Source organism: Aythya fuligula, chromosome 2, assembly GCF_009819795.1.
Source record: "Aythya fuligula isolate bAytFul2 chromosome 2, bAytFul2.pri, whole genome shotgun sequence".
NCBI lineage: Eukaryota > Metazoa > Chordata > Aves > Anseriformes > Anatidae > Aythya > Aythya fuligula.
This window is the reverse complement of record NC_045560.1, coordinates 124,868,107-125,156,464: the sequence shown is the minus strand read 5'-3', so window position 1 is coordinate 125,156,464 and position 288,358 is coordinate 124,868,107. Positions and strand designations below refer to the sequence as shown.

The 288,358-nt window shown below is 39.3% G+C and overlaps 2 protein-coding genes across 9 annotated transcripts; one reads left to right on the top strand and one right to left on the bottom strand.

Annotated features, from left to right (window-relative positions):
* Nucleotides 1-30,175: 30,175 nt before the first annotated feature.
* SLCO5A1 (solute carrier organic anion transporter family member 5A1) lies at nucleotides 30,176-110,707 on the top strand. The gene is made up of 10 exons (XM_032181139.1): nucleotides 30,176-30,256; nucleotides 34,744-35,446; nucleotides 65,604-65,736; nucleotides 71,313-71,539; nucleotides 79,242-79,406; nucleotides 84,260-84,458; nucleotides 96,078-96,237; nucleotides 99,437-99,678; nucleotides 100,626-100,690; nucleotides 102,736-110,707. The coding sequence occupies exons 1-10, from the start codon at nucleotides 30,176-30,178 to the stop codon at nucleotides 103,179-103,181; spliced, it is 2,421 nt and encodes an 806-aa protein (XP_032037030.1). The 3' UTR covers nucleotides 103,182-110,707.
* Nucleotides 110,708-114,586: 3,879 nt separating this feature from the next.
* On the bottom strand, nucleotides 114,587-246,901 carry SULF1 (sulfatase 1). 8 transcript variants are annotated; one of them, XM_032180836.1, is made up of 24 exons: nucleotides 246,578-246,900; nucleotides 245,281-245,373; nucleotides 223,994-224,065; nucleotides 221,297-221,395; nucleotides 207,120-207,244; nucleotides 185,924-186,085; nucleotides 185,368-185,602; nucleotides 179,465-179,704; nucleotides 167,650-167,801; nucleotides 165,430-165,599; nucleotides 153,718-153,868; nucleotides 152,526-152,701; nucleotides 151,850-151,978; nucleotides 151,527-151,583; nucleotides 150,445-150,574; nucleotides 134,341-134,557; nucleotides 131,299-131,545; nucleotides 129,445-129,541; nucleotides 129,261-129,355; nucleotides 128,525-128,590; nucleotides 127,868-128,040; nucleotides 124,752-124,894; nucleotides 124,508-124,631; nucleotides 114,587-116,152 (listed from the first exon to the last, which is right to left on the bottom strand). In XM_032180836.1, exons 7-24 carry the CDS (start codon nucleotides 185,537-185,539, stop codon nucleotides 115,332-115,334), a joined length of 3,360 nt encoding a protein of 1,119 aa, XP_032036727.1. In that variant the 5' UTR covers nucleotides 185,540-185,602; nucleotides 185,924-186,085; nucleotides 207,120-207,244; nucleotides 221,297-221,395; nucleotides 223,994-224,065; nucleotides 245,281-245,373; nucleotides 246,578-246,900; the 3' UTR covers nucleotides 114,587-115,331. The 8 variants fall into 8 exon arrangements, with proteins under 8 accessions (XP_032036727.1, XP_032036726.1, XP_032036728.1 ...); XM_032180841.1 differs by lacking the exon at nucleotides 207,120-207,244 and adding an exon at nucleotides 123,562-123,595 and having other exon boundaries at nucleotides 116,048-116,152; nucleotides 246,578-246,901; XM_032180842.1 differs by lacking the exons at nucleotides 114,587-116,152; nucleotides 207,120-207,244 and adding exons at nucleotides 116,862-117,929; nucleotides 123,562-123,595 and having other exon boundaries at nucleotides 246,578-246,901.
* Nucleotides 246,902-288,358: the final 41,457 nt, after the last annotated feature.

Genomic DNA, 288,358 nt, shown 5'->3' with positions numbered 1-288,358 from the left:
AACAAACAAAAAATGATTTATTTACACCTGAGGTCAGTTTGTCCTCATTGCCTTCTTTGTCCTTTAGCACTATTTTTTAAAGTTTATGGGAAAATATTCTGTGTAAAACAATGGTCATTGCCTATTTTTTGAACATGCCAGTCTGGTTGAAGGAATTGCTGGTTTGTGTCTTACTTTCATGGTATATAGCATTATTTAAATGTTTGGTAATGATAATTAAAAAAAGGCGCTTTTTTTTTTTTTTTTTTTTTTTTTAATCACTGAAGAAACAGAGAAAAGTTTGGAAAATACCCAGGTGCAATAGAGATATTTGCTTTTGACTGGAGCCATTCTGCAAGTAGCTGAAGAAGGAAGTCCTCTCCTAGCAAGAGACACTAGGTTTTCTTCCCCTATTGGAGTTGGCCAGCTAGCACTACCAAGGTACGTCCAGCAGACACTGAGGCTTCTGCCTTTCAGAGGGTTTGTGCCCTGTTGTCACCAAGACTTTTCACAAGCTCCTTGCCTGGGGAGATGGAGTGGGTGAGACTTTTACCACCCAGGCTGCAGGTCCTACACAAATGACTTCCACTACTTTTTGCATCTCTACAGTGGTCATGCTGCAGCTGGACCTGCCCAGTCAATCAGAAACACTGGATGGTGGCATCTGGCAGGGGGATTGTTTTATTCATGTTAATACATGTACCATGAGTCTTAAAAACTCATGGCTGTTATAAGTCTTGTAGCTAGCCGGGCTCCTCTGGTCCTGGCATACAGAAAGGCCTTCTTGCATCGTTCATCCTGGTTTTAGCTCTTGAGAAGCTGAGCTGTCATTTCTTTTTAAGCAACCTCCTAGATAAAAATGTGTTCAAGAAGTCATATTTTGCAGTGCTTAGAGTGCTGAGGGAGCACAACATGTACAGACGTGCGATGAAACCAGCCCGCTGGTGATTTACCTGCCCTCCTACCACTGCTGTGTTAACCAAACCTCATATGCTTTTATCTTCTGCTTATATCCTTCAATGCTTAGAAAGTCATTTTTCCTGGAACTGCTGGGATGACTGTTCAAACAAATAATATTGTTGCGTATACACAGATTTCGGTGCACACTAAGTACACACTAAGTGCACACTTAGTACACACTAAATTCAAGTAGCTTTATCAATGAGTTTTGTTTCCCTGAAAGGACTTTTTGACACAAAATGAATATGAAACCATTTCTCAAAGCAGCCTGCTAATGACGTTGCATTTGATTTTTCAGAAGCAAAGTCAGCAGTCCAAATACTGCTTAGAAAAAGATAATAAATACCAGGAAAAACATAGAGCTAGTAATAATTTCAAATGAGAACTTGCAGTTGACTCAAAACCAGTAATAATTTCAAAAGAGAACATGCAGTTGACTCAAAAACAGGAGTCTTATACATAGAGATTTATACCCAGCCAGTGGAAGGAGGCCTCTGGGTCACTCCATGGTGTAGCAGCATGGCCGTTCTCCTCCGTGGGTGCTGGCCACTGCTCTGCTGCACCTCCATACAAACGCACCCAGAGGAAGAAGCCTGGCAGGCTGCCCAGAGGACAGAGCTGTGAGGATGTATCTTAAAAAGAGCCTTATCATAGAATCACAGAATGGCTTGGGTTGGAGGGGACTTTGAAGATCATCTACTTCCAAAGGGAGCTGCTGTGCGCCAGGCATGTGTAGGGTCTCCATGTCAGTAGACTGGAGATTTGTCTCTGGAGTCAGAAAAATAAGGGAGAAAAAGAGGAGATCTGGAGGTATTTTTGTTGTTGTTTCATCCCTTGTAAATTTTGTCATCCTTTTTTTTTTTTTTTCTCCCAAACAGCTCCAGATTTTTTCAGCTTTTTAAATGCGGTCAGGATCTGGAGCCAAATACATATTGCATTTGTTCAGGAGCTGGAGCCAAACTTGCATTGTATCTATTCAGGATCTGGGCTCTGTCACACAGGCAGGACATTCTTCCAAATGGCTTTCAAATCCTTTGGGACTCTGAACTACTTGTTCAAAGCCACTCAACTTGTTAAATATAGTTTGACCTTTATTTATAGCACTGGCAGAAAATGTAACACTCTCATCATTAGAACTGAGTATATCATTCAAATGCAAAACTGCAAAGGTATTTGGTGACTTAAATCATGGTGTGGGCATGGAAATCTCTACAGGTACTCAACTGTCTGTAGGTCATTGGTTTTGCTTATATTTATTCATATGAATCCAGACCGTCAAGCTGTCTGCATGCAGAATTCCTCCTGGTGTTCATAGGCTTTCTGAGCCAGTGAAGTCCTGTAGAACCAAATCTCAAAGGCCTCTGCCTGGAAAGACTTTTGCACTTAGTCTGGCAGTAGCTGTGAGACTCCATGTGAATGCAGATGTCCCACCATGCTTGTGTGTGCAGGTTAAAGAGATGTCTGATAGTTGCAGTGACGTGATGACAAAGATGAAGTTTTTCCTCTTTACTATGCACCTAGGGAGGAAAAACCCTGGCACCAGCACATGCTGGGGGCCACCCAGCTGGAAAGCAGCTCTGTAGAAAAGGATCTGGCAGTCCTGAGAGACACTAAGTTAAGCAAGAGCCAACAGTGTCCTTGCCGCAAAGCAAGCTAATGGTATCCTGGGCTGCACTAGACAAAGTGTTAGCTCAAGGGAGGTGATCTTTCCCCTCTACTCAGCAGTGGTGAGGCCACACCTGGAGAGCTGGGACCAGTTCTAGGCTTCCAGCATGAGAGAAACATGGAGCAACTAGAGAGAGTCTAACAATAGACCATGATAATGAAGGGATTGGAGTACCTCTCCTATGAGGAAAGGCTGAGAAAGGTGGCACTGTTCAGCCTGGAGAAGAGGAGACGCAGGGGGATCTCATCAAGATCTATAAATACAAGAAGGGAAGGTGCAAATAGGACAGGACAAGTGGAAATGGCCACAAGGTGGAACACAAGAGGTTCCCCCTGAACATCAGGAAGCACTTTACTGTTTACTCAGCACTGGAATAGGTTGTCCAAATAATGTGAAATGTTTTATTATTTGCAGGACCTGTTCCACTAAACTCTCAGAAATTGAGAGTTTCAGAGTAACTATTGCTGACTGCAGCATTCATTAATCACAGATGGTCTACTTTTCACACAGGTGAAATAGGGTCACTGCACATTTATATATATATATATATATATATATATATATATTTTTTTTTTTCCCCTGAGGATTAAGAGTCTAATTCTCTCTCCCCAGAACCAGTTGAAGATTTTTTTCACTTCCAGCTGATCAGTGTGATGTGGCTCCAGAGACAACTTTGGTATATGCCTTAAACAGAAACCTGGGTTAACTCACTAGAATGTATAGCAGATTTAGGTAAGATAGTGAATCTACAGGAAAATGTTCATATTCTTCAAACACCAGATCAACTTGTAGCTATTACAGTTTTAATTAACTACTCCAAAATCTTCCTTGGTGAAATATTTCCAGCATGTCTTCAGATAAACAAACAAACAAACAAACAAACAAACAAAAAAACAACTTCTAAGCATTTTTTCCAGTAATAGTTTTTATTTGATATTGCTGCTTTTACAACATCCTCCCTGTAAATTCAGTCTTCTGAGATCATGAGTTGTACATGGCAAACATGTCTATTCCAGGTAACAGAGAGGCAATGTGATATCCAAATGTTTAGCTGAGAGCACTGTTACCACTGTGTCATTAGGTTGTTTAGCAGCTCTCACCCACATATTTCAGAATAGCAAAGACTTCTGGACTGGATGCCCAACACTCTAGATCTAATAAATGGCAAAATACAGTAACAGATAGAAATGTGTCTGGTATTCATTCTTGAATGGTGTTTGTTTTAGTGAAAATGCCAGGGTTTGTACACCTTTCAAGAACAACCAAGGGACTGTAAACAACTGCCCCACTAAGAGCAGCTGCTGATTTTGTCAACGTGTCTTTTCATGTCTTTATTTTCTTAGTCAGTGATTCAAGTATTTAGCTTCAGGTACAGCTGCAGCTGGAGTGGGAAGGGTATATTTAATGCAATGCCATCACTTTCCAATCTATTTAAAGAGGGTTATCATTGTTTCTTACCAGTCAGCAGGAAGAGGGGAAGAAAGGACACCAGCACTTTTTGAAATAGAGCAGAAAATTGGGGTCGTTCTCTTCTTACTATCCTGTCCTGCTCAACAGTGCACACTCAAACAAGCAGAAGTGTTCATATTTCTGGAACCTACTCAGGTAAGAGTTAGGGAAAATGAAATAATAGCACAGTAATGTAATACGTTGATGGAAAAGAGCTGTCAAATTAAGACTTGGTTATAGATCACAATAATGAAAGTCACCTGCAGCCTAACCATAGAAAGGGGAAAGTTTTTTAAGGGGAAAAATATTTTTCCCATCTTGCTATAAATTTTAGTTCTAAATAGCAATGCCATTGAGTAATTTGCCCATTCATATGTACGGTAGGCATAATGAAAACATTGATGTGGGCACTGGACATATGCATAAGCAGGCAGTGGATGACAATTGTGAGACATATATTCTTTTAGTGTGGAGATCACATAGAGTATATATGCTGTAAACCTGGACATCAGGTCCTAGGTGAAATGCGTTTCTATGTTCCTGCCGTGTGTGGGCATTTCACTGAGGCCAGCTGTAGAATAATTTCAGGGATGGGTCTACGGCACATGGTCTTTCTGTTTGGAGTTGGTTTGAAGACTTGTGTAGGAACACAGCATTTATTCCAAAAAAAGAAATTAAGATTAAAACAAAACAAAACAAAAAACAGGATAGAAGGCAGAACTGCAAGAAGGCATCTCAGATCTTTCCCTTTTCTTTCCTTCTGAAAAATATTTGAACTCAAAAAATGATGTCAGATTATCTCCAATATAAACTATTATATATAAATATAAATAATGTATAATTATTTCCAAAATAAAATTCAGTTGTTTAATTTGCCTATTTACAGCATTTCAGATTTTTGGATGGTGACAGAGGAGAAAAAGCTTCAGTTGGCACTTACATTTTTGACATCAAAGCTACTCCCATGTAAGATCCAAATTAAAAGAAAATCAGCTTGTTAAGAAAAATATATGGCATTTTTTTTAACACTGAAGCAATTGTTTAAATTTTGGCTTTGGCAAGGGAACCCATAAAGCATCTGGCTGCTCAGTTCTGCAATGCAGTATGTTTCAGTAAGGGACTTTTAGAACAAAAGGCCAGAGACTAGCCAAGAAGAGAGAAACCACAGAAGAGAAAGCTCTGTAGGCATCATGGAACAGCACTGCTGGCAGCTCAGCATTCGGTCTTACCCTAGGGCTGGCAGGAGCCACCAGAGCAAAACAGAAGGTACTAAAGTACAACTTGTCCAGCTGGGCACAACTGCTGTCAGTATGGGCCTGTGATCCCCTCAATCTTGCAAGGTTATCAAGGGAAGGGTCTTGCCTCATCTAGTTCTTCACTCCCCTTAGAAGTCAGGTGGGGCATCTAGGTCCTACAATCAGAAGGAATTATTTCCTCAGGAGGTATCCTCTTATCTTAATTTGAGTTACTTATAGTAAGCTGAATTGCTTTCCTAAAGCGGAGGTCTTTCCACTGGTTGACAAAGAATTTCACACACACCAGCTCAGTCTGCATCCCTAACTTACAGATGGATTAAATTAGGTGAGTTAGATCCTATCCAGGTTGTCCAGAAAACCCAGGGTACAACGGTGGTGCTTAGAGACATTTTACAGAGATTGCAAAGCCTGCAGAAGGTGTGGGCAGAAGTTTGATTAATGTCTGTGCCAGGAGTACCAGGTCCATGATTACAATCCAGCAGACAGCTAACTGCACTTTAAGTTCCTTCCTCATTAATATTTACAGAAGTAGGAAGTGTTGCTATAATGCTATTTTTTTAATGTTGATTTAAATGATTCATAGCATTTACTAAGACTCTGTTTTGTCATTGCAGTTATTGACCAGCGTTATTTCTGCCACACTACCACTGCTCCTAAGCAGATCACAAAGGTTTTTATTTTTAATGAAAACAAGCTTTAAAAATATTATTGGAGAACATTTCATTTTCCTTAATGCAGTCAGCTGAAAATACCCAGACTCTCCAGATGCGCTCATTTCTGATTTCTCCCTTATCCCTTCCTCCCTTTGCTGGGTCAGGTTAAGACTTCAGGCTAGTGCTTGTGCTGTGCGGGGTGGCTGGGGCTGTCAGCCACACTGTGTGATGTGATGAGAGGCCTCGCAGCGATGAGATGTCAAATGACAGTTGACAGAGATGTTTCACTTGAAACCCTTTCCAAGAGGCTTTTGTGCATCCAATACACAATGGAAAGCAGGCTACAGAGAGTGAAATGTACAGTGTCCCCATGTTCACTAGTTTTTCCTTTTACTTGTTTTTTTCTCTCCAGTCAGAATCACTGTAAGAAGGATTGGTGAATTCATGTATATATGTTCCTGCTCTCTGCTTCCCTGCTAATGATCCAGTCTGGAGGCTATAATTAAGAGCATGCACTACCTCCTTACCTCCTCAGAGACCATAAGAGAGGCTCATTATCAGTTTTTCTATTTGACAGGTGAACAAATCACCTTTTTACCTGTCAGTCATGAGGTAGACCAGGCCCTGCTTCACTGCAACCAGCCTCTGATCAGGCTGAGATGCACTTGTTGAGCCATATCAAAAATATGCTTCCTTGAATCACTTCATACATGGGACAAGACCCCAGGTGCTCCAAATTGATGTAACTCCAAGGGTTGCAGTAGACATTTAGGACATTTGAAGTCCTTGCAGCAGACAGAGGGATTTTCTTTGCCTGTGCAGATTCTTCACATGGCAGCTTGGAGAGCATTTCTTCAGCCCTCACTGTCGTGACTTGATACTCCTGCGAGGCAGATGGCTTCCAGATGGCTGAGGTATCTGTCTCATCATCCAGCCCGAGCAGCCAGAGAACTTATGTGAGGACAGCAACTGCTAGCAAGGGAGGCCAGTAAAGGACTGCTGTCTGGAAGATGAGCTCTGGCAACCAGAACTTACGCACAGGAATTGTAGTGACTGACCTTGAAAATACAGTTTAAATGGACACAAGATGTACGTGTATCCACAGGTATAGTTGCTGAGATGCAATATCACACAGTAAGGGGCATTCCACTTCTGACCCTGGGCTTTCCAGTATGAAACCAGTCCTTGTGTCCCTGCACCATTCTTATATCAGGAGCTAATAGGCTCCTGACTTAGACTTGTCTGTTGACATGGGACAGGCCCTTTTCCTGGTGGGAGTTGTGTGATGCAGGGAGGCTCTTGGCTTACCCCTTCTCCTGGTTCTCCAGGGGAAGGCCAGGAGCCAGACCTGGGTGGTCCCTAGACATGTTGGTCAGGATGCACAGGGGTGTCTGTTGTCTGGAAAAGGCACTAAGTCCGTGGCTAATGTGGCACTGCCTTGTTCAGGATATGTACAGGAAGCATGTTTCAGTCTTTCTACCTATGCACTGGCTTACAGAGAGAGCTGACCAGGACTACCACTGGTTCTGTTCACGTACATCTAGTTTTTGCTTTATTACATGGAGGTGGACACAGCATCCAGCTGAACTGGCACAGCAGGGTTTGTGTGAACACTTTATTTTCTAGTAAAAAGCACTTATTCCTTATAGAACTGGATGTTGATAAATGTAAAGAACACAAACTAGTTCCAAACAGGACACTAGAGAGCAGAATCTGACCCCATTTGCTTTCTCTGCCTTTTGCCTTCCAGTTACTTAGTACAATGCAGTTTCAAAGATGACTGCAACATTGTGATGATGCATTTGATTCAAATATAATACATAACATTGCACCATTTGATTTATAATAAAGATGCTGTGGTAGGTCCCTTTCTTTTACAGCATTACTTGAAGAAAACCATGTCTACTTCTGTTGGTATACTGCTGCTCAGTTTGATTCATTCCTTCCAGCCATAATTTCCGGAGCATCAGTGCTTGCTGTAACCATCCCTGAGCAGAACAGGAAATCAAGACAGGCAAACATTACCGAATAATGTCTTTTTAACACTGCCACTGTCACTCTTGATTTAGTGGACCATTGCAGACCATTGTATCACAGGCTAAATCACCTCCCCTGGAATGTGTTTTTTTCCTGCAGACCATCTCAAGGTGGAGTTTATAGTCATTCTTGTGATATTTATTCCAGAGATGTCTATTTTCACTGAGTCAGCTTTGGAAAGAAATCAGAGGCACTCTATTTTTCGATGATAAGAACACATATTTGTTTACTATTTTTTTTTTATTATTTTGGATAAATAATGTCTGTGACTACATCCATCTACATGTGAAATCTTTAATTGTCTCATGAAACATTTATACAAGAGTTACAAAGACTAAAGTAGTAAAAATTCAACAGCTCTTGTAATTAAAGGCTGTGTAACTTCTTTTGGGTAAATACAGACTTCATTTCCCACATCTTCTTTGCTATTCATCTTGGATCAGCTCAGTTAGGACTATGATCAATCAAGTAGTCATTGTTATTCTCATCCAGAGCCTGAGAAATAATAAACTGGTTGGCATTTCTGAATAGAAAGGCATAACATATCATAGCAGGCTTTAACAATCCTTGAATAATTAACAATGATTTGGCTTGTTTGCCTATTGTTTTGAAGAAGTGCTATGAAACTGTGCTATTGTTGCTGCTAATTTTGATGTAGATTGTTATCCAGCAGCTCTTTAATGGCAATACCTCCAAGGCTGTGTTGGAAATAGCTTGATTCAGTTTGGACAAACACTGCTAAAATCACAGCTGTCTGTTAAAGCCTTCCCTCACTGAGTCTAGCTCCCTGCAATCAGTTTCTTTCCCAAAAACTTTTTCCCTCTGCTTCACATCCAGGCTCATAGCCTGGGGACATGCACAGGGCAGTTTTGCCCTTGAATAACCTGTGCTGGCTATTTATTGCAGCAGAGAGAGAGGCAGCCCCGTGTCTAACTGGCAGCAACAAGAGTCTCCATCAGAGTCCCTTGCCACGCTGAAGTATTGGCTTTTTGGAGACAGACTCCTGCAGTCCTGAAATATCTTTTTTGCTAATATCCTCCCTCAGCTCCCCAGGAGCAGCCAGGTTTATGGATACCCAAACCGATAGATGTTTGATGCACATGTTTTTTAATAACTGAATCATAAAATATTCACTAACCCCCGGGACTGCAGCACCCGGTCTGTAGCTATTACCTAGCATAATTCTCAGAGCAGCTGTCTCTCACAGCCCGAGGGCTTAATTTAGAGTCCATTGAGGTGAGCAGGAACTTTCTGTTGACCCTGGTGGGGCTGGATCTGGCTTGAAGGCACAGATCCTTCATTGTTTTATTCCTATATGTGATAATTAAGGATTCTGCTCTGTTACCACTGCAACCTGCTGGCTTCCTTGTGAAAAAAAAGATCTTGAGAATTTTTTGAGACATTCTTTCTCTTATATATTACTTCAGAGGGAATTTGGCCATTATTTTTCCTCTGAGGACTAGGCTAGATAGGCATCCCTGTTTTGGATCTTGATAACATTATATTTCAGATTTTGTCTGAGCATCCCAATGCAGCATCACATCACGCAGTGTGGACCTATGAACAATAGGGGTGTAACAGACCTATTGGCAAGTTGCATTTCAGCTTGCTTTGTCCATTACTGTTAGACAACCCAGTGTTACGTGGCTGATGAAGCATGCCAGAACACCTCAAAGGGCTGCCATATAAATGGGAACAGACTTCAGGACTAACTCTGCTCAGAGGGCTGAGGAACAACACACTGGTACACGAGCAGTAGATTCCTGTATTAGCAATGAATTAAGAATATAGAACAATCACTTTCTTGTAATGGAGGCTTATATTATCTGACAACAGAGAGAAAGAGATAAAGTTTATGATTCTCAGAAAACAAGTGGTAGGACGTGAGGAAACAGTCTCAAGTTAAACCAGGGATGTTTATATTGGATACTAGGAAGAATTTATCCATGGAGAGGGTGATCAAGCATTGGATGAGGATGCTCAGGGAAGTGTCAGGGTGGTGTCACCATCCATGGGAGTATTCAAGAGACATGTGGACATGGCAGAAAGGGACGTGGTTTAGTGATGGGACTCAGTAGGTGAGGTTGATGGTTGTACCTGACGATCTTGAAGGTCTTTTCTAACCTTGATGATTCTATGATTCTAAGTTGGGTTAATTACAGAAAAAAATCCCCACATCCCCAGCAAATGCATCTCAGAGCCCCTGGGCACAGGTTTTGCTAGAGAGAGCTGCTCTGACTGAGTGTCTGCAGGTGTGGCACAAGTCTTCATGAAAAACAAGCAAACAAATTAAACCAAAACAAAAAAGCTAAAGGAACAACTGGCAGAACAGGGACTGGAAACAGTAAGTTATGAGGTCCCATGAATGCATCATGTAAAGTCCATTTCTTAGATGTTATTCACATATAGATAAATAGGCACAACTAATCATTCAAACCTGTTCAGGCAGACCTGTCTTAGACATACAGGTGGTTCAACTCTACCTATGAAGATTCTGGCTTTGGATTTAGTATCAGGACATGCAGTTACAGAGAAAATTCCCAATCTGAAACTTGCCAGTTATACCTGTCTTTGTTATTTTCAGCTGTGATTTTTTTTTCTGCTTGGTTGCTCCTTGTCTTTAGAGCAGATTCAAGGTAACGCAGTCACTGGCTTCTGTGTGTCCTTGATTTGTGCAGCTCAAGTGAATGCCTTCTGGAAGGCATCCTTCCCGAGGATAGCACTCAGTGAATCGGTCTTGTGAGCTCTTATAGTGTACCTGCAGCCAAGCACAAAGAGGATTTGCAGCCACTAAACATTCCCCAGCCACTGAAGGAATAGCTCAAATGCTGTTCCTGGAAATGAGAGCAGCTCATAGCACCAGCTCCATTGCTCTTCTAGCAACATCTCTGTGGCAGTGGCAAAACGCATTGTCCATTAAACACAGTATGACTAATACCCTTAATGGCTACATTACAGTGGTCCTATTTAACTTTTTTTTTTGTTTGGCTCTTGAGGGGGAGGTTGTAGGATTAGACATCACAGGAAGCACCAAGGACATGGGGTTAACTTTCAAAATGGTGTGTGTCAGAACTGCAAAACAGAGCATGTTAAAGTCGCTACAGAGAACAGGTCCTGTTCTGCATTCCTGAATATTACCCTGTATATTACTATAGTTTCTGTGTTTACTCAGTATTTGGGTTATTGATAGTCAAAGGGCCAGGTTTACACCTTAATTGCTACAGCTTAATTGCTACAGCTTCTACAAACTCAGCCAGCTTTGTACCACCTGACAGCCAAACAGTAAGGAATATTTTTGAAGCATAATTTTGATCATCACATGTAATCAATACAAATGCTGTTTTTAATCACCAGACTGTAAGTGTGCTGTGGTCACAGAGAAAACACTGTTGTGTCTCTCAGTTGTGTTGTCTTCCCTGGCCTCCCTACCTTGGACATGGGTACCCAAGGGGCAGCACAGTCAGACTCAGCCCAATTTCTGCTGTTCCTGCCCAGTCCCTGTACAGTATGTGTGCAGGGAAGGAGCAGTCTTAGGCTTTCCTGCACTGTGATTGTAGCAGTGAGAAGTGCTCAGGATCAAAGCCTTATATTCTCTTGAATTCCTGCCTGCAATATTCATCAAGCCATCTCCATTGGGAGGTTAAACAGGTAGGTGTATTTTGCTGTGTGTTTTCCAAAGCAGCAGTACCGTTCTTTGAATTTAGTGAACTGATGTTGTCTACCTTGACTTCAGCAAGATTTTTGACACTGTCTCACACAACATCCTCATAGGATGCTCAGGAAGTGTGGGTTAGACAAGTGGACAGTGGGGTGAATTGAAAACTGTCAGGATGGCAGAGCTCAGAGGGTTGTGATCAGTGGTGTAAGTCTATCTGGAAACCTGCAGCTAGCGGTGGCCCCAGTAGTCAGTACTGGGACCAGTCTTGCTCAACTTATTCATTGGTGACCTGGATGATGGCACAGAGTGCACCTCAACAAGTTTGCTGATGACACAAAACTGGAAGGAGTGGCCTATACCCCAGAAGGCTGTGAATGGCATTCAGAGGGTCCTGGACAGGCTGGAGAGTTAGGCAGAGAGGAATCTCATGAAGTTCAAAAAAAAAGCAAGTTCAGGGTCCTGCACCTAGGGAGGAATAACCCCTTGTACAGGGGCTGACCTGCTGGAAAGCAGCTCTGTGGAGAAGGACCTGGGGTTCTGGTAGACAGCAGGTTAACTGTGAGCCAGCAATGTGCCCTTGTGGCCAAGAAGGCCAACAGTACCCTGGGCTGCATTAGGAAGAACACCGCCAGCAGGCTGAGGTAGGTTACCTCCCGCTCTACTTGTCTGTGGTGTAGCTGCATCTGGAGTGCTGAGTCCAGTTCTGGGCACCCCAGTACCAGAGAAGCAACTGGAGCGAGTTCAGTGAAGGGCTACTAAAATGATTAGGGGGCTGGAGCATCTGTCATACAAGGGGAGTCTGAGAGAGCTGGGCCTGCTTGTCCTGGAGAAGAGAAGAATGAGAGGAGAGGGGACCTTATCAAAGTGTATAAATATCTTAAGGGAGGGTGTCAAGAGGATGGGGACAGACACTTTTCAGTCATGGCCAGTGACAGGACAAGAGGCAACAGGCACAAACTGAAGCACAGGAGGTTCCGTCTGAATATGAAAAAACAGTTCTTTACTGTGAGGGTGACAAAGCACTGGGACAGGTTGCCCAGAGAGGCTGTGGAGTCTTCTTCTCCAGAGATGTTTAAATCTGCCTGGACATGATACTGTGCAACATGCTCTGGGTGACCCTACTTGGCAGGGGGGTTGGACTGGGTGATCCACAGAGGTCCCTTCCAGCCTCAGCCATTCTGAGATTCTGGGAATGTTTGAACCCAACAGTCCAAATTCATTCTTCACGTAACTTATACCTAGTCTTAGTTCCATATTCTCAGTTTTTATTTAAACAATTTCCTATGTCAGAATGTTTTATTACCAGTGACATTGACTTTTTTGCCTCCTTCATTTTTTTTTTTTTTTTGTTTTGAATGGAAAGGAAATCCCATACAGATATGTTTATACATGCACTTTAAGTAGATTTCTAAGAGCTTGCATGTGGGATTTATAACAGAAGGAGCTGGTCAGCCTCAGCTGTAAAGGTTTGTTACTAATGCTGTCAACGTGCATGTGTAACACACACATCAATAGGAGAGGATTCAGCCACAGCACTGACTGTAGAGATGCTCAGATGTAGTAGTCTGCCCAGCAATTTACATATACCATGGCACATAATGATGACAGGAGAGGCTACCCCTCCACCTTCTCTGCAGCCTAATTCTGCATATGATTTTAACTTCATTGGAACTGAAAATTCATCTCTATAATATAATTACTTAATAAGCTAAACTGAATATTCTTTTTGAGGAAATGATTTGCATATATAGTTCCATATCTGGCTTCAGATCTACCATTTTTCCTTTTTGTTCCAGAGGTTTTACAGTGAACATAATAAATACTATCCTGATCATCATAACTCTCAGACTCAAAGTGGAGTGCCTTTGTAATGGGAAAGCCCAGCTGGTGAAGCTCAGGCAAGCTTCATAAAATTGCTGATGTTCTCTAACAAGATAAAGATCTCTGATTAATGAACTAATTTAAGACGCACACTGAAATATCAAGAATCTTTCCCCTGCATCTCTATTACAGGCTAAGCATTACTCAGCTTACCTGATCTAAGGGAAAACAATGCTACTTCTGCTTTCCTATTAACACACAAAACAAAATTCCCAAGTAGAATAGAGGGGAAGAAGTAAAACACAAATGAAGCTAGACTGCAGTGCTATCCCCAAAGGACCAGGAGGAGTTTGAAATTTTATTATTATTTTGCTTTGCTTATACTCATTGGTTTCCTGATCTGTAATGAATACAAAATCTAGTAACTTGCTGACCATGGATCTGTCTGCCATGACTGTGGCTTGCCAAGGGACAGAAATGAAGCCAAGATAACAGCTAGAAATTTGTAATCCATTAGCTTGCTTGTTCTCTTTGCTACTCAGCATTCAGTTTTGCAGACCAGTGCTTAACCAATTGCTTTGATAGATTCACTTGATTTGATTTAGTCTGTTTCTAGAAGAACATCTAGCAATAAGGTCATTCTCAAAGTAATCTAATAAACATGATAAGAACAGCAAATCTGCAGCCAAGCTGTCCTGTGTTAAACTTCCAACCATCTAGTCTGGGCAGAGAGAGGGACACTGTGACAACGATTTTTATCAGGCTGCTAGGGTGGCCTGGGGACTGGTGAAGCCAGGTACCTGAAGTAGAGAGGGAAGCTTTCCGTGGCAGGCACCAGGCACCAACTCTGATGTGAGCTCATATGAGGAGCAGCTGAGGGAACTGGGGTTGTTTAGTCTGGAGAAAAGGAGGCTGAGAGGAGACTTGAAAAGAGGCTGCAGTGAGGAGGGTGTTGGTTGCTTTTCTCAGGTGGCAAGTGGTAGGACATAAGGAAATGGTCTCAAGTTGCACAAGAGGAGGTTTAGATTGGGCATTCAGAAGAATTTCTTCATGGAAAAAGTGGTTAGGCATTGGGATGGGCTGCCCAGGGAAATGGAGAAGTTGCTGTCCCTGGAGGTGTTTAAGAAATGTGTGGATGTGGTGCTTAGGTTTAATGGCAGACGTGGTAGTGCTAGTGTGATGGTTGGACTTGATGATATTAAAGGTCTTTTTAAACCTAAATAATTCTATGATTCTTCAGTGAAGAGCAAGCATTTTGAAAATAGATAGCACTGAAAGTGTCCAGTATGGTGACAACCTGTTTCACAGCAATCTTTATAACTTTCTGGGTGAAGATAGCAGGGAGGGAAAGCATCCAGAATATATATATTTTAAAACCATATGATAACCATATGGCCACAGTCTAACTGGGGTGGATGGGTTTCAGTGTTTGTGCCCACAGTTTTTGTTTTGCTGTCAGCTATTTGCTTTGCATAAAGCACACAGCTGTCATGACACTTTGCAGGGGCAACCTCTATCAGTGTTGGTTGAATGAGGCTGCAAATCAGGTTGAGATTTTCTTTCTTTGGTCTGATCTACATTGTCTAGGAAGAAAAATAGGAATTGTAAGACTTATTCAGCTTTGATTTGGGGATGTACAGTTAGTGGTGCTGATGGACAGACCAGAAAGCTGTCAATTACTTATACATTTTTTTCATCTATTCAGATTTGTCTGAAAGTATGGAGACCATCCGCCTTATTCCGGCCATCAGCAGCACTACTAAGAAAACAAATCAGAAGTGGAATCATAATTCTTTTCTCATGCCAAGTTTGCCAGAGGCATCCCGTGTCATTTTGAACAGTCTGGACACATGCAAAATGGATGACTAATGCTCACAGTACAGGTTTTATTCCATTAGATTATGTCATCTGTAGTTTCAGTAGTTTCCCTGGAGGACTTGTTCACTTCTTTATATTTAAAGGGTATTTCTGCATAAATGAACATTTGTTACTTTACAGGTAAGAAAAGGAAAGCATTAACAAAAATGACAAATGGGAACAGTTATTTCCTTTAAATAATTAATCCCTTTTGCTGGTATCTCTGACAGAGACCTACTAAAGAGCCATTGCATGGAGTTAGGGTATACCAATATGTTAGGCAAGACTCTCGAGAAACCTTTTAGACTTTTTCTGTGATTTTATGCACAGATCAGTTTCTTCTGGGCTGTTTTCAAACACACAAGATGTACTGTTCTGAGCTGTGTGCAGGAAGGGAGACACAGCTGTCAGGGGCCAGGGGTTGCCTTTTAATTTAATCTTTCTTGCTCTAATTCACTGAAGTATGCTGTTTATGTTTGCATGGATGGGGGAATAACCTCATTTGTGTTCTGACAGTCGCTGCGCTGCCTTTCTGGAGGGGGTGATTGCCTCTTGGTAGAGAGGCACCAGGGTTAGCAAATAACTACATTTTAAAAGTTGCTTTTTTATATTTAAAATAATCAGCATACATGAAGACAAAGCAGGCACCAGGGAGGCAGTCAGACATCCTTAACTCTACTCTGTGATAACAATAATCACAAAATTGTGATGAGTGCATGGCTGGATTTCTTAGATCAGTGCCTTGATTGTCAGTTTCCCAGTTTATACTGCCTAAGCTTTGGATAATTACAGTAGTCCCTTAATGTATTTTACCTGTGAATTATTGACAAGTGCTTTCAACCTTAAATCCACGTAAGAATAGAATGGATTTCTGAAGTGACCATTATTCTGTCTTGTGTGTCTCTTCCATTACTCTCTAGACACTATATTATATTTGTGTATTTACATTTATATGTGAAGGAAGTGTTTGAAAAACCCCTTGGCTGTGGACATGTGGCTAAGTATCTGATTAAATATCTTCATATGATTGTTATCTTCTCTCTTCTTCCATTTCTTTTTGCTTATTCATTGTATCAAAACTAAATTTGACTTGCTCTCTTTTTTACATATTTAATGTGATACACCAGACATGCAATAGTAGGAAGTACAAAAATAAACTTGACACTTTTTATTTAGAGACAGATTTGATAAAAACACTATTGTCACATTTTTCTGGCTCACAAAGGCAGGATGATTCCTCCTGCAGTCTTAGGCTTGATGATTTAGTTGAGTTTTATAAGAGTTCTGGTTACTCCCAATTTTTACAAGCCCTATATTGGCTTTAATACATTTCTAATCTGATTCAGAGGTACTGGAAAAAGTTTTAAGTACCTAAGTTTGGGTCTCTCTGAACCATTTCTTGGACAAGTCCTCCTGCTTTGGGGTATCAGGAGTTTAAGAAGAATTTACTGCTAGATATTCACAGTTAAATATGAGAACAACCCCAATATTTTTGGTGTGTTGACCTGTGCTGTCCTGTGACTTTTAGAAATCACTGCATCAGCACAGTGTACTCCACTGAGTCCCAGGTAAGAGCATTTCCCTCCTTTTCTCCACAGGTTTGCAAGATACACCTTGCCTGACCAAGCAGAGCCTTGAAGGCCTGGTTGCTGGTCCCTACAGCCGGGAGTGCACTGGGAGCCAACAACACTTCAGCAGAAGCCCTTTTTAGGAGTCCTGATAGAATTAAACCATGTTCTATATTTTCAACCTGAGAGGAATCTGGATTTAGACCTGAGATCACCAAATGGGTAAAACTTCATGCTCAGAAGCATGTGAATATATTTACAAAGGGGTTAATCTCCATGCCAGCTGAGCTGTTTGCTGGGAATCCTCTGACAGAGGCCTGAGGGACATCATGCCTCATGTTTATGCTCCTTCATGAATTGCTTTCCTCACTGTAAATGTGAGATTATGTAAACCTCTGCCATTAATGACTGATTGTGCCTCCATTGGGAATGCTTTTAAGGGTACACAATGTACCCTTTTCCAAAGTTACCTATAATGAGTGATACTTGGAAAGGGAAAGAATATTTTCTTACATCAGTTTCAGCCACTGCAAATGATTGCTCAGGGTTGTTGCCTGCTAACTCACTCTTTTCCTTCCCTCCTTCCTTCCCTCCCTTTCTCCTTCCCCCCCAGACCCAAATCATTTAAATTGCTGTGCTGGTGACTGAGCCATTTGGATGACTACTCGATCTGTTTCTATCTTCCCCCGCCCCAGGCAGCGTTAGGATCTGGATTTAGGCCTATGTTCCTTAAATGGATAAAAATCTGCACACTCAGCAACAGGCAAAAATGCATTTATAAATGGGTTAATCTCTTTGCCAGCTGAGTTTATTTTCAGGGAATCTCAGCCCTTTCCACTCTCCTGGATTTCAATATACACAAGCTCATGTAAATCTAGCAATATAAATCAGGTCAGCTCTGAGATTAGAGGTGTGGAAGCGAGACAAAGAGAACATAATCAGTTCCTGCATGCTGCTGTGATGCTAATGACACAGTTACAAGAAGTAACTTTAATCCTGAATGTCCTATGTGTTCTGCAAAAATGTGTTGAGTCGACCTGCCAGGATTTAAGATAAATCCACTGAAATGAAGTGAACCATGGCCTTTGCCTTTTTTTTTTTTTTTTTTTTTTTTTTTTTTTTTTTTTAAGTGGCAGATATGAGTTGTTGCTATGTTTTTTTTTTTTTTCTTAAGCCCAAACTCATTCAAATGCTGATTTAAAGAAGCTAAAACTGTTTCAACTTTCTGGCTACATAGCAGATTGTCTGGATGTACAAAACAGTACAAAACTATATCCAGAATATATTTTAGAAAATAGAAAAAAAACACATTATAGCAGTAAAGAGTGGAAGCTAAAGTAAACCCACAATACTTCTGCAGTATGATCAGCACCACACAGGGTCTGACCTCATTTGCCTGCAGCAATTGTAATTCAGTACGTGCAAAATTTTAAGCAAGCTAGCTGAGCAGTTCCATACTGTAATTATTACAAACATTAATAATTAATATTCCAAAGACAGTAAGTATTCTTGGTAAAAAGGTTTACTTTTAAGTATTTCTCAAGATGCTTTATTACGTAAGTGCAGGAATCCCAGATTGATACTTCTAATTAAATTAGAGGTTTCTTCTGAGGTGAGCATGTTAGATAACAGGGACAGAAAGCAGTGTGGCCAAGCACAAATCTTTGAACTTATTTTTAACCTCTTCATCATACTTCGTCCATCTTTCCTCAAATAGATCTGCTACTAATAGTAACAGTGATGAATTCCAAGTCGCAACTCCTACTGCTTTGGGGACTCATTAATGTTCTTGTAGGTTCACTTTGGGTCAGACTGTCATCTAGTTTACATGGAAAGCCCATCTTCTTAACACTGATGGAGGATTTGGCTTGAAAATCATGAAGGCATAGCTACCAGGACCAGGATTTAAACAAATACAATAGACAGCACAACACAAGTAACAAGCTCCCACTAGTACTTGAACCTTAATTGTTACACAAGTAACAAGCTCCCACTAGTACTTGAACCTTAATTGTTTCTACCAAAAGTTTCATCTGGTGCTTCTGCACTTTTGCACTTCAATTAAGAATTATTTTGTGGGTTTTATTAACAATGTTTTACTCACTTAATGTAACAATGTAGTGTAAAATTGCGCTGATGGTGGTTCTGGTGTTTATGGAGTTTATGGCTTTGGATAATAATAAGAACAACAGAGAATCAACCTGATATTTGGCTGAAACAGGTAAATTAAAGAAATTATTTCTTAATGAAAATAAAATAAAAAAAAGTGGGGGGAAGGGAGTGAGGAATGGCCCCAGAATGGAAGAATCATTGGCAGGAGAACATTTAAAGAATTAATTCCTTTTATTTAACAGGAGATTTCAGAAGGGGATCAAGAGTACACACAGCTCCCAGGGGCCTGCCTGCCTCAGGCTCTGACCTTCTACAGAAAGGGGAAAAAATGGCTGGGGAGAGCCATTTTTTGAAGAAAAAATGACAGGGGCCATTTCTTGAAGAAAAAATGGCTGGGGAGAGCTATGGGGGCTGCTCATGGATGTACAAAATAATACAAAAACTATGGCCAGAATGTATTTTAGAAAATAGAAAAAAAATCATTATAGCAGTGAACAATGAAAGCTAAAATTCATTTACCATCTTGCACAATGTGCTGTAAGTGATCCTGATTGACTGGGGAGTTGGCCTAGGTGATCTTCAGAGGTCCCTTCCAACCTCAGCCATTCTGTGATTCTGTGATTTAATTCATTGCTATGAGGTGAGAACTGTGCTTTTGGGTCGAGTCCGCGTTGCTGGAGGGGTAGCAGTCACTGTGGCCCCAACCAGGCAGGAGGGCAGGAGGGTGTAGGGCCAGGATGCACCTGTGGGGCTGGGGGGGTCAGGAGCCATAGAGAAAAGGTGAACTGTGGGCCAGGCCCCTGCAGTGTAAAGGCAGAGAGCTGGGATACAAAAGTAATACTGGGGGGGTGGGGGGTTAGCTTTAAGAAGGGGTTGAGAAAGCCAAGGGAGGTTTGCAGATATTAAGAGAGGACACCATAATCAGGAGGTCAGCAGAGGAGAAGGGAACTGTTGAAAGATGTAGGTTGGGGGAGCAAAGTAATGAAAATGTTTTTAGATTGATGTGTGCTTTTAGTACTAGCATAAAAGTCAAGTTGTTTAAAGAGGAAGGCCAGCATCCTATATCCATTATACAGGAGGAAAGGCATTGTCAAAAGAGCTGGAGTAGAGTTGCCTTCTTCAGTCTGTAAATTAGTCAGATGTGCAATACAGGTGTCTTGATGCAAATGCAAATGCACTGGAAAGTGCTGACTTGCAGCTCTTCTCTCTTCACACTTGGTGAGGATGAAGCACTCTTCCTGGAGAGAATCTGCACTGGTTCTGCAGGGTGAAAGCAATGGAGAGGATTGTGGAATCTCTCATGGAGATACACAGCCCATTTACTTGATAGAACTCTGTGTCCCTTAAAATGTCTGAGCAGGAAGGTTTGGGCAAAAACAGGATGAGGAGCACAGTGACAAGGCACACAGATCAACATCCTCTAGCCTTTTCAGTAGAAATACCAGAAAAAACTTCTGGACAAATAATTTGCAAACTGAGAATGCATTTGGGCATAATGAACATCACGCATTTTTTCAGAATGTAGAAAAACGATCATGGGTAGAGAAAGGAGGACAAATTAAGCCAAGCTTAGCTTTAATTTAAAAAGCAACTGAAATAAACACACTTCTGATTTAGGAAGGTTGACACTTTAAGTTGGTTTGCTTAAGAACAGAAATCTTTTTTGTTTGTTTGTTCTATATGAAATAGAAAGTCTGTACTTGAAGTTTGGCAAGCATTATTTCTTCTGAGTTCTAAACCAATTACACAGATTTTGAAGGAGAAAAGCAGACCTAGGATCTCAGACAGGTCTACAGAACCTGTTCAAAAAAGGATTCTTCCAGGTCCAGAAAGGATTTATGCATAGAACCATCACAGAATGGTTTGTGACATGTTGGATCATCTGGTTCACCCCACCATGGGCAGGGACACCTTCCACCAGACCAGATTGTCCAAAGCCCCATCCAGCCTGTCCTTGAACACATCCAGGCATGGGGAATCCACATTTCCCCTCTTTTAATTTAAACCCATTGCCCCTTGTCCTATCATGGCCTGTCTGTTTAAAAAGTCACTCTCCAGAAGTTAGATAACAAAACCAGTTTATTTTTATGAGGTTAAAATACAAATATTTTATTCCTTGCCATATATTTTATACCAGAAATTGGTTCTTCCATAAAAATATGACCATTTATTTTATGTAGGCTTTCAGTCCAGTCTCAAGAGTGAAGATATCTCAGTTTTATCTTACTTTCAACAGTTTTATTACAATGACCCCATTGGCTATAGAAGCATCCAATAGTCAAATGTTTCTTTATGCTCATAAATATGTTTGTAAAAACCTATTTCATAGCTTGCAAAACAAAAAACAGTCATCAAAATAAAATAAAAAAAAGCATACACAAGAAACAAACAAGCAAACAAAACACAAAAATCTCTTGGGAAGATGTTTCCTTTCTCTTTAGCCTGTAAGTTATTGTCTGCAAGTTTCTTAAAATTAAATTCAACTTCAAAAACAATGATAATTATATGATTTCATATTTATCTTACAGTTGTTCTCAAAAATCCACTTAGCTAAGTTTATGTTTTTTTTCTTTCTTTTTTTTTTTTCTTCATATTTTCACTGAGGTTGTGCATGGTAGCCAGGAGCTGCAAAGCCTTGCACACAAACACTAGGTTTAATGTGTGTCATCTTGTATAAATGGATTCAGCTTGGGTCCTGAATCAGCAGAGCTGTTAAGCACACACTGGATTCCCAAAATATGTTATAATGCTTCATTGAGTAGAGGCAAAACTTTTTAGTAGAAACAAAAAGTGACAAGTGGGACCTTATCTGTCAACCTGTTCTAGGCAGTGTCTGATTCTGGACACTTCTGACCATTCCCTGAAACACCAATGTTATCTGCTGCATAACATGTTTAATTTGTGTCTGAAATTCTCAATAACTTTGTGTTCTTATGTGCACACTCATGATGACACTCAGTGTCAGGTCACAGTGATTTAAATTTAGGTACCTATAAGTACGTAGTGACATGTGAACTAGGTGTCTACACTTTGTTATATTCAATAGAAACCTAATCAATGCAGCTGAAGGACAGTGCTCACTCCTGTGAGCTCTTCAAATCACCCTTAATTGGCAAGCAACATGAGGAGCTCCAAACTCTATCACATTTGCCTAATGGAGAAATCTAATATCCTTTGGGTGTCCTGCCTCATCTCCTACTACAGTTTGGACAGGCCTGGATCTCCTTGTGTCATGTCTGCCATGCAACCCTCCCAGGTGTCCTGTGACATGCCTGATGACATCTGTGTTTGGCAAGTGAGTCAAGTATTTTATCTTTGGTAGACTACAAAAGGAACTTCTACACTTAGAATATATGTAGACACCTGTTTAGACACTAAAATGTCTGTAGGATAGAGTATCAACTTTTTAAATTTTGTTGTTGTTGTTGTTGTACTCTCATGCTGTCCATGCAAAATCTATCAAAAAATGTATATATCATTTGATGTTGAAAAAAAAAAAAAAAAAGTAAGTAAAAACTGAATGTTTTCATGTTTATAAGTCTGTCTGCATTTAAACAAAAGTGACTTAGAGCTTACTAATGCATTGCTATGTCAGACACAGTACTATGTTACACCATGCTGCCTCCTTGATTATGTGAACAGCCATGCTAAAGTCTTATTCTTTGCCTGTCCAGATATTTGTCTTTTAGTCTGGGGCAACACCTTGCAAGCATGACCACCCTTTTTTCTAGAGTTCAGAGTTAACTCAGGTATTTTTCTGCATAAGAAAGATTATGAGAAGAAGAGAGTATGAAGCTGTGCCGCTGTGCCAAAGCCAGGCTGAAAGAATCAGTTCATTGCTCTGTGGTCCATGATGCAGAGACTGCGCACTGCAGGAGATGGATGTCCTCCTGCATACCTGCTAGGTAACTTCTGGCATGGCTGGCAGAGCAATGGGATGGACCTTGTTGGAAGGATGGATGAGGAAGGGGATAGGGTTGAACAGTAGAAATGGAGAATGTAAATGATGAAGGAAGGAAGGAAGGAAGGAAGGAAGGAAGGAAGGAAGGAAGGAAGGAAGGAAGGAAGGAAGGAAGGAAGGAAGGAAGGAAGGAAGGAAGGGAAAAAAGAAAGAAAGAAAGAAAGAAAGAAAGAAAGAAAGAAAGAAAGAAAGAAAGAAAGAAAGAAAGAAAGAAAGAAAGAAAGAAAGAAAGAAAGAAAGAAAAAGAAAGAGAGAGAAAGAAAGAGAGAGAAAGAAAGAAAGAGAAAGAAAGAAAGAAAGAAAGAAAGAAAGAAAGAAAGAAAGAAAGAAAGAGAGAGAAAGAAAGAGAGAGAAAGAAAGAAAGAAAAGAAAGAGAAAAAAGAAAGAAAGAAAGAAAGAAAGAAAGAAAGAAAGAAAGAAAGAAAGAAAGAAAGAAAGAAAGAAAGAAAGAAAGAAAGAAAGAAAGAAAGAAAGAAAGAAAGAAAGAAAGAAAGAAAGAAAGAAAGAAAATGGACAAATGTAAATAATGTCCTGGCTCAACACCTGATTATATTGAACTTTCTGCCTATAACTGGGCAATAAAGGTGTCCAATAAATGAGATAGCAGACTTCGTTGCTATGTAGTATCTGCTCCAGTCTTATCCAGCCAGTGGAGCTACATCTCTGTAACCTCATTTCTGGGGACAAAACACTGTGTTTATGCCAGCAATATCACAAAGGATTTTAGTGCTGAAACTGGCAACTCAATGAAGTGCTGAAGGCCTTAATATGGAAATCTTCTGTCTTTCTGTATCTACAGTTCTTATTTTGAATTTTGAGGTTTCAAAATTCATTAAACTGTTCCTTTCCTTATTTATTTGAGTCATTCTTCAATCTCATTCCTGCCCTCTGGTTTTGATTAGTAGTTATTAAGTAGTAACACCAATAACGGGAAAATGACTATTTTGTCCTGGAAAATTTTAGAAGTTCTAATAACTGTTGTTTTTTCTACAGCTGAATGTGAACATACAAAATGAAATCTGAAACAATGTTACCCCCTTAAAACCTACTTCTCCTGAATATTTTTTAATTATTATTTTTTTAATTTTCATTTTGACTGCAAGCTACTATGTTTCCTCAATAGTTTACTTTAATAAAGCTGATATTACTTTATGTTTAGTAAAAGATAAAGCTGATCTTTTCATTGCATGAGCAATCTATGTTGGAGAAATAACTGAAGCTATAATGGTGAAATATGCCAGAAAGAAGAGTAAATTGGATAACCCAAACGTCTGCTTTTGTTCACAAACGCAATGTAGAAATCCATAAACCCATCCAGGGAAAACACAGACTGCTATCTATTTAAATTCAAATTAACTACCTGTAGAAGAAGATGTCTACTTTTTCTTTTTTTCTTTCTTTTTTTTTTTTTTTTTTAATTGGAATGGTTGGGTTTCAAGGTTCTTAACAATGAGGTTCAGTACATATATTTCAGGTGAAACCATGGAAACAGCAGGAGCCATTTTACTCAAAATAGAAATACCATGAATGACCTTGACATTTAAAAGCTGATGCTGCACACTGTCATTTAGATTGTGAATGATGAGTGTATTATCAAGTCCTCTGTTTCAAAACTGTTCTTGGTCTTCCAGTAAGGAATATTTGAAACCTTGGGGACTCTTCTCATCCTTCTTTCTAGTGGACACAAGGTAGGAAAATTGGAAATATCCAGGAGGACCTGAAAAATTGTAAATGACTGCACTGGAGGTTGAGAGAGTGGCACTCAGTGAGATTCATTTGCACTTGAAGACTGAAGCTTGAATTCTATGTGAAGACCCATCATGCAAAACTTCTCCACTCAAGTAGGCACGTGTGAATGGCTTTTTGCTTTCCATGTGAAGACAGATTTTCTGTCTATCTTGCTGTTTCATTTTAAAGGTGATTTTTCTCTTTTTTCTTTCTCTCTCTCTTTTTCCTTCCTTCCTTCCTTCCTTCCTTCCTTCCTTCCTTCCTTCCTTCCTTCCTTCCTTCCTTCCTTCCTTCCTTCCTCCTTCCTTCCTTCCTTCCTTCCTTCCTTCCTTCCTTCCTTCCTTCCTTCCTTCCTTCCTTCCTTCCTTCCTTCCTTCCCTTTCTTCATTTTTTAATTCCCCCCCCCCCCCTTTTTTTTTTTTTATTTAAGCAAATTCACTCTTTACTTTGCATAAGAATGCAGAAAAAAAGCTCTGGGAACCCTACCATCTGTTGTGCATGCTTTTAAACTTATTCACGGAATGACTTGCCTTCAGTAAAGAAAGACAAGCCAGCAGAGACATGAACCCTGCTGCTTCCCTCCCTTGCACCTGGGGAGGGGTCTTAAAGAAGACTGAACCTTATGTCTTCTCCAAGTATTCAGGATCCCATAGAGAGAGAGTCAAAAGCACTTTCAAGGAGGTTTCAGGTGCAAGTAGGTTCTTTGTTTCTCAGAAGACAAAAAATGGTTTGCAGGAGTCAACAGCCTGGAGAATAAGTGACTGACAATGGAAATGCTACCATTGACTTTTATGGGACTGGGGTTTTACTCTTTGGCTTTGGCTGGCATTTTATCTCTTGGGTGTAGCTAACACTTAAAAGCCCCTCTTTGAAACCACCACCGCCCATATCTACTAATTCGCAGAACACAAACCAGTCCATGTCAGCAGGCATTTCTGCTTAACCACCAGGCAGTAACTTAGCTAGCACTGGGCACCATAAAAGGCCAGAGCTGAAATGCCTCCTGCAGCTTGGTTTGCCTTCTCCAGTGGTTTTATACAAGCTCTCACCCTTTCCTTCAGTCTTCTGTTCAATTCCTCCCCTTTATTTATAAAACGTTTGACTGTAGTCCATGTGTATGTATGTGTGTGTGCCTGTGGGCATGTGTGGGTGCACATCTGTAATAATAGTTTTCCCCTCTTGTCTCTTTTGCTATGTTGAGTTACACTTGTACTTCAAAATAGGATTTTTAATACTTAAAAAAGACTGCTACCACTGCCCTTGAAGCTTTGCCTACTTTGTCTTGCCCTTGTGCTGAGAGCAGCTCTTCCTTTAGGTGATGGATGGGAAGCGCGTTTTATGACATTTCAGATCCAGCACTCTCATGGCACGAAAGGGAAGATACTAGCTGCAGGGACAACAGTGACAGACTAAAAACATCTGAGTGAAAGTATGCCTTGTGAATATCATTCTAGGCAGGGTTTTCTTTTAAAATTATTTAGGATTAATTCCATATAGCTATTTTCTATGTAAAATAATTTAATTCCATTCATCATGGGTTAATAATGCATGTTAAAAGTGAATGTGCAGCAGTGTTTCTTGTATAAATGCAACCTCTGTCCCTGTGGACCAGAAGGGTTTCAGAGTAGTAATTAAGACAATCAGAAATTCAAGGTTTGCTCCTGCTCGCAAGGGGAATAGCAGTCCTAGCAATGCCGTATATGACTTCTAGCTTACTGTGAGTGCCTTAAGGTCGCTCTCAGCAGTGAGTCCTTGAGCATCACATAACACTCTTACCTTGATGATCCCTACTGACATTTAGTAATAAGACAAGAATTAATATAAAGTGTTTTGTTTTGTTTTGTTTTGTTTTCCATACCACCCTCCCAAAAGGAAAAAAAAAATATATCTGGGTAAATAGTGAGCTATAGTGCATGACTTTGGCAGAGCTGAATTGTGCTCTGTGGCACCCTTGGATTGAAAGCCTTCAGATACAGCTGAGAACCTAATGTTCTTGCAGGTTAGATTACTGGTCACAGAAATAGTAGACCAAATAAGATTTACCTAATATCTCAACCAGGACCCAGATGCCAGCTGGGGTGAGTGGAGAAAGGGAGCAGACGGAGCCTCCCAATGCAGTAGATGCCTCCCAAAATGCAGTAGAAACTGCATTTGCAGAACAGGGACCTGTGGTCCCTCAGCCCCTCTGCAACTCCTCTTCTGACAACGTCTAACCCTGTTCTAGCCAGTATTTCTAATGAACATGTCCCATCTTCTTGCTACAATTTAACCTGCTACCTATGACTAACATGGGAATAGGCCTTCGCCAAAATGTCATGACAATATGTATCTTACACTTATCTGTGACCTTAGGTTGAACAGCGGTACAGAGATGATTTGCTTCTGTGATACAGAATATTATTATTTGAAGAAACACTGGGACAGTTACATTCCTCTTCTTGAAAGCAACAAGGTTGCTGGATCCCATCTGGAGGCAGCAGGAGAGCCTGCAGTAGGAGACTGAGGGCAGGAAAATATCTGGAGCAGAAATGGATCTGGCTTGCCTTTTCCCACTTTTCCCCCTCTCACTTCAGCTTCAGTGCAAAAAGTTTCCCCAGTCCCTAACTAACCTTTAGTATCAGATTAAAGTTAGTGCTCATTACACATGAAACCATGTGGAACAGAAAAAGAACTCTAAATTGTGTTACTTTCATCCTTACCAGTGCAGTGTAACATAAATCCTGGATTTCCTAAACCCAGAGGAACTGCTTTGGCCTATAACTCAGTTGAGATTTTGGGCCACAGAGATTAGAGCTCAGTGAAATAGTGGGGTGGTCTTTAACACAAGTTGGGAGGCAGCAGTAGTCTGAATTTCCCATTGGATTTCATATATAAGCCTCCATGGCTGCTTTGTCTGAAAGCTTTCTGGGGTCAGCAGCTGCAGGAGGCTACTGCTTTCTGAAATAAGCTTCCAGAGTGGCCACATTAAAAACATATTTTCAAGGATAAAAGGTGAATAATGTTTCAGCATATGGTTCCTCTTAGAGCATTTCCTTTGGCTCTTTTTTCAGCCTTATAATAATAAATATAAAACTTCAGGATAATTTTGCATGCATTCTTCTATGAGATCTGCAAGTTTTATTTGCACAGAGACCCTAAGGCTGTAAAATATGCCCTGTTGGGCAAAATATTCTTCCTATAAAAACAACAAAATCCTGCTTACATATCTGGCCTAAATCTGTTTTAAACATTGTTGCATATTTACCAGATGCTTTCCTGGATACTTTTTGTATCTCTGCTTCTTATGCTGTATCGCTTCAGACCAATAACTGTCAATAGCCCACTACATACTTTTCTGGTTTTCATATTCTAAGCAGAGAATTTGTTTTAAGTGCAGGAGATGTACAGTTGCCCCAGGGCTTTGAACTGGCTTTGTCATTCCAGATGTAGGGAGTAAAAGTCTTACGGATTTATCTCAAGCTATAAGTTTCCTTGTTTCAGCAGTTTTCTCCCTTTTTGGGTCTACTAAAAGGGGAGGAAGCTAACTTCTGTACTGGCTGCTGAAGAACATTTCTAATATTCTCAAATTTACTGGGCTGAAGATACTAAATCCCATTCTAGATGGTAATGCATTTCATATGATCCTATTCTCATCACTCCTTCCAACAAGTCTTGTGTTATTCTTATTTTTGCTACCTTTGTCTGTATTCATCAGCATTCAGTTCCTTTATTGCTACTCAGAAATTCAACTTGTTCATGTTTTTTTAAAGGCATTGGTTCTGAATGTTGTGTGCCTTCCCTGGATGAATGCTATTTCCCTTGGTGTCAAGGCACAGGTGCTGATTCCAGGTGGCATATTCCTGACTCGCCGCTGAGGCGACTGGTTGGGATCACACCTTGGAGAACCAGCTCAGAGACCAGTACAGTCCACAAAGATATATTAGATGTACTTGTAAACACCCTGTGGATTAACTTAGATGTTGGCAGTGGAATCGATTTCTTTCTTGCTCTCTGTTTAATGGCATATTATAGATTTTGTGGCTTTTTGGTCATTTGCTCTAAAACCCCTAAGTTTTTAACAAGATGAGTTCTGCAGTTGGTGATGTTTGTGGTCAAGGAGTGCCATGGCCCACACCAGACTAAAAGGCTGGCATGTCATGTCGTGGTAACAAGGAGCAGGGGATGTTGACACAGGAGTTCCCAGACATTTTTATGTTCTTGACTTTTATGTACTGACTTTTCGAGAGGATATTTTTACTTAGTGGCGTTCTTCCATGTTTCTTCTGTTGTGGTGCTGTTATTTTGTGGTTTTGCCAGTACAATTCCCCTGAGAGAAGCTAGTGATCAGGTGGGAGACAAAAGCAATGAGAAAATGTTCTATTTTAATACAGAATTTTGAATGTGGATATGGGCAAAGAATTCAAATGGATTCAAACTTTTGTTTTGAAGTATTTTGACTTTGTCACTTAACATTTAAAACCAGTACACTTAAAGGCATGTAAGTGTAGAAAGGGGAATAATGTTTAAGGATGGTTAAGGTCATAATGTATATATTAACTGAGTATAAATACATTAGCTTATACATGAATACAGAATTTGTGCCAAAAGGCTGCTGAAAGGTGACATTGAAATAAAGCAGCAGATGCTGAGAGGCAAGATCTCTGTGAATGAGAGTGAGAGGAAAATGTGCTTCAGTCTTTGTTCCTGGCTTTGATCTTGGGTTCAAACAATGTTTCCACAGTTTCAGACCAATGTTTGTACCCTTTTAAAAGCAGAGTGTAGTAGAGAGACTGTGACTTTTGGGAAAAATGTGAACATAAAGAGTGAAATAGCATAGAAAGGCACAACATTACTCCCATCTTCCTCTCCCATTTATATCGTGTATCTCATGCCTCTTTGATGTCTGATACTGCTGTGGCAGTAGGGAAACAAAAAAACAAACAAAAAAAAAAAAAAAAAGAAGGAAAAAAAAGAAAAGAAAAAGGAAAAAAAAAAAAAAAAGGCTTAAAACCAGAGGTTTAGATCTTTTTTAGGAAATAATTCTAAGCACTAAATATGCCTTTACTTTCAAGGGAGACACCATAGCTCATTTTATTAGTGCTCGGCTACCACAGCCCTGTGTATATTTCTATCAAAGTATACTGGTGTTTAATAATGTGGTTTATCTTACTTGAAAATGAGTGGGGAAAATAAAATCTTTGGTGGTCAGCTGGTGGATTGTATGCCTTTAGATATTTCTCACTCAGGGCTAGAGCAGCACTGCACTGCAGGATGAGCTATGACTTGGAGCTGCCCACAGCCTCAGCATGCTGTCTGCTCTAGTGTGGGCTCCTTCCCGGCCCCAAGCAGAGGGAAGACGTCTGAGGAAAGTCCTCTCCTCTCAGGCCTGAGAGACTGCTGTTACAAAGGCCCTTTCCTTATTCTGAAATCTTCCAGCATCCCCCTGCCCCTTCCCTCTGTCCCACCATACAAATTCCTAGCACAGTCAGACATGTTGCAGCACTGGGAATTAGAGCCCTTCTCTCCTTGTTTGTCACTTATCATTTATCAATATGATCTCCAGAGGTTAATGGTATGTAAAAAAAAAAAAAAAAAAAAAAAAAGGTGTTTAGTTTCTCTTTGTTTCTTCTACACAGTCCCTTCTATTTTTATTTTTTTTTTTAATTTAATATAATTATTTTAATATGCTTATAGTCAGTCCCACTTTCAGGATGCTTGAGTAGCTTTTTCAAACATACTTAAACACTGGGCTTTTGCTTTGAGAAGGAAGGTCTAATTCTGAATGCAGCTGATGAAATTATCTTAAGTAGATTCACTATTGCTTACCTCCTCAGACTTTGCATCTGCATAAAACAGTCATTACTACAGAGCCATTACTATGGCTACCATAGGTGGCATGGTCTCTATCCTGCAATTAGGCACTCAAAGGGAAGCCCATACTTACAGCAGTGGTGCCAACCCCAGCCCTGCACCAGGCAAAGCATGTGAGAGCCTTCCCCGAGCTACCTCTGCAGGCAGCCTCATCACCTGCGGCTTCTGGCACGGCCACTGGGACTCACACAAGCCCAGCTCATTACCTGACCTGATATGTGCAGTGTTAGCACTGATAGCCATCACCCCTAAGCTTAACCATTAGTCTTTAGACAGCCCTTTCACTTTTCTTCCATTCCCCTATTACTTTGCATCTCCCTTGCATTCACAGTTTCTTAATTTCCTTCATGAACCTGTAGCTGGCTACTCTGGAGACTGATAAAAGTTAAAGTGGATTTATCTGAGCAGTGATCTTAGTGTGGTTAAGCTCATTTCTTGTACTAAATGAGCTCTTTAGTTTAGAGTCTGCTGCTACAAATGCTCTCTCTGATGTCCCAAATAAAAATAACGAGCTGCTCTCTCGGAGCTGTGAGCTGCCCTCAGGAGCTCATTAGGACACTGGCTCGGTTAGGATCCCCGAGGAACGAAGTTACTTGTCCTTTCGCTTTATGCTTCCCAGTGCTCACACTCCAGGAGGACCCAAAGCCCATTAGCCTCCTAATGCACATCCTGTTTTGCTTATTGCTTTATTAATAGTGGGTTGGGAACGAAGAGCAGATGTTGCCCCAAAATGGCAGTGGTGTTAGGGAAAAGGGGAAGGAAGATAAGCCAATTTATTGCGTTTGTGGCATAGTGTTGAGTGGAAAACCTGGTTGAAAATGTGAAATTCTGAAGGAAGGGCAGAGCCATCAACTCACACCACCCTACAGCTGAGGTCTTCCCCCCCTTCATGGGCTGGAACTGATCAGGCTGAAGCACCTCATTGGGCATCAGCAGTTCCCCGTACTAACAAAAACACGTGAACCCCCAAATCCATCACAACCATAAAGTGTGATCTTCTGTTGTGTAAGCCCATGCCTTAACCTAACAAAATGGAAACTGTATTATTTTCCAGTTGTAGCCATAAACAACTGGTTTGTAACACCAGTTGATTACTGGACGCTTGAGGGAGATTGTGCATTTTAAATTTACTGAGGTGAAACGTTAAAAGCAGAAAATCTGCACAATATCTTATGCATTTATATCTTATTGTGAACTTGGGGACCATTACTGCACCTTCTGTAATCACCCTGTCAAAGCCTCTCCTAGTGAAGACAGTAATATTGATTTCCCTTTCATCACTTGGTGCTGGATGTTCATATCCACTGCAGACTGCAAATGCTCTCTTTGCTCAGCTAACCTATTATTTAAGTATTCAGAGCCAAAAGAAAGCAGGTAAGTCTGGCCTTTTGGCAGCTGTAGTTAGCTGGAGTAGCTTCCTAAAACAAACACCTTCATCTTATTCGAAGGATCATTTTCTCTCTTTATATGTTTGCTGCTGCAGAAAGAATTGAAGCTGTACTCACTTGCAGGCTGTTTGCAGCAGCTGTGAAGTCTGGAAATGCTTCCTAACCCTTATATTTTTCCATGGGGTTGGATAACACTTTTCCAATATCTACAGCTGTTCTGTGATCTCGTGAAAAGTATTGTTTGTATACAGTAATGGCTGGGAATCCTGGCTGTAGAACAAGATCCCAAAGCTGAGGTGTAAATACATATCCAGAAGGCTTACAAGCTAGTTACTGGTTCATATACTAGTTAAATATGACTGAGATACTGAAGTCTAAGAGATTACTGACAGCTGAATAGGTTACTACCAGCTGCCTACCAGCTGGATTACTTGTCTCTTCTCAGGGATGGCTCAGTGAGATGGCTGAGACAAAGCAAGAGCTCATTCCTATTGAACTGGGCTACCCTTTCTTCCTCTTTTCCCATCCTTCCCTCTCTCCCCACTGAACTGAACAACCCCACTAAACAACTACCAAACTTGAAGCACCTCACCAACAGGAGAAACCTGGCGAAAGCTTGGAAAGAAAAGGTTGTGCCTTGGCCGTGTTGAGTTTGACCTGGCTGACTCAAAGAGATGTCAAGCATAAATTTAAAATAGAGGATGGTATCTTATGATCTTATTGATCAGGATTATACATAAGCAACCAAATGTAGTGACTTAAAGTCAGTGACTGAATCTCAGACATTCCCTTTTTTGATGAAGGGGACCCAAATCCAAACTAAATCCTCCAGCCTGCCAGCAAAGCACTGGATATGATCTATTCAGAAATGCATAGGATAGTATATTATTTTGGCGCATTCTTTAGTTATTAGTTTATGGTAAAGCTTAGGTCAAAAAGAGGAATGCCTTGTCAGGTCACTCTCTGTCAGTCCACAACAAATGTTAACGATTTGCAGGACTGTCTAGAAGGGCTTCAAAAACAGAGAGCTGGGGGAAAATAAAGCAGTGTGATTCAAGATATCATGCCAACTGAGAGAAGGGGGTGCAAACGAACACTCCAAACTCCCATTTTTCCAGGTTGTGTGTGTGTTTCTCACTTTAGGACGTGGCTTTGGTTGGAGACAAGCCCCTGCACAGAACAGACCTCCAGGCCACCTGGTTTTCTATTTTCCCTAAAGCATGCCTTTGTCGTTTCTTCTCACTTTCCAACAGATGCTGCACTTGAGGTATCACCTCCCGAGCCTTTCATCGCCTTGCCCACAGCACGGTGCAGCGGGGCACCCCCGGGGGCTGCCAGAGGCACCCGCGCCCCGCCAGCTTCGCGGGGACAAGCACCAAGTTGCGGCCCCCGGCGGCTCCAGAGGAGAGGCACCCGGGGGGGGTGGCTCTGCAAACTCCTGCAACTCCTCCAGCCCCAGCCCCAGCCCCAGCCCCTTCTCGGGCAAGCCCCGGGCCGCTGATCCGCTCTCCCCAGCCGGGCCGCGGCCGCGCCTGCGCTGCCCGGGGAAGGCGGGGGGGGACCGGGGGAGCCCGGCGGGAGGTGACAGCCGCCGAGGGGGCGCAGGGCCCGGCTGGCTGCCGGCTCGGCCCCGGGCTGCGCCGCAGGCACGGTGAGTAAAGCCCCGTCTTCCCCCTCCGCGACTGCCGGGGAAGGGACCCCCACGGGGGAGGGACCCACCCCGGACAGGGAACCCCCCCGCGGTGAGGAAACCCCCGGGGTCCATGTCCCCGTCCTTGTCCCCATCCCTGCCCGGTGCCCCGATGCGGCTGGGGGGGGGGGCGTCTCGTCGCCGGGGCTGCCGCTGCCTCCGCCGCCCGCCCTCCCCTCGGCTGCACTGAGCTGCTGCGGGGAGACAAAAGCGGACAAAGGAGGCAGGCAGAAGGCGCGTTGCACGGCACGGCACAGCACGGCACGGCACGGCACGGCACAGCACGGCGCCGGGCGCTGCCGTGTGTCGGGGAACCCCTGCGAGCCGTGCCGGCGGGGCACGTTGGGGCTGCCTGCCCCGGCCCCGCTGCCGCCCGGGCTTTGTTCCCCTGCCGTCCTCCCGATTTATGCCGGCGCCGTTATTTTTAGCCCCGAGGAGGAGAAGCTTGGCGCGGCCACCTCTGCCCCGAGGGGCGGCGGGGGAAGGAGGGAGGGAGGGACGGAGGGAGCGGGGCGGGCGCGCTGGGACGGGCGCCGCTGACCTCCCGCTCTCCGTCCCGCAGGTCGGCGGCCGCCCCCCCCTCCCCCGGAGCTGTGTCACCGGCGGCGAGGAGCGAGGATGAGGGCTGCGGAGCGGCGCTGGGGGGCGGCAGCCGCCGGCAGCGGGGGCTCCCCGGCGGGCCCGCGGCCCCTCGAGCGACGCGGCGGCAGGACGAAGCCGCAGGAGCCTCCGGCATCGGACACGTGCGGCGGGGCGGCCGGCGGCCGCGGCTAGGGCCACCCCCGTCCCCTCCCTCCTCCTCCTCCTCCTCCTTCTTCTCCTCCTCCTCCTCCCTCCGCGCTATGCTGCACGCCCGCCGGGCCCCTCAGCGCGCCGGGCGCACGGCGCCGATGGAGCCGAGCGGGCCGCTCTGAGGCCGCCGCCGGTCTCAGCATGGCCTCGGCGGGCAGCCCGGCGCCGCGGAGCCCCGGGGCGGAGCGGCCGGAGGCGGGTGCGCGGTGCCGCAGCCTGCCCGTGCTCGGCTCCCCCCTGGCGGCCGGGGGCGGCGGCGGCGGCGGCGGCGGCGGCGGAGCCCCCCCGGGCCACGCCGTCTCGGCGGCTCCTGCTCAGGACGAGGGAGCCGGGGCTGCCCGGCCCCCGGCAGCCGCCGCCGTCGGGAGCCTGCCCCGCAGGACGGAGGTGCCGAGCCGGGGGGTGCCCCCCGGAGCGCCCCCTCCGCCGGCGCTGCTGCTGGCGGGGCCGCCGGGCAGAGCGTGCCTGCGGGCAGTGCTGGCGGACTCGCGGTTCTTCTTGGTGTGCATGTGCTTCCTGACCTTCATCCAGTCCCTCATGGTGTCCGGCTACCTGAGCAGCGTCATCACCACCATCGAGCGGAGATACAGCCTGAAGAGCTCGGAGTCGGGGCTGCTGGTCAGCTGCTTCGACATCGGGAGCCTGGTGGTGGTGGTGTTCATCAGCTACTTCGGGGGGCGCGGGCGGAGGCCGCTCTGGCTGGCCGTAGGGGGGTTCTTCATCGCGCTGGGGGCCGCGCTCTTCTCCCTACCTCACTTCATCTCCCCACCGTACCAGATCCAGGAACTGAACTCCTCCGTCAGTAACGAGGGCTTGTGCGTGACCGGCAATGGCACCGCCAAAGAGCAGTGGGACTCGCCGGCCTGCGTCAAGGACTCCGGTGGCAATGATCACTCCCTCTATGTAGCTTTATTCATTTGTGCCCAAATCCTCATTGGCATGGGCTCGACACCCATCTATACCTTGGGACCAACCTACTTGGATGACAATGTCAAGAAAGAAAACGCCTCGCTTTACCTAGGTAAGGCATCCATGCTGAAAGGCTGAACCCCAGGTCTCTGAGGCGCCGTACCTTCTGAACAGCACCCGTGCTAAGTTTTCCTTCTAAAGTAAACTTTTGAGTTAAAATCACCCTGCTTTTCTACTTTAAAATGTTCCTTCCCCCCCTTTCTCATGGGATGGTGAACAGCAGTAACAGGTGAAGCCAAGGCAGTGTGTGTAAAAGTGGCTGCACTCACACCCGGCTGCATGCGTAGCAGGACATCAGAGAAGGTCGTCCTCTCTAAGGCTTTTCAGCACTTGACTTGAGCAGGTGACTTCTTCGGCAAGCAGCGTTAAAGTTAGCCGTTCCCCTTCAAGGGTTTCTTTTTGCTAATACAGAAGCAATATATTTCCAAATTTTGGTCAGCCTTCCTTTAGCCTAGACTATCTATAATGGTAATGTTTTATTAGTACTTTGACAGATTTTTACATGTTTTGTTTTACTTTATCAGAATTTAACTAGCACTGAATTTTGGCAGCGAATCATCTGGGAACTCAGAATGAGTTAAAAAAAAAACACACAACTTTGATAAAACAGCAAATGAAAGCCTTCAGGGTTAAGAGCTCAGTTAGGGGAGCTCAAAGAACACCACAAAACCACAGTTTTATGTACCGTTAATATCTAGCACCTGGCTTTTGGCACGTACAGATAGTCTTCTTGACAGTCATCCTATGATGAGAGAAAAGAGTTTCTTGAGTAACTGGGTACTAAACTTTTTTGGAGTTTGGAGATCATAATTTTTTGATAGCATGTGTAATGTGAGGGAAGATTGTTCTCTGAATTCTCTTAGTATCTTAGATGATTCTGTGAGAAATGAATCTCACTCCTTCAAATAAGTTTCAAATAAAGGGAGGCACTTACGGTGCTGGGAGAGCTGTGAAATGGTTGTGGATGCTCAGCACTCCCATTTTCGGTTTAATTTGCTACGTCGTTACGATAACCTTGGAGATAATCATTCCGTGTAAAATAGACTGTCACAAAAGGAATACACACAGTGTGTCTGTAATTACTTTGTTAAGCAGAAGTAATGATCTGGATCTGTGTTTTTTATTCCTTTTGACCTGTTCTTCAGCAATTTGGCTGCTCCCTGAACCATTTTAAAGCCAGTTCTAAGTGCAGTGTCGTGAGAAAGCCTTGGGCATTGTTAGGCTTTAGAAGGAAAGATGGGGATTCTCTGTGGTTTTTCTCCTGTTTTCACAACATTGCTGATGTGAATTATTTGATAAAACATTTTCCCTCTCTCCACACCCGCTGAGAAAGGTTAACTGGTATGGAAATTTCTATTAACCTGGAATCAGCTCTGTTGGCGGTACAGAAAAGCAAAGAATCTTCTTGTTGAGGTTCCTAACTATATTTTGGAGCAGTAGAGAGGGGTCTGAAACTTTCTCCAGTAGATGATTTCATACAGTCCTCAGAAACAAGGAAGAAAAAGGAGGAATAGTTGCAGGCAAGACATGAAGGGCAAAAGAGAGGAATGGTGTGAGAGATGGAAGAAAGCCCTTGCCCAAGGGGGAAGCAAGGTCAGCGTTTGTTTGGAAGTCCTCACTGCAGGAGAAGCTATGCTTGCCATGAAAGTACTCCTACCGCAGGAAATCGTAACAAAGTGACTCAGATAACTTAATTACTGCAAATATCAGCCTTAAAGTTAACAAAGGTAAAGGACACCAGCAGCTGTTGGAAGACTGTGTGTGACCCTGGAGCTCACACTGAATTCACTTTGATCTATAGTGGGAATACCCTCATAGATTTGATGTTCGTATGTAGTGATTCAGAGCAGTGAAGATGAGATACCATCTGAGGAGTAAATGCAAATTTTATGCCAGTCATCTGATAGTATCCACAGGGAAAAGAATTACAATGAACACAAAGCACATTTTGAAAACAGAGTAAGATATATCATCGCTTTCTGTCAATTTTTGAGCTACAGGCAGTGTTGCTTGCCACTGGAAATCGAGGTATTATGTTTTTAAACAATGTGAAATTTTGAAGAAACCTTCACTACTTCAGGTTTGAATATTTACCTCTACCTTAGGCTCAAGTCAAAGACTTTTTGAGGGGCAGGAGTAAAATCTGAGTTCTGTGGAAAGAAATAAAAAGAGCATTGTGTGACATGTTGATGTGAGCAAACTTGGATTTTGGAGCTCCTCCGAGGTCTGGAATGTCTCATGTCCAGCCGGGCACAGGGATGGGACACAGGTGGTAAGGGCATGGCTTGTCGGGCCAGCCAGCACACATCCTGCATTGTGCAATGCTCATTTCTCAAGGCACTGTGGTTTTATTACAGGGGCAAGTTATGCAAATGGTGTCAAAATGTAAAATGCATGTGTGCATGTAGCGGTGAGCTAACAAAAAAATCTTGGACTGTGCTGTTCAGAGGTTTTTGAAAAGAAAAGAAATCCTGGTGAAACAGATCCCATCGACACAAGAACACATCTCAGTGAAGATGAGTTAATTTCAAAATAGAAGTATCCTCTAACACAGAGTGGAAAGTCCCTACTGTGTTTGTAATCAAGTTGGTGTTGCATGCTGTGTTTTCATTGTAGGAGAAGTAACATCAATATGTGTTCAAATGGGAAAAGTTTGTTTAGAAGTGTGTATGTTGTAAAAGCTCCATGGAGCTGCACAACTCAGCTCTTCAGCTCAAGTTTGCCCACTAATTGTAGGGTGCTAAAGCCCCCTCAGTATCACTAATCCTGATTCTGCAAAAACTCACCTTATGCGGCTGTGGAAGCTATTTTATTTATTTTCTGAGTTAATCCAGCTCAGGGCTCGAGTGGCAATAGCATATCCTCTTAAGTGTAGGCATGCAAGCTCAATGTGGACAGCTGTTTTAACATTCCTGGCTGGAAGTCCTGCTCTCAGAAAAAACATATTTGATGCTTATACATAGTCTCTTGGCTGCCTACACATAAGTCCATCTGTCGGGGTGGCACTGCGCCAGTTTACAAGGTGGTATGTCATTTTTAGTAGGACAAAGGTGCCAAGCAGGGATGTGTGTTTGGGCCGCCTGCATAGCAATGTGCAAGCTCACCCTTCTGTGGGATGTTTCTTCCTTGTGAAGGCAGAGCTTAGGGTCCTCCTGCCCCCCAGCCCCGGCGGTGCTTTGATGCCACAACGCTGACTTTGAGAAAATGCATGACATCAGACTTGGGAACAAGTCAGGATTGTAACAGGTGCCTAGGAAATACAAGAACTGGCTCCGTTAATCGCAGATAATCCAAAATGGAAGTTACATGCTTTCTATAAAAACTGGGCAATTGCTAAGTTGTCTTTGTCTGCTTCTGAAGTCTGTCCCTTCTGTGCTTGGCCATAAGGTGTGCAGGTAATTACATCAGGGTGAAAACCCTTCCATTTCATTTGGAATAGGGTTGGACTTCCCAAGTCTGTTTTTGTACTCCTGATGGTGTTTCTGCTACCAATCAAATTCTAAAACTTAACTTAGACATAGTGTGTTTTTGTAGAGATCCAGAAGTCTGTCTCGACTATGAGTTTACCTTGTGTTTGTGTCATGAATTATAGGAGCTGTTTCTGAAATTAGCTGTAGGACTTGGAAAAGGAAGGTTTATTAGCAGTGTTATAGTGCCTGAATAATTTCTAAATATTTTTGTGTATTTTGCAAGTGGATGTTTTAATAACAAAGGAATTTCCTTTGAAAATTCATGCATAAGACAGCATTAGTTTTACAGAAATACTGTGTTAATGAGAACATTTCGGCATTCAGGAATATTTGACTTTCACCAGTACCCCGGAAAAGACTTGTGGATGAATTAATTGTTGTGCTAGGGATGATTTATTCTCACATTCCAGCGTGCTATAGGCTGGTGATGATGGGATATTAGAAAATGGCCTAAGGAAGTTTAATTTAAGGCAGGCTTTCTGTAGCTTTGGGAACAAACAGTAATTATGAAATGCAAAGATAAAGCTTTTATGGGAGAATAGCAGAAAAATTGGATAAATGTGTGTAAATAGGGTTGGTACAGATAATGGCATAGGAGCCAGGGGAGTAAAATCCTTTCCTAACGTGGAAGAAGAATAAATATTTAGACTGGTTTCCAAAATATTTGGACTCTGGCTTTGTTTTCAGGAGGATCATTTGCGGGCTGCTATTTCTAACATTAGCAAAAGGGCATTAAAGCTGTAACTGGCAAAAATGCTCACAAGCATTTTTCACTGCTTGCTCTATTTCCTATTTAAATGAGCAGTGTGCTCAGGTTATTCCTCAAATACGGGATTAGTTTGTCTGAGTGAAAGCTACTATTTGGTTTATCCATGGGCTAACACAAAGAGCTGGCCCACCAGCAGCCCTTTGTATGGATGTGGGCTTGCTTGCTTCATGCAGCAGCTGGGCAGAGCTGGCTGCAGCCTGAGAGCACTGTGCTCTGGGCTGGCCTTAGCATCTTGTGATGCAGGTGAAGCAGCTGCAGGTCTCTTTGTGCACATGGATTATGTCGTACTGTGCTTCTTGGGCATTCCTGTAACCTCTTTTATGTCAAAATGCTGATCAGGCAGCAGGCATTGTTCCTAATGATTATTTAAAGTGCCATTGTGCAGTTTTATTGCCCTATTCTACAGCTAAGGGAATGGCAATGGAAAGGCAAATTCTACTTTTCTGCTTTAGTCTCCTGCTCCCAGGTGGACTGCTACATTTTTTTCATAGTGTAATCCTCAATATCATTTTTTTACAGGCATTGAAAGGAAGGATGGGTTGTGAGCACTGTGTGCATATAATAAGTTCAGTGAAGGGTGGGTGCAGCCTATCCTCTGAAGTTTTCTGCCTGCAGGCTTTGATGGTGAGCGTGGTACACCTTCACTTGCATGGTCAGGATTGTGTCCCTAAGGGGTGCTTCCTGCATCTCTCCCCTCATGTCCCTGCCATTAGCCATGTCATCATTCACAAGCAGCTCTATTGACAAGGTGTCACTGGCAGTAACTGGCAAAATGAGGTTTGCCCTTTTTAGGAGCAAGAAGAGGCTTTTATATGCATATATACTTGCCTGATAGCCTGTTTCCCTTTATATTAGATAACAAAATTAGGTGGGACCCCGGAGTCTGAAGTTCAGTGGGGTCTCAGTCCCAATTGTTGTCCTTGCTTAGCGCTTGTCACATGTCAGCCTTCTGGGTCTGAAAGTGCCCTTTTCACCCGCTCACGCTCGGGAATGCTGTTTTCTTGGAGAGCAGCTCTTTCCTCCCAGGAGAGCCTCTGCCGCCATCCAGATTTCAGCAGACAAATGTCTGAACTTGCAGAGTTCCCCAGAGGATCTCGGAAACTTAGACATGAAAGCAGCCTTTGAGTAACAGCTTGTCTGTACCTTCTCCCAGGGACTGGAGGCTTGGGATCCAGTGTCTAGTTACCCTGGAGCTGGAAACTTTAGCTCAATACCCTGCCTATTTTGTAAGGAGTTCACATAACCACTGCTGCTGCAGGTGGGTTGGAGTGTAAATGGCTGAGGATGCTTTGTGGTTTCTGTAGCTTCCCTTAACACTCATGAAGCGGCCACCTCACCTGTCCAGGCTTAATTTATGCTGGTATAAGTCATGAAAGTGCTTCTGCAGTCAGAGGAGTGTGTCATCTAGGTGTGCAGATGGGCTTTCTCCCTACCCTCACACAAAGATAAATAGCTTTCTGTGCAGAGAACACAGATAGGTGTGTAAACTGGGCTTGACCTGCCATCATCTAAAAGTATTAATCAGGGGATTTTTAAAACTGGTGAGTGGATTTTGTCCATGGGTTTTAAAAGGGCAGAAAAGTAACTCAATCGCATGAGAATCTTTCTATAGTCTCACCCTTTGTTTTTAACCTGTTTTTGGTCTTCTTCATCCTGATAATATTCTTAGAGCCTCTATTAAATGTGGGAGGCATGAGCTCAGTTCTGGTCTTTGTTATTTTTACATACATTTTATATTTCTTTTGAAAACAATTGAGAAGTGGAAGGGGAAGAGGAAAGACCCAGGTGGACTGCAGTGTGAGCTCTGATGGCAGAGCAAGCCAGTGGCCTTCCTCAAACATGAATCATCCGCAGAGTTATCAAAGTTTCAGCTCCCGGTCCAAGGGTGCCTCTGCAAACCCATCAGCAGCCACAAGCGATGCTCGGAGTCATCAGGGCTGGGGTCTGAAGCATCACAGAGATTGTCACTTAAGTCAGCCAGATCTGTACCCCAGCTCCTTCCAAGTGCCCAGGAAAAAAGAAAAAAAAGGGACATTTCCCATGGTGGGAAAGAATATGTTAGTGTACTGCAGCACAGAGAGAGATGGGCTATGTCCTGCTTTGTCTCTGAGCAGGACAGAGCAGTTGGGAGTTTGTGCATCTGTTGTGTTGTCATGGGGCCAGAAATTCATGCATGCCGCGCAGTGCTACTGGGAGAGCTCACGGACCTGGTCTTTCCTCTTCTCTTTCCTACAGCCTTCTCTTCTGCACAGCCAGTTTGTTCTTGCTTGAGAATCTGCAAGGTGTGAGCACAGAAACTCAAGTGCTGCATTGTGCTGCACTCACAGCTGGTAGTGTAATTGGGAGGCACTGATTCTCACATAGGTAAACAGCTTATTTGGCATGAGGAGAAAAAAAGCATGTATTTTTACTCGTTATTTGAAAAAGCTGATACGAAAATTATTGAAAGACAATAAACACAGCTGTATGATGTGAAGTGCCTGTAGAACAGCACTGGTTGTGCACTCCTGTAATGTTCCTCTGAGTCTCCTCTCCATTTTCCATGCAGGTGCTTTTGTAGCAGCTTGCTTTCTTTTCAGTGTCTTGCTGGGATTTTTTTTTGGTTGCTTCCATTTTCTCCCACACCTGTATTGATTTTAACACTTCCTTTACATTGCAGCACGCACTGCAGGACCTCAGTCTGACAGTTACCTCCACTCCTGTGATCGTTGGTGCTTACAGGAGGAGAGTGAAAGCTTCAAGAGCCTCAGCATGCATTTTCTTAAAATCCAGTGCTGCTCTGACATGAACTACCACTTCTCCACTCATTTGAATTTAGTCAGCTTTTGTGAGTTAGCAACAAAATATATATCATATATCTATGTGTATATGTATATCTATATATCCTATATGGATACATTTATAATATATCCTATATTTATGTGTCTGTTTTTAATGAATTTCTTCTGATTGATAAAAAGTAGATCCTGTATGGATTCTTCTGTGGTCTTATCCTTGCCTTTTTGCATTCATTAAACTCTTCTCCGGAGTCAAAATATTTCAGACAATCCAAATATTAGCTAAGCATGTCTTCTGATAGATACTTTGCTAGCCCAGTGCTTGCTGTTGTAGTTTGCCACAGTGTTTTTCACAGTTCTGCTCCCCGTGTTTTCCTTCAGGTCTTGTGCAGGCACTTGGAGGTGCCAGGGTGCTCCTGAGGTCATGTGCTCTGAATCACACCTAGGTTCCCACTTCTTTTTTTTTTTTTTTTTTTTCAGTTCCTGTTTATATTAAAATCTGAACTCTGGACCTCCCCAAGAGTCATTTTAAGAAGTGCATTTGTGTAGATAAAGAGTAGATAGTGAAATAGTTGTGAGCATGCTGCTGTGGCTGCTGGCCTGTAATTACTCAAACAGAATGTGTTAAGCAAGCCTCGTTTGTGTCCAAAATATATCGATAAAGGAAATACTCTGTAAGGTATTTGCTGCTGCTGCTGTGTGTTAAGCCCTCCCTGTGCTTGAGGAGAAATTGCTGTATTCAGCTGAGTTGATGACTGGGTAGATTTTGCTATGTGTCAGACACCTCAGAACATTGCCTTTTCCACCAAAGGTCCAAAAGGAGTGAGCTCAGAGCCTTGCAGATGAAATACAAGGGAAATTCATGAGCACAGTCCCCTGACGCTGCTGGTTAGGTGGGGTTTTCGGCTGAATAGAAACCAGGAGTTTTTGAAGGAGAAGGAAAGGTTCAGTAGTGCAGGGCTGGCTGTGCCTCTTCTCTGCTGCAATGGGGAAAGCCAGAGATGCTGCTTCTGTGGAGTCCCAGAAAGCCCCTGGCAAGGCCGAGAACTTTTGAGGATTACGAGAAGAGGGAAGCTTTGCTTCCACCCATGCTTTCCTTTCCCCGAGCCCAGCATGTCCCACTATTGCCTATAGTGCCTCTCTGCACCACTGTGCAGAACGTGGCTCACCCACCCCTGGTGTTTCAGGAGCTGGGATCTAACAAGTGGTGAGGAAATAGTTTGCCACTGTCTGATTTGTAATCTGTTTTTACGTTTCTGCTTATTACTTCATTCCAGTGAGTGAAAAAGAGGCTTAATAGATAGTGCACTCTTGTGGAGTGCCGATAACTTCAGCAATGGCCCTCCCATTTCAAACAGTTAAAAAAATCACCTATTATAGAAAACCACTACATAACATTGCAGATTCTCATTTTCGCGAACCTGATGAGCAATTTATGTCAACTTGATTTAATACAGCTGTTTAGTGGCAGAAATAGTGAGGGTATCTCTAGGGAGAATTTTGGTCGTGGGGAATACAGCTAACACATGAGGTTTTGATTCTGCAGTGTGGTAGTGCTGATGCACACAAATTCAGACATTCATCTGGAACGTTACGTCATTGACCTAAAATGGGAATTTCAGAAAATTAAGTTTCTTCTGTTAATAGCATGACTGAGGGCTGGAAGTGGGCTTTTGGGGTCTGAAACAAGTGATTGTTATTTTGTTACCCCCGCTTACTTTGTAATTAGAGGAACATAAGTCCTGTTACTGTTACACACCAAGAATAAAAAGTGCTCTGAACCCAGCACTTCATCTCTGTAATGTAATGCCACAATGTAAATCATTTCTCAAAGGTAGGGCTGAGGAGTGAATTGAGGCTTAAAGAAAGAGCTTTACTCCAAAGTAGAGGTCCCAGGTAGCAATTGCCGTCTCTGGATCATCTGTTGGCCTCAGTGAGTGAATATTTTCATGGGGCCGTGATTATAGTGACACAGCTACAGGTGACCAGCGTGAATTCCTTTGCTGCAGATGCAGAGGGGATTAGTTGCAAGTAGGCAGTAATAGCTCTATATTTGCTTCTGTGGCTTTTCCAGGATCTCCAGGAGAAGGAAGATGAATACTTCTGGAAGAGTACCCTCTACATGTAGGGATACCTCTGTACCTGAGCCTAAGTAGAAATTGAAAACAAAATCTTTCACGATAAGCATTTTTTTTAATGGCTGATATGTGTTAGCAATTGATTTTTGCTTAGATGTGGATATTTGTTGTTCTTACTGAGTTTTGTGGGTAATTGCTCCATCTTTGAACACTCAGAAGCAAGCAGGACACAGCAAGTAGGGAGGCATTTCACCTTGAGTACCAAAACAAAACAAAACAAAACAAAACAGGATAAGGAAATGGCATCCATGCGTTTCAGACAGTTAAAAGATCAGCCTTATATGAGAAATGAGATGTAAGCTATTGACTAGTATTTGCCTAGCCAGTTAATAGGAAAGGAGTTCAAAAAAGCTTTTACACCTATTGAGTCAGAAGATTTAGATGCTTTTTCAGCCTAATGTAAGGGTTGGAGATTCAGTTTACCAGAGGGAAAAAAAGAGGAATATGTGAACTAATGTAATTTGAAGAGTTCCTACACCAATGTAGTCAGAGCAGTACTTATCCTTTGGATAAGTAGCAATATTTTAAGAGGAAAACAGAGTATTTGGATAAGGTAAAAATGAACTGTTTATGACCAGATAGATCTCTAATTAACTTCCCTTCATCCTTACTTCTCTCTTCATCCTTCTCTGCACTCCCACCTCCAAACGTAAATCCTACAAAAAGAAGAGCACACTGTGGTCCATAGTAGTGCAATGCTTTCAGGAAAACCCCAATTTTTAGTTCTCAGAGTTTTATTTTCTGTTTTCATACATATCTTGAGTGTTACAGAGACTGAAGAAAGGGTGATGGAAGAAATGCCACAGTTCCAAGTGACATTCTCTCGGTATGTGAGAAATAACAGTTCGCTGTTTGCCCAAGTCAGCACACTGAAATCTTTTGCCAACAGTTGGGTCAGAGCTGACCAGCTTCCCGTAGGAGGAGGAGATGTAACTGGCACAGACAGTGGGAGGACTGCTGAATGGTCATGGTAGAAGGGTTTGATAGCCGTGAGGTTTATATTAACACACAGACACCCTATACTACGAGCCAGCTGCTTTTTGTTTGAATTGTGCCTGACAGGAAAAAAATGGTGTAGTGTATTAGGAATGTGGCGAAATTCCCATGTCTGCTTTTGTAAGATGCTCAGATAAGTTGCTTTGTGGTCTGAACATAAAAATTTCTCCAAAGTACAACTGCTGGGCTAAGCAACTCTTTTAGAACTGGATTAATCCCAGTTTACGTGGCCTGTCCAGAGATATTAGAAGAATTAGTAGCATGGCATTAGAAGAGATGGTAGCATGACCCTTGTGACTGTGCCACAGCCCCTGGCTGCTCTTAGGATTGCTTTCTGCTGCTTTGGTATTGAGGCAGGATATGGAGCATGAGGTGCAGGATGGTTATTTTTGTTTGCAGAGGACTGCAAAATACAGCAATTCTGCCCTTAATTTAGGCTGTATTGCACTCCTGTTAAATTAAAGACAGGAGACTCATTGACTATTTTGCTCCCTCCTCCTCCCATTTTCTTGAGCAGCAAAGCAGTGCGGGTCTCAGGGAACTGACAGCTGGCTGTTCTGTGGTGTGGGAGATCTGCCTTGAAGAATACATGTGTGGGAGTAATGATACGAGGCAGTCTTTTAGCACAACCCCTTGGTTATGTGCTGTATACTCTTGTTATACATAGTGCCAAAATAGACAGTAATCTTCTTACGTGGGATTGTGAAGCAAGTAATAATAGAGCACAAGTCAGTGTCATCAGTTCAGAGCTCATTTTTTTTATAAACATATTTGTCATTTGTATCTCCTAGATTCTTTTGAACTTCTTAATCTTTATATTAACAAAGTCCTTCTCTCCATCTGGAAATATTAATGTTTCATAGTAGCAATGTCAGCTGCTGTCAAGACCTCTATTCATATTTCTAATTGAGGCACTTACTGTAAAAAGGCCACTGAGATTTTGAGTTTTCTAATTCAGCTCATTTCCTAATATAAAAAATTCAGATTAAGAAAAACTAGGAAATCACTTAGTCTGCATGAAATATTTCGGCTGCCTTTCGAGGCAGCCAGAAAAGACCTGAACACTTGGAGTTGCAATCCACAAGCTGCTCATCCGATTTAGAGCACATGAAGCAGGCTGCTGTGCAGCAGGGCACGCAGGATAAGCATGTACAGGAGGAGAGAAGCAATTAGCTGTACACCAAGCGGAGTCAGAGCAGAGAGGAAGATCTGGAGGCGTTTAATTAATATTAATGCTTTTGTGCTTCTGAATGCCAACGTCTTGCTAGGTTACTGCTGTCTTGGCCTTGTGGTTCTGTAGTCTGGCATCTAATGAATGTTAGATTCAGAAAAGCTTTTGAGAAAAGTTAATAAATCACAACTAACTGTAGACACGTTCATCTTCCCTCTGAAGGTAATGAGGTGCACCTGATGCTGAATGGGAGCAGGATCAGATCTATAAAGCTTTTTCATTCTTAAACAGGTAGCAACAGAAACTCTTGGGATTTTTTTACCCAATTTAAGTAATCTGAAATAATGAAAGTGCATGTGGTCTATTAAAACTTTCTCAAGTCACCAAATCAGTTAGGAAAGATTAAAACAGGGTTTCTTTTCTGTTGTGAAAACAGTTTAGAACTGGTATAATTTTTCTTAATCAGTTTTTGATGGCAAAAGTATTTCCGATGAGAAAATGTTTAGCCATCAGTGTATATTTATTTGTATAGCTTGGTATTATTAGATGCATTTTTGCTTTTCAGTTCTTGTTATTCATTTCAGCTTCTGTTCATTCTTGGGTGTAAAACAGGCATGTCCCTGTTTGAAGATCACTGCCTGTGCAACTCGTCTTGCTCCTGTTTTTATCCAGTGTGTTGTTCATGACATATTTAGACTCTAGTAGGTTAGAGGGAAAGAAGCTTTCCATTTGCTCCCGTTGGGAATACTCTGTGATTCAGGTTTACCTATTTTGACGTTTTGTAAATATTTCCCTGGTGGGTTTTAGCAGTGTGTGTTAGTACAAGGACGATCTCTGTGCTGACTTACGATTTGTGCAGTAGCACTGACATAATCCATTTTGAGTTGTACCTGGTTATCACAGACCATAAGGGGCCATCCACATATGGTTATGGTATAACCATAAGGGGCCATCCACAGACTATACAGTTTTTCTTAGACATTACCTGTGTTTAGGTAACCCTCCGTCACCTGATAAGCACTTATCTATACCAACAGTTTCTTGTTCAGTTGTGAGAGCAAAATTTAATATATTGCTGCATTGTGCTGATCGACTGCTACTAGATATATTCAGATTTTGTGTGTAATGTGTGATTAAAGTGCTCCTATTGCACTTTATGGTAATTCATCTTTACTTTCTCCAAGGAATAAATCAAAGTTCTGGATTAGAGTCACAGTGTTTAATGATAATCTCACAAGAAGAAAGCTGAACAAAAACATGTGGATTTTCCTGTTCTGATGGATATTTAAGTGTATAGCACTTCATTTCCTTATTCATCTGGGACTTTCCATCTGAATGTTGTTAATACCGCGGTAATAGCTTGCAGGTTTGGTAAATGGTCATGAATGCTTGAATTCTGAAATACAGCCTTCTGAATACCCTTACTAGTAGCAATATGCTGTAAATATAATGTAAAAAAAGGGCTAGTGTTAGCCTGAATTGGATCTGGAGCCTGTTTTCCCCTACGTCCATCCCTTAATTTTTGCTAGCCTAGGGATCAGTTGCCGTGTTGGCACGGTGTGGGTGATGGCTGCTGCCAGAAGGGAGGGCTTTCACTTGGCTGCCTTTTCCCCCGCACCATGGGTGCATGCTGTTGGCACTTCCCTGGCATTGGATTTAATGATTTTGTGACTGTAGCATGAACCAGACCTCCTGGCTGCTCTGAAGGGAGCTCTCTCCACCAGTGGCAGCAGGACGAGCTTTGTCCCTCCCAGGGCAGCTCCCTCCTGCAGCTTGTCGGCCCTGGGGCAATGGAAGGGGGAATATTTCTGTGGCAATCTGAAGAGAAGCAGCTGTAGCAAACACCCAGTGCTACATACATGAGTTTTTAACAGTTCCCTAAAACTTTCACTCCTATAGTCATAGGACTTTTTGAAACAACACATAGTTAGCTGAATAGCTCATGTGTTTGTAGTATTTTGTAAGAAAAGATTTTTCTTTAATATCATTTTTGGAATCATGATTTCCTCACTGCACATCCTTTGGTAGAGTACTTTCTTTGTATGTTTTTTTCATCTCCTACACTGTAGATAACATCACATTACCCATTAATATGCTTCATGAATGTGAAAACTTGATAGTGCAAGTGAGGGAGACGGGGGTGGGTTTCCTATCTCCTTTCCCTGTTCTCACACTGATGCCATGATCAGATGGAGGCGCTCAACGCTATGGACCTGACTGGACATGCCTCTCTATTTCCCACCCTTTGGGTGGGTTTCTGCTACCAAAAAGCTGAAACTGGCTTGACCACAAGACCAGGATCTGGCCCATACATAGGATAACTAAAATACTCTCTCAGAAACATACGTCTTTGTAGCAGAAGCTAGCTTCGCAGTTTTGTGGGGGATGGTAATGCAGAAAAGCATCTTTATATTAAAATGTCCTTTATGACTTTCTTTCTATTGGTGTTTACTCAGCTGAGAAAGTTTATAAGCCTAACAATACTCATGGGACTCTGTAGCTGCCTGTAAACTAATTTTTATTCTGGTTTAACACCAGCCTCTAAAACTAGCTGTTCCTTATATAGCATGTAGAGTCCAGGCTAAATTAAAAACCTTGTTCTGACTTCAGTTTTGTATATATAGCCTATTTTAAAGATATTCTTTTTGCACTTTCTGCTTTTGTAAAAATTACTGATAGAAAACTTCTGTAACCCCACCCAACCCATTTCTCTGTTGTTTGGGTTAGTGAATAAAGGAGACACTGGCACACACGTATGGCCTCTGTTCAGATCCAAGCACTCACACATCGCCAGGCCATGTCTAGTGACAGTACTGTGTATGGTTTTCAGGATATTAATATCTGGTTGCTGTTGGATGGGACCAGTTTTGTCATTTCTTATTAGTGCCTGTGTATTAACAGGTAGAGATTGTAATCTGTTTTTAAGTAACGTGTAGTCTTTATTTTGTTGAATGGTATTACATTTTCTACTATCTCAACAGAATTAAAAAGAGTTTGGAGATGTGAGAAGACTCCTAATATACTAATTAGTGTAAAAAAAAAAAAAAAAGATGTGGACTTGATCATCCTCTGTGATAGGCACACTCCCTTTCTTCCCTCTTCAGTCTTTCTCCCAGTAGACACCTCCTTGTGACACTGCCAGACTTACATTGTTCTGCCTTGCCTCAAACATTTCATTTTCATTTCTGAGAACCAGGAGAAATTACATTCATGATGAGGTGTCCACATTGTTCTCTGCTTTTGGATATTGCAGTGATGAATCTGATATAAAAATATTAAAATAGTGTAGGACAACCTTTTGAGATTATGTGCTCTCCTTTCACTAAGTAGAACATACAGTGATGGGTATTACAGCCTAATAAGGCATTTCTTTTGAATATATTATTCTTACAATGATAGGACAAAGAATTTTCATTTCAAAAAATGGGAAGAGACACAAAATATAGTAATGCCTTATATTTTTTAGAAATGGCAATCAGTAGAAGTAAGCAGTCCTGCAGAAATGTTGGCACACTTATGCCAAAAACATTTGCAGAACCTCACGTAACCAGCAGCAGGGAGGATCTCTTTTTCAAACCTGGCTTTTCTGTTTCCACTTATAAACAAAGTTGATGCATCTTTGCAGAGATTAGCATCTCCAGGGTCACAGAGATAGCTGTGATATTTATGTGTTTATTTTTTAACTGAAGTGCAGCAGGGGAAACAGCTTCCGTTTAAAACTTGATGGTTTGTTTTTTCACTTACATCTTTCCCAAGCACATATATTGGATGTTGTATTACCTGAGAAAGGACAGGGGAGATGCGTGGCTGAAGTGGGTGGCAGGAGGACCATGGGGAAGTTGGTCCTCCTGCCAATGGCTCCAAAGTAGCAAAGGACTTTGGAGAGAAATTTGGACAAACCAATCAATAGTAAAAACTGCAATATTTTAGAGTTATAGTAAATGTGTGTATCCTAGAACAAAATCTCTGTAGAAATGTAAGCCCTCTGTTTTTCATTTGTTTAGAATGGAACAAAGTAAGAAAAGTAAAGACAACATATAAAATGCACGACTGATAGGTTATAGATAGATAGATAGATAATAAGTAGATAATAAGTAGATGATAGGTAGATAATTCCCCAAATAATCTCTCTGATTTTCCATCCCGGAGTTTTCAGGGCATTCCCAAAACTGGGCAGTAAGAACAGCAAGCCATGTTGTAGTTTTGTTTCATCCTGAGAAAATTTGAAGACATTTGATTGACTTCTGTGCTTTTTTTTTTTCTTCCAAACTTTTCAATTTTGTTTTCCTGTTACGGTTATGCAAGTAATTTTTTTTGAGTTCATCTCCTCAGCCAGTTTTTTTTATAACCAAAGCATTACTTCCCTCCCCTCCTCACCCCAAAATATCTGAAAACTAAAAACTGGAAAAAAAAAAATGTATTAAAATACTCCTGAGCAATTAATCATCTTTCTGGACACTTACAAATGTACAGCTGAAATGAAGGGATGGATTCACAAAAAATCCTGGGGAAAGCAGTGCCCATCAGCCTTGTGCTAAATATGCCAAAGATTAGGACCTGACGGGATGTCTCTGAATTGTTTCTCCTGTTGAAAATGAGAGACATGCTGTTGAAGTTTCCTACACAGTTTCATGTATGAAACTAAGAACATTTTTGTTTGATTATTCAGCTATATTGGCTAAGAACAAATGTCTTATTCTGCTGTCATCTCTGCTAGGTTTTCACTGCAGTGTTTTGATCTTTCAGTTGCTAAGCTTTCCCCAGCCGTTTTAGAGTTTAAAAACCATAATACTGTTTTACTCTCAGTTTTCTGTTTTGAAAGAAACATTTGCCTGAGTGGTTTATTATACGAGCTAGCAGATGGCGATTCAACTGCACTTGATCCAAAAAGAGTTGTGGTTCTGTGCGTCTGTCTCAGGCTCAGAAAATCTCAGCAAAGCACTTACAAAGTGAGCAAAGCAGTAGTAGTGGTAATTGTGCTGTTTGGGAGCACAAAAGGAGCAACGGTGATGTGTTTGACAATTTATGGAAATTAAGAGGCTAGAAGTGGACCCTAAACAGTGATGTGTCCCTCCAGTATGCCATACCTAATGCTGTCACATGAAGCTGAGGATCTTCACCTGTGTAAGATGTTGCAGTAGGCTGAAGGTCAGCATTTCTTACAAGTTGTGCAAAGACCCTTTTTAAACTGGTTCTGTTATGGTTTGGGGTCTCTGAGGGCACTGGCAGCAGTGATGGCAGAAGACTATGATCTTGGGGTGGTTTTAAAAATTGATAGTAAATTTGCAACTTAGACTGTAGACAAAAATGTGTCAAATATAATTATCTGTGTAATGGTATAAAATATGGATCTAAGTATGCTATATTAACATACTAATAATTCACAATAGCTTTAGTTCAAGGTAAAGTGATAACCAGAGAGATTTTTGTTCTAAGGCAGCTATTTCATTGTAGATCATATTTTTATTTTTGGACATTATTAGAAGTAACTATGATCTAAACAGTGAGTGAAAATCTAAAAATGTTGCCAGTGTTGCTTTATTTGATTATTTTGCTTTTACATTATACTTTATTTGTTTTACAAGAAGCAAAAGTAAGGCTTTTACTGCATCTTGGTAACTATTCGTGAGTGTTGTATTAATTTTATGCTGAGTCTATACTGTCATAAAATAATCTCATAACAATACAGTTTGTTAAAATTACCTATAAGCCATGTGCTTTCATTTGTTTTGGAGGCAAATTTGTCAGTCTGAATCTGAACATTTGGTTAGGGGTCCACCAGTGTGTGAAGACATCTCTCTTCTGTCACTTGTAGAAATCTCCCATGGAGTGGAAGGATGCCAAGTGGATTGTCATTAGACTGGGTTGTGCTCTGTCAGCTGCTGAGACCACTAGTAACACTTGCAATCTTGGCTATTCTGAGTAATTTCACTGTCATCCTTTGAGGACCTCCCTGTCAATCTCACTCTTTGTCAGAGTTACTTTATAACAGGTTATTAAGACTTCCTGAGGAGCCTATGGAAGTCAGGGACCCTAAGGAAGTCAGGGACCCAACTTTCAATGAATTTCAGCGGGATTAAGGGCTCACATTTAATCTTCCTTGCAAACTTAAGCCCAAAGTTTCAACAATTAACTTGCTTAAAGCTGATTAAAGGCTGTGATAGTTTGCAGATTGCAGATGCAAGTGTAATCGTCTTCCAGTTGGATCTTCCCGATGTAAATAACCCAGTGGGTTGCCAGCCCACCTGTCCTGGGGCTCCCACTGATACACTGGAGAAACGGGCAAGGGCCATGCAGCCTGCTCTGGTCTTTTTCTTACCTGGGTAAGGGCTATGAATAATAGCCACTATGATTTTCATGTCTGTCTGCTAAATGTGAAAGCACCTTATACTATTGCAGAATTACAATAGGCTTAATAACCTGCTAATTTAAGTAGCTGAGGAACAAAGCTGTCATGTCTTATTCTACTGACAAAAAGGAGAAACAAATGAGCAGTCTTTATTTAAAATAAATTGCAGACTAAAATAATTAAAAAAAATTACAGACTAAATAAAAGCCTTTTTTCTCCCACAACATATCAGCTGAAGATATTAAAGATATTAAATTACCTAATTAGTGAATTATAGCTGATTATAAATTCTTCAATTTTACAAAATCAACTATGGATTTTGTAATAATCCATGGACTTTTGAAATATCTTGGGAGGATTCCCATTCTCATATATATATATATTTATAGGAAATACTAACACTGCAAGTTAGTAGCACTTCTATTTTTTATAACATACTAACATATCTTATTGTGATGGGGAATGAGCTCCAAATGAGGTCCTAAATCACAGTTACAGATCGTATCTTAGAAAGAAAGACAAATGTAATTATAATATTCCCATTAAAAAGAACCTTTTATAACAGTAATTACTTTTTTGATGATGCACTCAGTATTTAAACTATGACATTTAATTGAACTGATTAAAATATTCAGATGGTTTTGCTCTGACAAATTATTACTCAATTAAACTTGATTTTTAGAATATATTGATTTAGTCATTTTTTTCATGTAGATAAAAATGATTTATTTTTTACAAGGTTGAAATATTTAACTTACATTGTGTTATTTTGATTTTTATGTAGGAACATAGATTAGCATTAAAAAAAAAGACTATTTTTACTTGACATATAAATTCAAACCAAACCAAAGTAAATAAAATGCATGTAATAATGTCAAAACAAAATATTTTCATAATTCTTATTTGATTACTGACTTTGCATATCAATATCTACTTTTTCCTGTGAGATGGATATTCATTTCTTTCAGGACCCCAACTAAAACAGACTGGGCAATTGTATTTATACATTGAATCAGTTTGTTACTAACAAGTGGTGTTTGTGGTAGTTTTCTGTCCAGAGTAAATATATAAAAGAATTTCCTTCCTTTCAGTTTCTTACAAAACCATATTCCTCCCTTTCCTCCATGGTTGTGTTAGGTTCCCATCTCTCTCTCTCTCTCTCTCTCTGTCTCTCTCTCTCTCTTTTTTAAACTTCTAGATCTTTGGCTATTCACAGTCTTTGATTTATCACAGTTTAGCAGAGCCTTTTCAAGCATGAACAGCAGCAGCTCTGGTTCTGTATCGTATTTTATGGGACCGTCTCAAGAGTGCTAGGGCACTGTGGGAACATTCCATGGTCAGGCTTGGCGTAGCCTGGGTTCCCTGAAAGACCTCTCACTTAGATCATATCTATCTAAGATCTAGGAGGTGGTTATCTAGATCTGGCTATTCGGCTGTCAAAGTCTGACTAAGCACTATAACCACTTCTAGGTGGTTTTATTTCTCCTGCCCTAATTCTATTAGAAGTTGTGGCTAGAGCCACTAAGAACAGTTTGCTGTTGCATCAATACCAAAAGCTTTTTGTTGTAGGTAGTGGTAGACAAGATAGCCTGACATTTTTATCATCCATTTGTTGTTAACGAAACTGCTCGGACAGTGAAGAAGTTCATTTTGGTTCATCTTCGTGGTGCTGCCATGAAGAACTTGGCTTTGTCCTAGCAGGACATGGAAGTGAATGAAATATCATGTCTACCATGCAATCCCCCTGTAGAGGCACAGAGAAGGAGAGGAGACCCCTACCCGGAACCCAAATCTTAAGTTTTGTTCCAGAAACAAGCATTTCAGCATAATTGCAGTTTTGTGAAATTGCCCAAATAATGCTTGTTCTTATGAGAGTAAAGGACAAATTTTGAAATTGTAGAGGTTTACATAAAAAGGTAGTGTTGTCCAATAGCCAAGATAAATAGCTTTCACTATTTATAACTATTACAGATGGATGGATTTTTTTTTTCAGACTCTTTGACCTGTAATAATATTTTCAATATGGTTTCAGATGTGAGTATAGGGCTGTGCATTTCACTTCATCAATTGTTATTTAATATTATTTTATTTGGGCTATTGCAACTTTCAACCTTTTTGAATGTAGAAAAATAACTTATTTTGCCACACAATAAATGTTAATAAAACTAACGGGGTCATCTGCAAATTACTGGAATAATGTGCTTTTGCTTACAGGCAGATTTTCAGTCAGATATGAATAATGAACTGTAATTCCTGTTGTTTCATTTGAAAGATGAAAATGTAAGTGCAATTTACAAGGAAATCATGAAAAAATGCTATTTGGCTTGTCCTTCTTTGCAGTCTATTAGCAAGAAATAGTCGAGGGAAAAACAATCACCAACATTTTCAATAATTAACCAGTGCCTCCTAGGCATAAACTAATTTTTGAGAGGAAATTAATTCTGAGAGAATATTGAAGTAATTTCCTTCTTTACGTCTTTGTTCCGTTGTCTTGCAGGTGGGACAAAGGAAAAATAAATATACATAGAAAGTCTTTGACTATCAGCAGATAGTCAAATGTTCCATTTGAGGAATATTTGGTCTTTCTTACTTTTGTTCTCACGGTTACTTTCTTAGACACAAGGGGTCTGGTTTTGCACAATAATGAAGTATATAAAATTTGTGTCAAACCTGCCAATGCAAATCTAATATTTGTGTGTGCCGTTACCCAGTCTGCACACAATAACCATTAAAGCCCAGATCCATAGCACATTATTCCAGTAATTTGCAGATGACCCCGTTAGTTTTATTAACATTTATTGTGTGGCAAAATAAGATATGTAGATTTTGCTAAGGAATTGGTGCTTATTCCTGGTTCTTCCTGTGATGTGGGATGGTGTACTTTCAAATCTTGTCCTGAGACTGAAAAATCTGACCAGGCTCTTCCCCTTCTTTTTTCCAAAAGTATGTGTGCTCTCCCTGCAGAACAGAACAAAAGGACCTGAATGACATGTTCATGCCTGATCACACTGCTTGAACGTGATATAAAACTATGACAGATACAGTATACTGTTCTCAGCTGGGTTTTGCTGGTCTTGTGGCTGTGGCCCTGAGCTTTCTCACTGCAATTTTAAAATCACATAATTTTGAAATATTTCAGTCTCTTGCATTTGATTATTAGTGATCTACCTGGTGAGGTTTGCTTGCAAGCCGAATTTCAACTTTCACAGTATATTCACAGATATTTTACAGTTATGATCATTTAAAGAAAAAGTGATGAGATGCAAATCACCAAGCCAGCCTCATTCCAGTTTACTTAAAGGCAATATTAAAGAAGTGAAACTTTGTTTGAAGAGGTTAAGATCAACAGAGTCCATAAGTACGTGCTTAAATTTACACCTGGGGATAGTCCCCAATGCAAAGTAACTGTGTGTTCATGCTCCTTCAACTGCCAAACAAGTTAAAAAAAAAAAACAAAGGCAAGCAATTAAAAGGCAGAGATGAGATATTCCCATTTGACATGACTTAACGGAAAGAATGACTATTACTCAAGGGGCTGCTCCAGTATCTCTTAAAGACAGCTGACAGCTTCAGTGTCCTGTTATTAGGACCATAACTGACTAATATGACAGAAGTGCCTGCCTGCCTCACGAGAATAGCCCCACTAACTTACAGGGTCGTGCCTGCGTGAATAATTCACTAGCTTTCAGTGTTGGAATGAATGGGAAATAAGACAAATTACCTAGCAAGTTATTTCTTGGATTTTGGAGATCAAAGTTTTTAAAATGATTTACAGAAGAAGTTGGCTTAGGATTTAGGTTAGTGGTTATATACAGTAGATCATTTTCTGTATGGAAATGAATGTCACGTTTATGACATTTCTTTGAAAGTAACTTTGCGATGCTGACAGGTCAAGAATTCAGAAGGGGCCAAGGAGGCATTCAGTACATATTTACTGAATAGTTTATGTCTTTGCCTAGTTCTACTGGTTAAATGTAGCCACATGAGAAAATATGTTCAGAAAACATTTTTTTTTTTTTAAATCAGAGCCTGGGCACAGAGAGCTAGTAACCATCTTGGGAGTCGTTATTTTATATTTATAATGCAACATACTGACAGGGACTTGAAAAACTTGGAGGTAAGATGCGGAGCTTTTTTGATAACCGATTTCCAGAGAAAAACAGCTAAGAGCAAAGTTTTGCCTTTCAATTCATCTTTTGACATCCTCATTGCACTCAGTACAAGTAGTGTGTGTATTTGTCTGAGAGCTAAATTTCAATAAAAGTGCATTTCCACATCAAAATTGTGGAAAAATACCTTGGGGGCTTAAGAAAGATGGTTTTGATTGTTCTCTTATTCATGCATTTAAGTAGTTGTTGACACTTGTTTTGTAAAAAATATTTCTTTCCGAGACCTAAAGTGCTTAATACCTCTTTGTCTGTAGAAAGAATGTCAGAGCACCTTAGTTTTCAGTTTAGGTTCTGATCAAGCAAGTATAGACAAGCTCATCTGTGGTCACACAAACCATTTACATTGGTAAGGACTTTGGGTATTCTTAGAATCAGAGATAGCTGTATGTGCTTTTGTAATACTGTCACCAGAAGGTTTTTCGCTTATAATTTGTTTAATATCTGATAATGCTTGATATGCTTAAATATCTGATCCAAGAATTTTCTCATGGTGTCTTAATTCAGTTAACCACATTGTTTTGGAAACTGCACATGAAAATTGCAGCTGTTTTCATTGAACTCTTGCAGCAGATCTTCCTTTCCTGTATTTACTTAACAACCACAAGTCATGCTTGGTAATGTTATCAGTAAATGATTATTTATAGATGAATGTAAAGACAGAAAAGCCAGATTTTTCAGAAAACAAAAACAAAAACAGTAGTAAGAAGTTAATTTTAAATGAAACGGAATTGTCTCTAAAGAGCAGAATGGTTTCCAGTTGACTATTGGGTTTCTACTTAACAGAATTTCTCTCTTTTTAGGAATAAAGAAATAAAGATCTCATTTTAAGCACTGGAGTAGTTTTCCGTGGGGCAATCTTTCTCTGGGTCTCTCTACGGCTAAAATAGCTTGGTACAAATGCAAACTTTTATTCTTCAATATTTTGAGTGTTTTAAAACTTTGCACTGAATGCAGATAGCTATTGATAGTGTATCCCAATGACAGGTGCTGAATTCGGTGAAATTTTGCCTTGTAGTCATTGTGACTCCATAGCATAGTGAGTGATACGGAGCAGCATTGCAGTGACATTGCACGCAAGAGGCACACATTGGGATAGGCAGCTTATTTTAGCATGTTTTGTTTGGGCTTATTTCCGTGTTTTTTGTGACATTAGTATTGGGTCCTGTGAAAATGATTGTCGTATTTTAGAATATGGCCACAAATGGAGAAAAAAAAGCATATAGCAGTTTAGAAATGACAGCTCTTTAAGCTAGGAAATGAATTTGTTTTGATACAAATGATATCTTAGTAATAAATCTGTAAGAGAAAAGTAAAAATATAGTGCTTTTGATCTGATATCAGCAAGTCACTGCATATATTAATATTTAATTTAAATTTTATAATTTTTAGTAGAGCTGTGAGCTGGACCATTCATTTTAGTTTAGTAGTAGACATGTAAAATTATGCTTTGTCTATGTTTCTCTAAAAATTTGTCTTCCAGACCTGTTGAATCTGCTCATGAAAGTATTATCAAACGCATTCTATACAAAGATCAAGGCAGGCTACCGGAGTAGGTTTGTTTCTCTATTTATTATTTTGCATACAACATTGGATCTGATAGACTTCTAAAGTCGTGGTAACTCTAATACGTTTTGAAAGGAAATTATTGAAAGTTTTGAACTTTACATTGTTATCTGAAGTGCAACAATGCTCAAAGCATTGTTTTTTTTTTTTTTCCTAAGCAAATACCCACATAAAAGAAAAATCTCCTAAAGCATGTATAGATAGGGTTGGCTGGGTGTTCATGAAGAAAAGAAGGAAGCGAACTGCATGATTTCCTGACTTCAAGGCTTTTGTGAAATATGCTTGGGTCCTGCTCACAAGTCCTCTCAGTTTTGTGTCCTCAGGCTCAAGTGTGGTTAAAACTTACGTTTTTTTTTTTTTTTTGGATAGCTTTCTCTGTGGGTGAATTTAGACAAATGAGGTAAATGTGCCTTTTGGCAGAGTAGTGTTTCTTTGGAAGCTGCCTTATGTTTACTCCTTGCCACTCCATCACAGGTGCTGGGACACGAGAGGGGTTGGGGAGGGCTTGGAAATTTGTGTTCTGCATTGTGTTCTGCCTGCCAGCTTTGTTCTGTGAGTGAATCAAAACCTGCTCTCTACCCTGAAGAAATATCCTGCTGTTTACTCTCCAGTGACAGCACAGCTCAGCATTTATAGGAAACACGCTGCCAGTAGGAGTAGAGAGGATGCCATGGTACCATCGCATGGCACTGCTTCTTTGGCTTACAAAATCCCAGTCTGTAATCCCCTGTGACTTTCTTTCTTTCTTCCTGTAGTCCCCTAAATCTCACAACATATAGAATGATCTCAGTCAGAATTATATAAAGTCCATTTTGCCATTTCTGCTAAAGCTCATTCCTCAGCTTGTAGACAGGTAACCTATAAACATGGGCCATTTCTTATGAATTCGCATGAGCATTTTGTTTTCTTTTTGAGTTATTTTTATTCTTCCTTGTGCTGTTCTTTCAGGATGAATGTTGTTCAGCAGGCAGGACACAGTTATTGCTTTGGTGAAATAAATTATACTCCTGGCCTTTCCACTCTACTACATAACTGTAGGTGATTCATTTTATTTTTTGTACCTCTGCTTCCTAATCTATAACTTCATTTTATAACGGCAATGAAGTTTTTGAAGTAAAAATTTGAAATCTACAGATAAAAAAGGATTATGTCTGCATCTTACTAAAAAGTGTCCTACAAATCTACCAAAATATCAGCTCTATTGCAGGAGAAAGCTTGCATATGAAAAAGAAATAAAAATACTCCAGAATGAACACTCTAGTTTTTGCAGGAATTTGCAAATTCTAAACTTTAATTGAAAACAGAATAAAAGTGAAATTCTGCTTGCCTTACACATGTGTGAAATGAACAGTTGTACTATGGTGATGTGCTGCCAAGACCGTAACAATGGGACCTTTGAGAAATGTTCCTCTCCATTCAGTGATATACTCTGTGTGGTGACATGTGTGTGTACACAGAGATGAGAGGTATCGAGCGATGTATTCCTTTGTTTTTACTCTTAAACCAAAACGGCTTTTTTTTGAACCCAGAAGCTACATGACCTGGTGTAGGCCACTGATGTGGACCTTCTGTTCCTCTAGGCACAACATGATGCCTGTTACTTTAGCTGATGTTAGCATTACTAATGCAAAAAATCAAAAGACGGAGGAGTAACACAGTATGCATTTCAAGATGCCACAGGGATATGTTGTATATTCGCATACACAAAACATATTGAAGTTGTCATTTTGTGCAATTAGAGGAGGAAAGGGAAAGTATTTTTGTGACCTCTGTTTAAGTGTATTTTTGTGGTGTGGGTAGACTGAAAAAGTATCTTTGGCAACCAAGTTATTTTATATATGTGTTGTGAACATAGGGATTTTTGGACCCATAGAGGATTCAGTCCATCTTACTGCTATCACAGGGACTTTGCTGCAACTATTTAGAGGCTATGCAGAGTCTTCTCTGGAAGCAAAAAAGTCTACTTATTTTCATTTTTGTCAAAATGGCAGCATTCGTTGGAACATGTCCCAAGATAAACTTTTCAATGGAGAAGGAAGACATTGCTTAATCCTGTGTCACTTTGGTAGGTATGTTACATGTGTAATTCAGTTACTGTTGTTTTGACTCCCATTCTCTCCCATCCAGCATCTTACCTGTGACAGACATTTGTGTCTAAGCGTAGCTAGCCATAGTCAGTAAGCCATATAGCCTTGCTATCATGTTGCACCTGAGATACTATGCCATGCCAAGGGCATCCTCAGTGAGGCAGAGAAGCTCCTCAGATAAAACAAGAGAACTAAAATATCTCTAGATTGATAAATATCAATGGGACAATGGTATATAATGAACAGTTAACTGAGTGTGTCTGAGCTAGGATCTTTTTACTCTTTTACAGTCTATGTCAGGCTCAGACAGAACTATTTTTCAGAACTACAATCTGAAAGACCAGGTTTGGGAGGGCTGGGAAAGGCTGTCCTGGGTCAATCTGAAGAGAAGCAGTACCCAGAGAATGAGGTGTGCTTGCTAGTGCAAACTTCTCTCCACAACACTTGGCTCTTGAAGGAAAAGGGAACCTTAAAAGACTATGCAAGGTCTTTTCAGTCTTTGAAATTATCTTTCTAAATGACACATAATTTCAGTAGACTATCCTGTGCTTTGGTTTGAAGACAGAAGGTCCTACATCACAGCAGCAGCAAGCTATGACAAGCTCTGGGAAAAAAATTAAAAATAAAAATACATTTGTAAGGTCTGACCTGAGCTGGTTGTGTTGGGTACCACAAGTAGTCCTCAAATACATGTATAATTCAGATAAGAGTGGTTGACCTGCAGTTGTTTTTTCCTGGAGACAACCACATTCCCTGAGAATTGTACAGTGACTTGTCAGCATTGAGTATGGATATGGCTAATACAGTAATTCTGAAAGGTATGATTTTTTCATTTCAGTGGAAACCAATCAGAAGAGAATTAGATATCTGTTGTAGCCCATATGTCTGTATTAACAATAGTTTCCCTATTTATTTCTGGAAGATGACTTATGCTTTGGTACAGAACTATAACATATAGCATACATCATCTCTATTTTATCATGAAAAAGGAGATACTACTGCTATTTTATAGTATATTTTTATGATTTAAGAAATTTGAAGATAGCTTGCACATATAAGCACCTGTGAAGATTATGGTTCAGAGTTTGAGGCACATCCAAAGTTTGTTCAAGTGCAACTTAATCATAGCATATCCTGAGTTGGAAGGGACCCACCAGGATCATTAAGTCCATCTCCTACAATTAAAAGATCATCTGGATGCCATTCAGCCTGCCTCGGCAACAGAGAACTCCTGTGTGCTTCTTGATCAGAAATGTGTGTTACTTCTGTAGTCACAGCTTCTCTGCTGTTGAATCCGAGCATCTTCCTAGATCAAGACCTTAGACTGTGGCCCAAAAAGGGCAGCTCAAAGAAGGCTAGCTGAAAAGGCCAGGCAGGGGGCTGAAAGGAAGGTGTTCCTACATCACCTCCATGTTTCAGAACCTTCTTCATCAAGAAGCTGCAGACCTTCTGGTGGCCTCTGAGTGCAATAAATTATGGAGCAGTTGTCCTCAGAACTTTATGTTTGTGAAGAGGTTTCAGAATTGATGATGCCCTGACTGAACCTGTTTCCTCTTTAGTTTCCTCTCTATATCATCCACCAGTCTCAGTGTCCTGTTTGGGAATCAGTTTTCCCAGGCATTGGGGTGCAATATCGTGGAGTCTGTGATCAGACTTTCACAGATCCAGGATCCTAGAGCAACCTGCCATGCTGACTCTTGGAGATGGCTCTACCTTCACTTTCACAGCAAGGTTTGGGGCAGACTTTTCCAAGTACCCCATTTTGATATACCAGTATATTTTACTTGCCATGCTGTACCGTTAGTCCTGTTTAGAAATCCAGATCAATCTACTGTAGTTGGTATCTGGTCTGTGATAGTGGTCATTACTGGGTGCTGGAGAAGATGCTGCAAAGTGTCCTAAAATGGCAGCTGTGGAGCTCGTGTGCTCAAGTGTTTCCTTAAGCCCTGGTCCAGACATGTGGGGCACCCCCATTTTCTGAAAGATCAAGAATGTTACATGTTATCTGTAAGCTACATTAAAAAAAAAAATCTTGAAATTTGAACAGCATATAGTAATTTAAAAATACTTTTGAAATGATTGGCAGCATCCCCTATTCTAAGGGAGCACAGTGTACACTGATATTATTATTTTTACTCTACAGTATTTCTGCTTACTAAGAATATCCTGTGAGGTTACCAGGTATATATAATGCAAATGCTGAGCAGTACTTCTAAGCCTAAACAGTTGCTGCATTTTGCCTCTTTCAGTAGTGGACTTGAGGCTGAATAAATACAGCATAAGTATTTTTTCTGAATGCTGAAATGAATGGATTAGGTCACTCTTTTACTCCCTTTGTGTTTCCTTTCTGTAAACTTTTTAGAGACCTGAGGTTGCTGTAGTTGTTTGGATCTATTTTCCAATGAAACATTATTGAACATAATTTATTATATTGGAATGAGTTTATTATTAGTTTTTCCCTTCCTTATGATGTGGATTTTACAAATAACAGTTAGTGTGTTTTTTTCTTAACCACTTACCATTAAGTAGCAGTGTTACAATGTCTCGTGGAGCATTTTACACATGCAAAGGATTGTTTGCAATCAATCCAGAGGGGAACATGTCTGGAATAAATTTAAATAGTGAACACAGTTCTGGAAACCATTATGCAAAAACGACTTTAGAGAAATCTAATCATGTGAAATTGCAGTTTCATAAAAATTGAAAATGTGTTTAAGAAAGAGTAACTTAAAAGTAATAAATCAATTTGCAGTCTGAAGACATTTTTTTCTATACGCAGTTTCCTTTTTGTGGTAGCTTCTGTGATTTTTTCCCCACACTATAGCTCTTTGATAAATGTCACCTTCTTACTCATGAGATTGTTTTTCTCCTTCTCTTCTTTCAAAACATTAGATGAAAATGTACAAGTTATTTCAGTTTAATCAGGCAGATTTATTGATTTCCTTTTAGTTGTTTGTCTGTGAGATATACATGTAGTTTGCTATACCTTGTAGCACAGTATCCCAAGCTCTTACAACCCCATTATGCAACCCCAGGCTGCAGCTCATCTGACTGAGGATGGGACCAAACAGTATGGAGCCTGCACACTGCCAGGGAGAGCAACTGGCACACAGAAACGATGTGGAGATGGAGATTTTGGAGTGAAGATGTTGTTTTGAGATAATTCGGTAATCAGGTTTCTTCTGATGTGCTGTGTAGTGAGACTGCAGCACCTGAGCAAATGTTGCTGTGCTGCTGGAGTTTGATTTTTTTGTGGTCTCAGACGTGGAAGTGTGCGGCAAAGACCATCCCTTACAACCCATCTGGTCTTTCATGCTTCCAGCCAGACACTACGGGAAGCAGAACAGGAGCATCTTGAAAGGGATGAGTGCTGCAAAATGCATTAGGGAAGAAAATAGATGGAGAATATGAGAACAATCTTTGGAAAATAGCTGTAGTTGTATGGTCAAGAATAAATGGATCTTGCTAAAGGTATCTAATTTTAAGGCTGAGGTAACTGACCTTGGCTTAGTTCAGAAGTTGATTTGGGATTTGCAGAAGTAGAAGAGGAAAGGAGTGGAACTGACAGGATTTAAGGGCAAGACAAATGATAGCCTTTAAATTATATACCTTTAAAAGCTGGAAATGAGAGCAAGATTTCTAAATCTCAGCATTCAGTTCTTGTCAGCAAGCAACAGATATTTCTGTCTGCTCCTGCTGATGTCTCACAATTATATCTGTACTGGGAGCTGCAGAAAGTTTTCCTGGGTCTGAGGTCCAGTGGCATCTTGGCCCCACTCTAAGATGAAATATCTGCCGTCTTTTATTGCCTCTGTCTCTCCCTTGCTCCTGGCAGCACTGGCACACAAGCCAAATGGGAGCTGCGATGCTTTCTCAATGGATGATTGAACTGCAAGAACTGGAGGCTTCACTGTGTGGAGTATTTTGTACAAGACACAGCAGACAGGAGCCTACTCTGTTATTTTGAGTGATAAGGATTTTGCTGTCATCCAATGTTCAGACCAATGATATTGTAAAATATATGCTTGTAGGTTTGCATGTGAGATTTTTTTTTTTTCATTTAACTTGCTTTTTAAATTAGGAAATTTCCTTAATAATAACATTAACATTTTAAATGTCCTGAACAAGGCAAGAGTCTTCTGGAAATATAGTATATGTGAGCTCTTGGTACCGGTGTGTACAACAAGGCTAAGTCTGTGGCTGCACAGTTAAAAAAATAATTCTGTCAACCTCCAAAATAGGAGTACTTGATTTCTAAACTCTGATGGTTCTTTTAAATCCAGCATTAATCTGATGGTAACTAAGTTGGAGTGTTGGAGTCTGTTCTTTGGTGCCATGCATTATTTTTATTCTTTGCTTACCATTACTTATATTTTTTCTGTTAATATTTTAAAATTTGTTAAGTTTTTATTCAAAGGAAATGTTACCAAATATGAAAAATCTTGTCAAAATGATATCTGCTTTCCATCCAAAATGCCAAAATACTGTATACTTCCATCTGTAATTTGACTGAAAATGTGCAGAAAGCAGTAATTTTCTTACTGATATTTTACTTACACAGAAATTGCTGCCTTTGAAGATTGCAAAAAAGGGCTCTGAAATTTCTGGGGTGCAAAATTCCCTGCTTTAAGAGGCATCTTTCACTTTTAGATCCCCAATTTACATACAAATAACTAATGAAGTGTTATTGATTAACAACTCTGATCTTTTATTTCCTCAGCTATCATGTATGTAATGGGAGCACTTGGTCCTGCAGCTGGCTACTTACTGGGAGGACTTCTTATTGGTTTCTATGTTGATCCTAGGACAACTGTTTATATTGACCAGAGTGATCCCCGATTCATTGGAAACTGGTAAGGGTCAAGCATTTTTCAGAATGACTCTCTAAATTGCCAGTAGGAAACTGGGACAGGGTCGGAAATCATATCCCTTGAGGGCTTGTTTGGGTCTGTAGGAGGAGGCTGAGGAAGAAGAATATGCTGTATTGATTATGATACTAGCTCCTGACAGAGAGGAAATGCTGCAGAAACACGTGTGTACACTTAATGGAAAACCTCCTGCTTTTGGCTCCAGGACTTCCTCTGACTGACACAGTTGGTGCCGATTGACAGCACTCGGCACAGGAATGGCAGGACAGCATACTGGAGATTTTAGGAGGTTGTCAAGAACACTGCTGCCCAGAGCCTATCCCTTCCTGATGGAAGCTGGGTAAATCCCAGCTTTGGTTTTCCAAAACAGGCAGCTAGAAATGCTGAACTCTGCAACCCAAATGAGAAATAGTAAACTCATTTACGGTTGTCTAGGAGAAAGAGATAGGATGGTGTCATAACATAGCCTTTCTGGTCTTGTTACTCTGGGTGATGGCTTGTGTTTGAGTAGCAGATGATGTAAACCATCACATTATTCTCTAGTAAACAGTACGTTGCCAGCAGTGCTGAGATGTAACAACCGTAATCCTTAGATGATGTCTTTGTGCAGCCTTTGATATGTGGCCTGCTTGGAAATGTCTTCTTGAGGAAGCGTGTCTTGAGGGGGCTTTGACTGGCTTTTTTTTCCCCAGATAATTCATAAATATGTCTTGAAATCTTCATGCAAGTCCAATGAAGACTGAAGTTTGTCATCTCAGGAGGAAGCCCCTGCTGTGCATCTCAGCTGTTAGTTGTGTTGGTGGTTTATTTCAAGGAGCTTATCAGCATCCTTGAATCATCTTGTTGGCTCTTTAGAGAAGCTGGGGGGCTTGCTTTTGTTTCAGCACATCTTTGATGTGTTTTTTCTCTGATTCTTGACTCCAGTATTTTATAGAGTACAGTTTTAGGTCTTGTGCACTGGATTATTATTTGTCACTATGCCACTTCAGTTAGACCATATCTGTTTCTTTTTATCCTACAGTGATCAATCCTGACAGTTTGATATGAAAAATCATTCTTTAGAGTGTTCTTAATACTTTGAAGGTTTATCACTGCTTTATATGTCTTATTTAGCCCAAGAGCATTGCTGCACAGGTCTAGCTGAATTTTGAATCAGAGAAGATGAAACCTGAGAACTCGGTTCACCTGTGACCTTGGGATTAATGACTCTGTGCTCTCATCCATATACTGACATATCTCACAGGAAAGATCTGTGATGTGAATGTGCTACAGTGTTAAAAAGAGCTTTGACTAATTTTGAATAAGAGATTTGAAACCAGAACAAACTATTATACATTTCTAGTAAAATTCTTATGTTTATTGTGCTTTTAGGGAAATGTTTCAGTTATTCGACTGAAATCTCAAACAGGCCCATAAATATATCCATTAATTGAAATCAGCGGGGCTATGTGAAAGTGAGGCAGACTTTAATTTTGAGTTTGTCTATAATGTAACCACTGAGGTAGCTGCCTTGTAGTGTGGGCACATCTCTGTGACTGTAGCTTAAACACATAAGTTAAGGATAAAATAACCAAAGCAGCATGGACATAACCAAAGCTGCTTCTCAGGCCATGTGCACCGAGTTCTGTGAAGCAGCTGATGGACTGCCACTACTGCTAGTACACAGCTAGCTTGGATATCTGTAATGTTATCATAGCCAAGTGTGCAAGAGAGATCTGGCAAAAAAATGCCTGTCCTTTCTCATGAATTACAAGTTCAACTTCCCTCCCTCGGAAGACTGAGTGCCAGGGTTGGATCCTCAGCATCTTTCAGGAGTGCTGTAGCCAATGAATCTGTGGCAGTAGTGGTGAGAGGTCACTTTGTACAAACATTTCTGTGCTCAGGCTTTGAGAGTACCTACTGTGCCAGGCCTTGCAAGCAAAAGGGACTAAAGAGTGTAGTTTGTGCATTTGGAAGATTTTATGTTAAACAGGGTTTTATGTATCTTCAATATCACCTAAACAGGTATCTTGGTGATTTCAGTTTTAGACAGGGGTGCTGGTAGAAGTGATGCAAATAAGACTGAAGGAAGGGCAGGAAATCAGCTGTCACAGCATCTCAGCAAGCGAGTCATGTTCTAGCCAGCACAGAAAAGTTATTAATTTTTTCCATCACGTTGATTAAATTGGTAGATTGGCTACTGCCAAATGGTGTTCCAGGTTGCTGTATTACTCTGTTGGTTTTTGGGTCTCTACTTTTTTTTTTTTTTTTTTTCTGTTAACTTTCTCAAGAGTATTGCCTGTTATCAAATATCTGGTAATTAGTTTCACTGTCTGTGGTGGCTTCTAATAAAAGTTCAGTGGCGCTTAGAGCATTTGTGCCTTATTCTCTTTTCTTTTCTGAAGCTTTATCTACCCTTTAAAATTACAGTCCTAATGGTGTTACCACTGGTCCTTTGTCCCTTGTTACTTAATGACTGCCTGGTTACAGAGGGCTCTGAAAGTGTAGACTTTCCTTCCATTGAAGTCTATTTTCTGGGACTGTGACATTTACTCCTTGCAGGGAAGTGCCACATATCCAAATTTATTTTTATGTATGTAATCTAACAATTTGAAATATAAGAGTAGTCTAGCACTTCAGAGAGCTGACATGCTTTTCAAAAGTAGGGTGCAGTTGAGATAAGTTAATGGGCAATCATATTTGAGATTTCTCAGCCTCATCTCCTTTGAAGTGAATTAGTGTCTTTGATTTTCATCTTTCCTTTATTATAGCTGTAAGGTTCCTAACTCTACTTATCACAGGAACCAGTGGAAAAATTCCACTATTAAAGGAGGCAATGATTACAAGATAGTAAATATAGCAACAGTGATATACAACAACAAAAATTGCTCAGAGGTCTGTTTTTTTTACTTAAGCTGCTCCTTTCTAAGAGGTATTTTGCATATATGCAGGACAGGCAACCTGGCTTATCTCATGTCAGACCTGATAAAGTAAGTGCTTCTCTCAGGGTTATTTCTTATTTGATTTTCCTCGTTTCACAGAACTTGGGTTGCACACCTGGGTTTTGCACACCTGTTTTTTGTAGGTGCTCTGGGCTAAATTACAGGCCAGCTGTCTTTGCCATCCCATCAAATGTTTAAAACTGCTTTTTATTCAAGTGTGGTAACTGTGGGGACATCTGTTAGAAATCATCTGTCATGTTGTTGTCTTTAAGAACTGCTAATATGCGGTATAGGGATCTCGTTAGTTGTGGAGTAGCCCTTGGCAGTCTGTCAAGTGCTTTGAATCAACTTTTCTTTTGCTGACACTTTTTGAAGTGTTTACCTAGTTCTGAATCTGTTTAATACTTGGATCTTCTTATATCATCTTTCATCATCATTCCACACAAGTGGAAGAAGTTTAAAGGAATTCCTCCAGCACTGTCTGGTCCTTCCTTAGCTTTAATTGCTTTTATTTGAGGTCTTAAGGCTTGTGCAGATGCCTTTGAGGTATTCCCCTGCATATTTTCTTTGACTTCAAGAACACAGGAAATCAAGGGCTTTTTAATTAATACAGATCCCATTCTGACCTCTCATTTCCCATTGTAGGTGTCTTTATTATTTTTGATATCCTCTTTTGTCTGTTTCCGAGTTCTTTGATACTGCTCCAGGAAGATGTGAAATGTAGACAGTGCACATAATTACATACACTGCTGCATTTGTGACATCTCCAGCACTTGGTATGCTGCCATAATGGTCCCTTTGGATTTGAATTTCATCTCGTGCTACATCACAAGGCCCTGTCTCCTTTGCTGTTTCCTGCTGAGTGGGTGGTTTCATATTTCTATCTGTTATTGCCACAGATTGTTTCTTTGATCAGTGCTTTGCAGCTTCTGCCTTTGAGGTCCTGAAAGGGATGTTACTACGTTTTTATTCAGCCTGCCGATATATTCCCTATTCGATAGTGCTGACTGATCCTTCTGAAAGACTGGTTGCTAATCCATGTATTTTATCAGCTAAAATGAGTGAATAGAGGATTTTCTGTTTATGTAATATCAAAGCAAGTGAAAACTTTCAGTAACTTAGAGTTGCCTCACAAAAGCTCCCTGCACAATCTTCCTAACAAAATCAGTGTTACACATGGAAGTTTGTTTGGTGTTTGCCTTTGCATAACCTGTTATCACACAAAACATTACACACGTGTATGGATCAGCCTTTGTTTAAAAATATAGTTTGCAATATGTTTGCATGGCAAAAGTGATGCCAAACATTTTTGTTTGTTGTGCAGATAATCCTCTCTTCTCTATACTTTTAAATGTTAAAAATGTGCACAAATATTTAATTAGTAGCTTCCTGAGGTAGCTTACTTTATTAAGGGTAAAGGACGTACAAAAATATAAAATTTGTCCCGCAAACTGTGATTTGAAAGCAAAGAGCTTCAAACTTTCATTCTTGTGCTTCGATGTTGGAGTAAGGTGATTAACTTCAATGAAGCTTCCAAGCACTGGTGTAAATTAGGTTAGTACCTAATGACACCCACACTTTCAGTACACTGCAAGAACTCGGTGGGTGACTTCTGAGGTCATCCTTCTTTATGGAAGCACTGGTGTGAGTTAGACATATTTCCCTGCAGTCTTTTAGTAGAGGAAAATGCAGAGGAAAAAATATATTACCTTATACTCGACTACCTGCCTTCTGACTGCTGAAGGTTAACTCTAGTGTACTTTCCAGTAGGCCCCATTGCACATCTGGTAAGGCCCTGTTGCCCATCTGTGTGGCCATGTTAAAGTTACTGAAGGTTTGTGGCCTCAGGGAAGATAATTGTGTGTATACTGTTGGCCCATTTCTGGCACTGCATCCTGCATTATCCTTCTCTGTGAGTAGGCCCCAAGTTGTTCAGTGTGAGCCAAGATGTCTTCATAGGGCAGATTGTGTCCCATTCTTATAAAACAGAGGGAGAGAAGAGGGATTTATTTGTGAAGGGGTATTTCTGGTCATGGTAGCAGAGCAGAGCTGCAAGGTCCTAGGCTTAAGCCCTGGCATGAACTGCAGGACATTGCCTGTGTACAGCCAGGCTTCAGGAGCTCTTCACTAGGAAGGGAGAGGGTTGGACAGTCAGTGCACTGAGAAGTTGGCACTGGAAAGCAGAACAGATTTAGCCCTGATATATCCATCTGGACATCATGCCATGGATAATGCTGTGGATAACCTTTTTCATGTTCTCCGGAGGAATACTATATTCCTTTACTGTGAATTATCTGAGAAAGGCAAAGTAAAAGTGAATGCCTACTTCTAAGAGCTTGGTACTGAGTAGTTATCAGAAGCGAAAACTTACAGGAATTCAAACCTGGCGCTATTTCAGAAACCATTTGCTGGTTTCTGTATAAATACCTTTATCAGTAGGAAAGCCAACAGAAACATCTTCTAATTAAAGGTTTTAATGCAGTAAAAGCTCCCCTCCACTCAATTAATTTACTCTAATTTCAGTGTTCCATATTTTGCAAATTTGTCCTTCCAGCTAGTACAGCCTGTAATAATCACTTTGGTGTTTTTATTTCATGTAATGCATTGGCTTTCATTTCTGTTCCTATCTCCTGGCATTAGGTGGAGTGGATTTCTTCTTTGTGCCATTGCAATGCTCCTTGTGATATTTCCAATGTTTACCTTTCCAAAAAAGCTTCCTCCTCGACATAAAAAAAAGAAAAAGAAAAAGAAGATGAACTCTGATGATGTATCAAGTGATGATGAAGTCATGAAAGAGAAAACAAATAGCAAAATGCAAGCAGACAGTGCAGTTCCTGCCTCTATGGGATTTGGAAAAAATGTTAAAGGTGAGGTTTGTTTTTAAGTTTTAAATGCTTTAAATTTTGTTTACAGGTTCATCTTCTAGGGTTGTATGAAGTGCAATTGAAGGCAGATTTATTGAATGTTGTATGTAATACTATACTTTGCTATTGATGGTCTTTTAAAATTACAAAGTACACCTGCAAGAGTAAGACATCACTTTACATAAATTACTGAAGCATTTATAGTGTACCAGTGACAAATAGGTAATAGGGGGTCTGTTTGCTATAGTTGTATGGCAAACTGTAAGGTCATATAACTATATCAAACTATATGACCTTTATTACCAGGCACATTTGTGCACCTTGCAGTTTGCAATTGTCGTACTTGCTTAATCTTTTCTTCACAAAATAAAGTGCTCTTCTGAAAAATAAGCAAAACAAGAAAAAAGGAATTCTAGTTAAGTGATTTAAATTACTTTCCTCTATTTTAGCAAGTTAACTGGTGAAGATTGTTTTATTTCATATGCATTACCTGGCTATTATGTATTGCAAGCTTTTTTTGTTTTCCAAAGGCAAGGATGAATGAAACCTGTGCTAATTTTGAAACAAGAAGAATTCAAAAGATGGACAAGTAATGTGATTTTTATTTTATTCAATGAGTAAAATATTAATGTGAAATTTAACAGTCACTACTAGTGATGGATAAAATGCCGTGGGAAGAAATGCAGTGTTGTTAAAAATGAATCAATGTGAAGCAAGTAACTTAGAAGTTTAAAATGTAGGCTTAAAAGTGTCTTAATATTGAATAATACAGGATAAAAATGAACAAAACTTAATGCCTCTGTGTTATCGATGCTGTTTTGTCCACCCTGATTTCTGTGATATGAAAGCTGTGTTCCAGGTTTATGATACTCTGATGAAATTAGGACTAAGAGAAATCATGAAATGTCATTTGTATCATTAGACATAATTTGTACTCTAAACTTTTTTTTTCTTTTTTTTTTTTTTCCTTCAAACCTATAGGCCTCTGACTAGCAAAAGTAGTTGTGGGGTTCTCCTATCAAGGTATTCTTACTAGGTCAGGGAGGTAGGAAACAGGAGATCAGGCTGGACTTCTTTCTAACCACTGCCGGCAATGTCACAGTAGAGCAACTGCTTCATCCTGTAGGTGTGCCTGGAAAAGATACAGGTGTTTAGCCAAACTCTGCAACTGGAGGATTTTCATGATGCTGGTTCTCCGTTTCTGAACATAATTTCACCTTCCAGGTCATGTCGTAAGAGTCTAAGGCATATATCAGCCTAAATGTGTATCATACCTTCTACTAACAAAATCCTACATTAACATAATAATTGTGCCTCCAAATTAGAGCTTCTCATATACAAAACATTTGAGTTTCTTTAGAAGAGAAACTTCACCATGTGGAACTGTGAAAAACAGCATTATATTCCACATGTCAGAGAGACACTGAGTGAGTCAAGATAACACAGGGAAAAGTATTTTGCTATAAGCTGATAATAGCTTTCCTATTAGGTGTCATTTGCCCTAGCAAAGAGGGCCTGCAGCAGGAATGCACTGTCATTTAATTATTTTTCAAGTTTAAGTGGGCTTTATGGAGTGAGATCATGCCTCAAGCTTCTCAGTTGATGTAATGTCATTTATAATGGGAAGGAAAAAGGACCACATGTGTCTAAGTCATTTAGCATTGCTTCTGAGATGCAGTGTACAATTTATACTTCCCATTGAGTTTCAGGGCTTCATCTTTTAATAGAATGTTATGGCAGAAACTCCGCTTAGGCAATAGCTGGGGGACAGATGATTTAGTAGGTCACATCTTCTGTTCCGTACTAATAAATACCAGTGATGTCGCAATCTGTCATGACAGAGGTCAGTGCCATTAACCTGTAAAGTCTGTGCATCTTTGATAGGGAAAGTCTCATGGAAGAGACTGTTTACTTTGATCTTCTGATCTGACATTGTCTTTCTTGGGAAACCTTGTCCTGCTGTAACTTGCCCTAATTTCATTGAAGTTAGTTTTCTAGGTGAATGAAAAGGTATTGAAAAGTTGTGATAGGAGAGGGCTAGGGTCATTTTTCCTGCAATAGCTGCCAGCACAGTCTGATGATACAAAACAAAACTGGCTCCCACTGCAAGTATCTTCCAACTTCAGTGACCTAGGGTTTTTGTTGGCCTGTGATAGAGCTAGAATCAGATAACAATATAGATCCATCTTTGCTTTTTCTCATTTTTCAAGACACAAGGGTTTGGAATTCAGTCTTTTCTATTTATGTTGCAAGTAAACAAAGTGAGAGGGAGAATGCTTCTGAGGCAGGTATCAAAAGCATTATATAGGTCATAGGAGGAAGAAAATTGGATGTTGTTTATTGGAAGAAATGGAGGTAACATAAATAACATGAGATAAAGAAGATTTATAATGAAGTCATAGTGTAATCCCACACACAGAGATAAATCAAGAACTTGAGCAAACAAAACCTCTGTTTTCATTTATTATATGGATACCCTTAGGGTTCTGTACCATAGAAACTGTTTCTGCAGACCATTTTTCTTACCGCTATAATGCAACTGACTGTGCAATTGGATAAAGGGGCAGAGTAAAGAAAGCAAATGCATATATCACTCACCTAAAATGGACTGATCTAATCTAAGAGGTGTTAATTGCATGTACTTTATAATAGTCTTTTTTTTTTTTTTTCCCTATATATATGTACTTAAAGCAGAGCTATATCTGAGCGCAGCCTCTTAAAAGTGCAATTTTCCTGTCAGCCTTTTCACGTCTGCCAGCTGTCGTATGCCATTCCCAGTCAATCCTGAAATGAGATGGGATAATTATGCATGGCAATAATGCAGGCCAAGGTAAAAGAAGTTCCTGGGGGATGTGAAGTGCTGAAGTGCTCCCTCGAGGAACCCAACTGAAGTTGCTGCAGTAGATGACGAGCAGTTGGTAAGAATCAGCACAAGAGCAGGAGATGCTGGGCTGTGCACAGAGGTGCTCAGTGAGCCCTGTAAATGTCAGAGAGTTCAGGAGACTGTGGGCTGGAGGTTCTGCTGTGCCACTGACCTCAAGCTGGTCACTCCCCCTGCTCCTGGCTTCTGTCATCCTGGAGGACCCAAAATAGAAAGGGTTGGCGTGGCCCTGTACAGTGATGAGCAACATTATCTGGAGCCTTGAGAAGCTGCTTGAAAGCAAGCAAATAGTCATGTGTGACTGAAAATGGTAATTTCCATTCCAACAAACAAAACCAAAATTCTGTCTCAAATATTGGCTCTGCTTTGTACTGTGTGAATACAGAAGCTGTCCCTGGGATTTCAGTATGGCATAAACTACTCTCAGAGCTGTCTGGGACAGAGCTGTCAGGACTTTGAGCACAATTGGAAAGGAGATCCTCTTGCTGATGCATGTGTCACCCTTACAAGGGTCACGAGAGGACGGTGCTGTAGAGCCAGATAGTTTATTCCCCTGGTTGTATTCACCTTTGGCTAGATGTAAAAGAACAGGGCTAAAAGAAAATGAATTACAGTAAAGGAAGTAAAGTTGGGATTATTTCTTTTTTATTATTATTTATTTTTAATTGAAATACTGTTTACAGTGCTTTAAGAGTTTCGCTTAGAGCAGTATTTACAAATATTTGTATTGCTTGCAGATTTTTCTTAGGCTATTCCCTTACCATGAGTCAAGCAGTGGTCCAGCACATCAGTGAAAGAAAATGAATAGAGGCTAGAGGTAAAATATGGTGAAAGAGCAGCAGGGGAAGAAAACTGCCAGTAAGGTAGCAAACCAGTCCAGCAAGGCAGGTTCCAATTTATGTTTAGTTACATATTTATGTTATTTAAAAAATAAAAACAAAATGAAGAATTTGCTATTTTAATTATTTTACAGTAGAGTGAACGTATTTGCAGCCATACTAAATTATTGCTTCCGTTTTAGGAATGTAATTGATAGAGACTTATTTGTTCAAATGACAGAATGAAGTTTGTTTCTGCTACACACTTGGTAAAAGGAGGGATGATTCTTGAAGACCTGCTAAAAATCTGAACCTGACAGGTTTAATAATGACCTTGAAATGAAAGACTAGGCCTATGGCTAGTCGCACAAAAATAATGTGACATTGAATTGTTTTAAATGCATGATTGATTATGTAGTACAAAGGATCCTTAAGGTTTTTATCATTCTTGCTTCTTACTAGAATTCTTAGATTCTGGAGAGTAATGCAGGTTCTGTTGCACAGGGTTTTATTGTAATCATAGGAGGAAACCAGAGAAAACCCAATTCTGGATATGTATTTTTATTTGCAAAACTCTTAATAAAAAGCTTTTCTTTGTATGTCAGGCAGTTGCTCTTCAGGAATCACAAAGAGCTTCAAGCCTCAACTGCTACATGTTGCATGCGTTGGTGCAGCGTACAGGAATTATTTATTTCGTGCCAGAAATTACAGCAATCAGAACAGAGCTGTTCCCTGGAGAATCCTTCACATGGGTTTAAGAGAACTTGTGCTTATTCCAAGATACTCTGAATTTTATTTATTTAGCAGTACAAATCCAGTTTTGAATGTGCTAATTAGTTTTCAAATTAATAATGACCTTTAGGCTGAGTGCTCAGTACCCTGAAAGATATAAGTAGGAGTTAACAGAAAGCACAGCTTTACATCAGAATGCCAGAGCAAAATGTTCAATAGCTCCGCAGTTGTTTATCTAATTAATTGTTTGGTATCTTTAGATAAAAAATTCTAAACCATACATTTTCCCAAAGATCAGTTTTACCAGGAAGGGCTAAACTTTACTAGGTATTATATTTGGACAAAGTCCTTTAAAATAATAATTTTAGCAAAGACCTTGGATTTAGTTCTGGGCCAGAGACTTCCAGTTTATTTCTACAGAGAACACCAAATTCATCATCCTAGTGAAATGACATTTCTCTTTGTGATGTCCAGTCTTTGAAAGTTACCACCTTATTATTTTCTTCCACATTTATAGAGCTTTTTAGGAGGCCTACTCAAAGTCACTCTTCCACCAACACTTACTTTAAGTCAGCACAATGAGGTTGAAATGTGAAAGATGCTGTTGTTGTTTTTTTTTTTTTTCCTCATGTATTTTTGGTCTGTTCATACCAATTGCATGTCTGTGTATGTATCATACATGATCCTAATATACATAAACAAAGTTTAGATGCTAGAGTAGACCGCCAGAGTGGCTGATGGTAATGCCACTTGCTGTTACTGAACAGGCATCTTTACTTCCATAAGAAGTTTTCAATTGTATACCTTTTTGTCTTCTTTTAACTAAAACTTTGGCAGGGAGGACAGAGTTGGAGCAACAGTGAAGATGTCCTATCTATTTGCTGCATTTGAAAACAGGGAGATTTGTGTTCTTGCTGAGTCAGCATTGATACAAAAAAAAAAAAAAAAAAAAAAAAAAAAAGGTAGGGGCCAACCAGGTGTCCTAGGGGATGTTGGCTTTTTTGTTTTGTTCCCCTTCTGTCACTTTTGTCTTCCCGTAAGGGAAAATATCTTTTAAGATGAACATGTCTTTTTTTTTTTTTTTTTTTTTTTTTTGGCTGGTATCATGCATTTGCCAGCTCTGGCTCTTGGTGCTGTGATGAGCTGCCTCAGCCAGTGTGTAGTCTCTCTGCCAGTGTTTCTGTCATCTCCTCCTCACCCAGAAAACTGAATGCTGCTGCCCATGATTAAAAACACCCAAATGCTCATTTTCTAGCAGATCCGATCCTGGCACACTTGCTTTTTTCTGACCCCTTTCTCACAGCAGCAGCATGGTCATAACTGTTTGCCGTCATTTTGAGGGAGAGGCATTCAATCCTGCACCATGTCCCCAGGGAAATCCGGCTACAGCTGCACCACTGCAGCCCTGTGGCAGCAGTTTTCTTAAACTGCATCATCTTAGCCTCATGAGAAGCTTTGCAAAAGCATCTTGGTTCTTGCTCTTTGGATTCTTTTTGCATCTATGCCTCCATCAGATAACCCAACCCAACCCAACCCAAAACCAGACATAAAGCAAAAGTTGATGAGGTTTGAGGACTAAATGTATTGTAGATGTTTTATCTCTTTCATTTCCTCTTGGACAATGAAATCAGTTTTGATCAATTTGAACATGCATCATATTTGACAATAAATACCAGTAAACTTTTTTTGTTACTCACTACTGTAGTGTAATTTTTGCACAGGGACAGCTACATTACATATATTGCAGATATGTTGATATTATATTGCCTCAGACTTGCGTTTTCATTTGTTTTTCTGTTCTGCGATTGTAAACAGTGCCACAAGTAGAAAAAAAAACAAAACAAACAAACACAAAAACAGTAAGTGGTTAAAAACATTAAGTTTCAGTGCTTCTCAATACAGGTTATACATCACTTATTTCCAGCAAATTTAGTATTTAACATTTAATATTTTTCTTTATAGACGCAGCAAGAGAGCATTTGTCTACATTAAAATTATAAACCCCATACTCATAATGAATTGATTATTTTTGACAACTGGCATAAGCTAAGTCTGGATGCAGTCAGACAACTGAGGTACTAATTTGCAGTCTGACAAGCTTCGACTTGACAGGATTCTAAACTCTGTTTGCTTTTATACAGATAACCTGCTGGAGTCAATGGAGTAAATGAGACAGAGTTTTGACTTGACAACTTTTAGGTTCAGTAATGTTCCAGCTCAGGAGTTCTACTGTTCTGTGCTTACTCAATACATTATATTTCTAATGGGTGTTCTTGACATTGAATTCAGTAGGCTTTGGTTCAGTTCACATGAAAAGTAGGAAGCTACTGTTGGGCTGAAAATAATACTTGTCATGCTTGGACAGAACATCTGATCTTGGTAGAAGCCCCAAGGGAAAAAAATGTTTAAAAATCGTGCCATCAAATCTGAAAAAAAAAAGAGTCTTGAATAGAGCTGTTATCATCTTGACATCACTAAAGGACTGAATTAAAAGTATTTAAGTGTTTTTTTTTTTTTTTTTTTTTTTTAACTACAGTTCTGAATTTCATGGTGTTTTGGTATTTGCTTTAAGGATAATTGCAACATCTATGAACACTTTTTCAATTTAAGCTAATGATATGCTCTCATTTTTAATTGATTGTTTTATCCCTTCTGGGAATATTAGTTGTATGTAATGTATGTTGAGATTCATTGATATTGACATCATTTTTTCAGTACACTTTGTCTGCATGCTTTTGTAAAATTTTTTAATCATATACAAAAATGTTTAATGTAAAATTGTTTGGTTTCTTTTTCAAATTACAGTATTGTTATCCCAGCTTTCCAACTGTGGTCTTTTAAGCAGAAGGCATGGGGTCTTTTTTCCTCATGTGGAGTGCAAAATTCAGTATTGTCAGTTCAGCAGGGTGCTATTTCAAAATAAGACGTCAGAATAATTCCAAATTTGCTACAATTTCTTGCTGTTTCTCCTTGCTTTTTACTGTTACTGCGTGGGCTGTGTTTCTTTAGACATTTTTTGTTAAAGCAGTCTTCAGTTCTGTTTGTGAAAAATGGGACTGCAGCCCTGGGGCGATGCAGTGAGATAGTGTAAGAGCAAGCAGCAAAGAGTGCAATTCAAAATATGCACTCTCCCTTCCGCTCAGCAAATAGCCAGATGCTAGCAAGCCATTATTTACAGTCCATCTCAAAGAAAATCAATTTGTTTTGTTCCAGTTTGCTTTTGTTTTTCACTCATTATTTATAACATTCATTTCTCATTTTTGTCACTTTATAGAGCTTCCAAGAGCAGCTGTCAGGATCTTAAGCAACATGACATTCCTTTTTGTGAGTTTGTCATACACAGCTGAGAGTGCCATTGTTACTGCTTTTATTACCTTCATTCCCAAGTTCATCGAGTCACAGTTTGGCATCCCAGCTTCCAATGCCAGCATCTACACTGGTAAGGCATTGCCAATGAGTGTAATGTGCAAGGGTTGTTGTTCTTTGGCTGATGAAATAAATCAATATAGGAATGAACTGAAAACACGGTTTTTAGAACAGGATATTCAATTCAGCTTTGTGCCTTTGTGATTGTTTAGATAGCCAGGCTGTTCTTTCATGTTTGCTATATTTGTTTAGTAAAATGTGAACCTATTTATATTGTTAAAGAGTGCTTTTTTTTTTTTTTTTTTTTTTCCCATGAGCCTAGATAGTGACATTTTCTAATATGTTAATAGCCTTCAGGGGGAAAGAAAGCAACAAAAGCTAGAAAATGCCCAGGAGTGTTGCTGTGATTTGTGTGGCTTAAAATATATTTTAAAACTGTTCTTATTTTATGTGAATTTTACATCCACTTTGATCTTTAAAATATTATAACCTTTCCTTCTCTCCAGTGACCAATTGTTTATTTGTACCATCCTTCCTTTACTCATCTCTCCCCTCCAGGCTGATGGTCTTCTCCCTAATTGTTTATTAACACAGAGCACACAGCAATCCAGTCTAGCCAGGAGAGCTCCTCAAATGCTCCCTCTCCCGGCATTTCAGGTCTGAGGCCCCTCTTTTGCAGCTGTGACACTTTCCCTGCTGCTGTAGTAAAGTGCAGCCAAGTCAGCTATTAACATAGCTTCAAAGTTTCTGTTCTGCAGCTTCATAACTGCTCTGGGATGAGAGAGGGATGAGCTCCACCTGCAACTCCCCTAGGGGAAGGGGACAAATTTTTGTGCAGAATTGGGACCCACGGCAGGAAGGTCATCTCCCTTCCCATCTTCTTGTCAATCAGTGTCTTCTTTTTGTTTTATAAGCATCTTTTTGCCTTCTCCTTACTGTGTTCCATACAGAATATCTTTGAATGCTGGGCAGGTTAATTCTTTGCTCCCCCATGCTTCCAGGTATTACACCTGAGTAGGAAGGCATAGTGGGGTGGAGAGTGAGTTATGGGAGGAAATGTGAAGTATGAGGAGAAGACAAAAAGTACTGAGAGAAAGAGGGGCAAGACACAGAGACAAATGGGAATCATTTGTTACCTACAGTGGCTGAAAGATACACAAGAAATCTCTCTAGAGTGTTGAGGAGAAGCATCAGAGAAGCACCATGAGGTGACTTCTGTTTGAGAATTTGCTGGGATGAGATTTTCTTCGGGGCATGAAATCCCTGTATTCTGTATCTAAGGAAGAAAATTTGATTGATGGAGCCATGATTCTACTTGAAGTTTAATGTAGCTACACATGCACAGGAGTTTTGCTGTAATGAGTCTTAATGGGATTGCTGCTCTGTAACTCATGTCATTCTCAGGTTAAGACAGAAACTTGGTTACCAGACAAAACATTCAACAACCAGCACATTATAAGAAGAGGAAAGAATGTGACCCTATTGAGGATGTGAAGATTCCCCCGTGTTGTTGGGATGTGTAGTTTGCCCTGTTAGAAATTAATAGATAAAGACTATTTTAAGGCACCAGAAGAAGATGAAATAGCTCAGGCTGTATGTTCAACATGGACAAGTGAGCACTGCTTCCACATCCCCAACTCCTAAACTTAGCGCGAATATCAACAGTTGTTATTAATTTTATAAATTATTTTTCTAGGAAAAATTGGAAAAGGAAACAAGATTTTGCATGAGATTTCTATTAGTTAATCTAATAAATATGTTCAGTTTCTAAAATTTTCTGGTTTGCAGAAGGAGGACTTACAATTTATTTGTACTACTGGATCCATACTTTATATATACATTGCCTTGCTGAATCTTATGTGACTGATATAAATTTTATATTGGTCATTTTCCATCGCAATTCATAAGCAGCAATTCCTTAATTAGCTAGAATTAATTAATTTGTTTCTATTTTTAACCAAACATGGCATTAATCAGCAGCAAAAATGCCATATGTCAAATTTCATATCTTTAACTTGTGCAGTTTGTGCTGCAGTCTTGTCTTGTTTGGAATTTTATTTTCCATGTGTAGAGCAGGTGGCATTCAGCCTCCTTGATTTACTCCCAAATTAACTTTGACTTCAGGTTGCAGGTAGATATTAGACAAATACGGTTAAAATTTCTAGTGCTTTGATAGAAGATTTACTTGTGAAAAAGAGAGTTCAAATAATTTGTAGTTGGAAGAGCTGCTATATTATAAAGCCCTGCTCTGGTAACTTGTGCTAAGCTGGTTACAAATAGGTTGGATCTCCCTTTAGCTCTAGAAATGGTATAGCACATTATCTCAGACAGAATTGGATTGAAAATCTCTACAGTATTCTCTTTGGAAGTGTATCCCTCTTAGCAGATATTGCAGTTTTCTGTTACCAGGCTATTAGTATCTGTTAATATCATCTTTTGCCACTGTGGAAAGCCTCAAGTGCTGCAGCTGACAACAGCAAAAAAGGACAAAGCCTGAAAATTGCTGACTGAAAGCTGATACTGCCTTGGAGCACTGTAGCAAGGAGGCTTTTTGGCACATGCACAATTCCTGTAAGCCAAACTGTCATTATAAAATGAAGGAAAGTGCAGTGCAACAGCATAGAATCAGATCTTAAGCTTTATTCCTTTAAATGGCTTTGAAAATGAAGAATGCGTGTCCTGATTAGATGTACATGCTTTGCTTTGCCCTGTAAGCTCTCCTTGAAGTGCACTGTAGCAGCAGCGTTCCCTTGACAGTATATCACTTCTGATTTTACATCCCCTGCAGGAAAGGAGAGGAGCATAGGGATGAAGAATTTGTACTTGGGGCAAGGGAACTTCTCAGCCTTCCTGACATGCAGGAAGGAATGAGCTGCTGCTTTCACCACAAGCAGCTAAATCTGTTTCTGTCCTTCCAGTTTCTCCCAGAAAGGCTTTTCCATCCCCTGCTATAGTTTGCGTAGAGGAATTTCTCTTTATGCATCCTCTGTGTAGGTTTGCCCTTACCTTTTCATCCTCCTGAATGATAGACAGCCTAGGCAGGCAGTTTGTTCCTGCTCATCTCCTCTTTATTTATGTTCTAATCTTTTTTATGTTCTAATCTCTTTGTGGCAGAGGATGTCTGCAAACAGCAGTGCAGTATAACTCACTAACAGAACAGCCACTAACCAAATGCCTCACAAAATACTTACATGCCCAGTTTTGACAAGACACTAGACATAGACACACAGTCTCACACCTAATGAAAGGCTTTTCTAACATACGTGCCCTCAAGAGAATATGAAAGAGAAGATAAATTCAGGTCCAGAAGATGTTAAGAACTCAAAGCTAAGTTGTAAGGTGGAAGGACTAATAAAATACAAAGTTTAATTATATCCAATAACCCCTTATATTGAGGTATATCTTTAATTCACGTAGCTAGTGTAACCAAGGATTTGATCCATGAAATTTGGTTCATCTGACATGGGTGTTTCAGAAGCCATTCACAAATGATCCCAGTCTTCCTTCGTTGGGTACGTGGGCTTCTCTGATGTGGACTTCTTAGAGCAGGGCCTGCATGGCAGGCTTAGATGGCTGAGTTACCACAGTCAGAAGAGAAGGTTTTCAGTGCAAGTGAAAGGATTGGGATCTGTTTCCCTTGTTCATATTCCAGGCATTGAAACTTGAGAGAGGTAACAGATTTGAACTTTGTGAAATCATTTAATTCTCCTAGAAAGGCTTATAAATTTAAATTCTGCTCTTTTGAAACTGTTTTTGATTCTGTGAAGGGTTGTTATTAAGAATCTTCCTCATGAAATGACATTTTACTTTATAATGTCATTGGTGATGGAAGTATAATTAAGGCAGCAACTATTTTTACCTCTTATTTTTGCTTTCTCAATCTCAACATTTTGATAAATGTAATGTCTCCTTCACCTTTACACAAAGTAGCAGAGAATGAGAATATTATATGAGAATATTATTGCTTTGTGATAATATTAAAGATATTTTCAAGTGATAATCTTGCAGGCTTCTTTAGAAACTAGACCAACATCTTTAAGAATTTGTGTTATAATATTTAGCTTCTTCTCCCTACATGCAGCTGCCAAAGTTGTTCAAATTCTGTATTTATATATGGAATTTATATACACATCTTTATTAACAAAGACCTTATTTAAAGACTTTCTTACATGTTAGAAGCAAAAGCCAAGAGAAGCTAAGGTGCGCAAGAAATTAAATGACTTAACACCTCAAGCACTGGGAAGTGAGGACAGCCTTGTGTCATATAGCCAAACTGCCACCAGTGACAAAAATTTCATGGGCATGTCTTTTTTGACTTAAACTTACTGTGTTTGATTTAATTCCTTTATTTTAATTCCTTTAATCATGTTTAATCAGTTTAGACCTTGAGTGGCTGTGCTGAAATGAATGGGGTTGCTGATGTAGGAAAGTGCTATTCCACTTGAGCCAAGTTACCAGAATGCAGAATTCGCAGCCAGCTGCCTGCACGTGCTCCCAGTTGGGCAGGCTTCAGGGGTCCTGCCTTAGGTTAACATCTGTGCTTTGCTGTACTAAATCATGTGAGTAAGAAGAGGAAGATCCATGTCCAAATTTGGATTTCTTCATATTTTTAGTAATTGGGAGCAATGCATATCCCTTCTCCCCATTCTAAAATAAATACAAAGCAATGTTTCTGCTTGTAAATACAATAGGTCTCTTATAGTGCTTTGGCTGCTGGTAATATCATAAGGAGGCTTTCATTAATTCTTTGACAACACTCCAGAGGTTTGAAAAGTCTGACTCAGTTTGCTAACTAGCAGAGAATCAGACAATGGAGATCTTAGTACAGCATTTATAGTCATCTAATTAGGGAATTAAAACAATATTTATGTTTTATTCTATTTCTATACATCCTGTTTTAATGTTGCTTGAATTTTGTCCTGGCAGGTGTGATTATTGTTCCAAGTGCTGGTGTTGGTATTGTCCTAGGCGGCTACATTATCAAAAAACTGAAACTTGGTGCGAGAGAGTCTGCGAAGTTGGCTATGATCTGCAGTGGTGTGTCTTTGCTGTGCTTTTCAACTCTCTTCATTGTTGGATGTGAAAGCATTAATCTAGGGGGAATAAATATACCTTATACAACTGGGTAAGTATCTTTGTATCACCAGCTTTTTCCAGTAAGCCTGGTAAAGAAATGTAAAAAATGCTGATGGCTGATGTACTGAAGAAGCCACATGATCAAATAGGAATATGGTGAGTATTGTAGTATGAACATATGAACGTGGCCCTTCCATTTTACATCTGTTTTGTAATGATGTCTATCTAATAACTCACCTTTTTGAGGGATGGAAAAATGCGTTAGAGCGGATTTCAGTGAATTTCACAGGAAAACAACAATAATATACTGTGCAGATTGCCAAAACTTTAGATAGTGTTTCAAAATGTTTTCTGCTCAGGAAAATTATGAAAATACTAAAGGGATTGCAAAGATTATTTCTGAATAGGTTTGTTTAATATCACCATAATAGTATCTTCTTCAGTCCAAAGTTGGGATAAATTATTTGTGCATATGCTGTTGACATTCGTGATGTGTGCTGCTTCTGAACCCTTTAACAAGTTTTATGTCCCTGGCATTGCTTTCCAGGGACACTGACCAGATTACAATCCTTAAAGAAGGCTGTCATGAACAAGAAGGCATGGATGTGGGAAAGTAATGGGAGTGAGGGATTTAGGCTGTGACATCAAGAAATGCATGATAGGCTATTTTTTAAACATTAGGGATATTTGGAAGCAAGAAAGTGTGGTAAAAGTTGTGAGAAGGTGTTTCACTGGAAGGTAGTTCCTCAGAAGCTTGATCGTGAGCTTTTATTTTCTTTCTTATAAAATGCATTAACTTTTCCCCAAAATTGCTTCCTTCAGACTAGTACAAACTTATCTGAATCAGTATTTTTCACTTTGCTTCTACATCTGAGACAATGTCTGCCTCTTTTTTATGGCTGGTTGCTGGGTATCAAAGATATTTGAATATTGTAGTTTTAAGGGTTAGCTTTGGACTGACATTTTGAGTTTTGGAAGAGACTGTAGAAGAAGTGTGGAGCAGGAAAAGGGGTGATCAAATAAGGAAAAAACTACACTGGGGCAGTGAGCAAGCCAAATAACAAACAAAGAGGAAGAATGGAAAACAAGGGAGGGAGAAAATAGACACTTTTCATAGAGAGTATTTTGCATTGCATGTTGCTGTGTGTTACTAAGTTGCTGTCAAACACTAATGCTAAGAAAACCAGCAACTAAAAGTCTTGAGCTGGTAGGAAGCTTCTATGATTCTTTTTGTTCTTAATACCTAGAGTTAAATCTCAGTGCCAGTGGGCTAACTGTGGAGCGGAGTAGCATGGTCAATAAATCCTGATCTGAGCATAGTGGGTTGAAGAAGGAGAAAATGGGGATGGAAGGTGGGTAGGACAGTTCAATTGTCCATCTTCTGGTGATGTTTGTTGAAAGACTGCAGGGGTAGATGAAGAAATGTAAATTAATTGGAAATAAAATATAAATTTCAGATAGCAATGAACTGAACTGTGCAGTGAATGAGAATGTCCCTGTCTGACTAATGAGAAGGTTGTAGTTCTCTGCATGTGAAAAAGTGTTATGTAATTAAAATCTATTCCAAAATTGAAGTCAAGGAAAACTACTGGTATGTGAACACTCACATTAGAGTTGTAAGAGTATCTAATTCACTTTTATGGTAAATAGTATTTGCAGTAAATGCATGAATTGAAACAGGAGTCTATCCACAGCTGTTCTGAAAGTGCAGTAGCATTAGTTCATTTACATCTTCATCTAATTCTTCTTACTTACAAGAGATGAGACATAGTAATGGCAGAATTTGGTGAAATATTGTGGTATATCAAGCCTTTGAAATCAGTATAAAAATCGGTATGCTTAGGCAGTAATGTCATCAGAAATTGAGAATAACCAGCATGTGATAAAGCAGGGTTCAGGAGTTTGCAGCCTCAGCCCTATATGACTTTTTATTAGTGCAGTGATCAAATCAGCTGATAAAAAATAATAAAGAAGCACCACTACTCATAAATTCATCTTGAAAATATGACATGGTAAACATTCTGTTATTCCTCATGGTCAATCATTTGATAGCTTCAAATCATTTACTTGCTAAGGAGCTCTTCTCCTCAGACATCAAAGAATGTAATTGTTCGTGCAACAAAAAAGCATGCTTTCATTCCGAGGTTTAATAAAACATGTTCTTCATTCACTGCACACAGCACAGTGTACAGACATCAAAGCCAGTTCAACACACCAGATCAGATACAAGAAGCACTAGAGCTGTTTGGTTCAGCGTAAATTGTCTTGCACAATGCTCTACCTTAGCTTGGCGATGTCAGGTCTGAGGTACTTGTGCTGGCAGCAGCCTGGAGATCTCAGCTGCACTGCAGTGTAGACATACTGTAGGGGAGATTCTCCTTTCTTGATTTTCTTTGGACTTGTATGTTCAGTTCTCCTTTCCTTTTCTCTTACATTCAAAAAAGTAGCTCTTTGCCTTTGGTGAGTTGAGATATAAGCCAGCACATAAGAGCTGGGTTTTAGTTAACAGAAATACATGCACATCAGCACTGAGCAATGTAGTCAGTGATACATTATAATTCAGTATGGTTCATAACTCAGTATTTTTTTGACTGTACCAGCTGAAGGGAAGTGGATGGGACCTGGAGGCACACAGAGATTAGAATACATTTCTACATGCAAGGATTCTCTGCTGTTTTATGTTGGGCACAAGCAGTTTTTCCGTTGTTGGTGCCTTATCAGCAGTTCTGTTATCAGGAAGGTCAAGGACACCCCTGTATTATACATCTCAGCATTTCAGAGCCTGTTTTTCAGTTCCTGAGCCTTGCCTCTAAAGGCATGTTTGATATTGAACACAGTATAGAGAGCTTAATGTCGAACTGCTGTTTAGCATTCCTCCTCTTACATCATAACTAGCAACCAGATAGGAGGCCCTGCATCAGCGAATTGTCTTCTTGCAGCTTCTTGCAGAAGAAAATTAAGATTTGTACCTTAATATAGGAGAATAAAAGTGCATTAAAGAGCAAAATTGAAGAAAAACAGCATGCAGTGCTTTCAAAAAGTTCAAGTGTCCCTCTGATGTGCAGCCACTTCGATGAGAGCTAAATGCTCAGAAATTACCCCAATTAGCAACTTATTTATTGAAAAGTGATATCACAGTGCAATAAATAAATTTAAAATTGAACCTCAGTAGTTATAGCAGATTTCTTTATCTGCAATTGCTAAACAACATCAGTAAGTTGGTGTTTCAGGCTGGCATCCTGCAGGGTACTGAGAGTGGACGTGGAGTGGATTCTCTTCAGAAGTTCCATGTCTCTTCTGTAAGGTGGACCCCAGATGAGGACACAGCACCACAGGTGTGGTCTCACCATCGTTGAATAAAGGGGAAATAGAAGAGAATAGCCACTTTGGTGGTTTGTAGACCTGTCTTTTCTATGTTTTGTGATATTGGGTAACTAAACAGACTCCCAGGAAGCCTTACTCATAATGACATATTCCTGGATTAGTTCACTTCCCTCTCTCATATTTCTGGCATGTAATGAATCAAAACAGGCCCTTTCTGATTGCTTTTTGTTGTTTTGGTGTAATTAAAGTTTGGTTAAAACACGTAATTGAGTTACTGAGGCACTTAACAAAAAAAATCTTCCTCTTGGGCCGCCAGTATGGGTTTCTATTACCCTTGTATCTCTTTCAGTCCAATCAGATCTCATAATTTGGAAGCAGTGACTAATTGGGTCAGAACAATAACAACAAAGAAGGAATCTAGCTAGCGCAGTGAGAGGGTCCCTTGTTTGACAGCTACACAAAAGTTGCGTCATTGCTGTGATTCCAGCTGTTTGCCAACAAGGAGACTGCAGATCCAGAATGTCCTTGGTCTTAAAGGTTCAAAACCAAACCAAAAATATTACCATCAAGTTAAGATAACTTTTTTTATCGTACAGTCCAATATTAACATTAGAGAAATTGTGTGGTGGGGTGAGGGGTTTTCTTTTCTTTGTGTTTCCTTGGTGTTCAGTAGTGTAGGTTACTACAGCAATCTAAAAAAAATATTAATAAAGCCATGTGCAAACCAATTCTTTGTTTAGATGTTACCAAAATATAATCAGGCATTGTTTTTTTTAACCTCATGTAATTTAGATTGTAGCCTCATGGAAGAGGGTCCACCTCTTTTTTAGTATCTGTGTATAGACTGCCAGCACAGTGAGGTACCAGTCCAAGCCTGGATATCTGAAATAACAGGTCACAGCTCTAAAGACATATCCTGCCTTATACTTTCCCTTTTCTTTTTATTCCTAAACCATAAGTCTTCCACAGAACAATAGTTGGAGAGGAGAACAGAGTTTAGACAAAGTGTTAGGAACTAGAGTCCCTTTTATCATCAGTCACATCTAGGAAAGGTATTCTCTCTGTTATCTTTACCAGCATTGTGTCATAGAGACACAGAACAGTCTCCCTGAGAAGGGAACAAATGCAATTTGCCAGCTGGGATTCTGGGTTTTGTCCCAGTATGCATGTTTAGCAAACCTGCAGTTAAAGCTTCTTAACGAAATGAGCAGAATCATTGCTTGCAATTGAAAGAATAGTTCAGGAAATGCTGTCATTTGGGGCTGGTCTCTGTTTCTGTGTGTGTGCACAAGTGCCTCACTCCATGACAGATGTCTCTGGGAGCTCATGAAGCATCACTGCAGGTTGACAGCATCCATGCCACTGAAACAAGCAGGGCAGCTGTTTCTCACATATCCTGTGTGTCTACAGCAGTAGGTGCAATGAAACTAAGCTGCTTTTCCAGCAGCACACATCATGAGTAGGACTTAACTAGCTCCAGTGTATAAATTCTGCTTTTTCTGACCAATGCAGGTAAATCTGTGCTGTGCAGTGCAGTAATTCAGAGTTTACTGCTCTGTTTTCTTTTTGGGGAAATAGGCAGCCTTTCAGTGTTAGAAGACAGGATTACAGTTCTTCGGTTTGGCTTAGTGCTGGAAAAATATACACCTTCAAGAAAAAAATGACTTACTACTGTGAGAGGCATTCACAGAAATGTGTTATAAAATGTGCTATATATTAGCTATATAGATCTTACATGATGAAAATGGGGTTACATAGACATGTGATTTCATGTCCTTGGCATCTGTAGTCCTTCACTAGTTTCCCATCTTTAAGAGAGGAAAGAGCAATGGCTGAAGACTGAATACAGATGTAATTGTACAGAGTAATACAGTACAGAGTAATACAGATGAAAATATGAACCTCTTAAAAATGCCTGATAATGAGCTTTTGGAAACAGAGCTAATGGATAATTTTGTCTATTATATGTTCTTGAGAAGATAAAAAAAAATCTTTGTGTGCATGGCATTTGCTGTAAACAACAACAAAAAAGCAAACAAATACCCATAATAAACCATACAGCGATTTGTTGAGGTACAAGGAGTGATGAAAGATGGAGACACACAGCTTGCATTCATTTGTAGCTTGTTATTCATTTGAGCATATTTGCTTTGCATATCTGCAAATGTAAGGATTCTTCCAAGCAAAACAAAAATGTCCCTAAGAGTAAATTTTCAGAGTGGTCACAGTTCAGTTTCCAGTTTCATATTTCTAACTATTTTCATGCCTGATTTCATTCACTTTCATTCTTCAGCTGATTTCCTAACCTGCATGTCATGGTAATATTCAGCAGTGCAGCTCAAGTTGGCTACGCAAGGTACCAGAAAGCTGTCCCAAACCCATCTGCTGCCGAGAAGGCTTTGATGTGAAGGAGGGGTAAGAGGCCAGAAGAATGCATTTAATTGGATGGGAAAGGCTGGAGGGGAAAGGCCCAAGCTGTGCCTTTCCCAGCAGCCAGAGATGCCCCCATTCTGTGCATGTGCAGGGTGATAGAGCCCTGCTGGAAGCCAGGGCATCCTCACGAGGGTTCCCTGGGCAGGCTGTGAACCCCAGCTTTTCCCAGATATTTATCACCAGGGACATCTAGCTCAGCAAGCTGCCAATGAGCTTGCAAAACTCCAAAAATGCTGCCTCTCTTGTTTCTGTGAAAAATGTCTGTCACATCGCTGCTGAAATCAGTATGTTCCCGAGAAATGTTTTGGTGATTTGGGTGTTTTCCATCAGAGAGAAGGTTCTGCTGGGAGATTACTGGAAAAGTCTGCATGCTGGTCTATGACATGTTGCTGCAAATTGCCTTCTGAAATCCAGCATTATATAGTGAAACAGGTTTCAGCTGATAGCTGAGAAGGCGACAGAACCAATACCAGTCCTAGATATTTAATTTCCTGCTAGGGCTGCAACTTGTTTCTAAAACTGCACCTTGTTTGTTTATGGTACAAGAAAGAATATACTCAGAAAGGCTTTGGTTAGCATCCAACTAGACCATAAAGTGCAAAGTAGCTCCAAGAGCTCCAAGAGCTAAATTTGTGAACCTGATTTGTGTGATCAGTAGACAAGTCAATAAATATTTAAGAGCTACTTAGTAACATTTGATCAGCTGCAAAAGTGCACAGCTGGGAGGACAAGCATATTCAGCAAAAGCAAATAGTGGTGTATAAATACATTAAAAATGAGTCAAGTGGAAGCCACTGAGCAGCAGTTATAATGCGTAGTGTCACTAATAATGGGAGGTGAGGTGACAGATGACATGGATGACAGGCGTCGTGTGTAGACTGACTCCTCAGCCAAGTCTCCAAGCTATTCGGGTGTAGAAGATGGGAGCAGCACATCCCTTATCATCCATAGGGTTGCTGGGAAACAATACATCTGATGCTTGCTGTTTACCTTTACATCAGTTTTGCTCAAGTGTTGCAGACGTGAAGGTGAGCAAACAGCAGCCCTCACAGGGCTCCAAAACAGTGCCGGTCTGTGAGCACGAGCACAGCATCTCGGGGATGCAGCCACGCAAACAGTCCAGATTCCTCTTCAGCTCCTGCCTGGCTGAGGGGGTGCCAACATTCCCGAGATATCTGCTGATCTGTTTAGAGCAGCCACTTGAGCAAGCTCGGAATGGCCATGGCCTCTCTGTGGCACCACTGAGCAGTACTGAGAGCAGGGCAAACAAGGCAGAGCAGTTAATTCAATATTACGCTGCGGTGCCCGCTGTGGAGATGCTGCGCATACCAACATAATTCCCAGGGCAAGATTTTTGTTTATGGTGCATGTGCAAATACCCATGCCCTAATGGATCTCAGTACCTAGCTCACACTTACAATCTATCTGTTTTTGTGAATTCTCAAGGAGCCACACTATCATTTGTTCTCAGAAATTCAGGTCTTCAGGATCGGACTGCACACTAACCACAGGATGGGGTAGGATGGTGCCTGTGGCTCCATTCACCACTCAGATGTAAGAAGATGAAGGTCACATGCAACTGCTGGGTTTGGGGGTTTTCATATATATATATTCTAGTCCCTGGGAAAAGCCTTCAAGTCTTATTCCTTCAGCCTCTCCTCTTCGTCAGGTTCAACCTTGTAGGGATTACTTCAATATTAATTGGAAATCGGGTTTTCATATCTTCTCAGTAGACTACTAGATAAATGATGTAATGGAGGACACTCTTAGTTTCCAGTTTTGAAGAAAAGGTCAGCCAGTTTAAATATATCAGCCAGGAAGAAGAAGAAGTGACAGCCCTGTGCTTTGGAGCTAAGCAGAGCCAGCATCCTGAGAGAGGATCCAGAATCTGTGGATCAAGGCCAGGGTGACTGTAGCTGTGAGCTGTGGCATCCTGCAGCTCTAAACAAGGGGGAAACACGGCACACGGAGTGTTCAGAGTAACCTTTCAAAATAAGCTAATAGCACAGCAAAGGGTTCTGGTACCATTTCTGTGATAAAACCCATAACTGAAAAATATCTAAAACTGCATTCCCAAAGCACCAGCTTTCTTCACTGTTCAGATGCCATGAGCATTTGAAGAGTCCCAGAACCATGCTGATGAAAGTGCTGGCTCTTACACAAAAACTCTTAAATCTCAGAGATTTGTATGGCTACTTTTTCTTGAGGACTACTGCAGTAAAATATGCTGTGGTTTGTATCTTGGCCAGTGTTCTCCAAATGCTCAAGCACAGGTTCTTATGCATTTTATGATCAGCAAGGAGGTGCTGATGTTTAAGTTGCTGCGATTCGAAGATGGGATTGAAGCTTTTGAAATAATTCTAAATCCAGAAGGGATGGATGTGTGTTTTCTAATGATACCCACTTTGATTAGCATTGGCCACTGTGTTGAACAGTTGTTGTGGAGAAGACGGGAACTGCCCAATAGCCTGTTTTTGCTAGGAGGTCAGAAAAGAATTAGTCTGAGGAAATCTGACCCTGAACTCCTGATGTCCATGAAAGCACCATAATTATTGCATAGTTCAGTCTTCTGACACAGGACTGCCCTTCATTCCTTTTGTGGTACTAAAGCTATTTTACAGCAATGGATACAGGAGAAGAGGAAGAAGAAAAAGATGAGGAACAGATAGAGATACAGAAGAAGGAGTAAGCAAGGGAAGAATGTGATTTTAAAACACACTGAAAGGAGATTTCCTTTGGAAGAACTGACTTTGGGCCCTGGTCCCTGCTCTAGGTTTTGCTTACAGATGTGGCAATAAAGAGTCATTGATGAGGAGACATGAATGGGATTAAGATCAGGTTCAGTTTCAGCAGGAAGGATGGAAGGACACTCCATTTTGGAGCTTGCTGATAAAAATAATATCAGGGAGGTGTAAGTGTGAACCCGTTCAGGTTGGGGAGGCCCTTGAACCCCAATATTCCCACCTCAGGCAGTTACAGAGTCGATGAAGAAGAAGAAGCTTCCTCCTCCACTTCATAGAAGTATTATCTGTTACAAGTTCATGTAACTGGAGAATGCTATCAGCCCAGAGGGGCAGGTTTTTGCTCCATGTGTAGGAATTCACTGAACTGTTGTCAGTGAGCACCCATATTCCCATAAAATATCAGGGCATGAGGCACTTTCCCCCACCTGTGTGTGGGAGCTTGGACACCTGAATTATGAAGTTCAGCTGGCTGAGTCCAGGTTCAGCTCCATCACTGAGAAGAGCTATTGTGAAGAAAGCTGGAAGTGAGGGCCTGCCCTAAATTTCTTAGGTTTGCTGTGTGATCACTGGGCTGAATCTGTCTGGTCTCTGACTCTGGACCCAATTCTGATCTGCTCTTACTGCCAGTCTCAGCTCCCAGTTCACCTTCCCTTGCAGAGGAGGCAGGGAGCCAGCTTTGTTGCCTCATTTCCATGTTCTGAATTTTTGGAGATCTTCAGAACTGTGAGCTGTCCTCATTCTTTAGAGAACCTGCCTTTCTGCCTTTGGTACCTGGATGAACTAAAAACTTCCAGGTTTAGATAATACAAACTACAGTCCCTAAAGTAAATGGTTTGAAACTGGCCCTCTGTCTTCAGAAGAGCTTAGGTTTTGCAATACTGAATATTGCAGTGCATAACATTTGGGTACTTTGAGGCCCCAAATAGCATTTACAGGCCGAGAGGGCATCTGAGATAGAAGGTAAGATGCACGCTGAGGAGTAAATGCCAGAAAAAAAGTGCTGTTTAAGCATCACAGGAAACTACAGTTTGCAGTTTCTGAAAGTGTAATAAAATCATGGTTTTCCTCAATAACAAGGTAAGCTTCAAGTGAAAACCAGTATCAGCTGCTTTTCAGTTTTCGTTTTTTTGGAGTAGCCTTGTACAGTGAGGAGGGAGTGCGGGTGCAGAATTCTGGAACCTTGATTTCATTAAACTGAAATGTATTTAGGAAATAAAAGGTAGGCTCCCCAGCCTCAGCCAAGGCTGTCATTTGAAAATAGATTGGTATGAATAAGATCATTCAGGTAACTTTTCCACTGGCTTAATGCCTTCATGTTGCTGACAGTACTTTGAAACCAGATGAAATTCCAAATGAGACGCAGAAAATTGAATCAGCAATAAACCACCCTGCAGATGCCTGCTTTTCCACTTATTAAATTAATTTAGGAACCTGAAACAAGATGGAGAACATGGTAAGTGTAGTAAAAATAGGTATAAATATATTACAGTCTATTTAAAAGTCCATGCCTGTTATATTTTGGCTTCATAATGACAGCAGAAAATAACTTGCATTTCATGGTGTGTCTGCATATATATCTGAGCAGATTGGTTATTTTCCTTTTGGTACTTGAGCTACCATGTTCAGTAATAGTACAGATGAAAGGTAATAATTTATCTGTACCTTGAGATACCTTCCAACATAACACCCTCTGGTATTATGCAGGAGTAATACTTTTAGTACGTAAACTTACTTACTAAAAGTAAATGGCTTTTCAAAACAATTATGTGACAGAAACATACAGTTTGATCATCACCTATTTCCTCATTAATAAGAAGGTTCTAGATAATACAGACTGGACACCTTACTACCTGTGATATCAGCTGTATTTACGCTGGGCCCAGTTGTGCCAGTCTGTTTTTAACTTGGGAAGAAACAAACTAGTATCCATTTTATCTTTCTTAAAAGTTTTTTATTTTAACTTTGTTAGTCTATGACCACAATTTATATATGCAGTTATGTAGGAGGTTCTAGTATTTTCTTTCAGAGAAGAGATTGACTCTGTTTCTGCTAGTGCTTTTCCTCCTTTGCTTTGTACTCCAAGCCCTCACTATATCCAGGAATGCTAAAAGTCTAGTGTCACCCTGGTCTTTTCTTTGGGGCAGGGTGTAAATGGGTAACCTTGCAGTGCTTGTGCCTAGAGCTGGTGGTTTACAAGTGACCTGAGAGTTGTTTTAGGCAGGACTGAAGTGATGTGGTAGGCAAGGCAGCAGCTGGGTGAGTTGGTTACTGTCCAACTTCATCAACCTGAGTCAAAACCTCTGACTGTGACAGTTTGCAGTCAGTTGTAAGCAGAGCTGATTTCTTTCTACAAGAAGCAAGGAGAAGCATTTCATCAGTGAGGTTTTTTTCCACCTCATTCTGATGAAGAGTCTATGATCTTACAGATACAGACTCTACCATTACTGAGGTCTTAGCCATGTCTGGATTGAGCCACAGTGGTACAACTGGTAAAGCAAAGCCATGGGGGGATAAATCTTCATTCCAGCCATGAGCTGCACATGAGAACTCAGTCGTTCTGAGCATACAACCAAACTCTTCATGGGAGGACTTAGAAAGTTGTTTTTTGGCAGGATATTGGGAAAAAATCCAAGGAGGTGGAGTAGTGGTTCTTTTACAGACATTTAGTAAAAGAACAGTACTTCTCCAGATCTAGAGCGATTTCTGTGTTTTATATCACTGATACACGTATAATGCAAGCATTAAATTTTCTGAACAGTTGTTAGTATGTGGGAAGAGATTCCTATTAGTTCATATAAAGCTTATATCTCGCTTATGGGGCCTTTATTAGTAATTAACGGCAAATTGCTGCAGGTTATGGTGGGCATACAAAGTAGTGGCATCTAAAAGAAAAGAAAAATCAGGAAAAAAAATACAACTTTTACCAAGGCAAAAACATAAAAGTTTTATACTTTGGGATTATTTTTGTATTGTGTTTTCAGTTGACAGCAGAGATGCCTGGGGCATTCTTCTATGTTGTTTAAATCATGTACATGATCCAGAGTTAATGCAGCCTTTCTTTAATGATCAAGTGCTAGTTCCAGAGTTAATGGCTAGGATGTTTTCTCCTTCTGAACAGCAGGATACTAGTACTTGCCCTACTAGTATGCTCTTTTTCCTTTCTTCAGTCCCACTCTTGCCATGGCCCACAGGAATCTGACTGGGAGCTGTAATGTGAACTGCGGATGTAAGATTCATGAGTACGAGCCTGTCTGTGGATCAGATGGAATTACATATTTTAATCCTTGCCTAGCTGGCTGCATCAATGGTGGAAACCATAGCACAGGGGTAAGTCTTTCACCCACCCACCCACATACAACCTACAGATAGCGAGTAGCTCCTCAGGGTCAGAGCAGATCAAAGACTACTCTGTTTCTAGAGCAAACATCCCCCCCTCGAAGCATACAGTCTTTTCACAAGCTCATTGATGTTACTTCTAAGAGCAGTTGGTATTTTTGTTGTTGTTTTTCCCTCTTTGAATGGAAGGAAGAACTTAACTCTTCAGGTAGTTAAGAACTTAACTCTTCAGGAAATGTTTTAAACTCCTGTCTAAATTTAATTATGGCCTTTTTAAAGCCATTGGTGTTTGTGCCAATCTCATTGTAAAAGACTGCCTGTTTATTCTGCTCTTGTAAAATAGCTTCGCCATTCTTATGTCCTTCTTGAGACCTTTTCCAACCTAAGTGATTATCTTTAAACTCAAGTAACCAGAAATTAAAAGATGTTAATCCACTTTCTTTCTTGGAAACACATTGCCTGTTACAGCCCAGTCCTCCCTGTCTTCTGGACTGGCGGAGGGCATCCTGCTGGTTAAATCACACCATAGAAATTTGGTAGTTTCCTGAAATGGGCACAGAAAAACATTGAAATATACGATCTGACATTAGTAGCAACAGCAGTGTGGTTATGCTCATTTCATAGAAATGCAAACCCTTAAATTCTTCTATTACAGAACTGTCTTAAAAAATCATTAAGAAAGGCAGGAAGTAATGTAAACATTGATTTTCTAAGGACTTAATTGTACTTTCCAGAAAGCTTATTTATAATGCCGCAGTCTCCTGATTTGCAGTTGTGAGCCAGCCTGTGAACTGGAGGATGGTGGTTCCATCACTGCCTTTTATCAGGTTTGACTGGATCCATTCAGTTTGAATGGATATTCATTCCATAAATTAAGGTTCCTACATAGATTCCACCTAGAACAGACTAGTTTCCTATATATAGTTTTTTAAAGTACCTTTCTGTTTTTTAGTAGAAAATTGCTTTAAAAGCCTGAAGTGTGAACCTGTGGTTAACTTTCAGTGTCTATATAAATCTTATTTGTGCTTTACTGGATTGAGACACAGGTTTGATCTTTGCTATATTTCACCTGATATCAAACTGGCACTACGAATTCATTTAGTAGGATATACTTTGGTAGTATGTACTCATCAGTACAAATTTTGAAATACACTATTTCCTACTATTGTTTAAAAAAAGATCCTTCATGGACTGAAGTTTGAACTCAGTAGCTAAAGGTGAATAGAATGAATAGAAAAATACTTTTCTTGATTAAACAATGCTTTATGTAGGGTACTTTTAGAAACAACAAATGTAGGTTTGTGTCACTCTATAGCGCATAAAATGCTGCTAACATAACATTTGGATTTAAGCCTATAATATATAGTATTTTCAAAATTAACCACTTAAAATTGGAAGCAGGAAAAAGGATGCCCGTGTACAGTTCAGAACTGGTATAATGTACATGTTCCTGTACTCTAGCATTTCTGTTGCATAAGACCTCTGTCTCATTTAGTGTACAGACTTGTTTTTTTTCTGCTGATGAAGCAAGATTTTCTGTAGAGTGCCTATTTTGAAGCAATAAGAAGATTAAGGTGAGGACTGTAGGAAGAAAGCTAATACTTGTGATATTAGACAATGGAGTGCTGCCTTGGGAAACTGAATTCTGTCATTGCTTCTATTCCTAAACACTACTGGGCCAGTCATTAAACCAAACTTTTCCCAATTGCACATTAATTTAGTATTCCTCATATTTTGGATAATGGACATGAGCAATAAACATAAGTGTCATTTGCAGAAGTGCCTAAATGTGTATCTAAAGGCAGAAAGAGTTCTGTTAAGGCAGAAAAAGCTGTGAATATAAAAATATTCTGAAAAAAAAGGGATCATGGTTGTCTCAGATTTGCCACCCACATTTCCAAAACTTTTGATCTGTTTCAGTTACTTACCTACAAAATAGGGATAACAACTTCAGTGCCTCCTAACTGTTTTGAAGATAAATTACACCTCTTTGAAAATGTTAAGCTATAATGATGAGTGTGATAGAAAAATCCATATGAAATATGAGCCATTCTGTATTTGTAGTGGAATATGATAAGTGTGAGGAAAAAACACATGAAGCCACATTTTGAAAATTGGAGGTAAACTACTGGATAAATACTCATTCAGAAATTCATCTAAATACCATGGAAAAAGAATGTACAGCAATGTTATAACACAACTGCATACATGGGCATAAATTAAAGCTGACAGTCAACCCTAATTTGGATATTTCCTGATGCCTGAGTGCTTAAATTTGCAATATTAAGATGGTCTTGTAACGTAACTTTTGTGCACGTGTGGTCCTATGTTTTAAGAATGTGAACATAAAAGCCAAAAGTTCCTTCCTTTAACATCACACTGGCCCTGATCCTCTCTAATACTGGAATATTCTCATCTACTGCACACCCCTTTGCTATTAGAAAACAGTAGTAGATGGGAGGCTATTTCTGACATAGCTTTTCTTCACCTTGCTCATATCACAATCCCCTTTGCCTGTGAAATGCCAGTTTGCTACACAATCTTTTCATCCTAATTTCAACCTCTTTGCCCAGTCAGGAATCTCATGTCCTCCAGTGTCACTGTTTAAGTCCCTTGTTCTCTGTTTTTGCACCTGTTTACATCCTATCCATATCTACATCCAGCTGACAGTCTCTGGGCTCCAAGTGTGCAGTGCAGCTTTTTGTTCTTTAGCTGAGTCTGGTAGGTTTCCACTGAGATAGCAGAAGATACCTCTAGAAGATGAAAACTGACAGCCTGCCAAATTCCAGAATATGGCATTGTCAGTACTGTTTAAAGAGTGTTTCCTCACAGTTTTGGTAAAAAAATAGAAACACTCTTTTCCTCCAGTCTCCTTGTCAGAAGTGATTGAATGTTTTTTGCAGAATTTTCCAAAAGTGTCCCAGATTTTTTTTTTTTTTTTATAACAGTCAGCCTAAATGGTGGTAGTCATAAGCAATGGCAGTCCTATCACGCGAAGTTTGGGCTGCCTTTCAAAACCCTTGGAGTGGCAGCCTTGGTTGTACCTGGGGTAATAATGTTAGAGGCAGAAGATGGAGAAGTAGTGTTTGATTCCTGATGAGAAGACTGCATGGGACGTACCACGTTCCTGTGTAATGTTTTTCTCCTGCAAGTTTTTCATGTGCAAATGTTCTCTGTTTCCTTTTCCCAGGTAAGAAATTACACAGAATGTGCCTGTGTCCAAAGCCGCCAGGTTATCACCCCGCCAACAGTGGGCCAGCGCAGTCAGCTCAGACTGGTTATCGTCAAAACCTACCTGAATGAAAATGGCTATGCTGTTTCTGGGAAGTGTGATAGAACCTGCAACACGCTCATCCCATTCCTGATATTTCTTTTCATTGTGACCCTTATAACAGCGTGTGCCCAGCCGTCAGCAATCATAGTGACACTCAGGTAAGACCTTAGTGTATTTTTGCTGTGCCTGCTCTCACCAGTGTCTGTGTCAGAGAGGCTGGAGCAATGCAGCCTAACTCCTTCAAGCTTATGTATCCTTACCAAGGGAAGAGAATAGGGATGAAATGGATAAAGTGAAACTTTCTTGCATTTAGAATATGTGACATGATAATGACTCTTAGGAAACAAATGTCCAGGGATTTCCAGACCATATAAAGAGAGAACAAATAAAAACATAAGAAAAATACAGCTCTTAAAGAAATTTTCAGCCTTCTTAGAACAATGGTTTAGGTTTTAAAATGCAATTGAGAAAAGGTAATATTTGAATCATTCATAGTTCAAATGAAAGGAAGTTTTAAAATGATCCTCTTCTGTTTCTTTAAATTGTTCATTTCTTCCACATGCTTGTTTTTGAATCTTTCCTTTTTTCTTCCTAATGATTTTGAACTTTAAGTTCTGTACTGTAGTAGTGTTGTTGTCACTGTGGTCATATAAGGGTAGAGAACAACGTGGTCTTTGTAGGTAAAGGTAGTGTCGTTCATTTGTCCATTCAAAGAAAAATGTTCAAGCTTTTGATTTGGTTGCAAAAAAAAGGGCAAACAAAGCAAGAGGTTAGATGAAATAATAGGAAACTTGTGAGAAGTCACAAACATTTTAGATGGATTTTCCAATTCCTTAATAGTTTTGGATCAGATTCTTCTTTACCTTACAGAGGTAAAGAAAAATTCAAAGGCAGGATTGAGATTTTGATTGAACAGGGATAGGAGACATTATTTTTTTTTTCCTAGCAATAAGAATTAACAATATTAGAACCTAAACAGAAGAAATTTAGACAAGGATTTATTATAGCTCAGAAAAAAGAAAGCTGGGAGATGAAGGCAGAACATACTACAATGATTATCTGTTACTGACTGTTTCTTCAAAAGAGTTTTCTTTTTGCCTGCTAGGTCTGTGGAAGATGGGGAACGGCCCTTTGCACTAGGAATGCAGTTTGTTTTATTACGTACTCTTGGTAAGTCTTGCAGTCACTAAGCTTCCACATAAACCACAGAGTTCCCAAAAGGCTTGCCATATTTGGCTTAAATGTACCATAAAAGTACTAAAATTCCATGAATATTAATTGCCTGACTAATTGTATCAGGAACCTAAAATTAATAGCTCCTGAAAATGTAGTTGAGTATGTATTTCATATATATGTATATATGTATACATATATTATTACTGACTTTCCAGAACAACATTTTTGTCCCAGAAAGAGATTTCTTTTTACAGTTTCAATTTTTATTTAAGAATCATTCCACAAGAAAAGAAGAGATTTGTCAAAATAGTCATTCCCCATGAAATGATTCAGTTTTTGACAAGTTAATGATTTCTTCTGACAAGCATTTATTGGTAACTTCTTGATCTGGTTAGATAACAAAACAAAAACAGTATCAGTCTTTTAAATAGTGTTTGTAGAAGGAGTGTGTATGTCTTCAGAATTTCTCCTCTCCCACACATAATGTTACATATTCAAGGACAAAAACAAGGGCTACTTGGAAAAGAAAATGAAATACCACTGGTCACCCTGTGAATATATACAATGTATTAATACAGTTATTATATATCACTTAAAATGATTTTTTGTTGTTGTTTTAGAAACATGTTTTTGTTGCTTTCAGAAATAAGAAAAGTTCTTTGCTTTTTCAAAATAAGTATCTAATGTTACTTAATGTCTGATTTGAAGTACTGTGTGCAGTTTTGGGCACTGCAGTATAAGAAAGATATAAAACTGTTAGAGAATGTCCAAAGGAAGGCTACAAAGATGGTGAAAAGTCTAGAGTGGAAGACATATGAGGAGTGGCTGAGGCCCCTTGGTTTGTTCAGCCCAGAGTAGAGCAGGCTGAGGGGAGGCCTCATTGCAGCCTCCAGCTCCCTCACGAGGGGAGCGGAGGGGCAGGCGCTGAGCTCTGCTCTCTGGGGACAGTGACAGGACCCGAGGGAACAGCATGGAGCTTGGACAGGGGAGGGTCAGGCTGGGTGTTAGGGAAAGGTTCTTCATGGAGAGGGTGGTCAGGCACTGGGACAGGCTCCCCAGAGCAGTGAGCCTACCAGAGTTTAAGAAGCATCTGGACAACACTCTTAGACACTTGGTCTGATTTTTTTTTTTTTTTGGTGGTCCTTTGGAGACCCAGGAGTTGGACTCGATGATCCTTGTAGGTCCCTTCCAACTTGGATATTCTATGATTCACAAAGTTTCAAAGCAAAAAGAAAAGCATGTTAAAAGTGGTTTTTACACAAATTGATTCCTTTCAAGGTCTTGAACTTCTAAAATCCTGCCTAACATGTAGTCCAGGTGTTCAGCTACTACCAAAAGTGTATAGAGCAAATGATGACTATTCTAAGAGAGAAGAAGAGGGGAGCCCCATCTAGCTGCATCTGGTCAGTAAGGCAACGGTTGTCTTTGGGGCAGGCTCTTTCTGACTCATCTTAAAGGTGTAATATTTTCAGGGAGAGCAGGGTGTATAAGGGTCTGGCTGCAGTTATAGTAGCTTTAGGAGTTTACTTCTGTTTCCGAGGAAGATCTCTTCAAAAGAAAATCTGATTTTTTTGTGGTCCACTTCCATCTTTCTCCAGGAAGATAAACTTTTTTCAGTTTTGGGGGGTTTCTCCCCTTAATCTAAAGCAGCAACCCCCACTCCTTCCCAACTCATGGATAATGGGTGTTCAACAAGTAACACTGGAGATAACCTTGTTTTGTTCCTATGCTGATTTTATTTCCTGAGAGCAACACTGGAATTTCTTTTGAGGGACACATAGTTTATGAAGAGCTGTCTGGGGACCGCAGACTGGAGCAGTAACTATAGTAAGGTGTTGCTGCATTGTCTTCGTTGCTTGCACACTGTCACATGTGTGGTATGTTTCATGTGGGGGATAGGTAGTGGTGGTGGGAAGAATAGGAGGGTAGAAATCTCAAAACTTCTTGACATATGCCTGTTTGGCTTAGATATATAGTTTCTTAAGAAGTCTTCCACTGTATGCTAACACATATTAATTCTGTCGCTATTTTTATTTCAGCTTACATTCCCACTCCAATTTATTTTGGGGCTGTTATTGATACCACATGCATGCTTTGGCAACAGGACTGTGGCGTACAAGGATCTTGCTGGGAATACGATGTCACCTCATTTCGTTTTGTCTACTTTGGATTGGCCGCTGCTCTCAAATTTGTGGGATTCTTTTTTATTTTTCTGGCCTGGTACTCCATTAAGTGTAAAGAAGAGCAACTACAGAGACAGAGGTGGAGGGCTTCGCCGGTGAACACTGTGAGTGAGATGGTTGGCCAAGCTGGACTCCAACAAAACTATGCACGGACTAGATCCTGCCCTACCTTCAGTTCTCGAGGAGACATTGGTGTGGCACAAGGAATGAACTGCGTAGCACAGACATACCCTGGCCCTTTTTCAGAAGCAATAAATTCCTCAAATGAAAATGCATTGGAAGAAGTCACTGCTGAGATATAGACCCCTGGTTTGGTAATGTAATGTTTAGTTTTGTTGGTTGACTTAATTATGGCGCCTTGTAAAACACCTGTGCCTTCTATTTTTAATCTAAATGTAACACATGATAAAAACCAACAAAGCTTAATGCAAACAACCATAGTATGTTCCTGAGGGCTGGATACCTCAAACCAACCCAAGTTCTTATTTCTCCCTTCCTGACAACGGAGTTTTAAAAATTGTGTTTGTAATTATTTCAGATGTGTCCATTAAATGTCCATGCTCTGATCTAATATCAACGTAAGGGTGAGGTATTATGAACAGCAAAAGTCAGTGAAAGAGTGACAAAAACTCATATTGTTGATGTCTAGATGTCACAAAAATGCTTAAATGTATCATCAGCTTCACATCTGCAAATTGTGTTTTTAAGAGATGAGTAATTACTGTGAGTTCTGCTACAAAGCACAACTAAACTTATTTAAACTATGCAACTTACTTGGATAATTGTATGTGCAGCAAATTAAGTTTAAAGTTTGCTTTTAAAGACATCATTGTGACTCAATTTGAAAGGGGCTATTTTCAGACATAAGCATTAAAATAAAAAAGAACATAAGGTTTAAAGTACTGTTAATAACACATTAAGCCATACAAAAGTTCTGCATCAGGTAATGTTTGCAAATATTGAGACATAATATCTTTATCCTGTCAAAATGTATGATAATTTTCAATTAATTGGATGCAGTCATTCTTCACAAAGTACACAGGCTAGGAAAGTATAATGCTTGGAGAAAAAAAACAACAACAACAACAAAAAACCTTCAGTATTAATTTGTAATAACACTGGGATGTTGGAGTCATATGAACATACCAGACCAGACATGCATACTTCTGCAATGATATTGGCAGTTATTTGAGTGGCTGTTATTAGTACTGAATCCATACTTTTCCTGAAAAAGAAAATAACCAGTTATAGCTTGATAGGAAGTGCTTGGCAGCACTTCAGAAGTCTAGTTCAGCTTTGGTGAAGAAACCTCCAGGGAGAGTTAATGGTCCTGTTTCATGTCTGGCGGGCTGTGTGGGACCTGGTGGAGCCCTCACAGCAGGGATCAGGGCCAAAGCAGCACCACTTGCTCCAGGACTCAGCAGAGAAACCCTTCAAGGTGGCTGAGAGCACGTGAGCTGCCACCGTGCCTGGCATGAGGTTTTCTTCTTGACTGCTGGCACCTCTGCGGTGCTGTGCTCCCCACCAGCAGCATTTCTGCCCCTGTTCTGCCTCTCCTGCTGCCTGACATTGGGGCAGGGTGGAGGAAGCCCTGGAAGTCGTAGTTGTATGGTTTGTCCCACATGTGGACAACTTGCCTCAGCATTTAAAGCTTTCCATGAAGGCAAAGCATGGCTCTCCTCCACCTCCCAGGGAAGAGCTAGGAATAGAAATTGTCTGTAAGCATGGACCCATGGGATGTGAAGTGGCCATTGCTTATTCCAAATTACTATGGTGTGTTTTCTCCCCTGGAGATGCTGAGACTTTCTCATCAAATGTACTTAGCATTTCATATCTTACTCTGGAGGCTTTGTAGTGTCCTTCTTCTGATGTACTAATGATGTCTCAAAGGGCAGAGAATGATTTCAGGCGGACATCAGGAAGTCAAAGCTGTATTTTACCCTCCAGGGAAAGTCTTAGAAGTTTAGGAAATTAAAAGCACTCTTTTAAGAGGAATCAGCGATGGGCAGGTTTGGGTTTTGTCATGTGGGGAGCCTGCATGAAAATAAATAACAGAGAGCAGAACTTTGGGAATGTAAGAAAGATTTTCTTCCTGGATTTTTAATTTACAACATGTAAGATGATTGAATATTATATGGAACCAAGTCCTGTTTCCCTTGAAATTAAAGGCAATACTCATTTTGGTACCTGGGAAGAGTACATTTCCCTCTCCTTCTCCTTTGCTGGTTGCATTCCATCATCTCCTGTCTCTTCTTGACCAACATATGGGCTTAACCACAGGGCTGGTTCCCCTGCTTGAAATGCTGGCTGCTTATTTCACAATGTCTCAGTCCATTTATTTGACTTGTAATGACTTCCACTCTGGCTACAGACTCTGATGCTTCTACCCCAAAATACAGCAGAGAGGAATATAAGTGAAATCACCTCCTGCTATTCTGTACATAGTAACAGGTTTTCAGGGTCAATATTTTGTTTTTTTTTTGTTTGTTTGTGCAGCCACTGAGCACGTTTAAAACCCTATGTTTAAACCCCACGTTTAAAACAGTTTAAAACCCTAGCCAGCTTGTGCCACCTGAGACATTAGCTTCTATACTTCTCATCTCGAGGAGTAAATTTCCTTGGCTCAAAGGTACAGGGTACATTTTTTTTTCCATAGAATATCAGAATAGATGCTAAAAGTGTCTCCTTCTCTTACAGTTTTTAATGCTTCTTGCACAAAGAAATTCATGCCATGGCAAAATTTGAGGCAAAGTAGTAGGACAAAGTGTAATTGCAACCCATCACCCATCCACTTTAATCACTTGCCCATTTTAATCAGTATGGGATGAGGTGAAGAGAGACAATCTTCAAATATCTCAGAAACAGAGCATTTAGGGAATCAAAAAGAGGCTGGAGATGAATCATCTCTCCCGATTTACTCTATTTCATGCCTTGTGTGCACGTATTTTCCATACAAATAACAAGTGAGAGCAGATTAGGCTTGTAGGATTGTCAGGAGCTAACACTGATGACAGAGAATGAGAGTTATGTAAGTGACACATCTGCAACTGCTGCAGCTTCTGAGCTGATTTCAAAGGAATTCAGAGCTTGTCAGAACTGAGAACTTTTGTTTTTTAGGATGTCCTGACACCTCAACTTCTAAAAACATTCATTTTTTAAAAAAAAAAAGGTCTGAGAAATTGGAATGTAGAGGGAAAGATGCTCCCTTTGGAAATGCTGAAAAACCTGTGTTTACATACCTTCTGTAGCCTTTTAATTTTCCTTTCAAAATTATATGCTTAGCAAAAAGAGCATCAAAATCCTTTAGTATTTTTGATATAGATAATTATTACAATATATTTCTACAAAATCATGTAATTAAATCAGCATCCTGTGAAGGAAAGAAAACCCAGCCTCTGGCCAATTTTTGATTTGTTCCTGAAGGAGGCTTTATTATGAGTAAGCTGTAACAGTCTAAAATAAGCCAATAAAAGCATACAGGGTAAAAACAGTAACTCACTAGAGAAGTCAATTCCAGTGTTGTCAACACTGACTGAAATATGGACTGAGACCTGCTGAGCAAACACTATTTTCGGAGGCTATCATTGCTGAAGGAAGCAGAGTTGTCATGAAACTGCCTGACCATGAAATGTAAAGTTCCGAAGTCATTTTGGTTTAATTTGTTGTAAGTGCTGCCCTCCTCCTCTCTACCCACAAACACTTAACTTTGGTTAGCAGCAAGCACAAGAAAAGGTAAGGCAGGGGTCCTGTTCAGCCACACGCTGCTGTTGGTAGGCAAAGTATGCTACCTGCAGTTAACCAGCCAGGGATAATATGGAGCAATGACAAAGAGAGGTTAACTACAAGTCCCCAGGGAGGCTTCATGCTATGAGGATTGCCTAAATTCCTCTTGCACCAGTTATTCCTAGTTTAGAGAAATACATGAATGATACATGAAAAAATGACTGAAGAGATTATCCTCCCATCCTGGCTTAGCCTCCCATTCATACATGTTTCCTTAAAAAGGGGAAGATTTTAGAAAGGGAATAGCCATAGCCTTGGGTGCGTATGAGCACAGTACTGTTAGGAGAGTAGTTTGTAGAGCTTCCAGTTGTGGTCTTGGTTGGTATAGCTGGAGAGTGAATGCCTGTAGTTCCAATACTAGGCAAAGCCCTGCATTTCTGGTCCTCTTTTCCTCATGAGCATACTGGATATAATAAGGTATAATTTGGAACTGGTGTTTTGGAGCTATCCTTTCAGGACAGTGTAAACAGCTACCAGAAATGAGTTGAATGTTATGGTGCAATTGATATGTAATTGGAAGCTTTCGGCTCTTTGTCCAGCCATTATACCTTTAAAAATACATGTAATAACATGCTGTTCTTCAGAACTTGCTGTTCTGTAAGTGAACTAGGAGAACAAATCTCCTCCTAGATATTAGAAATATATTTGAAAGCTCCTAAATTAATTACAAACAACTGAGTGTAGTGTTTTCAAACATATATGCTTGCTTTTTTTTTTTTTTTAAATATAGCTCATACATTTATAGCATAACTATTTATTCATTATGGCTCAGATCCAACAGAACACTTAAATACATTGTAAGTTTATATAGTTAAGTGATGCACTTAAAAATAATGCATGTATATAGGTGTTGGACTGAATCCCATGTGCATTCAGAAAGGAGTTCCTTTACCCAAGGGGTAATTTCCATGCTAAGATGTCTTTTTTTTCCCCATGGATTCAGTGATCATTTTTGCCAGAATAGCACAAAGTAGCACTCAAGTACTTCCCTGTGGCATTCACATGTGGCTACTTATATATCTGGCAATGAAGGAAGTTTTCAATTGCAAATATAAGACAGTTCTAAGTAGCAACATTCAGTGATATAAACTGTAAAACTTTTTACTAGAATTCTAACTAGAAAAAGGTAGGGGAGGAGGATTGATTACACAGTGAGGGAAATTAATAGTCTGCATACAGAAGCAGAGGGCATCATGAACATGTCTACACCAGGCAGTACAGTTATCTAGCTCCAGAGCAAGAGGTACAAGTCAACTTGTCACCCTGATGAGGTCATCTAATATCACCTAATCCAGCCAGAGATGGCTTCTGTCAGATCATCTCAGATAATGGTCACGTTAGCATTCAAAATATTTTGTGGACTTGCTCAAAGGTATATTCTAGATCTGGATGACAAAACACACTGTTCATATGTTTTATGAATTTTGGCTGTAAACCTAGGTATTATGTGTGGATACAGATTAAATAAGGGCATCTTTCTGGCCATAAAGACAGTTCAAGACTGTGCCCTTTCATAGAATTTGGACCTAAAGGTTCAAATGATAGTTTTTCAGTATCTTCCACATATGGAAGAGAGCACCATCTGCTCTGTGGAACTCTGGTGAACATGGCTGGGTAGAGGGGTCAGCACCTTCTGTACTGTTCTTGCAGATTTTCCCCCAAATTGCCTGAATTACTGCTGCCTTACTACACTTCCTGTGTGTATAATACCACAGCTCTTCATGGTGTTATATTGACATAAAACTGATGATAAATAGGTCCAAAGTGTCTTACTGCAATTTTGGAACCAGATTCTCAGCCTCATCGGTCTGACAATGAGGCTGAAGAACTGGGCCAGTACCTTGTGTTGGACCTTAACAAACAGACACTTTAGCAAGTATATGTGAACTAAGCGACATAAAGCACTTGTTTAGTTTTTATACTCTGATCATTGGTTAGTACTTCTGCTTTTGTAGATCAAAGACAAAATATTTCCTTAACATGTTTATCTTTGTCTCTTTTCTCAATACTCTCTCTTTTATAATATAGCGGCATAGGAAATGTTATGCTGCATTGTCTGGGTTCCCACAGCTGAAGCCATCCAGCTGTGTCTGCTTTCCAGGGGTTTAAAACACCTGGAAACAGAGGTTTACCTCAACTGCAATGTGAATTGGCATAGCTTTGAACAGAGCGTTTGCTGGTTGTAGATTAAGTCTGTATCAACATATTTCAGGTTTTTCACATTGGACTTGATTTTAGACAGATTTTTATCATTCAGATTGTTTAGAAAACAGGCAGTTGACATCAAAAAGGTACATTAATTCTTTGGTATAGAATTAAGTTTTTGTCTTTTTTTCATATATAACATCTTATTTTACAAATAACAATTGGAAAAGGTAAACATTGTCACAGAGTAGAAATGGGAGCCTTCACTGTGGAGAAAAGATATGGCCAAAATTCATGTGATTCTTCTTCCTTAACTTTGTTACTGAATACGTTACTGCACTAATGCATACTATTACATGGCCAAAGCTTTGAAATCTTAGCTGATCCTCAGAAAGAAAATTTTCCCTATCCTTTCCCAGAGTATGCTACATAAAGTAAGGAGGACAGCTGGTAATATCCATATCCAATATCTGTAATCAGATGTAGTTAATAACCATAATTTTTAGCATAAACCCATGAGCCTCCAATCCTTCAGATAAACTATTTTCTTTTGACTTAATCCAGCCTTTTAAACACAGGTCTCGCTCCGCAAGTTCAAAGTAGCTCCAAACTTTTACTGGTTTCAGTAAAATAGATGCTTATTTATTCAGGTTCCATTCTACTCTTCTAATGATTACTTTATCCATTGTGTATACTGTATTTTATTTTTTTTCTGTCTCAAATTAGCTGTCACAATGTTATCCTGTAACCTTATTTTTTTCTCATGATATAGAATAGGTGAAAAGCTGTGGAATTTATGAAGGGCTACAAAAAGCATCCAAAACATTGGTCAACTCAAGGAAAAGTGAGCTTGATAATCTTTGGGCTAAACAACACTGTGGTGCTAATAGGTACTGAAGTATTTTATGATGTATTCACTATGACTTAAATGACATATTCAAAACATGTCAATTGTGCAACTGCATGTGTTTTCATTCTTAAAGGCTGGAACTGCTCCAGCAAAGACAGTGTTTATAGTTCCTAGTGGTCCAATTTTGCCTAGCTCTTCTGTGGGAAAGTCACTTTAGGAGGCAGTATAGGATTTGACTCAGCACTAATGGCTAATGTAGAAGTTATACAGACCACAGAAATCTCATGTAGGATGTATTCTTCCTTCTGTAGAATGTTACTTTATTTAGTGGCTTTGCATATGCAGAGACTGAAAATAAATGCTATGGGAATGACAGGAAATTCTGGAACCTCTTAACCAGGCAACATTAGTAAGAGTTTGTATTAAAATGAGGATTCAGATCTGAAATATTAATGTTCTTCCATGAAATATCAGAAAGAGAGGGGTGGAATAAAAGCAAGTTCTAGTTGCACCAATGGAAAAAGGACAAATTAGGCCAATTTTCAAGGGAGCTCAGATTTAAAACAGTTTTTTGATTGTTGTATCTTTCAGGCAATATTTTGCCTTTCCATTTTGAATTCTGAAAGATAATTATTTTGTGTTATTGTGTCTGGACTGCTCATTCAGAGGAGGCATTTGTGTCCTAAATAGCACTGAGAGGTACACCTCAGACTGGTAGGTCAGAAATTTTACCTCTTTTAACAAAGGTACTTTTGAAAACATAAAGGGAAATGTCAAAGCAAACAGTTGTACAAAATAATCCTGAATTGTTTCTGTACAAACAAGAAAAACAACAAAAAAAGAATGTGGAGTCACTGTGATCCATGATTCAGTGAAGGCTTTCCTCCTAACAGACCTGCTCTTTCCTCCACTTGAGCAAATGGGAGTTTTGCCCTCAGCTGCAGTGCATACCTCTACCAAATGATTTAAGCAGAACAGCAACAAAATAATCTGGGTAGCATGTTAGGAGCATGGAGTGGGCACACTGCCCGTAAGTGTTTAGTTATTTTTAAAAAAAAAAAAAACACCAACAACTAATTATTAAGCAAATGTGTAGAGTATTAAGGAAATTCGTAGAGTATGTCTGACTGTATGAGTGTGTGGGTGCTGTGCTGTGGTAAAAAGAGACTAATTGGTTATGCTTTTTTTTTTTTTTTTCTTTTTTTTTTTTTTTCTTCATATTTTAGGCTCCTGTATGGGGGGATTTTTAATGGATATTTATTTCTCAGCAGAGCTTAGAATAATTTTAAAGCTGTGTAACACATTGTTTCATGAAATCTATTGTCAGCATCTGTTGTAAACATGTGTTTACAAAACAAACTCTTGAATACTTGATATTTGGAAATAAAAAAATAGCATATCAAGTGTGTTTTATTTATTTATGACAAAACAAACAAACAAACAAAAAGGTACCTGCATCAGTGTGCAATCAGTCTGGATAAGGTGATGAAGTGTTTACTTTTTTAGTGCTTAGTCAGAGAAAACCAAATCTTTCCACTTTCCATTTCCTCTAGCATTAAATTTGATTTATATTGGTTACATGAAAAGAAATGCAAGTTTGTTTGAACTAGATATCATCAGAGTTAGAAAAACACTTAGGGTACAAGTCTATGTGCATCTACACTGCTCAATAGAGGCCCGGGGCATGAACCCAGGGATGAGACTCCTGATGTCTGCACTGTGTAGTGTTTATTTCACTCCGTGGCTCTAGTTTGGACCACACCAACAGGCTACCTCCATGTGGTTAATGTGGTAGGGCTGTGCCACAGACAGCTCCCAAATGTCAGAAGTGGCTGAGACAGGGTTGGTCTCCTTGTTCCTCCCAACGCCAAATACAACAGGGACCCACATGTCCTCATGCAACACCTCAGGCCTGTAGCACACACCACAGTACCACACCATAAAAGCAACATACCTTTGTAGTGCTGAATGCATTTAAAAATGAAAACAAATGGAAAATGTATTTTGGTACCCCAGACCCAAAATCAGCAGAGCAAAGAGGATCCCCAGGGCTAAGTGCTTCATAAAGTGGCTGTGGCCAACCTGGTGTTGCAGTGTGGATGTGACCTAGGCCATACTATTTAGTTTTGGAGCAAGGTCTCTCACTTTCTGAGATCACTTTTATTTGTAAGCATAGATATATCCATAAATGAAAATTCTGTCCCAGGGCAGCCTTGTTTTCAAGATCCAAAGAACAGTTAAAGTTGAATGTATTTTTCTAGACATGCTTCATTGCTGAGCCTTTATGCCAAAAGTATTTCGACCTGTATTGCATTTTTCATGGCTGGGTAAGCTGTGGCTTCTTTCTGATGAAACAACAGCCTTGACCAAAGGAAAATTTGCTACCACATAGCAGCTGAATTTGCATTGATTCAGAACACAGCTTGGCTTTGTGAAGCATCTAAGTGCACTTAGTTTATGACCTAAGTCAGAAACTGCAGTGATGTGCACAGTACTGCAGGTTTCAGCCCTCAGGCAACTTCAGCCAACATGTGCAACTAGCGAGGAGCTGCTGTTTCACAGACTGGAGGACAAACCTGTGGGGCCCAGTTCTTGTCTGACCTCCAAGCTCGTGGTGAGCAATTTCCATTTTCATTTTCCAATACATATAACCATATTAAAGAGCGTTTTGCAGAATGAATGTCTCCAGTGTCCAACAGTAGAACTATTAAATTAAGGAGTAGGCTGTGGATAAAGCTATTAATAGATTTCTATCACATGAAGGGCATTGTTGCTAGTTTAAAACTGCATAAATGAGTTACCTCGGCAGGAGGGGTTGAAAAGCACTGCAGGCAGTGCAAGGGCCACAGGAGAGGAACAGTTGTGCGGCTCTGCGCTGACATCTGCTGCCTGAGTGGGAGTAAAATTATCCCAGGCAGCTTCGAGGCAGCTAAGGCTGTGATTGCATCCCTTCAGATGGGACATATGTTTCTGAAATGACTCTGCAGTTCGTACCTCTCCTACTGCACTTTGGTTCTGGCTGCAGAGTGGTGTCAGAACACTCAGACAGGATTGCTTTTTGCTGAAGCTACAGGAGGAAGTTTTATTACAGAATAACACCTCTTGGGCAACAATCACCCATGGGTGCTCAGGCATTGAGAAAAATCCTGAGCAAATCCTGATACAATGAGTCTGTTTTCTATTTATTTTCTTTTTCCTCCACACTGCAATAAGAGCTGTTAGAAAAGCTCCCACCTACACTATCTGATAGTTTGGAGGGCAAGGCACTGTCCTGGAAGGAGGAAGGTAGACCATTTTCACACTGAGGAGGATGCAAACTCTTATCTTCCATTTTCTGAGTGAGTACTTTAAGCTGTCACTAAAAAAGGAGGACTAGAAGGGTAAATGTGAGGGTAAAAGACCACGCTGTTGCACCATTCCTTCTCTGTGTCTGCTCAAGCATTAGGAGAGGAGCAAGCACCTTACTAAATTCTTTCAAGGAAACGTACTTTCTGAGAATGGAGGGCACGTGCTTGATGCTTGGTAATTCCCTGCACAAAGGTATGAGTGAGGTTCCTTGAAAACTTTTGTTTTGTTTTGTTTTGTTTTGTTTTGTTTTTGTGGACTCGTGCAAGGAGACACTCCTTCTGAAGACCCATGGTCTATTTTCATTAACCCCTACAGCCCTACATATCCAGTCTGCTGCACTTTGCTGTTGTAGGAAGAGCTCTGCAGGGAGGAACCAGGGGATGGCACCATGTAATATTGCTTTACTCCTGAGAACCACCAGCTGTGCTGCCAGGAGCCCTGACTTCAAGGAAGAAAGGATCAGGTGAATTGGGATTAAAAATAAATAAATCACAGCATGTCTTAAACAAAAAATATATATTATTCACAATCTCCATGAATAATTTATAACTAACAGAATGTAGTGTGTTATTTCATTACCCATTGCGTTGAAAGTGGATGGATTCTTAAAACTGAAACTGTAAACATATTTTTAAAATAAGTCAATTACTAGGAAAGCTGGATCATCTGGACTTCTCTGAAGCAGGTAAAGTAAAACACTTTTTATTTCAAGAAATATTGCTTCTAGACTTTCCCGAAGCCAGAATTGTTCTATAAAAGTATCACAGAAATATACAAGATTTAAAAACACAGTCTGTATCCTAGTAACTTGAAATCTATGTACAAATAGCATCATTCATGACCATAAATACGTTTGTTCTATCAATCAGCCCATAACACATACATCAGATAGAGCTAGTTAATTTTAACATATGTACAGAGTCCATCAAAAAGACTGCTTCTTAAAATTATTAAAATCCTACTAAAAGAATTTCCTTTGTAAAAAGTTTCAACTTAAAATACAATGTGGTGAATGTAAGTTTAAACTGCAGTGCTTGCAATAACCAAAAAATACTCGCTACACTAGGAAACATAACAGATAGGAAACACTCCCATGAATTGGACACTATGGAATTACACCTGTTTGAGGTAATTCTCCTTTTTTTGTTGTTGTGCTAATTATTCAGAAATTTATTAAAAAAAAAAAAAAAAAAAAAAAAAAAGCAAGGGAAGATATTAAGTTCTAGTAGTACAGATTTTCAAAGTAATTTTTGAATTATACTTTATAAAATTTAATGTATGGTAAAGTTCAAGAAAAAAATTATAACAATACAACAGATATTATCTAAGCTACAACTTTTTCACTCATTTGCCTTTTATATCTGAAATAATGTAAATCTAACATGATTTTATCATTCCCTTTTATGCCTGCTTGAAACAAAACAAAGTAAGAATTTAAGTGTCAAAATGAAAATAATGATTTCAAGATCAAAGTGAAAGGAATGACTTCAAGATTCAAGCCAGTAAAAATCAGATGTGCTGACAAAAGTGTGTACGTATTGATGTAAACCTTTCTACCAGTATCAGGAAAAAAAAGAAAAGTCAAAAAAAAAATCGTGTATTTTTAATACTGACGTAATCAATATATAGGGAAACAATCCAATTTAAACAGATCCTCCTACAATTAATAATTATTAGCCATACCTTTCTGAGAGTAAATTTAATTAAAACAAAGTAACAAAAACATGCAATATTTTTGCTAAAATAAGATTCATTCTGTTTCCACAATCCATGCTGATTACCTTTTTCCTGTTAATCTATTTATCGGTTTCACAATTACATTAGACAATGAGCAAACTAAGAACAGGTAAATTATTAGATTCATAAATGGTATGGCATACAGATTTTAAAAGTGCAACATTATTTTACTCAAAAGTGTGACATTAGGAATTTCCAGTGGTTAAAATAATTTATCAAAAATACATTATGCAGACAGATTGGGTGAAATGAAACATTCATTCATGGTGGGATCATTTGGAAATAGAGAAAATAACTTGAACATCCTCTCTGAAGAAATAATATTAGCTTACAGAGAATGTGCTACTGCTTTAGAAAGTTAACACTGTTTCTTTTCATTAAAATGCTGGAAAACTTTTTCCAGTGTGGAGATTCACTGTGAAGGTATGTGCGTGTGAATGAAGTAAATACACATAGACAAATACTGAGCTGGTCTCAATTTAGCTGCAAAATGTATCTACAATGAACATGGAATGTCAGTTGTCATGATTACCTTTATTAGTTTGCTAATAATAGAAAGGAGAATTTATTTAATGGTCTGCCACTTGATCTAATCCAAGGAGAGTGGAGACGAGGCACTGCCTTCTACATTTCGAATTTGTGAAGTTTCCCCTGTAAGACTCTGTTTCTTTTTTTTCAAGGAAGTTTCTCTTTCCTGGGTACCGATAGGTGAATCCCTAATGGATATATTTACAGCCTGATGAACAAGGGGTTCATTGGACCTCACAGGAAGATATATTTGATCACCAAATACATCTTCCATAGTATCACTGTCCTGATGAATGTCTTTCTGAGGAATGCTGACACGTTGTAGCATGAAGCTATGCCGGGACTCCAACTCTATCAAACCGTTCCCACTGAAATCCATATTAAAGCGGTCTGATTCTTTATCCTCTCTCCATTTTTCATCTTGATGATTATTTCTCCAGTGTGCATCATTCAAACTACTTTTCTCAGGAATATCATTGTTTAATTCAAGTTTCCTCTCTTGACTTAAATTCACGGTGCTCAAAGCTAGGGCTGCAAAGTTTGTTGGCACAATAAGCCTCAACTGTTCATCAGTCAGGCCGCTCGATTCTTCAGCAGAAGTCATTTCTGCTGAGGCTGATGTAGATGATTCGTCCCCATCCTCATTGCTTTGAGCAGTGTTAGCCTTGTCTGTTTTATTTTGCTGGTAGTAACTGTTCAGCAGTGCAAACATTCTATCTACATCCTTCAAGTAATTAGTCCAGTCAGCCAGACTAAGTCTATAGTTGTATCTGTATTCATATACACTTTCATTCACACTGTACAAGTCTTCCAGTCCTTGCCAGTTGATGTTGTCAGTGAAATTGGCCAGGTTAGCCTTCCCATCCATCCCATAACTGTCCTCTGTTAAAAGAAAGAATAAAGCCTAATGGTGAACACCAGTGTAAAAGTGCAAGCAAAGCTGCCACGTGCTTTTATACTTCCATTTGCTTGAAAGCACCACTATGCGTAGCATATGTAGGTGAAAACATAAGATGCTCCACATCTTCAGTCGTCTCGTTAATGATTGTGGCCTCAGGTGTGTTCACAGCTCCTGCTAAACACACACTGGTAAAACCCATGTCTTCCGCTGCATCCTTGGGCTGGTAAAATTGAGCAGAATCTGGCCTAATGGGACTTTGTGATGGCATTTAAAGGCAAATCTTCCCTCTGATATTTCAAGGCAAAAATCTTGCTTCAGTACACAAATAATCCATTTGCCTTTTCTAAACACTCCGCCAAAGGATGTGATGAATAAAAAGCATAATAACTGGGCCTGAATCTGAAAGCCATTGCTGACCAGAACCAGAAAGCCATTGCTGACCAAGCCCATAGGAATTTGGTGTAGAAATAGCTTGAGACATAAGGTCTGCAAAACAACTAGCCACATTTTATTTAATACAAGATAGCCAAAGGTAGCTTTTATATTTACTCTGTAAATATTCATTTTAATTTACATGGAGCATGTACAAGAAATAAAAACTGTAACAACTTGGTGTGAATTATAGGACTGTACTATTACGTAAGATGTTATTAAAATATACATAGAGTATCTTCTAAATGTTTTTTTTTTTTTTTTTTCCCCCATAAAAATGAAAAGCTTTCAAAGAAAGTATCCAACAGATTTGTCAGACAGTATGTCTGAATAAAAAGCACAGACTTGAGTCTATAAGTAGCAATGATAGTACCTCTTACACTCATCATAGCTGGAAAAAAAAAAAAAAGTTATGAAGGATATCCATTTCCAAAAGATTTTTAAAAGTCACTGCAGTGACTATAGTGACCCAGATTATCAGATGTACTGTGAAGCTCATTTTACACTGATAAGTAACACCTAACACCACTATTTCATTAAATTCACCGCACAGACTGTCTTTCATCCAAAGATTTTACTCACAAAGTGGCCTACAAGGAAAAACTAATCAGGTAATGCAAAAGCCATTCAGGGGAAGTGTCAGATCTGTCCTTACAAAAAAGTCTTGTAAGCAATATTTAGTAATTAATTCACTGCGATGACATTCTTCTGAAAAATGTACAGGCTGGTAAGGTAGTACTAATTACCTTGGAAGTTCAAGTGGCTATAGTCCAACAGTGCAAACTGAGTACAAACACTTATCGATATTAGACTCTTCATTCCTACAGTGAATTCTTGACATCTCTATTAATTATTTGCATTTTAACTTGCCTTTTATCATTCAAGTAAAACAGCAGATACAATGTGTATCTATTTTATCTTATAGTCTTTCCTTCTTTACTATTCCATCATTTCTTAGTAGAAAGAATTTCTCCAATATTTAGTCCATCATATGGAAACTCAGGAAAATACTGTCATAGTTGGAAAAAAGAAATTTGAGTTTTTCTTATGAAGAGCCTCATTCTGATAGAAGCCTCATTCTGCTCCCACCAAAGTGAAATCACTTTCCTTTCTTGTAAACTGAATCGTTGCTCTTAATTGACATTTCTTCATCTAACACGACAGCTGCAAATATTTTACAATATAAAATGTATATATTTTAGTTTTTTTAAAGTTTTTCCCACAGAATTATGGTTCTGTTTCCCAGCATAAAGTGGCTTGGAAGCAACACAAGTTTTTTGGATTTGGTAGAGCAGTTATGACAGGGTGTCTTGCTTTCATCTTTTCCTGAAGTAGACAAGAGAAATGAAATCACAGCATGGCCATGAGCAACATCTTAAGAAGTTAAATGATAAATAATTTGTTTCCTGAAACAAACAAATAATAATAATAATGAAGTACTGCAGAGATTTCAAGAAATAAATCTTACTGTTCTGGTGCTTAGAGGTATAAAGGGCCCTAGGAAACATCACAGGAAGGGATATAGTTTTGGGGAATTTCAAAATTAATCAAAATTAATAAAAATTAATCAAAAGGAACTTCAAATTCATCAAAAAATCAGAAAAGTCATCAATCCTCAAAGAGATTAACTACACTACAAATGATAAATTATTTAATTTTTGCTTTGTTATTATTTGTATTGACAGCTTTGTAAATTGTTTTTTATATGCCAAATCAGAACCTGCATAGGACAATAAACTTCCATAGAGAGAGTCAATGGCCAAAGTGCTTTGGTGTATGGCAGAAACTGAAACAGGAGTGCTGCCATTTATCAGTAACAATTTTGGGGATGGACCAGGGCAGTGTGGGGCAAAGCAGAGGTCAGGATGCTGTCTTAGGGCCCAGAAGAGCCTCTGCTGTCTGTCCAAGGGTGGAGGAGCAGAGTTCCTCATCAAACCCCAGTAGTGGGGCAACAGGGCTGTGTGGCAGAGAATTCAGATCAGCAAAGAGCTTGTTGTATTTCTATAACATAGCTCAAAGGCTGAGCCAGAGCTAAATGGTCCATCATACTGAAACTATTTTTTCCCCTCTAACTGTTGGACTGCTTCTGCAGTCTCAGTTTCTCTGCTGATGAGTGAGGATTTTCACAGCTGGGAAGGCACTGGAAATTGTTCCATGACCTTCATGTTAAGCAGAAAAAAAAAACAACTTGTTTAAACGCATGGAACAAAGGTAACGTATTCATACATGTTAAACAAATAGGAAAGCTGTCTTAAGGTCATAGAGCTGAGTCTATGTTGGTTGACAGAGCAAGCCAACTCACAGTTTAATTCCACAACTTAGTAGTAAGCATGAAGTTTCCCACTGAAATGAAAGTATACAGGGGGAAAGGGAGAGGAAAGAAAAGGTTTTCTCCTGTAAGAAATCTCATTACAAACAGGCATGAAGCAGGAAAATGCAGATGAGTTGCATTTGAGTAACAGCACATCAGTGGTTTCCCTCTATGGATATTAGGGAATCTCTCAGCTATATCACAGACCCAAAAGAGACAAAAAATGTTACTAACTGTTCATAATAAAGCATCTTCTTTTTTTTTTTTTTTTTTTTAAAGTCACGCATTATCTAAACTTCATTGTCCAATACTATTGTGCCTCAGAGTCCCATGATGCTATCTGTGGCTGTGTTATCCCCAAACTAACACAACATGTGGATGTATCTCCACTCAAGGTAAGTAGGTAGTCACTTCCTTAGTGGCTTTGAAAGACCATGGACAAACAGGAAAGAGGAGACTGATTTACACATCCTGTTATTTATGGATTCGTGGTCCGTATGTCAAAGGACACAAGTAACACAAATTCTTCCCTGCTAAAGTTTATCCCTATGTATTAAGCAAACAGCACTACACTGGCTGTTCTCATTCAGGCCCATTGTCCCAATATTGTACTTGTAACACCTGCAGTGATGTACTACCTTAGGACATTTTGAAGTGGAAGCAGATCTGAATTGAGAAATTATGCAGGAGGGGATTCAAATGACTTGGCAGCACAGGGTTATTCCTTTCTTATTTCACTGGTTTATCTGCAGGTTTTGAAGGCATTGGCGTCCATCAGTGCTGGTCAATCTTTAAGCACTGCCTCATAAAAGCACAAGATCAGGCAATTCCAATTTATCAGAAGTCAGGCAGATGGGACAGAAGGCCAGCCTGGCTAACCAGGGATCTTCTACTGGAGCTTAGGTGAAAAAAAAAAGTGTATGGCTGCTGGAAGGAGGGTCAGGCAACAAGGATGCTGTTCATGTTTGTAAGGAGAAAATTCATGTGGCCAAAGCCCAATTAGAGTTGAAACTGGCCAGGTCTGTGGGAGACAATAGAAAAATTTTGGTTAGGTATGTGAACAGAAAAAGGAGGACCAAAGAAAACATAGGTCTGCTACTTGAAGGGGAAGGTCTCCTCACAGACAATGACATAGGCAAAGCAGAGACATTTAATGCCTTCTTCGCCTCTGTCTTCAACACTGATGATGGGCTTCAGGACCCAGGGTGCCCTGAGCTGAAGGACCATGATGGTGGGCATGATAAACTCCCAACCTCCCCTGAATGTGTGTGGGATTTGCTGCTCTGCCTGGATCCATACAAGTCTGTGGATCTGGATGGGATTCATTGCAGGGTGCTTAAAGAGCTGGCTGATGTCATTGAGGGACCTCTCTCAACTAATTTTCAATGATCTTGGGAATCTGGAGTGGTCCCAGTAGACTGGAAGCTGGCAAATGTTGTGCCAATTTTCAAGAAGGGTAAGAAAGAAAACCCTAGCAATTACAGGTCTGTCAGTCTCACATCAGTGCCTGGAAAAATCATGGAGAAGATGATTCTTGAAGTTACTGTAGTGTGCCTGGGGGACAATGTGGTCATTGGTCCCAGCCAACATGGGTTCATGAGGGGTAGGTCCTGCCTAACAAATATGATTTCCTTTTATGGTAAGATCACCCGCCTAGGTGATCTGGTTTTCAAGGGAAACCAGCTGATGTAATCTTTTTGGACTTCAGCAAGGCTTTTGACACGGTTTCCCATAGGATCCTACTGGACAAAATGTCCAGCATACAACGTAACAAAAACATCATACGATGGGTGAGCAATTGGCTGACGGGTAGGGCTCAAAGGGTTGTGGTAAATGGGGACACATCAGGCTGGCAGATGGTCACTAGTAGGGTCCCTCAAGGCTCCATTTTAGGGCCAGTCCTCTTCAATGTATTTATAAATGATTTGGATGTAGGACTAGAAGGAGTTCTGAGCAAATTTGCCGACAATACCAAACTTGGAGGAGTTGTGGACTCGGATGAGGGTGGAAAGGCCTTGCAGAGATGCCTGGACAGATTGGAAAGCTGGGCGATCACCAACTGTATGAAGTTTAACAAAAGCAAGTGCCGGGTCCTGCACCTGGGACGGGGCAACCCTGACTTTACATACAGATGGGGTGACAAGACGCTGGAGAGCAGCCCCGCAGAGAGGGATCTAGGGGTTGTGGTTGACAGCAAGCTGAATATGAGCCAGCAATGTGCCCTGGCAGCCAGGAGGGCCAACCATATCCTGGGGTACATCAAGCATGGCATTGCTAGTTGGTCGAGGGAGGTGATTGTGCCACTCTACTCCGCACTGATGCAGCCTCATCTAGAGTACTGTGTGCAGTTCTGGGCACCACAGTATAAAAAGGACATTGAACTGTTGGAGAGTATCCAGAGGAGGGCAACAAAGATCGTGAAGGGCATAGAGGGGAAGACGTATGAGGAGCAGCTGAGGTCACTGGGCCTGTTCAGCCTGGAGAAGAGAAGGCTGAGGGGGGACCTCATCATGGTCTACAACTTCCTCACAAGGGGGAGTGGAGAGGCAGGTGACCTATTCTCTGTAAACACCAGTGATAGGACCTGTGGAAAAGGTGTTAAGCTGTGGCAGGGGAAGTCTAGACTGGACATCAGGAAGAGGTTCTTCACCGAGAGGGTGGTTGCACACTGGAACAGGCTTCCCAGTGAAGCAGTCAATGCACCAAGCATGTCCGAATTTAAAAAGCGATTGGACTGTGCACTTAGTCACATGGTCTAAGCTTTTGGGTAGACCTCTGCGGTGCCAGGAGTTGGACTTGATGATCCTTATGGGTCCCTTCCAACTCAGGATATTCTATGATTCTATGATTCTAACATAAAAAGGGTCCTCTAACATATTCTTTTAATGGTTCCTAAGGATTTTTTTTTTTTAATTAAAAAAAAAATCCTTAGGAACCATTTTTTTTTTAATTAAAAAAAAAAAAAAGTTTAGAAAAAAAATTCCATCAGGAAACGGGTTGAACCATATGCTGAACCCAGGCACCTGAGTACACTGAGAAGCTGGGTGTTTGGAATGGAGCAGCACTGAGCAATGTCATTTGTGTTATACTATACATGACATTTATACCAGTAGCATTACCGCTATTGACTTAGTATCAGAAATTAAAATATTTTCATTACTACACTGTGCAACAAGATATAACTTAAAGATTATTTCTGGGTGTTCTACTATTTCATTAAATCCTACAATTTAAAGATGCCATTTCTGTTAGCTCTGTAGTTAAAATTAGGAATATTTGTAAGGACATCTTCTAATGAAAGATTTCAAAGCATAATTACAGGGATTATCATTGTAGTAACTAGTTCCCACTAGGCTGTTATAAGCAATGCAAACAACTGAGGTATAACCAAATAAAAACATCATTTTCCCACATCCCAAAAATATACAAATGAGAAAATATGAAATTAGCTGCATGGGAAAAAATAGCTGCTTAAATTGGAGAACTACAAAACACTGAAATCCATTCTCTTAATTGTTCCCTGGCTGCTGGGAGCTAATAACAGGATTCTTCCCAAAAGACTCTGTGAAAAAAAAAAAGTTTTCTGTAGACTTGTGTACTCCTCAGGCCCAATTTACATCTCAGGCAAGCAGTGTTATCAGGAGCTACTCCACCAAAGCACATGGAGATGAAAATGTATAAAACTGATATACAGTGAGAAGGTATCAAGTCTAAATATGACATCTGATGGACGTCTTCTAAACTGTTTTTCCCCTTAGTACAAGTACTGCTTACTGAACAGCAAGTGCTGTACTGTGAGGAATGGGGATTTTTCAGCCTCATCAGGCTTTTGTTTTATGTTTCCCTGGTTCCTCCACCAGAAAGAGTAGCTGGAATAAACAGGTACATATGGTAAATGTAGTTGTAAACAGCAGTATTTCTTGCATACCTTGGGTTTGAGAATTTGGGACAAAATATCTCACCCATTGCCCTTCCTCAGTTCAAATACTGCAACCTTTTAAAAAGATTTAGTTTCACATGTCAGGTTTGGTCTGAAAGCACCCTGCCCAAAGGAGCCTTATCTTTCTGCCTTACTTCCAGTGAAATTCTGGCTTCTGTGCACATGCTGCTCAAACTGAGCACTGTTTTTGCTTAAAGCAGCATCTGCCAACAATTTCTAAAGCCAGTGAGAAGATTTTACTTTACTTCTGTAGATTTGACTAGGCTCTTTGGGTACATACATCTCAGAAAGCCTTTTAAGCACACCTATTATTAATTTAAAAAGCGTATGTACAGACTTCCTAAATAAAAACAGGAAGAAACAAACAAACAAAAAACCCCACAACAAAAACAACAAACCAACCAAAAATGTAGCAACAGGAAAACAACCAAAAGACATTATTCTATTTTCCCTGTGTAAACATCTACTAAATACAGGCATGGAACATGAGTTGTATGAAGTCTTGCTGTGACAATAAGCTAAGTTAAATGCAGAATGGTAGGTCTAAAAAACAAAGGCCAAGTTCACTGTAAAGTAGTTAGAAAAGGCATGCATCAAAAGCTATGGTTGTGTGCAACATGGCAGGATACAGACATTAGTTGAAATGGACTGGAATCATGCAATTATTTGGAAAGAAGCTGCTGAGGAGAATAAAAAAGTGTGGATACCTGTGTGGATCATAGCTTCCTCCATCTTTATTTCCTGATATAGGAAAATACAAGAGTAACTTTTGTTAGTGTTTAGAACTTGTAAAACCATTCACAATGTAGCTTTCCATGCACAGCATCTAATTCCTAAAAAGAAATGTACTGTGTTAAATAAAGACAGAGTTGCAGTCCAATAAAGATTTCCTGGAAGTTTTATATAAAAGAACTGAAAAACCATAGTTTTTCAAAAACAATAAAACCCCCAAATGATTAATAAAGAGAAATGTTTGTAGCTGAAGAAAGAGATACAAAGATGCAACAATATAAAATACATATAAGGGAATATTCCTGTAAAAAAACAAACAAGCAAACAAACAAACAAACACAATTTCAATCAACCAAATTTAAGTGCAAAGAATTCCAGACTTATGAAGTATAAATGCCACCTATTTTTGTATTCAGAGAATCTTCTAAAGAAATACTGCTTTCCTTATAAACAGAGAGAGCTACATATGATTAGAAATTTGCAATGTTAAGTCCCAGTTTGGTGTAGAGCCCAAGGTTGGTCATACAGGCAGAGAGCAATCAGAATAAATACAGGATTTAATATCTCATCTGCTACTGGGAGGCAGAACCTAACCAAATAAATCCTGCAATGGAGAAAAGGGTTATGGCTATGAGTAAGAGGATCTGTGTATGCTTGTTATTGCTTCATGCAAATAACATGATAAACTTTCTGCAGAATTTCTGTCAAATGTTGTTGTTTGTCATCAATGTCTGTCTAAAATAACCTGCACAAACTTGCAAAGAAGCTTTCTGGTCATGCAGTTATGCAGGATGATGTACTTAGATCATTCTAATTTACTCAGAGCAACAATTAAAAGACTGAGACTTCATGGATACAATTGAGGAGATGACAATAACGTAATACAATAGAAATAGACACTCTCTTCTACTTTGCTTGTACCTGTTTCAAGTCCCTTAGGCCTTGGATTGCACTGCTTGTAACCTTGACAACTTCGCAGTTCCATTAGCTGTACATGTAATTGATTCAAAATGCCTCTTTCCACTGTATGAACAGTATTTGTCAGCTGAGAAAAAGAGAAATGGGGGAGAAAATACTTATTATCGGAAATAATAAAAAAAATAATGATAAACAACCAACAGAGGAATTTAGTGCGCAATATTTTGTAACAGGGAAAGGAGTTTACCTGATAGGGATCGGTGTTCATATCAAAATATTCCAAGAAGCCAGTTGCAAACTCACAGAAGAGAAAATTGTGGGTGTCATTAACTGTCCGCAAACACCAGTAAGTGTTGTTATTTGAGCTTGTGCAAGCACAGAAAGAGCCCACTGTAAGTAAAAGAAAAAAAAAGTTATTAGCTTAGCTGAAAAATAATATGGTTGTTTCTTGTACTAGCAAAATGTATAGATTATTTACTTAAATTCTAAATCAATTAAAAAAAATCTTATATTCAAATAACATTAGAGTCTCATCTAAAACAGGACAAACAAACTTTGTTAACATGCAAATTTCTCAAATATATACTTAAATAAAACAGAATAAAGCATTTACTATAGCTAATAGGAAATACTCTGTTCTCATTTATATATGGTTTATTTTACTTTTCAACCTGGGGAAACGTGGAGCAGGATTGCACTCCAGACTGAAGACACCAAGAGCCAGGTGTCACACGTGAATTTAATGTCTCTAAGCCATCATTAGAGAAAATGAAGATCTCAAACGTGGTGAAGTATGAACAGCTATTCAGCTAACCAAACACAGACATGTACTTTAGGGTAAAATCACATATGGACTGAAACATGCTTTAATTGGTCTTTATATTGCATATTTTGTGCAATATCAAGATTTTCAAATATGATAGTAGGTGAGCCTCCTTTCATTTCTTTTCAATAAACTGTAGTTTAACCAACAGAATAGTAGGAGACAATAGGTAGTGTCAACACAAATATTAGATGATTTAGTTTTAGTACAATACGTTTAATGAGTTGTCTAAACTTCTTCCCCAAAACATAATACTTTTAAGGCTGTTTATAATCTCATTCTGCCTGTGGAAAAGGCTCAGAAAGGCTCAGAACCTTTTGAGTTTTAAACAAACTGATAACAACACTTTGTTTTAGAAGAATATCTAAGAATATCTTTTTAATTCCAATAATAAAATATTAATAGTGCCTTAGATTTTTATTTAATTAGTTCTGTAGCTTTCTGTAATAGTGTTACTGTGCTTAACAGACTTTATAAAACTAGTAACGGTATTGGCCCTTTTCATCCATGCTATTGGAATCAATACCTTGGCTCTTCTTTCAGTTATGAACTGCATCAAAGAGACATTTTTTTTTACCCCATGACTCTTTCTGGAGCATTGCCAGAATGCACAGAAGTATGAGAACACTTTTCTTAACTGTTTGCTACTCCACAATTAAAAAGCAATACATCAATCTAATTGGTGCCTTTAAAACAAAAATCATGCATATTACTGCTGTAGGAAATTTTTAAGACATAAAAATCTTACTAGCAAAAGTTCTAGTGCAGTCAGAACAGATTATCAGTAAGAGACAACATCTTTCTTGAAATGAGTATTTGCTCTTAGCAAATTTTCTGTTCAGAGTCATATTGTTGTACCTTAATCACCATTTGATCTTCAAGTTTTTGAAAATAAAGTTTTCAATCACTTTTCCTCCTCCGCCACCAAAGCTGAGAAAAATGTTGTTTTGTTAATGCTGAATGCCTAGAAATGTTGAAGCATGTCCCAGTAGGATTGTTATCTATATACCCTGAAGTTTAAAGTAACTTAATATATTTTCTAGATATAAGATTTTATTCTTACAAAGTAAGTGAGCATTCTGCAGTTCTGACTTTAAATTTTTTTAGAATATCAAAAATGGGAATAATGTGGAGAATTCATAAGGGATAGTGTTTGTATTTTCTTCACAATAAGTTGTTTATGATAGGCTTTGATATCAAAATGGTAAAATTAAGGCAGACTGAGGTACCGAGGTTTGTGACACAATGCTACTGCACTTAACAGTCAAGTCACAAGAAAGAGTTTGTGACAAAATCTTTGGTCATAAATCCCTTGTCTAAAACCACAACATAGCAAAGGAGGAAAAGGGAAAAGGTTTTAATTCAGATATACGCATCTTGAATACCAGATGATATGATTCTATTTTGCCCCCCTCCCCTCAAAAAAATTTGATTAAGCATTTTTCTTAGGAAAAAATAGGTTTGCAGAAACTTTTATGTTGAACAGTAGTGAAAAGGTCAAAGTTCCACTAAACTTCTCAGCAATATTATGCACATTTAAGCTCTAACCTCAGTAGAATTAATCATAGTATTTGCAGAATTCATTTTGTATGGTGAACATGTAGAATTACTATCTCAGGGATTTGTTACTTCTGCTCACTTTTATGAGATCCAGAGTAGATATGCAGCCTGGACAAAGTATCAGGTTTATGCTTGATGAGTATCTTTCCCTGTCAATAATACTGGATGAGTATTTCTTGAAAAATTTAAATTTCCAAAGAGCCAGCCAGCAGTTTTGTAGTTTGCATTAAATATGTGTAAATAATTTGATTTAACATAATGGAAATGAAGTAAGGAGTTCTGTTTGATTTTGTGAGAGAAAACTCATTTTTCCTGTAACCTCAGCTCAGAATTTTTCAAACAGTTGTATACAACAGATAACAGTGATTGAAGATAGCATTAGTATTTATTAATAACTTAAATCTAAAAGACAAGATCAATACTATCACCTCAGGACATAGTAATGACAAAATGTGTATGAGGTACAGGAAATGTCTAATTCTATCACACTAATTCTATCTCATGGTATCACAGCTACTTAATTCTGCTAATCTATATATTGGTTAGATTAGCTTCATTATATAGGCACACACAAATTTGCTCGGATACAGATGGGGAAAGGGTTTTCCTTCCTTTTTCTTTCCCTCTTGCAAGGCTGAAGACTCACAACTCCTAGCAAATATATTTGGTCATCTTGATCACCAAAATGTGACATGAACCTCAGTGGCTGGTTATGAATGTTTACTTTTTAACAGGCCAGCTCTCCTTTTTGCTTCTTCTGTATTTCACATAGAGCATCTTGTGATAATTCCTTATAAATATGCAACACAAAAATTACAAGCATACTCAAGTGACATTCTTCCTTAAGACTTCAGAATAGAAGCAGCAGCACTGCTCAGTGACATTTTTCAAAATAATGACCTGACGGACTAAATGAAGTGGGAACTCTTACACAGCAGAGGACAACCTAGTTTACCTCTGCACAGGGAAGTAAGACTTACAATTCCAGAAAGGTGCTGTTTGCCAGTGATTATTGTCATGGGTAAAACACGTCAGTCCAGGAAGGCTGCACTCATCTCCTTTCTTCTGTCGCTTTTTCCCCTTCCTTTCCTTCTTCCTTCTGCGATTCTCTTTGAACAGCTGCAGTTTTCCATCTACCTCCTGTGCTGCTTCTCTGTTCAGAGAAAAAGTTGGGCATGTCTGACGAAGAACAGTTTCTATTTGGTTAACAAAAGCATTAGCAATATTTATGTCTATATGGCTTTTTTAAAGATTAGCCGATGAGAATATGCCCTTTTGGATGCTGACTTTTTCAGCTCAGCTTCCAATCCCAGCAGTTACAACAAAGTGCTTTCCTCAGCAAATATGAGAAGTGATGTGCTTTTGCATTTAGGTTTAACAGGATCTTTGTAATGATTGCTTATCAATAATCTTCTGAAATGATTAATTTCTTCCATTTCTATCAATAGGGCTTTTTAATATTATTCATAAACCTTCATATGTATGTCCAAAAATACTGAAGGTTTGTTGTGAGAGCTTGCCATATATGACCTATTATTTTCCCCATCTCTCCCCTTTCACTCTCCAAAAATATCATACATATTTCTCCAGTCACCAAAAAGCTAGCTGAGAGAGTAAGAAGATGACAGCAAACTTACTTGAAGGGATGAAGATGGCTCTTGATTTTCTCTTGGGCCTTTACCCCTTTCTCTTTGTTGTAGTAGCTACATTGAAAATTATTAAGAAATATCAAGTCACGAAACAATTAATTTTAACATAAAAACAAAACAGAAACATACCATCTTTGACATTTTCTTAAGGAACTACACAAAATGACTCATGATTTTCATTTTGTTTAAAGAAGTTATATATGTGTGAGTGCTCTTGTGCGAGGCTGTGGTAAACCTACAGCTGGGTTCAATATGTTAGTAGAATACAAACAAATTTAATCTTAAAATTTGTACATGCTTCTTCAAAGAGTGGTGTCTACTCCTGAAAGAGATCTAACTAAAAGTTGGAACGGGGGGTAGTTTCATTTTCAGCTATTTTGAATTAAGATACTTATCCTCACACTTGAATCTCTTTCCAGAAACAGGCTAACTGATTTTTTCTCAAGTCAGTAGAGAAATAAGTTCCACTCAGGAGAGAGACAGCACAGACATTGACACTCTTATTATGAATCAGCTTCTTTCCTTCCCTGCTACGGAAATGACACCTGAATAGGCTAACCTATGAGTTTCTAAAACGGTTTTAAATATCCATAGTGCTTAAGTTCTTTGTTTACCATCCAAGAAAACAAACAAACGAACAAACAAAATCAACAAACCAAACTTGAGAAGTATCTAAGCTTTATCAGTCAGCATAGCTTCTAATTCTGTATGTTGTCTATCTTACCTCTGTTTACTACAATCACATTCATCTGGTTTTCTTCTTTTTAGGTGTCCTCTAACTTCCCTCAAATTCTTAATTTTGTCTTGGAGAGCTTCGATCTGCAGAGAATATTGCCTAGTCAGAATTATTCTTTGAATGGGTAGGTAGCAGTGCAAAGGCATCACTCAGGTTTCAAAACATCTCCTACCTCCTTGTCAATGTACGCCTTGTGGTCCTTCCAAGCTCTGGCAGATTGGTACAGCTCCCTCTCACAGTGAATAGTGTCATTTGGAAGAATAAAACATCTGTAGATATAAATTGAACAAATAAGAAACAGGAAGTCAGTGGTTTTCCAATTGCCTATCCATTTATTCTCTTTCTTCCAACATTCCTAAGAATTTCTTTGTTATAATCTGTTAAGAAATAAATAAACACTATAACATCTTCTCATGCTGACAATAATAATAATTGCTTCAATCTGTTTTATCTCCAAAATAAAAAAAAAAGTTCCATATCCATGACAGATGCTCTCTGCCTGCTAAGCAAAAATGGAACGACAATGTCATGTTGGAGATTTTTAATCCGATCAGAAATGAGATTGCAACTGAACTAAAAATCTGTTCAGAATTCAAAGCCTCTTGTTAACTAAATGTGCTCATTCAACCACCAACTGCTGAGAAATAAGTTTTTCATGCCACATGAATGCAACTCATCTTATGAGTATGCAGAATAATTAAAAATAGAACACATAGTCAATGGAGTAAAGATCAATATAATTCATAAACATCAATAAAGATTAAAAGTTAGAGCAAAAAGTTCATATAAGTAATAAAAAAGAGAACACTCATGTAATAAAGTAGTGTAGTGATAAAAATATTCATATTAGTGTTTGAAAAAATAGTGCTACCAAAAAAAAAGAATAATTGAAAGTCCAAGGAAGTGGAACAAGATTAAGAATCCAGTAGACTATAAACTGGAGTTTCAAAGTCTCCATGTTGACAAAAAGAACATCCATAAATATAGAAATATTCGTTTTATAGACACAGACTTTTTTTGGGCCCTGCTCCATCAGAACACTTTTTAAATTTTTTGAAAAGAAAAGCAGAAAGATTTAGATACTTATCTCTTCCCATCTTCTCCTATTATGATTTTTTCCTCACTCACAAACTGGAATTCTGAGAATATTACTTAGTAAAAGTCAAAACTCGCTATGGAGAAAGAATCATTTTTCTATAAAGCCACTTAAGGCTTTATTAATGCCATGCTTGCAAATGATTAATATAAAGAAAGAATAATTTTTATTTGTTCAAAATTAACATGTATGTTATATTTGATGCTTCTGAAAGGAGAGAGAGAAATACTATTGATATTTTAAATGTGATAGGAAGATTAATAGAATGTTTTTGTCGCCTGTGTCTGCCTGACTTCAGATCATACTAGCTTTTTAAAATGAAAAATACTTTGAAATTTTTTCAGATGTAGGGTAGAGTTAAAAATTGAAATCCAGGTATGTTTCAGGATGGAAAAATGATTGCACGTCTCTTTAGGGATAAACATATCTAATTTAGTTTAGCTAATGTTAGTTTCTACAAACACCTAAGTATTAAGAAAGATGGTATAGCTGATCTCATCTGTCTTCACTTGGAATGGGATTACAGTGATCTAAAATTTAGACCTCTGTGCTAAGATGGTAGCCCAGATTTTATAATGAACAGCAAGGGAGTCAGCTTCATGGGGTGATTAATCCATCATAAGATACATGTTTTGAAACAGAGTAAGAATCCCCTTCTAGAGATGCCTACTCCCCCTCAGAGATAAAACTGTAACTGGATGCCTCCTTAAACACACATATTAAAGTTACATGATTCCACCTACTAACAAGCACAACTCAGGCAGATCTAAAATTATCTGCAATGATAGTTTAAGTTCTTTTATATAGGAACTAAATTTTAATATTCTATTAAAATAATGAAAGAGAGAGATCACAATTAAAAAATGAAAAAGACTTTATCTTAAGGAAAACAAACAAACAAACAAACAAAAACAGAAAAAGCAACTGTACTTGTGTGTGACTCTGACAGAACTGGGTTGACCTATAGCATCAGTGCCATCAGCAACCATTGTGTCACCAGGAGCACCATTGGTTTCCTCTGCACCTTCCTCATTTTCAGCATTGTGACGTTTGGTGATACTTTTGGTCTTTAGCACCTGCAGTTCTTCCTCTTCCAGATTTATGTCATATATTTCACCTTCAAATTCCACAGACAAGGATCGTGTTTGGCGAGTGTGAACAAATCGTGGTTTGTATTCTGAAGAAGAAAGAAACATTCATGGTTGCATATACATATCTACAAGTAATGCCATGAACAACCAGCACATTCCAAAATGCAAGAAGACTGTTCAAAAAAACAGCTTATTTTTTCCTGTGGCTTTGCAGAAGCTTATTTAATTATTTTTTGATACTTCAGGGACCACACTTTCATTAGTAGCTTGAAATTCTGAATGCTTCAAGTTTTGCATTTCATGCTAGGCTGACTTTATGCCACACTTAATATGTATCTCAGAAATAGTCATCTAGAATGAGACACTCAGAAAAACAAACAACAACAACAAAACAGAAACCACAGGATTATCTATGTACAGATACTCCTACACACACATACATCATCCATATCTATATGTACAAGTCATAGACATACTGCACTGTAGGATCAGAGTGAACTTACAGGGTAACAGAACCACAGAATGGCTGAAGTTGGAAGAGATCTCTGGAGATCATCTGGTCCAACCTCCTGCTTAATGAGGGCCACCTAGAGCTGGTTGCCCAGTGCCATGCTTAAAGCTCTTTTAATTACAGTTTTTGAACTCTGCAAGTACAGCTGCATATGAGTCAGATTAATCATGACAATTAACTCTTCTGAGTATTTTTTATTGCCACGTTCAGGAATAATTGTGTTAGGGCTCAGCCTGGAACACCTTCACTTTTTACCTTGTTCCAAATCAAACTGACAAAAACCCATAGTAAGTACCACACCAAAGTATATTCTGTCTAGACACAAACACAAAGATCTCTGGATATACATAATTTGGCTTGTAAAAAAAAAATAATGGTTGTAGGGCATCACTTTCCATTTGTTGCATGTATACTGAACACATTTTTGTTACCTAATAATTAATAACAATTTGTGCAGCAGAATAAAGTGGGAGCTCTAAGAAAGTACTGCCTTTGGCATACAGGATAGATTCTACTGCAAGTTTTCTGCTAGCGCCTTTGAGAGACTCATACTGAGCCTTTCCTGAAAGAATCTATTGAAAGTGCAGATAGTGAGCCTCATTCAGCTCTTCATTCAAACCACCCTGTCCTTCTAAACTATTTCAGTGGTTGCCTGCTGTGAGGTGAAAAAAGGCTTCCCAGTCATGCAGTGAAGACATTTATCTTCCTAAAGAGAAAAATAAAACAACACAAAACCATGTAGTTTCAAAGCCTCTCTCTGATTTACAACCATATTAATCGTCAATAAAATAATGAAGAAAGATTCACAGGATCAGATGGGACAAATTCTGGTGTTGTAGCAATCTCTGATGATGCTACTTATTAATCAAGAGACTGAAAGATTTTAGAGTACATAAGCATCTTATCCAAATGTCATCTAAAAACTGAGGCCTGAACTAGCCCTTCCCTTAACAATGCCTCATCATCACCTCTGTTCTCCTCAGACAAGCACTAAGAGGATTTGGCAGAGGAGGCAGAATAAGGAGAAGTGGAGCAGAAGGAGAAGTGAAGAGGAGTAAAAATGTTGTAAAGGAGAAAAGCATAACAAATTGACCTTTTCTGATGCCCCTTCAAATGCTCTCAATACTTGTTTGTCCCTTTCCCACTTTCTTCACTTTCTCTCTCCAAGTCACTGCCCTCAGTTGCAATCCCTACCGAGCCCTTGCTGGCACCCTGGAAACCCTTCTCTTTCCAAGGTGTATGGAAGGTATCTCCTCTTGAAATGATCACCTGGGGGCACATTGCACAGTCTGACAATCACCCCAGCAGGCTGTGACATGGAGACTTTTCAGCAGTGGTCTGCCTGTGCATGTTGTGAAGTTCCTTAGATCATATTCAAAAAATGGAAGAAATTATGTCACGGCAGCATTTAGTCTGAACAATGAGAGAACTTAAGACAGACAATATTGCGGTTGAATGTACAAAGAATACCAGGGATTCTTCGCATGCAGAGTGGAGGAGGCTTTAAATCAGGAAATATTCTGAATTACACTGCCATTATTTTCTTATTTCATAGACATCTGTGCAGCATCTTCTAAGTTTTCTAACTCATGTCTCTGCAATCTTCCTGTTTTGGGGGCCCATCTATTTCATTCTTCAGTCCAGTGCTCTGAACCAAGCACAGGAGCTCTTGAACAAAGTTCCTGAAATCCAAGTCCACTTTTATTGTAATGGCTACAGAACAGATAGACATTCGTTACCAGGCAGATAGATGAAAATACCCATTCCATTTAAAATAGCGGCTTCTTTTGCTGTATAAACCCTTAGCAAAGACAAGCCCAAGGGCTGCTGACTCAAAGCCTGCTTGTGCATTCGCTTTAGCCCACGCTCCACTAGAGGACACTGCAATCTAACCTGTTTCCTCGCAGGGATCCCGGTACGGGCTTGCCTGAAAGTTGCAGCTGGGCAGAAATTAATTCTGCCAGCAGTCACGGCACTTCAATGCCTCACGTAAAAGATATCTTTGGGATAGCATCAGACAGCATTTGGATTCAGTGTTAGCAATGCAAGAAAGCACTTGCTTTGGCTGCCTTGGCAAATAAGGGCACTGGCTCGTCCGCAGATGTCACCAAGTTTCTGTGTGCCACCAGTGCGATAGGTGGCACCAGCGCATCGCTGCCGCTGCCAGCCCAAAGAGTATTCCCTGCTGTGGTGTAAGCGACAACTTTAGTTATTATCATTGTTATTACAGAGGCAATTATGCAGAACCTGACTGCCAATTACATATGTATTCATTGTACACGGAGGTGAAAACAAGAGTATGCTGTTAAATCTGTGAGCCTTTCCCCCCTGTTCTTTGCCTCAGCATAGGAGAGATCCGATAACACTTACTTTGTGTGTTAGGGTTTCTCAGGAACTGTCTTTGATTTTTTCGTTGGGTCCTGCTGTTTCGGTAATCAGCATCTCCACAGTTGCAGTCTTTGTCTTTACCACTGTATCCCCGGGAGTGGATGCTGCGGGTCCTCTTCCTGATGGCAAGTATGTCACTAGATACCTTACATTTGTGAATTCGAAGCTTGCCAGAGGCATCCTCCGTGCACTGCCACTTCTATGAGAGAGAGAGAGACATGAAGATGATTTCCCAGCAGCCTGCCAAACCCCTGCTACTTTCAGGTGGATTGTAAAATATGGCAAGCAAATTTCTCTAAGAACTAAGCAGTCCCTTAAAGAACAGATTGAGATGGGTAACATTTTAAGGGACTAAACTCACTCATTCTTCTCAACATGTCTCCCATGCTAGGAAAACATAAGCTTGAATGAAATCACTGCAAATCTGTAGAAAAAAAATAAAATACAACCCAGCCAAAAAAGATGTATAAATCAAGAGTATCTAGACTAAACACATCCCTGAAAAGAGCAAGTAAAAACTCTTAATTTACTGAGCCACAGAGCACAGCTGTCAGGGCTGTTTTCACCAACTTTTTTTCCCTTTGAAAAAACAAACTTTGCTTCTTTGTTCTGTAACTTGTAATCTCTAGCATGATTCTGGGGAAAATAAAAAATCTCCACAGATGAAGAAGAACTTGTGGGGTTCCTTGGAAAAGACTAGGACAAACTGTAGATGTGATTTATGCAAAAATACATAAAACTCTAACAACATGTAATTTATTTCCCTACCAGAGGCCAGAGGTAGGAACTGCACCCTAACACATATCCCTGCAAACCATGCCACACAGAGCTGAAAACATCAGTGACTCTTCATATTTTCTGTGAGAAGGGAGAAGCCTGAAAAGTGTAATACCTGCAGCCCCCTCACTCCGCCCAGAAGGTGGAATCACTTCCAGAAAAGAGAAATGGCAAAAACCTCAGGGATGGCAAACAAATAAATTAACTTGGATAAACTCCTTTGGATCCCTAAGTCTTGAGATTTGTACCAAGTCTGGGAGGAAAAGGTGCAGTCCAAAAGGAGTACCTATACAACATTGTACATGTGCTGAATATCAGAGCAAGTGAGGGAGAATGAGAGGAAACAGAGTTTTTTTTCCAGCTTGTCTGCACAATATCTGTCTGACTTGATTATCAACATGACTAAATCCAGATGGAAGAATCCAGGTGGATTTTTCCAGTGGATCCCACCATCTTCACATTTCAAAACAGAAAGCAACTGAGACTTTAATTTCCTCTCTGCACTGAACTGTCTTTAGAAAAGCACTTTTTTTTTTTCTTTTTTTTTTCTTTTCTTTTCTTTATTTTTCCCCTAAGGATAGGTGCTGACAGACCAGCCCTCCTTTGCCCATGCCCAAAGCTTGCCCTATATGGCTGTGGAGTTACAGCTAGCACACATAACACACCACACATGCTAAGAAGCCTGTGATTTTAAGTCAGTTTAGCCCAAATGACAATAGGGAGAACTAGAAATAGCTATGTTTATTTATAGTTCTAATGCAACCATTACCCAGTGAGCTTCCTTCACTTATGCATCCTAAGCCACAATGACCAGACTTCATATGAAGCAATTAAGTTTGGCTGGATAGTGTGGAGAACACAATTCAGTAATGCAATTGATAACAGGAACCTTTTAGTTACAGTTTCAGCTAAGTTTGCCTGTATGGTGTCCTTTTTTGGATTCTCATGAATGAGTAGCTGAGCTTTCTCTTGCCTCATTAATAAAAGCAAGACAGCTAGATGCTGGTCCTAATGCAGTCTCCAACTTGATTTTTGAAATGAACATTAGTATCAGAGCAGACACATTTCAGTAAGTCTCTTCCATTAGCTAATGACTGCTCTGGACTGTTTTGGCGGTGCTGTCAAGTTGACTGAAGAATGAAGAAAGAAAACTAAGCCTCAGGTAGATTTGCTGACCTGATAACCTGAGGAGTGAGCTGATGTGGTTGTACACAAGAGAAAACAATTCCTGCCTTATACACAGCAGTCACTTTAAAGATCACGGAGAAGGAGACGGAAAATATATAATCTAGCACATACTTAACACTACTCCCGTCCCCAAAACATAACTGCTTCAGGCTTTCTGTGGTGCTTTTAATGGCAGCATCATCCCTCTATGAAATGGTGAAATATTGGCTTTGAACCACAGCTCCATGAAAGCACACTCTGGCCTAACGTGGGTTGAGCTAAATGATGGATCACAGACTCAGGGGGCTTGCTGGTGGTTTGGTGCGACTTTGATCTCTGAACACTAAACCATGTTTAAAAGGACATGGGCCTGCACGCCTTTGACTGCTGTCTGAGAAATTATACTCATTCCCAGGCTTTCAGTGCAAACCTACACCTACATGTGACAAGGTGACTTTCTACATGGAAAGGTGTCTGAGAGCCATAACACTTTGCAAGACTGTATTCTATATTAGCATGTGCACTCTTTGTATCATGATAAGACAAGCTTGTTACAGGATAAGAAGTGACTGCTACATTATAGTTCCCGTGTGTTTTAGGTACAAACTACAATTATAAACATATGGTACTAGTTTTTAATGAGTCACAAAAGCACCATTTTAAAGTAAAATAAATATTTTATTTGTCTAACATTAAATATAGCAAGAGGTTCCAGGAGTGGCTTGAATAGCCATTTAGAAAAAATTTAAGATTATTATGACTAACATTGAAACAAGACTCTCTGTGTTTCATAAGAGCCAATGACAGGTCTCTATCTAAAACAGGGATTAAATGCGATTCAGTTCATTATTTTTTTTTAACTTAAAAAAAAAAATGTCATTATGAAGATGCTTCAGATTTCTGAGACAGAATTTTTAGACTAACTTTCCTGAAAACCTGCCCATACCAGTACAATCACAATCCAAGCATGCATTATGCAGTAAGACATAATGGTCCTTCTGCTCATTTTAGATCTATAAAATGCATTAATGCACATAAAAGAAGATTATGACTGATGTGCTGCCCCTTTTCAGCCCCCATTTTCTACCTTCCTTCCCATTATGAATACCAAACTATTCTTTGAAATCCAGTAATATTAGGTTTGGTTTCTGAGTCTCCATTTATCCATAAATAATAATTATATAAAAAAAATAAAATGTTGCTACATATCACAGAATCACAGAATTTTCTAGGTTGGAAGAGACCTCAATATCATCGAGTCCAACCTCTGACCTAACGCTAACAGTCCCCACTAAACCATTTCCCTAAGCTCTACATCTAAACGTCTTTTGAAGACTTCCAGGGATGGTGACTCCACCACTTCCCTGGGCAGCCTGTTCCAGTGCCTCACAACCCTTTCAGTGAAGAAGTTCTTCCTAACATCTAACCTAAAACTCCCCTGGCTCAACTTAAGCCCATTCCCCCTCGTCCTGTCACCAGGCACGTGGGAGAACAGGCCAACCCCCACCTCGCTACAGCCTCCCTTGAGGTACCCATAGAGAGCGATAAGGTCGCCCCTGAGCCTCCTCTTCTCCAGGCTGAACAAGCCCAGCTCCCTCAGCCGCTCCTCGTAGGACTTGTTCTCCAGGCCCCTCACCAGCTTCTCTGTACCCGCTCAAGCACCTCCATGTCCTTCTTGTAGCGAGGGGCCCAAAACTGAACACAGTACTCGAGGTGCGGCCTCACCAGAGCTGAGTACAGGGGGACGATCACCTCCCTAGCCCTGCTGGTCACACTGTTCCTGATACAAGCCAGGATGCCGTTGGCCTTCTTGGCCACCTGAGCACACTGCTGGCTCATATTCAGCCGACTATCCACCATCACTCCCAGGTCCTTCTCTGCCTGGCAGCTCTCCAACCATTCCTCTCCCAGCCTGTAGCTCTGCTTGGGGTTATTGCGCCCCAGGTGCAGGACCCGGCACTTGGCCTTGTTGAACTTCATGCAGTTGACCTCAGCCCATCGGTGCAGCCTATCCAGATCCTCCTGCAGAGCTTTCCTACCCTCAAGCAGATCGACACACGCACCTAACTTGGTGTCATCTGTGAACTTACTGAGGGTGCACTCGATGCCCTCGTCCAGATCATCGATGAAGATATTAAGGAGGACCGGCCCCAGCACCGAGCCCTGGGGGACGCCACTAGTGACTGGCCTCCAACTGGACTTGGCTCCATTCACCACGACTCTTTGGGCCCGGCTATCCAGCCAGTTTCTAACCCAACGAAGCGTGCGCCAGTCCAAGCCTAGGGCAGCCAGTTTCTTGAGGAGAATGCTGTGGGAGACGGTGTCAAAAGCCTTGCTGAAGTCAAGGTAGACCACATCCACAGCCTTTCCCTCGTCCACCCAGCGCGTCACTTTGTCATAGAAGGAGATCAGGTTCGTCAGGCATGACCTGCCTTTCATAAACCCATGCTGACTGGGCCTGATCGCCTGCTTCCCCTGCAAGTGCTGCATGATGACTCTCAGGAGGATCTGCTCCATGAGCTTTCCTGGCACTGAGGTCAAACTGACAGGCCTGTAGTTTCCCGGGTCTGCCCTCCGGCCCTTCTTGTAGATGGGCGTCACGTTTGCTAGCCGCCAGTCAACTGGGACCTCCCCCAATAGCCAGGACTGCTGATAAATGATGGATAGTGGCTTGGCCAGCTCCTCTGCCAGTTCCCTCAGTACCCTTGGGTGGATCCCATCCGGCCCCATCGACTTGTGCACATCTAAGTGCCGTAGCAGGTCACCAAACAGTTCTTCATGGATAATGAGGGCCACATCCTGCTCCCCATCCCCTTCCACCAGCTCAGGGTACTGAGTATCCAGAGAACATCCGGTATTGCCGCTAAAGACTGAGGCAAAGAAGACATTGAGCACCTCCGCCTTTTCCTCATCTCTTGTAACTAAGTTTCCCCCCACATCCAGTAAAGGATGGAGATTCTCCTTAGTCCTCCTTTTTGTGTTGATGTATTTATAGAAACGTTTTTTGTTATCTTTAACGGCAGTAGCCAGATTGAGCTCCAGATGAGCTTTGGCCTTCCTAATTTTGTCCCTGCACAGCCTCGCTACTTCTTTAAAGTCCTCCTTAGTGGCCTGCCCACTTTTCCAAAGCTTATAAACCCTCTTTTTCCTCCTAAGATCAAGCCACAATTCTCTGTTGAGCCAGGCCGGTCTTCTTCCCCGCCAGCTCGTCTTTGGGCACGTGGGGACAGACCGCTCCTGCGCCATTAAGACTTCCCTCTTGAAGAGCGCCCAGCCTTCCTGGACTCCTCTGCCCTTCAGAACCGCCTCCCAAGGGACTCCACCAACCAGTGTCCTGAGCAGCTCAAAGTCAGCCCTCCGAAAGTCCAATACAGTGGTTTTACTGGTCCCCTTCCTGGCCTCGCCAAGAATAGTGAACTCCACCATTGCGTGGTCACTCTGCCCAAGACAGCTCCCGACAATCACGTCCTCCACCAGTCCTTCTCTGTTTGTGAAGAGAAGGTCTAGCGGGGCACTACCCCTGGTAGGTTCACTAACCACCTGCGTCAGGAAGCTATCTTCCACGCTCTCCAGAAACCTCCTAGACTGCTTTCTCAGGGCTGTGTTGTGCTTCCAGGATATGTCAGGGAAGTTGAAGTCCCCCAAACATATATACATATGTACATATGTTTATATTACATATATAAACTAATTATGTCTCCATTAACTTTTAATTTATATACATTTTCTTATTTTCCCCATGTTTAGTTTCCTTCTTATATTGATGTTTCACAAGACAACTACACTGATCAAACAATTAATTGTTGCCATAGGAATAAGGGATGGTCCCTGCTTCTGGCTGCACGAGGAAGGGAAGGGAAGGGAAGGGAAGGGAAGGGAAGGGAAGGGAAGGGAAGGGAAGGGAAGGGAAGGGAAGGGAAGGGAAGGGAAGGGAAGGGAAGGGAAGGGAAGGGAAGGGAAGGGAAGGGAAGGGAAGGGAAGGGAAGGGAAGGGAAGGGAAGGGAAGGGAAGGGAAGGGAAGGGAAGGGAAGGGAAGGGAAGGGAAGGGAAGGGAAGGGAAGGGAAGGGAAGGAAAGGAAAGGAAAGGAAAGGAAAGGAAAGGAAAGGAAAGGAAAGGAAAGGAAAGGAAAGGAAAGGAAAGGAAAGGAAAGGAAAGGAAAGGAAAGGAAAGGAAAGGAAAGGAAAGGAAAGGAAAGGAAAGGAAAGGAAAGGAAAGGAAAGGAAAGGAAAGGAAAGGAAAGGAAAGGAAAGGAAAGAAGAAATTGGAGAGGAAAAGCAGGACCCTGCCATTTTGCTGCAGCAAGCTGCTATGTCCTTTCAGTCATGCTATGAAACTTAACCTATGCCACCCTTTTTGTCTGTCATTGACTCATCTTTTCCTTCTTTCTTCTCATTTCATCACCTACCCTCCAGCAATGATTTTGCTCTGTCCTCAGCTCTCTACCTCCAGCTTTCCTTCCACTTTGGTTGAACTTCAGAGGGGAAGCAAAGGTGGAAGAGCAAGTTGCAGAAGCAGTTTAGATATAAAGGTGCAAAAGAGCAGAGCATCACTTGGGAGCTCAAGGTCCTTTAATCTCTGCCTAACCTGAAGTTTGAATGCCTAAATATGCATGCCTGCTGCTGGATGGGAGGGCTTGCATGGACTGCAGTAAGACCACAGTAGGAGCTTTTCCTCTGGTGATGTCATTGGCATGATGTATTTTCATCTGGGATTTATAAGTTTGCCCTTATAAAGTCATTTCAAAGGCAAACGGGAGTAAATGGGTGGATTAAAAGAGTATTGTTTGTACTGGGTCACTTTGCTTTGTGCTGCAGCTGGCACAGCTCCACCTGCAACTTAGAGCTATGTGAGCAAGTCAACAGCAAATGACTTGGTAGCTACCTAGGGTCACGATTTCCTGATATCAATCAGTTTGTGCCACAGCCTTAAAATTAAGTAAATCTATTTCAATATGATCCTATGATACCTAAGGCGTAAATATATACATTCAGCATGAGTCATTGTGCTGTGCTGTGCTGTAAATATCCACTTAAGCAGGATTTAAAATCAACATTGTTTAGCTAATAGATTGTCACGTCTTTGAGAGAGTTGCTACAGCTATATATAGAACAGAAATTAATCAGACAATTCATGTAAGGTAGAAAAGCAGTAGGCAAGTTAAGGGTCTTGATGCAATTTAATTACCCTGTATTTGCAGTAAACACTTCAGTGTAAAATATCTTGTCAGATCTTATCACAAAGCTATGAAACACTGAAAAACGTGACTAGAAACACAACACAGCAACAATACAGGTGGTATTGTATGACTTTTTGATTTTGGTAATGTATGACTGTCGAAGTATTATTATTCATCCTAGGGAATGCTAAGATAAAGCATGAAAAGGAAGGCTTCATGAACTTAAACATGCCATCAAGATCTGATTTCTCTTTTTTTCCTGCTTAGAAAGGTATGATTTAAGTTGGAAAGGGTTTAGATGAAAACGCTGCCATGGACTGTACATGTGTACCAAATTCCTCTATTAGCATTGAGCAGATCTGCCTGGATGCCAGGGGACTTGGCAGTACCAGCACGGGAGTCTGGTTTAGGGAGTGCTACTGCAATCAGAACTGAGTCTTCTTGTTTGCTCTGTGCCATTCAAAGAGGCAATCTCATACAGCACATTGAGAAGTGCCCTGTAATTAGCTGGCTATAGTAAATAGCACAGATCATCAGCAGTTTATTTCTGCTGAACTGGACCTGAATACTGAGAAATGTTTCCAGGATAAGGCCATGTCCTCTGTGCATTTCCTCAGTGTAGTCATGAACCTTGGTCCTAACCAAGGCTCCTAGGTGCTCCTGGTTACTCTGTGTAGTCACAATTCAACTGTGTTTGAATATTGAACAGCTGTTTCACAAGGATAGTGTGTCAGGCTCACTCAGGGAATTTGGAATTGTTGCATTTTGGTTTAATAAAAATCTCCTCGAGTTTACGAGTGGACTGCCATTTGTTGAACCACTCTCAGCTCTAGAATACATTCAAACACAACTATATATATATATAGCCTTAACCCCTGAAAAAGTCTTCCCCAAAAGTGCAATGGTCAGTGGTTCAACAAATCAGGAAGTGATTTGTCTTGTAAAAACTGATGTAATATAGGGGGGAAGGTAGAAGAGACTTTATAAATACATTCAGTTAAATTCATAGGGACAGAAGGTGAGGAGAAAACAAGAATGAAGAAATTAATCATTGTATAACAGAAATAACTGTATGAAATTTGCCAGTTTCAAGCTCCTTCACAGTGTTTAAGAAACAGAAGACAGAAAATAACCTAGGAGGAGGTTTTCAGATTATACAGTGTTGCATTTTTGATGTATAGACATGATTGATTTTAAATGTCATGGCTCTAGCAGTTTTCTAATTTACAAAAATGCATGAACCTTATTGTCAGCTTTAGAAGTCTACGTGCTTAGGTCAAGATATCAAACATCACCTACATAGCATTCCTTACCAAATCCATTAGCTTGTCTGTAGTAGCAGCTCAACATCAACAAACTTCTGTTATTATCCAATAAATGTCTGCTTTCAGGTTCAAGCAAATAGGAGCCAATGACACTCAAAGATAGATTTAGCAATTTGGCTATAAATAGTAATGACAATAATAATTGGTTCCTACTGGATCATACACATTTAATCTGCAGAGGACTTAATTTATACTGTATTTCAATTGATACTTTAGAATTAAAACACTGCAAATGACAACCACCAAGGAGTTCTACAGAAAGTCATAAAAATGATTATTGCGTAATCTGTATTTTCTGTGTAAATGTTTTTGGTACATAAAACTGCTTCTTAGTTTGGCATTTCACCAAGAGGTATTTCTGTTAGGGAACCCTGATAACATGGTGGCAAAAATGCTGAACATAGTTGTGCTATGTAAGAGATGAAACCAGAGAAAGATCTTCCCAGACTGGAATATCTCTGGATTTTATCCAGAATGGAGCTGGTGCTTCAGATTCAGAATTGCTTAGATTTGAAGAATTGTCAAATCTGGAAAGAACTGCCCTCTGTTTGTTAGGAAGCTTAAATATTTAGGCTGAAATAAGAAATATTTAGGCTGAAATACAAAATAGCATGCTTTGAAGGATTATCTTTGGAGATAAAGGAACCTATCTTCATATTTGGTTGTAAGCCATAAGAAGGATAGTATTTTAACTAGGGATATCGTAATTTCTAGCAATGCCTATGAAATCTTGAGCAACAAAATTGCAGGTATGATTCTGTCAGCTGTGAGGGATGACTCTGGAGGGTCCAAACTGAGCAATAGCTGCAAAAGCTGTTGTGAAAGCACTGAAGTATGCACTTATCTTTAAGCACATGACTGGTCGCAAACACATATGCTTCCAGTTAAGCCTATGTGTAGATGCCCTTCTGAATTATGATTAAGAAAAGGTGGTACCAATGTACAGATGGCAAAGAGCCAGCCTTGAACTGATGTTCTGGCAAAATAGGTTGACGGGATTAACTGACACTGCTTTCAACCCAAATGAATGTTGCTACTATGAAGAAGAAAAAAGAAAAAAGAAAAAAGAAAAAAAGAAAAAAAGAAAAAAGAAAAAAGAAAAAAGAAGCTTTCTTTCTTGCATTAATCTACTCTGTCTGGGCTGCTAATATCTCACTTTGACAATGTTGTAAGAAGCTCTGCCTGAATAGGTGCAATATGATAGAAAATGGAGAAACAAGCTGAGGCAGGAGGCAGCATATGGAATAGCAATACGTTAATGCACTGCTGCATACTCATGACCAGTGCCTTTCTATTCCTGTAATTGTCAAGAGGTTGTTCTGAAACCAGGAGGATCAATGAGTGATGTTTATGTGCCATATCATAATTTTAGTTGGGTTTTAGTGGGTGCCTGGGTTCTGGCTGTCAGTTCCTGGCCAGCCATCTGACACTTCTGTCCAGCTCTTACCAGCTTATGTGTTTTTATTCATACTCTGCAGCTGGTCATAAAGCTGACCTTTACAAATGTATGGTCTGTGATATTTATTTTATGAGAACATAGATACTTGAGCCAAACCAGACTACACCTAATAAGCCACATTCTAATTTCCTTTACAATATTATCTGTAAGCTGATTGATGGCAAGTATTCTTTCAGTGTTAAAACAGACATGCTTATACTGAATGCTGATATGATAATGTGATAAATATAAATATGAATAATAAAATTCAATTCTTATGCTAGATTTTTAAATGTCAAAGGATTCATGAGAAATAAGGGGTCTGTACAGACTGCATAACGTGCTCTTTGGATCACAGCCAGAAGAATCTTGCTCATTTACCGCAGAGCTGATGCTTGGGTTCAACAGCATGTCTCCAGTGACTACCTGTAAAGCCTTAAATGACTGTAAAATACATTGAGATCTAATCTAAGTAAAATTTCATTGTACAGTCTTCAGGGATATTCTCCAAGCAGAACACTATTTCTTTAGGGCTACTTTGGAATACTTCCTTGTGAGTACGTACACCATTCTGCATCTCTAAAACTGACCAAAAAAAAAAAAAATGAGCACAAGGAAGGTCAGTGACTGTGGCATGGCACCTATGTAGCTCGGTTTGGGTTCATGGGCATGCATGCCATACAAACATGCGTAGCATGACACAGTTTTCCATTCTGCCCACTGTCAGTGTTTATCTGAGCTGGCAGCAGACTACAGATCTTTACAAGTTTCAGACCTTTGCTGTTTACAAACTGGCAGGTAGTGCAGAGCAGATGGTTGGAGATGTATGCCCATAAAATAAACAGACCTGAGTCTAGGTTTGGTTGCTGAGTCATCCAACCTAAGAGTTCAAATTTTAAACACAAAGCTTCACAGTCCTCATTTTGGGAGGGTGGCTTTTTTTTTTTTTTTTTTTTTTTTCCTTCTGCTGGGAAAATTTTAAAATAACATTGTGGTTTTGTGTATTTTTTACAAGAGGATAAAAATGCATGTTTGGCTCTGGATTTGATACTGATTATAAATTATGGATTGAACAGTGCACTGGAGACACCAGAGGCACAAGACCTCAAAAGGTAACTGCTATCTGAGAAACAGCGTTAAGTCCCAGAAGTCAAAATTTTGCCTCAGGAAAATGACTCAGGCTGGTTAGAGAGAAAGAATAAATACTGATGAATTAACTAAACTCATTAATTACATGTTTATGTAAGGGAAGAGAGAAAGAAAAGGTATAAATGAAAACATCATTAACATGCTCTTTTTTTTGATATTTTCTAAGTACCCAGAAGAATTTCATGGGTAGGAAGATGGAGTGAGTTCAACAAAAATAACCTGCCACAGGATTTAAGAGCGGCTTGCCCCTAAACCTCCTGAACTAACATATATTCTCATCTCATCTTATTTCAATGGAAATCTGAGAGATTTGTGCCACGATAAGGCTATGTTAATCCAGAGAAACATTTGTTACATGCTATTATTTCTGCTTTCCTGGAAAACTAACACAATTTTAGTTAAAATTTGCATCAATTGTTTCCCAGTTTAAAATGACGGCATGGGTAACAATGATGCCAATGAATAGTTATTTTTGTAATGTGTACCTCATTACAGTAAAATTGAGAGGGGAAATATGTATCAATGAAATATATATAAAAACAAAACAAAACATACCTTTATACTATTTTTGTGACAAAAATCATCAATAGTCACTACTAAAACAATTGAACTCAATCAGGTGACCTTAGTAAGCTACACCACATAAACTGGTGACAAATTTGGCCAACAAACTCAGAAGGAAACCTATGATTCCCTTCCTAATTTCTTGCAGCACTCTGTGGGATGTAAAGCAGGAAACTCTCACCCTAACCCCCAAAACTGAACAGAGCCCACCTCGCTGCTGCTCCCTGTGCAGTGGGAATGACTCTGGCCTGGGTGGGACAGGATCAACTGTGTGATGCTGGTCAACAACTAGGTCACGTCAGGAGCTGAAAACCGGTCCATTTTCAAACATTGCAGGTGACCTATACCCATTTACAGGACAGACAAAATTAACAATCCTTCCCTAGTTATGAAGTTGAAGAGGAGAAGAAAACACAAAATCCTCATGTCCAGGAATTAAGCAAGTAAAAAAACAGGAGCATGTGCAATTACTGGAAGGAACATCTGGAGGTCATTTAGTCCAATGTCCTCCTTAAAGAAGGAACAACTTTATTAGGTTTTGAAAATATCCCTGGATGGACCTTCTACAGCCTTTTTGGACAACCAGCACCAGTGCTTAATCACTCTTATGGTAACATTTTTTTCCATACACCTTGTCATAATTTTCCTCACTGCAACTTGCCTGTTGCTTATAGCCCTTCTGTTGTGCACCTCCAGGAAGTGCATGGGTCTGTCTTCTCTCTAAGTAGCTGTTAGTTAGCTGAAGGCAGCAATTAGATATCCCTTTGCCTCTTGTTCTCCTGTCTAAACAAACCTCTGCCCCTCCTCAGTATCTCCTGACCATCTCTGGGGTCCTCTACTGGACATGCTCCAGCTCACTAGTGTCCCACTGCTAATGGAGGTCCCAACCCAAGTGCACACCAAGCAATCACTTCCCATGACCTGTTAGCTGTGTTATTTCTAATGCAGCTCAGTATGCATGTTTCTCCCCTTCACAAGGGCTCGCTGCTGGTTCAAGTTAATGACTGGCTGAACATAACTCAGAAGTGAAACATGTCCTTGCAGTTGTGCACATCTCATTTCTGTTATGCTCTCAAGGATGTGACAGAACTTTTGGAAATCATCTTCCCATAAAAGGGGGATTGTGAAAAAAAAAGGGGGGGGGGGGAGGTGCTCTACAATGAAAATGATTCAGTCTATCAATGGTGCTAAAAATTTAAATCAGAAAAAATCGTGATAAAAGAAGTTTAACTTTATTTTGCATATATATTTTATAACTATTTTCTCTTATGAAACCAAACCATTTTTTTCTGTAACTCATAGGTCTTGCTAACTTACAGCTAAATATAATATATAACCTACATTTCCTTTCTCTTTTAGACAAACAGTAGTTAGACTTTAAGTAATTATGGAATAATGACAACAATTTTACAGGTGTTTAATATTTTATTTTTTCTATTTTTTATGTTAAACTACTTTTTGATAGACACCGGAAATAGAAAAACATAGAAAAAATATATTTTGAAATTTTTAACTATGCTAGGTTCTTTTTAATTAATTAATTAATGGGTTACTTATTAAATATAAAATAAGCTAAACCAATTATTTTCCTGAGTACCACATCCCTGGAGACTTTGGAAGTAGCAGGTCTCAGTATCACACATCATTTTAGAACAGGAAAAATGAATTATCATCTTTTTCAAATCCCAATTGCATTCTTGATTTCAAATGAACTAGATATTGACTAAAGTAAGTTAAAATGAAGAACATTCTCTAAATGCACTAGACAGTGTATTAATTCACCAAATGTTTATTCTTAGTTCCAGATGTTTAGCAGCAACTTTCCATTGACCAGTAATTTCATTCTCTAAAAATCTGTCAGCAATCACAAGTCTAAGAAGGTGATTTTAATTAAAATGATTTTAAGCACAACTAATTAAGGTAGGAAGTACTACATAAGCAATCATAAATTAATATGAAGATTTTTTTTTTCTGTATGTGCACCTTTGTAATTGAAATGAAAGCTACTAATCTCAAAAGATAAAATGAATTGAAATTAAGAACCACATACAAATGTTACCTTTTTCTGAGAGGTGCAAAGCAATTAGGTGAAATCTGCTGGAGGAACCTCATATTAAACTATGATCCCTCATATTAAACAATGGAAACCATCTGGGCTAAAGTGAAATTATTTGGTCCATTAACTTTTAATTTTCTACAAGAATTTTACTAAGTGGAAAAAATCCTGCAGACACTTACTTCACACTGCAATGCCTCACTGAAGTTTATGTTATTCTACTGCTGCTCTTTAAATTCACATCCAGTCTATGCTACACTGACTTGCCCACAAGTACCATGTGTAGCCACCACCTGCAAGAGAAGTTGCCTTTGCTTCACAAGGTTGGAACAGGAGTGAATGGGTCGTGAGAGACAGGCTTGTGCACCATGGGTTGAACAAGCTCAGAGCATGCCGAGAGGATGCACTAATACACCTCAGGATGCTCTGTCTGCAAATGTGTATCCCTGCAGGAAGCCTTCACGATGTTAGAGGGATCAGGGACAACTCTGATCTCTTTGTTTAAGAACAGAATTTATATGCACCAGTGGCTCAGGCTGAAAATTTGTCTTAAGAAGATCAGTTCACCCTTGTCCCTCATTCAGCCGTGAGGGCTGGCTGCTGGGCTCTGTGGAGCCAACATGTCTTCTGCATCTAAACGTCCCTGAGGGGAGTCCATAGGCAGTGGATCTGGTATCAAGCACCATTGCTCTTGTCAGCTCCTTCCCAGCTCAAGACATTCACCTTCCTCTGCCCTTTGATCAAAGGCGAGTTTCCATCCAACACAGGATGGAAAGTCAAGTTCTCCAAAAGGGCCTGGGAGCAGGGCTGGGAGCAGCCCTCCCTTGTGCTTCAGCTGGGATACCTGGTCAGGACACTTAACCTTGTCTATTCACATGTGGAAAAGAAAATTATTCCAAACTTGGATTTTGGCATAAGAGGTAGTAAATATAAGAAATAATTGCAAAGAAAATATTTTAGTATTTTAAAACTAAACATTTTAGCGTCTAACAGTCTAAATGACTCCATTGATCTCCTTTATTTTTTTTATAAAAGTATTCAGTTTTTCAGATTTAATCTCTGTTTACAATGGCAGTGTTTGAACTCCTGAAAACTTTGCCCTTGGGCTAGACTGTGATATTGTGCATACCCCCTTAAAAGTGGCTGCGTTTAAAGAGCATGTGTGAGGTGGGAACTGTGGCAGAGGACCTGACCAAGGATGTGCCAGCCAAAACATACTCCAGTCCAATGTGGGATTAACGGAGATTTACCGTAACACTACGCTCTAATGAGTGACAAGGAGCAAGGTGGGGAAGGCGTACATCTGTAAGTGTGCAGGCTCTCCCGAGAGCCTTTGGGTTTGTTTTACAGGGCTCTACCTGCCCTTGGTGAAGCTCCATGGGTGGCTGCAAAGGCAAGCAGAGCACAGTACAGCTTTATACTCCCCTTCAAAACAGCATGCCGGCATTTCAGTGCCAGGCCTACAGCCGGCTGCCACGGTCTGAGCAAACATCTGAGGGAAAAGCGCGAGCGCCTGCCTGGGAGAGATCACCTCGCACTCCTCAGGAGAGGTGTGCGGGACTGGGATGGGGATGGGGTGGGAGGACAGCAGGGTGTGAGATGGTGCCAGAGCCCCTGCTTGCACCGGTCAGAGGTGGTGTCAGCGTGAAGGCACACAGCTCCCTTCGATTCCTTCCCCAGTAAATCCAGCTTTACACATTACCATATAGCATTAACTCAGAGTCAGTTGAACAGAATTTTGAGTGTGACTCATCTTTTCTTAATTTCTTAGAATTATTTCGGTTGGAAAAGTCTATTAAGATGATCAAGTCCACTCATTAGCCCAGCACTCCCAAGTCCACCAGTAAACCATGTCCATAAGCACCACGTCCACACATCTCTTAAGTACCTCCATGGATGGCGACTCCACCACTTCCCTGGACAGCTTATTCTGATGCCTAACCATGTGAAGAAATTCTTACTGATACCCCCTCTAAACCTCCCCTGGTGCAACTTGAGGCCATTTCCTTATGTCCTATAACTTGTTACCTGAGAAAAGAGACTGACACCCACCTCACCACAACCTCCTTTCAGGTAGTTGTGTAGAGTGATGAGATCTCCCCTCAGACTCCCCTCCTCCAGATGGAACAGACCCAGTCCCCTCAGCCACTCCTCATAGTCTTGTTTTCTAGTCCCTTCACAAGCTTTGCTGCTCTCCTCTGAACACATTCCAGCAGCTCAGTGTCCTTCTTGTAGTGAGGGGCTCAAAGCTGAACACAATACTTGAACACCAGATGACAATCACTTCCCTCATGCAAGGAGTTTCAATAAATAAAAAAGCATGATGGTTGCTAAGGATCCAAAAAACGTATTCCTGATATTCATTTGATCCCTTGTGAAAGACATGCGTATTTCCCTGTGGCACAAAGAGGACTGCAACTGTCTGTATCTTACCTGCCCTGGTTGTTCACAGGCTGTTTGGTATCTTGCTTGTTGGCATAATTCTTTTACTCTCTCGTATTTTGGAAGTTGATTAGACTGCTGAGTGTTTTTATTGGTTTCCTCCTTCTTTCGTAGAAATTTTCTTTAAAAAAAAAAAAAAAAGTTGAATATTTTACATAAATTACTCTAAACTCTGGAGATGGTGAATTTAACTGGTAAAATAAAGCTACTTGAATATTTAAGTCTTCTAAGGGAGAAAATCCCTGCATTTCTGCTAGTGACTTTAATGACAAAAGGTCATGTGGTGAAAAAAGGGCTCAGGCTATTTGCTGGAATTTGCCCAATGAGAAATAAGAACTACTGAAATATATCTAATTGATACAGTTCAGCACTATTCATAAAAAAAAGTATGTTCTTTCACAAAAGAAAATACGCTGAAGCAATATTTGTCTGAATGAAGAACCCAGCTGAAGAGACTACAGGGCTTTCATACTCATTCAGCACAGTGTGTCTTGTTTTGCAGTACATCACACAAGATTTTCATAATACATAAAACCATAAAATGCCACAAGGAAATTGCTGTGAAGTTTTAACCCAGAGAAAATTTTCTCAGCAGTAATTGTCAAGGCAGGAGAGTAAAAAGGTATCAGAGAAAAGAGTAGCTATAGTCATAAATCTCATTTACACATATGTCTTAGCTAGAACAAAAATGAAGAATGCTTCTGATCTGTGGTGGAAAATACTAAATCAGTTGATAACAGGATATTGCACAGCTGGATATGAAGCAGAGAATTGAAAAGAAAATGAGTCAGATGATGACATAAGTGGTCACACGGACAATGTTATAGAAGGAGGAGGAATAGGCTAGGAGAGCTGCTAGGAGAGTATGCCTTCAAATATCTTGGAGGGAAGGGATCTGGGAGCACAGCAGCATGCATAGCCGGTGGTGGGAAATTAGAAAACAAGTCAGGCCTGTAAGTTTGCTTCCAAAATTTACTACTCCACTGGCCATAAAGAGAAAGAGGAGAGAGCAGAAAGGAAAGCATGTACAAGAGAGTGTTCCCTTCCGAAACTCTCTCACCCCTAATAATTACCCTCTTTCCACCAGAAATGTGTCACGCCAGATTTTGGTCTTCTTGTTTGTTCGAAACCTGAAACCAAAATAAAAATATTTACTCCTGGCACCTATATATAGCACTGCTAGTGTTAACAATTTATTTTTTAAAAACCACCTCCCTGCTTATGTATATCTGCAATTTTATAGACGTGCTATTTAAGAGAGTCTTCAAATGTGGAAGCTGTGGTCATTGGCCTGACACAGCTCATTTCCACAGAACCTCTTTTTCCACTCAGTTGTTCATTTACTCAGGTGTTTGCTTCTGAACTAGCTACAAAAGCAGAAAGAGCTGGGACCCACCTGTTTCCTGGTCTCTCCAGGTCTAGAAGCTTTAGGACAGATTTGCCATCCATATCTGGAGGAGTGTCAAGTCCTGCAATATCCAGAATTGTTGGAGCAAGATCAATATTCAGAACTATCTGAGGCACTCTGCAAATCAAGAGAAAAGGTCATAGTTGTCATGTGTTCAATATGCAAGTCTTCACATTCTCTCAGAATTAGAACAGTAATTAATGTTTATCAGGGCTTTGAAGATGTAAAGCTCTACACAAGCGCTATGTTTAGAAACCCCCCTTTGAAGGCTACAACTCTGAGAACAGGCCGCTGTTGCAGAATATCATTACAAAGAAAAAGCTAAGGACAATGAGAGAAGGAGGTGCAATAGTGATGTTATTCTCGTATCATTGACAATGAGGTCATGCAGCCAGATAGCTATTCTGCTGCAGAAGGTAAGCAGTAAAGATAAGCACCTACTTTTTAACTCTAGCACTACAGGGCTACACATACATTTTTTTCATCTGTGAAACAACTTATGAATACCATGCAAAGTGAAAGACATCACTCTTCTTAGAAGGCATTGCTCTGTGGTAATAGGGCATCCTTTATGAAATGAAGCTAGACAGAACAGTAATTACATGCACTTAGAAACATTGTACATTAGGTTTAACAGCTGTGCTAAAGATATAAGAGAACGTACACTGATCCTGGCTCTACACTTGGACCACGAATAAAGAAAGGAACTCGAATATCAAAGTCATATGGCATTGACTTCCCCTTGACCAGTCCAAACTGCCCAATATGGTAACCATGGTCAGCAGTGTAAATAATGTAGGTGTTCTCCAGTTCTCCCATCTCCATAAGCATTCGGTATAACTGAAATACAGCAAAGGAAAAACAGAATTTAATGTAGCAAATCATATTTTCTGTATAATCGTTTATAAGAATCATTTTACTACCTTAAATACACAGAACCAAACATGATATCAATGAAACTGAAAAAGACGTTTTGTGAATGGGCATTTTTACATCTTGTCACTACTGTGCTGCTAAAAACATTCAACTCACAAGTACAATTTCATATTTCAGAGCTGGGAATTTGCTTTGAGGAAAGAGAGGACATACAGAAAATTATAATACAAAATAAGGTACTACTAATGTAGTTACATTAGTGTGTCCAAAAGTCAATGTATACTCAAACACAGCTTGGGAAAAAACTGCTACAGCTTTAGGGCAAATGGTACTCAGACTTGATTTACTGTGTTAGTCTACAGCTTTCTCATTCCTTACAGTTGTGGGCTTGGGAAAAGGCTGTAAATTTTTATTAAAGTTTAAAAAAACCTCTCTGGGGGAAGATCTTTGGTCATGGTGCTTGATTTTTGAACAAAAAGTCATGCAAACTACACCTCATAGTTCATGTATCATGTTACCTATAATTAGCTGTACATTGCATTGCCTAACTTCTGCAAACACTAGCAGACTGACACCTGAGTTGCTGTGATTTGCCAATTCCCAAATTTCATCTGAAGGACAAACTGTGAAGGGAGTGTGAGAAATGAAGAGAAATTGTCATGTGCTCAACTGCATCTATCCATGTGGATATGCAGGTGATGCATATTCTGTTAATACCAGGCTTTCTACTAGACCCACTGACTTTTCCATTAAAAAACAATCTTCAGCTTATTCACCTACCAATTCAAAGAAGCAAGCAAGGAACTTGGCACTACATTGCACAGAATATAACCAGAACTCATTTGGACTGGGGATATATGGAATAATTCTTTGCATCCCGGGGGCTTTTCCCAGGTTGTGGCTGGGGAAGGTAAGGAAAGAATTTGTTTAATTTTATACTGACTAATAGGAACACATTCACAGTAGTTTCTTGAACTCACTCTTTCCATAGAGTCGTCAACTGACATCAGGGTCTGAAGTCTCTTGCGTTGCAAGACGTTTGTAAACTCCATGTGGATAGGCAGCATGGGCCCTGTGTACTGCATGATCCAGTGCTTATCCATGTTTGGTGCATAGTTATAGCTGGGAGTGCTGGGAGGAAGAGAAAGGAACTGAGCATTATGCAGCAACAAAGTCATCGAAGGAAATCAGGAACTGCTTTAACACAGGAATATCCAACAAACAGTTAAGTCACATATTCCACGTGGTGACTAGTATTCCTAATGCAAAATATAAACAAATGTCACTTCAGTGGCTTCGGAGCTTCAATGGTCCATATATCACTTCCTACAAAAATTTTTAACCATTTGCTTTCCAAGCTTTCTTTCAGGCTCAAACACTGCTACCAGACCCATGTCAATATTTGGGATGTACCAAAAGGCATTTTTCAAAGGAATCTGTAATCTTTAAAAATGCCTATCCAAATAACAGATCCCACAAAGACAAGTAGGAAAATGGAGGAAGTCAGAGATCAAAGATGATGACTTCCCCTTAACATTAATGTCAATTTCCAGTGGGAAAAGTGCCTTCATATTAGAACAAGTTAAAAGAGAGATATTTTCCTGTGGGATAAAGAAGTTCCTAAGTTCTAGGATATGAATGGCAACACCAGTGTTATCAGTTTTTAAGATGCTCCAAAGAGTGAAAGCATTGGCTTTCTTACCCTCCCACCACCAAATTATGGGCATTGCCAGGACCCTGAATGCAAGCCCACAGGGTGGGTGTGCAGGGTCAGTTTTGATACAAGGAGATGCTGCAGCCAGCCATGTTGACTCCAGACCCACATTCAGTCTCCATTACTTGCCCTTGGTCCTCACCTAAGCTAAATCCCAGTTACACCTGGTGACATGGCATGCATGCAAATTCTACCCACACAAAAATGATGTTTACTTATACATTAAATCCTGTTGAGGTGTTTTTTTCTATATGAATACAAAACATAGTGCAATGCCATTGTAACATCAATATTGAACTAATACTGCTGCTGATACTAGTACTAAGGAGGACTATGGCACAGAGTCCTAGATGGTCAAATAATGTTGCTTTTGAAGTTTGCACAAGCATCAAAGAAAACATTTAAGAGAGCTGTTCTAACTACAGCCTGTGAATTTTTAAAGGATGTCATATAAGAATCAAGAATACCTTCCTGTACTTATCACCCCTGAAGGAAATGTATTGCAAAAAATAGACCAAACAGATTTGCTGTACAGATATGCATGGCACAGAAACTCTCTATCAGTCCTGTTTTTATGCCTAACATACAGGGCAACTAAAAGGTGATAACAAACTAAACAAAATCCACTTCCTGTAATGTTTTGACATATATATGAGTACTTCCTTTCTCTAATACTTGCAGAATCTAGGCTTTGAATTTCTGAGGTTCTTTGCTTTTAGTTTTTCCTCATTTTAACAGTATACTGCAGTACATGATACATATATTACAGCATTACTTTTGAAAAATAAATGTAAATTGAAAATTAAAAAAAATGCTGTTGTGTGATTGGATTAAATTGATTCCTATGATTCTCTTTTAGTTTAGAATAAAAAATAAAATTACTAATATTGTATTGTAGTGATGATTTTAATATGAGCATTACACAAAGATATATTTTTCCCAAAGAAATATTTGTGTGTATTTAGTTGTCCTTTCACAAGAGGTCGCACTGAATAACATAAGAACATTGTACAATGATAACAAAGTCATACCTTTAACCAATCCTTCATTTAACTTTCATTTTTCTTCACATGGTTGTATGTGATCACTATATGATAGATGAAGTTGCTCTGCAGTTTTAGCTAAAGCATGTATAACCTGCAACTAGGTATTCTAAGGATAAATATGGCTAAATGGACAGCCTAAGGCACTGATAGTCAACTACAATAAACTAATAGTCTACATTGTAATTTGAGACTGTTTTTGAGAATTTAGGTAGAATTTGAGTAATGCATCTCTAGTACATACAGCTGGTTTTGACTAACCTACTTAACCATTAAAATCAAAGGAAAAACAGAATTGACACAATGGTATCACTGGATTTGTGAAAATTTCCTTGAGACTAAGAACTATGGAAAGGTTAGCTCCCTACTAAGCAAAGAAAACCATAAACTAGAATTCATTTTCTGCTGGAAATTCTTTTATTTCTGATTGAAAAGTCATAATTCTGTTATTTCCCATGGAAATCTGATTTTTAAAAAGGATGCTTATATTACCACAAAAATTAATGAACTTGAGCCCAGAAGCACAACCCTCTAGGTTGTCAGCTAGCCCTCATCCCTAGCAGATGGAGCCTTAAACTGTGAAGAAGCAAGTCTTAGGAGCTTTGGTCACCTATCAGGTATTAGGCAAGGATTCAGAAGACAGAAAGTGTGATACAAGCGCAAACCTTCCTCTATTTCTTTGGAAGTTTGTCAAACGAGACAAATGACAATTTTTTTCCCATGAAAGTGCTGTCTTGATTAATCAGCATTTTCCAGCAAAATGAAGCCTTTTTTTTTTTTCTTTTTTTCTTTTTTTTTTTTTTTTTTACATCAGACTCCTGTCCTGAGTGCTTCTGCTGTGGAGGGATGAGGTGGCTGTGAGCTGCACTCAGCCGGCAGCGCCGTGACAGCCTGCCTCTGTGCCAGGAAGGAGAGCCAGCTGCTGAAGCAGGCTCAGGTCTCATGTTCCCAGGACATTGTCAGGAGCCTCCTCCAAATAATGGATAGTCTTTAAAAGCAGCACTCAGGGGTTTAGCAGGGTGGTTAAAACCTTTCACAGACACTTTCCAAATGCATTTTGAATTTTCTGGGTGAGAAATGAGTGAGGCAGGGAGCGAGCAGAATTTTCCTCCTAGAGAATTATAGGAAAAGGACCTTCTGTGGATTATCTAATGCCAGTGGCCAATGGAGAAATGTGAGATTGGGGTCCTAAATGGTGGGGAAGGAGCAGTAGAGAAGGCTTGGAAAAGAATCCCAAAGTCCCACAACTAGTCTGTGTTCCCTGCACATCCTTGTTGTTTTGTGTCTTACAGAAATCCATAAGAATGCCAGACCTGAAGGCATGCTAAGTTTGAGAATGATACTAAGCTGGGAAGAGCTGTTGACTCCATCTAGGAATCTCTACCCAAGGAATCTTGACCAATTTGAGAGCTGGACAATCACCAACCCTATGAAGTTTAACAAGAGCAAGTCCTGATTCTGTACGTGGGAAGGGGCAACTGTGGCTATATGTACAGACTCGGGGATGAGCGGCTGGAGAGAAGCCCTGCAGAAAGGGATCTATGGGCTTTGGACAATGGCCAGTTGAGTATGAGCCAGCCATGTGCACCAGCAGCCAAAAGGGCCAATCCTACCCTGGGGTGCATCAAGCATGACACTGCTAGTGGGTCGAGGGAAGGGATTGTCCCTCTCTGCTTTGTGGTGGGGGGGCCTCAAATCTAGCACTGTCTGCAGTTTTGGGCACCACAGTATAAAAAGGACATAAAACTATTAGAGAGTGTCCAAAGGAGGGCTACAAAGATGGTGAAGGGTCTAGAGGGCAAGACATATGAGGAGCAGCTGAGATCCCTTGGTTTGCTCATCGCAGAGCAGAGCAGGCTGAGGGGAGGCCTCATGGCAGCCTGCAGCTCCCTCATGAGGGGAGCAGAGGGGCAGGTGCTGAGCTCTGCTCTCTGGGAACAGTGACAGGACCCAGGGGAATGGCATGCGGCTGGGACAGGGGAGGGACAGGCTGGGGGCTAGGGAAAGGTTCTGCACCCAGAGGGTGGTTGGGCACTGGGACAGGCTCCCCAGAAAAATGGTCACAGCACCGAGCCTGCTGGATTTCAAGAAGCATTTGGACAATGCACTCTGACACATGGTCTGTTTTTTTGGGTAGTCCTGTGTGGAGCCAGGAGCTGGACTCAATGATCCTTGTGAGTCTCTTCTGACTTGGGGTATTCTATGATTCTATAAATGGCATTGCTTGCCATGCACCAGGTCTGATATCACCCTCATATTTATCTACCTTTTTTTTTTTTTTTTCCTCCTAAAACAAACAAAGAATCAAAGAAAAACCCCAAACCCAACAACAACAACAGAAGTAAAAAAAAAAAAAATGTAAACCACAAACAAATAGAAGTGAATTCTGGGGAGAATACTGCTGATTTCTGAGAACCTTTCCAAACAGACAGGCCTCTTCCGTGTCAGTGATAAATGTTTATCACAACATTTTTTTCTTGAAGCAGTTGGAGATACCAGCTAAATGTTCAGCTGTTACAAGCCTTTGAAAGTCATCATGGGAAAGTATGTCACTGTTTCTACTCTTCCATTTTTGGGAAAGTCTTTGCGCTGTACTGATAAGTACTGCTCTGAAGTAACACAGACTTCTGCATTTCTTTGACTTCCCTTAGCACTGGGAATATCAGATTGACGATATCTACCATGTTTCCTATTGCTTATTGTCAGTCATGGAGACTATCTTGTTTTGAGCACACTTGTTGGTCCATGATCATCAGACAGTGCCAGCTACCTTTATTATTTTCAGATTGTCCTTGGTCTTTGCCTGTCGGTCTTTGGACGGCTGCAGCTGAATGGCTCAGGTGCTATCCCAGAGTGTAGGAATGAGCAGCATTTCATTGAAGGTCATTCTTGCCAGCTGATCAGCAAAGAGTAAAGCACTTTAACTTTTTGAGTGTGTGCCTGAGGACCGAGTGAGAGTTCATTTTACATGTTACAAAAATAGATAATACAAAAAAGGACTCCCCATCATGTAGGTCAGTCCAAAATGACCTACAACATACGACATGAATATTAAATCCATAGAGATATTAAAGATTGAAAAAACAGATGGTTTTTCAATTAAAAATCTACACTATTTGCCACTCACCTAGGTTATAGTAGCCTGGGAAAATCTAGACGTCTCAGTTGCTCACTTATGTTTGTCCAGCACATACTTTGCAGAATTTACTGCACAAAAACTTCATGGCTCTCTATATGGATCTGTTTTGACACTGGGCAAAACAGTGGAAAATGCCAGGTTTCAAATCATAAGATTTCAAACTTATACCTACCTATACTTAATCAATTTAATCAACAAAAAAATCTGAAATGTTTAACAATAACAAATACTGAACCCCGTAAAGCCCTTTCTCATAAAGACTTTCTCAGAATGAGAAAAATAATTCACCCTGAAACATTGTAAACATTTAATTATGTGAATAAATTAACAGAAAATTCATCCCATTTTATGTATACATTTGCAAAAAGCAAAATGATAATTAGTATTAGACTTTTCTAGCCTTAGATTGCTGTCTCCTTAAAAAAGGGATGACTTCTGCCATTTGAGTTCTGTTAGCACTTAATGTTTCTACACTGATGCATATTGTTTTATTAATGCCACATCATGGAAATTGCATTCACTTTCTATTTACCACCTGTTGCAGTAGGGAGCACACGGTGCTGATAACAAGATGTTCTACAGATTTTGGAAGGAGTAAACGTTTATAAATACTAGTGCACTTTTCTATTTGAAGAAAAATTCACTGTGAAATGTACCATTTATTTATCTATAAGCATCATTTCAAATAGATACTTGAAGTTATGTTGAGAGGAATGAAATTATATTGACATTCAGCTTTGTGGCCTGAATCCCTGAGGCCTAAATAACCTTCAGTCACATGAACAGTCAGCATTTCCCTTCACACCTTTTAATTACTATTACTGACAACAGTTTTACTATATTTGCATACTTAAATTTGAATTTCAAAATAGAAAATTAATCTTAAACAGCTTCTAGGGTACCACAATAACATTAGGTTACACAAGAAATTAAAAATAAACCCCAACAAAACAACAGATGCTTGCGCTTGAGGACATATTAAAATGGTGTCCTCAAGTAGCAAATCACTCAGAAATGAGCAACACTAATGTCCACTAGTAACTGAACTGCCTTTTGTGTGATATTGAACAAAACAATTGCAGCGAAGCCCTTCTGAAAATCATTATTCCAAAAAAAAAAAAAAAAAAAAGATATTTTACAGGTTAAGAAAAGAATGGGATATTCTTCTTGGCTAATGCTGTTTACACAGTTGTGGTAACTGCATGGAAAAGAAATAGAGATGAGTACAGCATGTTTTAAGAGCTCCCAGAATTCAGTGCAATTTAAATTAGCACTTTTTTTTGTTTGTTTTAATACAAAATGTTGCATCTCTATATATATACATTTCCATTACAGATGGGTTAAAATGGGAAGAAAAATACACGTTTGCAAACATTCATTCAATCGCTCATACTAAAAATCTGTTTGCCTATTTACAACCTCCTAATTCCCTCTTGTTTTTATTCAGCAAAAGAAAATTATGTCCACAAAAATACTGCCTAAAAATGTTGCTGGTGAGTATTTCCATAGAGTTCTCAGGGGTTTGTATCCCAAAGTGTTTGGCTAATCTTTTGTTTAGATTGGGAGTCTTCCAGTTAGTGAAAATAGTACAGTTCTTATATGCCTCAGGGTCATTTTCATTTAATAAAAATAAAAGTAAACAACATTTTAAAATAATAACTACAGTAAAACTGATTGCGAAAAATGAGTAGTTTCTGTACAAAATTAGCACCTATGTTATTCTTTAAAATGTGGTTAAATGTGATAGCCATGTTTCTTCAGGAAAAGAAAAAAAAAAAAAGTAAAAATAGTATATGATCAAAGGAAGCAAATCTTTTGTTTCCAGAGAGTGTAGACTTCCAGGTTTAGATACTGTTCTTGGAAAGTGGGAAGTCTAGGTTCTGGTCCAAATTAAAAGTCCGAAAAACACGACCAACAGCATCACTGTTACTAAAATGAAGTTGAATTTCCCCATTCTGGGTGCCTTTTAAAAGGGGAATCTTTTAAAACTAAGAATATTTATGCATATGAGGATATGAGGTATGAAAGTTTCACTCCTGAAGTGTAACATAACTGCTATATATCAGAATAAAAAAGAAAAAGAATAAAAGAAAAAAAAAAAAAAGGAAAATAAAATAAAAAAAAAAAGGAAAATAAAAAGTTCTTATCCATTAAACATAATACCTTTTTATTTTAGGAAACACTATTTATAGCTGCTGCAGAAGTTAATTGTGTAGCTAAAATCTTACTGCATCTCTAAATCAAGTTATTTCTTCCAGTCCTTTTTAAAGTCACACACGCAATGATGTCTGTGATGATTTTGATCATTTATCTCTAAGTCAGCAGTCCAAGCTGGCCTCTGGCTAGCAGTGACAAGAGACACTGACATGTCAAGATTTATTAATGATGCAAATGTATGATCCCACTCTGACAAGGAAGTGTCCATATTACAAGAAAAAAATGTCTTAGCTAGCAGATGTTTAAGACTCAGCCTTGGCGACGAGAAAGTGCCATCTCACACCCCAACTTCACCATTAAGATTATTTTGGTGATCAGGAAGTGCAAAAGTATTGCTTGTTTATGCTTCACTACTGCAAATGTACTGCTGTGACCAGGCTTGTGTGTTTGGTACCTTTCATACTTTATTTGAAAAATTAAAGCTCTTCCATTTGCCCTTTCTCACATTATCTGGGGAAGCCTCCTGATCTCATCCCAGATACCATTTCTATCTATTTCTCCTAAGATCTTTAGACTGACAAAAGGATTGCTTCCAGGTAATTATAAAATCTGGTTGTCTCCTGCCAGCCTGAGGATCTTTTACTCAGCACAGCAAGCAGTGCTTCAGATTTCCATTTTTCACATTCTTCAGTAGATCTGCCTCCCGCAGATTTTTGCTTCTAATGTTTGTTTACTTCACAGCTTATAAACAGCTTAGGTCTGATTCACAGCTCCCCTAAGACTGGTTCACCCTGGAAGGTAAAGGGAAGTTAAAAAGTGCCAGAGGCCCTGAGTGTAACTGAGAATTCAGGCTTTCATTAGAGCATCCTCTGAGTAAAGTCAGAGCTTTCCTGCTCAGTTGTGTGACGGAACAAGATTGCCCTTTAACAGCTGCCAGTGTCATCTCCTGTGTCATAACTTCACATCTAACAACAGCATTTCCTAGGTCTAGCAATCCTGATACCCACCAGATGATGTTCATTACCACAGCAAAAATCTATGCACTGCTTTCATCTTGTACAACTTCTCCAGTACCAGTTGCTTCCACAGAAACCATTTCTGGGCAGAGCTAGAGTATGTGCATTAGTATGATTTATTTTCAGAAAATTACTCATTATGGTGATAGACAGCAGCCAGAAGCTAAAGTTTTGGAAACATTTTTTAACTGTTAGAAATAGGAAGTATTTTAAGGAGAGGACAGCTGGGATAGTGGGAGGGAGAATGGATGCTTGAAAACAATGGAGAATGGCCATTTGCTTCCAACATAATAAAGCTTGTGTTTCATCTTAAACTGGAGCTAATAAGAATTAACAGGGTTCATTTAAAATTAATGATTAAACAGAGTACACATCATTACTTTTCATGCCACTCCACTGGGCTGTTTATACTGAGGAGAACAGGATTGTAAGGTAATGGCGGTGTGGAAGTCTTTCCCTCTGCATTGTTAAGTGGGGAAATGAGACCAACATTTGAGGGCAGAACTCTCCCTGAACTGTAATATTTCCTTCCGTAGCCTCTCCCCTATGCACATGTGCAAGTGAAAAACTTCTAATCAAACTTTTTTTTTTCCTTCTTGTTGTTTTGTTTTGTTTTTAATTTATAAAGTCAGTAGTTCAATCACATGATAGGCACCTTAGCAGCAAAGAAATGTCACATAATTTAACAGCCTGCTTCAGTTACTGTCCTTTTAAGCAAAACTTCCTCTCACATGTGGTTGATAGGCCATCTTAATTCCTAGTTTGTAGGTATAACCTTCCATCTCAGTTTGTAAAGCCAGCAAGCAGCTTTTGACCTGGTTTCCCTTCTTTGTTGGAGGTAGGCGTTACAGTAACATGATATAGCAACTACATCTTTAAAAACAAAATCCAAGGTCAGATGGCTGTCACCCAAGGTCAGGAAAAAAAAAAAAAAAAAAAAAGAGATGCAAATGGTACTTGACCACCAAGGAAGAAAACCTAAGGGTTAAACGTTCAAATTACACAAACCTTGGCAGGAGGGATTTTATTGTTCTCATGTTGTTTTTACAGGGAGCACCAAGTATTTCTGTGAGAACTTAACTTCTTATATCTTTTAGTAAGACCATGTTACTAATGTTTTTGCCAGAAAAAAAATCAATTATTTGGTAGCTTCAGCCACCCAGATTGGCAATTTATCTTCAGTTTGACTCATTTCTTAGTCTGCAGACTGAACTCTAACACATACAGACAGTCAGTGCAATAAGAAACACAAAACAACCCAGCAAGTCTCTCTTGAGGTAGCTAGAGAAGAGATTTTTTGCAAGAAGTTTGCCAAGAAATCAGCAACACCAGAAGACAAGAAGAAGCACAGCTGATTCTCATATTCTGGGCTATTTCACAAACAACCCAACAGAACAAAGTATTTAGCCTCCATGCAAATAAAAAGCAATTTACAGAAGTACTCAAATGAAACTAAGTCTGCAAAGAGATAGAAGGATTTTCACTTGATCTTTCCAGGTGACATGCAACTTGTAATAAAGTGGAGAGATTGCTAAAGCTTCGGAGACTGACTAAACCCAATGGTTCTAGCAGCATAAGCTAGAAAAAAAAAAAAAAAAATCAGGCTGAAAATGCCAAGCAATATAAAGCGTCAGGAGCATGATAAACACATGCAAGTCCCTACAAGCACTCTATTATCAGAAGAGAGCTACCACAGAGCCTAAAATGAGCTGTACTGGCCTGAGGAGAGGTAGGGTGAGATACAATGATTCAGTGCTTTTCTTCCAGCCACAGTCCCCACAGCTAAGAGGAAACAGTTTGACTCCTACCCTCCTTTATGATGGATTGTCCCCCAGCAAAGAGGATGGCTTGCCTGAGGCCAGGCAATCTGTGCCATGAAACAGCAAACAATCTGTTGAACAGAGTGAGAACAAATAGTTTATAACCCTCTTGCTCTGAAAAGAGGTGATTGAAAGAAGACCTGGGAGAGGTCTATTAAATTTGATGTAGTGAATATTCATTATTCCTCAGAGGATGGGAAGTAGGGGACATGAGCAAGCCCCAGGTTTGAAAGTGATAAAAAGGCAGTGCTTTGTCCCTGCAGCATGCGTGACGCTGGTCACTGCAGGATGGTGGGGCTGCCACCACAGCTCAAAAACAGATCAGGCCAATGCTTCACCTAACAGATCATCTTCAGAAGCTGCAAAAATAGGGAAATAGCGAGAATCTCTCTCTCTATATTTTTTTTTTTCCCTAAGTATTCCCTGCTGCTTTCTGTTGGTGCACATGATTCAAGATACTAAGATCTTTCATACAACCAAATATGACAGTCTTCATGTTGTAAAGCCTATCTTGTTTTACCTTTAGGACCTAATAAAATGATAATAATTCTCTGGGGTGATTACTAAAGAACCAGCTGCCTTTTTAAGCAAATATTTACAAACTAAAGTATCGATCTCGTCACTTATATACAGGTATGGATTACCCTGAATATCTAATTAACTATGAAGTATTACTGGTAGTTTGCACTGTTTGCAAAATCTAGTTTCAGGAATGTGATAATACTGAGAATATAGGCAAAGGGAAGTATCGCTAAAAATGTAAGGCCAGGGAAAGTGGCATATCTAGAAAGCAGAAGTCAGTAGAGGCCAAAAATAATACAAACTAACAAATATTTAACCATGTACCCTGAACAACGAATCTCTTTTTAGCCTCAACTAGTGATCAGCTTATGCATACAGTTTATGCAGTAACAGCTACTCCTTGTAATTTTAAACTAGTTAATATAACTACAAATATAATACAAATATAACTACAAATAACATCCTCTTCTGTGTGAGTCCCTGCAGGATCAAAAATGCAATTTATGTACCACAGAGCTTTGTCACAGTGTAATGTAGCTGATTCCTCCTCATTTTCAGAAGCCAAATAAATGCATGGTCCAGCTAAAATATTTATTTTATTTCTTTTCTGTGTGGAAGGAAGCACAAAAGCTTTGTTTAATCATGAACGCAGTCCACATGCCCACATGGCATGGAATCCAGCGCTAGCCTCAGCTTTATACCTGGTGTTGGCTTCAGTTTTAGAAACAAAGAGGGTTTTTTTATTTATTTTTTAATTATTGTTATTATAGTAGAATCACCAGGAAAGATTAAACATGTTAATTAAAACTGCAGTCTGATGCAGGCTGTTTTGGGAATCTTCCAAAAGTTAGTCTATAAAGAAACCTGGTGCACTCAAAAACTACAAAAAGGTGGTTTTAGTCTCAATGCCTTCAGTTAGTTTGAGCCCAGGAAGCGCATATCTTAGAGGAACTTGAGGAAGTAATATCTTTCCAACAGATCCTGACCTGTGTCTACATATTTTCAGTGCATTGTAAGACGCTGCCCTTACAGAGTCAAATACCGACCTTTTAATCTCCCACAACTTCCCAGGAGGAAAAGACCTTCTCTCTGTTTTAATAATGGTCAGAGCTGTCACTCTCCTCCCCAGAAGGAGCATGTCCAAAGCAGCAAGCAATCATTCACTGCTTACTACATGTTTCTTATATTTGAATTCTCTGTTACTGAAACATCTCCATAAGCAAATACCTGTCCAGAAGCAGATGCAAGAGCCAGGGCTAGCAGCATGTGATTGTCACTTACATATGCTGTGAAGCGTTGGGGTAGAGCTCTGAGAACTGTGGTGCTGAGTCCTCGGGGCCATGGGGTGCAGCATGGCTGATGACCATCATTATGGGCCTATGGGGATATATCCTCTTAGACATTCTGAAGTAATTAATGCTCTCGTTAGTGATTAGGTCTGTGAAGTAGTCCTGTAACATACGATTAACACAAAGCAAAAGTTACAATGTGCATGATTAATTAGATCATATACTATCATGTTATTATTTTTGAGGTCTCATTAAAGAGCAAATCAGGAAGTAAAAACATCCTATCAAAGAGATGTGTGACTCCAAAGAGCAGAGGGGAGACTGAGCAGTAATTACTTTCTTAAGCAGGCAATACCACATAAAATGAAACTGTATTTTGCAAATCAGATACAACAGAATGCATTCATTATGATTACCAGATTTTGTAATATAATGCTAAGTGACCTTTAAAATGACAGATTATACTGACACAGGTATGTTTCTTGAATTTCAGTGGCAAAACACATTCTCTAAATAATGGCTCCCAACTGCAAGAAATCACACTCTTACGTTGGTTTTCTATTTACATAAACATTTCATACATGCACTTTGTTCAGAGTATACTTTCATGTATGTACAGACTGGAAGAAAGCTACAACAGGCAGCATATTGCAAAAAAACTTTATCAGAGAAATTGCAAACATGAATTCAGGGAGCATTTGAATTCCCGCAGGCTCTGTTCTTTTAATTGTACAACTTTAAGCAGTGCAGCTGCTGAGATTAAGGTTGTGACTCGCTAATAAACTGGCTTAACCCACAGCCAAGGTGGCAAATGGAAGCATACAAGGGGAAGGGAGGAAATGGGACTAAGAAAAAAAGATGAAAACTTAAATTAAACCACCTGCTACCTTGGAGCATTCACTGTTGGCCTGGAGGTCTAGAGTGAGCTTCATTGAGAAAGTGCTGAGACAATGTTTGTAATTTCAAGCACTTCCAGGCATGACTAATCATATGTTGTGGATTCAAGGCCCCAAACAGCTGCAAAAGCAGAGCCTGAGGGACACGGCCTGTGTCGCATGTCGACGCTAGGACAAGCCAGCCAGCTGTGACCTCTTTGCTCGCTTGCTCCCTGCCCCCTGCTGCTCTCCTGGGGCATGCTTGGAGCAAAGGCGGTAGCCCTGGCTGTTACAGTCCCTGCAAGGGCATGGAAGAGACAGCCAGCGACCTTTTGGGTTGCAAAATGGGTAATGATCACGAGGCATCAGGGTTCTGATAATTTCTGGTTTTGTGGCCTGCTTGAATGAAATGCCTGTATGATGGCTCTCCCAAAGCATCCACTCCCCTCCTATTTCCCTGTTTATTCTAGCTACATACACAGGGTGTGTGAAGAATGTCTAAGTAACTAGCTTTATTTATTTCCTTTCCTTTTTTTTTTTTTTTTTTTTTTTTTACTCTATATAAATATGTAATCAGTATCATGTAATTTCTACGGGTGGGGAAATCAGAAACAGGCATCGTGAGCTTCCAATAAAATCTCATTACATGGGTCAGAAACCACAGCTGCAACATCTGTATCTTCTTCCGTGAGCCTACAGTCTGAGGAAATTCCAAATAGCTTTCTGCAGGCTGGAAAGTCTGCACCCTGCACTCCTAAGCCTTTCCGAGAAACTTCACGGCAGTGGGCAGGTCACCTTGGCATATTTTCCAAACTTTGTCAAGAGCACAAACAAGCCCAGAAGTTTTCCAAAGGCTGTGTTCTTGTGCTTATCTGTCCTCCTAGTCATATCCGGAGTCTGACACCACAGACTCACAACTTCTTATTTATTTATTTATTTTTTTTTCACTTTATAATGGGAAACAGCATTAACTAAGGTTTCTTATGTGGGTAATAACTGACAACACTCAGCTTAAAAGTTCAGTGGTGCAAAATGCAGTTATCTTCAAGAAAGGCCTTTATTTACTGTTTGCTTCTGCCAGAGAATCAACACTTTCTAGCAGAGAGAGTAAAGGAGGGAGGAATTGACAGACTGTACTGAAGAGCCCTTGGAAACTTTCTTCCATCCAGCAGTTAAAATTCTCACACAGAAATTGATCTGAAATGCCCTGGAGAGGAAAATGACATTGCAATTTCTTGGTTGTAGGTGGTTAATTAATTAATTATATGGTTAATTAATTATCCAAAAGTTATTTTTATATGGATTAAGGATGTGGTATTTATATGTCTGGAAAATACCTTTGCATAATCAAATCCATGCTTCTCTTTGTTACCATTGCGAGAAATGGTGTAATTATAGAAGCGAGAGTTCTTCACTAATCCAACCCACTCTCTCCACCCAGGAGGGATGTAGCTGCCATTGTATTCATTGAGGTATTTCCCAAAAAAAGCTGTGAAGGTAAAAAAAAGAAAGAAAAAAAAAAAAGAACACACACACACATGAGGCTTTGCAATCCAAGTCTTTTAGTCTGAGTCAAAAGCATGCATGAATGAAGACAAAATGTGTTAGAATGAGTCAGAGTCACTTTATTAGAAATGTTCCTTTTATATCTTAGAGAGTTTTGAAATTAAATTATTTCCAGAATTTTTATAAGAGTTGAAAGCCTTTGTGACTTTATTTTTTTTTCTTAATCTGCCACTTTTGGAATCTAGTGCTGATGTGAGATTTTTTTTCTTCTCTCTTTAGAATGCAGATGTTTCTCTTGGTATCCACTTGAAAATGGAATAAAAATTCAGTCCCTAGAGGAAACATCTGAGAAACACCTCTTGTAGCTTTAAACAAGTTCTATGATGTTTTGGAGCTTGGCCTCTAACTTTTGAAAGTTTGGTCTTTGCAACCTGGCTGCATTTTCTGGTTTGATAAAAGGTCTGGGAAGTCTGGATCTGTTTCCTGCTGGGCCCCATATGGGTAGAGCAAGAGGGAATCCCTGCCCTGCTTTAATGCCAAAGCTTCTCTGAGGCAGACAGACAACGTCTTGGAGGTCAACTATGTCTACCTGGCCTGCAAAACTAAGCATATTTTTCCATTAGCTGCAGGTGACAAGTCATAACCCCCTCAGAACGAAGCTTTCAGAAACTGCCATCATGCCCAGGAGTGTCTGCAGGTGCTCTTGCCAACTCTTCTGGACAGAAGTAAAAAGAAAAACAGCCTCACAATGCTGTAAACTCTCAATTCTTGTTGGGAATGCTTGTGCCAAAGATATGCGAGTGCTGAAAGCTGGCCAACTGGCCTCGGAAGGATCGATCAACTCTCGCACCCTAGCAAATGCAGCTGCATTGCTTCTAGAGCCAAGTGGGTGTGGAAGCTCTTAAGGTGTGCAAGCCCTTGGAAGGTGTCACCTGGAGAGGAGAGAATGACAGAGATCTCTTCCTTTGCAAGGACAGAGGTACTGCATGTAATAACCACCCATCAGGCTGTACCCCTCATGGTGTGCATCCCCTGCCCTCACCACCAGCCTGTTCCCGCCAGCCAGACCTGCCCACGGACAGCTTCTGCCCAGCGTCACTCCCTCAGCTGGGTTTCGAGACGCACATCAAACACCCTTACTTGTTTCCTACTAGGAAATGAAGTCACTTTGGAAAACCTCACATTCAACCTAGACACATTCAATCTAACCAAAGAGCACATTTGTGGAAGGGCTTCAGTAATTCAGATCTGATTGATGTGGGCATGGTGAACTCCTTCCTGGGAAAACTGGTGGAAAAATCAAAATGTTCATAATTAGAACTTTTTTTGAGGCAATATAACTATGGTGCAATCAAATCTTTTAGCTGCCAAATGTCACTAACCAGAGGTTATAGTCATATATAATGTTTCTTTCCTATACCACGTAGAATGTGACATATAAACAAATCCTGCAGACACTAGCCCAGACTTTTTAGCTATTCCTCCCACAGCCACTAAGAAAGCAACCCAGCCACTATCCTTTTCTCTTCTGGGGCCAACTAGAAGTCAAAAAATTTGAGGTGAAGAGGGTAACCGTGGGGAAGGAATACGTGCCCAGCACCAATGCCTCCCAGAATGGAAACGATAACTCTCCTCTAAGGCAGCCTGTGTCAAACTCTCAGGGAGTCAGATGTTCAGGGAATGTGTAAAGGTAAAGGCTGAAATACTGTGGGAAAAGAAGCCATAGAAAGAGCAGAAGGGAAAGGGAAATCAGAGAGACAATAATGAAGAAAAGCATGGGAGAGTGATTTGACCGTGGGAGAGAGAGCATTACTGAGCCAAGCAAAATCAAGGACAGCCTGTGGTTCAGGGGACACTTGAGGTCAGCCCTCCTGAATGCCATCCCAGATCCTCCAGCAGCATGACCCTGGGGAACCTCCACGTGCTGCGTTCATCTTTAAAGGACTCTGTGCCAACCTGCCTCCCACAAAGATCAGAGGCTCTCAAACTGTAAGATGGAAGTTATAGCAATTTAACATGTAGGATGGTTTGATAGCCCCACCTATAATTACCATTGACTAATACTGAGACCTAAACACTGTTATTTGCAGTTGTGCCAAACTTCAATCAGTAGTGATGATAGTTTCCGTGCTATCTGACTCAGGCTGGATTTTGCTTTGTGGAAAATTTTAGCCAAACAGTTCAGCAATTTCCAAGAAAAAGGCTAGGGAAAAATAAATGGGTTTGCCCATTTAAAAAATCTTTGGCAAGCTGTTCTCTAAGAAGCTCTAGTGTCTCTAGGTTTTGATTTAGTGCCTTTGTAAATAACAGAGGTGGCTATGAAAATCTGTACTAAAATAGCCAAGCTTTGAAAAACTGTAGCATACAGATGATCAGGAAAGACTTACTACAGCTTCTCAGTTTAATGTCACCACAGGTTGATCCTTTATGGACCTCAGAAAGTCCTCACAGTTTCAGTTTTGACCCTAAATCAAAGAACAGTCAGCTTCTTTCTCTCTTGCTCTTCTTTTTACATTCAGGCATTACCTGAGAGAAAGCCACGAGCATAAAATGCAGAGATGAAAAGTCCTGGAACACAGGGATGGGAAAAGATAAATTGAATTTAGAAAAGGAAAGGGAGGCTTGGAGCTGGTAGGGGGCAATTCATCCTGGAATTTCCTTGCTTTAGGTTACTTAATTTTGCAACTTTAATAATGTTTTGTTAGCTTCCCCTTGGTCCCCTGAACCCCAGATTTCAGGCATGTTGTGAGACTTCAGATTGACAGACTGAACCATTCACCTTTGTGTTGGCAATGATTTGGCATTTTATCATAAAAATAATCTGAGAAATGTCAAGTTTTAAGCAGCTCCTTGAGAGACAGTTTGCAGAAATAGGTGTTTCACCCTGTTGTAGAATAAAGCAGTTCCCATGTCAAACACACAGTAAAACCCTGAATACTTGTAGAAGCAGCAGTAGCTGAGATAATGGATCACATTTGCCAAATTACTTTAACCAAGGGTGGTTTGCTGGTCAAAAGCTCAGGAGGATGTGAGTAATTATACATGTGAAGGGAAAAGCGAAGCTTTTACACAAACACAAGAGTTCAATCATTTCACCATAGGGTTTTCTGAGTACCACTGAGTACAGGATAGGGCCAGTGAGTCAGAGCTGGAGCTCCGTGCCAGCAGTTAGTGTCTGGATCTTCAAGCTCTGAATGAAGACAAGTGCTGGAATAAAAGGAAAGCACAGTAGTGTCCATGGGGCCATATAATCAGCAAGTAATCACTACTGGTGTCCTGCATGCTTTTTTGTTAACCGGAGGATTGTAAACAATTAAAGTGATGTAGAGTATGTCGCAGAAGTACTCAGGAGCTGACACTGTGATGTGCAAATGCTCTTGCTGGATCCTCAAATGTTTGGCTTATAAAGTCAACCTGCATCCTTAGCTGTAGCCTGGCACTTGCTGATTTGCCTAATTCTGAGTGCTGACTGGTGATGCTCAGCTTTGGAAGCCACTTGCACTCAGCAGTTTCAAGGTTTTGGAAGCCGTTTTTGCTTGTAATTAATAAAATGGAGATTATGACTCAATGGGTAAAAGCCTCATTAAAAAGTAATGCCATTTCAAGGGACATCTTTTCATTATTGTGTTTAACAGCCCCCACAGGGATAACAGGAAAGATAAATGCCAATTTTTGCACCTTAATGACAGTTTATATCAGTATTCTGGCAGTTTTGCTAACTGTTCCCGGGACACATTGTTATTTTTTAATCACATGTAGAGTAACTCTGTATATCAAAATAATTACATTCTATGTCAGTATGTTCAATTAAGTCTATGCAAACAACAACACATGGCAGGGTGAACAGTTATACAGACATCTGTGTGTCTCAGGAGTGGCTGCAGAATATGCATGTCTGGTAGCTAATACGAAAAGATTCCCTAATAGAGGTTTTTGTTTTCCCTTTAGCAATTAGCTAATGAGTCCTGAACTGGACTGAGAGAGCCAGGGGGTTGCAATTGACAGCAAGTAGAATTTGACCCAGGGGATCTCTGGAGTTTAAAGCCAGGATTTTTTACAGCTTAATGTGATGCAAATTCTTGCAATTCCCACCGCTTAATTTCCCAGCACTTAATACAAGATTTATGAATAATGTTTACTGCATTACACAACAGAATTAGGCCCCTTACCCCTGTCAGCATTAGTGGATTAGCACACAGGTGAACTGGGCTGTGTCTGCTGGAGACACATCTCTCCACTTCCATGGATCAAAGGACATACATTGTGTTTAACACCCTTGATATTTGCTGAAATTTGTGGGAATGTTTCTGATTTAAAACCAAACCAAAGCTTTAAGAAGGCATGCTGCTGTAAGGTTTAGTCATGCTGACCCAGACAAGAGCTTTAAGCAGACAGCCCACTTCCTTTAGCAAAGTCAGGAAACTACTCACAAGAGTTGCAAAGCACTGTTTACATGCCATTTCAGAGCTGACGCACGGTGACTCTGTGCTCTGGGGACAGAGCCCAACAAAATTGCAACTTCCAGACTGCTCCACTAAAATCCTTCTTGCTTTCTTCCCGTTATGCAAACAATAGGTTTAAAGCTGGAAAGTTTGATTTTTCCCTTCTGCTGAAAGATTACAGAGCATTAGGGTATCACATCACCAACTGCAGCAAGTCAGACCAGTATTCCAGCCCTCCCTAAGGAATGAAATAAGCGCAGACTCAAAAATGCCATGAGGAAACTGAGGCACCAGGAGGCTAACCCTCAGATAGACCTAAGTCATGCAGGAAGCCTGTGGCATTGCAAAAAATATTATTCTGATTTCTTAGTTCCCTGTCATGTAACTTAACCACAGCAGAAAGACCCAGGTTTTCTACTCTTTCTCCAGATTCGTGGGTCTTTCCCAGTCGCTGTCAGGTTTACCATTGTAACCAGAAAGAGCATTAAAGCTTTTATAACTCAGCAGTTGCAAAAAGCATTAGCCTATAACTTGATATACCAGTCGTTAGGCTGGGTGATGGCTTTAACAAAGCTTGCATTATAAGCCAAGCTGGTAGCACATTCCAGTACTGATGTTGTCTGACACTTCTCATTATAAGACCCTACTTTCAGTTGCTTATAACCTTCTCATACTTGGACTGAAATTTTCCACACTGGATGTCTGCCTCAGGCTGAATTTTTTGAAACTTCTTAGCCCGAACAGTAGCCACCTTTGAGAACCACAGCGATGGAAAAGGAATTACATGTAACATCTGAAAAAAATTATGCAAGCTTTCATTTGATAGCACTTCCATGCTCTGCAAGGAGAGCATGAACTCTGTCAAAGACATGATAGATTTTCTGTCAAGGAGGCATCTTTTATCATCTTAGTGATAATCTGTCCAAATTTTGCTCGGGTTTGAAAAAAAAAACACTGCAGTTTGCATCTTCTGGAGATCTGGGCACCTTGGGGCATTCTTTGTCCACCTGTGAGGGGTGTCAGTAGGCGGGAGAAAGTTGATTGAAAAGCAGAGGGCAGGAGGTGAGCAGATAAGGACAAGCATTTTGGGGAAGGGCCCCAGGGGATCCAGCAAAGGAACTGAGAGAGGGAAAAAGAGAGAGAGGAAAAGCAGCGGAGGCTCAGGGGCCCAGGACGGGGAATGTTGACCAAGACACTGGACAATGAATGAAGAAAGGGGAAAGAAGGAGACTGACAAGGCAAGGAGGGAGGGTGAGGGGGGTGGGGAGAAACTGATTTTCTGAGTGGGCTGGGAAAGGAGATTGCTAATGGCAAGTGGTGGGAACAGGACATGTCTGTCAAGAAATGACTAGACGCCAGGCGGGGAAGGAGGGTGGGAATGACTTGCTGACAGACAGGCTGGGGGACAAGGCTCAGAGCATGGACCCAGAAGAGGCTTTGCAGGGCCAGAAGACTGGGATGAGAAATCTGAGGAGTGGAGACTGCTTCTCCAAGTTGGATAGGATAAGGGGAGGCAGAAGTGCAAAGGAATGAACGCTTTTGGACATTGGGAGGACACAACAATGCCTGAAAAGGACTCCTGAGACTCACTGCTATCTTCCTTCCAGCAGACATCTGAACCCCCCCACCCCATATACATGTATGTGATAAAACCCCACTCGGCTTAGTTACTGAGTAATAAAAGTCTTGCAGAAGGGATCTGAGACCTCTGTCCTAGTTGATGTGCATGCTAGCATTATACCTCTTGATAGCGGTCTATCCTCTTTTTAAATTAAGGAAATTTCATCCTTCCCCCCAAGTGATATGCTCTTATGCAGTTAAATCCTGTCATTTGGCCACATGAACAAGAGAGATGAATTAGTTCCACACACAAATGTTCTACCCAGATTTTCTGAAATGAAGCACTTGAATGTGTAACCTTGCTAAAAATTATTTAGTGTATGGTTTTCTGCACAGTATTTGGCAGCACAGAATTCTGTTTCAAGTGTGAGTGGGCAAACATGCTGTGGTTTTTGATGAGGTCCTGGACAGAAACCAAAAAAGGTTTCATTTCAAATGATAACAGAGAATGAGAAAATCCTGCTCATTATTCTATTTGGCCTTTTCTTTCATCCATATTTCACTTTTTTTTGTGAACTATTTGTATATATTCATCATGTTTCACTTTTACGTAAACATTTCCTAGCTTGACTGAAAGTGCAATTCTGTTCCTAAAAGTGAGATGTACAAGCATATTTTTAGTTATTTAAATTATTTACAAGTTAAATTATGTTTGATGCTCCTCACCCTCTTTTATGACAGTTAAGAAAGAACCTAAAACTTGGGATTTTCTATTTTCACTTTAGAAATATTCTGAAAACCACAACTCACTCCCTGCATACTCATTCCCACCCTAATATCATATCCTGAAATCCTCTCTGTTTTGCAGTGGTGCATGAGGCAGGATACAAATTAGGTCACTGAAACGATGCAGATTAAACATAGCGTGTGCTGGCAGTGAATTGTACCGTAAGGCTGTGAACAGGAAACACACAAGCTTTGCCTCCAGAGGAAATTTATTGTCTACCCACACCTTCAGAAGGCATAATTTTTGCACAAGTTATGAAAGATTAACTTGTCCAAATGTGTCAAAATAGAATGGTGTACAGTTTAAATACTCCTTCCCCAAACTGCTTAGCCTTCAGTCTTGTCACCTCAGTATTTTATTAGCTCTTTGGTCATAACACTAGCAAAGGTATCCGTAATTGACAAAAGTCAACTGACATACATAAAAAGCTGATCAACAGCATTCACTGTTGAAAATATTAACTAGATGTCAAGCAAATGACCATTTATGTTCATCATGACACAGAAGTCTGTGGCTAATGTCAAAATATATCAGATAGCAGCATCCTGATGTCCAGCCACTTCCTGAGTTCTGAGTTTTGCAAACATGAGTGTTTAAAAAATAGCATTCATGCTGCTCAGCTTTTGGCATTGCTGTCCTTTAAAAGGTTAAGAATACTATCAGGACACTTGCATGCATGAACCCTAAATCTTATTCTGATTGCTTGATCCATCTCAGCAAGGAGTGAAATATTGGGAAATATGTCTTCATAAAGACAATTAAAGAAATATGTAAGCAAATAATCGCCTAATTTGGTGATCTTTGTTCTTTCAGGTGTGATTGCGTAAGGGGAGAGCCTGGTCCTGAATTTGGCTTGTTGCTGTGAGGCTGTCAGTGGTCACTGAGCCAGAGCAGACTCCTGCTCTCTCCTGAACAGCTATGCTGCCTGTGAAGGGCTAATAGGAGAGAGGATTAGAAGGTAATCATTTTATAAGGTAACACTAAGCAGAGAGAGCTCTGAACGCATATCTATGTTAAATCAGTGGGAGAATTTATACTTAAATTTCTCTTCAGATATGCAAAGGGGTGAAACTTCAGCTAGTAAAACTGTAAAATTCTCCAGCATACAAAGTATGACACACGTTATACCGATAAAATGATGGTTACATTGATGTCTCATGGATATCGGCTGTGCTGCTGTCATGGCTCTCTCTTCTAAAATGCTAAGATAATGCTTGGTTATTGCTACATTGAAATGTGGCACAATCCTGCTTGCCTACTGGAGGATGCCAAGGTTCAGGTAGTGCGCACCTGGAATTTTCCTCTGTATTTGTGTAAGTGTATGGCAGCGTGATCTGACAATACTGAAGAACACATGTCTGAGAGGCAAGGCTATGTGCTGTAGGGCTAGGGAAAAAAGAATAAAAGGTAAAGTAAAAGACTTCAACAGTACTGTGGGAAGTATTGAAAGGACAGCAAATAGCCAGCATTGGAAAGGGCTAAGCAAAACTTCCAACTCTTGCAACTAATAATCTTGTGAATAAAATTTCTGAATCTAAATAGCTGGTGGGATGTTTCTTGACCTTAAAACAACAAGATGAAAGAAAACTTCTGAAGCTGTTCTGACAATTTCCATGAAATTTGAAAGCAATTACAGAGTGACCATCTTTCTTCCCCAGTATAGCTGGAGCCTATGTAATAAAAACTAATCTCATCTCTGAAGCTCTGCAGAGTTGTTTTGTTTTCTCTTTCTATGTATTTTGTGTATCTCCCCCTGCTATTTCCTACTGTTTGTTGGCATTCTAGAAATTCTGGTCTAATATTACCAATTTTGTGGATTTTCAAAGTCGGGAAGCTGTGCAACTGACTCATTTCTGCATTAGCATACAGCTTGTGAGTAAGAGAAACCATAAATATTGCAACATCATTAATTGTTTTAGGATTTTTTTTTTTTAATGATAATTAGAAGCAAAAGCAATTTTGTTTTGGCAGTGTTGTTTCTGAATATTGTCTGCCCTGTTCCCACACAGCACAGTTCCTGCCTATGATTTAGCACTGACATTTCAAAAAAGGGATGTTCCCATGAAACAACATCTCCATTAGGTCACTTAAGAGTAGAACAGGAGTAAAACAGAAAAAGGAAATAAAAAAACATTCTGTTTTTTGTCAGGTTTTCCCAGTGGGCTCTAATTACGACTGCAGTTTATTACAGCACATTTCAGACCTCTTTAAATGGACTGCTGTGCTTGCTTGGAGTCCTCATGGTTTTAGCAGGACTCTCCTCATAAGCAGCCTGCCCACACGTGATCAATTGCAGTATCCAGGGTTTAGTTAAGGCTGAGGCAGGTTTAGACAGCGGATGGTTTATAGATGTTGGAAACTATCTGGAGTGAACAAAAGTAAGGACATTATATAAACATTCTGCCACCCCCTTATTTCCACTGGCTTATATAATAATTTGACCCTGTAAAAAAGTGAGAGCTAAATCCTCATCAGTTCAAACAGAGAACCTGATCTGAGGTACAGCACATCGTCTCAACTGGTATATCAAGGTTCCCACTAGTCCCTTATCAGGATGGCCACCAAACCATGAGTGGCCTTGAGTCACTCACTTTCTCTTTCTCTGCCTCAGTTTCCTTTTGAGGAGGGTACCGATTTCCTCTCAAAACACAGAGGCAGATAAATGAACAGGGCAAATACCTGTGGAGTCTGCTGGTTCTGCACAGAGTCACGATGAGCCCATGCGTCATGTAGTCATGCGTCATGCTCTCTCTCCCCAGCTACCTCTTTTCCACTCTCAATTATTTTTCACTCCTAGGTGTTCTTGAGTCATTACAATTTTACTAAACCTTCTAGCTGTGAAATGTAGATTATTAATTAGTTAGTGGACTTTTGATGACTCTTTAATGAGGCAACAATGTCCTTGAAAAATGTATTACAAGTTCTACTGTTAATTAAGCTTCTGCATCAAAAAATAATTGTGGGGTAATTGGGAGGGGGACTCATCTTACAAGGAGTAAAGGCATAAGTTCTTTAGGGTCTTATTACTATAGGGTCAAGAAATGCACTTTGGTTAGAAACAGTTTCGTACAAGTATTTTTGTTTTCTTTTTTTTTTTTCTTATTTTTTTTTTCTTTTTTTCCCCTGTTCTGCCCTTCATTAACGCTCAACTACCCTGATAGTTTTAGGACTTGAGTTCCCTCTGTCTGCTTTTGGAAATGGATTTTTTCCTTTTTGCTTTTAATCTTTTGTTCCTTTCCACTCAATAGGGCCAGGTTTGCATTTAGTAGACATCTCCATGTGACTTCATAATACATGGCAGAACAGACTTACCCAAAGCAGAGTGTTTACCCCCAGAAGGGCAAAGAAGGTGGGTGACACCAAAGTCTGCCACAGCAGTTCAGTCTACACAGGAGGCATTCAGTTCTTTAAGTTACATTACAAGTCAGTAAGATACTCAATTTTTTTAAGAACAGGAAAGGCAGATCCCACATGAAATGGCCATCGACCAAGCAGAAAAGGTTTTTGAGGTGTATATTTTAGGATGAATTCAGCACATTTTCTAACAGTGATAATCAGTTTGCTCTCTCCTCTCTTTTTCCCCTCAAAAGCCTTGGTGCTGACCCTTACTCAGGCTTAGTAGTGCTGTATTTTGGTGGCAACTTTACTGAAATCAGCTTAACAGAGACTAAAGAACTGTTCAGTACATGTATCAGGCCCAGAGAAGATAAGTATTTGTTTTTGCTTTTTAAACATGATGCAGAAGCTCTTCATAATTACAGATAGAGAGAGACAGAGTGGAAGAAAGAGTGAGTTTGTTTGGTGAAGAAAAGATGGCAAACAGGCAGATAAATGTAAGACGCCGAGTGTAGCAGTATTTAGAGAACTAGGACAAGCAGACAGCATGGAGACATTTGCCTGCTATGTTTTGAAAGCAATCTGTTCTTGTGCCTAAACCACTGATACAGACAAATTTCTCTGCTGCCAATTACATTGTAAGGAACGCAGTTGGCATCATGATCCATGCCTCCTTGGTCCTGTAAAGGAGAGTCTTTGTAGTCTGATGACGCTTCTGGACAAATTGCACCCTGTTGACCTCGCACAACTCCTGTACCTCGAGAAGGGGAAGTCAGGCTGGAGCCTAACGTGTCTACAGATTGAATCTTAGGGGATAGGTGATGCATAAATGAATCGGGTTTTACATCAAGCTGAAGCATGGATGAGGGGAATAAGAAGAGCTCTTTGTAGACAGGAAAGGGATCTCCTGACTACGGAAAACCACCAGGAATTTACAAGAAAACTATCAAATCTTATTGGTGCACAGCAGAACAATCCTTCTTAAAAGCATGTTTCTATTCATTTTCAGAAAATGCAAATGAAGTATCACCTCGTGGCAAAGTTTAAATTATAGCGTTCACCTTGTTTCACTCCCATGACAGGCACTTTGCTTCTGTGAGGTCTTTGGCACCAGTCCCTAGTCTGGCCCTGACATCTTCTCCCAGAACTGTTAGCAGCGGTCCACAAGCAGACCCTAACACTGACCATAGTCATGGCTGGAACTGCCAGTTCAGACCCACAATGCCACGAAAATGCACCTCTTTCTCACGAGGTGTAACTGCCCAACAGCTTATTTCCCACCTGGGACATCCAAGCATGAAAATATGCTGCTCCATTACAAGTGAGTTACTTTGCGTGGCTGTTAGCTGTAGATCTGGACCAGCTGGCAGTAATACCCTCCCTCCCCATAACACTAAACCCCTGCTCTGTAAACCCAGTTTGGAACAATAGTCACCTCATTTCAGGCAGTGAGTCAAGACCCCCCACTCCACGTCCACCATCTTCACTTAAACAAAGAGCTACTGTTGATTTGTCTCTTACCTGTTCTGTACCCAGTGTTATTGAGATACACGGCAAAGGTGCGGGGCTCGTGAGTAGCCTGCCAGGAGGGAGAAGAGCAGTTCTCGTTGTTGGTGTAGATGTTGTGGTTGTGCACATACTTCCCAGTCAGCATGGAGGAACGTGATGGGCAGCACATCGGGGTGGTTACAAATGCATTGATAAAAGAGGCCCCTCCGTTCTCCATAATCCGCCTGGTTTTGTTCATCACTTGTAAGGAACCTGCAAAAAAAGGTACTGATTATCATTCTGCTGCAAGAAACAGAACATGTTGGATGTTATTTTGCCATTAAAAGTAAAGTATTAGTGGTTAGGTTGCTTTCAGACATCAATCTGGACCACTTCATAGCTTAGGTAATTTTAGGAGAAAAGATAAAATCTGTCTTATATCACCAAACATATTTTTCAGGATTCCAGAAAGATTGAGTTCTTTTTTTCTCAGGCTTCAAAACAAAGCTAAAGTGCAGACTAATATAGAAATACAGTGTTAAAGCTTTAGAGCTGTATCAAATTTATAGGTCAACAGTACTTCAAACACTGCTGTAGGAAAACAGTATGTTACACAGACTGCATCATTAGTCAATGTGCCAGAAAGGTATGTAAAATTCTGAGATTACTAATGAATCTGTTACAATTCCTTCTTTTTTATCAGATAATCAGAGAGAGAGAGAACGGGGTAGGTGGGAAGGGAGGAAGGGAAGGAAGGAGTAGGTGTCTGGGAAGGGAGAGAAAGAATTCAGTAACAATTTTCCCAAAGGGAAGTTTCTCTGGACTCAGGATCAGCATGTCTGGCTCCAAAACTAAAGCACTGTGATCAAAATCACATTTTGGCAATGAATTTTTATGTAAAAAGTACTAGCAACATTCAGCACCTTTCTCAATAAACTCTTGCATTCTCAACATACTCCTGCACTGATCCATTTTAAAGAACGAAGGTTGTTGTTTGTGTCATTTAAGACTCCTTTGTGAAAAACAAGGTGAGACAGACAGGACGTGCAGATTTCTGACTGCAGAAAGACTGAGCAGCTCCTGATAAGGTCTGTCAGTACTTGCTGATAGCTGTCAAACTTTGCTGTTTTGGTTATCCAACAGAGCAGAGAGTGAACAGTGACTATGAACCATGGATATGTCAATATGTGTCTAGGAAACGTCTGCAATTTCTAATACTTGCTCAGTTTTTACTGTAGAAAGTGCTTCTGGAATTCTTTTTTTTTTTTTTTTTTTTTTTTTTTCCCTTTGGTTTTACAATTCATTTTTTAAAATTGACAAGTCAGCTTAAATTTAAAATTAAAATAATTGATTCCAATGATAAAATAAGAGTATTTCTTGGTGGTTCTGTTTGGATCACTTGGAAAAGTTTTAAAATCATGAAATAAATGTCTGTAAGGCCACAAAACTTCCAAGGACGTTCAGCTTTAGGTGTAAGCAGTAAAATCTTACAAATAATATTATTAGAGAAAGTTAAGCATGCTCTGGTTTTGCTTTAGGGCTAAAGAGTCTGTGCTGAATGTGAAATCTTTTTCATCAGAACTGTCTGGTAAAACAAAAGGAAGAGACAGTTAATTCTTTAGCAATTCCTGGTGCAGCACTCATATGTGTCTTTAAGGATATATTTAGTACCCTGAGCAGAAGTCATCATCATTTTGGATTCTTCTTCTTTCACAGTCCATCTTTCCTAAATGCAGAGAATCTACATTTGTGCTTTCCTGAACTCAGTACAGACAAAAAATGTGCTTAGAGACACAGAAAAGTAGGAGAGTAACTGAGAGCTCCCTGAGCACTAGAGGTCTTTCTTTTGTATGAGTGGGAGTGTTTCAAGGAGTTGTTGAGTAAAAGTCAAATAAGAGATGATCCTTACTCTACATTGTCTTTATTTTGGACCCCAGGCTGGCTTTTCCTTTTTTTTTTTCTTTTTTTCATTTTTCTTTTTTTCTTTTTTTCTCCCATAGCTCTCCCATTTTTTAAATGCTGTGGTTTATTACTGAGAGTTCAGCTGCAAAGTGCTTGTAGGTCCTCTCAGATGGGAAGCACACTGTCATGGTACACTAATGCACAGTAACAGCATCAGAGCCAACGTGCACTTTCATGCCTCTATGCATTATAAATGAATGGCTGTTACAGCCCTTCCTCATTCCTCTGCTTGGTCAGCCCTCTGCTCTTGCAAACCTGCTGTTTATGAGTAAGTTTTTCTTCCAGGTATGCACTTACTGACTCTGATAATAGATATAGCCCCTCTGGAAATTCTGGAATGGACACTTCAAAGCAGGTGAGACTTCCTCATTTGTGAAACAAAACATAAGTAGGAGATAAAACTTGCTGATATAAGTTATAATCCTTTGCTGTCTGTAGCTCTCCTCACAGCTTGTGCTCTTTACCATCTGGCCCACAGTCTTCAGGGCACATGTACTCAGGCGCTGTCTGACAGCAGGACACCAGCGCTCTACATGACCAAGTGGGGAGCACCTAAGGGGAACCAGATAACTGAGGACAGCCACTTTGGACAAAGAAATTAGCAAGTTTTGTCAGAAAGACATTCAGCATCACCTCTCAGTTTGTTCTCCTCATGTGTTGAGAAGTACATGCAGTAACCAAGGTTTCATAAAGAGTCTTAAAGTTGCTGTAGATTTTCAGCCAGGTGTATCACAGGTGGACAGTTCTACAATGGGACAGCCCAAACTATCTTGTCTTAATTTGTTTATGCAAGGCCTCAGTAAGGTGACAGACTCTTGCGGATCTCAGAATATATCACCATTTTTTTCAGCTTGTATTTTTCAGTGCTTTGAAATTTCTAGTCAAGATGGAAAGCAAACCAGGTAAATTATGCCTGATATGATGTATCCAGATGATGTTGTGATCCCTTCACCAACTGATGAAGAAGTAATTGTCTTATTTTACTTCTTAGGGATTTTTTCATCCCCTTTTTAAACCTTTTCCCATTTGTCCAACATCTCAAAGGGCTCTGGGTTTAAAATACTGGAACTATGAGTCTTCATTATTTTTGACTCCTTTTTGACATTGCACAAATATCCCAGTAAGGATATAGAGGGGTCATGCTTGAGGGCCAGCTTGAGGGACTGATGTGTGCAAGTACCTGGGACAAAGAAGTGACAGAGAACATAGAGGGCAAGGGAAGTGATTTAAAAGTGAGCAAAAAGTTGAAAATAACAGTCCTCATGCCTGAAAGGAGAAGAGACATGGCCTTAGTGGAAGCTGCAGCTACCACCCTGAAGAGCAGTAATACACTGTCTCCAGAGGTACTGTTCCCATGCAGTTCTGGGAGCTGGTGTTTTGTCCTTAGCAAGATGTGTTTATCAAGGTGTCAGGCAGTTATTTCTCTGTCCTTGGGATCTTGGTGAAGGCTAAAAAGTGTGCAAAGGCACAATTTCACTGATTACTTCCCAGCTTCCGGCCCTAACTTTTGCTGATTTTCATCAAGAGCCGTGGGCCAGGCTGTTTCATACTGCCTAAGTTACCATCCACCAGCTGATCAGTAATATCCTTCCTCCGTGCCGTGTTCCTCTCAGCATTTATAATAAGAACTGACTGGGATTGTGGAGCAGTTTGGGGCTTTTATCTGATAAGTTGTATGAGACAGCAGCTCTGCTGAACTTCTTTGTATTCAGAATGCAGAACTCAGGGGGATGGTGCAGATCAATATGAAGAGCTGCTTTGAGCACTAACTAAATTCTAGTTCTCTGCTTCTTGCAAATTTTACTTTGGGTAACTCCCCTGTATATCATTTACACTCAGGCAGCTGAATATTTTGGTTCAATTCTTATACATACACTAGAGACAAATCTTTTCTGATCGAAATCTATAGTGTACCTTATATGCTTTTATGTTCAAGCATCCATTTAGAACAGCTTTTAGAAATGTTCGTGCTGGGAATACAATAGCAAATAATCCACATTGAGAGACTTTCAGTCTTGTGATTTTTGGATAACTCTGCCTAAGCTTTATTCTGTTTGCGACATAAAGTGTTACTTCCCACTGACCTCTGGGAAACAGGAATTTTTTCTTTTTCACAGGAATCACGAAAGGGCAAGGGGATACTTCACACATGGAAAACAGTATGGCTTTGCTTTTCAAATAAGCAGAATGATTTATTAGTAGAAGTGCGAATAATGCAATACAGTAAGTCTTGGGGCTGAATCCTGTTTCCTGTGAAATGATCTATGGAAAGGGGAAACCTGTGTCTTCATTCAATGCGCTGGGAATGCATACATGTCCAGGCTATTGCTCAACTGCTTGCTAATAGGAGCCAGAGCCCTCTGTGAACATCCAGTGCAGCTTTCAAAGAGAGGAGCTCCACAAAATGAACAAAGTGGCTTGCCACATCCTTCCTGCTCTCTCACCACTAGCAAACCCTCTCTCAAGATTGAAGACAGCTAGTCGGTAACATTGTTCAGAGACGTGTGTCTGCTGACCTACCTTCCCCAGCGCCTTGGAGAAAGCAGGCTCTTTCTGACCACAAAAAGGAAGATGTGACTTGACCCTTTTAACGAATTCAGAACAACTCTATGGAGAAGAAATGCATTCCTATTGTAATAGCTGTATTTTAGGCCAAAAATAGAGTCAGGAACAGACATTCATTATGCAGCATGGCTAAACAGAGCAGACGTTTGAAAGAGTGAGAAATGAAATAGATAAGATGCACTCAGATCTCGGGGCCTGCTCTGGGACAAAACTGCTGCATGAAAGGATTAACCCTCAGTCACGAAATACAGTGTATTAATTATATTCTCACAACTCTGAAAGACTGCATAAACTATTATTGCATAATGACAAATACAAAAATGCTAATAACTCAAGAATGTCAGGGTTGCTTTTATTTCTTTCTGCCTATAACTTTTTTGCTGAAAGTATTTGATATTAGCATAAATGAACTATTTCATTACAAGTTTTCTGAATGAAACATTTTGATTTTTTTCGGTGTCATATGGCATTTTATTTTAAAAAAATCACCTTACTTTTATTAAAAACATGTCTTTCATTAAAAAACACTAAGAATGCAAGATTTCATTTCAAATTTATTTGCCATTTTTCCACCTTTTTGATCTTACCTTCTGCCCCCAAAACTAAAATATGTGCTTGGGGGTAACCTAAAATGATCTTCTTTCTCTCATTTTTTCACTTCAGGCAGTGAAACAAAAATCAGTTATATGCGTAACCATCATTAATATCTTTCTAACTTACTTAATGGAAAACATTCAAAGGTCTCCTGTAACATCATCCAAGTGTTTTAACTTTTTCCGCCCTGAGAAATATATGTGAAAATCACTTCTGTCTGGTGTATCCAGGTTGTGCTCACATATTCAGTATACTTGTGAAAGCAAAGCTATCTTACTGTTACATATATAACATAGTTTTAAGACAGATGAATTTTAAACACTGTAATAACTCATATAGAAATTAGCTCTATATTGCGAAATAAGACTGTTTTCTTGTGTGCATAAACAAGTCAGAAGGCATTCACACATGTGACAAGTATGTGAAGAACTTAAATACTCACCTATGCAGCACTGAGGGAAAGGCTAATCTCATAAGGCTTGCATTTTAAATGCTATGTAAAGTAACAAACTGAAAAAGAAGTTTTGATGCAAGTTTTTTACCTGTGTGTCCTTGCATGCATTATTAAATCTTTTTATGGTAGTGATTAAAGACTTTTATGATTAATTTTGATATGCATGCATTTCCTAAAGTCTGCAATTAAATCTGATAAATGCTATTAAATAATATTTTTTAACTTATTTTCCAAACTTGTTCCACATTCTGATACTGTTTCTGGACCACTGCCCTCTCTGAGTTTAAAGTACTTCTTGCCTTGCAGAAATTACTGAACGACACATGAGGAAATGAAGTAGCAAATAACATTTTTTTCTCACCTAGCTCCACATCTTGGTCATCTGTGAGTACAAGGATGATATTTGGTCTGATATTTTTTCTCTCCTGCTGCACACGTCCTCTGAACCTTGGGGACTTGACAGTGGAACAGTGACTTGTCAGCAGTTCAGTACTGAGCACTGCCAAGAGGAGTGCAAACAAGGAGGACTTCATAGTAGTTCCAGTATTTCAATGAAAAGAGCGATCCAGAAGTGCCTGAACTCTAGTTTTCAAGATCTGTAGGGAGGAAAAGAAATTCTGTTTAAGCAATAAATAAACTTTCAGTCACACAGGAAAAGGATGATACTTAGGGAAGTCAGACCTGACACATACCATTTGACATGACACAAGCCATATTGTTGAATAATAACTTTATTCTATCATTTTCTAAGAATAACCTTGCTCCTTCTGCAACTACGCTTTTTCAAATAATTTTTGCTTGAAGTCATGCCACTGCCTGCATTTTGTATAGGCTTGACTCCTGGTATACTCCTCACATTGCTCCTTCTCCTACACCCCACGCTTCTTTTTATGCAGCATGTTCCTTACAGTCAGTACCTGGGCGCAGTAAAAAATTGCTGGGATGCAGACGTGTTCAGAACATCTGTAGGAGGAGCCCCATAAGAAGGAGAAAGCTGAAGGCTTGTCAGTCAAAGACCTCAGTGCTGTGACTGTGCTTCAAAGTCTCCAGAACTGTTCATTACAGCTTGTTTCTCTGTCCTGAAAAAGAAGAGTAGAAAAAAATTTGCATTCCCCCCAGCTCATCTACTTAATTTAATGCTATACCTATGCAGCAGTTAGGTGGCACTTTGGCTGCTAGAGATAAAGGACATATATATCATGTCATCAAATGCAGGTACTTTTCCAATATTTATAAGCAGCCTGAGATTCTGCAAATAAGAGTTAATTCCAGTGTATGGCACCTGGCAAACGATAAAGCTATTTTAGCTTAACTCACCTGCATGAGCAAGTAAACCCCTACAAAGCAGAGAGGAGAGCATGGCTGTCATTTGCAATCTGCATTGGATCACTACATGAAAAGTCATCTTCCCACTGACAAGAAAGCTCATATTAAGTGACAGCCCAGATGATCTTACCCAGCATTGTGAAAGAGCGTAACTGTCCCTCAATCAATCAATGATGGACCCGAGTGCCTCATCCATAATGCACAGTACCCCTGGCACAGCCTTGTCCTCAATACTCGGTTTCCAGACTCAACTCAGTGCGTTATCAGAACCCCCTCTCTGTGCCTGTCAGTCAAACAGCCTTGCTTTTGTAAGACCTGATGCAAGCACAGAGGCTTGCCTTCGCTGCAGCAGATTTAAACCCGTGACTGAAAATGACTGATTGGCCTGGGGAGGAATGGGCAGCCACTTACACTTGAACATTTTTTGCATTACTGAGTGAAGCACTGTAAAACCGTCCTGTTACACAAGGGAAGGGAGGGAATACCTGGGGGCAAAAAGGAAAGGGGTGGAAAAGAAACCACAGAGTCATGCCTGCTCCCTCCAGGGTACTGACTGGCCACATACATTATTTTGGGACTATGGATAAAACGCGGTGACTTCGGTCCCTAAAGAAATAAAACAAAGCACAAAACCACCCAAGCCCAAGAACATTCAAGAAGTCTGCTTATGGGAAAAGCTGCATAGGAATTGTTTTGGACATTATATAATTAGGCTGGAGCATGATTCATAAGATTTGTGCTCCCATACCTGAGATTTCAAATTTAGATATGTGACATTAACTACAAACATACAAATAAGCACAAAAATGGTGTAATGAAAGCACAACACACACACACACAAAGTCCCTGTCACTCACCTAAAAATATGTTACATGGAAGGTGCTCTAAATATCAGGGGAAGAAGCCATAGGAGAGGGAGGGGAAGGGACTTGTGCTGGACTGCTAGAAAAAGGATCGTGTTCTTGTTTTCATATGCACCTTTTATTTTAAGCTTCACAAGCTAAACAGTTTCATGCTCCTCACTCTGGCAGGCTGTAATTACACCAGAGGAGTGTGAATGTCTTTAAAAGGAAAATCCAAGTGTCTGCTGCAGAGAAATCCTGTCTTTCATTGTCCCTGCCCCACCAAACATTGCAGTCTCTGACTAGCATTACAGCACTGCAAAGCCAATACAGGGGCTGGGCGTTTAAAGTTAAATGCCATTTAGGTGATTACACAACACTCAGATAAGCAGACTGGAAGTCTGTAATTAGTCCAGACTGACTTTTAAAAATAATTCAATTTCCATGTATTTGTTTTAAGCCACATAGAAGCTGACAAAAACACCAAAGAATAGCATTACTGAAGAAATAAGCATTCTTCTGACAGACACCAGACACCACATGCTCTTGGTGCAAAGGAGAAATACAATTTCTCTAAATGTCTGATCTTTAAATAGCAAAACTTTGACTCACCTCACAAAGAACGAAAGGATACGTGAAGTGAGACTCAATGTTTAGTTTCTTACATCAGTTCTACTGTACAGCAAACTTTTTCAGACAATGTTGACCCAGAAAGTGCAGTCATCCTGACTGCACTGAGCAAACATTGGCACTAACATGTTTGAATAATCCCCCACAGTATGAAACTGAAAGTTCCTGACAATTACACCTCAGTGCTAATAAAATTTATACTAATCCAGACTAACATTAGTAAGTGTTCTTCATTCTAACCTCTTTGGGCTTTTAAAAAAGTCCTTTTTGCTTTAGATTATTTCAGCAAGTTATAGCCACCTTAGACAATTCTTTTCTGGGTAAAAGAAATGAAGGGTTTCTTTTCCAGCTATCTATTTTTTCCCCTTGATGGATAAAGTAAAATATCAAGAAATGTATAAAACTAATTAACAAAGTCTCATTGAATGGTTCCTGCACAAGAACACAGTAATGCCATTTTTCATTACACATAACAATTTCATATTTTCATACGACAAATCTTTATTCTGAAGTGATCTTTGAGAACTTGTCCTCGTACAGCCTGTTTCCCAGTTCTTGAAGGAAATGAAATAAAGAAAACTGTCAAAATGCAGCCTTGATAATGGAAGACAAGGCTGTTTGTGTTGGATACTGTCTGGTATTCTACAAGTGCCCCTACAGACACTGTAATTTGTCTTGGGAAATAGGCAAAAATAGGAGAAATTCTAAAAGGGACCTTTTCAGATCCATATGAGGATGTAAACTTAAAAATTTCTGTGCAGTGTTCAGAAATCAAGACTGTAATATGAAATGATTTTTTTTTTCTCTAAGAGCATTTACAAGAAGAAAATATATATGTGTTATTTGATAAATTTAAAATATATTTTGCCTCGAGAATATACCTATGACAACTGAAACACTGTCAGTAAATAAACAAAACTGGAGTATTATGAAATCCAGGAGACTATTTTACCTCATTTGGATGTACTTTTTATTTTACAGTCATTCTTATTTTTTTTAATGGAATTACAAATTCATAGTTTGTACTCACCTTTCATGGGATAAAATCTGAAAACTTGGTTCTTCAGTTGGCTCTATGCTGCTAGTATTATAACAGGCAGTTCAAGGACTCGTTGGCATGGAGAATTAATTACCCGTGAAACTTGAATTACATTGGCAGGGCACTGCAAAGAAGGGCTACAGTGCCACTTTTTGTCATGTGGAATAAAAACTAGAAGGACTTGATTTCTAGGTCTCTTAACAGAATGTCTTTTGGTGACCAGAAGGAAAAGTGAAAGATAAAATAATATCTTTTGAAACTACCTGTTTTACATTCATTTTCGCCAAGAAATGATTAAGATTATTAACATAATGTAAGCATTGCTGCATTGGCAGAAAGGGATTAATTTGGAACACAACAAAAGACAGCTACTTTTCAGAAAAGAATGTTTTCCTTTTGCATATCCACATTGTTTTGACATCTGCATTTTTTACTGTGCTCACCCAAAGCACCTTTTTTGTGTCTGGCCAATAAAAATTTGTCCAATATAATACATTTTTTTTATGAAAAAAGGCCACTGAATGTTCATAACTGTATTTCTCAGTTACAAGCTTTAAAGATGTGTGGACTTCTTCTTATTTAATATATTTCATACTTGCTTAGGGAATCTAGCTTACGTGAACAGATTTCTTCCTTGGTTATAAATCTGAAGTTAAGTGTGGGGATAGTGAGTAAGGCTACTGGACATATGTTTGTCCCCAAGACAAACAAAAAAAGAACTATGTAATGCTCCAGATCAGTAATGCACAACCAAGTGTTAACAAAGGGTTGACAACTTTGTCTTCTCTACACCACATTACTCCAGTTTTCTTATGAGCATGAAGGGCATGAACATCATCCAAAGTCATAGTTAAAACCCTTCCTTAGAAACAAGAAGGGATCTACTCTGGCCAATGAAAGAATTACTAATAAAATAATAATAATAATAATAATAATAATAATAATAATAATAATAATAATAATAATAATAATAATAATAAAAAATAATGAAGGAGAAGGAGAAGGAGAAGGAGAAGGAGAAGGAGAAGGAGAAGGAGAAGGAGAAGGAGAAGGAGAAGGAGAAGGAGAAGGAGGAGAAAAGAATAAAGTGGACTGTGACTGTGGATCTTGAGAAACAGAATTCACATTTTGGTTCCCTTGATATTAGCAATAAATATGCCCAGCAAATTGAGAATGTAAGATACAACAGGGATCCCAAATGAAGAAACTCCAGTTGCAGTGGTCATTTTATGGTTAAAGGTTTTGCTCTTCATTACTGTCCAGTATCCTATTGATTATTTCTTTGTACTTCCACTTCCCTGCCTCCAAAAATTGGCTTAACTAAGATATATTCCACTAATGATTATTTTGATACTTAGGAAATTTTTGAGATTTGCAGACAAGTGTTAGGAACTTGCACAAAAATTATCAAAAGTATGGAAAGGAAGCAGAAAGCCTTATCACTGAAAGTGATAAGTTGTTTCATGTCCTTTATGCAATAGGCTACCTTGGATAATTTCTTCCTACATGTTCCTCTGATAACTAAATCAACAAAAATCCTCAAACAAACAAAACCCTAAACATTAGTTACCACAAGAATACATGTATAAGCATTATTTCCTGATCCTAAACAGAGGAACACTGTCATCCTATATATATTATATATGACCAGCTGATTTGACAGTTTTATATTTTATGAACATTTTTGATAGAAATACGTCCCCAGTGTTCTCTGTTTCTTTAAAATCAAATTCTCAGTAAGAAAAGTAGAAGGGAAAAACACATCAAGAATTCTGAATATCCATAGAAAACAGAGTGGGGAATTTGCTGTTGACAGTGTTTTATAATTTCCAATATGAACTTGGAGGTTGGTCACATTTGTGGGCACCTGGTCAGCTGGTCAGTCAGCCTAGAGGGCCAGACACTGCTGTCATCATGTTAACTGGAGATGGCTTCACCCACCAGTGCTCCCCACAAAGTTCAGGATTAGTGGTTTATTCCCACCACTTGTCATTCTTTGCTTTGAAGTGAGACGTGTCCCTCTAGAAATCTTACTGTACTCAAGAACATTTTGCATACATGGAAAGTCTAAGGCTAAAGGGAGCAAACTTTTTTTTTTTTTTTTTTTTTTTTTTTTTTTTTTTTTTTTTTCTCAACCACACATGTTCAGCTTCTGTGAATCTTTGATGTTTATGTCAAAGAGTGGATGGACTTCTCAGAGTCTCACAGTCTGAATAATAACAGGTGTGCAGTTAAAGACCCATCCAAATTACAAAATTAGTAATTTCATGACAATTGTGCAGACAGATTGAAATTACATAAGAAAAGGCCAGGGAGGCGACATGTTCATCTGCACCAGAGCAACCTAGCAGTTCAGAAGTCTTAAATCTCTTTTTAAATCATATGGCCTTGATGACTAGCTGGTTGTAACACTCCACAACAACAATAAGGATAACAACTCTCAATTTCAGTAATACAGTGAAGCACTTAAGTGGTAAAAGCTGTTGACAGATGACTGTTTTCTGTTCGGTAACATTAATGCTTTTCTCACATCTTATGCTTCTATCTTATATTTGAAAGGAAAACACTGCAATCTCAGGCTACCAGGCAGAACAGCGTAAATCTGCAGGGCAGTTTCCTGTGGGAATATCAAGCCTGCAGCCATGGGAAACACATTTACTGTACAGCAGAAGTCAGGAAAAAAGCAAGATCTACCATTTTTTCTTAAAGGTTAATCCCCTAATCTTAGCTGTAAAGTATAGGATTTACAATGAACACAAAGAATGCAGTTCCTATCTAGGTCTAATCTAATCATTATCTATTGGATTTCCAACACACTTTGCTAATCAATCAGTTATCTACTCAACTTCCAAACATAATATGTGTATTATAATGATGTATCATCAGTATCATCTAGCCACAGGCTAGATTAATTTAAAGTAACTATAATTTAAAGTAATTGCAGGCAGGGAGAATCATAACCTTATATTAAGTTTTTGCATTGTAATTTCAAAAACACAGACAGGAAAGGAAAAAGCCTGCAGTGACTTGAAAGTATAATGCACACTTTCTAACCTACTTTTATAACTTTGTACAGGTTAAGGGATATTCTTGGTAGGAGAAAGTTTCCAACACTTCACATGTCAGGGTAAAACAGCAAACTTCAATAACATTTTAAAAATACATAGCTGTAGTTAATGTACATATTTAATTTAATACATTAACTATCTTTGATAAAAGGAAAATATGTATTTATGTTAATGTTTTTAATATAGTTAAACAAAAGATTAAAGTAAATAAAAATATTTTTATATTAGCTTCAAATCTGTGAAATGGTTTTGAAAGAAAATTCTGACATATTTTTCATCAAGAAGAAAGTCTTCTGTTAATTTACAAGCTTCTAGCAATATACAGTTTCTTAAATTTATTTCTCACCATCTGATTTACTTTGTTTTAGTATTTCATATTTCAACACAGCCAAGAAGTGCACTTGTCATACAAAAGAGGCTGGTATAATTGAGCCAGATGACGTGCCCCACAAGTAAAATCAGCCATTCATGAAAGCTGGTCACCAGAGGCCATTTCAAACAATGCACATTTCAAAGTAATCTAAAGTAATCCCTTTTCTCTGTTGATTTGGTTTCCAGGCAGTCTTAAGCACATGTGTGCAGCAAACAGGAGGCTTATTAAAACCTGATGTTATATTGGAAGTTATAATGCCATTGCCTTGTGATTGAATTCTGTGTCTGTGAATCTTCAAAGAGATGGGGGAAAAAAATCAATTAAATTTATATGCTTATTAAACATGAGTGTCATGATACGTGCAGTTTATTAGCACTTGCTAAATAATTGAGACCAAGAAAGATAATTAGATGTGCAGTAGGCTCCAAGCAGGCTACTGATATCTTTTTTTTTTTTTTTTTTAATCTTTAAATAAGTGGCTTTCCAGCTACCAGGTAGTATAATTGCTAAAAGACTCCAAGCATTTTTTAAATATAAAGAGTAACCTTTGTGTAGGAAGGAATTTAAGGTAATTTTAAAATTCCTTTTATAAACCGCATATCTTTGCTATATCCCTGCTCAGTTCAACAGTGTGGAGCATTATGAAAACATACTGTACAATAACATTCTGATGATTCAGTGATCCAGTAAGTAGTCTTGAGTTGGGAGATCATATCACAGAGGTGAACAACAGCAACACAGTTTGCACATTTCTTTAAGTTCCTCTAAGTCCACAGAAGTTAGAAACCATGCAAAAGCACAGCTTTTCATGTCTCCTTTAGATAAAGAATGCTTGAAATTTTAAAAACTTGCTTCTTAGATACTTTCACATTCCCTCAAAGATCCACAGCACTGTTTGAAAGAGGGAGTTTTCTTTTGTCTTTGGTAAACAGTTTGCTTTCCTAAATAAAATGTACATGATTAACCTGAATATGAACGGGTCATCTGTAGCACAGAGTATCTATGCATATATAAGAAGACAGAGAATACGCCAATTTCCTTACCATAACTTACAGAACTCCATTATCATATGGGCAGGTTAAGGTAGGTTTTGCCTTCCTGTGGGTGTTGAGGAAGGTGGAGAAGTGATGTTGAGGTGTATGACCAGGGTCTGGGTCCTGGAGGAAACCGATTCTATTGCACTGCTGCTCTGGCTGCTCTCCTTGCTGACTAAATAGGGGAAGCCGCAGGAGTTCACAGGAACCAGGTTCAGGACTGAAGCATGAAGAAATAGCTGTGTGAAGCTATATAAGCTATGCATTTAAACAGATAGGAGCACCTGTACTCCTAGGTAAGGACCTCAGATGTACTTAACACATAAACTTGGACTTTTCACGAATACTGTGGGAATTTAGGTAGCTGCCATCCACTGGCTAAGCAAGAGAACTGGGCAGTTCCTGCAAGTGCTTTTTAAAAACTTACTCCAGTGCAGAAAATGAACTTATTTGTAACATCGGTACTTTGTATGTTTACATGCAAAATCTGTGTACTTATATACACATTCGTACACTACAGACTGCATATGGTATCTGTTGACTTTCTCTTGCACTTCCAGGTCTGGTTGCAAAGCCTAATAAATTTTAGTTTTGGGATCAGTCCCATTATATTCAAATAAGTTTTATTCTCAATAAATTATAAGTACTAAATTCTGTGGATCGAGTACTGAGTACCACCCTTTAAGTGAGACCTTCCTTAGTATGTTTCTTCTCTTTGTTAAGGATCTTTTCCAGTCCTGAGACAGTGCAAATTTTACTTTCACTGATTTATGTGTAAAAACACCTTGACAGAGCAGGAAGTGTGTTTTTAAATAGTTCCTCCCTCACAAACCTATACGATAGAAAAAAACAGCCTAGTAATAACAGTAAACAGATAGTCAGACCAAGCAAAACAATCTGCTACAAAAAGCAAATGCTTCATATCCTTTTCTATACAGACCAGTCAGAGAGGAAGTTGCACTGACTTGAGGCACTACTGAGAAGAACATCACCCATGCATCTATTTTATTAGACATTAATAGACATTAAAAAAAAATTCTTTACTTGGATGGTGGTGAGGCAGTGCATAGGTTGCCCAGAGAAGCTGTGGATGCCCCATCCCTGGAGGTGTTCAAGGTCAGGCCGGATGGGGCTTTGAGCAACCTGGTCTGGTGGAAGGTGTCCCTGCCCATGCAAGGTGTGTTGGAATTATATGATCTTTAAGGTCCTTTCCAGCCCAAACTATTTTGTGATTCTGTGTGATTCTGTGATTATTGTTAATCACCTTTGTGGTCAGCAGGCCCTCAACATTCTCCAAGCTGGGCTACCTATAGAGCACATGGTAGAACAATGGCCCAGGAATGTGAGTTTTTGTGTCTGCTATCACAGCAATTCTTCCAGTCCTTTTTGCTTCTTGTAACCTCACTGTCCCACAGCCCACACTCAAACACACACCTGTATGGGGGATCCCTGGAGTGACCAGCAGCTGACCCACCACTAGGAACATCAGGAAGTCATCTCCATGTGGCTTCACTCCCATGCCAGGAGCATTCCAGTAGTCACATCTTACCAGGTGAAAAAAAAAAATTTGCACTGGAATGACAGCAAATATGAGCAAGGAAGAAAATGGATCGATTTTAGTGTCAAGATTTTCAAAGCAGGCATCCAAGTCCTTACTTAGACCTTGGTACATGTCCTGCTGTGCAAAATAAATACATCTGCCTCATTGAACAGGACTGCTGACCTTAAAGCAGCCTCTAGTGGGTTCTCCAGTAAATCCCTGGCACAGGGATGCTTTAAGATCTTTACTGAATATTTCAAAATAAGCTAACTACCACTGGTACATGAGAGAAGACCAAAATATATTAAGTATCTGGATACTGAATTTAATCTGAATCTCGGTATTGCTGTTAAAAAAGCCTGAAAGAAGAGCCACATATGCCTGATCCAGGACAGAATATATCATATACAGCTTATCTGCTGGAGGAATACCAATTCACTCAGTCTGAATCTTGGATATCTGTTCTCAAAGAGCTATTTGAAAATAATCTTCAGTCTGAGATCTAAGAGACTCAAGAATGACTTGTTGAAATTATTCTGTGAATAACTTTATGTCAGAAAGCATTTTGAAAAGGTAGCACATATAAATGCACTTTCATTTTCCAAGTGAAAATGCCTGTGGAAAGACTTCCTTCATCTTTCAAGTGCACATACAGGTACTTTCAATTTCATAGTTCTGGGTTCTGTAGATCAGAGAGCAGTTTTAAAGCATGGAAGCTGAGGCTAAATACATTCAAGCACACGTATTTTTATTTCCAATGCACTTATTAAGAAAAGTTCCTGTTTAGCAGTGAAGACACGTGATTTTATATAATATTTATAGATGTTATACATATATCTTAAATCTTTATAGATAAAAATTTTGTACATCTGCTCATGAGCCAAGATTCTGCTAAGATGCCTGACACAGCACAGACTGAATTATTTTCTCCAGGAGTGATGGAGCAAGCAGACAACCTTATGCCCCAGCATCTGACTGTGCACTATGCACAGTAAGGGAAGACAGGAATGGAAATTGATAATCATTAGGTAGAAGCTTCTGAATAATACAGAATGGAAAGGACCAAGATATATCAGAAATCACTCTCAGGTAATGGAGAAGAGATAGAAAGGCAAAGGACAGAATGATAGTGCTTTTCTACATTTTGCTTAGGAAGGAATTTGGGAAGTATCTTAGTTTACAGTGATTGTTGGGAAACTATCAATGCTTGCTTTACTGAACTTTTTTTTTTTTTTTTTTTTCCCTAAATGTAGATGAGATGTTCTTATATAAAAAGTGACTCATAAACTGCATTTCTCTCTCACATCAATGACCTGATTCAGGAACGCTTAGACCAGCAGAATCCACTTCTTTGTCCTTATTGAGCTCAGCTGTGAGGTCAGACAAGGCTGCTCAGGGCTTTACCAACTCAAGTCATAAAAACCCCCAAGGATGACCACTGCCAAAACACTCCGAGGCCCTGTTCCACAGCTTGGCTGTCCTGAGGGTGATTTTTTCTGTATACCCAGTCCAAACTTCTTTCCTTTCAGTTTATATCTGTTGCCTCTTGTCCTCCTGCCATGTGTGACTACCAAGGACTGGGCTCTGTCTTCTCAATGACTACCCTGTAGGTGCTGGGGGCTGCTGTTAGGCCCACTGATGTTGTCTCTGCTACATTCTGAACAACCCAGCTCCAAAAACGACTGCACACAGGGCAAGTGCTCCGGCCCACAACTATCTTGATGGCTCTCTGTAGAGTGCAACTCCAGTTTACCGATGTCTTTCCTGTACTGGGGGTCCAGAATTCAACATTTAACAAGTGCTGAGTCAAATACATATTAATGTGAATTTAAGGAGGTATTGTTGTTACAGAGAAGTGAGCTAAACTAAGTGAAACAAAAAAATTCACAAAACCTTTCCTTGCAATATGAATGAATCACTGAAGATTTTCAAATACTTAGATTGACTGAAAAAATTACTTTTCTATTTCTATTTCTGAACTTTTTATGTTTTTATTGGGACCAAGAATGAAGAGTGCCATAGAAAATTCTGCTTTTGCCATAGTAACAGGCTTACTGAAACCCAGAAGGCAGCAATATACTAGTAAGCTGTTTTCTGAAGGACAGTGTCACCACAGCAAGTCAAAGAATTCATCATATCACTGAATAACATTCATGTCTCTCATTACACACAATTCTAAGAGCCTTCCTACCAACTTCCCATTGCACTTATATCATCAATGTACACAGCTTTAAAGAAATATCTGCCATTTTCCCTTGCATTGAAAAGTCTGAAAAGTTAAAGGCTAAGTTTTGCTCCTTTAGTCATGGGAGTTAGCTAAGATTTCGGGCTTTATCCAAAATCCTTTGAACTGAGGAGAAGTCTTCCAATTATTTTAGTGGTCATTTCTTCTACAGAAATGAAATCTGATTTTAGACATTTTTGGTTTTGTTTGTTTTGTTTTGTTAATAAAACGTAGTGATTAAAGTAGTCAATATTTGGAAAAGAAGTACAACTTATTTTGTACAACTTTACGAAAGGAGAAAGTTGAAATCCCCTCTGTCCCAGGCTCCATGTAAATGTAAAGAGCACAGCTGGAATGAAACAAATGATCTGACCAGTTTCTGATGAGCTGGGTGGTGTAAATGTTTCACACTAACCACACTGCACACTCATAATATAGGAGCTAATTCATCTCCCATGAATACATTCCTGTGTATGTTGTCCTTTAAAATAAACAAGCAAAAATGAGTAATTTATCAGGAGTTAAATGAATGTTTTTCCAGTGGGACCCTTTCTATCCCATATGGCTGATTTAAAAGTCTAAATCTAGGCAGCTTAAATGCTACAAATTCTGTCTCACTAGGTGAAACTGTTACTGCTTCAAAATATGGAATTTCAAATCTTTAGCACTGTCAACAAGTTCCAGTTGTTTCTGAAAATATCATTCAGGTTGGTTACTAGTTTCTAAAAAGACTCTAAAACTCTAAACATGGTGTGGTAAAAAGTGTGTAATGATAACTTTCCAAAGCTTTATTTACAATGCCATTGCATTTGCAAAATTTACAGATTTAATATTAAGAATTTTGATAGGTCTATAACCACAACAAAGCAGTTTTACAAGAAAAGTCTCCTGGAAGAGAAGAATAATCATAACCAGTCCTTCATGTAACACTTCTACAAATGTTTTTTATTTCTTAATAATTTAGAATATATCAAACAAACAAACAAACAGATTATTCTTGAAGACATCATGATGATCTATTAACACCACAGTGACTAACGTATCCCCCCGAGTTTTTCTCTACTAGGAATAAAGTTATTAATTTACATTTGTTCCCACAGACTCTTCCACTTAGTAAGGGCTACTTATGCAGGCAGCTCTGATCATAAGCTCTTAATAACAGATATGCTTTGAGACACAGGTTTAATAAACTAACACAGCCTCCAGTTAAGTTCCCTCCAAAATTAAGGGTGCTTTGTATGGTTTATAGTGAAAAGCAAGCAATATCTTTTGGGCAGAATATTCAGAAAAACTCTACATGAAAGTTGTGGTATAATTCTCCCTGTTTTCTGCCTGTATTTGTGGTAGAAGAATTCAACTCTGCACATCAACATATAAAAAACTTCTGTATTGAAAATGCCCTATTACTTGAATGTAGTCTCCTGACACTGTAGTCTCCTGACACAGTATCTGGAAACTGTAACTTACTCCTGAGGAAAAGAATGAATACCATTTGAAAACAAAACAAAACCAAACAAAAACAAAACCAAGCACAACACTTTATTGTGGTGCTGTTAAACAGACAGCAGTGCAAGACTTCTAAGCTACGGAAGGGAGGATATGCTGAAAATGCAACATCTTCCTATATCTGTTCTGTATTTTATTCAATTTTGTAATGTGATTTAATAAAATTCCTAACTCTCCTTAGCATCTCCTTTAAAAGCTCAGTGCTTTCAAGCAGATGATATGCCCTAAATCCACTCCCCAGGCCTGCAGGATGGAGATGACAGCACCCATATAGCACATACTGTAATCTACCCCTTTACCGCCTGCTCATGTTTCTCCACCTTCTTATTTTTCCACTTTACTGAAAGCTTCCAGAAACTCACCTCTTCTCTGGCTGGTAAAGTACCTTTAGATTATAGACATGGTAAAATTTGAACAAAAATATACCAAACGTCGCAGGCCATAACAAGAGAGAAAGGATCTGAAATGAAAAATCATTATGCTAACAGATCATATGACACCAGATTATGTTTCCATTATCTCCCACATTTAAAACCCTGTTAACCTCTGGTCAGAGGCATTTATATTAACAGTGCAACTATTTGTAAGATCCTTCCACATTTCTTTGCATGATTTTCTCTCCTATAGGTCTTTAACTATAATATTGAGTTACATATTAGGCTTCTCATGGAATAGAGCTGGGAAACAGATACAGCAAAATGTCAACACTGGCATGTGTTTCCTATGGTCTCTAATGTAATTTTTATGTATCTGCAAATGAAATCCGCCCGTGTTTCAAGTAACACCTATAACCACATTTGCAGGGCATGGTGCAGGCTGGTGGCTCTCTGTGGGCCATGGCTAAGATCTGTGGTTGGGCCTGGCTGGGAAGGCCTTCCATGGCCAGGAAGGGCAGGGCTATGGGGACCTGGACACCAGCTCTTCTGTGGCCTTGCTGGGGCCCAGGGCTGACATCTCTGAGGACAGAAATGGGGTTCTGGGCCCAGGACTGGGTTGGGCAGCCTCTGGCTGTGCAGAGCTTTATGGCCATGATACCATGATGACAGCATCAGTTGTAAATGAGATGATGCTCAGTACTCACATGAAAAAACATTTATCCATCTGAATGAGAATGAAACACATTATCTATAAATGCAGAAAAGGTGTCCTAAAAGTTGTAATGGGTAAGTACATTTCACTAGGAAATTGTTTGTTATAAATCAAGTGGATTGGTTAGTATATGAGAAAGGGTGTAAATGAAAAGAAACAGAAATTGCAAAACAGTAGACTGGAGCATGTCACAAGTCATTGCCTATAACACTATGATAAAAAGGTGTGTATGTATTATAAATTATGCTATTTTCTATGGTTTCGTATTCTGTTCAGCAATCTATATAAAATATAAATCAAACATAACAGTCAAACGATACAGGCTTTAGTTTACAGGTAAGGACACAGTGGGACAGCAATCTTAAGAAGCAAATAACCATCACCAAACAGCAAAGAGCTTTTGCTAATATATTTTCTTTTTAGTGTGAAATTGCTTAAAACCAAGGCAACTGAGTGACTGAGTGTGAATCATATGCATCTTGTAGACAGTGTGATAAATGTCACAAGTTAGCATCTAATACCTGTTTAAGGCTTATTGCTGAAAAGCTGCTCCTTATGCCATATGTTTGTGAAATATCCCATTGAATCAGACTTCCAGACAAATTTTGACTGTGCCATTTTTAAACGATGTGTTCGATATAATACTTTCAGTATTTCCACATGTTCTACTACATAACATCTTGCATCTAAGTTCCTCAATTCTCTGTGCAAACAATTAGCTAATTATAGATCTCTGGTGTCAACTAAATAGGATTGAAGCTAAAACAAAGATCATCTTGACTATTCTTTTTACTTATACCCAGACATGAGGCTCAGATGGAAAACCTTAACTTTTCAATCTGCAAATGAATTTCAATAGAATTTTATGTTGTGAAAAGAAAAACAAACAATCCACTGGAAGGGTTTTAATTGTTTAAAAAAAAAAAAAAAAAAAAAAAAAGCTGAAAAGCTGAAAGCTGAACTGTCACCTTCTGGCCAGCTCTACATTTAATGAAAGACAGTGCAAATCATAGATCCTGACAATATTAAATGACAACAGTCATATGTACAAGGCCTCACATAAAACCCTATTGTATTGCTACAGAGGTTGGTATGCCAAGAAGTACTTCCCAAAACTAACACCATTCTGCAGTTTATTATGGATGATGACATGTCAAGCTAGGCTGAACCATAAGCCTGGAACCTTAATGATCATCCAGGTAAGCCTTCTCAAAGATTTATTTCCGTATGTTTCCACTCATCAACCTTGCACCTGAGCTATACCTGTCATACACTTAATTTCTCTCTTTACTGGCAGACTGATCACAACCTATTCAGAATTTATTAAGAGAAATGGCCTACAAATATGGCCTGCAAATGGCCTACAGTGCCATATTTAGGTCTACGTTGAAAATAAAACTATGGTTTCACTTACCAAAACCTTTCTATACTGTAGCAATATGACAGACATTCTGCATTTCTTCAATAATATGTGGTACATGTTAAGGGGTTAAGTGAGGGAATGGCTAAGATTTACTGATGTTTCCTTATTTACTAACACAAGATTTCCAGGTTGGTTCATGTAACAGTATTCATCCGTTTTATGGTTCTTTGCCAGTTACATACCCACTGGCATTTGAAAGATCTAACAGTAGTCACCATCTGTTGATGTTTCAGTCCATTATTGGCACAAGCCAGAAACAGGTAAGATGTCCTCCCTCCAGTATTACTAGAATTGTTTATGAATCTGACAATACCAACTGGTCTTTGAACCTAGTTTATTCTCAAGCATCCTTCCACTGCCCTAAGAGCAGAAAGGGAGCTTACAACGGCTGTCAGCATGGAGGCAAAGTTTCTTAGCTGAAAGGAAGCCAAATTACAGAGGTGAGAAAGCTGGAAAAAATATTCTAGTGAAAAAAGATTGTTGTGTTGTTTTCCCAAATCTTTTCTATACATGCAGCATACTGAAACTTCAGTAAAAGGAAACTTTCATGATCTAGTAAGCAATGTTTTCTCTACTTCCACAGACAGCTATCACTACTACTGTCAGCTATGCTCAGAATGAACTATCTCCTTATTATTGTTAGGAATTGTTCTGTATTTGCAATAACCACTGGCTATAACTATCATACTCATATAATTAATTGGCTTTTTAGGAAAGGAAGTTGACAGTTGAAGACACAATACAAATAATAATAATAAGCATGCAGCCTCCTTTATATACAAAAGTTTCCTGAATTTCGTAATTTTTCTCTGACGCAGAGTGATTATGCATTTAGTGAAAATTTCCTGCTTTTTCCCTTCCTTCAAGAAAATCATGTAATATAAACACAGCAAAGCTGTTGGCTCTAAGGAATTAAGTAAGTGATCACCCTGTGGAGGGTCTCTCAGTTTGTGAATACTTTTAATAAGGCAATAAGTAGGAGTATCCTCAACATGTAATTGCTTACTCCTCATCTCAGCAGGTTTTTCTTTACTTAATCATCAACAAAATGTTCCATGCTAATCACAGAATAGTTTACTTGTTTGATCATTCCATTTCTTTGTGTTAGCCCTTTGATATTTAACCTCCCATTTCAGACAGCTTTACAAGGATGTTTTCCAAAGAAACAGTATGTCTCATGTGATGCTATATTAATCACTTGAAGAAAACATGTATGTTGCTAGGTTTGCAGTAAGTGTATGCATATGAAAGCAGGCCCAATCTCGGTCCACAGTGAGTTTCTTCTGTGATAGACCAAGAGCCCTTCATCTTTATTGACCTAGGCAGCAGGTCAGATATGATGGCTGCTATAACAAAGGCATTTCTTGAATACAGAAATGCCTTTGCAGTCACACCAGCTAATCAGTCTGAAAATCTCAATTTTATTTGACTTTAAAATGCTTCAAGATAACAGCAGAATAAGTCTGACATGCTAGAAGAAAGGCTAATACTTAATCTTTTCCAAGCCATGACAGACATGCAAATTAACATCTTGACTGGAGATGGCAAGCCTTTTGGAAAAGTCTGAGTATCTTTTGACTTGCTATCTAAAGCAACAACTAACTGCAGAAGGAAGTAACTTCACTACCAGGTAAATAAAGCACTTGTGTCTCTATTTAAAAACAATAATAAAAAAAAGTCATTTTGGTAAGCAATGGGCTGTGCTGTCCCTGTGTTGCATAGCATTGTACACTGCCCTGGACAGCTGTAGAAAGCTCTTTAAGCAGTTTTCCTTTCACCAGTTTGTGAGTGAGCAAGACAATTACATGTTAACTGTAGCATGTTTACCTTGATTTTCTATTAGTGAGCACACGGTGAACTATGTGCAAGAGAATCTTTGAAGTAATAATTTAGGATCCACTTGGATTCATGAAATGGTTAGAATTTTTCTTGTGCATCACAACATGGGAAGGATAATATTTTCATGTTTTTCTTATCCTGTGGTACCTTACCCAGTCTGACCTGAAGAATAAAACTTCTATGGCCACCATATTGCAAAATTTATACTCTTTCACATATGTATGTGTTACATGGGGGGTAAATACTTAATAATATTTAAAATAGCATTTAAAATGAATTTTTATGACATTTTCAAAAGAAGAAAAAAAAAACTAACAAAATGAATACTCCTTTTAATGACAGAATAAGCTCTTTTACCCACAGGTATACACAGCACTCTGTAAAACTGCTCAGAGATTAAGGTATATGTGGCGAAAATTATAGGGATTTTAGTTACTATCCTGCTTCGTGGGATGAAAAGGAATGTTTAACTGCTTGGCTCCTGCTGTTCTTGAATAAAAATCCAATGCTTCATTAATATTTATCCTTTTTTCTTCTAACCGTACTATACATAGTCTCTTTCAGAGTTTCAGGAAAAACAGCAATTATCACATCAAAGGTCATCAGTTCACCAAGGGAAACTTCAATCTTTAGCTGGTGGAGAATTGCTGCAGTTTTTGCAAATATCTCAGATCAGGCAAGCAAGTGTTTACCCTCCTCCATTCCCTCCTGTGACTCTTGTTGGTTTTATTTAATCAGCTTAGAAGACCTCCTTAGTTTTCGTGTGATGCCATATGCTATCCTATACAACAAAAAGATTTTTATACTGCTGTTACATTCATACACAGGGAATAAAAGAATAACAATGATTTAACCATGTTGCACACTAGTCCCAGTCTGAAAAAGTCTGAAGGATTAAATCTTTGCTTCATTTTCCCAAAAGCTCCATTCTGAAATCATTGGCAAAACTCTTACTTCAACAGTAGGGGAAGCATTAAAGAAAGAAAGTGACCAGTGCTGATGAAAATGACGAAGATGCTAAAGTTAGCAGACATCAGAAATCAAAAGAACCACTGAAAAATGAAGAACTCAATATAAAATTGCTCAATAGCAATTTTAAATAAAAAAGGTATGAGTCAAGCCCCCAAGATAAATGAATAAAGTGTTTTCAAAATAATGACATTCTAAAAAAATAATAAATGCTGTGTTCATGTTACTTATCTTTTGGCTTCACAGTCTTGTACATCTTGAAAGTTTTTTTGGCAATCATAAGTCCTAAAAAACATTTATTTTTCTTCCAAATAAGAGATAAGTTTTCCTTGAATCATATGATGCCAAAAATGAGATGTCTGATAAAGCAGAGAGAGCTGGCAATGCTAAAAATGTGTTTTCTTCAGGGCTGAAGAAGAAAGAGTTCTGATGACATAAAATAGGAAAGGTACCATGTTCATCTGTGTTTCCAAGCTCACTGGAGAATAGATGACCAAACATCATTAATTCTGAGTACTACTTTTTTTTTTTTTTTTTTTTTGATATGGTGCCTTTGCACAATGAATTGATTTAGATATGTAGGAATCTTGATGCTAATCAAAACATGGATTCAGTGTCATGTAGCCTGCTAGTATGTGCAGGCTACGTCCACTAAAACAAAGTATCATTCAGTGCTTAAAAAAATAATTAAAATAAATTAACAAATTTGGCAGAACTGTCAGGGAATACTGCTCCACTTTGTCTGAAGTATCATTTCTTCCTGACTGCTATTTCTGGCTCTGATCTTTTGCAAAACTCTTGTGGCCAAGTCCCATTAAATAATAGTCTTTCCTACTTTATGTCTGAAGCTGTGTAGGGAATTTGCCTTCACGATATTGTAAAACAAAACCCAGTAATTTTATCCAATTTACTGTGTTAATGTAATTAGTTAGTTGATTTGATTTAATCATTTAATACATGTTCCCTGGTGCCTCTTTTAAAGCTAGAGAGCAGGAGTAGGGAACAAACCTATGTACAGAGCCAAGCCAGCTATACGTTTCCAAAGGATGGTTTTCATTTTTCATTACAGGTTTCTAATTCTGTGTTTCTCTTCTTTACAGTAAACTAATCTCATGCCTGTCAGGTTTGGGTCCCATTTGGGAAACCACAGAACCATACACAGGTGAAATTATAGCCCTTCTCCCCAGCTCCCCAGTCCTCCTTACTAAGAGGTGAGCTGATAGGTTTCCTATAGTCTCTCCTGCATGAGAGACTGCTCCCACCATGGACAGCATTGGGTAACAATTTTGGTGAAAATCCTGTTCTTGTGCTTGTTTTGGTAGGACAGAAGGGGAGAAGACGGAGACAGGCAGAAGACTTGCTTCTTCTCCCAGGCAACACAAAGACCTGATGTTCTTCTACTGTGTGTAAACAAGATTGGGAATGTTGGTATCACTGCTACAGCTTACCATCACTGAATGGCCTTAGGCTCTTTGGACAACCTGATAATATGCAGGGCCTCTTATGCAGTTAAATTTCTATACATAAATTTAGTAACATTTTTTTATTGTACTTTCATTTTACTGCACCCATTCCTTGGTTGTTCAAGGTCCAGTCTGGTTGGCTTAGCAAAGTAAACTCAAGAACTAACTTGGAATATTTCTGGTTAGAAGTGGACTTTGTTAAAAAGTGACTCAAAATTTTACTCAATTGGTTTGTTCATATAGCTAATGTGTGTGAACATTTGAACCTGACTTCAGAACGTGAATATTCCCAGAACAAAATACAGTGCACTGAGAAATTTTGCCTAAGGCTACAGTATGAATGAACTGAATCCTGATCTGAAAAATAGACATTTCATCAATTTTGGACTAAGCATTATGAACAAATACAGGAACCAGTATAGCATAGAAAACAAGCGGCCATTTGAACTATGAAATTGTATTATTTTGTTTAATGGTAAGTACGTTCAGCAATGCTGATACTATTAGCTGATTAATTCCAAGTTACTGCTCCAGTTTTAGCCCTGTTGATTTTGGTACAATTCAGTTAGATTTGACTAGCACAGCAGAAACCAGCCACAGAAGTAGCTGGAGTTTCAGACAGGTCCATTGAAAGTCTGCTCAGGTAAGTTCATAGGAGCTTCTTGGGTAGGAAAGCTTTGGAGGCAGACAATGGACACCATGTCACAGGTCTGCCACATGAAACCCAAGTACACTGAAAGTACGCTGAACTGCCCTAAAGTTTGGTCTTTAAAGGTGAAAATAACAGCAAAGACCACAAAGGCATTTTTTTAAGCTCTCTGTTATACATTCAGTGACACAATCTTCTTGGGTAAAAACCCTCTACCAGTATCAAAACCTTTGTCCTGTCAACACTCAGATACAGCAATATAACATGCATGTTTATGAGTTGTTAGAAACACACTAAGGCTCTCCAAACTGCTACAGAACACTACACTATAAGAAAGTTAAAGGACAGAAGAAATGCTCAAACAAAAAATGCTCTGGTTAGTTGTATTTGGATGAAGTCATAAGCAATGATTTTCATCTACAGAGAAATGGTTCTGATCATCCTGCCCAACAGACCATTTATTCTCCTGAATTATAATTCTGCAGTGGGGATGCCTTGAAGCCTGGCTCATTACTTTGAAACTGAATGTTAGCTGGAAACAATAGATTAGTTTACCTGCTAGACACACATGATGTCTCTGAAGCTTTTGGGGAAGATGCAGGCTTATTAAAGAGACAATAAGGCAGTGTGTTTATGGCATAGTTATTTCTGCAGACAGTTTTTTTTTTTTTTTTCCCCCAAATTCTGAAGAAATTAATTTAAAGAATGCAGTATATAAAAAGCTGCAGGAAGGGCAGAGGTTGTAAATAATTTCAACGTTTTTTGAATTTTAATCAACTTATAGTATGCCTATAGGCTAGTGCAATTGTAAGTAAGATAAAAAAGAAATACTTCCAAAACTTCACGTGAGATACAGTATTCTTACTTATTGCCTTCAGGCACTGCATATTGCAAGACTGCTTCTTGTCTAGATACAAGATCATGATTAACTGATGATTAATTAGGTTAACTTAGACTTTCATCAAATTCACTACTCTTATAAGTAATTTCTTAAATTACTTAGATCATGTAGACAAACAGGCGATTATCGACATAGTTCAAATAATTCAACACTTCTAGCAGGAAGGCTCAAAGAAACACAAGCAAATTGAAGTCTTACCAAATGTCCCAATTTTGTCTGGGGTCAAAGGCAACAGATTTTTTGTGTCCACAGAACTTTCAGAATCTGTTCCACATGGCATGCCTTTGGTCCTTGTTATTATGAGAAAAGATTAAGGGACTTGCCTAGGCAAATAGAGAGACATGGTTGGTACTACTCCTATTTATGGGAGTTCCCAGTGCATTCGTTAGACAATACCAATAGTAGTTTCCTTCTCAGTTTTGGCAGTGTCTTAAAATTGTCACTGTTGATGTTAAATGTTTGGTCAGAACCTTGTCTAATGTTACAATTTAGAAATACTTTCTATATGAGATTGTTACCGTCCAGGTCAACAGGACTATATACTGTCAAACATCAATCACAAATGGATCAGACTGTATTCCAGTGATAAACAGAACTGAATCTAATCTAAGTCTTATCCAGCTTTCAAATTGTGAAGTTTAATTGATGTATATGCTTAGAGGCTGCTTGGTGATAAATTGCTATAGAAATTCAAAATATTTGTAGCCCATAGAGACCTTTGCTTCAGCATAAATTAGATGTTTTTCTTGTCACTTATTTTCTCTAACTATGTTTCAGACTTGTCCATTGACCTTAGTTTTCCATTGTCTGACAGCACTTTTGAGGTTTCTGGATTTCATTTATACATAAACTAATATCACAGTCTTGGAACATTCATGCCTTAAAATAGGAATTTTGAAAAGAAAATTAAAGAAGTGGATATACTTTATAAAGAAGCTGGGGAAATATCCCAAAAATTTGTTGTCTGGAATTGTCTACCTTTTGTGAAGGCAAAATCCAGGGCAGCTAAAAACAACTTCATTTGAAAATGACTCTATCAGGTATGGAAACAACATGCAGCAATTTTCACAGCCATCATAAACCACTAACATTTTAATAAATCTGAGGCTAAACTTTCATGATTAGCCTCGATCTTAGGTGTCACTAGGTGTCACACTGCTATATGAAGTACACATGTATTACTATTAAGAGTTTAGAGAAAATGAAAGAAATAGTGCTGGAAGACTATTTCATGCTGCAGGCTTACAAGAGCTGCTCACATCATAGGGACAGTGTCAGTCTAGTATCAGTGTATTGGAGACTCTTGATGTGAAGTATGGTGTAGAGATGGATACACATCCTTAGAATCAATTTTGTTCTGAGATCTTTATATATATATATATATATATATATATATATATCCTGCTCAACCTAAGTAAGCATTAAAAAACTCCTCAATCTATCCATATCCGGAGTGGGGTTTGGAACACGTGGACTGCTCTGATGGAACACAAGCCCCTCCCACTCCTCCAAACACTTCAGAAAGACTCATCAGTCAAAACAAAGCAAAACAAAAACAACAACAAAAAAACCTGAGCAAGCTATCTGAAAAATTGTGGCACTGTGCCTCCGCTAACAAGCCACAAACTCCTCTTTCAGAAAAAACAACCACAGTGCAGAAGCAGCAGCTTCATTCCCCCCTGCCTTTGTCACCTGCCAGCCATAGGGTTGTCACCAATGCCAGCTCCACTTTGGGCTTGGCACAGCCAGCACTGAGACCAAATTAATAAAGCCCAGCTGGATGCAGGTTAATGCCACTGAAAACCTCTTTGTTTCCCAGGATACTGGCTTACCATATAAGATTCACATGGGCTTATTAACTCCAGATCTGCATAATGCAAAAGCAGCTGTACTGTTTATAGAGTTGAGATGCTCCTGGAAGCAGTATAGCCACATTCATGTGGCTCTGAGCTTCAGCTAATATCTGTGGCATGAATGATCTGCAACACATGGATAATCAAGTGCTGACTCTGTCTTGCTTCTGTATGGGTGCACAACCAACATATCTGGTGAGGCAGTGCTGAGACAGACAATTTTAAGAGCTCTAAATCTAAAAGGATTTCAAACTCTTCTTTATTTCTAGGCTGTCAGCAACTGGTTTTGCACAGAAAAACAAGACTGAATCTTATTATGTAAAAGAAGGAATTTTATTACCTAGAGTCAGATTCACCTTCACACACAGCATCATGCTCAGAAATCTATGAATCACCTCAGGTCTATTTTGATGATTTATCAGTGCTTCTTAGCCTGAGCCTCTCTAAATGCATGAATGTGTCCTAGAGGACTCCACTCTGTTTAATGCTAAACAACTTCTGAAGGTGATGAATACTCCTACTTTATGGTATTAATTATTTGGAATTGTTTGCTCTCTACAGGACTAGCTCTCTAACTTCTGTTTAATACTTTTATTGGAAATGAGTAAGTGTAATTGACTGACATAATGGTTAACGGAAGTTAGCATTACCAGATGATTACTGAGCACCCTGAATAACCTAATCAGAAGAAAGATACTCCAGAATTACTTGGCTTACAACTACAGGCATCTACATCCCTTTTGAGAGAGGTAAATGCATATACAAGTTAGTCATGTGCTGGATTTCAGTTACACCTGAGGATCACATAGCAGGATAGATTGGACTTTATTCATGTTAAAATCACAGCAGTTCTAATCCAATCACAGTCTGTACTGACTGGAGCTGATTCAGTTCCACACCATAGACACCTAGATTTAACTCTCAAAATGTCAGTGTCACTACATGAGGTTGGTTTCTAAGCCTGTGTCTGTCCAGCCACAGTCAGAGGGGAAGCTAGTTTGTATGTTCAGTGAAACATGGGAAGCTATTTGGCAGTCCAAGTGCAGGTCTCCAAGGTCCACTGGCAGTACCATCTTGAATACTATTGCCTGTAATGGCAGACCAGATATTCACATACTGACACCTGAATAGAATCGTAGAATTATCTAGGTTGGAAAAAACCATCAAGATCCTCAAGTCAAATCATCAATCTGACCTACCGAGTTCCATCAGTAAACCGTGCCCCTTACTGCCACATCCACACGTCTCTTAAATTCCTCCTCCAGAATGGGGAGGAATGATGGAGTCCCCTCACAATTTGAGACTGTGTCTTTCTGTCCTATCACTTGTCACCTGAGAAAAGAGACCAACATCCTCCTTGCTGATCAGGTAATTGGTGTTCTTTCTCCTCTATTTTCTAGCACTTTTTACTGAAAATATTTTGAACACCCCCAGATTGGAAGTGTTTCAGTAAGTAATCAAATTTACTGTACATACATGGACTAAAACCTCCCTGGAAGTTCTCCTTTAAGTTGTACTTGGAGGATAACTATTGTACAACTACAAAAGGTACAAAGGAAAAGGTTGAAAGAGCCATATTGGGGAGGGCTTCTTAAGTTTTCATGATTGTGGCTGGGGACTCAACAATCATCACAACAAAACAACACTAGAGATTATATCAGTATCTTCATCTATATTTATCTACAGACACATATATACCTGAATCATTTTCCATTCTTATACATTTATTTAAACCTCAGTGTACTTAATTCCTTAAAAAGGTACAGAAAACATATGAATGTCCTATAATATACAGTTAGAAGGAAAAAAATAAATTTGTGTTCTGAAGCATCAATTGCAATCGTGAATTTTAACAATATAAACCAATATAATACTGCTGCCTTTGGAAGAGTGACATTGAATTAAGACATCACTTGCAATGCTAAAAATATTTGCTTACTGCTTTTCCTTATGCTTTATGAAAACTGTGCCTGAGTACATAGTGCTATTTTGAGGGAAAACTGGCACAATTTTGGCTTGTAATGCCTTTTTGTTTTGTTTTGTTTTGTTTTGTTTTTTCTTTCTCCTTCTCCTGAAGCTTAATATACCAACATACTCAATAGTGCCCTGTTTCCCTTCCTCTGCTCAGCTGCGCTAAGCAAGATAGGGAAGCTGTCCAGATCCCAGACTTTGCTGTGAAGAACCTGGAGGCAATCTGTACTGCATTTTCAGATAATATGTAGCCTCATTCCCCATCTGCCTTTTTTACATCTTCCCCAGCTTTCTATGAAGATGAAAAGGCAACTGGAAAGAGAAATAAAAGGGAAAAAATGTTTGGGAAAGTGCTTAAAGTTAGGGAAAATTTGATAAGGAAAATATACTGAAAGGAAAGGGACAAGTGAGGCAGTAAAACATAGATGTGAGAAAAACTTTTCTGTACACAATACATGTACTGTGCTGATTAAGTTAATCAGGGCCAGTTAAAGCTTTGCATGGACACTTCTGGAAACTGTGACACATATATGTGAGCAAATGAACAAACTCTAACAATATTCGGGTCATTTATAGCAAGAACCAATGTGCTTTTCAGCAAGCATGCAACCAATCACATCAGCGCCCTTTCAGAGAAACTTAGGAGCTTAACTTCAGAAGAGCAATTAAAATAATCCATATCTATCATGCTTCACAGCTTAAGATACCTAAAGTTCCTTGGAGACCTAATGTTAGGCTTCTGGGTCAGCTCAGTTGTCATCCTGTCTTTGTTGCACTAATTGCCTAAGATCCTGCCTTTTAGCTAAAGCTGTTTGGGAGATGCAAAACAGGCATGTCTTCAGAGGAACACAGTTTGTGAGGCACACCTTGGCTATGGAAAATTCACAGGATGTTGGGAATCCACCAGGAAACTGGAGACCTGAAATTCAGGCCCTTCTCATCCTGATGATATTTGGAACTCCAGGAGTTGGTGAGAATTCAGGACAGGTGAGAACTCACCTGTCACCAGGCAACGGTGACAAAAGGTTCAGTCTCCCTCTCTTGAGCTACCCTGGGTAAGATCCATATGCTGGGGAGGAGGAGGAGAATAGCAGATCACCTGAAGGGGGTATAGAGTGCTAGCATTCTTGAGACCTTTCAATTATCAATTGCCTTGAGTCCTTTCATTGTCAAATGACAATTTGAGGATAAATATATAAACAGTCTGGGAGAAAGCAATGAGACTGAGCACATGACTTTTGTCTCAAAGTATCTGCTTTCCAGAGAAGACTGATTTTAACAGTAGCCCTGACCAAGGTTTCTATATTTGTGTGAGACACACCTAGGGTATCCATTCCCTTGTCACCCACTATAAGCTGTTTCCATTTTCTATTTCCCAGATCCCAGTCCAGGAGAAAAAAATCTCCTGTACAGATTGTAGCTGTCTGATAAAACCTATGAAATTCTATTCCCACAGCATCATAACATTAACTCCCTTTGCTGGTTTTTGCTTTAGAGAAGAAATTCCCCCCCCCCCTTCTCCCCCCCCAGCATTCCTCACCACTAAAATGTACAGGAGAAGCCATGTTTAGTCTGTGACTCTTTAGGAAATATCAAGCTCCCATCTGGGCTGCATAATGCATTTTCTGATTACCTGTTAAAGATGTCTTACGACATTGTGTAAATCTTGGTATTGTTACATGACTTGCTAATGTCACTTAACAACCTGTAAGGGAGGCAAGAAAATGGCACTTCAGCTCTGCTCTGAGTTTCATCTATTTGATCAGGTTTCCTTTCTGAGGACCCATGCTTGCAAAGTTTCACAGAGGTATGTTTCTTTATAACTGCAGTTGTAAGGCTAATTGACTTAATATACATAAATATATTCAAACAAAAAATGTACTTAAAATGATGCTTTCAATTTCTTTTTATGACCAAAAAGAGATCTGCTAGCTAGGTAAAGTCAGCTTCAAAATTGTTTGCTATTTAGCTAAAGGCATAAAAATTCCTTTGGGAGGCCTGAACTAAATGAAGCTATAGATTTCAGAGCTGGAGGTTTAATAATTCCCTCTGGTGTATGCTCAAAGGCACAGAGCCCTCTTGGGCAGAGGCTACAGTTTGCCAAATTCATTGGATGAATGCTAAAAAGACCCTGATCCACTCAAACACAGAAACAACTTGTCATTACTTGCACTGTCAATACCTGAAAACATGTGACCTTTGCTGCTGGCAAAGTAACATCTTACAGCCCAAAGGTACATTAAGTGAGCTTAACGTAGAATCAGTTTGACACTAACATTAATCTAGGGCATGTGGACTTAGGAGAATCACAAATCTTCCATTATGGCTTGAAGCAGGTCAAACATCTCCCTTTATAGAAACAGCATTTGAGTTCATGCAGCTTAAGAATATACACATTACTTAAAATAAACATCTCTAAGACATATAAAAGATATTTTAATTAAGTAGCTGCATTCTATCCTGTGTACTTTTTCTCTGGAGTTTTAACAGCACATTATTCCACTTCTCACTAAACTCTTGTTTAGTTTGCCAGTATGAATAAAATTCTACATCCCAGAAATGGCTGCATTTCAATTACGGGTAAAATAATCACTATCATCTTTTTCATATAGTGAAGATATACTCACTATATGAAGACATATCTTATATTGTTATTTAGATAGAAGCCATACACTTTTCAAGCTTGTATTTTAAAACGCTGGTCTATGGAAACATTTTGTTGCTATTCAATACAGACATCAAGAATGCACATAAAAATTTGTTCTACACTGAAAAGCCAGCTTGAAAATGTACACCTTCTCATTCAGCAAATCTTTGCTTAGTGAATAATAAACTTAAAAATTACTCCAATGGCAAAGAAAGGAAGGAAGGAGGGAAGGAGGGAAGGAGGGAAGGAGGGAAGGAAGGAAGGAAGGAAGGAAGGAAGGAAGGAAGGAAGGAAGGAAGGAAGGAAGGAAGGAAGGAAGGAAGGAAGGAAGGAAGGAGGGAAGGAAGGAAGGAAGGAAGGAAGGAAGGAAGGAAGGAAGGAAGGAAGGAAGGAAGGAAGGAAGGAAGGAAGGAAGGGAGGGAGGGAGGGAGGGAGGGAGGGAGGGAGGAAGGAAGGAAGGAAGGGAGGGAGGGAGGGAGGGAGGGAGGGAGGGAGGAAGAAAGGAAGTGTAGTCCCAAGTATTTTTCTTTTTTCCCCATTATGTCTTTCTGGCCAATAATATTAAGAAAGTAAACAGGATTTTATGTCACCTTGTGTATTAAGTCACTTGTTAATTGCATTCCTGTCAGATACACCAGAGCAAGTCCTCCAGAGGTAAATGGCTAGTTCAGATGTTGTAACAATGGTAATCTAAAAGAAAATGTCTAATGCAGCCTTTAATACCAGTGATTTTATAAGATGGAAGCTATGTTTGTAAAATTGCTTGCCAGATAGCATGAGCTACATACTTTATTACATTCACTGTAACAGTCATGAATCACAGAAGATACAGGAACTTTTTGATATTGGTCTCATGTTAGAACTACTCATTAAATAAAAACACCAGAAATCTTTCAAGAGTCTGAAACCCCCATGAGAACAACCTTGTCTTTGAAATGCTCCTGGGCGGCCTGATCTGGGTGTCCCTGCTTGAGCAGGTAGGGCAGATTGAATGGCCTCTAGAGGTCCATTCCAGCCTCAACCATTTTGTGATTCTGTTCCTGCAGTGGAACAGATCCACTAGGGTCTCTGTAATCACCTTTTCTTCCAACACCCAACAATCACCCCTCTGCTGTTTATTCCAGTTAATATTCTTTGAGTTAATAGTTAGATCTTAGTTGCTGTTGTATTTCAGCACTATGCTTCACCTTCAGTTCTGTATTACCTCCCTTTATTTTTTCCCAGTTTGTGCTGGGAGTGAGATAAAATATTCAGACAGGGAGAAGAGTATCTTAGCAGAGACCCAGCAGCAAATTTCAGTGCAGCTTTGATCCATTAAACATACATGTATTCCAAAGCTGGTACAACAGCACATGGTAGTGACTAGAAAGGAAACCACAGGAAAAAAAAAAAAAAAAATATATATATATATATATATATAAATACTTCTCTTCTTTCATAAGGTTAAAATTCATCAAGATACAGCTGAATATCTTGAGGTGTAAAGGCCATCCGCTATGCTTGTTCTGAGCACCACAAAAGAGTATAGTCTTTCTAGAATATTGAGTATAACCTTAGCATGCAGCTCTGCAAATACTAAAATACTATTTTCCACCTCTGTGACATCATGGCCACTAATTGGTGTATTAATAAATTTCTCTAAATCACAACCTAAATTCAAAGTCCATGTTTACATAGAAAAAATATATTCCCATGTTATCTTCTGGTATTCTGGATAATATCAATAGTTTTGCATAGTTTTAGATATTCAGGAACACACGTTGTACACGATTTTCTTCACTTGGTCCTATTTAGACTTTGAAAAGTTGCAGGGAAGGAAAGAAAAAGTTAATGTGTGCAAGAATCTGAAAATGCTGGTGAAGAATGTTTTTGTTTCAGTTACAATTACAGTGTCATCATATCTTTATTTGCTTTTAATTAGTTGCATGGTTGAACACCGTTACTCAGTCATGTCTCTGGCTATTTATAAATTATAGAATTAATGGCTATAAAGACTTGCTTTGTTAATCAGTGGTCATATTTTATTGCCTTAGGCATCTTAATTTACATCTCACAGGATTTCAGTATCCCATAGAAGCTCTGGACCTAATTGTCTAAGGGTCTGAAAACACCTTCAGTGGGAACCAGCATGGCCTGTAGCTTCCAGGATCAGTTCCTACAGATAAACATGCACACTGTTTGACAGACAGCTTCTGAGGTGTGAAGCCTGGGATTTCTGCATTTATGAGCACCTCATCTCTGCATTATCAAAGTGTTCCATAATCTTAAATGTATGCATTTCCATAGCTCCCCTAGAAGAGAGCAATGGAGATAGCAGAGCAATCTTTTCTCTGTGGCACTGACTTCGACACTGTCATACAGAAGTCCTGACTGGGGCAGGGAGTTGGGACTAAATTCCTCCAAATGCTAGGTTTATAAACTAACTAGTGCACATACTTTCTCATGGCCGTGCAATGCCAAAGAGAGTGGGGTGATGACTTTCTTAAAGAATCTCTCATGTATATTTCATCTCTCATCTGTACACACTCCAATGTATGAAGAGCTGCAAAACTGGCTGGAAACCCATCAGTTTTTCTTCCCCTTGAGGAATAAAGTGTAAAACATGGTTGATTTTTCCCCAGAAGTAATATTGCTCTTACTTCCAACATTTCTTTTAGGTGAGGGATTGCACTTCATTAGTACATAATCTGAACACTTGTCAAGACCAAAACCTACCAGACCTTCATATGACACAGAAAATAGGCCATTTTTTTTTTTCTTCCATCTGGGAACAGAGGAGAAGGTAGTAATGATTCAACTTAAAGCAACAATGAGCAAAGAAATGTTGTCTTAGATCTGTAAATCTGCAGGGGAACAACAAATGCTGGAAAGTTTTCCTGTTAGTGTTTCTTGGCCCTCATTCAGTAAGCTACTTCATTGCTATGTCAATAGCACATATACATATATAAACACATGTCCAAGTGCTTTTCTCACTGCAAGTAGATTTAAGCTGTTGCAGATATGTCATTTTTTCTAGATGACCAAAAAAGTTCTCTGTGAAGAAATGTTAATCTTAGCTGTATACTTAACTCAGAAAACATCTGCAGTTTTAATATTACTGTATCTCACCACTGATGTCACATTAGGCAGTTCTGTTTGTTTGCATGGTTTTGGTTTAGCTGTTTTTCTTTTGTCTTTCTGGTCTTAATACATAAAGCCAGGAAAGAGTTTTCCTTGTAGTATTCTATTTTTCCATTCTCTGACTATATCATTACAATCTTAATGATGCCTCCGTAGATGAAGGTCTACTTCCTAATAAAGACATTTTGCATTTTTGCAAGAAAAACAGTAAGATACTTTTGGATCAAGTTACTGGCAGTAGAAATGTGTGGCTGAAAAAAATTTGCAGTCTTCTTAAACATCCATCTGAATGGAAATATTTGGAAGAGGTGGAGGAAATAATGTCACATATGATTATTTAATAAACTCCACTTTAAAAACATTCCTTATGTGTAATACTCAAAGTATTTTTATCAAACTACAAGTGTTGTATTTTGATGCCCTTGAATAGCACCAGTTCTCCACTGAGGCATAGTACAACTGATATTGGTTGGAAGGAAGTGACTTAGCTCTTACAGGAAAAAAAATAACCTAAATGTGGGAAAAGGTTTATAAATACTTCCAGAGATTGGCATTTTGAAAGCTTGACCTTAAAATCTTAAGAGTACACTTACACAAAGGTTGCTGCCTTCAGTTTGTCACAGACTAGGAGATAAATTTTTAGGATATATTTTTCTCTTGCCCATCTCTCTTATACAGAGTATACTCAGCATAGCAACCTGCTAGTCAGCAAACTGCTGACTGCCTATTCCTCATTAAGGCATGCAGTGCAGAGAAACATGCAGGTAAGAAAAGCGATGAAGCAATGTAATCAGCAGCTGAGAATCTCTTCCACTTAGTAGCAGGAGGAAATGAAGGAGAAAAACTTCATGCTTCCTCTTTGGAGCTCTACTGGTGTGGACTAATTTAATAGGGATGAGCAGCCACAGGGGCAAACAAGTACCTGTTACTTCATACAAGTGACATGTGGTAGTCTATGGATATACTACAAGTGAATCCCAGGATCTTCAACCTCACATGTTCTAAAGCAAAAAATCCAAGTTCATGACTTTCTACAGTTTTCTACAGTATTGATATTTTATCAATATATATATTGATATTAATATACTGTAGAAAACTCCCTCTGGATCTTAATCAATGATATATATAGAAAAAATAGAAATGGTTCATCTGTGAGAAGGAATGGAAAACAAAATGAAAATGACACTCATTTACAAGTCCAGTTCAGAAGTGTGCTGTGGGCAAGAAAGACGCAAAATAAATGAAGGAAATGAGGAAACGAAGGGGCAATGTTGCATCTATCTCATTTTATCTATTGTATCTATTGAGTTAAAAGAAATTTATCCTAATGCATTTAGGGGGAAAGCACCTTATCTTTCAGCTAATAATCCCCTTCTGCATAATCCTCTTTTCCAAACAGAAACTAGACAGCATGAGAGGAAAATGGAGAATGAATAAATTTTGTTTCCAAAAGTGGAATATACTAATGAGCTAGATCACTGATGGCAGAATTCACTTGGGAAATGCAAAAAAAAAATAATTTAGTACATGCTCCTTAGCATAAAAACTTTGTGTGGGCACATATCTGAATGTGGACATTTATGAACAGGGATGTATAACACACAGACGTACAATGCAGAGAGGTACTCCTGTGTTAGAGGACTTTTTCCCATAGGACTTGCCTATTATGGTAGGTAGTTCCTCGTGGCCTTTTAGGGGCAGAGAAAGAAAGAAAGAAAGAAAGAAAAGGAGATGAAAAAGCTTGACAAGATCCCAGCTAGAGAAAGGCTGCCTGAATACAGATTCAGAATGATGTGGCTGTATCCTGTATAGACAAATGAATATCCTGTATAATATCCCGTACAGACAATGTAGTTTCAGAGCACAGAAGAAGGAACCCTACAAAAAAAGATTACAATTCTGCTGTAAGTTTTCAAGAAGGATGCTCAGCAATGCCTTCTGTTAACAGATCATTAACTGTGGCCTCAGTATACAGGCAGTAAAATGAAGGATGATGTACTGAACTCTCAAAAAACTGTTATTTGCACTTGCTGTACAGCTATGTTCTCCAGCTTCTTGGTCTCTCCTAACAAGCAATCCTCCACAGTAGCCTATGGGGATTTTCTGAGTTATTCTGCAAGGCTCATCTGACTGTCTAGTGAGCAATTGCAAGATTTTTTGCTTGGAGACACCACTGGTCAGTGCAGGACTCTTGGCCCACAGATCATCGATTCCCTCTCCTAAGCCCTGTAACTTGTAACGAAATGCTGTAACACAAGCTTCTTAGGTTCTTCTTTCAAGATCAAGTTCATTTCAGATTAAGTGAAATCATATTTTCAAGCACTTACACTTCCCCAGAATAAACTGGGATCTAAAAGTCTGTTTGGAGCTGGGGCTGGAATATATGTATGTGCACTAATGACACTAAATTTCCCAAAAAAAACCTAACCCCAAAGGTTAAGTTCTCTTCAACTTAATTAGCTGAAGTTGGCTTTTGGAATGTCAGTGGATAATGTGCCAGGAATGTCTTTGCGCTGAGAGTGTCATTAATAGATTATATACATAAGAGACATGATTTTTAAGCTTCAGGTCAAAAAGCCACCTTTTAATTTTTCTTGGAACTTTCCAACCATTTTATCCATGGTGGAAATGATAACACTTTATTTCATAATAAATATTCTGAAGACACTCCTAATGCAGAAAAATATGAATTACATTTATGCAGACTTCACAGTTATAGTTTCATTGTGTGAGACAATGTGACCCTACATCTGTAGAGAAAAAGTATGTTTATAATATTTTCTTGAGAAACCTCTCTACAACAGCACATGGTGTAGCCAATGAAGAGTGAACGTCTAAAGTTTCAGGTTAAATAAACAGTGTCTAGGCTTCTTCTAAAAAATATTAACTATTTGATCTGCAAAATATTGCTTGGAAATCTTCCAATATAAAGTCTTTCATAAGATTATTTCTGATTCTTGTGTTTGGTAGACTGGAAACATCACCAAAATGATCACTCTTCATTTCATTGAATAGAACTAGAAGGCACTGCAAACAAGAATCCAATTCATTTTCTCCAACAAAAGCAAGATCATTCATCTAAATCATGTTATTTCATAACTTCCACTTCTGTAGATATCTAAAGCATGCATTTTCTTGGCCCTAGTCTAGTTAACCTCCTTAAAAGCAACCTAGGAAAAAAATATTTTTAGATAAAGTTGACAGATAACATTGAGCTAGAGAAAATGACTAGCTCAATGGCACAGCACAGCCATGATATCCTGATAAACTGTGTACAAGCAAACAATATATGCATTATATGGGACCTATATGCAGTTATACATCTGGAGAGAAAAAAAAAGCAGGTAGATCATGCCCCAGGAATATGCCTTTATTCTGGAAGCTATGGCTCTGAGAAGGACTTGACAAATACTTCATTGAAAATATTAAAAATAAAATTATTTTTGATAGAAAGATATTTCCTAGTTCAAACAGAGGACTTCTTCAGTATACATTACACAAGAAAGCTAACTGGATGACTAAATAAATTCTTCCGGCTATATAAAAGACTACTATTTAAACATGTAAAATACAAATTAAAACCACAACTCTGGAAGTGGAAGAAGTTTTGGAATATTATTTAGATAGATATAGCTTTTTAAAAAAGAATGATCAGATTAGTAAGTAATCTAAATGATTGAACAATCTTATATTCACCCCAATTGTTACAAAAAGTTATCTAAAGATCTGGTAATAAAAATATTTTGTAATTAAAATACACTGTGAGCTAACATGTCAAACAGTAACTGGTTGCAAACAAAAATTCCATAGAGTCTCATACGTGAAATAAACTTGATGTATACCATCTGTCTTTCATTACTAGTAATGTCTTAATTTTAAATCCAAATTTACCTCTGCCACATATATACCTGCTATAAAATTGTATACATTTGCAAATTATTTAAACACAAATATTATATGAAAATGAGGGGACAAAATAATACAGACAAGGGAAAAAATAATTTTGGAGCACTTTAATCTTCCTGCTCTGTGCTGTGGTATATGGCTTTATATTTTTATTTGTTGAGATGTATGATTTCATATTCTTAACCTAGTGCTATAATCTCCACATCACAAAGCCACCACAGAACTTGCTGTGACTGCCCAATTCCACGTAAAAGTCAGCCAGGTCTTGTGCAGATCTTCAAGTCCACAAGGCTAGTGCAGATCTTTTGGGATTGCTTTGGCAAAGTCACGTAAGACATCTTGCATAGTGTTTTTCTTTACCATGACCAGCTGAACACAGTGAGATTAGCTTTGAGTTTTCATAATCATCAGGTTCACATAAACAAGGAAAATTCCAAACCATTACTTTGTGCTTAATGTATATCTTTCCATGCATGAAAAGTGTGCTTTTATCTTGATATAACTCAAGCCTATCGAATATTCTTTTTCATATGTTCAAGAAAGGCATACATATATATATATATATATATATTTTTTTTTTTTTTTCACAGCATATTATTCAAAAACTAGAAAATATGCAAGTCCTGGATGTCTTAAAAATAGAAAGTTAATAGTAGCAAACTTTGGACTGAGAAGCTATCTGTGTAATCATTTGCTAGCTCACTAAAATGTTAAGTGTCCTTGGGTTAGTCTTGAGTCTTTCAAGTTTGGCAGAATAGAACCTCCAGAAGGTTTACTACAGCTTAATTATTGACCTGACATAATACTTAGGCTATGTAGCACATGCTGATGGCTTGTTTGGTTTAATTAATTACTGAGTAAGCATTTCATTTTTGTACCTTGGAAGATTTTCTGCAGTTAATATGCCTTAGTTAATTTTCGTAGCATTGGACAGAAGTCTGTAATGTCTTGCTCAGTGAATTTATTGTAGGTGAAACCTGCAAAAAAGGGAAAACATATTAATAGTTATGGCTACTAGGAATCACACATCTTCGTTGTAACACAAGCTCTGTTCATACTGGATTTAGAATTTGTTTGCAAAACTAAACTCATCTATTCCTATTTGTTTTGTTGAATCACCCTGCAGAACCTAGTTTATCCATGTCTAATTACCTTGATTACAAGTCAGCAAGCTACCATGTTTAAAATAACTGAAACATTAAAGAGCATGCATTCATTTTTAAAAAGAACCTGACTTTGTGTTTTGTTTCTTATTAGATACCTATCAATATGTACCTGCTTTTTCAATGCCTTAATGTAGCTGAGAAAATTTATAGCAGATGTTTTACATGAGCAGGAAACAATAATCATATCCACTAACCACTGTAAAATACATGTATAGAAATGATAAGCTATATTTTATTTAGCTGTCAAAATAAAATGAATGTGCTTTCCCTGTAGAAATATTCTATCACTCTATCAAATTTAACAGAACGTTATCTCTTCAATTTAGATGTAGTCTTACTGTTAGGCTAAAAGAATGTTTACACTTCTAGCCTCAGATCCCAACGGATAGTTCAGATAGCTAGATGTTCGTCTCCACTAAGTACTGTAAATTGTCAGGATATTTTCTGAGAATATTTGTAATATCTTCATAGAATTTTCAGCTTTGGAGGTACTTGTCTTGGCTTTTTAATGTGGTTGTTCATTTATTTGTTCTTTTCTAAATTGAATTACTAATAAATTCACCTATAAAATAGCACAAACTTGTGAATTTTGTCTTTAGGCAACTGAGACATAACTACCCATACCTACTATGTTAAGTTCTTAATTCATCTTCTTCCTTTGACTAGAACCATATGGTTCATATCTATTTTTTCCTCATCTGACTTGAGCAGCTATGAAGATGTAGGATCTCATAGGTAACTTCACTCAGGAGAAAGCTTCAGTGATGGAAAAAGAGCTCTGTCTTGTTTATTTTCATGTATACAGGAAATATTTTGCTTGCCTGAGCTGTAGTTTCATATTTCCTTAAGCCTTGGCTAGTCAGAGACCTCTGAGCAGAGAGACAAGTCAACTTCCCTTCCCATCCTGGCATTCTCCTGGTGTGTCCCAGCATGCACCCTCCTGTGGTTGAGGTGAACCAGGTGAAGGACCAATTATTAAAGCTGTCAGCTAAAATTGTACCAGTGAAACTGCAAACAGGCTGGTTTTCAGTTCTGTCTTCTGACTCTCCTCACTGTCACACTGCTGCAGTGCTGTCACAAGAAAGGATCAAAACTGTGGCCACTACCCCAGTGGTTAGCATGTATGTTATGAAACCGTAGCCAAAGACAGGGGGCAATAAAACCACCAGACAATGTTTCTCTGCCTATGCCAACCTGTTGATTCAAAAGACCTCTCTATTCTTCAATGTTTCCTCTCTTGTGAAGTCTGCTTCTCTGTCAGTCAGTCTGTCTGCTTCCTTCGTCAGGACCTCCCTCCATCTGGCACAGCACCCTACTGGGAAGGGCCAGCCAAAGCCTGGTTGCCTAATGCTTATGTGCCCTTGAACAGCTCTGCATTTTGATGCTGGTTTTGGAACAAGCATGCTTTACTGTTTCATGCAGACAACTTATAATGGCAGTGGCAAGTAAGTCTATCTGTTTTTAGGATAATGAACACAGTTAGATTTTTCATTTGCAAACTTCTGAAAGGTCAAAACCAACCTTATTAGGAAAACTCTGTTGACTTGCACAGACACCAGCTCAGAGAACAATGAATACATATGGAGAACATTATTTTATGCACAGCTGGGTACCTGATAAAATTAAGGAAAAAAAAAAAAAAAAAAAAAAAAAAAAAAAGAGAAGAAAGAGAGACAGAGAGAGAGAAAGGGAGAGAAAGGGAGAGAAAGTGAGAGAAAGGGAGAGAAAGGAAGGAAGGAAGGAAGGAAGGAAGGAAGGAAGGAAGGAAGGAAGGAAGGAAGGAAGGAAGGAAGGAAGGAAGGAAGGAAGGAAGGAAGGAAGGAAGGAAGGAAGGGAGGGAGGGAGGGAGGGAGGGAGGGAAGGAAGGAATTCTAGGAATAAACAGGGCATATATAGTTTCCAGGGAACAAAGGGAGAGGGAGAGGGAGAGGGAGAGGGAGAGGGAGAGGGAGAGGGAGAGGGAGAGGGAGAGGGAGAGGGAGAGGGAGAGGGAGAGGGAGAGGGAGAGGGAGAGGGAGAGGGAGAGGGAGAGGGAGAGGGAGAGGGAGAGGGAGAGGGAGAGAAATCCTTCCTTCAATAAGCCCAAAATTGTGACAGAGTAAATTAAGGAACCTGAAATTCCTACATCCCTAATATGCTGCTACAAAATGAAAGGTAATTTTTGCTTCTCTAATGCAGAACAGGTCAGTACAGTGGCACATAGAGTACATGGCAGTGGACTTGTTATATCAGTGAGTCAGAAAGGATTATGAATTTTAAAACACCTTGTCTTTGAGGCAGCCAAGTCTATGAAGGTCTGGAGAAGTTTAAGTATAAAGCTACCAGTATCTGGGAACTTAACAAATTACCTCATAGTTATTATTATGCTATGAACAAGTACTTGCAATATTACAGTCCTCTAAATCTTACCTTTTTCTTATGCAAGAAAGATATGTTGTCATTGTTTTTCCATTCTTCTTCAGATTAGTCTTTTATTTTTTTCTGTAATAAATAATACAATAAAAGTTAAAACAAATTCTAAGCAATAAATAGGTTGCATTTATCTATACTTTATTTCTAGGAATATGTCCAGCACGATACGAAAGATATTGCACAGAGTATTGGATTTAGAGTTGTCCCATAAGCCTCACTGTGAACATTGCCTCTTATTTCAGCAGGGCGGGGTTGCAGCAAAGTACAACTCCAATGCAACTTTCTTCATTTGTCAACAATTCTTTTTCTCCTTTAACTTTTTTTTTTTTTTTTTTTTTTTTTTTTTTCAGGATGTTATACTGCTGGTGTGTAGTATCTACAGAGGGCAGTAGCTCTCTAAACCTTCTTGTGCAGGTGCAAAGCAGAAATCCAAGACTTACTTAAATTTCAGACAGCAAATTCAGTTAAGTCTGCTTCCTAATAAATCAAAAAGCAAACCAATGTACTGTTAGGTTTTCAAGTTAGTAGTAGCTGTGAAAAACAACAGGTCTTCTGGGATTTCACCTTGAAAATTTAAGCCCAGAACCTAGATTTAGCATTCTTAATGTACAACAAAAATATATAGGTATGAAATAACTGGAGACGTGAAAATAATTTTATTATTGTATCACCTAATATGGAGTTTTGGCTCTCTTTCTTTGAGAGATTGGTCTCTCCAGCTTTTAATAATGTACTTTCTGATTATCAGTTTCCAATTTTTTAGCAATGATGTAATAGCTAGGATAAGCTGACTGAAGGATTTCTTTGTGACTCTCACTAGCTACCATTGAACCTTTTTGCTCCCCATTACCATCACACATAGTTATGTGCAACTAGTGAACACTTGCCTTTCCCTGTGGTACTCTCCATTTGGGCATGCATATTGCATAGGCCAAGAAGAAAAGAATTAAAAAAGCACCCTCACAACCATATTCAACACAACTTATCTGACCCAATGGCCACATAAGCCCTCCTTTGACCATACATCATGGGAGCCAGCAATACTCTGAGAGCATTTTCAGTGCAATAACTTCTAGGTGACCAGTACTAGGGATGGGTGAGTGAAGGAGGCTCCTTCCCACAGGATTTGGTTGAGTGCACAGTAGTGTTACAGCATTTCCCACTACTGCCTCCCTCCCCCCCCGGCAAAATCACTGATATAATGAAAGGCCAAGAAGTCACAACTGACATATTTTTTCCTCTTAATGTATTAGCTAGACCAAATCTGAAGCATATGATGCAATGAAAGATTAGCCATCAGCCTTCAGAGGATCTGAAGAAGAGCTAAGTATGCAAACACTAGAAGATGATTAATGAAATTATTCTCTCATTTTTGAAATATAAATCAACTCTTATTATGCTTTGTGACAGCTACTTATTGTAGTTGGAGGGATGAGCTGTGATGCACTGACCATATTTTTAGCCTCAGTAATGTAACTGCAAATCCCACTAAAAGGGTGACTTTGTAAGTGCCAAAGGATAGATTTTGGCCCTTAACTTGCTATAAAATAGAGTATTTTTCCTATTATTGTTGTTGTTATGGGAAACAAATTGGGCAAAGAACTTTTGGAAGGAAAGTTTCTTGAAATGGCCAAGAATGTAACAGCAAAGAGTATAAAGAAAACAAGTTATCAAAATGAAAATAAACTAATGAAGAAAACAATGCTTAGAACAGCAAACTAAACAGAGGAAAGATGCTTTAAAAAATCCCTTTTCACAATCAGTAAGCTGACTGCATGTGTACAACAAAAGCTCTATTTTTTTCCCTGTTTAAAATACCTCCTTTCATCACAAAAGATCCATTATTTTTTTACTCATTGTTTCCTGCTCACCCCTGCACTTAAGATCCTAGTTTCATGTGATGGTAAAGCAAAATGAAGAATAACTTAGTAGCAACAACTGCAGTGAATCGTTGACTTTAGGAACCTCTTGATATATACATACAAAAGATATATAAAAATAATGGATGGTGAAGCAGAGTGACAATGAAATAAGTCATTGGACAATATACAGAAGAGTGAATCCAATAACACTGGAATCAACAGGAATCTTTCCATTTACTTTAGTGGGCATTGAATTAGGCCATTTCAGAGCATAAAAAAGACACATGGATAGCTACCATTGTCAAAGTTTCCAGATCTCTGTTTTCCACATTCATGAACATATGAAAATACAATACTTTCCAGTAGGTGCACAAAGGAGTTCATTATGACTTAACATCAGAGAGGATGTTATGCCATAATTTTATTCTACTGAAAACAGGTCCATTGTTTTCTTTAAATGCTGCTGTGTTTAAAAAAAATTGCAAGAGCATTTTCATTTTTAGTCTTTCTTTTAGTCTTCTTCAAGTTTCTGTGCACCGGTTATTATCTAGGCTTTGCATACAGCCTTTGCCAGGAACTTTCCACATCACATTTCCAATCTGTGGTACAGGTGAAGACTTAACAGCATCACTCAGTAAGAAAGGCTTACAGCATGCTGTAAAGCAAGACTATTATTTACAGTTCTTCCTTTAGACAAATACTGCTGGACTTTGTATCATTTGAGAATTTTGAAGGATGTAGTGTGACTATCAGAGAAATCCTTTCTATGTAACACTGATAAACAATAAAACATAGAATGGTTTACTATATGCAAAATTATTTCCATACATTGGACATATTTGTGATAAAGAGTTTTCCAAATAATTCCAGAAGTGGCTATATCTGACTGTTGAGTAACATGCCCTGGGGCTGCAATGATCTTATTTAAGCTCACAAAAGAATAACAGTCACAAAACCTCCAAGGATGACCCAAGGGACTGTGGGGAGTGTTGTTTGTGATTCACTGGAGAGGCAGAGTTCCATCCCTGAGTCACTCCTGAACTTACATACTCAGATTGATGTCTTTTACATACTCAGATTGAGGTCTTTTTGAAAAAATGAAAACACTAGACCAGTTCAGTCAGTTCATTACTTCCTCAGACAAATGCTATATAAAAAATGCCCTTATGCAGCAGCTTCCCATTTCACCTTGAAAGAGCTTTATTCCAGTGAAGAATGCAGTGATTTCTGTTTGTATAAAATGCTTTTGCATTTCTAGCATTTAAGTTACAAGTTACAAAAGTTACAAGTACAAGATGCTTATTTGTAATTTTAACTAACTGAAGACAGAATAACCAGGAAAAAATTTGGTGGTTGAATCTGCAAATGCCTATTAAGGGGTGAGAGAATAAAATTCTTGTTATCCAATACTTCCCCCCCCCCCCCCCCCCCACCTATATCATCTATAGGAATGATAGCAGAGCAGCAGAGCAGTCTGAGAAACCACAATTTATGTAATTGTTCATTCTCCTCTGGCCTTATAGTTCTCATTGCCTTCACTGGGCATTGTTTGATTATTCCAATTGAATTAATTACTAAAGAAAATGGAATGAAATGTTATGAATCTTAGAATCAGCAAAAAAGGTAACAGAATCTGCTTGAAATAGATTGAACCTGACAGGCACTTATTCTTCAAAACCAACTTTTATAAAAACTACTATAACTCCTCGGGATGTAGGATATTCTTGTTTCTGCTAATCAATTGTTGGAGAAGGAAAAAAATAATTTGTATTTTAAATTATGTGTATCTCAATTTAAGTACTTGGAAGACTCTGGCATGCCCAATATAGACTTATAATGTTAACTGATACTCAAAATACATGAAGGGGTAGGTGGAGCAGGAAATTTCTTTAGATGTGACTTGATGAGGGTTAATGAGCCCCCAATCGTGTATGTGCTTTCTTAGATGATAAAATAGCAACATCTCCCTTTGCCTCACTGGCAGATTTGAGTTTTTCAGCAGCCAGATAAAGCCTATTGTTTAGAAAGTAACACGAACTCTAGACAAGGATGCTTCACACAGAAAAATAACTCAGAGGTTTAATAAAGTAGGATTTTCCTATGTTTTAGTACTTAAAATAACAATGCCACTATGACTTGAAACACAACTAATTCCTGTCACTTTCTGAACATAAAGAACAATATCACTTCAGTCAATTAATCAAAAGGTGAGATGACCTTAATCTAAATATTTAAGGAACAATTTTAGGAAGTGATACATGTGGAGACAAGGAAGAAGGCAAGGAATACACTTGTTGGAAACTTCACTTTTCTGATGATGTTTTCTGATGTTTACCTGTGTTATCTTTTTAAAGTGTCATTGCTTTTTTAAAAAAAAACTATTTATAAGAAATATGGAATCATTTCACAGACACAACTGAGCTCTGCCTTCTGTTACAGGTTACAGTGCCATTGATGTTTAAGGAGGGCTGTTGAGCTTTCAATTCCCCCTACCATTTTTTTTTTTTTTTTCCCCCAATGGATTGAAATGTGTCCAAATAGCAGCACGACTTTGAATTGAAAGGATAATTCTCACGTGACACTCTTAGTGCTTTGGGGAAAACACACACATACAAACCTTTGTGTCTGATTCAAGATGTGGAAAAAAAAAAAAAAAAAAAGACAAATCTATGAGAAATATTTCTGAAATTGAAAACATACTTAAAAACTCTCCTATGTATTTGTTTTGTTTAGACTAATTAAGACTTCTGCTTTATGTTACCACAATAGACATTGAACATTTGTAACGTATTTACTGAGGTTAAAGGAATTATGGGATGAATTTGTATCTATTATATCATTATCCTTAAGCAACAATATTTTAGTAATCAGTTGGAATTTATTTTTATCTGCCAATAAGGTGACTTGGCAGTCCCCCTAGATTTTACATCTTCAATAAATTATATAATACAGAATGTTAATATATTTTATCAGGAAAAATAATTAAATAATATAGTTTTCTTGAAATGTTCCATTACTATAAATGCATAGCTGAATTAAATAAAGATGGAAACAAAAGGATTTATGGATTGGCTGGGTTCTATAGCTTGCACAGGTTCTCTCATATCTGTGTTACGTGTTATACCAATGGTTGTCTTTATCATGAGCTGAAAAACAGGCAGTTATTTAAAGAAAATCTGTTCAAAGAGTCAAAACTAAGTTAAATAATATAACACTAAGGTTACAGGGATTTTCTTCTGTTGTTGCAGCCCCCCCAACATACTCATATACATCCCCCTCTCTCACACACACACAGAACAAACATTCACTTCCCTTATTAAAACATGATGGTGGAACTAGTTCTTACTAACACAATATTTTTCCATGTCCTGCTCACTAAGTCTAAATTACATTAGAGTCAAGCTTTAACTACATTGTCTCCTCTTCCAAAGAGAATTTTTTCAATATATATCTTTTGAGTTTCTCTAGCAATATGAAGGGCTATGAAAGCTTATAGTTAAAAAAGCTATTTTAGATCTTTAAAAAATCCTTGGGTCTAGTTTCTTCTATTCAGCTTTTGTATTGTACATTGTTAACTTTTCCTGAAGCGTGAAGACCAGAAAGTATCAGCAGTCTTTCCTTAATATTACATTATAGAGAATAGCATAATATCAAGACACTAGTAAAACTCAAGACATGGTGTATGATTTTGGCAATTCATACTCTGTTAATTTAAGAAGTTAGTTCTTACAGCTGTTCCATACCACAATTTTTGGCCAAGGTTATGGACCCTTTAACAGAGAAAGCAGAATGGGAGGTCTATCCCAATGGCAGAGACCCCCAGTGCTTCTTGTTTATAGCCCAACATATTAACTGTCATTTAAAATTGACTGCTTCAATTTACATCAACATACAAAGCTATGAATTGGAGTGGCTGAGGAGCTGCTACAGAGCTCATTCAGTTTTTATTTGCAGTGGGACCTCTAATTTCCAGGAGATTAACAGGGCAACAGATAGGAGGGGTGTTTCTGAAATTGCCCCTAGGCTTCAGAGGTGATGGATCAGCACAGAATGAGGATCCATGTTGAGGCTCCAAACTGCAAGAGAGAAATCTGTGTTCAGCCCCATTGAGCGTGCCGAGCAAACAGTAGGCCTAAACCAGCTATCGTGAAGGAAACCTCTGCCTTCTCAGACCCTGGACATCTAGATTACCCTGCTGAGGTAGAGACAATGCATTCTCTTGAGGAGGTTCTAGGACATGCTCAATTATAGAATCATAGAATGGTTTGGATCGGAAAGAACCTTAAAGATCATCTAATTCTGCCCCCCCTGGGGGACACCTTCTGTTACACCAGGTTGCTCAAAGGCCCATCCAACCTAGTCTTGAACACTTCTAAGGATGGAGTGTCCACAATTTCACTGGGCAACCTGGTCCTGTGCCTCACCACCCTCTGAGTAAAGAATTTCTTCCAAATATCTGATCTAAATCTACGTTCTTTTAGTTTAAAACCATTACTCCTTGTCCTATCACGACACTCCCTGACAAAGAGTCTCTGCCCTGCTTTCTTTTAGGCCCCCTATAGGTACCGGAAGACCACTATATGAGGTCTCCCTGAAGCCTTCTCCAGGCTGAACAACCCTAACTCCCTCAGCCTATCTTCATAGGAGAGATGCTCCAGCCCTTTGATCATCTTCATGGCCTTCCTCTGGACTCGCCCTAATACATCCTCATTCTTCTTATATTGGGGGCCCTAGAACCAAATGTAGGGTTCTAGGTGGGGTCTTATGAAAGCAGAGTGGAGGGGGAGAATCACCTCCCTCGCTCTGCTGGCCATGCTGCTTTTGTTGCAGCACAGGATACAGTTGGCTTTCTGGGCTGCAAACACACATTGCCATCTCATGCTGAGCTTCTCATCAGGGCTGCTATTAATCCATTCTTCACCCAGTCTGTATTTGTGGTTGTGATTGCCCCAGACCAGGTGCAGGACCTTGCACTTGGCCTTGTGAACCTCATGAGGTTCACACAGGCCCATCTCTCAAGTGTGTCCAGGTCTCTCTGGATTGCATGTCTTCCCTCCAATGTGTCAACTGCACCACTCAGCTTGGTGCCATAAACAAACTTTCTGAGGATGTACTCAATTCCACTGTCCACGTCAACAAAAGATGTTAAACAGCAGCAGTCCCAATACTGACCCCCGAGGAACACCACTTGTTACTAGTCTCCACCTGGACACTGAGTCACAACTCTTTGGGTGTGATCATCCCACCAATTCCTTAATCACCATCAAATCCATGTCACTCCAGTTTAGAGACAAGGATATCACGAGAGATGGTGTCAAATGATTTGCACAAGTCCACGGAGACGATGTCAGTTGCTCTTCCCCTATCCACAAATGCCGTAACCCCATTGTAGAAGACCACCAGATTTGTCAGGTATGATCTGCCCTTAGTGAAGCCATGTTGGCTGTCACTAATCACCTCATTTTTCATATGCTTCAGCATAGTTTCCATAAGGATTTCTCCATGATCTTGCCAGGCACAGAGGTGAGACTGACTAGCCTGTAGTTCCCTGGCTCTTCCTTTTTTTTTTTTTGTTTTTAAAAATGGGGATTATATTTTCTCTCTTCCGGTCGGTGGGAACTTCATTAGACTGCTACAACTCAGCCTTCTCCAAAACCAGGTGTCCCATTTCCTTTCCCAGACTTCCCTCTACAGAAGCCTTTCTTGTTGCCCTTAACATCCCTGGCCAAATTTAATTCTAATAGGGCTTCAATTTTTAATTGTTATATGGCCAGAGTTCCTGTAATTGAAAGAGCACTGCTACAGAAACAAGAGATACATCCTCCAGAAGATGAAGGCCATGTACATGTCTGTTATAAGACAGTATCTTAACTCCATAGCTACAAAGATGGTTATGAGATGATGAATGAATAAACAAGGGTAAATAAAAACTAGATCACACCATACTTTGTGGCAATTCAATTCAGTGAAAATGGCAAAAATAGCAGTAGAGTGACCAAATTCTAAAAAGTAAATGCTTTGGAGTTCAGGTAGTTTTGAGTATTTTCAATGTTCCACCTTTTATGAATGTCAGAAACAAGTTTTCTCTTTTGCCCCAGTCCTTAACAAACTCGTGAAACTTCTTTTGTCCTTATTCCCGCACACTGTGAAACTCTGACAAACATAGCTGAGATGTGAACTGAGCATCAGGAAATATGTATTCCACTCCAAATATATCCAAATATATACTGGCTGAAGGATGCAGGTGGTTACATCACATGCATAATGCATGAATCAGCAGCTGATGATGCCATATTTGGCATATTTACATGCCAAACTTCTCACTAAAAAAGAGATATTTTACCCCAAACCTATGACAGGAGAAATTATGTTTCCTAAAATACTGCCAGAGGCTGGTAGAAGTGACGTGTACCTAGTGAAATGCTTGTCATTGAGTGAATTGAATGTTCAGTGCCATTCATGAAGCTATTAAGCTCAGAGAGCTTTTTAAGATGGTAGGTATTATCAAACTCAGGTAGAAATCACACAGGCTGACTGGAAAATGAAATTACCTGGAATAACTACTAAACCAGGGTTGCTTGGGGATTTATATGTTTCAAGTTCATATGAAACATTTATATGTTTCAAGTTCCTAAACTTGAACTTGTGTATAAATTTCAATTAGTGTATAAATTAGTGTATAAATTTCAATTAGAAATTTATACTCAATATCAATTTTTATCCTGCAACAAACAGAATTTAAAAATAGCTTTATAAGGACAATAGATGCATCAATATGATATGCGTGTTAAACTAAAACTGGATTGTTTTAATTAGCAGTTCTGAAGATGCAGAGACATGTAAGAACTACCACTACTTAGAATTGACAATGAAGTTGTGGGAAGAACTTCAAGAAACATGAAGATGAGAGAAGACAGCATTGTCAGTGCTGCTAAAGTGCCATAAGGAACTCAGATGGAACAATACCACTGACAAGAAGATATGCAAAGTTTTTTTTTTTTGGCTCCAGACCACAGGTTGCAGTCATTTGAAACTGATCTATTTCAGGAGTCACAAGGTTCAGTTAAAGTGTTCTCAGACTTAGAGAAGGGCAATTAAAATCCATAACTGAAAATAAAGCCTAAACTCAAAATAAAAATCCTGCATACTTTTAGCTTATATGTATTAGAGTGGTCTTCAGCACTATGTTTAGTTGGGCTGCACAAAACCCCATTGAATTGGAAATAGATTCTTTGAAAGAGAGCTTCTTAAAGGTGTCTACTGTGACAGACCTAGAGTGGCCAATAACAGGAAGTAGACCATCCCATGCAAACATATTTTGGAGAAATATTTGTCCTGCAGCCCACTGTGACTGTGAGAATTATTTAAAGATGAGTTAGGAACAACTGCATATACCAGGAACAACTGAGAAGGTTGTTGGGCACTGGGACAGGCTCCCCAGGGTCATAGTCACAGCACCAAGCCTGTCAGAGTTTAAGAAGCATTTGGACTGTGCACTTAGTCACATAGTATGAATTTTTGGGTAGACAAATGTGGTGCCAGGAGTTGGACTCAATGATCCTTCTGGGTCCCTTCCAACTCAGGATATTCTATGATTCTATGAAATTACTAGCTGAAATGCAGGGTTGCCTTCATATATGGCTTTTTATCAATATCCAGTCTACTCAGAGACACTGAGAATTCAACCTTAAAATTAAAACCAAGAATAAAGCTTAATTCAAAACAAAATAATGAGAAAGTAAACCTCAGCGCACCAGATGTTTAAGCAAAATAAGCAACCATCTTTAAAGAAAAGAGAGGTATAAAAAACTGTCATCAAGTCTGAGGATGACACCAAATTGAGGGGAGCAGTAGATGCCTATGATAGGGCTGCCATTTGGTGGGACCCAAGCAGGAGGGTGCAATGGGCTATCAGGAACCTTATGGAATATAAAATAATAAGTAGTTTGAGAGAAGTGATTATCTACCTTTTCCTGGCACTCAGTAGATGACACCTAGAGTACTGTGCCCAGTTTTCAAGATCTAAGTGGATAAAGCCCTGAGCAGCTGGTTGTGACCTCATAGCTGAGCCTATTTTGAGCAGGACCTGAGACCTCCTAAGGTTCTGTCCAACATGAATTTTCCTGTAATCATTGTGTAAGTATATGAAATAAGTTGAATGTGTTTTGTGAGGAGCCTGGTTGAGAGCATTTTGTTGCCACAGGAATGGGTAGCTTTCTTTATTCTTGACAAAGGGATAAAGAATTGACTTGAGCATCCCTATTTAGATTATTTATGGGTGAACACAGTGCTAATCGTGTGCTTGTGTTTTGTGAGTGACTCAATTAAATTGAGAACTAAACCAAAATGAAATTTGAGGTTAAAGAATGGTTATTTTTCTCCCTGCACTACACAATCAGCCAACCACTGTCTCTGCATGTTGTGGTGTCTCTCATAATAAAGATCTGTAGAGCACAGTTTGCTGTGGTGTAAAAAATGGAGACATCCCATACTACAAGAATCTGTAGTGGGTGCTACCAGCACTGAGGGCAAGAGAGATTTAGACCTAGCTCTTTTCCTCTCAAGAGTCTGACAACTGAAGAACATGACAGCCTTTCCATTAAAAGCAGCAGTGTCTTGAGGACATATTTCCTGATCTCTCTAAAACTCTTTCGCAGGCAGACTGCCAAAATATTTTGCAGCAAGCAGGACAAGCGATAGCACCCTGAGTAGTTGAAAACAATCTGTCTCACCCTGTGTGTGTTACAGCAGGCACAAAAGATGCCCAGATGCAGATGGAAAATATGGCAACATTTCTATTTTTTTTGCAAAAGCAATGTAATCAGTGTTCATATATTGCAAATGTAAGAAATCTTTACATCTGTTTTTAATACTAATAAAGAATATGCTTGGTAGGGACCCATTAACCAAACTGAGCTTTGCTCCTGAGATTTGTTCGGTGCTAGCAATAAGACTGGCAAAATCATCACTAGCAAAACAGAGCTAGAGACAGAGAGAGGAAGGACTGATACTTCATCATTGCCACAAGCTAATCATTTCTCTCTGAAAACTTTGATTCAAGAAAGATGAATGTCCACAACAGAGAATGTAAGTATGAACTATGGGAAGTCTTTTCAGTTAAACTGGAAAGACTGCAGCCAAGATATTTCTCACTTAACCTTCATCAACAAAAAGGTCAAAAAAGGCCAAAGCGTTTAAGCAGGGCACAGAATGGAAGAGAGCAAAACTTCCTAAGCAAAAGATTAAGCTCACATTCTTTCAACTTTTATTAAAACTATTCTACATCACTCTACACTTTCATTTAAAACAGTTTCCTGACAGCATAGAATGCAAGGTCTTAAAGTAAGAAAAACAGAAGATAAAAGCATAAATGGAAAACAGTTTGTGTACTGTATACAAAATGGCTAAGAATATGAATGATACATGAGAAACAGCAAAAGAGAAATAATACCTACAGCCTTTGCAAATTACATAACATGTATGCCCAAGGCAATCTTCCATCTCATGTACTTCCATGTACTTGTACTGTAAGACAAACAGTTCCCACGGCATATGTGGCTTTAGCCATAGTAGAATACTTTTGTCTTACTTCTAAGTAAAAATAAGCTTCCTTGCTTCTAAGGAAATATAAAAATATAAATACTCTTCCAGCACTAAAAAAAAAAAGAAAAAAAAAGTCTGAAATTAAGGTCTCTAGCTATGAGAAAACAGCTTAGTTCCTCTTTGACACCATCAGCCCCCCAAGTCCATTACAGCAACTACAAGGTAGATAGTGCACAATAAAATATGATACATGATAAATGCCTCAGAAGTGTTTGATTAAGAATCACTTGTGCTCAGGATTTCTCCTGGAAGAAGAGATAAGTATACCTCCAAGCAGACTCAAATGTGGATAGATCAATAGACACGTGCAAGAACCATGCTGACGCACCAATGAAAGAAAGAGAATGGATTTTCTTTCCATCCTCCACTTGCCAAATCTGATTTATGATCCTTAGGACGATCTCTCAAACATGATTCAGATTCCTATTTTGTCTATTTCAGAAGTTGCCTATCCACTCAGATTCATTGGTGATGCCTGTATCTATAGACTCACAATGGAAATGTATTGCCCACCTGAATTTTCATCCTCCACTGTATAGTAACATTGTTTCTATTAAGTCTAGATGCCAATGATTCATGATGAATCAGGGAGAAGAGCTTCTTCTAACGACTGGCCCATGCAGAGCTTTGAAGATGAGGGCAGAGACATGGGCTCCTCATTTCATACCAGATGTGACTCAGCAAGGTGCCTGGAAGACTGGGGTGAGGCATTCTTGAGATGTGCACTGCCCTGTGTTAGGCTCTCATCCAAACTGATGGCAAGAGTTTTTCTAAAGATGAGTTGTTTGACAGTAAGGTCAAGACCACAAAAAACACAAACACAAACACGAAAACACACAGACCCATAAATACATGCATTAAAGAGATTAATTCCAAAATGAAAAGCTCAACACATTCTTCTACTGCAGGCAATAGAAAAATGGCATTTCTGGCAGCTGTAGGTAGCTGAACACTAAAAAAGAGTGAATAGTTCAAATAGCTACCAGATTCAACACACTGGTGCTCTAAACGTTTGCATGTCTTTTCCATTACTGTGTTAACACTTGTGTCCCAGTCAATGTTTTGGGTGAATCAGTATTAGTACAATCAGTGTAGAACATGAATCACTGACAGTCATTATCTGAACTTTCTCTGATCAAAGGGCAAATGTACCTGCAGCAATTTCAAAACAATAATCAAGGTTTCTTGTATGTCACACAAAAAGAGAAATGCATAATACATGCATAGTCTTCTCACACTGCTTATGCTGTAGCATCTGCCAGAAGGAGTGGTGAATTCTCCAGGCTTATATACAAGACCCTGACATTGTCAAAATGAATAATGTCATGATATGGTTGCACAATATCCACAACAGCATGGACTTCCGTTCTAGCTAGCCATGCTCTTCTTTTACCCAGGTTTTTCAGCCTATGCTGGCAACTATCTTCGGCTAAAAAGAACTCACAAGATTTAATGGTTATCTTTCTATGTGAAAGGTACCCACAATACCCAAGACCACAACAACCAAGACCCAATGGTTCTATGTCAAGGTGGAGGCTGGTGATGAGTGGTGTCCCTCAGGGGTGTGTCTTAGGACCGGTACTGCTTAATATCTTTATTAACAACATAGACAGTGGGATTGAGTGCACCTTCAGCAAGTTTGCAGATGACACTCAGCTGAGTAGTGCAGCTGACACAACAGAGGAATGGATGCCATCCAGAGGCATCCAGAGACAAGCCAGATAGGTGGGGCCATGTGAACCTAATGAGGTTCAACAAGCTTAACTGCAAGGTGGGTCAGGACAATCCCAGACACAAGCACAGACTGAGAGAAGAACTTAACTGAGAGCAGCCCTGCAGTGAAGGACTAGGGGGTTCTGGTGGATGAAAATCTTGACATGAGCCAGAAGTGCATGCTTGCAGCCCAGAAGGCCAACTGCATCCTGGGCTACATCAACAGAGGAGTGGCCAGCAGGTGGAGGGAGGTGATTGTCTCCCTCTGCTCTGCCCTCATGAGGCCCTACCTGGAGTGCTGCATCCAGGTCTGGGGCCCCCAGAACAAGAAGGATGTGAGGCTGTTAGAGCAGGTCCAGAGGAGGGCCACAAAGATGATCAGAGCACCTCTTCTATGAAGAAAAGTTGAGAGAGCTGGGGATATTCAGCCAGAAGAAGAGAAGGCTCTGGGGAGACTTCATTGCAGCTTTTCAATACTTAAAGGGGGTTTAAAAAAAAAAAAAAAAAAAAAAAAAGAGCAAGGTTTTGCTCAGTCAAATACTGATAGGACAAGGAAGAATGGTTTTAAACTAAAAGAGGGGAGATTTAGATTAGAATTTCTTCACTGAGAGGGTGGTGAGGCACTGGAACTAGTTGCCCAGAGATGTTGCAGGTGCTCCATCCAAAGTTATAGCATCCACCTATAACAATGCCATCCAAAGTTTTGGAAGGTATTCAAGGCCAGGTTGGAGGGGGTTTGAGCAACCTGGTGTAGTAGAAGTTGTCCCTGCCCATGGCGGGGGGGCTGAAACTAGATGATCTTTAAGGTCCCTTACAATCCAAGACATACTATTATTCTATGAAATAAGTCTGTGTTACTTGTTATGACCTATCTTTTGAGATATGGTTATACTGCATCTCAAAGCATTCATAAGTTGCTAAATTGCAAAAAAAAAGACTTGCATTTGTGGAAAGGAAAATTTTGCAGAGAAAGTTAGTGAGAGGAAAAAACAGAAAGTGAACTGTATAAGATCACTTTTGCATAAGATGCAAAAGACCTAGAAAAAATGATGCATCTGTTTCAACACCTCTGTGATGACATTTTGTCTTATGTTGAACTGTTTGCTATTCTTCTGAGGAGTCTGGAGATCCCTGACTACACGTCCTTCAGCCTCTCTTCATTTTACCCTTCCTCACTTCAGAGGATCCATGCTTTAAAGGAATTCCCCATACCAATAAGATCAAAAAAACTAACTCAGCAGCTTTTTGAGCTTGGGAGTTAAGTCTACAGAGCAGCAGAGCACAGGAAACCTTCCTCTGTAAGTCTATATGCCAGCAATGGACTGAAGTTTACAGTGAGATAAGAAATGCCGACCTTCTACTGATATAGAGATAAAAGAAACTACTGGAATGCCTGATAGATAAACTTGGGTTAGCTTCAGAACATTTTTATTGGTCTAACTATGGTAATGGTCTCCTAAATCCTATTCAATGGTGGCCAAACAGATAACGTTACAGCCTCAGTTCATAAATTGGCTCTAGATGTAAGATAGATCATAACAATCCAAGGTAAATTCATATGTGTTTTATTAGGGACACATTCAGGAATTCAGGTGTTAGAGCTATTCTTTTCAGTAACATAGTGGGGAATGACACAAAGGGAGTCTTTGATAAAAATTAGTACAAAGGTTGACTTAATATATACATCCTTACTCTTAGCAAGTTACCAAACCCCAAATATTATTCTAAAATCTCCTATCATTAGCGTCTCTGCAGTATTTGGCAAAAGCAATAGTTAAAAAATGCTGATTATTTACAGCATGTTTTGTTTATTATTGCACTACTGTTCTCTAATTTGTGACTGGCTTGCCCTGAGGCAACCAAGCCAGTGGGTAGTAACCCTCAAAAGGTTTAGTATAGCTAAATCCAGAAACATGGGTACTGGACTTTTAAAGATTTTTGTTGTCTTTCCTCCATTCTTTTCCATCATCACACCTGTGTAAGACCATCTGTTATTCCCCAGTGTACCTTTAGAGCTTGCAGGCCCCAGCAGCACCTCAGATCCCCCTAAACTTCATCTGTCCCACAGCCTTTGGACATTCTTTCAAGAAACAAGAGTGGGCGGTTTTCTAAACATAATTCTGTAACTTAAATATTTTAGAAAGAAAAGATTATGCATTTTTCTTGTCAGCATAGCCCAGTACAGAAGCTGATGACATTTTAGATGAGTACTGTGTTCCATTTCTCTGGTTTGTATCTCAATAACTTTTAATCTAAAATGAGTATCCTCGTCTTTTCAAGTGAAGCATGGCTCCTCCTGTTCAAATGAGAGACCCACTTCATACTTCTGTGGAAAGTGTAGGAGACACCTTAAAGAGATGTGTAGGAATTACATTCCAGTTATTCAAATACAGACAATGTTCATCCATGGCATCACTCATCTATGGGTCAACCAAGAAACTCAAGATGATATCAAGTCCCTCCAGCTTAAGCTCCTTAGCAGCCCTGGTAGAACAAGTGGGTAAGCTTCAACCCCTACTTGTGCTACTGAAAGAGGCAAATGTCTTTGAAGGTTTTTAAAAGGAAATACTGTCTGCCTAACTGAAATGCCTGAAGGCCTTTAGAGGGACTCTCTTCATTGATCAGAGAGAGTACATGCCTATAGGTAGCTGCTTTGTAAGTATTTATTGTTCTGAGGCACCTCAAGTACCTTGGCTATGAAGACTGGATCCCACCCTCATCATTTCAGTCATGTTTTTAAAAAGTAGCTAAGTAGGTACTAGCATTTATTTTCCCTTTTCTCCTCTACACTTCTTATTCATTTCTCTCCAAAGCTTATCTGTATATTTAAAATATCAGAAACAGCAACCAGTGTCTTTCCATATTCTAAGTCACACTGCAGCAATTCTCTCTGTAAAAACGGATATGCTTTCATTAAAAGCATACACATTTAGCTTTTTGCTCATCACACCATTAGAATGATTTCATGTCTATTATCACACACTTTCCTGTAGATATACAGTGTTCCAGGCTGCAGGGTGAGGAGTCACCAGGTAGATGAGTGATTTTACAGCTCACACCCTCTACAGGGTTGGTCACGTTTCTCCCCCTCTCTGCAAGCCACCAGGTCCAATCTCTTCCTTTGCACCAGCTCAGATGCTGAGCCATCTGCCCACTTTCTGAGTTGAATCAGCTCACCAAACTGGCAGCAAAAGTAGCTTCCCACTGCTCCAGTGAGCTCATCCAGCACACCAGGAGGTGAGTCAAGAGCCAGACCTGGCACAAGGGAGGAGATGGGAACACACAGCTGGAGGCAGAGGATGGGAGGATCAAGGATGGCTTTCTCCAGGGCTGTAAGCAGAGTCAAGGAACCTCACCCTCAATAAAATCTCTTTACCAAAATGGAAATTATCAGACAAATGATGAGAAATTCCAAGGAGGAGCTGATTACAGTAAACCTCAGGTATTTTTTTTTCTTCTTTTTAATTGCCAGGCACAATATACACAAATCCACCTTATTCACAAAGTCTGCATGCATTTACATAGTGAGATTTGGGATTTCCGTTAGTTTCCTCCTTGTTTTTGGATCTGCATGCATACATGTCAGCTTCCTCAGCAACAGTAAGGATTAGGTTTAAAAAAAACCAGAAATGATAGATCTGAACTTCTCACGTAATATCTTGACTTGAAGCACTTGAAGCTTTACAAAGGAGGCTAAGTATCACAAGACTACTGATAAAAGTCAGGAGACTTGGCAGTTCTGCAGACATTTATGGGCTTGGTAACACATTTTTCTCTCTTTAAGTGAAAACAGACAAAACAGTGCACATGTTAGAATAATGAACATCTTGGCACATTGCAATTACAATACTGGAACAGACCACTGTTCTGTTTTTATGGATGCTTTAGAGAAAAACAATCCCTATTTTCAGCTCCCTGTTACATTTATTCTCCATAAATCTTGTGCCAAAGGTTTCCCCATTTTCTCTGTGGGTTTTCCAGATAGACTTCACCTCCTGTGAAGCACCAAAAAAATACAGCTGCTGTGGAGCAGCTCCTCTCCTTGCTAGGATGTGTTAGAGTCACATCATAGAGAAACGACAATGTTATCGACATTCAGAAAGACAACATCAGGAGAGATTTTATTTAAAACATGAAATTATTGACTTCCAGTGTCTTGCTTTCATTTAGAAACTCCGTGAATTATTCTGTGGAAAACCTAGCACTGATCTACAAAATAGCATGGAACCACATCTAACAATCTTCCAGAATATAACAGTGGTATTGTGATACATTTGGCAAAAAAAAAAAAAAAAAAAAAAAAAAAATTTTCAACAATACTACCAAATCTGCAGAGAGCTATAAAGATTACAAGCTAGAATTCTAAGTTGTATTTTTTTTTCTTTTCTATAAAATAATTTAAAGACAAATTTTAAGAAAGTCATGATAAAGTCTTGAGTAAAAAGATCAGCCATTACAGAAATGTTTCACTGTAACCAAATCACCATTGATTGCTAAGGCTAGGAAGGCTGAGTTCCAAGGCTGATAGCACACAAAGACTTACCAAAGCTTTTAAACAGATCCTGAAAGGGGAGAATAAAGTTCTGGGAAATAACTGATACCAAAACTGCTGTGTGCACTCCATAAACCAAAAGATGAGTTAAATAATACTTTTATCAGAAAATGAAGGTCTTAATGCACCAAAAAAATAAAAAGGAATTCATCTAACCAGTTAGCAAAAACTTTTGAGCAAGAACAAGAAATACTAAGGCAAAGATCTTAGAGAGGCTCTCAGAAGGATTCTACTGACATACCTAAAATTTGCTAAAATAATTCAGCTAGGATAAAAGGTGTCTGGTTTGGCAATTCATATATTACTGTACTGCACTCTGAGGTAACACTGGTGGAGGCCTTAAGAGTCTTTCCATTTTAGAGTGTCCACTACAAGCTCCTGACAGCATCTAACATACATTACTTGGCAGGAACAACAGAAGAGTGACTCTGATCATATGGAAATGGTGAAAGTCATGAAAGTCTAGATGAGAATTTGTGTTGCTGGAAAAAAAAAAAAAAAAGGCAGGGGGTTGGGTTAGATATTAGGTTGCTGGTCCAGCTGCAAAGGCAAAGAATGATGATTTAGAACTTGTTAAAGGGAAAAAAAAGGCTGCCTTGCTGCCACTTCTGGGGCACAGTGAAAGGGGATGATATCACCTCCCATCTCCTGCTGCTTTCCATACATGTATGGAAATGTCCCATGCAGGGACAATGTCCACAGGTAACAACAGTGCAGGGACAGCTGCGACACGATGGAATATTCACCGTGTACATCCACCTTTAACACCCAAGTCTGTAGCTCTGTTACAGCAACTCTACCTGTGGTGGAGGTGTTGGGAAAATGTAACATGGGAAAGACAGCTGCTGGGTGACATGCACGTCACGTAGCTCTGTTGTGAGCTGTGCTATTCAGTACTTTCTAATCTAACATCCTCAAAATCTCCTAAGACAGCAGTTAAAATTTAAACAGGCATTCTGAAAACACACTTGTGATCCCATTATCGGTATCGTTGATGGGATTACAATGAGGGTGGTAATGGTGGAAAATTTTTAGGAGAGATCTAGTATCAACAGCAGGAGTGGCCACTAATTGGATTCTTTCTGTGTCACCACAGAGTTGTCACGGGACCCTGTCCTCTGTTGAACACTGCAGCTCTCAAGGCACTCAGAAAGGAGCTTTCTCAATTGTTATCACATCAGTCTGCCTTCCCACTCAAATACAAATCCCCCAAAGCCCTTTCTAAAGCTAAGAAAATCATGGAAGCCATGACTCCCATGACATCTGCTGCAAGTGTCCGGCCTTGCCAGGATAAGAGTAAGTCCTGGCGTTACACAACACTCAAACTCCTGATCCCGCGTGAACAAACATTATATCGAGTGCAGTATGTAAGTTAAACAAAGCTAGATAATAAACTGCAAACTGTCAAAATAGTCTGCAATGAAGTGATCTCGGCAGAACAGAATTTGCAAATCTTTCAAAATAATTTTTTCCATAGCTTTATAACTTCCACTGTGCATGGGTTTTACAACATCTGTCACATTTGGAAACACCGTCCCCATCATCTCAACATTTTTAATAAACTGCTTTTATCAGTTCCTGATGAGAGCTGTTACAATAATTTTCACACTGATCCTTGCAATCTCTAGGATACTTCAGGTTTCTAAAATGCATTTTTTCCCTAATGACCTCTCATTTAGCCTACTTTTTAAAGATGTATTTATATGCCATTTGGAAATTTACCAAACAGTTTTTTTTTTTTTTTTTAAGGTAGAGTTACACCAAACATAATTATTTTTTCCTCTGAAGATGAGATTAAATATCAATGAAAAGCCAAGGAGATATGCCAAGCAGGAAAAATTGAAGTTGCCTATTATGATGAAACAAGCTCACCCACCTTGATTATAAAGTGTTAAGAAGAGGAAGCCCCTGACAAGTAATAAAGTGACACATAATTAAGACAATTCAGGGCAGAACACATTCTGACTAGAAAACGTTTTCTCAGGCTCTGTTTCACTGTTTTGGAGCAATGAGGAAAAAAAAAAAAAAAAAAAAAAAGTAGCACTTTGAAAACAGCCCTATGAAAACAATCAATATCCAACCTAGTCTTCGCTAGCTGGGAGTGGGTGGAAAATTTTGGGGGAAAAGGAACCCACCAGATTTTGTGTGGCACAGATTCCCTCACATTCCCAACACAGTTGATAGTACAGACATGCCTGGTATGTTCAGTATTCCCTATCAAGCAAAGATGAATTAGCCGCAACAAATATGTATTACAGCTTTCATGCAGCAGTTTACGGATCTTTTTGTACCTCTGGAATTTCTAACCTTGAGCATATCATGGATCTACTAAGGTTGCACTGGTCTCAGATCTCTTCCTCAGATTATTTTTATCTCACTGTGAGGAACATCTCTGTGAGTTCTGAGCACTTTTACAGCTGCTAGGATGCTAATGGGAACTTCATGTGTGTACCCAGTACAAGTGCTCTCAGGGTAAAAAAAAAAAAAAAAAAAAGCCAATGTCAAAGGAAGGTATGTAGAAGTCACCATAAATATGTCTTTGAATGTTTACCATCTGGAACAGTAGATTACATTTTGACAAGAAGCTGGACTACCCCGTGGGCATTGTCTTTTAAACAGCCCCATCATTATAAAGGAAGGAAAAACATGATTTGCTGTTCCTAGTTTCTCAGTAGGATTTTCTGGCAGTGCTAGAGAAACTTGTTTGTGTCTTTTTTTTTTTTTTTTTTTTCTCTCTCTAGTAAAACAGTAACAAAACAGATATGTGTCATTAGCTAAGCAGTTTCTTGAAAAACATGGTTTTTATAGATCATATGATCTATGATCAGACAATGCCCATGGAGAGGGCTACATCCAGTCTAGGCTGTGACAGCAGCAGACTGAACATCTCACAGGGCTGAACATTGCTGCACCTTATCCTTCTTGGAAGACTGTGGTGGCTTTCTGGGCTTCTCACAGGACAGACTGGGAAAAGTGAAGAGGAGAAATCCAATATACATGGCATACAAGGCATTAACACAGGCTAATAATGTGTTTTTTTTTTTTTTTTCTTTTTTTTTTTTTTTTCTTTCTTTCTTTTTGGGGGAATGGTTGGGTGGTTTGTTCTTGTTTTGTTTTTCATTTTTAAGCTTGTAAAGTTTCCATCAGTTTTCATAGTGAGAAAGGGTGGGCTGAGAGAAATATAAAAATGGTCAAATGTATTCACGTAGGTCTTGATCTGGTCATACAGCCTTATTAGGGATTTGGCTTATTTGAATTTGCTGTGGGTCACTTCTGAGGACACACACTTACTGAAGGGTCTGTTTGAAAATACATGCTAAGAACAACCCATAAAGGGGCCAAATAGCTTCCTTACTGATAAAAAATAAAATTAAAAAAAAATGGCTTGAGACAAAAATATATGTGCAACTTGAAACATGGTTTTATGGGCATCGTTATACAGTTGAATGCCAAAATCACAAAGCACCAGCTATAAATCCCCTTGCTCAGCCTACTACTAAACAGATCTTATTTCAGAATGCATCATATACAGTATTATTTATAGAATATCTCACCTGTAAGTGGTGAGGACAGTGTTAGATTTCTTTCACAAGTAGCAGGCCAATAATTCATAAACACCACAGGTATGTGAGGGTTAGTGTGAAGATCTGTTATAGTGTGAAAGAAACAAATCAGTTTGTTACTGTGCACAGGGAGACATATATACAGTGTATGATTTATTTTAAAAGGCAAACAACCCATTCTCTATTATTTCCATCTAGGTAATTTAGAGTAAAACAATGAGAATATCTAAATTCTCTGATAAGCTAATGTATTCTAATTACTGATAACATTTCTGACTTCTCAGTTAGTATGCTGGGCTTCCCCCATGCTACAGACATCAATGAATTTAATAGGTAAAATTAGATGAAAATGATAGAAGAGTGCTTCCATAGCTAATTTGTAATTACATTTCTCCCCCTTTTCCTTCCCAAACATAATTTTTTCCTTACGTTTAATTAACACTTCAGATCACTTGTTTAGAATCTATAAATATAGTGAGACTTTAATGATCCATTATAGTGATGCTACTTAGTTTTCAATGACTTGTAAAACTTTCACAAACAGATCTGCAAATGAATTACATCCATCTGCTCTGCTGCAGCTGCAAGAGCAGCATTACATTGTAAGCTGCCTTTTCCTACTTTCCTGGTTCTCTCTTAACTTTAATCCCATGTGTAAACCAAACCGTCTCCCTACCGATCATCAGAAGCCCAGCCAGGTTTCTGTAAAGCAGCCTTCAAACTTTACAGACCTCTCAAACGCACTCTCCAAACACTCTGCGTCGCCTCACAGCTGAGCCGCAGACAGGCTACGCTGCTCAAGCATCCTCGGCCAAACCTAAGAAACGCTCTGCCACGCTTTCTCCCCCCTCCCGACCACGCACTTTGCACGAACCTAGCGCAACACCCAGGCACTTCCAGCAGCAGAGCCAGCACCAAGGGCTGCATCCCTGCCGCTTGCCATTTCCCGGAGCAGAGCTCGCAGCACGTGTGTGCGAGGTGGGGGGGCCGGCAGGACACACTGCTCCGGGAGAGATTTTCTAATCTACACCTCCACAAGCGTGACCTTAGCTGCGTTAAGAGTGTTAGCTCTGCGCGGACAGCCGAGCATCAGGCAGTGCTCGCTGTTATCTGTCAGCCGTACAATAGCAGCATTGATAAGGCAGCAGCAACTGGCTTTGACAAGTGTGCTGGGCTAGCATTCCTCTGAAAACCGGGAAGGAGAAAGAAAAAGAGAGAGACGAAAAAAAAAAAAAAAAAAAAAAAAAGAAAAAAGAAAAAAAGAAACAGGAGGTGCCTTTTACTTTACCTGAACAAAGTGTGGGGCTTTAATTTTCCCTCTGAGCTGCTGGAAAGGATTCCTCCCTCTTCTCCCCCAGAGCTAGGTAGTTCTTCTTTTGCTCGCAGCGCACACTTGGGGAAGACCACACAGCTCCAGCAAGGCTGCCTCTCTCCCCTAATCCCCACTCGAGTGTGATGACACACACTAACCCCAACCATCTGTTGAAACACGTCCTCAAGCACTCAGCACAGTGGTGTGTCAAGACGGGCTGCCCAATCCAATCGCTGGGGCTGGGTGGCTCTTAAGGAGCTGGAGGCAGAGACAAGGGCAGAAACTATAGGGCTGAGAACTCTTTAGCAAAGTAACCTGAGATTTTGAGAACGGGCTGCTATTGAAAAAAAGAGCAGAAGGGGGAGGTACTAGCGGGAAGGTAGAGGGAGTGGATTAGTCCGGTGGCCACTTCTCACAACTCCCTGTATTCCCAAGGGACCACTGGGACCCCCTCGCAGTGGCATGCACAGAAGCACAAGAGTAACACTAAAATCGTATTTATTTATTTATTTATTATTTTTAATGGCGGGTCTATTGAGGGCAATCTCCTCTTGAGGGACGCTTTTCTAAAAGACATAAAAAACGCAGCCTGGGATCCTGATAAACTGCTAAGGCGGTTTGAACGGCGCTGTGATGTGACATCGGCAGCCCGGGATCCCCTCTCCTCGCCGATCCTCGACTCTCCCGGGAGGCTGGAGGCAGCCCGGGGGGCGAGGAGCGAGAAGGGGGGTTGGCTGGGGTCCGGAGGGCAGGCATTCATACTTCAGCGGGGATATCTGCAGATCCTTACCGCAAACCCTTGCTTTCCCGCACTCCGCGTAAATGAACGCGCTTCCAGGCGCGCCCGCGCTGTGTCCGCGCCCCCCCACCACGCCCCCGCTGCCAGCACCCTGTTGCTTCCCCCCGCTTCTCCCTCTCGGGGTGTAGGCTGGGGTTCGAGGCCCGCTGCCCTTCCCCGAAGGACTCCGCAGCCCCGGCCCCCCTAAAGCCCGGGCTGGAGTCTGGGGGCAGCGCCTCGGCAGGTCTGGGTTGTGTCTGGGCTGTGCCTCAGTTTCCCTCAGCTCCGAAGCCAGCATTATCACACCTTCCTCCCTCTCGGGGACGCTGCCAGGAAAAATACACTAATTTACAGAAGATGTCCAGGAAGCATAGATAAGCGACACTGAAAAACTGCTAAGTGCCAAAGAAACAGTTCTTTCCTTTCCCCTCCCTGTAACCGGATAGTGCGGAAGAGAGACTTAAAATCTCAAGGGTTTTTACCTCATTACCAAGTGCCTGACTTGACACTTGCATTAAATCTACATTTCACATTATGACAGATGTTGTATTTTCTTTGAACTGAAAGGGAGGAACGTCGTTTTGGCATTAGAAGTTACTCTAAAAGTGTTAACATCCAACTTGAAGGTTTGCAATCGTGAAAAGACACACTCTACCCAGCTATATGAAAGCCATATGAGAGCCTTGAAATGTTGATTTGGCTTACTTGTTCTGTAATACCTTACACAAGCCAGTTTCTGAATCGCTGGTGAATGCTTAATAAAAAGTGAGATTAAAGAGCCGTGCTTTGTGCCCAGCTAGTAGTTACCAGAGCCGAGTTGGGGAAGAAAGAAGGAAGAGGAGAAACTATAGTCACGATTGCGTTTGCTCAAATTCTTACCAAAAGTGATTATGTGGTGTCTGTTTCAGCCTATTAAACTGAAACTGCTTTCACAGATGTTGGGTATTCACTCAAACACTCCTCCTTAATCTGCTAATTCCAGATAAATAAGCAGCTAAACAATATTTTCAACAGTGATATGTGGCAAAGAAGGGATGTAACTACTGTCCCTGGGGTATCATAAGATTATTAATATTGCCAATTATTTCTTCAGGGCAAGTGTTTGGTTTGATTTTGTTTTATTCTAGCAGATTGTGGTCTGTAAATAGACTGGATAACCTTACATGTTTAGAAATCCCTGGAGACAGTATTAACTAGTTTCCATCCCCTTTAACTTCACTTACCACTATTGTATCAGTAACTGCATTAAAAATATACATCAGAGATGCAGAATATCAAAAAGCCAAAAGAATTGTGCCACATCATTCCATGTACTGGATTATTGCCTAATGTGCTGCTCAGCTCAGGACCGTTCTATTTGATGAGAGGGGAAGCAAACTAAGCAGAGTTAAGCTCTAGGTACTTCTAACCAACATGAAAGACAGTTACGTGAAGTACAATTATGTTGTGTTGTGTGTATACCTACACAATCTTGTGTATTATATCTGTGTATAAATATACATAAACGAGGTACTCAACATTCATACGATGTACAAGCCCAGCTCTGTTTTTTCTGTTTTTTTTTTTTTTTTTTTTTTTTTTTAATGCCTGTGTAAATCAGGCATGCCTCTGCTGATGTCTGTCAAGTCACAATAGTGTAAAATTGACATGGTTAAAAGGAGCCCTAATTGCATGTTTTGTACACAGAAACACATGCATGTACACACTTATCTTCAAAGACTCTTCAACAACTTGAAATACAAACTTTCATCTCCAAAACCAAAGTTAGCAATAGCCCTCAAACATTGTGCATGATCATGTTTTCACATAAAAGCTACCACTGATGTTGCAGGATAATTTAACCACTACTTGTATGACTGCAGCCAGATTTAGTTTGCTGTGACAGTTTATAACAGACTTTTCCACTGCTTCTCCTCTATCCAGACTGCCATCTGCAAACAGTTTAGATTTTAAAGGCTGAAAGGAAAGCTGCACTGAAGAACTGTACCTGAAATACTGTTAAAATAGTGCATCACAGAAACACGTTCTCAACTTGACTCTTGGGCCTGTGATCTCCAACTAGGGTCAGACTGGTCCAACACAGGTAAGACTTGTAATTAAGTAAATAATACACTACTGCAAGTAACTCAGGACCACCCTAATATGCCATATTAATTTGAGTTAATTGCAATATCTAGAAATCATCAGTCCTGTTTTGTTTCCCCAGTTAATATATCCCTTACTTACTAGTTTTAATTAGTTTCCATGGTAGCCAGCAGCTGTCTTTAAACTAGAGCACTGAGCTTCTCTCAGCCTGTCTGGACTAACCTCACTACCTTTCCTCCAGCACAGATGGCCTTGGCAGTCTAGTTTTGTGTGTCTGCGCAGACATATGTAGACATTCACACTCACATGTGCACTTCTGCTCAAGAACCTCATGTAACTCTGGCATTTTCAGCTCTTCAAAGTAATTAAAGGGGATTTTTTTTTTTTTTTTTTTTGTGTCATGGTTCTTGCAGCAACCTCAATCTACCTCTGCTACCAATATGAATAAAATCTGCTTTTTTATTTCCTTGAATCATCATAAGTCCACCCTGGATTCAATTAATTTTGAAGTGTTTATATGGGAACTGGTAAGGCTCTAGAACATGACTATAAATGCAGAGAAAAACCCACGGTAAAATTGTAACCTGAAATGTGCATATGCAGGGACTCACATTGAGCTTGGATAACATATTGGTCAGATATAATATACTGAGTGACAAAGAAAAGGTAAATAGGGAGTTACCAACAAATGTTTCTCTCAAAAGATCCTGGTGAATGGCAGATTCAAAGAAACAAAAGAAAGACAAAGAAACAAACAAACAAATTTTTTTTTCTTTTTTTCTTTTTTTTTTTTTCCCCCCACATAGAACATAGTTAAGACTTGGAACTTCTTTCTGCAGGATGCAGAGAAGGAGAGTGTTCAAGTGTTCCAGTATTCAAGTGTTTGCACAAATTCATGAAAAAAAAAAATCTACTCACAACAAAATATAGACATAGAACTTCTTGTACAGGGAATCCCTAAATTGCTTGGACAGGTCATTTTGTGCTTGCCCTGTTCTTATACTCTACCCCAAGCATCTACTACTTTCCAGCACTGGAAGGTGTCAAGCCTATTACACTCATGACTTAGAGTGGTACAGATGTTCATCCTTTCTTATAAGAATTTAGCCACTGGTATTTTTGGATTTCATCATTGGGCGGTATAAGAGAGGTGAATTCCTCCAAAGAATTTCAGCCAAGATTTTTAAAGGTTGGCTCATAAATCCATATTCAGGAACAGAAGTAACAATGGTCTGATTAAAAGTATTGAGTATACAGCAGCTGCTACTGGAGTCAGCAGTTAACTTTACTTTTCTCTATATTTAGGCATTCCGAAACCATGCATGGGTTCATGCAAATTTTGAGTGCTAAATCCAGAAGAATATTCTATATAAAAATCTGTTTGTCTGTTTCTTAACCTGAAATCACCTAAATTCCATAGACACATGGACTTTTAAAATCATTCCCTGGGCACCTCTGTGCATTTCCCCTATGCTGAAAGCCTGTACCCAGGGCCAAGCAAGATTCAGGAATCCAGTACTCCTTCACTTCAGTCTTACAGTTTGCTTTATTGGGCTCTTAGTCTTCATCTACCAAAATAGAAGTATGGCTGCTAGTTCAGGTGTCTGAGAACCATTTATATATTTTTGAGTCTAAAATAATTTGCGATGTGGGCATATACATGTACTCGCTCCATATGAATCCATACATATGGTAGCTAGAAAAAGACTGCTTTAGAAATACCATGAGGGTGTAGTTCTAGACTCACAATTACCTGCCCATGCATAGCTGTTGTGGGAATGAAGTGTCTAGCCTGCTTCAGTTTTTAAAGGAAACTTTCCTGCAACAGAATCAGATGGTATGGAAGTTATACCCAACCACAATTTATCTCAGGTCTACAATGTTAAAAATAGTCTCCCTGAGGCATAACTTGAAGAGAGATAGAGTGCAGGTGAGACAGACAAAAGTTCATAATTAACTAAATTTATCACAGGGCTTTACAATTTGTCAGATTGTTGTCAACACTATCATTTGCCCCCAGAAGAAGATTAATGGTTGCAATGATCATCAGTCCCAAATTGTTACTTCATTTACATATCCTCCCCAAATACTTGTTCTCTTAAGTTATTGTTTCTTCTAAGGTAGCTCCCTTATTAGTACTTGCATAGTAATTTAGTACCAAGAAAAGACATTGCAATAACAAAAAGACATATTTCATGCTGTAGCAGGAGAGATGGTTAAATTTGTCTTTGTTTTTTTTTTTTTTTTTTTTTTTTAATATACCCAGAAAAAAAAAAAAAAGGAAGGAAAAAAATTAAAATCCCACATATTTGTCATGTCATGCTTAGAGAAAAGAAAACAAAACCAGTAAAATTTTTCCAAGCTAGAGCCTAATATGACGATTTAATGCACTGAGAAACTGTGGTTCTTCTCTTCTCAGCTGCCAACTGGCCAAGAGTTCCAACTCCAGCACAGTAAACAAGTGATCAGTGAGTCTGGGAAGAGCTCAACGCACCAGACACTTGGAAAACAGAGGCAAATAAAGGGAGGAAAATCAACAGACTTAAGTCTGTCAGCACAAGGTAGGTGATCCCATGCTCAGTAGCAGTGAAAGTACTAAGGAGAGAGTATATACGGAGTCTACAAGGCTTTAAAGTGTGAGAACTCAGTGAGCAATGTGCTCTCAGAACTTATGCTGACTTCGCATTTTTGGACAGAGTTCAATTTCATTACTGAAAAAAAAATGAGGTAAACCATTCAATACTTAACAAAAGTTGAAAAAATGCCAACAATTTAGAAACCAGAATGCCTCATAGCTTTTTGTGTTAATTATTAGTAAACTGATGACCAATGGTCATTGTTAAGTCCCTCCCTCTTACATAATTCTTATCTTTGTCCTTAATCCCTTAAAACTTCCAACCTGATAAAACTGCAGTGACAAAGAACGAAGAACTTAAATGACACCATAGTCAATAAAATTTTCTTTATGAAGGTTCAGTCTTAATGTTTTCCCCTTTGAGTATGCCTTTCATATTGCACATAATCAAGGTACCACTTGCCTAAAAAAACAACTGTATTCACAATGTTCTGGACAGAGCGTGGGAATACACATAGTTTAACATACAGATTCATTTTTTTTCCTAGTGAGTCAAGGAAACAACAGCCCCTGTAGCCCTTTTATTTTTATAACAACAAAGCATCAAGCAAATCCCATAAAATACTGGGAAAATATTTAATTTAACCTCTTTGTGTTCTCATCTCAAACATAATTATGATAATATTTGAAAACAGAAAGACCAGACATATTGCAGACCAATTTATAGCTCTGTATAGATTTTTCTACATAGTAGAAAACATAGACTATTCAATCCTACTCCTTCTGCCTTCACTGAGGGGAAAAGAGGTAAATAGGCTTGGGTTGATTCTTATATCTAACTAATGTCAGAGTTACACCTGCTAAGACAATTGTCCTCAAGGAAATTGGCATCTGATGTAAGCACCTACAAGTGGACAGGCAGACTAATACAGCTGTGATAGCTGGTAGACTCATTGCAAGGCTCTCTTGTCCATAAATCCTGTAGTCATAAGGCCCAATGTAAGCACATACAAAAGTCACAATACATTTCTGAGTGACCAACAGAGTGTTAAAGTGGTATTTATTATGTGGGAGAATGCATTTACTAAAGCTAATTTTCCTAGTGTTGTCATGGGTGTTATTGGTGACACATGTGAAGGGTTTAAATGCCAAAAAACAGCCCTAGAAAAGGATGTGTATATATGTATAGGTAATATCAATATGGAATATATAATATCAAATGAAATATATATGCTGAATGTTATATGAAATGTATATGCTGAATATTATGAATGCATATAATATATGCATTCATAAAATTATTTATATAATTCTATATCTAATTTCTTGTTGCTGGGCCTAAATTAAGAATATAATAGATTGAAAATATGAACATAATAAAGCAGAATGTTTAGAAGCATTACCTTTAGATAACAATACAAATGTAGACAGTTACTTTATTTTGGGAGAAAAAAAAAAAAAGAAGAAAAAATCATTAATGTTTATTCCATCAACCTAACCCAGTGGTCATTCCCTTTTTGAGTGCTAATAGTCCAGGATATTTGCACACTATCTCCAAAAACTCTAGTTCATCTTCTGAAAAAAATCTACAGCTCATGTCTTGTGTCAGTTAAAAAACTTATTTGTAGAGAAAACTGAAAAAGTGAAGACAGAGTGAAAACTGAAATGTAATATTGAGAAAGGCCAAGAGGGATCTGTTAACGTGGAGTGCAGAGTTGCTGGAAGACATCCTGATTACATTACAGGTCAGAAAAATCTCTCTAGATTTATAAAAAGTCCCAACAACAGGTGTGGGTATTGATGTTGATGGGGGACTTCAGTAATAAAGAGAGATGTCATTTCTTTCTGAAGAGAGCCAATTTTAGGTAAATATGAGTGATAGTATGAGTGCTCAGTAGAGCAAAGGGTCTACTGAGCAACAGTTTGTTCAATGACATTCACTGTCTATAATTGTGTTGGCATAAGGTTGAGGAAAGGGTAGGCAAAATTCAGTGTTGTAGAAGTGGCAGAAAGATTTGGGGTGGTGTGAGGGGAAGGATGGAAAAAAGCCATGGTGCTTTAGAGAACAAGTGGGTATTAGTCAAGCTTCAGGAGAGCAAAATAGAGCAACAGAGAAGCTTGCCAACTCTTGGTGGAGAGGTATAGAAAAGAACTGGAGGGTCTTTAAAGGTGGGAAGAGGTTTTGGAGGGGTTAGTGAAAGATTTTAAGGGAATAATTGCAGGAAAGGTGTCCTAGCAGAGTCTGATGCAAGGAGGTTTTGATAAAAGTTTGAGTCTGAAAAAAGACATTGGGCTAGCAGAGTTGGCTGGCCACAGCATTTTTGAGAGGCTATGTTCGAGAAAACAGAGCCCAGACCGTTCTGATATTCTGTCCTTTTCTGTGCTTCGTCCTCATCTCTTATGGCACAGGAGGATTTTGCTCCCCATCCTATTGGTATCCCTCTTTCTCACTCTGTATCAATAGCTCTCCCCCACTGCCCTTTAACACAGCAGTCATTCTCCATGTCTCTACTTAAGCAGTCTCTTGGCACTTCCTGGACTGTTTAACACTGAAGGGAAAGAGACATAGGAGAGAGGAAAAGAGCAGGACTGAAAAGGGCAAAGCGAGGCCTGTCTGGAAAAGAGTCTGCTGCTCCTGATGCCACCATAGTTCTGAGTAGTCCTTCAACCCTTTCTCCTCTTCAGCGCTCTGCTCTCTTTCAATGCAAAGCCTACTATGGCAGCAAGGGGAAACTCCCAACAGATAGACCCATCCACTGTCCTTAGGCTGACACTTACCAAACCCCCTTCTTATGGCGAATATAATTATTATTTACTCTTAGTGGTAATTTAGGGCACTGAATCTTTTCCAAGCTGTGTCAGTGAAGTAGAATTTTAAAAGGACTGGGGCAGGAAGCTATAATATTTGTCTGAATGTTTCATTTTGTTTTTATTTAAATTCCACCTTTGGTTGAAGGGAGGAAAAAATATTTTTCCTCTGCCTTTATTCTGGTAATGATCAGTGGGAAGGTGGAACCTGGTCAGTTAGATTAGTATAAAAGGGAGAGCCAATATTACTTCTGTACAGTCTTAGGGAATTTGGAATATTTTTTATAGTTGGCTCATTCTCCTTCCAAGGCTGTACATAGTTCTAAAAAGAGGACAGAAATGCCATTTTGCAACCAGTTTTGAAATGTGTTTTCATTCCATGCTTTATTAAAATCAAGGCTTTTCTAACACTTTCTTCAGACTGAATATTATCAAAGAGTTGCTATTACACTGAAGAAGCAGAATTCACAAAATATTTGCAGTAAGGGTTGTGGTCTGACATCTAGTTCAATACTCTACAGAGGAGATGTACCTCAATGGCAGATGCAGCCTCAGAGTGCAGGTTCACATTCAGAATATGCCACATTGCCATTGGAAATGACAATCCATCCTTTTCTGCTTTTTGCTTTTTTTGCTTGCTCTGTTCCCTTGGGTTCTTGTTTCTGCTGACTCCAATACATAAACATTAGCTGATCTTAATTCTTATTTTTTTTTTTTTTTTTTTTTTTTTTTTTTTTTTTGTGTGTGTGTGTGTGTTTTGTTTTGTTTGTTTAAATGGTTAAATTTTAGTCAGGTCTCATCAGCTATGGAAATAGATGGAAAGCTTGGGGAATGCTAGTGCTGATGCAAGAAAAGACACGATAATGTACAACCAAGGGAGAGAGAAGGACAAAAACACTTCCTTTCAGAGGTGGTCTCATCTTAAATGGACTTAAGTTGATCTTAAAATCACATTTTGGAACTTGCACGCACTCCAGGAAAGTCAGAGTGGAGAAGCTTTATAACTATCTTCTGCTGAAGAATGGCACTAGGGACAAAAATTACTCCAGTAATGAGCAGTTCTTCTACTAAAGGAAATGAGACATGTCACTAAGATGAAGGCAAGCACTGTTACTGGGCCCTAGCCCAGCTGTAAACCAGTTTTATCAACAATAAAGAAGTTTTCAGTAGAATAGAATTTGTTTTCCTCATAGTGATTGGCTTAGACTGAGGGTAGTGTCCCTGCCATGTTTCTTTGAGACATGACCTTTCTTGTCAGGAAGAGAGCCTGACACAGGAACACCATAAGTAGCCTTGGCTTGTGCTAGAGATTCATTCTGCCAAGGAGTGCCCTTTAAAATCTTCTTTGCATCTCAAGAAGGCCCACATGGTATTTTCCAGATAAAATAATACAAAGACTTTGAAACCTGCTTTAAGTATTTTTAAACCTGGCTGCACTCCTACTTGCTGTCATGACTTTGCTTTGTGGGTCATAAAAATGGCTCACTTGAACTTTTTGAGAAGATAAAGAAATTATGATATACATATGTGACTGTCTATGCACAAACACTGAGAGCTTTATCTTCTACTGCATTTAAGATTTTACTTTTTTTGTTGAGAAAAAGAAGAAAACATGTTTGACCTGTAGTCTTTCCAGAAGCAAGTGAATACCTTAATTAAGTAATCTTTCTGCTATTCCAGGTTAGCCTTGCAGTTGGACCAAGCAGACTGACCATTCCACTGAAATGAACCAAACTTATCTTTCTACAAAATATCATTTCATGCAAACAAATCTACAGCTAGGTTTTAAGACAGTACTATGAGACTCATACTTAGTAATATAAATGATTAATAGCCGTGTCACAGCACTAATAATAAAAATATACTAACAAACTGCTCATTAAAGCTAACTACCAATCTTGATCCCTGCCTGTCCATGCTCTCAAGTAAGAACCCTAAAAGTGAAAGTGACAGAGATTTTAAATGTTTTAGAAATAATTTAAGCTAAATATATGTTCTCTGGTAATCTTTCTGTAAGGAATTTCAGAGAGAGAAATTTCATCACTGAATGACAGTAATTGTTGACGTATTATTGATCATTTTAATAATGAATAATTCCACTTGTGGTTAGTTACTTATTTTAATCAAAACTGGTTATTTTTAATGGAGGCAACATAGTGTCCTACAGATTTTTTGCCATTCGAGTGTTATTCCTGAAATTAGCAGAACCGAAGGCAGTTTGTGTTAACTCTTTCTTATGCTAAACAGCCCTTGTTAGTTTAACAGAACAAAAGCTTTGATTGTAAGTGCAAATATGTGTGAGAATCTAGAGTGAAAGCACATTGGTGGCTTTTTTCTGAATGACTTGCTTTGGTGCAAGTTTCCAAATAAAGATTTAATTGCACCCACTTGCATCAATTACAATATCAAAGCACAGAAGTTATAAAAACAGAAGGTGCATACACAATGGCTATTTCACAGTCTGTTTTGAAAACAGATTAAACACAGTTATAATGATCATTTCTTCAAAAGAATTTAGAGATTATCAGAAACAGAGCAGACTGGATTTTAATTGAAAACTCAGTCTGAAATCTTTCTGTCCCTCCACATTATCTAGGTCTGCTTCATGGCATTCAACTGAATAGTTAATGAGTGGTTTTAATGGGGGGGATTTCAGACCAGGAGATACATTCAATTGCAATACCTAGTTCTTAGTTTTGCAGTGCCTCTGGTACCTTTGGGTGATCTCATTTCCTGAACTCGTGCTTTGACGTAATAACACTTAGCACCTGTACCTATAATTTAGCAATTCATTCTAACAACCCAGACACCCTTCAGAGGCCATTCAGGTTTGAAAATAACTATCTGTAAAATTCCAAAGAGAAATACGACTCCGATAGACATGGAAGCCCTTTGTGACTCTAAAGTTTCAATTTCTCTCTCAAGAGGATTGAATAAAAAATAAAATAAAATAAAATAAAATAAAATAAAATAAAATAAAATAAAATAAAATAAGAACAGAGCACCCTTTTATATTTTGTAAATTAACAGTCACAAAGACCTTTGTTTAAACCACAAAAAATCCCTGGAAAGTTTGCTGATGCACATTGTACAATATACTACATATTAAAAAGAAATGATGTCACTGATACTTTTTGAGAAACAGGGGCCTAAATTTAAATGTCTACTAGGCAAATTAAAATTGTTTAATTAATTAATATAGCTCAATAAATATTATATCAAGACATAAACATATATAAGTTCCATAATAAACTGGTTTATATAAAGTCAGGAATATAGCAAAAAAAATAGGAGAAAGTTGATAGAATGATAGAGAAAATGCCTTTTTGAACTCAAAGTATCGATAAGTATCGATCATCTTTTTACACAAAGACTATATTTTCTGAAGTCCTTTATTTCCATAAAAAGAATGACTTTACAGACCTCCCAGAAAAGCCCCCTCCATATAAATGTTTTGTTGAAAACCATTTTATTGGAGTTTAATTCTGAGCATTTTGCCAAAGCAGCAGTCACTGCTGAGAGTGCTTGCCATTCTCATTTATGCCTCAGGTCTTGTCTACAGCATGAGCACTGGACCACTTTAACTTTTCCTAAACACATGCAGTCTCTCAATTGTCCCTTACATCAGGATGGGGCACACCACTGTTTTGCTGATCAGTGGCATGTTTCCTATTTTCCTGCATATGATGTGAAATCCAGGCAAACAACACTAGCACAGTGATCACCCCATTCTGGCACAGGGAAGGAGGATACATTAAATCTCAGAGCCCTTTAACCTGCTTAGAAACTCTCTGTTTGCTTGGGACAAAACTCTTGGGGCATTCTAGTTCTAGCAATGTGGAAGCCACCCCCCAACATCTGCACAAAACTTGCACTAAGTTTTGCTCTGCAAAGAGTCTCTCCCATAGTTATAGAAGAGTAGAAAACCTTTTGGAGAAATTGATGTCTCTTAAATCTACTTGGCTCTTTACTCTCCTAAATCTTAAATATGATTTCTACCACTGGTTTAAATCACTGCAAATTTCTCTGTGGGGATTAAGCATTTTAATCATGCTGACATGAAAAATATCCGGTGATATATCCATTGCATAATCAAGAATAAAAGCTAAAATCTTCTAAAAATATTAGTTAATTTAGAGTATCAAGGACACCAGCTAAGGACATTGAGGGATTAGCAATTGCAGCCAAAGATAGCAAGGTGGCCAATTCAAACACATTAAAAAAGCTTTCCAAAAAGTGGAAAACCACTGTGGTTTTACATCAGCTCATATTTCTGTGCTGTTCTGTCAGCGTCTTTTTTATTGCAAACAGTCTTGGAAACAAATTTAGAAATCACCTACATCTCACGCAAGTTCAAGTACTGGCCTGACAGGAATAGTGATGGACATCTGCACCACGGTCCCTGCAGAGCTGCTTTTTGCATCCTCTGCCGTGCAAAACAGGCGGCTTTGACACATGGCAGGCTGCACACTGCCGGCGCAGGAGGTGAGCAGCCTCTCAAAGCAAATCGTGCTGCAGGAAAGTCAAGCAGAGAGATCTCTTGTGTGCAGAGGGTTGGAACCATGACATAGCTTGTTCATGATAGACTTATCCCTGGTGGCTAGCAGCAGCTCTCTTAGGTTTCAGGCAAAATAAAATAAAATCCCCCTATATAATTCTAATTGACCTACTGTCACAAATGGAAAGTTGTGTGAGGTGCCCTAGATGACAAAGGTCACAGTGACACCTAAGAATTTATCCAAAGTTTGGTTCATGGCATGGAAGCTATATAGGTCTTACATATGCAGTGCAGGCCAGGCAAATGTCTAATGCCTAACATTAACACTGAGATCACATGTTTTGATTGTTTCCCTTTACTTTCATACAAAGCACCTCACTTTTTTTCCTTGCTGTAGGTACATATACTTGAGCCTTGAAATAATAAACAGACAACAGGAGAAGGATACATTGGTTTAGAAAGGAGATGATTGAGTAACTCAGAAATCTTTGAACAAAAGAGCAGAATTTCACATGAAGTCGTCTATTTGTTTTAATTACCTGGTATTCTGGGGCCAAGATGTTTCCAAGTCAAATTACTATAATGAGCCTTTATAATCTACATTTGGATGGATAAACAAACTGCGTATTTTTCAAGAGTGCCTAGCACTACTGTTGCCTCCACCCTCTATGCAAAGGACTTCCAAGAGATTTGTAGCCTCTCAGACAAATGAGCAAGTGGTTGTAATGAACTAGAAATACAATGTAAATGAAAAGTGGGGACAAGAGCGAGCAAGCTTCAGGAAAGACGCTGGCATACAAGAATCCCACAGTTTATGCCTGCACATTTCCAGAAAGTGCAGAGAAAACAATGTTTTTTTTCCCTCCTAAGTAATGTTTGATTTCTTAATAAAACATAGTACTAATGAAATCTGAAGGAAAAGTATCCAAATTAATAAAGGCTATTGGCAGAAGAGGAAGAACATTTTTGGAGCTGTGGCAGAATAGAAATGAACAAAGAGACATTTTGCAAACCAAACAGTGAAGCTAACCTCAGGGCCAGAAGAGTGAGGTGCTATACTTTAAAACACACAAGACTTTCTCATTTTATACATTTAGGGACAAGCTCAGCAGGACCACATGGGTATAAGGCCAGGAAGTTTACTCTGAATTCACACTAGCACCATGCAGCAGAATTAGAATCACAGCGTCTGGGGAATGGCTCCCTTTTGGTCAAAGTATTTTACAGATAGGATGCCAGGAACTGAAATCCAGTGGAAACAGCAGTTCCCAAACTAGGACTCGGCATCTGGGAAAGAAGGGGGGGAGGGGGAGGGAATGGGGAGGCAAGAGGTTCTGTCAGGGCTGCAAGCAAAGATAAGGGGTTCTATTTCTGAATGTTGTATAGTAGATGAGTTTGGGAGGAGAGGGGGAGAGAAATGTCATGAAAGGTAGAGTTAACTTTGGAGAGGGACACATGAGAAAAAATTTGGGCAAAGCTGCAGCAGAAGCCTTTTTTTTTTTTTTTTTTTTCCCCAAATCCCCTCTTTTCCATTGTTGCTCCTTGAACAAAAGCAGCCTATGAAAAGACAAAGAGTTAAAACTAAACAGTCTGCCACATATTTCCTCATCTTAGTATCAAATATCTCCTGCAATATTTGCAATTGCCATACCATAAATAGAAATGTTTGAAGACAAAGCTCATTTCCTGGTTTCTCAGAAAATGACATCCCCTTCCTACATGCCACATCTTTCTGTGCTTAGTGCTGGTGGCCTGTATTTCCCCACCATTGTCGCAGTTGTTCTCTTTTCCAGCAGACACAGCCTCACATTCTGTAACCTTTGCCCTTTCATTCGGCCAGAGCCAAAATGCTACCTTTAGAAAACTAATGTACCAGAGAAAATGGAAGTATGAGGCTGGGCTGCCCAATCTGCTATTATCTTACTCTGTTTCTTACCAAGATTTATTTTCTAGAATTCACCTGTAATTTGAAATTCAGGTAATATTTCGTAAAGGAACCAGAGCATCTGAAGACTCAAGATCTCCTTACTAGCACAGTTCCTTTAAAACTAAACCTCTGCCAACCTGGAAAATTTGGGGCAGAATAAATACTGAAAAAGAATAGTACTTTACCTGCTACTTTGAAGTTTTCTTGTCATAATTAGAATTTTCATCGAATTACCTTCCCATTCCCAAAATCAGCTTTCTGCTGACACAAGAGAGCTTCACCTTCTTTTTGATCCTACAAGTGAAGCCATGTGGAAATGATTGAGAGTGACGTCATGAGTTTAGCATTATGATTTAAATCTGGGATCAAGCAGGAGGAGGGGAAAAAATTACACGCATCCATGATTACTGTGTTTGGGTCATTCAAACGCAGGCTTAAAAAAATGAGGTCTTGTCTCAGTGAATATGAAAAGTACCATGTGATCTTTTAATAGGAACTCTTACTTGTCCTCATATACATAGCCAAAATATCAGCTTCTTGCTCAGTCTTTCATTGTTCATGCAACTTTTTGATTGCTGTTGTCAGTAACAGAGGTAAATGTGTTTCAGTGATGCTGTGTGTAAATAAGTTTTTGACCTTTCAAAAGGAGAAGCATGTGTTTCAATAAGCTGCACGCCCCTTCCAGCCTCTCAAGTTGAGCACCTGGAGCATGAAACACTCAAAACCACTGAGTATAAAACACTTACCCATGATTATTATTAATTGTCATAAAATTCTGGTAAATGTCCAGAAGGTAACCTTTATAGAAAGGACATTTACATACAGAAAAAATGTACGAGTAAATCAAGAGTCAGAGAAACTGGTTTGCAGGGAGAAACTTATTAAGGAACTTAAGGAATGCTTATTTCATTAAAAAGAAGACTAAGAGGGGACTGGCCAATTTTTCATCAGGAGGAAAGAGCTCTTCAGTTCTCTAGCATAATCAGGAGCAGTGCTGGAGGCTGAAGCTAGGGACAAATTGGCAAGGCGGAACATGTGGGTTTTCTGAGCTAAAGTAATTCACTACTGGAACTCGCTACCAAAAAAATACTGATTCACTATTTCCTAATGTTAGAAAGAATATGAGTGGGCCCTTTTGGAAGACATGCTTTAGCCAGTGTTGGATTCTGCTTTACTTTCTGCAATTTGATGCATTCAGTTCAGGGGAAATGGGAAAGTACATGATACACAGACTTATTAGTTCACTTCAAATTGTATAAACCTAGAAAGGCCTTGGGATTTGTCCCTTCCCTTCCCTTCCCTTCCCTTCCCTTCCCTTCCCTTCCCTTCCCTTCCCTTCCCTTCCCTTCCCTTCCCTTCCCTTCCCTTCCCTTCCCTTCCCTTCCCTTCCCTTCCCTTCCCTTCCCTTCCCTTCCCTTCCCTTCCCTTCCCTTCCCTTCCCTTCCCTTCCCTTCCCTTCCCTTCCCTTCCCTTCCCTTCCCCTCAATGGGTTACAAAGAAGAGTTTTCCTATAACAGAGTTATGACAAGGTGAGAAATGGAGGTTGAAGACAGAACAGAACCTGCATCAGGCTATGAAAAGTCATCCAAAAGCATTACAGCAGGTGCAAAAGTGAGCTGGGATCTACATGAACTATCTACAGAGATAGTTCAGTTCTTTGAGCTTTCAAGCAAGATGTTATGTACCTAAATTTTCTTAAGTAGAAGGAGATATCTTTTGCCACCAATGAATAATGATCATCTCTAACCTCTGATTCAACACTGAGCTCTTACTAAAAGTACATAAATATTTCATTGTATGTGAATATCTAGATTCATATACACTCTGTAACTTGCAGTCTTCATTAAATCTCCCTTACACCACACACGCACAAAAGACCAGCAAATAAATGAACGAGACAAGACCTTTCAGCCCCAAGGCTCATTTCAATATTTAAGCTTTTTCTTGCTCCCCCAGGGATATTTATGTCAATGTCTTCATAGGGCAAGGACAGCCATTTGCATGCCTCAAAACACATGTAATCAAGCTGAGGAAACATGCATGGAGCAGTATAGGAATTGTATGTTTTGACAGAGGGAAAAAATGGAATAGTTCCATATTACGCAGCACAATCTTCATTCCACAGTTAATAAAAGCATCACCATGATCATTTCAAACACACACACACACAAAACATATCAAAAAGACAAGTATATCGCAAAATCATTATATGACTTTGGAAATACCTGTTGTATTAATTCATAGGTGAAATAGTTGCTACCATGGAAAAGCTTCGTTAGATTTTTTCTGCTTTAGAACACAGGATGTTGTGAACCTCAAAGGTAATTTACAGTTAAGACTCTGGTTTAACTGTGAGTATTTACCCTGTACAGTCTTATATAAGTTGAGCACTAAAGATTACTGAGATGCAGACCTTCTGAAAACAGTGTTTCCAAATACAGTCACATGGGAAGAGTTATACAATATGCATATTTTTTTAAAAATAAGTATATGTATTACATATGATATATGCAAACTGATGTGTGGTTATTTACACTAAGAAATTTTAACAGATATTATAATGTTTAGGTGGTTATATGTATCACCAATTTTATTTATCTGTTAATTGAATTGATTCTCTTCATAAATTGCTCTCCATGGTGTAATATGGCAAAGAGCCATTGTTTACCATGGTGTTGAATATCTGTCCTCATGTTCACAGAATCACAGAATCATTCAGGTTGGAAAGGACCTCTAAGATCATCTAGTCCAACTTTTAATCTAGTACTGACAAGTCCACCACTAGAGCATGATACTAAGTTCTACATCTACATGTTTCTTGATGACCTCCAGGGATGGTGACTCAACTACTTCCCTGGGCAGCCTATTCCAATGCTGCACAACCCTTTCAGTAAAGAAACTTCTCCTAATATCCAACCTAAACCTCCCCTGGCACAACTTGAGGCCATTTACCCTCATCTGAGGGGAAGCATGGCTTTCATATTACAGTGTTAAATATAATTTGCTGAGTGAAACACACTTGAAACCCAGAGTTACTATCTAATCAAAGACCTGCAGGGGAATGTATATAGGAGTTACTGAAGGAGAGATGCCCTGAAGGAGAGATGAATCAGCCTCCTCCAACCAGTAATTTCCAGGGCAAAGACAGAGAACTGGCAGCACAGGCAGCACAGGCAGCCTTGGGCAGCAGCCTGCAGGGAGAAGCTATGCAGTCCCACATAGGTGGGAAGCTCTTTTTCATCATGGTCTTGGGCTAATGTGTTGAATCACTTTCACTATGTGCCTGAACTAACATGCTGAATTAAAAACTCATTCAGTCTTCATTATCCCAACATCCTTAGATTCAAATATCAAAAGTGAGAAGAGGCTATTTGCAGCAGACATTTGCAGCTATGAACAGTCATGGGGTAGCATCAGAGCAGGCTGCAGCTAAATCCTTCCTGCTGAAGGCGTTATAACTTCTAGCTTTGTCTTTCCCTGCAAGTCATTCATGATGGTGAAGCACAGCTGGGAAGGACACACAGCTCACCTCCCCCTTCCAGGTACCTCTGTACCCTTAGTCAGAAGGATGACAACCTGCCAGTCTTCACGGCCAATGCTGGCTGGAGAATGAGGTTTTATTGGAAATGAGGAATTATTGATCTTTGCTGAGCAAATGGAAACACTTGGTGCAGTTGTAGTAACCTTTCAGTGAGCATTTCCATAAGGTTTCTGCCCAACACGGAGTATTTACAGTGTGTAGTTGCTTCTACACAAGAAGCAACTTTTTTTTTCCTTCCTTTTTTTTTTTTTTTTTTTTTTGAAAGAAGGGGAATTGAAAAACTGACAACATGTTGACATTCCCCAACAGAAACTCATAGCATATTTGTGTTTCTAGCTTGCTGAGAGAAATGGAGTGGGATATCATGGCCTATGTATACCAGCTACTAAGAGATGGAGAAGACATGTATATTCTGACGGTTATTTGTTTCCTAGTCAGGGGGAATGCTTACAGCACTTCCATTTTTAAAAACACTCTTTTACTTCTAAATCATCCCCATAACCTTTGTCTCCTATAAACCTAATTCATCTACGTTTTGCATGTTTATTCCTGCTTCTTTCAAAGTCTGCAACTATCTATACTAATTAGCTTATTTCTTCCTTCTTCTGTTCTATGGCAAACAATAAGTTAAATTCTTGCACAATCTGTTTCAAGTCTTATAAATATTAAATTATATCAGGGGAGACCTGCACCTCTCTTGCACCCCTGGGAAGGTGCATGGTTGACCCAGCTGACATACCAGAGCTGCACAAGGATGGAGCATGTTCAGCACACCGGAATTTTCTGCAACTCTGTAATTTTAAAATATATATGCTTAAGCCAGTCGTAGATGGATTTTCTAAAGGATGTCATGGAATACATTCTTATGCTTTGTTGCCAAGTTTTTAGTCTCTTCCTGGGAATATTGTATTTTGTATAAATAATTAAACATCCAAGCAAAAGCAAGAATGAATTTATAGCCCCAGTGGTTATCACATTTTTCTAGTCTATTGTTCATAGCCCTGTTTCAAACTGGATACATAGCCATTTTTAATCTGGTTTTCTGGATTGCAGGTAAATGATGTAACCAGCAGGTTTTTCTCACATTTCCATGAAACAAATTCCAAGAGGTCATTGGTTTGTTCTAATGTCAACCAAGAAAATTTTAGATGCAGAGGAAATAATTTCTTGACAACATGTAGATTTGAAGAGCGTGCCTTCTATAATTACAGCTGGTATGGGCTAATATTAATAGAAACAGTTTGAAATAATTCTTATAATCTTAATAGAAGAAACAAACATTCATTATTCCTTAAATGTCTGAATTAAAATCTTTGTTACATAAGCAATTCTGGGGCTTTAATCAGCTGCTGTTAAGCATGATTCCTTTTGATTTTCTTTTTCCCTGGTTTTACTTATGTTCTACTGCTGCACATATCAAACTTCAAGTTTATTACAGAAGGTCAGTACTCTATGGTGTAAAACAACAAAATACTGTACTACAGCCATTTGTGTTTGTTCCACAAAGAGGAGGAGGTTTTTAAGAAAGACTTTTTCAATCCAAACAAAATTCTCAGCTGAAAACACTATTAATCTTCCAGTTCTCTGTGGATGATATAGAGAATAGCAGAGAATGACCATCCTCTCTTCTTTTTTGGACACATATGGGCAACTTGGATACTTTGCTAATTGTCCCATTTTTCCCTCTGTATGCAGCCACTTGTGTAAAAAGGAAATCAGGAGCAATAATTACCTGAGATCTCACTGTGCTATGCATGGTGTCACTGCCAATGTGCAGTCTGGGGACAGGCCAGCTGCACCCTTACCACCTCTGTGTTTGTCACTTACATCAAACATGGAGAGAAGCAGACGTTTGTAATGGGAACCTACTAGTCCTACTTGACTTGTTTGAAGTGAAACTCTCTAAATGTTAGGGGAGAAGATGAAGATGACAGGAGAGAGAGAGAAAACAAATTTTGTAACTCCTATATCAGTTTTCCCATTTGTTTCATATAAAAGATCACACACACACACACAGAGAACTGAAGGGGTTGGAAGGGACCTCAAAAGATCATCGGGTCCAACACCCCTGCCAAAGCAGGTTCCTTAGAGCAGGCTGCCCAGGTAGGCGTCCAGACAGGCCTTAAATATCTCCAGAGAAGGAGACTCCACAACCTCCCTGGGCAGCCTGTTCCAGTGCTCTGTCAACCTCACCATGAAGAAGTTCTTTCACATGTTGGTGCAGAACTTCCTGTGCTCTGTCTTGTGACCATTACTCCTTGTCCTGTCCCCACAAACCACTGAAAAGAGGTTGGCCAAATCCCTCTGTCTCCCACACCTCAGGTATTTATACACATTGATGAGATCCCCTCTCAGTCTTCTTTTCTCCAGGCTGAACAGACCCAGGTCTGTCAGCCTTTCCTCAGAAGGAAGATGCTTCAAGCCCCGTATCATCTTTGTGGCCCTCCGCTGGACTCTTTCCAGGAGATCCCTGTCTTTTTTGTACTGGGGAGCTCAGAACTGGACACAGTACTCCAGGTGAGGCCTGACCAGGACAGAGTAGAGGGGGAGGATCACCTCCCTTGACCTGCTGGCCATGTTCCTTTTAATGCACACCAGGATCCCGTTGGCCCTCTTGGCCATGAGGGCAGAAGTCAGTTGTTTTTCAAATTTTTGTACCACACGTTCTTTGGGGAAAACGCTGTGAGACCGAGAGGCTTTGGGGAATAATATAGCATAAACTGAAGAATAGTTGGAGTGTTTATGCCATGTCTTATAAGTGACCACTAATTCCCCAAATTAGTTTGCAGTTAACTCTCTCTTTGCATGTGTGTAAAGGGCTGCTGAGTCAAATATTTTACTGAGTTCAATTTGTGATAAGTGTGCTAGTCAAATGCTGTGGTGATGTGCATTAAATAAGTTGCAAAGCAATGACTGAGTTATATCGTCTTCCCACCGGACTGCTAATAAAAAACTTTATACCTTACAAACCATCATAACTCTGTATATGCCACATGAAATAAGGCACTAAAATGTTTTAGAGAGCTTTAAAATTTTTATTGGTACTTTTTTGGTATTGCTCCACCTATAAAGCTGGACTTACTTAATTAGTAAAGACCTATGAGCAGGGAAAAAAAAATAGCCTGGGAAATATTGGACCCCTTAAATTTTAAGTACTCCAACTGTAGTAGTTTCTGCTGTCATACAGTTAAACAAAGTATGCTTAGGCCAGCTGGTCATTTGTCCTAGGCAGAACGTTTGTAAAGATTAGTCAGCATATTAATTTGAGTGTTTTGATTTAGCTTCAAACTGAGATTAAGCGCTTGGTTTGGAAGAATTATTTTATTCTTCCTGGGATCTTGCTGCTCATTAAAAGATCACTGCACACAGAAAAGTCATGAGCTATTTTATACATCACAACAACATTCATTCATAGCTTCAGATGTATGGGTCAGCAACGATCTTGTCAGGAAACATTTCTCATGAAAGGAAGCAGTAGGACATTCCAACAAATTTTAAACCCACAAAGAAGCATGAGTCCTATGTCCCATAAAAATGGAGGAGTCATATTTTTTGCAAATGCTACCTTCTCCTCAAGAAGATAGTGTGCATTAAAGGCCTGCACACTCTCAGATGAGGTCTGGAGGCATAGACGATTTATCTGAAATGATGATGATTTATATATGATAGATTTATCTGAAGTTTGACCTTTTCTTGCAATTTAATTTTTCTACATTGTCAAGTATGTAAATAGCAATAGATAGATTTCTTAAGTTGTACCACAATCTTAGTTGTGCATGGCCTAATGCACAAGATTCGTGACTCTGGAAACCTCCATAAAATGTCTTCCACTCTACAGGCAGAGTGGAAGGAGAAGAGGGTGAACAACTGTGCCAGCCCCTGCTGAGGGGGCACCTAGCTGGGGTGAGGCTGGCTGTTGAATAAAGGGGAAAGCCTAGCTAAAACCGCCTCCCACTGAAACACCCTAGCCTCACTGGTGCGTTGTTGTAGAAACTTCCCTTGGTTCTAACCCCAAAGAGCTGAGTCTCAGCTGTGATTTTTCAGGTATTGATGATACAAATTATATTACAGTCCCATAAGGGCGTTTTACTACTATGAGTTTAAATAAATGTATCTTGTTCCTCTCTTCATGGAATCAGATTACTACCATGGTCCCACTAACAACTACTCAATTTCCTTCTGCATATAGCTTATTTCCTTCTTCTAACATACATGTAGGCAAAATCGGGTGAATCAGAAAAGGTACAGTGTACTCCTTCAGCTTCCCTCTGCAGAGAGCAGCAGGAGGCTCCTTCTGGCTGCCTCTGCACCTGCTTCTCACCCATGTTTAGGGCTGAGATGTTCCAGAGACTCCAAAGTGTCGCCTAGGTTTCACAGTAGTGTGCCAGTCAGGAGGCATCCTCACAAATGCTGAGGATGATGTCTTGCAGAGGGTCCACTGCAGTGCAAGTTACCCATAGAAAAAGTTCCTAGGACAGTGCCAGCAGGAGCCATCTAAGGCTACATCTGCACTGCAGCTGGAGGTGTGACTGCAGAATACCAAATAAGCTCAAAGTCATCAGTGAGAGGGGGATGGTGCTTGCTGCAGCAATGAAACACCAGTGCTTTGCCTATTTATTTGCTGCTAGCAGTACTTCACGGTTATGAGGACGTGAGATTAACTCCAGTTCAAATACATACTATGTACTTTTGATTAAAAAATGGACAGTAATTAAATGGCAGGACCTGAAAGTGGTTTAGTCTTAGCCTACTACTCTTTGTATGTTTCTGTAGGTAAGGGGAACCAGGAAGTTTTCCATGAAGAGTATGATGGCAGCTAGCCATATTTTTCACCCACCAGATGTATGCTGACAAAGTGTACTCAGCCTATTTGAACCTCAAACTGTCCAGTCGAGCCCGTAAGATCCCATACTATTTTGCTTCTGCATGTAAGTCTTATTAATACCTAAAAATCAGGGCCTGCAAAGCAACACCACACAATCACTTTGTGTGTAACTGACGGTATAAGAACATAAGCAAGGCATTTTTAATAAAGACTGAAATACCACTATGTATTTTTAAGATTTGGCAAATAGGCCAAAAGGATGTCATCATAATCCCTCTATCCAGGACATCACACTCTGGTTGCTGTTTATCCAATGCACATTCATGGGATATAAATATGATTTGAAACATCTGCATCACACTTGTGGATTGAAAGCTGGACATTTACACTTCACCATATGCATATATATCATACAGTTCAGAAGTTTTCCCCTGAAGTCTCCTCCAGACACCATTTTAAAGTCAGAAGGTGAAAAGGAGAAAATGGTAGCTTCAATCATCATTAGGAATGGTTGTCTTAGTCCATAGCATAGCAAGAATAAGGATATCGTGCCATTCTTTAAAAACAGAAATGTCTCTCACTCAAGTAAACACCCATATCCCGTCTGCAAGATGAAATAAAGTTTCAATTTTCCTTGTCACACATCTAAGCTACTCAGCTTTTTTGTCAAACAGATGTCATTATTAAAGCATAAGTGATCCCAACACAGTGGTAGGTTTTTCTAAAAGGCTATTTTTGCAGGCCATTTAAACTGGGCAGAGCACCATGTGGTTGTTCCTCTGCCTCCAGCACACATTTGGGATGTGGTTTCATGTGCAGAGCTGACACCACCTCCTGCTGGATTTCCTTTGCCCCATTCCTTCCATTGTCTGCCCTTCTCTTTTCCTTGTTTCTTCCCTTCCTCCCACTCTTGCCTTATGTCAGGGCACATTAGCTGAGATGTTTTACTCACCCAATCCAGGAGAGACTTGCCCATGGTTTTGCTGCCTTTACTGTTGGCTTTGGGAGTTGAACTGGCTCATGGAAGATGCTACCACAAAGGGAGAATGTGATGGAGGAGGACTTACAATAGTGGAGCAGGATGTTCCCACCTGGTAGTGGTGAGATGTTTTCTCCTAGCTCCATGCATTCAGATCTGTTTCCATCAGATGCAGCAACCACAAGTCCTTCAGTGTATTTTATGTACCTTATGCTCCAATTCATTTGCCAAGACAAAATTCCAATTTCAGTAAGAAGCTGCTAACTAAAGCTACCTTCTGAGTGCCCAAGAAACAGAAATATTTCCTTTTCACAGTGTTCCCTCTAGAGCAATTTGATATTTCACAGTGACTCCAGTGAGCAATAATAGTACCTAGACAAAACATCACCGATTTTCAAGTGCACGCCTGAGAGCAACTGTGTCAACTTTCCCTTTCCTCAACATGCCAAGTCTTTCTATCTGTTTTTCTGTTAGCTGCCAGTATAAGTGATGAGCTCACCATTACCTCCCTTTTTTTTTAACTCTGGAAATTCAAAATGACCACTGTCATTGTTGAACATCATTTCGGAAGCCAGTGCATGGTAACCTTAAGTGAGTAACCAAGTCTGTGGTAAAGCAGGGAATCTAAAGCAGTCTCTTCTAAATTCCTAAACAAATATTTAACTGTACAAGTGCAGGAGGCAAAAGTATGTATACCAGATTACAAGGCATATATTCATAAATTCCAAACCTAAACCTAGAACAGCTTTGCTATAACCAGTAGTTAGCCCTACTTGTGTAAAATGCAAACCAAGAATGATTATTCTTTTTATTTTCCTCACAAGGTTCTTTCACTTTGTGAAAGTGATGAACATGTTAAAAAAAAAAAAAAAAAAAAAAAAGTTTATTCCACTTAAAATGTGGAACATTTACTAAATACTTACTATGAAAAAATCCCAAATGGAGAAAATTTAATTTAGAAATCTTTTGTCAGAGGATTTTTTAGAGGAATATAAAAGGACTGCCACTTAGCAACTCTCAGTTGTAAAAGCACAATGAGTAAAAGTTTGATAACCAACTGCAAAGTTACATCATTGGTTTTCAGGTAACCCAGCAATCCATAAGGACGCATGAATGCTTAGGCAGGATTTCCAGGTATACTATGATTCTGTCCTAAAGACCCATTTCACACAAGATTGCCTTTCCTGCCTTAGACAAACTTACTGTCTTTCTGCTGCCCAGAGGTCTGGTTTTCAAGGCCATGGGATATTTGGAGATCCTGTTGACATCTTGGGTTCTTCAGTACTGCCCATTAGTGCATCATACTCCCATGGTGGAGCTGTCAGGATGGCTCTGACCCACTGTTGAGTTACTCAGAGGAACCACAGGCTAAATGGGCAGCACTGACAGATATGCACTGCCGTGGATCTCACTGGCAAGTTTAAGAACTATTTTTGGCTTTTCATTTTCAATATCCACAAATCAGCAAGAAGCGAACTGGAAAGTGAATCGCCTTCTCCATTAAGAGGTTATACTCCTTAAAATGTTTTCTTTTTTTGGAAATACAAGTACATACAATTGGGTATCTTAGCTCATGGTACCCATATGTTAGCTCAAAGTTGAAAGCATCAATAAAACCATTGTCCATTAAAAGAACCTAAGTGCGTTCTTGCTTTCTTTTGGCATTTGTCCTACAATTAAGTACCTTACCTCAAAAAATCTTCCTTTCACTCACGTGGACTGCCACATTGGCTGGGAGAGAAAGCAGTACTGAAGACTACGGCCAGCTTAAACATATTTGTATATTTGCATATTCAGACAGAGAAAAGAATGGAAAGCATTCCCTCTGCCCCCCTTTTCAGTGGCTGTCATTTTGAGTATGGCTAGAGGTAGGATGAGGTTAAAAGTTCAGGAAATAGAGAGAACACAGCAACACCATACACACTTACTGTAATAGGGACAATTGGTTTAAACCCCTTCCCCAGCCCTTCTCTGCTCCCAAGTTTTGCCTTATACAGTACTTACTGCAAGCAGTCCCCTATACTGTCAGGGTGTTATTACAGTTCATTTCTCAGCCAGGAGCTGGGTAGGACAGTCCCGAGCCCAGGCAGGCGACTGCGCTTTCAGCACGCTTTGCTGGACGGATGAGACCTGGCATTTCCAATTAGGGCACTCGCACAATGCAACGGCTGGGCTGTGGCATTGCCATGCAACCCAGCTCCCCAGAGCAGCTGGCTCCAGCAGCCCTGCTCACCCAGCACAGCAGCTCCAAGGTTAGGATTTTGTTCCCTGCCCTGCACTGGGGTGTAATGCCCGCAGGCAAATTTATGCTTATTTTCTCTATGTGTTTTCCTACTCACAGGGAAGTGAAGAGCAGGATTTCTGTGCAGCACCATATTGAAATAATGGGGATGGGCTGCTGATTTCTCCCAGGACGATGAGGTGCAATCAGAAATAAGACTCAGCACCCCAAAATTGCAGGAGCAAGTAATACCCATCAGCCAACAGCAAGCAGACTGCCCTGGGGAGGTCTGGAGAGGCAGCAATATTCAGTAGTTCTTGTAGTGGTCAAGGGATCCACTTCTATTTAGTTTGGGGTAGGCTCATCCTTTATTCTGATAAGACCAGAGTAGATTTAATAATGTTCATCAAAAATGACAAACGATTCACACAGTAAATTTTGTTTGTGGCTGAATGACATCAAAACACAGGATTAGACAGATTATCCTGTACCAAATTCATCAGCCTTGAGCTTTCTGAGGTTAGAAATAAAACAATTAGCATACATTGGCAGTGTTGGAAGCTGCAGCACAGGCTCTGTGTACTCCAGAGTTGCACCATTCTGGCGTCCATCAGCACAAAGAAGCAAACCCAGAGACCCTTGTCTTTTATTTCTGCTTAGTGTATATGGGAGGGAATCATTTCTCATTCCATGTGTTGGGGTTTTCTATTATTATCTTAATTCACCAACTGAATGTAATCCTTATCTCAAAATATTCCACAGTAATATATAACTATTGTCAGCCAAAGCCTTCTTGCAGCTATCAAGGAAACTGTTCTGGCCTCATGAATATCATTAGCTTTAAGGATGTTCAGATTCTAAAAAATCTGTTAAAAATACTTTTATCACTTGCATCTTATAGCTCCCCACCTGTGACTGACCACAATTTGATGGGCATTTTATCTGTTCCACTGCTCCCAGAACTCTTTGCCATGGTATGGAATCTGCCAGCATTTTTTCTTTCTAGTCAATAATATAGAGGTCTTTGTTCACTGATAAGAGGAGATTTTCAGTACCGAAATAACAACAGAAAGCTTCTAACAGGTACTGTGATAATTGTTCCTTCTAGCAAAGATCTAATTCATATGATAATCTGTCATCATCCAGCATTTCACCCTAACTGATTTTTAATGCTATATTGATCTCAGCTTCCATAATTGGCCTCTTCAAATAGTTCGCTTTCTTCTCTTCAGAGAATAGGGAATTGCAGGTTTTGTTTCTTTTACTCTCTTTTACTAACTTGTATACATTGCCATGGAATTTAATTCTGTAGAACTTTTTTTTTTTTAATTATTTTTTTTTTTTTTAAGGAAGAGTCTACACTTCTGGGGCTTAAATAAAATGTAGTCAACTTGCATTTGCTGTTGAAAGCCTTACATAAGCCAAGAATTATTAACTAAGAAAAACAGTAATATCTAATAAAATGCAATGATTGTAATTTGCCTATCTTTAAAAGGTAATGATTTAATTACTTCACACAAAGGATGTCACTCCTCATATCTCAGCTGGAAAAAAAAAATAAAAAAAATTGCCAGAATAAATTAAAAAGAAAATATAAAGAAAAAATAATTGTAGACTTTTGAGTTTATCTGTCTGATCAGTTGAATTCTAACCTATATAAATCAGCAGTTAGAGGTGCAGTAGCTAAGCTAACAAAGACGTATGGTGCTCTGTGACCCTCATCATCCTCGTGCATCTGAGAACAGACCTCAGAACTATAAGGTTACTGTTACTGTGGGAAGTGGCAAAGAGTCAGCTTTTTCTTTCACCAGATTTAGCAAAATCATAAGAATAACTAAAAAGAGAAGTAAAACCATGTAACTAGTTCTTTGCATAGATCAGGGAGGGGGGAGAATTTTAGGTCATCTAACAGCTAATGTAAACTGCAGGATTGATTCCTTCCAGAGCTAAGCCTGTGATTATATTAATAATGAACACTAAAGCTAATGCTATACATTACACTTCCAGAGTTTCAATAGCTGTTTAGAGCTATAAAGACGGGAAACAGTCCCCAATATTGAGCACACCATTAATAGAAATAAAGAACAGGAAAATAATTACTGAAACAGCTAGTTGGCTGAATACTGAGGAATAGTGAGCAAGCAATTATCAGTTTGTAATCGATGTGACCATTAACCTCTTCTATAGTCTCTTTCTGAGCACATCTTTTGCACCTGGCTCTTCAGCAAAACAGCAGCTGAAAGAGGACTCTGTAACTTGTCCATAATAGTCTGCTCCCCTGCCTTCAGGAGCAAGTGGCCATTTCAATGGCTGCAGATGTTAATGTAAGAATGGACACCGCTAGGTACCATTCTTTAGTTGCAGTGCCAGAGTCCTTTTAGTCAACAGCTTGAGCTCTTTAATTCATGATATAGCCTTTATGTTAGGAGGTCTCAAGGAAACACTGATAGCTTCTGCTTCAGATGTTCTCAGATGGCTGTGTGAATGATGTGGTGGTTGGGAAGGTCACATAGATGTCTTGTATTTGCTTACAGTAAAGGCCTTCATTGTGTTTTTCTGATGCTGTCTGTTTAAATCGATATGCATGTCAGCTGTGTAGCTTGCTGAATTTTGAATACAGGAAAAAAAAACACAACCCTGTGTTATAACTGGTTCTCATTAAACTGCTAAATAGAATACTAAAAGGTAGCTCGAAATCAGGTGCATTTAATAAAGCTGTATTTGAATTGGCACACATACGGTTCCCATGTGTTTTTCAGTTTGCTAGTGTTGCAAGTTTATCATCTATATTACCTATGCTTAAATGTTACTTCACTCCAATAAAAACAGGCATCATTTACAATTTCTATCAAACATTGCTCAGTAGGTCCACGGCCAGGTTTGTTAGCTAGCCATTTCAGGCAGCATAACAAACCCATTGCATTTAGTGGATCTTGGAAAGTGATTTATGCCTTTAGATTAGATATGGGTTTGGAGGACTGAAAAAAACAGGGGCATGAACAGGGGATTTTCTGTAGGAGATACACTTTTAGTTTACATAGAAATATATAGAGTACTCATTTGCCACAGTTCACTTTACTTGCTAAATCTGCAGAGGTCTGTGAAAAAAAAATAAATCCCAGTTCCATGCTGCAGAAAGCAGTATGATGTAAACTGCTGTGAGAAAGGGTGCTTTCCTGTTTCTTCACTGAAAATCTTTTGGGGGAAGACAGCAAGGAGACCTCTCTGGCAAGCCTTTTCGGTCTCCCGAGGGCTTCCTGCCACAAGAACCTGCCCTCCCAGCAGAGGAGGGGAGGTTGTCATCCTTCCAGATCCAGCCGTTTCTGGCTCTTCAGATCCACTGTTATGAGTCAGGCAAGGGCAAGTCTCGACTCCAACACTGATCCCAAAACAGATCAGTATCCCAGCAAGACTGCATAGTATGCATTCACACCCAGACTGCCAAAACTAACCTTGGCCATAGGAATTTGGTGTCCTTGTAACTCTGGAGACATTGCATTCCTTAGATATGATAGATCTGTTGAAATATATATAGGAGTTTTACAGAAGATTTGCCTCAAACTGTCTTTCACAGTCAGTCATAGCACTGAGTGCTAGCACACCCCTCTAATGTGGGACTCCACAATACCTTCATAGTACTTTGTTTGGTTGCTTACTTGGAAACACAACAGTAGGAAAAGATTTTATGCAAGTATGAGAAAAAGAGTGAAGGAGCCAGAACTGTGTGATCATCCAGCATTCTGGACCACCTTCAGGTAGTGTATGGAATATAGTTTGGACATCTCTGCTTTACAGAAGCACAAAAGTGCAACAGGTTTCAACCTTTCACTTTTCAGGTTATGAAGCTGAAATAACTTAGTAGAAGAAAGAAACTGCATTTTAATCAATAATCATGCCCATGGTAAGATAAATTTATACTTGCAGAGTCTTCAACAGATGTTTTTCATTGTAATGGCTGAGATCCAGAATCTTTTTATGTTCTTATTTTCTTTCCTTATACTGAAATAAGACCAGAGGTCACTGTCACATTTCTTTTTTCTCCTTTTTTTTTTTTTTTTTTTTTTGTTTCTGTGCGAGAACCCTCTAAATAGGAAAAATAAATCAGAAATACCACAAAACAGGATAAACTCAGATTTTCTGAGTGATGCAGACATTTGGAAATAAAAGCCATCTGAAACAGTAATTTAAAAAACATCACAAGTTCTTTTGAAGTGCGATTTCTCTATGAGGAAAGTAACTTCTCTGGCTTGAGGAAGGTGCAGTGGCACCATGAAGTTCATGCAACCTTCCCAAATACTTCAGAAACCCATATAAACTCATCCAAACCAAAAAGGAAAACATAAAGCAAGATATTTGACTCACAAAGTAGCCACTAAAATGTCAGCTGGTTACAGAGTGTTCCACCTGCCAAGGCTGAAATCTAGGACAAAGATCCCAGGAGGGTCAAAATCCTGTAATCCTGACTCAGACCAAAGTCCTATTAACTCTAAAACTTCCATAGAAAATGAGTGAAAATACCTATACTATACAAAGAGACCAGAATTATATATTTTTATTTTTTTATTATTATTATTTTTAATGAAAGCAACATGCTTGTGGAAGATGCCAGGCTGTTAGTCCCAGAAAACAGAAGGCAGCTATAGCTGCAGCAAGAGTAGGACTTGCTTGTTCATCAACCTGCCTTGACTTAGGGCCAGGACAAAGAGTTCAGTCTCCCTGCCTGCTTAAATCCTTGGCTCAGGAACTTTCGTAGCCAGCAAAGGGTGTTAATTAGAGTCAACTGTTGTGTTGACACATGTGTACTGGGAACAGGGAGGAGACCAGCTTCTTCATTTTTATGACAGCATTGCACAGAAATAAGTTTTGGTTGGTTTGGTTGAATTACTTGATTAGAATTTGAGCAGATAATTTACAAGGATAGGTGCTGTATCCACTGCCAGTTCTCTAAACCATCCAGCTTTGTCCGGGATCAAATTTATATAATGTCCCAGATTCAGCAGTGACATAAATAAGGGTATAAATTTCACACCAAGTGTAAATGAGTAATAAAGTAGTTACAAAGTGGTATGCCTGTACACTGATTTGGCATTCCATGTGTGTGCTGAAGCAATTTGGTATGCTATGGGGACAATATTCAACTCTGGCATAAATCAATGAGACTCACATCTATTGAATACCAGAACTGAAATAGGACTCAGAAACATTTCAGACCTTGTAGGAATTAGAGATTGGAAGGACATGTGAAGAGAGAAACAGTGCATAAGGGGAAAAGAGCAGTAAAAAAAAGGAGAGGGGAGGGTAGAAGGTGAACAGGACCCTGGCTGTTCTTTTTACTACATTTCTTTGGTGAGCAACATGTCTTTTTTTTTTTTTTTTTTTTTTTTTTTGGCATCCAAGCTGTGTAATAAATTGGGGAACAACTTGGAAACACTTAAAAGCCCTTTAATGATCCGTCACACCTGATGGGTAACAATCACTCAGGTCAGTTCTGAACCAGGTCCAGAGACCTCTATGGAATTTCCATCTACTCACAGAAAACAGCTTCAGGGGAGTTTGGCTGCCAAATATGCTTGAATCCATAGTGTTCTAGTGGAGGTGAACTGGGCCCAATATATACACTTTTCTAGAGCTAGTTTCCTGCAGCAAGCAGATCCCAAGTGATAAAATACAGTAATGCAAACACTCAAGTCACATGGAATGAAAGATTCTGCAAACCTGGGTCAAAATAATGAACTGCTAAGATGTAAGACTGGTAGCTGAAAGCAGGCATGGCTTTACCAGGTGGCTAAGGCAGGTCGGTTGCAACTCATTTTATCAGGCACTCTTGCATCACAAAAAACAAAGGAGAGCTGCATGGCTTTGCCATTCCTCTATACAAACTGAGGCATTTCCTGCAGTGTTTATTATTGCACTGTGCAAGACTAGAAAACAATGGTATATGGTATCACCTAACAGGTTCCAGATTACCCAAATAGCTTGTAAGTAGGCATGAGGGAGTAATGCAGAAGTTCTGCAAATTGTCACCATACATTTCAGACATTTATAAGCTCTCAGGTGTTGATCACAGTGGTTTATTTATATACTACGTGTGCAGTGCTAAGGCCCTCGACACTAACAGAGAACAGAAGGCAGCTTTTTTGTTATTTTGTTAGATTTTTCTCAGACTGAGCACTTGCTACCAGTTTTAGACAGCAGTTTTTGATATTTTAGTAAAAACTTATACTGATGTCACTTTTTAACAAATTTCCACATTGCTAAGGGCTACAGACATTTTCATCATGAACAGTTGTCTCATCATGATATATAAACATACTTGGATTATCAAAATACTTTCTGATACATTTTATAAGGTTTGCCAAAGCAGGAAACAATACAATCCAGGATAAAGTATGGGTCTGTGAGATCTTCACTGTCAGCAAGCTGTACAATTTCACTACTTTTTTTTTTTTTTTTTTTGCATATCGCCTTCACTTTGTTACTATAACCAGTAGAATCTACTTAACTCTATTCAAATTGCATTTAAATTAAGTGGCACAGTTTCTGAAAATGTTTCTTCACAACATACTGAAAGGATGCTTATAATTGATGTGATAAGTGTAAATTTATTATAATTATTCACCTATTTGATCAACATCCACCCACATACTACCAGTCTTTGCTGGAAGTTTCATCTACATATACTTTGAGATACACATTTAAAGCAACGAAATGGTGTCATGTTTTGCTCCAGTGCTAAAGCTCTTCTCTTCTGCACTGCTGTATCAAATGATAGAATAAATAAAAATTGCTCTTGGATTATTAAAATCGCCAAGCATAGGCTTCCAAAGGCCATAAGAAATGTAAAATAATAATAGATGTACATTACATCCCATCAGCATCACCCACCAAAACACCGTTTGCTGAGAGTTATGAATACTTCCATGGCAACAGATAAAGATTAATTACAGAGACTAAAATGACAATACTTTCCCAGTGGCATATAGATGCCTATGAATTTCTTTCTGATCCTTCCCTGAGAACAGGGAGGGTGGAAACTTCAGGGGAAGTGTGTCTGTCCAGTGGGGTATACTTAGCAGAATAAGGCCGAAGAGGTTGCCTTTAATTAAGCTCAGGACATTTCCAAGCCAGCTTCAAATATCATCCAGTGTATTTAGCTTCTGCTAGACTCATCTGAGGGCAAAGGCTGGGTTAAGAGGTAGGTTATCTAACAATCTGCTTGAATTAGACAGATCTAGGTTAAAACATGAACTGCAGTGATCACAAGCTTTTAGTTCATTAGAGCCTTAGAAAGGGCTTATGCATCAGCATACGGAGAAGTACGTGCATTGTCAGAGCTGGGTTAGGAGACGTTGTAGAGTTGCCTTACTTCCCAGAAGGCTCCATGCATTCTTGACCTTTCTGCCACCCAGCAGTCTAAGCATTCACATAGATTCACAGAGCCAGAGGTAATCAGGGAAAGATCTCGTGGGATGCCTCACTGGCTCAGTTGCAGGCTTCTGCACAGCACAAGTTTTTCTGTGCAAGAGCAGACATGAGCCCCCTGCCAATCTCACAGGTGGTATTAATATTTAGCCATAACAGACAGAACAAGGGAATAGAAGAAACTGATTTGAATATCATTATGTTAATTGTGGCACCCATGCACTTCATTCAAGATTGAAGTTTAGCAGCTGTATAAATTAGGTGTTAGGAAAGAAAATAATTTGGTGACTAACCTTGAATCTACTGTCCTTAAGCACACTCTGTTTATCAGAGACACAATGTCATTTGTTGGAAAATGTTATAAAAATGTAAGAATTAAACATTTTAAATTCTATTTGCAGCTTCTTAATAAAAATACTGCCAATCATCCAAAAAAGTTCAGGCATCCTCTTTACATCAGGCTGGGTTTACACAAGGCTAACGGTTCATTTTCCTTCACCAAACAAATTTACATGCTACAGCTGCCTGGTAGCAACTTCCTGGACCATCAGCTTAGTCTCCTGCTCACAGATCATGAAATTCCTTCATGTGCACACTGTCCCTAAAATCAGATATTTTTCCCCTCTGCTTCCCACTCTCCACCTTACTGCAGTGGGTATTTTTTTTTTCCCCAGAAGCAAATTGCTCAGGTTTGCACCAAACTTGTTCATACATGGTAGAAAGCAATGAAGAAGTATAGGTAACAGATCAGCTTCTGAGAACATAAAGTTATGATGCTAGTGGTTGGGACCTACCAGATAAGACAACTGTCAGTCATCTGTTTGGACAACTGTTGTGCATGAAATAACTGTGAAAACACTGAAGAGCCCCCATCTCACACAGTGTCTTTGTGAAGTGCAGATGAGATGCACTATCCAGTGTTACATTTCTGCAGTGGGGCAAGGTTTATCAAAGTCTCACAGTAGTCCCTGTCTCAGTTTTCCAGGATCAATCAGTAGCATGTTGCAGAGAAAATCTTCTTATCTTCTCCTAGCTAGCTAGTTTCAAGCTGAGGAATAGATGGTATGATCCTTTAGGAAAATTGAAATAGATGGTCTGAGGCAAATTAGATCATTTGGGTCTATTTATCTGATGAGAATTGAAGCTCTGAGATGGCATCACCTTTTCCTGAGGTGGCAGTAGTAGCAACAGATGTGAAAATGAGGAGTTGAGTCAACAAGAACAAAAGACACCTCTTGCTGGCAGGTATATCTTCTCTATAGCAAGCTTGGAGTAATATGACACTGGCCAGTTGACGTTGACCTGTTCATGGGGTGTAGCTATCAAAGGAGAAATCTAGGGTGGTGCTGACAGAAGAGGGAGAAATTTTCTTTTACAGTACCTTTCTAAGAATTACCTGCTAAAGGGGTTTTGCTAACCTTTTTTGGATTCATGCTTGTAGCCACAGCAACCTAGAAATCACCACTTTCTCCTGTGACAAGGCAAAATGCAGTTCACAAATTTGTTAACAGAGGTCTGGCGATGGGTTTTATGATTTGATTATTTCAATTGCTACTGTCTAACAAATCAGTCTCACTGAAAAGCTCCAGCAAATAAGGTCACATCACCCTTGTTGAGGGGTTCACCTCTGAAGAGCCTATTCAAGAGGTCTGTCTCCTTGTTCAATGACCTCTGCAGAGCTGGTCCTTAGCACCCACTCTAGCTATTTGCTCTAGAGAGAGGCACCTCAGGAAGTTCCTAGTTCTTTCTCCTGGCAAGACAAAGCATATGTGCAGGTATGGGCTCAGACCTGGGAGCTGTACTCCTGCAGAGGTAAATACCCTTGCAGAGCACTGCACGAACAGAGACATGTTCCTGTCAGTCCATAAACCAAGAGGTACATCTGTTTGGAGTGTCTGGTTTGGCAGAATCACCTTGCTTTTGCATTCACATGCACATATTTGTGTTGATGAAAAGGGTGGTTTAGGGGCCATACTGGATAGATCCTTTCCCCTTTGCTCTCAGAGCTTTCCCTTTCTGCCTGCCCAATACGGTAAAAAGGGAAGGGGCAGAGCCAGGTTTCTCCTAAACATTCTCCTTCCTCTCCCCACTTGTATGGAGAACTAAAACAACTAGGAAAAAAAAAAATGAAGCAGAGGAAGAAAAGCAGTTATCTGCTCCCCGCAGCAGGAATCACAGTGTGAACAGCCACTGAGTGACAGAGTAAGAGTAGGAGGCTGGGCTTAGCTGCCTTTATTCCTCTGTGCATGTGGCTAACAACAAAGGCCATATGCCCTGATCCTATACATCTTTAGTCTTTTAAGCAGTCTTCAGCATGCAAGTAGCTCTATTAAACATTATTAATTATTACAGCATATGGCTGTAAAGATAAAAAAGAGAAATATCTTATCACTTTTAATTAAATTAGCTATAAAGCTAATTCCTTAGACAATATTGGTAGACAGGAAAAAAAAAAAAAGATAAATTAATGTAGTCTTTTTCGGTGAGTGAGTTATTTGCAAGGCACTACTGATTTCTACACAAGCATTCATTCTTCATAGGGATTGACCAAAAAAAAAAAAAAAAAGTTTAGAATAATACCTGTCGAACTATGAGCTTATCTGCAAATTGTTCATTTTGACCATTCACTGTCAATGACACATGATTTATCCTGTGATATATTTTCTGCTACCTCAATGGGTGAGATGTTTTATACAATAAAAACAGCTGATGAGGACTAGGACAGGTTTGTGAATGCTACCAAATGAAATGCAATTCAACAAAAGGCATGAGACAGATTCTGCTCCTATTACTGTCGTATTTCTAAGGGACTATTCAATGTAAGATTGATAAAGTTGTCAGTTACAAATGACATCAAACAAAAACCTGTGTGGCTTATTGATGAGTTTATTTGCAATGCTGTGTTTTCCATTCTTTGCATTTGCTGAGAAGCCAAGCATATTGAAATTGCTTGACATAATGAAGGTGATTCTTTATTTGCCATATTCTGGCACTGAGTAATTTTATATACATTTACAAGTAAAGCTGTAAGGTGTAGTTTGTTTCCCATTTTTCCTTCTTGGAAAAACAGAAGTCTGCATACTTCTTAGAACTCAGTCATACTACTGAGCAACAGAAATGTCTAATGTGATTTTTTTTTCCATTTACAAAAAAAAAAAAAAAAAAAAAAAAAGTGGCTCAAGAAACAAACTCCTGAAGTAGAAGTGTAATTTTATTCCATATACACATTTTGGCACAGACACACCAGATGACTAGCAAAAACAGTTGCTTAAAAAATGTTTAAAATATTAATCTTATTGATAAAAATAAAGGAAACTTGTTATCCTTGCACTTAAAAAAGAACAGATCACTTTGACAGAGGAAGACAGAGACCTGAACATTTCTGTAGCAGCAAATGATAAAAAAACAAGCCTTATTTTGAAATGTGCCTCAAATTTTGGCAGAAAATACAGCTGGGCCCCCTTCAGTCTAGTCTGTTAACTAACCTCATCAGGTTGAAATCCAGCCCTTTTCTATAAGCACCAGGCTTTTGTAGTGTTTTCTCGACCCACAGTCAGCCACCCAGCTCACTAAGTGCTTGCATATATACATAAACAGAACAAGGCATCCTTCCCCTGCCTGCCCCCTGAAAGCTTCCAACACCAAAGTAAAGGGGAACCTTTTAAGCAGGGTTTTAATTAGCACCCATTGTTGCTTGGCTAGCAGGACAGGCAGAAAGACCCTGTGATTTCAAAACTGTGATCACAGTGGGAATCTAACTTTGCAATTGAATCAATCTGCAAACTCCACAGGGCTTGTAGACTGAAAATAAATAAATAAATAAATAAATAAATAAATAGGGAGTAGACAGGGGGCTTAATTACAGTGGTGTACTCACACTGCTATGTTTAGGGGTCTGTGAGCGTTTCTCTCATATATTTTTAAGAGGAAAATAGAATCATAAAAATCCAATAGAGAATGAGACCTGGTCATACAGTCTAAACATAAAAGTGAAATTCAGCATTAAGTCTACCACTTGATCTTTAACTTGTAGCATCTGCACTACAGATGGTTACTTCTGAAGATGTCTGAAATGGCTAACCGGGAAAAGGAGATTCCAGAAGGAAGATATTCTTTGACTTTAGTAGGCTTGGCATACATTAAGCAGGGCTTTAGCTTTTAACAAATATTCCTCCACTTTCAGTTGATATGTGCCTTTGTGATGATGCATGACATGATACATGTGTTTCAAGACAACCAGGATGAATACCTTAGGAAAGCAATTGTACTGGATGATATATTTTCAAATTTGAACAAGTAAAACCTGACTGACTTTTCTGTGGTTCTGTACTAGCCCAGGCATGGCTCACCCACAGTCATTCTTGTGGCAGCTAGGCAATTCACCTCGTCATATCAGCTACAGAAGTTTTTGAGGAGAGCTTCTCCCTGCCTTTTAATGTAGAAAATAGATGTATCTCTTTGAATAGTTCTTTATAAAAAAAGAAGATGGAAAACAAGTAATAGAAGTGAAAGAAAACTATACTCAAGCTCATTTAAGAGTGCCATCTATTTTATAGCTATACAGGGAAAGCAAAGATTTCTATTTGAATAGAAAGATTGTAGGAAATAATGACATGAAATAACATCTCACCTTGTTATAGTTATGGTTTTGAAAAGTTAATTCCGTGAATTTATTATTATTATAGTTAATATTAGTATTGCTATGTTTTAAGAGATGTAAGTAATCTATTTCATATGAGAGTGCACAACATGAACCGTACCATATCAAGACAAAGAGATCTGAGATGGTCACCGTAAGTCAGAAAAGAGCAGACTTCAAGCAGAAACTTTTATGTTAAACCTTAGAGTGAATAAAATAATTTTAAATTCTAAAATAGTGTAAATAAATAGTGTAATAAATAGTGTAATAAAAAAGTGTTCTTCAGACGTCTATTTCATGTTAATGTCACTGAGGAATTATGTCTATTTTCACTGCCAAAAAATACAATGACATTTTCTTATCAGCACTGGTTTTCTTACTGACAACAGCTGAGATTCCCTGAGATCAAGATGGAAGAGCAGTGAAAAGGCCCACTCCAAGGAACAGATATTTATGGGCTCTTTTCAGCTGCCTAAAATCTGAACTGAATCAAAACATAGATGTAGCCAGGAGCAATTTTTGAGCTACATGCAAAGCAAACCTCTGGATGATTTGAAGAATGCTTTTTTTAATTGCATGTTAAATATATCTTAAAAGTCCATGAGAATTGGCAAGGCAAGCTTTCAGAAGCTGAGAAGAGTCAAAAGTAAAATTGTGTAAGTAAAAGCAAATACAAAAAGCAAAACCAGCTATGCATACTATTTTATTCAAATTTTCTCTCATTCAATACACAGGACAGGCAGAGTTCAAATAATGAGAGGCTATGCAATATTTGTGCCTGCAGGTCTTATTTACTATACACAATTCATATCCTGCTCTGAAGACAGGGTTATTAAATTCCCCATGAACTTTTTCATGGCTCTGCTCACTATATTGTATCTAACTGCTTTGTGAACAAAACAAATTTGTTTTTACAGGATGACTCTGAGGACAGGGACACATTGTAAGAGGTAAGTGTTACCATCATTTCACAAGGAGAGGATTGAGGGTCAAAAGGCCAAAAGTATTTTGGGCATATGATTTAAACAACAAGGGCCTGATATTTTTCAAAGTATTTCACATTAAGTAACTTTGTTTACTTCAGCTCCAAAAGCAAGTGCATTTTTTTTCACGGAAAATCTGCCCACATCCCTCCAGAAAGGCATTCCAAAAATGAGTGACCATCTGAAAAAATCTGGCTTCATAGTATAGCCGCAAATCACAGAGCAACACAAAATTTAACCACAAGGTTCCTCTTCCCTTTCTTACCATCCTTGCCAGATTTCCCCTTAGCAAACAAAGGAGCCCCACAGACAACTGTGCCTTTGATTATTTCCCAGTAAAGGTCTAGCTTTTCTACGCAGTGAGGATGATGCCCTGTGGGATAACAGCACAGTCAGCATCATCTAGATGCATTCAGACTTAAACATCTACCCTACAGCAGGGAACTAAACTGTCAATGAATAGAATTAAGTGCCTCCAAAGAGCAATTCTGGACACCTCAGTGCAGAGGTTAACATGGGACAGTGTAACTCCCACATTCCTACGAGCCCATTGAATCAGAGGAAGATGGAGATGCCACCCGCAAGGTGGTAGATTATGCTGCACAAAGGAAAGAAGTTGTACAGGCAAACTACATTCTGGCATTTTTTATCTTTCTTTGCTTAGCTTAGAATTATTATGTTCTTCCAAACTGCTATTTAAAAGTGAAAACACCTTGAGAATTTACTTACACAACTCTTTTGATTAAAAATAGAAGGCTTCCATTCTGTTCTCATATCAAAACCTGTGCTGGACATCCCCAGTGTCCAGTTTAGTACCATTGCAGTTACTTCTGGAAAACTGTCTGCTGCTATGGGATCTGCACCAGCTGGAGCATGGACAGCTGTGCTCTAGGATGTAAGAGCTGTCTTTTGCCTGCAGACAAGTGATATGTAGAGGAACTGTAATCTCTCTAGAGAAAGGTGTGCTGAGGCATGTATAGACCTCTACCTATTCCCCACCATCTTATCCACCCTGAATCCCAGTCAGACCCAGTTACCTGAGGTCCATATCTGTTTCCAACTCCAATTCTTCTTGTGGTATTCTTTTCCAAGCAATCTCTCTCCCAGTTTATTCCCTATAGACATCTCCTTCTAGTTTTTCCATTGCTGCTCAGATGTACAAACCCTGTTTCTTTTGCATTCAAACACAACACCTTCTTTTTCCATGTTGACAGGACCTGGCAGGAAATCCTTAAGAACATAGCTAAACCAGATTTGATAGCCTGAACAGCCCAAAACATGCTATTGCAATAACAGGATACATCCAACTCAAATGTAAAAATATTCTTTGGAAACGGAACTGCCAAAAGCTTACAAAGTTTTAACTGACAGTGTTCAAACTGCAATTTAAAAAGGCTTAAAAATTGGCCAGATTTGCGTAACAGAATAAGAGAGTACTTTTCTAACACAAGGCTACCATGAGTCACTCTTACCTTGTGTCAGAAATGTGTGCTCCTTTGAATTATTCAGGATGGGATCATTGCACGGGGGCAACTGAGTGATGTTTACCTCACAATGCCCTTCATGACGAGCATAATTATTGTGGAAAGGTAGAAAATTTTCAGCTGAAGAACATCTCTAAAGTGTGATAGCTCTAGAAAAAGGGATACCTATAATAAAGATAATAAACATGATTCCAGCTTTCCAGTCATGGAAGAAAGACCTGGTAGGCTCTCTGGAAAAAAAATGGAACATTACCAAACTTCACTTTCCTTAAAATTTCCTTTCATTGACATTCATTATGTTGAAAATCTTCCACAATTAAATGTTCTAAGAAAGAGTAATAATAATAATTATTATTATTCAAATTAAAAAATAAAAAAAAAGGTAAACATTTTTCTTTACCTTTTGTTTACCTTTGGTTTGTACAGGACATAAGAGACTTGAACAGCAGTTCCATTTAACCTGATTAAAAAATATATTTTTCATAAAAACAAACAAACAAAAAAAATACACCTCTATCACTGAAAGTGTAAATTGTTTGATTAATCCTAATAACTACCCTTGTAGAATATACCGTGCATTGACTTTGGCTTTTCATGCCTGAAACACAAATGTCCCTCTTTTCTTTCTGCCTTATTTTTAATTAAATAGAATTTTCCTACCACATTGTCCAAGGCAGGGGAAATCGCTTAATACTCCTGCTTCTCCTTTGGGAGAAAGAATGGTAAGGATTTTTTCATCTTTAGCTCTCTTTTACTGCAGATGGCAACACATGGTTTTACAAGTCAAGGTCACATTTAGCTAGTTGTCATGGTGAAAGAAAACACATGGGAAATTGGGCATATAGCATTTAGTTTGGCTTTCTGGGAGAAGTAACACACAAGAAACCCTGTCATGAAGAGGCTGTGCTGAGCCAACCTTTGGTGCCTTTAACAGTCATCTTTTTGGCACTCACGTCTAAACAGAATAACGAACCTTTTCCTCTCCTCAGCTG

Bases quoted from the DNA above. Each gene is read 5' to 3' on its own strand.
- SLCO5A1 (XM_032181139.1), top strand. From the start codon at position 30,176: ATGTTGCAGCACTGGGAATTAGAGCCCTTCTCTCCTTGTTTGTCACTT. The intron at 30,257-34,743 runs GTATGTAAAAAA...GCTCCTGCTCAG, and splicing joins ATGATCTCCAGAGGTTAATG to GACGAGGGAGCCGGGGCTGC. The intron at 65,737-71,312 runs GTAAGGGTCAAG...TCCTGGCATTAG, and splicing joins CCCCGATTCATTGGAAACTG to GTGGAGTGGATTTCTTCTTT.
- SULF1 (XM_032180836.1), bottom strand. From the start codon at position 185,539: ATGAAGTCCTCCTTGTTTGCACTCCTCTTGGCAGTGCTCAGTACTGAA. The intron at 151,979-152,525 runs GTACGTTCTCTT...CTTGATTTGCAG, and splicing joins AGTGTAGAGCCAGGATCAGT to AGTGCCTCAGATAGTTCTGA. The intron at 150,575-151,526 runs GTAATTATTAGG...TTTTTTTTAAAG, and splicing joins ACATTTCTGGTGGAAAGAGG to AAAATTTCTACGAAAGAAGG.